The following is a 243,292-nucleotide window of genomic DNA, read 5'->3' as shown; positions in this document are numbered from 1 at the left end:
AGTCAGCGCCCCAGCTCGTCGGTGCTGCAGGACCACCTTGTTCCTCCGCTCCCGGAAGGGTTAAGGAAAGGGGAAGGGGAAAGAAGCCCGCAGCGCACTCTGGCGCGCTCTCAGCTCCCACCCAGCGCGGCGTTTCCCCCCCACCAATGAGCCGGGCAAGTTTGCCTTTTGCTGCGGGCGCCGCTGGAGCCCACTGGGGAAGACCGAGTCTTCTTAAAGGGACCGGCGACTCTGGGCGACGCATCTATGTCTCACTTGGGCGGGTAAAGAGTGTTGTCACAGGCACATCTGTGTATAGTCTGTCTCAGTTTGGTTCCCCAGAAAACAAACCAATATGTCTACCCTCCGTTCTCTGGAGCTCTGGTTTACACCGGAGACAACGTGCTCAGATCAGACCCGGAACTGTTCATATACATATGATCATGTATTCCTAAAAGACATCAGGAACTGAATGTATATAGACTCTGTTGTACATATATCACAGATTTGGGGCGACGGGGTGTGAGATATTGGTCTCTGAATACACCTCATATATTTTAACATTCTTACATTTGTGTGTGGGGGGGTGGGGGTTGATGGATTCAAGGTGGGAGAGTCCATGAAAATGTCAGATTCTTTCCAAAGGTCCTTGGAACGTTCATTTGTTAACATCTTTTTCTAAGTTAGACCATGAAGCAGGTGAAGTTAGGTCTGCTTTCCTTGTTAGTCCAAAGTGCAAATGCCATTGCACACCTGAAAGTTAATGAAACTCTCCCTTTGGAAAATAGTCGATGTTGCAGAAGATCAGCACTTGACCATCTTTCTATTACTATGTATTCTGGCATATACATGAGCACACACTGAGTTGACTAAGGACAGTCCACAGAATGCCTTTATTATTCTTTTCCTATGGCATGATGGGAGGGATACCCAGAAGCCAGGTTTTGGGAATTGAGGCTGCTTGAGTTGTTTCTGAGATGTGTCCACTGTCAACTGTCATGTTTGAGTGTTATTTAACTGGACAAAAATATAATGGAAGGTAATTCCAGACACATATAGTCCCCTGGTGCCATCTCTGGCTATCTGTCTGGGAGCTTCTATGCAGATGACTGAGTAGTAGCAATATATTGAAGAGTTCTCAAATGTATCAACTTCTCAGTGACTTTGCTACTTTGTGTGTGTGTCTGTGTGTGTGTGTGTGTTAAGGTCACTTGAAGACTTGATTCTTGGTGTTAGATAAACATATCTGTGCATACATAGTTTTGAATATCCGGTCGTGGTGTTAAATGTTAACCTGTGCTGTGTTCAATTTAGTTATGAGTTCGAATGCCTGCAAATTTGTTGCACAAGAAAAGGATGTATGCAAATATATATGTACCTGTATGCAGTGTTGTGGGCCATGTGAATAGGTTTGCTGCAAATGCATAGCCGTGTGCATGGGTGGTACACAAGTTTGTGTATAGATATAGTGCATGTTTGTGCACCTGTATTCATTTAATCTATATGCATATATCATGGTTCACGAGCACTCTTTTATGGGCAGGAAGTAAAAATATGAAAAATCTGCCACATAACCAAAGTGGAACAGATAAACTCAGGTGCAGAACAGCAGCTCACCTTACCCCCAAAGAGCAATAGGAGACAATGGGGGAAGGTATCCAAGGCCTTCTATAAGTTACTTAATTTTTTTTTCTTAAAAAAGAAAATTTGCTGGGCGCCTGGGTGGCTCAATTGGTTAAGCAACTGCCTTCGGCTCAGGTCATGATCCTGGAGTCAAGGGATAGAGTCCCGTATCAGGCTCCCTACTCAGCGGGGGTCTGCTTCTCCCTCTGACCCTCCCCCATCTCGTGCTCTCTCTCTCATTCTCTCACTCAAATAAATAAATAAAATCTTTAAAAAAAAAAAGAAAATTTGCTTCTTATTAAAATGTTCTGCTTTGACCTTTCTTTTTTAAGGAAAAAACTATCTGTAACTTGGAGGTGAAGTTGGTCCTTCCTGGGAAGGGTTATTAAATTTGTGAAATTTTCCTTCCCTCCTCTTAGAAACTTAAATAATATAAAATAATTTTAAAATGACCAAAACAGCCATTCTAGGATCTGTTTCTTTCTTCCCTTACTCCAGTAAGGAAGAGAAAGTTCTTTTCTCAAAGCAGGACCATGTAGATGGAAAGTCAATGGGCTTTGGGCTTAGGGAGAGTATGCTCCATTCACTCCACTCACCAGATCCGCAGTAAAATGAGAGCAGCTTCAGCTCCACTCCACAACTCTGTGATATAAAGCCAGACAGACAAGGTGTTGTACCCAGGAGGTCCAGCACAAGGAATTGGGTAACCAAGTAGGATAATGTGGAGTAGGGAGAGGAGGGTCAGGAGCCCAGGCAGGTGGAGGTGATAATTGTAGGTCAGGATGTAGACAGTTTTTCTGAAGGAGAGAAAGGGACATCTGTTATAAGACGGAACTTTATACTGAGCCTTTGGCTTGGTGAGGCAGGATCACCCTTTGCAACTTCTGCTCAGGGCCAAAGCTGATCACAGAATGTGGGAAGTCCTGAGCCTGCATTTGGAGCAAGTCAGAACACCTGTCTGGAGTGGGAGTGCGGAGGTAGGGAGGCCTTCAGTTAGTTCCCCAGGATGACTCCCCACTTACTAGGGGGGTGACCTCATCCTTTCATTCAATTGAATGTGTAGGCGTATATACAGGGGTGTGTGGAATGGGCTTCTAAGCCTAGATTTAATTGCTCATTTCTACCACTAGAGGGCTCTTTCACCAGATCAATCAGGGACCCAAGAGATTCAAAGCACTCTCTCTTCTTACGGTGATGGAGCCAGGCCCTTTCTGTTTGCTGGTGATCCTTTCTGATCCTACTTCTGTGACGGGAGATTGGGAGGCATTGAAGTGGCTTAAAACTAATGTTTAATTCTCTTATTAAGGCTTCTTCTTATTTTTTTTTTTTTGTATTGGACTCTTTAGTGGAGTAGCTAGTATGGAATACCTGCTTTTTTTTCTGTGTATCCTTTTATATATTGGAGTCACCCTCAACACAGGAGGGGTCCCTGAAAGTGGTTGTGTCATTCAGGAAGGAGTGTGGACACTTGTTTCAATTCAATACATGCTTCTCAAGTGCCCACTATGTGCAAGGCTTAGCACTTTGGAGAACATGAAGATATGGTTCCTATCCCCCAAGGAGCCCATTCTATAGTAGGGGGTCTCTCGTTACTACATTTGGCTGTAAACAGTGGAAACTCACTGGAGCTGGTTTAAGAAATTGGGGGGGGTTCGTATAAGGATATGGTGGTGTTTTAAGGAATCTTAGGGCAAAGACACAATCAGGCCTCAGCAAGGAGTTGAAATAAAAGCCATCAGGAGTCTTAGCAGTCACTTCATTTTTCATCTCTGCCTCTTTTTTCTTATTTTTTTTTTGTTGTTGTTGAGAAAAATTGTTTTGCCTGAGCACCTGGGTGGCTCAGTTTGTTGAGTGTCTGACTCTTGATTTTGGCTCAGGTCAGGCATGATCTCAGGGTTGTGAGATCGAGCCTCGGGTCAGACTGGCTGAGACCCTCTTCCTCTGCCCCTCCCCCTGCTCTCTCTCTATGGAATTGATAAATAAATCTTTAAAAAGAGAAAAATTGTTTTGCCTTCTCTATTCTTCAATCTTCAAGATAAAAACCTGCATTTTGAGTTTTTACATCATCTCTACTGAAGTGGGAAGATTTAGTTCCAATTCCAAATTTCCAGGAGAACAAAGGATTGGTCTAGCTTGTGTCATGTGCCATTTCTTGGCCCACCCAGCTGTGGTCATGGAGACAAGGTCATGTGGTACAAACGTGGCTATCAGGACCAGCCACTGTGAACTCAGGAAGGGAGGAAAAGAAAGTTCTCTGAGTAGGAGGAATTTCTTTGCCATCTTTTTTTTTTTTAAGATTTTATTTATTTATTTGACAGAGAGACAGCGAGAGAGGGAACACAAGCAGGGGGAGTGGGAGAGGGAGAAGCAGGCTTCCTGCCGAGCAGGGAGCCCGATGCGGGGCTCGATCCCAGCACCCTGGGATCATGCCCTGAGCCGAAGGCAGACGCTTAACGACTGAGCCACCCAGGCGCCCCTTCGTGCCATCTTAAAAGCCTACTACAAAAAGTCCGCGCAATTTCCATTTGGAGCCACTGCATGATGCCTAGGGGTCCAGCAGTAAAACAGGATCAAGAATGAGAAGGCAACATGGCAGGGTTTGGGGGACTCTGAAGATACTAGAGCCCTCTGATAGGAGTGGAATAGGGGCTAAGCGTCAATGATACCAAATCAGCTTCACCTTTTGTCTATGCCCTTATTCCAAGGGACGAAGGTGAAAAGAGAAGAACTTATCTAAACTTGCCTGAAGGACAGGCACTGCATGGGTGTCAGTGAAGGAGAGGGTGAAAACCAAGCAGACACAGACAGAGGAGTGTAGCCCCCACCGTGTTGTAATTTCTCCTTGATGTGTTCACACGGTCGAGTTATTAGTTTTCTACTTTCAGATTCAGCTTATGGAAAAAGCACTGAAAGTGAAATGTGGCTATAAAACACATCTTCCCGTTTGTATTTAAACTCCAGCCTTGCCAACCTTTCAGGAACGGAAGCCCCCCGTTCTCTCTTGCTTACACCCAAGCGCTTGCGCGTTCTGTTCCCACTGCATACAAAGGTGATGGGACAGTGGATGGTGGAACGGGGAGGGGGATGATGGCAGGGATGCAACACCCTGATATTACAAAGAGAACGGCTAAGATATACTGCCTGGAGTTGATGAAAGGAGAACTAGAGACTAGAGCATGTTATTGGCAGTGACAAAGCCAACCACCAGAGGAACTAAAAATATCTTACGACTGTGTTTGGGGTGAAGCAAGTTGAACTAAGATAGAAACGCGTAACTGTGGTTACCTTTGGGGGAGAGGGATGGGCGTGAGACCGGTCCCTCAGGACCAGTCAGATAGGGCCTTCCATTCTATTTGGTGTTTTAAAGTCTTGTGCGTATATACTTTGATAAATGTTTAAAGTCAATTAAAAAATAAACGAAAACAGTATGCAGCTTGCCACCTGTCCATCTCTCTCTCAGCCACCTCCTGCTTTATCACTATAGAAATGCCAGGTGTTTCCTGTGACTCATCTGTCTATTCCCTGTGCCTGGAATGCTCTTCCCTGAGATATCCTTTTTGTTAAAACAAAACAAAACAAAACAAAACAAAAACCAACCACATTTATTTCGAAATAACTTTGCATCTACATAAAAGTTGCTGCCACCAGATATTCGCTCGGTTCCATCCCTCCCTTCATTCATATCTCAGCTCAAATGTTACCTTCTCACAGGATCCTTTTTTAACTGCTCTATCAAAAATAACACCCTGTGCTTCTCTCTGTCCTCTCATTCTGTTTTGTTTTTCTCCATAGCATGTATCTGACATTATCCTGTGGATATCTGTACACATATGGACATTGGTATGTATACATGTTTCTGTGTTTATTGTCACCTCCCCGCCTAGAGCAAGAAGAATTCCAGGAGGACAGGTGCTTTGTCTTGTTCACATTTAAATTAGAAGACCCAGGAACAGTGCCCGGAATATAGTAGGCACTCAATTAGCATTTGATGAACCAATTAATTGCATAAAGAGAATCATTACATTTCACCCACTGCAACAGGCACTGGAAAGTCAGTAATAAGCAAGACAGACATGTTTTGATCATCTGGAAGTCTCAGTCCACTAGAGAGGGCAGACGTAATTGCACAGCTGTAGTAGATGCTGTTGGTACCCTTTACTGGGTCGGTGCGTTTCTACCCCATCCTTGACCTCTTTAGACCCTTTGCCTGCTCTCAGCTTCCCATTCTTGGGAGAATTGCTTTCAGCTGATAGGAGCAGCTGAACCCAAGGAACTTCTAGGCCCTCCCTCAGGGACAGCCTGCAGTCAGTGAGTGGCTGAAACAAGGGTGCAAAAGGCTGCCCTCTTGACAGAGGGATAATGCTCTGGTGCACATGATGCTCCAGAGCCTTCCATGGGCCAGACCAAGGCTAGACTTTACCTGGGATGACATCCTTGTTTGACTTTGTCCCCTTTCCCTGTGGTTCTCGAACTTTTAGTGTGCATCAGAATCGCTTAAAAGACTGGCTGAACCACAGATCACTGAGTTCTACCTCCCAGAGCTTCTAGCATGGTTCTCAAAAATTTTCATTTCTAGTCAGTTCCTGAGTAATGCTAAGGGTGCTGAGAAATCACAAGTGGAGAATCACCATCTTCCTTATGCTGCTTCCCATACTCCCTGACAGGTTTTCCCTAAAGATCACTCCTTCTAAAAGTCACATGTAGTGGAATCCTGCCTCAGGCTCTGCTCCTAAGAAACTCTACCTAAGAAAACAAGGAGGGCTGGCAAGTGCTCTGGGAGGGAAAGAGCAGGTCAGGGACAATTAATGTCATGGAGCGTCATTGAAGAAGGCTTACAGAGGAAGTTCCATTTACACTAAACCCTTAAGGATGAGTAGCCAAGTGAAGAGCTGGGGAAATTGTGTTCCAGGCAGTTGGACTAGCGTGTTCGAAAGATGGTGCCTGATGAATGTGAAGGAATGAAAGAAGTTTAGTATGGCAGGTTTATAATGTGGGGTTAGTGTGGCTGACTCCTCACTCTTCAACATTATGTACAGATGTTTGGACATGAATATTCTTCCAGAAAATATTTGAAGCTTATTCGCTTTTTGGAGGAATTATATTGTTCCCAATAGTTCCGAATAGTTCCCAAACTTGATACGTAGCAACCTGTGAATATTAAACCTCGAAACAAGAGAATCCTGAAAAGATCCTTGAGCCCAGTGGAGAGCTTGTCCTCCCTGATTTCACCTCAAATGAGTCCAGGGGGAGAGATGGACTGAGGAGAGTCTCCCAGAGGGCAGATAGAAGGGTGATTGAAAAGCAAGAGATAAGGGAGTTCCTCCTTGCTCACTAGGAAACTTCTTCTATTCTCAGGAAAGAAATTTTTTATCAGTCCTACTCAGTTGGATTTGATCATTCCCATGAACCTTGACTGCTGCATGTACCTCAGTCTCTGCTTTTAAAAGGAGCTCTTATTCCCGGCCAGGATTGCTTATCTCCAAAATTCTTATTACATGACAAAAATAGATTCAATTTATTTTATCCCTTTTCAAGTTTAGCAGATGAACATAAATCCCAATTTATACAGATGACAAGAAGTGAAATTAGAGAAGTAGGCTATTGGCCATGAAGCTTCTAGTCCCAGTTGACAGAAACTCAACTCCAAGTGTATGAGACAAACAAAAGCAATCAATCAGGGCATGTGACTGCAAAGTAGATAAGCTCATGGATGACTGGATCTGGGATCCGCATCTTCATCTCAGCCCCGTCTCCCTGTAGACTGGGGCCATTCTTAGACTGGCTCGCTTCTCAAGTACCAAGAACTCTTGGCTTGCATCCTCCCAGCTGAGCAACCCCAGAAGAAAGAGGACATCTCTCCATCAACAGTTACAGTAAAGGTCTTGGGGCAGGTTTCTCATTGACCCATTTTTGTTCATAACCACCTGAATCAATTGTGGTCGCCAGGAAATGGGAGTCATGGATTTTCAGGCCTGGGCTCTCTTTCTGTCCCTGGATGCACAAAAAGGAAGATCAGCCTCACCTTAATTCATGTAGCCTGAAAGTGGGACAAAGGGCTGATGCTTTAGAGGAAATCAAGGTGCTGTTACCAGAAGAAGGATGAATAGTTGATGGGATGTTCATGGTGCGCTACAGATGAGAAGATATCAGATCACACAGGGTCTTTTAGCCATGTTAGATCATTCAACAGATTATCTCCTAAGATCCACCGGTTTACCAGGTCCTGCTGTAGCTACTGAGGATACAGCAGTGAATAGCACAGACTCTCTGTCCCTAAGGAACTTCCATTCTAGGGGAGAGAGACAGCCACTGAACATGGAACTAAACAAACCAAAAATGCAGGTAGTGGTAAATTCTGTGAAGGACATAAAATTGGGTAATCTGATAGGATCTGACCAGTGGTGGTGGTGGAGGAAGGACTAGGCATCATGGTCAGGAGGGCATTCTGAGGTGACAAAGTTGAGTAAAGTCAGGGGTAGAGGAGTCAGCCCTAAAAGAATCTAGGGAAAATGTCCCCGGCAAAGGGATTATCAGGTGTAGAAGCCCTGAAGTGAGCACGAATGTGGTTCATTGAAGGACAGAAAGGACAACATGGGGGGAATCTTATGAACAAGAGGAAAAATCATAGGAAGTGAGGTCAGGGATGTGGGCTGGGGTCAGATTATGCAGACCAGGGGCCAGGGTGAACAGGTATTCTTCAACAGCATAAAACCACTGTGTGATTTCTGGCAGGGGAGTAAGATGTTCTGATCTATACTTTGGAAATTTCACTTTGACCACTGAGGGGGTAGACTCTACAGAGGCAAGAGTGAAGGTCTGGAGACAAATTAGGAGTCTATTGCTTTAATTCAGGCTAAAAGTATTGGCGTCTCAGACAAGGGTTGCTAAGGACTATGACTTTCCTGAGGGCAGTGGGGAATTGAGATGTTTTAGCAGGAAATGATGCGATCAGGGTGTGTGTGTGTGTATGTGCGTGTGTGTGTGTGTGTGTGTGTTACATCAGAGTCTTGGCTCTGCTCCATGGAATAGAAAGTACAACAGAGACCAGGAAGATAACAAAATAGCAGAGTTCTTTGGCCTCGAGCTTCTCCTGGACATTTGCTCTCTTTCTCACCTTCTAGGATGAGGGATGTGGAAGGAGAACACTGTCTTAACATACTTTGCCAGGAAAACTAGGAGAAAGAGCCTTTGTTCTTCTATCAACCTAAACAGGTTTTGGAGACAGAAGCACCAAACATTGAATTTGGTTGGTGCCTGGCAGAAAGAACTGGTGGAGAGTATGGGTTTGGAGTCAGCTGAAACCCGGATTCAAGTCTTTTTTTTTTTTTTTTAAGATTTTATTTATTTATTTGACAGAGAGAAACACAGTGAGAGAGGGATCACAAGCAGGGGAAGTGGGAGAGGGAGAAGCAGGCTTCCCACGGAGCAGGGAGCCCGATGCGGGGCTTGATCCCAGGACCCTGGGATCATGACCTGAGCCGAAGGCAGACGCCCAATGACTGAGCCACCCAGGCGCCCCGGATTCAAGTCTTAATTGCATCATTTGATGTGTGACCTTGAGAGAACTATGGAATCCTTCTGTGCCACTCTTTCCTTGTAAATAAAATAATAGGACCTATGTCTTTGGTCCATATGACATCCTTATCATATAATGAGGATTGCATATGACAATACACATACAGGCTTAACACAGTGCCTGGCATATATGAAGTGCTCAATAAATGTCAGCTGTAGCTATAAATAAAAGAATGATGCCAAAGAAGCCAGCCCTCTTAACGAGATTAGTTTTAATCTACCGCCTCCAGAATAACACACGGGTGACTATTACATGGTTAATCACTTTCCATGAGAACTCTGTGCTAGGAAAGCAAAATGACCCAAGAGGCAGTTAGAGATTCAAATGGTGTCTTTATTGAGAGGTGAGATAAACACCTCAATTGATAACTAAGAGGCTTAACATCACTTTGGACACCTTCCTAAAATCAGTGGAACGGGATGTGGTTTAGGACTTTTCCTATGGCTTGGAATGTTGGCCAGAGTCCTAAGGCTGAAAACAAGAAGCATGAAATATTCCCACATCTGGAGCCGAAGAGCCACCAAGTAACTCCTCCAGGGTCATGAAGAGATGACCAGACTGTTCCTGCCGCCCTGCCTCTGATGACTCCCATCTAGACTCTGTGGACTGAAGAGTAAGATTCAGTGAGGTGGGGGAAATAATGAGACCTGGGGGAGAAAGGTGTCTTGGCTCTTTTTGTCCCATCACCATGGTGGAGGAGGGGATGGCTCTCACCCACCAAGCCAGGCGAGAGAGTTCCAATCAACTCATTGGAGAGATTATGGATATGCAAGAGGGGACACTGACACCTCACTTCCCAGCCAGTACCTGCTGAGTTGTGGATGCTCTAGGCTGGCACCTGGAACTAAGCGTAGGCTGGAGCAGAGCACCGGGAGAGAGCACTTGAGAGAAATTGACAGGTGTTGAATGGTGCTGGAGCACGCATGAGCACACGGACATGGAGATGTGCCTGGTTCCTGCCTGGAGAACCGTGAAGGCAAGATGCCACTGGAGCCGCTCTCCATTACAGGACGAGAGGAGAGGACAGCCAGGGTGTGGTGTTGCAAAGGCACATTGAGCGCTGTATGGATACTGAGAAAAATGCCTGAGCTCAAACTCTCTTCATGGGACCATTCACATAAGAGATCAGCATTTGGGTACCAGCAGCTACCACTCATGGCACTGTCTAAGGAAGATGACTCTTGCCTCTTGCCCTCTGCCCATTGCCCCTTCCCGGTCCTCAGCTCCAGAGAAGCCAGCAACGAGAGAAGGAAGAGGAGCAGAGAAGGACACCCCAGCCTCCTCCTCTCCCACTGTGGAGGCCCAGCTCTCATGGCCAGGCTGGGTCTGGAGAGAGCAGAAGGCTTTGGATTGAATGGGAGGTTGAAGCTTTGATTTCGATGGAATTGAACTTAAAAACACGTTCATTATGAAAAATTTTCAAACATGAATGAAAGTGGGAAAGAAAACATAATGAATGAATGCCCCTGTACTACCCCCCACTGGTTGCAGCAGTTACTGACATATGGCCCATCTTGTTTCATCTCTATGTTCCATTACTGTCCCTCCTCACTAGATTATTTTGAAGAAAGTCCCAGATATCATATTGTTTCTGTGGCTGGGCTTTTGAACACCTATGAGTGAGTCCTAATTACAAAATTCAGGTTAACACTGAAATTGACCAGAAGATGCTGGGTTCTGCCTGTTGTTTATTTTTACCATCTTTACGACATAAAGTTTCAAGGATGAAGATTTTTTCTATTTCATTCACTGCTCTATTCCCATACTTATAATAGCACACAACACATAGTAGGTACTGGATAAATATTTGTCGAATAAATGAATGAATGATTATTTGTTCAAAATAATCCAGCCTTCCTTTTCCAGAACCCGAGAGGTGCTCAGATTGAAGTAAAGCATGAAATCTTATTTTATCTTATGCAATTGGCTTGCCTCATTACTGGCAAAAAGTTATTCAGTGAAATGTCCCACCATGAAGGACAAACTAGAGTAATCATTTCTTCCGGTAAAACAGTTTTCAAAATGGTTCCAGTGGAATGGAGGTTGCCTCTCCCTACAGCCTTCTGTATTTTTAGTGTCTCCAGAATAACCTGTAAGTTGGTAGCTTGCAGGTTCTGCTAATGTCTGGCTGTGCCCACTTGGTTTTACAATTTGCATTTCAGTAAATCGAATGTGGGCCCCCATTCCTGCCAGCAATTAGCATCTGTCCACTTCAGTGAGGCATACCTATCTCAGCCTACCCCAGTCTCCAGCCTTCCCTCTGGTCTTCCGCCTGCGCCACTACTTTTTTTTTTTAACATATAATACATTGTTTCAGAGGTACAGGTCTGTGATTCATCAGTCTTACACAATTCACAGCACTCACCATAGCACATACCCTCCCCAATGTCCATCACCCAACCACCCCATCCCTCCCATCCCCCTTCCACTCCAGCAACCCTCAGTTTGTTTCCTGAGATTAAGAGTCTCTTATGAATTGTCTCCCTCTCTGGTTTCGTCCTGTTTCATTTTTTTCCTCTTCTCCTCCATGATCCTCTGCCTTCTCAAATTCCACATATCAGCGAGATCATATGGTAATTGTCTTTCTCTGATTGACTTATTTCGCTTAACATAATACCCTCTAGTTCCATCCACGTCATTGAAAATGGCAAGATTTCATTTTTTGATGGCTGCATAATATTCCATTGTATATATATACCACATCTTCTTTATTCATCTGTCGATGGATATCTAGGCTCTTTCCATAGTTTGGTTATTATGGACATTGCTGCTATAAACATTGGGGTGCAATTGCCCCTTCAGATCACTACATTTTTATCTTTGGGATAAATACCTAGTAGTGCAATTGCTGGGTTGTAGGATAGTTCTATTTTCAACTTTTTGAGGAACCTCCATAATGTTTTCCAGAGTGGCTGCACCACTTGCATTCCCACCAACAGTGTAGGAGGGTTCCCCTTTCTCCACATCTTCGCCGACATCTGTTGTTTCCTGACTTGTTAATTTTAGCCATTCTGACTGGTGTGAGGTGGTATCTCACTGTGGTTTTGATTTGTATTTCCCTGATGCCAAGTGATGTTGAGTACTTTTTCATGTGTCTCTTGGCCATTTGGATGTCTTCTTTGCAGAAATGTCTGTTCATGTCTTCTGTGCATTTCTTGATTGGATTATTTGTTCTTTGGGTGTTGAGTTGGTAAGTTCTTTATAGATTTTGGATACTAGCCCTTTATCTGATATGTTACTTGCAAATATCTTCTCCCATTCTGTCGGTTGTCTTTTGGTTTTGTTGACTGTTTCCTTTGCTGTGCAAAAGCTTTTTATCTTGATGAAGTCCCAGTAGTTCATTTTGCCCTTGCTTCCCTTACCTTTGGAGATGTTTCTAGGAAGAAGTTGCTGTGGCTGAGGTCGATGAGGTTGCTGTCTGTGTTCTCCTCAAGGATTTTGATGGATTCCTGTCTCACATTTAGGTCTTTAATCCATTTTGAGTCTACTTTAGTGTATGGTGTAAGGAAATGGTCCAGTTTTGTTCTTCTGCATGTGGCTGTCCAATTTTCCCAGCACCATTTGTTGAAGAGACTGTCTTTTTTCCATTGGACATTCTTTCCTGCTTTGTCAAAGATTAGTTGACCATAGAGTTGAGGGTCCATTTCTGGGTTCTCTCTTCTGTTCCATTGATCTATGTGTCTGTTTTTGTGCCAGTACCATACTGCCTTGATGATTACAGCTTTGTAATAAAGCTTGAAGTCCAGAATTGTGATGCCACCGGCTTTGCTTTTCTTTTTCAACATTCTTCTGGCTATTCAGGGTCTTTTCTGGTTCCATACAAATTTTAGGATTATTTGTTCCATTTCTGTGAGAAAAGTGGATGGTATTTTGATAGGGATTGCATTAAATGTGTACATTGCTCTAGGTAGCATAGACATTTTTAACAATATTTGTTCTTCCAATCCATGAGCATGGAACGTTTTTCCATTTCTTTGTCTTCTTCAATTTCTTTCTTGAGTATTCTATAGTTTTCTGAATACAGATTCTTTGCCTCTTTGGTTAGATTGTTTCCTAGGTATTTTATGGTTTGGGGTGCAATTGTAAATGGGATCGACTCCTTAATTTCTCTTTCTTTGTTCATGTTGTTGGTGTATAGAAATGCAACTGATTTCTGTGCATTGATTTTATATCCTGCCACTTTACTGAATTCCTGTATGAGTTCTCCAGTTTTGGGATGGAGTCTTTTGGGTTTTCCACACAAAGTATCATATCATCTGCAAAGAGTGAGAGTTTGACTTCTTCTTTGCTGATTTGGATACCTTTTAATTCTTTTTGTTGTCTGATTGCTGAGGTGAGGGCTTCTGGTACTATGTTGAACAACAGTGGTGAGAGTGGACATCTCCATCATGTTCCTGACCTTAGGGGAAATGCTCTCAATTTTTCCCCATTGAGAATGATATTCACTGTGGGTTTTTCATGGATGGCTTTTATGATATTGAGATATGTACCCTCTGTCCCTACACTGTGAAGAGTTTTAATCAAGAAAGGATGCTGTACTTTGTCAAATGCTTTTTCTGCATCTACTGAGAGTATCATATGGTTCTTGTCCTTTCTTTTATTAATGTAGTGTATCACATTGATTGATTTGCAGATGTTGAACCAACCTTGCAGCCCAGGAATAAATCCCACTTGGTCGTGGTGATTAATCCTTTTAATGTACTATTGGATCCTATTGGCTAGTATTTTGGTGAGAATTTTTGCATCCATGTTCATCAGGGATATTGGTCTATAATTCTTTTTGATGGGATCTTTGTCTGGTTTTGGGATCAAGGTAATGCTGGCCTCATAAAATGAGTTTGGAAGTTTCCTTCCATTTCTATTTTTTGGAACAGTTTCAGAAGAATAGGTATTAATTCTTCTTTAAATGTTTGGTAGAATTCCCCTGGGAAGCCATCTGGCTCTGGGCTTTGTTTGTTGGGAGGTTTTTGATTACTGCTTCAGTTTCCTTGCTGTTTATGGGTCTGTTCAGGTTTTCTATTTCTTCCTGGTTTAGTTTTGGTAGTTTATACATCCCTGGGAATGCATCTTTTTCTTCCAGATTGTCTAATTTGTTGGCATATAGTTGCTTATAATATGTTCTTATAATTGTTTGTATTTCTTTGATGTTGGTTGTGATCTCTGCTCTTTCCTTCATGATTTTATTTACTTGGGTTCTTTCTCTTTTCTTTTTGATAAGTCTGGCCAGGGGTTTATCAATCTTATTAATTCTTTCAAAGAACCAGCTCCTAGTTTTGTTGATCTGTTCTACTGTTTTTTTTTTTTTGGTTCTATTTCATTAACTTCTGCTCTGATATTTATTATTTCTCCTCTCCTGCTGGGTTTAGGCTTTATTTGCTGTTTTTTCTCCAGCTCCTTTAGGTGTAGGGTTAGGTTGTGTATTTGAGACCTTTCTCGTTTCTTGAGAAAGGCTTGTATTTCTATATACTTTCCTCTTAGGACTGCCTTTGCTGCATCCCAAAGATTTTGAATAGTTGTGTTTTCATTTTCATTTGTTTCCATGAATTTTTTAAATTCTTCTTTAATTTCCTGGTTGACCCATTCATTCTTTAGTTGGATGCTTTTTAGCCTCCATGTATTTGAGTTCTTTCCAACATTCCTCTTGTGATTGAGTTCAAGTTTCAAAGCATTGTGGTCTGAAAATATGCAGGGAATGATCCCAATTTTTTGGTACCTGTTGAGACCTGATTTGTGACCCAGGATGTGATCTGTTCTGGAGAATGTTCCATGTGCACTAGAGAAGAATGTGTATTCTGTTGCTTTGGGATGGAATACTCTGAATATATCTGTGAAGTCCATCTGGTCCAGTGTGTCCTTTAAAGCCTTTATTTACTTGTAGATCTTTTGCTTAGATGATCTGTCCATTTCAGTGAGGGGGTTGTTAAAGTCCCCTATTATTATTGTACTATTGTCGACATGTTTCTTTGATTTGGTTATTAATTGGTTTATATAATTGGCTGCTCCCATGTTAGGGGCATAAATATTTACAATTGTTAGATCTTCTTGTTGGATAGACCCTTTAAGTATGATGTAGTGTCCTTCCTCATCTCTTATTATAGTCTTTGGTTTAAAATCTAATTTGTATGCTATAAGGATTGCCAACACAGGTTTCTTTTGATGTCCATTAGCATGGTAAATGGTTTTCCACCCCCTCACTTTCAATCTGGAGGTGTCTTTGGGTCTAGAATGAGTCTCTTGCAGACAGCATATCGATGGGTCTTGTTTTTTTATCCAATCTGATACCCTGTGCCTTTTGATTGGGGCATTTAGCCTATTTACATTCAGGGTAACTACTGAAAGATATGAATTGGTGCCATTGTATTGCCTGTAAGGTGACTGTTACTGTATATTGTCTGTGTTCCTTTCTGGTTTATGTTACTTTTAGGCTATCTCTTTGCTTAGAGGACCCCTTTCAATACTTCCTGTAGGGGTGGTTTGGTGATTGCAAATTCTTTTAGTTTCTGTTTGTCCTGGAAGCTTTTTATCTCTCCTTCTATTTTCAATGACAGCCTAGCTGGATATAGTATTCTTGGCTGCCTATTTTTCTTGTTTAGTACCCTGAATATATCACGCCAGTCCTTTCTGGCCTGCCAGGTCTCTGTGGATAGGTCTGCTGCCAATCTGATGTTTCTACCGTTGTAGGTTACAGACCTCTTGTCCTGAGCTGCTTTCAGGATTTTCTCTTTGTCTCTGAGATTTGTAAGTTTTACTATTATATATGGGGGTGTTGACCTATTTTTATTGATTTTGAGGGGGGTTCTCTGTGCCTCCTGGATTTTGATGCCTGTTTCCGTCCCCAAATTAGGGAAGTTCTCTGCTATAATTTGCTCCAATATACCTTCTGCCCCCCTCTCTCTTTCTTCTTCTGGGATCCCAATTATTCTAATATTGTTTTACGGGGCACCTGGGTGGCTCAGTCGGTTAAGTGGCTGCCTTCAGCTCAGGTTGTGATCCCAGGGTCCTGGGATCGAGCCCTGCGTTGGGCTCCTTGCTCAGCGGGGAGACTGCTTCTCCCTCTCCCTCTGCCTGCCTCTCTGCCTACTTGTTCTCTCTATCTCTCTGTCAAATAAATAAATAAAATATTAAAAAAAAACTTAAAAAAATATTGTTTTGCTTTATGGTATCACTTATCTCTTGAATTCTCCCCTGTGATCTAGTAGTTGTTTATCTCTCTTTTTCTCAGCTTCTTTAATCTCCATCATTTGGTCTTCTATATCACTAATTCTGTCTTCTGCCTCATTTATCCTAGCAGTTAGAGCCTCCATTTTTTATTGCATCTCATTAATAGCCTTTTTGATTTCAACTTGGTTAGATTTTAGTTCTTTTATTTCTCCAGAAAGGGTTTCTCTGGGATCTTCCATGCTTTTTTCAAGCCCAGCTAGTATCTTTATAATCATCATTCTGAACTCTATTTCCAACATCTTACTAATGTTCATATTGATTAGGTCCCTGGCAGTCGGTACTGCCTCTTGTTCTTTTTTTTTTAGGTGAGTTTTTCTGTTTTGTCATTTTGTCCAGAGAAGAATAGATGAACTAGAAGACAAAATGCTAAAAGGGAAACAATGACCCCAGAAAAATATACACTAAACAAATCAGAAGAGACCTGAAACTGGGGGGAAAAGAAAAAAAAAGAATATGATCAAGCTGGTGAATAGAACAGAGCCACACACTACATTTTGGGTGTATTTTCATCTGTTAGAAGAAACTTCTTCCCAAAATTTTAAAGAAAGAAAAGCTTATATATATACAAAAATAAGGGTAAATACAATGAAGGGATGGAATATGACTGTAAAAATGAAAATTAAAAAAGATTTTAAAAAAGGAATTGATAAGAAGTTGGTTGAAAAAAGAAAGAAGAAAAATTGAAGGAAAAAAAAGGAGAGAATGTGATCAGGCGGGTGAATAGAACAAAGCCATACACTAGATTTAGGGTATATTTTGGCCTTTAAAAGAAACTGCATCCCAAAATTTTAAAGAAAGAAAAACTTATATACCAAAAATAAGGTTAAATACAATGAAGGGATAGAATATGACTGTAAGGGGTGCCTGGGTGGCTCAATTGTTAAGTGTCTGCCTTCAGCTCAGGTCATGATCCCAGGGTCCTGGGATCGAGCCCTGCATCGGGGTCCCTGCTCTGTGGGAAGCCTGCTTCTCCTTCTCCCATTCCCCCTGCTTGTGTTCCCTTTCTCACTGTGTTTCTCTCTGTCAAATAAATAAATAAAATCTTTAAAAAAAAAGAATATGACTATAAAAATGAAAAAAGATTTTAAAAAGGGAATTGATAAGAAGTTAGTTGAAAGAAGGGAAGAAGATGGGGCGCCTGGGTGGCTCAGTTGGTTAAGCGACTGCCTTCGGCTCAGGTCATGATCCTGGAGTCCCGGGATCGAGTCCCGCATCGGGCTCCCTGCTCAGCAGGGAGTCTGCTTCTCCCTCTGACCCTCCCCCCTCTCATGTGCTCTCTCTCATTCTCTCTCTCAAATAAATAAATAAAATCTTTAAAAAAAAAAAAAGAAAGAAGGGAAGAAGAAAAATTCAAAAAGACAAAAAAACTAGAAAAAGAAAAAATAAAGAAAATTAAAAAAATTAACTTTGAAAGACTAAAGAATCCTAGGGGAAAAGCCATGAATTCTATGTGCTCTATTCCCCTAGCGCTGGGGTTTTTCCATTCTCATTGATCAGTAAACTTTGTCTTGGCTGGATGTTCTTACTGATATTCTGGGGGAGGAGCCTGTTGTAGTGATTTTCGGGTGTCTTTGCCCCAGGTAGAATTGCCCCGCCCTTGCTGGGGGCCAGGGTAGGTAATTGCTTGGGTTTGCTTCTAGGAAGCTCCCTGCAAGCTTTCCGTACAGCTTTGGAGGCCGAGAGTGAACATGGCAGCCTCCCAATCTCTGCCCCAGAGGAGCTGAGAACTCTGGGCCCACTCCTCAGTGAGCTCCCAGAGAAAAGCAGTCACTCACTCCTGTCTCCCCGGTCTCCAGCCGCACTCTGTGCTCACCCGGCCTGTGACCGAGTAGTTCTATCTCTGGCACCCGATGCCGTGTGGAGTCTCCAAACCCAGCAGATCCCTGCAGTGCGCTCCCGCGCCACTTCTCCTGGGGGAAGAAGGGGAGTCTCCCCGGATCTGCCGCTTGTTGGGTCCCTGCTGGAGGAGCAGTGGCCCGACTATGCCGCGGATCACGGTTTATGGCAACCCCGAGCTGAGAGCCCGCGCCTCAGCTCCATCTCTGCACCCGGCTTCCCAGCTCCGATACCTGGGAGCTCTGCCGCACTCGGGCACTCCCGGTCTTTCTGTGACCCCGAGGGTCCTGAGACCACACTGTCGCACGAGGGTTCCACCCCCCGCTTAGCCACCAGAGTGACGTCCCTCAGTGGAACGACTTCTAAAAGTTCCGATTTTGTGCTCTGCAGCTCTATCACGTGCCAGAAGTGGCCGACGGAGGCCCCTCCCCCGCCGTCTATCCTCCCGAATATTGCCTCGGATTCACTTCTCTGCACGTCCTACCTTCCAGAAAGTGGTTGCTTTTCTGTTCAGAGTTGTTGCTCCTCTTTTCTTCGATCTCCTGTTGAGTCCATAGGTGTTCAGAATGGTTTGATCCCTATCCAGCTGAATTCCTGGGACCAGACGAAATTTAGGTCTCCTCCTCCACCACCATCTTGGACCGATTCCCACCTGTGCCACTCCTAAGCCACTTGCCTGGCTCCGGTGGGACCCCCAGTTTAGAACAGAAAAGAGACATGGGATGATGGATGACACCAGCTCCCATCAGTTCATCCAAATGTGTGATCTCGTCCATGAAACCACACGGGCCCACTGCCATTCTTTGTTTGGGTACAGTTTCAGTTTTCCCCACCATTTTTGTATTCACTCAGTTCTTTTGATTCTTCTTTTGGAGTAATTTTTTTGGCCATCTATATTTTCTTATAATATAACCTAGCTCGGGGCGCCTGGGTGGCTCAGATGGTTAAGCGTCTGCCTTCGGCTCAGGTCATGATCCTAGGGTCCTGGGATCGAGCCCCACATCGGGCTCCTGGCTCAGCGAAGAGCCTGCTTCTCCCTCTGCCTCTGCCTCTCTCCCTGCTCATGCTTTCTCTCTCTCTCTCTGTATCTCTGTGTATCAAATGAATAAATAAAATCTTTAAAAATATATATATATATAACCTAGCTCATCAAAATTTTCTAATTTCCTAGGACATATGAAGTTATGCATAATATTTTCTTGCATTTTTCATTTATTTTCTTTCATGGTAATTCTCATTTCTCTTAATCTTAATGGTGCCTTGTCTCTCTCTTCCTCTTGATCAGATTAATTAAAGATTTAATTAATTAATTAAAGATGTCTGACCCCCAACACTCACCAAAGATCCATTTTTGAATTTTGTCTCATCCATATCATATTGGGTGTAAGGATTTTGAAGTTTCAAATATATGGATGGCAGACTTCCATAATTGCTAGCACAGATATAGCTTTACCTCTCTTTAAAAAGTAAGTAAATCCATGGGGTGCCTGGGTGGCTCAGGTGGTTAAGCATTGGACTCTTGGTTTTCGCTCAGGCTCTGGTCTCAGAGTCATGAGATCAAGCCCCATGTGGGCTCTGCACTCAGTGTGGAGTCTGCTTAGGGCTTTCTATCCCTCTCCCTCTGACCCTTTCTCCCCCATCTAAAATAAATAAATAAATCTTTAAAAAATTAGTAAATCCATATGTAACTATATATAGCGGGTGTACCTATATGTGTATACACAGACAAACATATATATTTACATATATATATACTATATACACATACATATACATTCTATTTAAAACAGGAATCTGGAAGATAGGAGGACCAGATAGATATTAGATACCTGTGATCAAGTGATCAAGTTGCCTTCATTCCCCAGAAGTTTGTCTAGATTGTTTATTAGTTTCAATTAACTTTTAAATTACTTCATACTCTTTAATCAATCTGGAATTTACATTGATGTATAGTGAGAGATGAAAATTTAATTTTACTTTATTTATTCCTCCCCCCAAGTATTAAGCAATTGTCCCACTGTCATTTATTGAATATTTTTTCTCTCTTGCCTTTGTGTGGTTGCTTTTATTATCTAATAAAGTCGGGTACATGAAAGATTGTCTCAGCACTATCTGCTCTATTCCATTGATCTATGTTTCAGGACTTACTTGTACTATGCTTTTTTCATCTTTGAAACTTTATAGTCCATTTTAGTATCTGTATTCAGTGTGTCCCCTAATTATTCTTCACTTTCAAGTTGTTCTTGGCTCTTTTGGCCATTTATTTATCTGGTTGAAGATAGAGTTACTTTGGCAAAGTAACTCTAAAATTCTTTCCCACCAAAGGAAAACAAATACAGCAAGTACAAAATTAATTGTATGGGGTATTTATTAGGATTGCAACAAGCCTATGTATTTATTTAGGAAGAACCAATGTTATGAAATAATCCTTCTTTAATTCCATTTGTCTGATCTTGTTTTAAGTTCCCTGGATGACCTGTCTTCAGATACATTCTCAAGAAGCTTCTCATTCTGTTTATCCTCATCTTAAAAGGGAAGAAATTGAGTGTTGTCCAAGGTCATGCGGCTAGTAAGCAGTGGAGGCTGGATTTGAACGCACATCCATCTGATGGGGGAGCCTGCACTCTTCATCATTATGCTACTTTATTTAAGACTATATTACACTTGGAAAGAATGCTAGTAATTGTTTTCCAGAGAAGTATCAATTTCATCAAGATTTTCCAGTTTGCTAACATAGAATTGCACATTGTACTCCTCACTTCCTTTTCTGATTTCTTGGGTGGGATGCCTACCACATTTTTCTTCTTCTTCTTCTTTCTTCTTCTCCTTCTCCTTCTTCATTAATGGAAACTATCATGGCTACCCTCTCCCTCCCAGCCCCTGGACTACTCTCTCATCCTGAATTCAGAACCTTGTCATTTGGGCTCTCCTGTGTACTGTCTTGTCAACCTCCTGTTGAGTCAGTAGAGAGAACTAGCACTCAGGATACAGTGCTCTAGTCAGGTCGAGCAGTTCAAGTCCTGGACCCCTGAGGTCTGATGTTCAGTTCAGTTCAGGGTTATATAGTCCAACTGTATGCTCTTCAGTCAACACCGAGTAGAGTTTCTCAGCCTACCTGTTGCCCCATTGGCTTGGTCCATGCAATAGCCAGAAATGCCACTTTTTTTTTTTGACACAGAGAGAGAGAGACAGTGAGAGAGGGAACACAAGCAGGGGGAGTGGGAGAGAGAGAAGCAGGCTTCCCGCAGAGCAGGGAGCCCGATGTGGGGCTTGGTCCCAGGACCCCGGAATCATGACCTGAGCTGAAGGCAGACACCTAATGACTGAGCCACCCAGGCACCCCCAGAAATGCCACTTTTTTTTTTTAAGATTTTTATTTATTTATTTGACAGAAAGAGACACAGCGCGAGAGGGAACACAAGCAGGGGGAGTGGGAGAGGGAGAAGCAGGCTTCCCGTGGAGCAGAGAGCCCAACATGGGGCTCGATCCCAGGACCCTGGGACCATGACCTGAGCGGAAGGCAGACACTTAATGACTGAGCCACCCAGGCGCCCCAGAAATGCCACTTTTTAAAAGATAACCAGGGGTGCCTGGGTGGCTCAGTTGGTTGGGCGACTGCCTTCAGCTCAGGTCATGATCCTGGAGTCCCGGGATCGAGTCCCGCATCGGGCTCCCTGCTCAGCGAGGAGCCTGCTTCTCCCTCTGCCCCTCCCCCCGCTCATGCTCTCTCTCTCTCTCTCTCTCAAATAAATAAGGAAATAAATAAGTGCCCCAAATAGGAGCACCTGGGTGGCTCAGTCGGTTAAGCGGCCGTCTTTTCCTTTTTTTAAGATTTTATTTATTTATTTATTTGACAGAAAGACACAGCGAGAGAAGGAATACAAGCAGTGGGAGTGGGAGAGGGAGAGGCAGGCTTCCCGCTGAGCAGGGAGCCTGATGCGGGGCTTGATCCCAGGACCCGGAATCACGACCTGAGCCGAAGGCAGACGCTTAATGACTGAGCCACCCAGGCGCCCCTAAGCGGCCATCTCTTAATTTCTGCTCAGGCCACGATCTTAGGGTTGTGGGATCGACCCACATCAGGCTCCATGCTCAGCATGGGGTCTGCTTGAGATTCTCTCTCTCCCTTTCCCTCTGCCCCCCCAACTTGTGCACGCCTCTCTCCACCCCTCAAATAAATAAATCTTTAAAAAAATCTATAGGGGTGGGCGCCTGGGTGGCTCAGTCGGTTGGGCGACTGCCTTCGGCTCAGGTCGTGATCCTGGAGTCCCGGGATCGAGTCCCGCATCGGGCTCCCTGCTCAGCGAGGAGCCTGCTTCTCCCTCTGACCCTCCCCCCTCTCATGTACTCTCTCTCATTCTCACTCTCTCAAATAAATAAATAAATCTTTAAAAAAAATAAATGAAAGATAACCAAATCATGTCATTACCCAATTAAAAAACAAAAACTTTCAAATTTCCCATGTTCCATAGAACGGACCTACATTCTTTTGTTTTTTTTAAGATTTTTTTTTTTAATTTATTGGAGAGAGAGCACAAGCGGGGGGAGTGGGAGAGAGAGAAGCAGGCTTCCCGCGGAGCAGGGAGCCCGATGCGGGGCTCGATCCCAGGACCCTGGGATCATGACCTGAGCCCAAGGCAGACGCTTAACTGCCTGAGCCATCCAGCTGCACCTGACCTCCATTCTTTACCTTGGCCAACAAGGCCGTGTGAGAACTGGCCTCACTTCCCTCTTTGTCCTCATCTGCTTTTTCTTGTTCTCTTCAAGCCTGGCTTCTGTATTTTGTTTCTTGAATGTGCCAGGTCCTTTGCCTAACCCTGGCTCCCCTCTGGGTGTTTCTGCTGCCCGGGATGCTGTTTCTCCAGGGTCACATGACACAGAGGCGACATTACGTCACTCAAAGGCCTCTTCCTTGGAAGTGATCGGAAGCAGGTCTTTGGCTCCTACCAGTCTCATTACTCTTCCCAGCAAGGGTCACCGTTGGCAGTGCTGTTATTCATCAACTTGCTTGCTTGTCTGTTTCCTTATCACACGCCTGCTGCCGTGGAGTCCACGGGCATGCACCTCATCTGGGCTCTCTGCACAGTGTGTGGCACATAGTAGGAGCTCAGTGCATATATGCCAGGCCTGAGAATCCATGACAACCTGGTCTTGCTGCATCCCAGCTGTGTGCCTCTGGAAACTGAACTCCTTGAGCACAATTCCAAATCTGAAAAGCTGTCGATACCATGCAGGTGTTTTGAGAAAAAAAAAAAGAAAGAAAGAAAGAATGTAGGTAAAGCCCTTAGCTCTCTGTTAGTATGTATAGAGCTTTCAAAAAGCACAAATCATCATCATCATCATCATCATCATCTTCATCCCAATTATTTAAATTTAAAAGCCCCGTCAGAGAAGCTGGTGGAGGGTTGCCCAGACGAGATTTAGTAGGATTGGAATCTATTCAGTTTGGAGTCAAATCATAATAGTCAAACAGCTCATTTCTGTTTTATTTTATTTTATTTTTTTTTGCCAGGACCCAAATATTGATCATTTCTTTACAGGAACTAATCCACACTAACGGTTCCTAATATGTCATTTATTACTCTCTCTCATGGTTCTGGGAACTGACCTGGGACCTGCTGTGTGGTTCAAAGTCCCTCCCTGGTAAGTTGGTGACTGGGGCTCCCTGTATCCCAGAGGCTTCCCCACCCATGTGGCGATGCTGGCTGTGGGCTGGGACCTTAGCAGGAGTCTCAGAAGAAGCACCACGTGTGGCCTCAGCGTGGCCTGGGCATCCTCACAGCATGGTAGCTGGGGCCCATGAGCAACACATCCCAGGACATGGAGCCAGGTGGAAGCTCAGTAGCTTTTTCTTACCTAGCCTTGGAATCACAAGGCATTATTTCTGCCACATTCTATTTGTTAGAAGCAGCCCATATTCAAAGGGAGGGGGGATCAGGCCTCTACCTTTTGATGGATGCCATGCCAAAGAATTTGTGGATGTGTTTAAGACCAGCAAAATAGTCATAATGAGAGGAAACTGATGTATGGATCAGATGATTCTTTACTAATTAGAGATAAATACCGTTGTCAGGTGGGCTCCAAACATTTGTGTCAGTTCTGTCTCCTGGTAGGCATTATGGTTATCACATTGGAGTGCTGGATTTGCAACCCCCAAGGTTCAAATTCTGGCTCTGCCACCATTCGCCTTGAGACTCTAGGCAAGTTTGTTAGCCTCTGGAAAGTGGATGTGATCAAAGGATAAGCAGGACGAGGGTCCGCACACGGGAGGGCCACTCTCTTTACCATTGCAGATGCTCCAACCAGGAGGAGGCATGCCACTTCCAAAAGAGGGGGCAAGCGTGAGGGGCACCTTGCCCTCAGCCAGGTCCCCTGGGGACTTGAGTTCCTTACAGTTCATGTGGCTCTCAAGTGAACCCCTCTAAAGGCTGGGTTCCAGGTGCTGGGGTGGGTGGGCATGGCAACAGCCCTGTCGCAGCCGGCGTGTGGCCAGGCACGCAGATTTGCCGGTGTGGGCGCAAACACTCTCTCCCCAGAAAAGCTGCTTGAAGGCATAGACTAGGGGAAAGGAAGGTTAAAAATAAAGAGTGGCCATGTTTGGTTCTGGAATTAAGGAGAGCCTGGACTCAAAGGCCCCTTGATTCCCTTGCTTTGGGAGAGTCAGGCTGTTGAGGTGGAGGCACCGTGGACCTTCCTTTCCCTAGAGCCGTAATTCATGGAAATATCTAGAACCAGGTGACCGCACCTCCTAGCTCACAGCTGGGGTCTCCTCAGAAGCATTCACGTGTCAGTTGCTTTTCAAGGTTTGGGAACTAGCAGCCCTCGTCCTCATTTTGTTTGTCCCCCAGAGAAATTTTAAATGTTAAAGTTTGAATGTTTTTGAATTGGGCACTTGCTCTCCAATTATCCCCTACCCTCCCTGTTATCTGTGTCCAGCCAGCCTATTTGCATCAAATATTTTCTTGGCTCTGGTTGTCGTCCAAGTGTGGTTTTCGTCCCTCTTCCTCTGGTTTTTCCTTTTCCTGCTCTCCCAACGCCAATAAAACATACATGTATGATGTGCATGTGGCGTTCCCGAAACCGTGCTCCCTACTCATTGGCTATGACCTCAGTTACTATCCTGGAAACCCTGCAAGGGAGATTGTCTTCACTCTACAGAGAAAGCAACGGAGGATCAGAAGGGTTAACCAATTTACCCAAGATGACCTGGTTTATGAAAGGGGCAAAACCGGTATTGGAATCGAGAGAGCAGCAGTTAGGTGTTAAATTTTTAATTGCAAATGACAAGGAAATCCACTTCAAATTAGCTTAATTTAAGAAAAAAATGATGTGATTGATTGGAAATAGGGTACGTCTGGGTCTGAGGGCTCAAACTCCATCTCTCAGTTCTGGTTTTTTCTGTTTGGCATCATTTTCAGACCAGCCCTATCCTTGAGGTGGCGAGATGGCTTCTAACATCTCCTAACCAACAGCCCTCTCACCAACCCTGGTCAGAGAAGAGCTTTGTTTTTTTTCCCTCTGATAGGTTTTTGTTTTTTGTTTTTTGTTTTAATGCCCAGGACGTGATAACTCAGGTAAGAATCAAATCCCATAATCATCTCAGAACTAATCATGAGGGGGCACCCAACTGGGTGGCTCAGTCGGTTAAGCGTCTGCCTTCGGCTCAGGGTCCTGGGATTGAGTCCTGCATTGGGCCCCTTGCTTGGCGGGGAGTCTGCTTCTCCCTCTGCCTGCCACTCCTCCAGCTTGTGTGCTCTCTTGCTCTCTCTCTCTGACAAATAAATAAATAAATAAATAAATAAAATCTTAAAAAAAAAAGAACCAATCATGAGGCCAGGGGGATATGATGGGTATAGGTCACAGCCTCATGCTTGAAGCTTTGGGTGGATTGGCCTCTCCTGAACTGCAGTGACTGAGAATGACAGCTGGAGAGTAGCACAGGGAATATTGGTATGCTCTTTCCAGAAGGGAAAAATGTCCAATACATATGCTAGCAAAGATGTTTGTTGCCTTTCTCATAGGCTTCAGAGGTATTGAGAATCTTCCATTAAGAGGAAATACATAGGGGCGCCTGGGTGGCTCAGTTGGTTGGGTATCCAACTCTTGATTTCAGCTCAGGTCTTGATCTCAGGGTTGTGGGATCAAGCCCCACACTGAGGAGTCTGCTTGAGGATTCTCTCTCTCCCTCTCCCTGAGTCCCTCCCCCTGTTTGCACTCTCTCTCTCTCTGTCTCTCTCTAAAATAAATAAATAAATAATAAATAAATAAATAAATAAAACCTTTAAAAAAAGAATGAATACCTAAACACATTAAGGATTAGATGGATCTGTGCCTATAATCTTAACATCCAGCATGTGACTCCACAATATAAGCTTTTAGAAGACACCTGTTGTTGGTATCTCCTAGAACCCATTCCACCCCCCACATTTTTTTTTTTTAATTACACCATCCTTTTCTTCTGGAAAACCACCTATCTCCCATGTCATCCAAGGGAACTGTCTCTTATCTCCTTACTATTCCAATGGTAAACATATGACTCAGGCTTGAAGAATCTGATATTTATCTTCCTGGTGAAGATAATTAAATTAGAGATGGATATTCAAGCCAAGCTAGTAAAACTCAGTCTTAAAACTTTCATGGGGACTACTGGAAAAAAATAAATTCTAGGGGTGCCTGGGTGGTTCAGTTAAGTGTCTGACTCTTGATTTCAGCTCAGATCATGATCTCAGGGTCGTGAGATTGAGCCCCAAGATTTTCTGTCTCCCTCTCTCCCAGCCCATTCCCCTCTCTTGCTCTAATTAAAAAAAAGGAAAAAAATTAGTTATCCTTTCACTCGTATTTTGTATTGCTAAGCAGCTCTGGGGATATTGACTGGAGCTTCTGGGGCTACCAAGAAAATGAAGCTATGGAGAAAATTAGGTGGGAAGGTAGAGAAGGACAGCTTTCTAATACTGTATGAGTCCCTGGATCCATTTGTACCTGAAGCCTTAGTTACCTAAACAAAGAGGTTATATCTCTTTTTTTTCTTTTAATTACTCCAGTTTGAGGTGGGTTTTACCACTTGTAAACCTAAGAGCATCCAACATACAAGTGCAATACCCAGGCAAGAATTGCCCTCCAAGAGGGAACAAGGCAGAAAGACACTCTTCACATTTAGTCAGAGGGTAAGGGAAGGCATGAGGTCCCCTTGTTTTAGGGCGTGGGGTGTCTAAGGGCTAGACCTGTTGGGTGTCAGAGAGACAGCCCTAGTGAGGCTCTATCCTAAGCTTTGACCCCCTCAGACACTGCCTGATCATGTGGGCTTCTCTTTGGAAATTCCCTGAAGTTACTGCATGGCTGATTAGAAATACCAATAGTAATACTGTTTCTATCTATCCCACCTCTCTTAGCAGAATCTATTCTGGAACAAAGAAGCTCCTGAACATTTTCATGTGGGGCTTAAACACGCAGGTTGTAGGGTCTGATAAACCTTCATTCAAGCCCTCACTTGATCACTTACCAGCTGTGTGACCTTACTCAAATTACTTGGCATCTCTGAGACTCAGCTCTCTCATCCATAAAATGCATTTAATAATAACACCCAGGGGCACCTGGGTGGCTCAGTCGGTTAAGTGTCTGCCTTCTGCTCAGGTCATGATCCCCGGACCCTGGGATTGAGCCCCGCATTGGGCTCCTTGCTCAGCGGGGAGTCTGCTTCTCCCTCTTCCTCTGCCTTTCCCCTCCACGTGTGCTCTTTTTCAAATAAATAAATAAAATCTTTTAAAAAATATATAATAACATCCAGCTCCTACAGTTTATATGAGGCTAATATGGGCTTACCCTTGGTGGGAACCTAGTAATAACTCAATAAAAGCTAGCTATTGTCATCATTATAAAGCAAACTGCATTTCCCCCGAGATGTTCAGTTTTGTGTGCAATGTAATTAGAAATCTCTCCCTTTGCTGTGTTTTTTTTTTCTTGCTCACGGGCATTTCGGCAGTGGATGTAACCACAGGTAATGGACATTATTGAAGATTTATGAACAGAGTGCAGTTAAGAGCATAGACTCAGGAACTGGACCACCTGGATTCAAACCCTACCCTCGTTCTTGGCTGTGTGGACTTGGACAAAAGGCTCCATCTCTTTGTGACTCAGTTTCCCCATAAAATGGGGATGGCAGAAATAGGATCTGTCTTGTTGGGATTAAGTAAATTAATATTTGTAGAGGGTTTAGAAGAGCGACTGGAACACGGTCTGTGCTCTGTAAGGGCTGGTCATTGTCTGTGCATTTAACGTAGTGCCACACCAACCACAAATACGGCTCAGTGGCCAAGTCCTGACTTCTGCTGGACACAAGCAACTCTGTGAACACGCTAAGGCTTTGCTGAGTTCCGATTGCCTGGGTTCTCTCGTGGTCCTGCTCATCTCAGCATCACTCAGCAATGCACATTTTGGTGACAGCTCTGGCCATGCCAACACTGTGTGTGGGCTTTCACAAAACTGTATGTGATTCATCACAAATTTTTTAAAGACAGCCTGGATTCAAAATCTGGCTCTTCCACCTGCTGTTCTGCATAGGGCCAGTTCCGTAACCTCTGAGCCTCAGCCTCCTCCACTGTAAAATGGCAAAAGTAATAGTCCCCACCTTATAGGGTTGTTGTGAGGAATACATGAGTTATTACGGTAAAGCCCTAGGATAGGTCTTGACACATTATAAATGTTAAATTACTGTATTATGAATAAGAATATCCAGTTAATAGGTTCTGAAATAGAAGGCCCCCAAAATACCCTTAGAATTCTCCTAAGAGGGCTGACAATGTGTGCCCACTGATCTTGTACCTTAGAGGTTTCAAGCTTGTAGCCTGCTTGAAATACGTTTCAAATGGACATATTTTATTTGCAGAGCCTAGAGTCTCAAAGAATTAGAATTAGTAGCCCATATTTTAAAATCAGGATATTTTAGGTAACAATCCAGATTTCCAGCTTTTCTTTTTTTCTTTTTTTTTTTAAGTAAGTCTTATTCTTTTTTTTTTTGCGAGAGAGAGAGAGAGAGAGAGAGAGCATGAGCAGGGGAGAGCAGCAGAGGGAGAGGGAGAAGCAGGTTCTCCACTGAGCAGGGAGCCTGATGCGGGACTCGATCCCAGGACCCTGAGATCATGACCTGAGCTGAAGGCAGATGCTTAACCGACTGAGCCACCCAGGCGCCCAGATTTCCAGCTTTTCTTGAGGAACGGGAAAATATGGCACCGTTGGACTGCCTTCTTGCAGGTTGTCTCTGGGAGAGGACAGCACAGTGGCTACTCACGTTAGACAGGACAAGGTACTCTTCGGGTCAAGAGCTCTTGGCTCACAGCACTCAGGGTTTTTCACTCCTGGAATGCTTCATGCACTAGCCTGGCTCCTGTAATAATGCAAACAATAGCTAACACATATCCAAAACATACCATATTCCAGGCACTGTCTCATTTGATCTCCATAACAATCCTAAGGGAGAAGTATTAGTATGTCCCTCGCATCTTAAGGATGGGAGGGCATGGCTAAGTAAGTTCCCAAGGTTATGAGCTGGTACGTGGCAGACCTGGGAGTTGAACACTCTGGTTTCAGAGTCTCTGGGGTTACTCTAGAGAATGGTGCAATTTTAAAGGCAGCCTGCTTGTGTCCAGCAGAAGTCAGGACTTGGCCACTGAGCCGTATTTGTGGTTGGTGCAGCACCACACAGACAATGACCAGCCCTTACAGAGCACAGATTTTGAATCCAGGCTGCCTTTAAAATTGCACCGTTCTCTAGAGTAACCCCTTTCTTCTAACCTAGATAGTTTTCTGCAGTTCTATCAATGAGATGGAAACACGGTCCAGAGGGTTGATATTCAGTTTTCATGGTCACGTTGGCCAAGAGGGCTTGGTTATGGATGTCTAGGGTCATAACGTAGGGAATTAACTACCTCATTTCCCCATTGCCCTCAGCATCTCCAGACTCATCTCTGATACACAAGGACAGTCCTACTCAGAATAGAAGCTCCCACCAGAAGCCATTGCACTTGGAAGTGAGAGTGATCTCCCACCCTAGTGCCTCCGAACTCAGCCTTGAGTTGCAGGGCACGGAGGACCAAAGCCATCCCCAGGAGTTGGTCCATTCTGCTCATCCTTGACAACCACGACACACCCCTTCCTAGATGGCTATATCACTTTCCAAATGGGCTGAGGGTCAAATCAAGGTGAGACACACTCCTACACTGAAGGTGTCACCCCCCCTTTTTTTTAAGCCCGTGTCCCTTTTTGAAAAACATAAAAATCTCACCATGGCCAGGAAATATCCATAAGCTCCCATCCCAGAGCCTGTGATTCTCTATTGAGAAATTCCTCAGTTTTCTACACAGTCTTTTCAGCAAGATTTGGTCAAGCTTTTCTTCCTGAAATCTGTACTATAGAAACAAGACATCTTATTTCCTCTTTCTGGTTATAAAATTATGTAATAATATTTGAAGATGTTGTTTCAAAATACGACTCACCCTTTCTTCCAAACCCTGGAGAATCACTGATCGGTGAGTGATTCTCGTGGATTTTTAAGAGGATGTCTTTACCCAAATGGTAGCTTTTGAGATAATGCCTGACAACTGCTATCAGATGCTTAACATTTGAAAATAAATTCACAAAACACAGAAGATGAACAGATGGTCTGTGAGTTTTGTCCATTCTCTGTAGCTTTCCACCACTCTCTGCTGCATCAGACATAAAGGAGTTTGAGCCAGCCCCAGGTGGGTGTATTGCGAGAGGGAGGCGAGCTGTCCCTGGGCCTGAACCATAGACAGCAACAGCTGTCTTTAGGGGCCCTGCAGGAGGGCTGCACCCACAGACGGGGTCCTTGCTCCTGGTTCCTGCTGGTGGGGACAGTGCCAGTGGGGAAGGGCATTAAAGTCACTTGGGTCCTCTGGCTGGTAGAGCAGCCTTCTCACTGTCTTCTCATCTTGTTCCCTGGAACAATTAGGGGTGAGATTTCTTCCCTGCCTGCGCTCACCTGGTGACACCCCACATCGGAAGATGTGGTTCCAGAATCCAGTTTGGCCAATTTACCAGCATTTGGGTCAGACCATAGGCTATGATCTTGTCCATTCCTGGTGGAGCAGATGACCACAAACTGGACAGCTTAAAACAATAGACATTTACCCTAATAGGATCATCCTCTTAAAACAATAGAAATGGACTGTTCTGGAAGTCAGAATCTAAAATCAAGGTGTGGACAGGGCTGCAATCTGAAGCCCTAGTGGAGAATCTGCTCTTTACCCCTTCCAGCTGCTGGCCCCATCTTCACCCCACCTTCCTCTCTGCGTGTCTGTATGGTCTCCTTTTGCCTTTCTCTTATAAAGATACCTGTGACAGCATTAGGGCCCACCCTGGTAATACGGGGTAATCTCTTCCTCTCAAGATCCTCCAGTGTCATTACATCTGCAAAGACCCTTTTCCTAAAGAGTAAAAGCTAAAAAAAAGTGACTTTTACAAATTCCAGGGTTAGGACTCGAAATCTCGGGATGGTCATTCTTCTACTTACTCCATCAAGCCAAAGCCCTGGGCTTTCTGCTTCTCCTCCCTTCCAATACTGGCCTCTTCCCTTCAGAAAAGTCACACAGAGCCTGCACGTTCCTAAAAAGATTGATCCTAGGATGGCTGAGAGACCACCTCGCTGAGAATCAGTAGAACCACTTTGGCTGGACGGTCCGAATCAATCACATTCCCTCTCTCCGTTCTTCCTCTCCTCTCTTCAACAGTGGTGGTCAAAGTGGTCAAGCACATCTCTGCTTTCTTGCCGCCCTATTGCAATGGTCTCTGTTGGTCTTCCTGCTCTTCCTCCAACCCCTGCACACGTGTTCTCTAAGGTAGATCAGATGTCAACCCTTTTCTTGATGGTCTCTGTGGAGAGACAGAAGAAAGGCCCTCCAGAGATGTCCATGTTCTAATGCCTGAGACCTGCGAATGTGTTCCCTCACACGGCTGAAGGGACTTTGCGGATGTATCAGGAATCATGGGCTGCTGGGGTGATTATCCTGGGTTATCTGGGTGGGTCCAAAGTGGTCACACTGGGGACAGTCACAGACAAAAAAGGAGATGTGCCAAGGTACACAGAGATGGGAGTGATGTGCTTTGAAGGTGACAAGCCAGGCCCAGGATGTAGGTGGCCTCTAGAAGGTGAAGAAGACAAGGAAACAGACTCTCCCCTAGAGCCTCCAGAAGGAACCTGCTCTGCGGGCACCTTGATTTTAGTCCAGCAAGACTGGTTTTTGGACTTCAGGCTGTAGGACAACAAATTGGTGTTGTGTTGAGACACACAGCTTGTGATAATTTGTTACAGCCATGGCAGGAAATGAATACTGTGTCCAAGGGATTCTCACTGGACTTAGAACAAAGTCAGATTTCTCACCAAGGTCTAGAAATGCTTACTGGATCTGGCCGCTGCCTTCCTCTCTGGCCTCATCTCCCTCACCTCGCCCGGTGCTTAGCGTTCATCGGCAACACGGGCTACTTGCTGGTCTTTGGCGGGCTGGGCCTCACGCTCTGGCCTTTGCTGTCCCCTCTGTCTGCAGTGTTCTGCTCTGTCTCATTGTCTCTGAGCTCAAACTACCATCTTCTCAAGAAGACCTTCCTTGAGCATTTAGGCTAAACAGCTGACACTCCAACTATCCCACCCCTCCCAGTCGTTCTTGTTTTCCGTAGTACATGCTGCTATCTGTGATTGTGTTATTCACTATTTAACACGCATTCCTCCTAGAGCATCAGCTGCACAAGAATAGGGCCCATGTTTTGTTCCCCTTCTGGATCAGTCATTGGCCTTAAAGAGAGATTTAGTGAATGAATGATGAAAGATAGTCATTCATATTCAGCTCTAATAATTTCTCTCTGCGGTCACAGACTATCTGACAGTTTCAGCCTTTGTAGCAGAAGAGAAAATCACCCTCAAGCCCAGGGTTGAGCCAGGAGATGACAGAGGATGGGATCTGGAGTCATTTTCTGCTTGCTCCTCTCTTCAGTCAGAGTTTCCTCTCCCTTAACATAATTTTTAAGTATTTCCCCTTTCTCGTTGTCTTCCCCCGTAAGACCTCCTCTGGGTTCTACGCAGTGGAACTTCCTGAGGATAATCTTAGCGTCCACTACCTTCAGGGGCTCCTCAACTCAAGTTACCATGGTTGCTTTTGGCTTTCCGCTGCTTAATGAGGGCAGTGATGTGAATCTGATGCTGCCCATGTTTTAGGGGCTCAAGGAAACTCCTCTAGTTTGAGACTAAGGGCTTTTAAATCTTGCGGGCTTACATAAATGATGATTTCTGTTGTGTTCATGAGGGATCTGAGTCTTTTGATCCAAGGAGAAGGTCATTTCCATTTGGATAAATGGTGTTGGTCTGACTACCTGCACCAACTCAGAAGCTCTCGGTCAGGGAAAGGATGACTGTAGTGCCCTCTCCCCGCCATCCCCACTTCACCTCAAGGGGTAGGGTTGATCTGGTTGATCAAGGTTGTGCACATTTGGGGTACCTGGGCGGCTCAGTTGGTTAAGCGTCTGCCTTCGGTTCAGGTCATGAGCCTGGGGTCCTGGGATTGAGTCCCATATCAGGTTCCTTGCTGAGTGGAGTCTGCCTCTCCCCTTGCTCGTGTTCTCTCACTCTCTCTCAAATAAATAAAATCTTAAAAACAAAAAAAGGTTGTGCACATTCATTAGATACAGTCCAAAGACCCCTTTTCTGTCCCATACTCCACCCTGTATTAGGTCTCTTGGAGGAAGCCCTTACCATCCATGTGGTAGGTAGCTTCTCACATAGCTCTTAATAATCTCTGCCTCACCTATTTATGCCCCTGTGTAATCCCTTCTCCTTAAGTGTGGGCTGGACCCAGTGACTTGAATGGAACTCCCATCTCACTAGTATTCTTGCTCAACTGTCTTCTTAGCTTGTACACTTTGATAAAGCAAGCTGCCATTTTGGAAAGGTGCACATGGCAAGGAACTGTGACCAGCCTCCAGCCAAGAGCTACCAAGGAATTGAAGCTCTCAGTTAAATAGCTCCCAGGGAACTGAAATCTGCCAACAACCATGTGAGAGAGCTTAGAAGTGGATTCTTCCCTAGTTGAACCGTCAGATGAGACCACAGTCAGTGACAGCCCCAGACAACACCTTGACTGCAGCTTATGAGGGACCCTGGAACAGAGGATCCAGCTAAACTGTGCCTGGATTCCCAACGCACAGAAACTGTGAGCCAAAAAATGTGTGTTGTTTGAAGATGCTAAGTTTTGGGGTAATCTGTTAACAGTGATAGATGAGTAATACAACCCACATGATATGTAGGAATTCTTTATGCAATCCAGCTCACCTTAGAGTTAGGATCCCACAGTGGGATATGCAGTCCAATCTTCAAATAGTAATCAACGCTTCATTTGCTAGTCATTGCCCTTTTTGTATTTACTTCCCTCTTGGACTTTGTTGGGGAGAGTAACTGGTTGAAAACAGAATTGAATGTTCTTCTGTCTCTTGTCCAAACACCATTATAATCTTACCCTGACATCTGGCCTAATTTGGGCAGGCTATCTGCCAGGGAGACTTGCATTTATGGGACAAAATCCGTGGTGGAGAGAGTGTGGTTTAATCATTGAGCAAGGCCTCTAGAATTCAAACTTTTATTGCTTTGGGAAGTCAGGATTCACTTTGGGAGCCAGCGCTGCATGTCTAGGAAATGATAAACCACAGAATTCCACGTGGGTCAAAGCAATTTCAGATCAAAACCGGCAAAGATCTAGGACCTGCGATATTTGGCTTTAGGGCTTGTGGAGCCAGATATTGATAGATGGTACTGGATTGAGTGTCCCAGATTTGGTTCCCATTTATCTTGCTTTGCATTCCTCTCTGATTTCTCCAGCATCTCAGCTTGTGTACGAGGTTAGAAAAAGAACCATGGCAGAAATAACATCTGAGGATTTCAGAATTTTGTCCTCATTGGCTTAAAAAGCCTATACCATCAGCTCTCAAGTTGACTCTGGTTATTCAATGGGCAAGCCTGAACTCTGGCATCATGTCTTTGTATGTTGAGATTGAAGAGATAGGTAAGACTGACTTCTGGTGGGCTGTGTGGCCTGACCATGGGGGAAACCCAGGTAGTTTCCTGGCGATTTCTTTCCCATCTACCTTATTTTTCTGATGCTCCCTAAGTTCATGAATGGTTCCATTAAGGGACTGGGTAGTAGATGCAGAATTAGTTATGGATTATTCTATCCCTATGTACATTCATCTTTGTAATGTGTTTTTATAGTGCCTCCCATCCCGAAGTGGAAGCTATTTCTCCACCCCTTGACCTTGGCTTATGGGAAAGCAGTGAACCTGACAGAAGCGAGGCTTGAAAAATGTTTTTTACTGGAGTTTCTTCCCATTACTGTTCTTTGGAGTCCTCAAAACTACCAGATGAAGAAGTCTATGTTCTAGCTGGAACATACGAGAACTGCGGAACAAAAACAAGCAAACAACTGAACTTCCTCTAGAGCAGTGATGCTGTCAAACACTATACGGGTGAATGAGACCATCCTAGACCATCTAGTCACCAGCTGACCCTCCAGCTGATTGAAGACATACAAGCAAGACCATCAGAGAGGCACTGGGATGGTCAGATCAGAAAAACCACTGTTGTGAACTGAATAAATGGCTATTTTTAAAAGACACTAAGTTTTGGGGTGGTTTGTTACTCAGTATTAGATAATTGGCATAGACTCATATCATATGTATGTTCCCACCAACTCATCTTCTTGGTGAATTTTGAGTCCCTGAAGGCAAAGGATCACAACTCATCAGAAGGTCAAATTCAGGTCCTTGCCTTTGGTAGTGAGCTTGGCAATGACACAATGGAGACCTCTGAGAACCAAGTGCAATGCCAGCTGAGTCTCTCCTTGAATTACTTCTCACTAGTGGCTTGTCTCTCACACATTACTAAACTTGAGGGATCTTTGGGGTAGACCAAAATTCCCATCTGCAGAGAGTCCACCATTATGGTTTGCTTCCTGAGCATATATCCCCCTTGTTCCAAGAACAGTTTCCAATTTTTATTCAGAGCAATCCCTTGCTCATTCTCAGTTCATGTGGTTTGGGTGGCAGTCTACCCATGGCTCCAGAAGTCCAGCTCATGATGTGTGTGGTCGGTAGTCTTTGAGATGATGCCCAGGGGCCCCCAACTCTGAGGATGCTCACCTTGGGTAAGGTCTTCCCCTTGAATGTGGGCTGGATTTATTGACTTAATTTTTTTTTTTTAAGATTTTATTTATTTGTTTGTCAGAGAGAGAGCATGAGCAGAGGGAGGGGCAGAGGCAGAGGGAGAAACAGGCCCCCTGCTGAGTAGGGAGCCCGATGCGGGACTCGATCCCAGGACCCTGGGATCATGACCTGAGCCGAAGGCCGATGCTTAATCGACGGAGCCACCCAGGCATCCCTACTGACTTGCTTCTAAAGAACAGAAAACAGCAATGTGATGGGATGTCACTTCTGAAATTAATGGCTTCCAGATTGGGCACCTGAATCGTTTGCTGTGGGGGAAGCCAGTTGCCATGTCCAGACAGTCCTCTGGAGATGCCTATCTGGTGAGGAACTGGAGCTGCCACCACCATGTGAGTAAGCTTGGAAGTGAATCCTCTCTCCCCCCGTTGATCCTTCATGTTACTGCAACCTTGGCCAACAGCTTGACTGCAACCTCATGAGACGGGGTTCCACCAGGTAACTACACCTAGCTTTCATTTCCTGCCTGCAGACATTGAGAGCTAATACATATTGGTTGCTTTAAAGTTGGGGAGTAACTTGTTATACAGCAACAGAGAGCTAATACAACTTAGGTCTGACGGATCAAAGTACCTCCGCCCTCCCCTCTCCACCCCAGACATAGTGCTCAGTTAAGGAGTGTGCATGTGACCAGGCTGAGCCAATCAGAGTAAACTGAAGGACTTTTATAGGAGCTCCCACTCATTTCTCGCTGGACATGATTCTAGGAAGATGAGAGGCTGGGACTTCTGCATCCTCTTGTCCCTGTGAGTAGAAAGTCCTGGGCTTGGGGCGCCTGAGTGGCTCCGTCAGTTAAGCGTCTGCCTTCGGCTCAGGTCATGATCCCAGGGTCCTGGGATTGAGCCCCACATCGGGCTCCTTGCTCAGCAGGGGACCTGTTTCTCCCTCTCCATACGCCCCTCCCCCTGCTCATGCTCTCTCTCGCTGAAATAAATAAAATCTTAAAAAAAAGAAAAAGAGAAAGAAAGTCCTGGGCTATCTTTTGGGTCTCTATATTCCCAGCAGCCAGAATTGTGCCTGGCTCAAAGTGGGTGCTCAACATCTAGGAAAGGAAAGATGGATTTATATCCAGCAGAGGGAGAAAATAGGAGGGGCCGGCATGACATGGGGAAGAACCAGAAGTAGCAATAGCAAGCTCTTCTGTATTATCATCTTAAATGGAACATGTCATCAAAGGTCTATAGAAAGCCTGCTTATTGTTGTTTTCTAAATGTGATGCATGGAACACACAGTTTCTTCCTTATGTTTAAGTTGGCTTTCCCCAATTTTAACTGGCAGAGTTTTTAAAATTCTGCAAAGAATGCATGAGGATCAATGGATTCACTGCATCTGTCCGATGGTCCATTTACTGGGCGTTTTCCAAGGAGGCAGGAGATGAATAGTCTGTGGAGTCACAACACACTTGGTGTGACGGGTTTGCTCTTTTCTGCTACCCACTGGCATGAGTAGCTACGAAGGCATGTGCGATAGATTGGATTAGCACATCTTTCAAAAAGAAAATAGAAGCATGATTTCATTCAGAGAAGATATCAGGCTGACACCCTGTGATTCATTAATGTGCCACTCTGATCTCTGAGAGTGGGTTGTGGAGAAAAGGGTATACGCTTTTTTTTTTCCCCCGATGTCAAATTAGGAGAAAACAGTAAAAAGTAAGTGGTTTTACAGATAGTGACATCCTCGTAGACCACAGAAAAGTGTTCTCTCGGGGTGCCAGTTGGTTAAGCATCCGACTCTTGGTTTCAGCTCAGGTTGTGATCTCAAGGTCATGGGATGGAACCCTGCTTTGGGCTCTGCACTCAGCACGGAGTCTGCTTGGGATTCTCTCTCTCCCTCTTCCTCTGCCCCTCCCGCTCGTGCTCTGTCTCTAGAATAAATAAATCTCTTTTAAAAAAAGAAAGAAAAGTGTTCTCCTTGTACTGACAGCAACTTCCTTGCTGACTTTTGTCACAGATGGAACGAAATCTTTGTTAAGTGCTTTGTGCTTGAGGATTTAATACACGCAAACCACACTGAATGGATCACTGAGCAGATCCCCTGATTCTGGGCACAGGAAAATATTGAGGTCATTAAGCTTGTGATTCAAATGGCAGAAGTTTCAGCCTCCCGTCTACAGTGGCCAGGTACATGGATAGGGAGTGTAACACAACAGGGCATGGTGGAGACTGCGGCGGAGTGTGAGCCCACACTTTTAAAGGAGACAGCCATTTCTCAGTTCGGTTGAATTATTTCCACAGGGGAACCAGGCCCAGGGCTGCTTGTCTTCCAATTTTTTTTTCAAGTGAATCTGAAAACCCCAGGATTTATATAAAATATCCCATTTTTTAAAATGTTGACAACAAAATAAAATTGTGTGCATGCAAAACAAAGCTCGTCTACCGGCTGCCTCGGCCTGGGGCTCTCCAGTTTATAATCCCTGTGCCAGGGCCTATTTAGAAGCAGACACGTTAACAAGAGAGTTTGCATATATTAACTCAGTTTAATCATATCAATTCTTAAACAAAAAATTTCCTCCAAGAGACAACAGTTCACAGTAACTGCAAAGCTTACTCACAATTTTTTAAAAATACCAGTCATGCTTAGCATTCAAAGAAGATATGGTAGGATAACTGTAAAAACATTTACCAGGAACATCAGCTTCTGACTTTAAAAATTACAAATACTGAAGCATTTTGGTATCAGACACAGTAGGTTTGACATCGTCTGTTCATTTTGATGAGTTTCTGGAAGTTTGGAAAATTGTACCTCTCTAATTGGAGAAAGCGTTTACTCTAAACTAAACATTTTCAAATGTAGAAAACAAACTAGCAAGCTACACATACAAAGAAAAGCCCTCGAGGACAAGCCCTCCACACATTGACTGCCAGCATATGCACCATGGATCCTGGAAGACTAGAATTGATACATACACTTGACCTGAAGTCTTACACTCCAGGCTCGACAATGGAGTCTGCATTCACCTACACATTAATGACAAACTCTGGGTTAGTATAGGAGAAGCCAGCAAATTCATTTTGGTCCAAGTTCATGATGAAGAGTTTATCAGTAGGCGTGAGTTCCACAGGCTGTCTGGTGAACTCTTTGTCGAAGTTGGAGGTGTCTCGCTTGTCTCTCTGCCAAATGGAAAGCAAACACATTAACACAGCATAAGAAGGAAACACTACCCACACCTGCCAGTTAGTGGGAAGCCGATGACATCTCATGGGCAGAGTCAGAAAGAGCCCTGTGCTGAGTTGTTTAGCAGGTGCTTTGCACATACTATCCCCTGCCTTTCACTTCACATTGTATGTTGGCTTCAGGAGAGAAAACTTGGTGGCGATTGCCTAAGGAAGGAAAGGAAACATTGAATTTCTTTAAGGATTGTCATAAAGTGGACTGTGGGTATGTGTGGGTTCTGTTTTCTTTGGCTTTGAGATGAACTGAACTGGAAACTACTTCTTACCATGTAAAATGTCATAGAATTAGTCACGGGATAGAGCGTCCCAGAGGAAACCATCCAGCAGCGACCCCTGTGGCGAGGAGGCTCCTTTCTTTAAAAAGGGAGCGGTTGCACAACCACTCAGTTGCCAAGAAGGTGGAGTGTCATGTGGGGACATCAGATCGCTGCCTGACGAAAGGAGCTGACCACTGTCCACCCCACATCCCCTGGTGCTAACTAGGCTTTGAAGGGATGCTCAGAGACCCACCCACAGACTAGAATTTGGGTCTTCATCAGCCACAGGCTGTCTCCAAGGATGGTTACAGCATAGCATGTATCTAGTCAACAAGCTATACGAAACAAAACCCAAAGCTTAAAGTAAGGTCTGTAAGGGCAGCCTTAAAACAAACAAAAATTCTATTCTCCTGGTTAGCCTGATATTTCTTTTTTTTGGCGGGGGGGCATTAATCCCAGGTTACTAACTACAATTTGGGGCAACCTTTTCCAGGGAACAGCAGAGTGTGGGCTAATAAAAACACCTCATGTCTGTATGATGTTCTCACCTGTTCAGGGTCCTGCAGGCTCTCGTTCCCTCCCATCCTCACCACCCACCTGAAGGCAGGAGGGGCTGGAGTCCTCACCCTCCCTGGTTTGCCATAGGAGAAAACGGGTGCAGGAAGATACAGTGACTTGCCCAAGGTTTTACAGTGGGGTAGTGATCTTTACCTGACCACATTGCGCTTAATTAGGGCTCACCTCAGTCCCTCCGACTGGGTGCAGGGGTGGGTCAGGGGAGAGAGTCTGATGGCTGGTTTATTACAGGTTAGCCGAGGAGAATGCCTGGGTCTGCCTCGCTGAAGCCAGAGCTGGGTCAGATTGTAAAGAGGGGAGGCTCAGTGAGTATTGACTGATTTGCTGGAGTCCAGTCAATCGCCATTCATGACTTAGGTTTTGCTCCTAATGGGCGCTTACTGGTAGGGTTTCTCATCGCTGGGCTCATTCCCTGTTGCCAAATACCTCCCACAAGAATTCCTTCCTTCAGGCTGCTCCCTTGAGACAGGTAAAATGTCCCTATGGAGTTGCCACTTAATTGCGTTGTATTTGTGTTGAGGTGTGGGAGTGAAGGCGGGGGATGGGGGCAGGGAACATACTTCAGTAAGTGTCGCTAGACTGCAGTGGGCTCAAGATGCAGATGGAGCTGCTTTCTAGATGGTGGGCCATCTCCTGCCATACCCCACCCATCTGTTTTATCCTGTCCTGCTGGCTGTCAGCCTGTCCTATGCTGTCCCAGGCACGGGCTGTGTTATCTCTTGTGTTCAGAGAAAAGCTCAAACGTCACCCCTTCCTTTAATATTGCCCGTGCATCCCTCCCTGGGCCCTACAAGTCATACCTTAGCATCCTTTTAATTGTCTTCATGGCACCCATGTACTATCAGACATTGTCTTATTTATTGCCTCTCTCCAGGCAGGGAGGGTCCATACCTGTTTCTTCACTACCATTATTTCCAGGGCCAAGAATAAGGCTTGGCACACAGCAGGCTGTCCACAACTATTTGTTGAATGAATGAATCAATGAATGGAGATCGACTAAGGATGAGCCTCTTTGCCTCTTGTTTTTTTTCCCCAACATACACTTGTCCTCGAGCCAGAGACCCCACTCTATAGCAGCAATGAAATTGTTCCTGTTGATTCTCTGGGTCCCTCACATCGGCCTCTGTCCACTTTGAGCCCCAGTAGGGACTGAACTGTTAGGCCCCTTCAAGGTCTGAGAGCTGCGGGGCTATGTGTAGGCCCCAGGTAGATTTGGGGCTAGAAGGCAGGCAGTTGCTTCTTTTCAGATCTCCCCTGGGAACATCGACCCCATCTGGCCTTCCCTGCCTTTGGGCATCCCCGGAGGTTCCCTTACCACCAGCCCCAGCTTTCACAGCTCTTCCCCATCTGTTGTGCTGGTAGGTCTCGGGTTTCAAACAGTCACATGGTCCAAATAGAACCTGCCATTAGGGATTTCGTCCTGTGGGCAGATCCCCTTAGGAAATACCCCTGAATTTTACCTCTAGAAGGTGGGAGAGGATAGGCCTCTCTGTTGGGACCATTCTTTTTTTGGGTGGATAGCATCTGAAGCCACATGAGCAGAGTATCACTCAACCAAGGAGGGTTATTAATTCCCTATGGAGTTGCCACTTAATTGCATTGTATTTGTGTTGATTCCCCAAGGTCATTAGGACCTAATGATTCCCCAAGGTCATTAGGACCATGGCCCCACCCTTTCCTAGAAGAGGAGCAAGTTAGTGAGAAGTCTAAGAAATGCCAAAGATGATTCTTGGATCCTGGCAGACAATTAGCCATGGCTAATACGGACTGTGTAAGGTTTCTTTGGATTCTCTTATTTAATTTCTTTTTTTAAATTCCTTCCCTAATTTAAGTTGTTTTGGAAAATCTCAGCTTGTCTCATCTAGAAGAACCAGGCGGTGTCAAGCTGGGGGCAGTGTGCTGGCAGAAGAGCATCTCCCCGAGGGCTGGAAAGGGTAATGCCTGCAGGAATCTGGGTGAGAAAACTCTAAGAAGTGAGATTCAGGACTCAGAACTGAGCTGTAAAACCAATCCCCTCTCTCTATATGAGTATCTGTCTCTGCTCAAATCTTGGTGATTCTATGGTCTGTTCAAGCATGGAGACTGTGCCTTTGGCCTTCTAGAAGGAAACCCACCCCAGCTCCCATCTAGCCCCTGTCCTTCCCCACCCACTGCACTCTAGGATTGTCCCAGAAATCTGGGTCAAGGGGCCACTGCTGCATTTCCTCCTTCAGCCTCAAACTGTGGTCTACAGAGAGAAAGAGGCGCCCTGAAGACTTCTGATGACTTTTTCTTTCTTGTAAGCAGCCTCCCCTGACTAACTCAGAGACTGCTTATCTCTAGATCACATCATGCTTTTAATTAACAACTGCCGCCCCAGATTGCATCGTTGGGGTTCCCCACTGTGCTCCTGGCACCCAACAGAGAGCCTGGCACACAGTCGGGGGCTCAATGAATGCTCCCTGGATGACTGAATGGGGGATGGAATAGGGGGATGACTGCACAGAGAAGTGGGAAATCCTTCTTCCAGGATAAACTTGCAAAGCATGGCCCAGAGATGCCATATTCTCAAAGCTCTGTTTCTTGGTCTCCTTCGGACTTAAAGTGGTGATGGAAAAAGAAATTGCGGGGAACTCTGACCGAGGATCCCTCACTTGCACAGAAGACTTTCCTGCCCAACTCTCAGCAAGGTGTGTTAGGGGAACAGAGACTGGCTTGAGTACCTCTTTCTGCAAACGATTCAACTTTTGAAAAAATAATGACAGAAATTTGGCAAATGTGCAGCGTGTATACACAATATATTCTTCCTATCTATCCATCCATCCATCTATGTCTAGCTATCTACCTACCTACTTATCTTACAGTGTTCTCTAATGTTGTCTCAAATAATCTATCAATGGCCCAATGTTTCTCCCTGGTTTTTATCTTCCTGAGAACAGGTCCAAGGAAAGACCTGGTGACCCAACAGCCAGAAGAAGGACCTCAGATAACTTGCTTGTTGGTGGGCATGGCTCAGAGACACGGGCTACAGAGCAGAAACAGTCCCGCACTGAGTCAGCTGCCTGACCTTGGGCAAGTCACTTCCTCTGTCCGGATGCCAGTGTCCCCAACAAGAAAATGGGGGGAGGAGGCTTCTGCCCCGATTTCCTTCCTTCTCTAACTTCCTGAGCTTGTCAGCTGGGACTTGGGGTTTGCCCCACATGGGGTCAACATTGCTACCACGATGGAGAAGCCAAGGGCAGACAGGAGTGAGCCAGGGGCCTCTGCCTATATGGAAATCCCAATCACGGGTTTCTTAAAGATGAGAAGTGTTCCTTCAAGGACACTTTTCAAGTTGGTAAAGTTCTCCTGATGGTCTCTTAGAAGCTCTGGTGCTTCTGGAAATCACTCGACTTGTGATAAGAATTCTCTGTAGGGCTGCCTGGGAATAGAAGGAGGCAGTAGGCAAGGGGATTTCTCCCCCCCAAGGGGTTTCCTTGGCTTCTTGGGGCTCACAAAGCTGCTCGTAAGAAAGAATATTTAATCCAAGCTAGGAGGAATGGTGATTTTGATAAGAAAATCAAGAGCCCCAGCCATGCTCCTAGCTGGCCCCTAAACTTGACTCTGGCCTTGGCATCCGGTATCGTTGGAAGCTCCGGCCAGCTCATCCCATCCCATTACAGGCTGCCAGGAGTCCCTGGACCGTCCCCGGGGCTGAGGTTAAGCTCTGGGTTTAGTTCCTTTCTGTCCCGAAGGCTCAGGAGCCCTGCTTGGCAGTTTGGGTCCACATTTTTCAAAGAGAGCCGTTTTTTCTTGAAATAGCATTTCTTCTTTCTTTTCTTTTTTTTTTTTATTGTATCTCGATGCTAGAAAAAAAATGGCACATAACAGATATCCAGATACAAATGGACATTTCCACAAACATCTTGCAAAACAACATCAAAGTGAAGAATACAACCGTCTACGTTTCAAGAAATGGTGTCTTTCTCAGAGTGCTTAATTAGCTTTCCAAAGCCAGCAACAAACCTAGACAAATCCCATCCGCGTGGGCATGGGTCTGCTAGGCTCCAGAGCCGCCTTCTTGACAAATCAAAGCAGGTCATTGTGGTTAATAACATTTGGACACAGATTTCAAAGCATGTGTAACAAAGTGAGTTTTTTTTTTTTCTTTTTGCATTTGAACAACAACACAAATAAAACCCCAAAGCAAATAAAATTTGAAATGTAATGTAAAACCATGGTCCTCTGGGACCTGGCTAGAGTGACCATGTCTTTTCAGGGGGGGTGATGCCAAATGCCCTTTGCAAGGAGTTTGAGGATGAAGGTGATCAGGGGGGACAGAGAGTATCAGGAATTACAGCATGGAGGTGGCGCCCAAGCCAGTTGCCTTTTGACTGATCCCTTGAGGTCCTTTTAGATGGAGACTGTCTCAAAGCACCCTCTTGGCATTTTAAAAGGGCTGAGATCATCTCCTTCACTTTGAGTCTAAAAAGTAGCAAATAGATTTTATTTTTAGCCTGTGCTCGGCACAGCTCCTGGTGCCTCCAAACCAGGCAGAATGGAGGAATTCCCTCTACGTCAAAGCAACCATACACTTGGATGCAAGCCAAGCTCCGGGTCCAGGAGGGAGAGAATGCTGCTAGCATCCGGTGATCCGCTCATTTGGTAGGAACGATCTAGACTGAATGCCTGGAGTTGGGAAACGTGTGATGTGGGAGCGCTGGGAGAAAGGTAGAGAAAGCAGGCATTTTTCTGTTCCCCCAGGCTCTGCGGAGCGGCCATGCTGGGGAAAGTCAACGGGAGGAGGACGCTTGCTAATGTGCTAATTAATGCAGCAACATTTGTGACGTGCCGCCCGCATCATCCCATCTCACAGAGATGCTCCAAACTACCTGAGGACATTTGGCTTCTGAAACATGGTCACTCTAGTCTCATCAGCAAATAAAACATGGATGCGACGTGGCAATGAGAAGGAAAGATGTCACCACAACAGCTGTTGAGCTCGAATGACAGAAATGAAGGACGGAGGGCTACACATCTACTTAGCTCTTGACTTCGGGTTTTAAAAATTCAGAGTTAACAAAGGAAAATCCTTCGAATTCTGACTGGTCAATATTCCTGATGACTTCCTGGTCGGGAGGTGTTAGGACTGGTGGATGGCGGGTGAAAAACCGGTCGAAGTTTTCAGCATTTCGCCCACACTATGAGAGGGGAAGAAAAGAACTTGTGGTAGGTGGAAAACAACAACAAAAAAGAAACCAAAGAAACGAAACCAAAACCAAAGACCCAAACAAAACAGAACCAAACACAATGGGGCGTGGCTTGCTCCCCTGCCTCAGAGAGGTTGTTTCAATGATCAGAAATGAGAGCAACATAAAATGCAAAATCCTCATGACCTTTGGCACATGACCTGGGGCTCCCGACTTGCAGTTTCTAGGGCTCGTGAGCTGCCCCTGGTGTCCTCTGGGCAGTCAGGAGCTGCATGGCAAAGGCATGAGATGGTGGGGCAGGTGGGGGGGTGGCATGTCCCCTCCCCTCACCCCCGACCCCGAGGAGTCAGCCAAGCCCACCTGCTGAAAGAGATGGGATTAAGGTACCGGCGATGCCTCGCGCGCCACCAGATGCAAAGTAATGAGCCCGTTATACGTCACCTGGGAGATCCCAATATTTAGCAGTGGATCCCTCCAAGTGCAGTCCTCTGGCTACCGGTCAGGAACGACGGACGCGGCCCGGCTCCAGAGACACAGGAGTTTACAAACTCTAGTCAGTGGACACGGATCCTGAGACCTGGGTTTGGTGCCTGCAATGGCCGGCCACCCACGAGGCCCCGGTTAGCTGGGTAAGTCCTTGACCCTTAGTCACAAGGTGCCAGCAGGCCCACTCAGCCACTCTCTCTCCAAATGGGAGCGGAGGGTGTGGGATGAAACACAAGCCAGCGCTTGGTGGGGCGGCTGGGTTCTAGAGAGGAAACCGTCACCATTTCTCACCCACCCGGGCGTCCTTCTGTACGCAAAGGTCTTGGTCCCAGGCAGGGGGTAATGTATGTGCGCATGCACGGACAAGCGTGCACACACTCGTTACCACCGAGTGAGAAGACACTCAGTCACGGAATCTGGTATTCTTAGTTTTTCACCGGCAAACACGTGCACAGAGTTCTCAGTATCTGAAACACAGCGTCTACGGCAGGTAGCCACAAGCTAATAATAGAGCAGTAAGTACTAGTAGGTAGGATGGCTCGTATTCATGACGCTTTTGCTATACACCAGCCACCCTAGAACGCTCTACTTGCATTGTCTTATTTCATCCTCCCAATGGCCCTATGACGGGGGCATTAGCCCTACTGGACAGATGAAGAAACCGAGGCCAGGGAGATGATGTCATTAGTTCAAGGTCACACAGCCACTGAGTCGCAGAGCTATTCACAGAGCTCTGACGTCAGAGCCCGAGCTCCTGGCTCCATTCTACACGAATGGGTTACAGACTGAGGAGGGCGGGACGAAGTGGGCGGGGCTGGGAAGGGGGGAGGCGGAGCCAAGGATGGGGATGAAGAGGTCTGGTTTGAAGGACAGCGAGAATGTGGTTGCGTCAACCCCGGAGACAGAGAAAGTGGGAAAATTCAGAAAGACGGCTATTTCCATTTGGACACGATGACTCTGAGGGACCGGGGAGGCTCAGGAGATGACCTGAGGGGGTGAGAAGGAGATTCGGGAGCTCAGGAGAGAGGTCTTGGGGAAAAAAACCCAAAACATTGAAAGGACAGAACATGAGAAGCGGAAGAAAGATAATAATAACAGTAAGAAAAACTACCGCGCAGTTTCCAGGCAACTGGCATTTGCTCAGGGTTGCGCATACATTACCTTTTGCTTCACATAACCACCCTGGGAGGTGAGGATCTGATTTCCATTTGCCAGTGAAAAACTTGCCCCTAAAACCGAGAGCGGGAAGAGGAGACCCAGGAGGGAGCACCGTTAGACAGACTGGGGACTGCGAGAATCCAGGGAGACGGGCTGCTGGAGCTGAAATATCTCCGAGGGGTCAAGCGGAAAGTCGTGGAAAATGGGCCACAGATAAGAAGATGAGAAGATGAAGAACTGCCTCCGAGCCTGAGTCACGGGCAGAGGGAAGGTGAGTTGAGAAAGTCAAGGAGTGCACACTCCCCCTTTGCTCCTTCAAGCCCCATGGTCAAGGGAAGCAGAAGTATGGGTGTGTGTGTGTGTGTGTTTGTGTGTATGCGTTTGTGCGCGTGCTTGGGACTCAGCTCCCAGAGGGCCTCAGAACTCCTGCTCTGTTCCTGTTTGGGAAAATTCTCTTCAGCCATGTTGATATCTTTGCTTCAGGTCTCAGAAAACGAGAAGTGACCCCTCGCCCCCGCCTGCCTGCCCTACAATCAAGACTTGGGGTCTGTTCTGCTGGCCGGTGGGGGAAAACTTTTGCCCACAGAAGGATGGACCCTCAACACAGTGTGGTCGGGATTATAGTCCAAGTTCTTTCATTGCTTATGCATCTTTTTTTTCATTCAAGAAATATTTTTTGAGTACCTACTATGTGCCAGGCCCCGTGCTAAAGGTAAGTTATACAAAATCTATGCCTCGTGGAACTTGCATTCTACTGGGGAAGAAAGGCTACAAACACATAAATAGAAGTGGAACTGTGAACATGCAGAGTTGTCTTAATGCCAGATGGGGGAGGCAAGTGGTATTAAGAAAAATAAAGTCAGGCCAGGGATACAGAGCGAAGAGACTGCCATTTTTGATAAAGTGGTCAGCTCTGAGGAGATGAGCTTGGAGCATCTTAATGTCTGGAGGAAAAGCATTCTAGGCGGAGGGAAGTGCATTTGCAAAGGCCCAGAGACGGGCACGCTCGCTTGACCGAATCCGCCAAGAGTGGTGAGGCCAGTGTAGCCAGAGCGGTGATCAAGAGGCAGAGGGGTGACAGAGGGGGCCTTGCTGGCCAAGGGAGAACAGAGGGTTTCCATCTCTGCCTGGTGAGAAGTCCCTGGAGGGTTCTGCGCACCCGGCATGCTCTGACTTGGGTTTCTTGTACAAAGCTGATGGAAGGGCGAGGTGCAGGGGTGTCAACCGGGAGATGAGAGAGGATGGTGGCTCAGAGGAAGGTGCCCTTGGGGGAGATGGAAAGGTGCATCTGGACTGAGGGGAGAGGTGGCAAGATGTGCTGATGGGTCAGAAGTGGAGTATTCCAGGAAGAGAGGGCCTGTCAGTGACCCCTCAACTTGGCGCCTGTGCTCCAGGGTGAGTGGGGGACGCTCGGGGTAGAGCACCTTCAGGGGGCCATCGGGCACTTGCTTTCCTGTTTGATAGGTCTGAATGCCCAGTGGGGATGTCAAGGGTGTGGGGACTGAAGACGGCTGGCAGCTAGACTGATGGCGGAGGCGCCGGGGAAGGGAGAAGCTAGCTGTCATCATCTGGAGGAGAGTGATGGGGGACAGGGCCAAGGGGCAGAGGGGTGGCGGTGGACACAACCCAGAGGGGCCGGAGCCAGGGACTGGTGGTTGGGAGTGAACCAGCATGGTGGAAGGCACACCTGTGCGTGTTCCTCTTTGGCCTGGGTGCTGGGATCCCGACCAGCCAGCGTGGGAAGCAGGGGAGTGGAGACCTGGAGTCTTCAGGGGCCATTTTTCTTTAAAAACTATCAATTTCCCATGCACACCAGAAGGCTGCAGCTTGGCCCGGGCCTCCCCAGAGGCTGTGATAGGAGACAGAGAAACAGCTCCTGGCTGAGCCTTTCCCCCTCCCCTTCCCCCCCCCCCCCCCCCAAGCACCTCAGAGAACAATGAAATCTTTAAGTGAGATAGCAGGGAAGAGATGCAAAAGCAGGGGTTAACCAAGGGGGCACAATGCAGCGGGAGCGTGATTTTCCTGCTAATAAGCAGCTTACAGGGCTGGCAGATCACAGCCTCCCTAAGTGTTTCTGTGTTTTTCAAATGGAGCTGTCACTGCCCATTAGTTTCAGGAGCACTCCCTCAATGGAGACGTCAGCCCTTGGGAGGCACAGCCCGGATGCTCTGCGCCTGCTGTGTCCTTGGAGAACGGGACAGCTCTGCGGCTGGGACTAAGTGACACACACAGCATGGACCACACCTGTTTCTCTGGTGGCCCTGGGTGGGGACCGAGCGTCAGTGAGCTCCTGAAAGAAACCCCACCCCCCTTGTCATCAGAGCCCACCACCAGAGCCCCCGCAACAGCGACAGGGACCCACACCCACTCGGTTATTGAAACCACACGGCACCTCTTCCCAGGGTGGGGAGAGGGGAGTGAGGATTTTTGACTTGTTCAATTGCGCCTCCGAATCTGAGAACCTAGACAGTTTGAAAAGTTTATCTGTGAGCTGTTACATGTGAGCTCTCTTTTTTTTCTCCCCCTTCTTCTCTTCTTTCTAATTTCTGTTTCATTGTGTTAATAACAGCTCCGAGTCTAGCTGTCGAATGGAGCTGGCTTAGTCATAGCCGCCACAGGGATCTTTCAGACGCCAACCTGGATATGTCATTTCTCTGCAACGCTCCCCGTTGCCCGGGGCCCACGCTCCTTAGCATGGCTTACAGGGCCCTTTCGGACTTGGCTCTGGTCACCTGGTCACTAGCCCCTCACTGCCCACTCCCCCACCCCCCAACACCCTCCAGCTGTACTTGGTCCCTGGGTGTTCCAGGATGCTTATGAACTCTGTCACCTCCCAGCCTTTGCAATGAGCTGCCTCCTCCACCAGGAACACCTGCCTCCCACCCTGTCCCGCCCCCCCCCAACCAGGGCATTTCCTACAAATCCTTTTTTGTCTCCAGACAGATGTCACTTCCTCCAGGGGCCTTTCCCTGGACCCCTCCTCTATACTCCTGGGTTTATCCCACCAAGATACAGATGTTTATCAAAAAACTGTTCGAGAGGGGGAAAAAAGTTGACATCACTATCCACCAATAGGGAAAAAAGTTAAATAATGATACATCTATCTGATGTATTACCATGCAACACACTTTTAAAAATGAAAAGGAGCTTTAGAAGAATATTAAGTGACATAGTTACATATAATTACTAACTGTGTACAATGTGTTCCCGTGCTATAAATTATATACACAAATGTGTATGCTCGCAGGTACTGCAGATCCCACATATGCTTATAAAGACTGGATGAATTACAGATTCAATTTCATTTTCTCCTTTATCTTCTCTGCTTGATTGTGTTTTTGAAAGTCTAAATAACAATCAGATTTTTTTTAATAAGAAGAAACCCTCCAAAAGCTACTTTAAATGAGGGAGCTACTGCTATTTGGGTGCTGAGGTGCTGCTTCTGCCCGGCGGTGTGTTGGGCACTGGAAATACGATGACACACAAGAGGGTCCCTGTCCTGGTCATCATGGAGCTTGCGGTTTAGCAGAGGAGACAGATGCACACACAGGCCACTGCATGGTACCACGGGACCACTGGGGCCACGGAGCACAGAAGTGAGGAACCTAAGAAGGGCCAGGAAGACTTCCTGGAGGAGGTGACATCTAAGCTGAGTGCAACCAGAAAGACATTGTTTCTTCGGAGGAGGGAAGGATATTGTCCAGGGAAGACAAGGAGGTGAAAAGAGGGTAGGGACAGAGCAAGATGCCGGAGAAGAGGACAAGAGCCCACCCCATACTGCTTAACCAGGCTAGATGGGTGGGAGGCTCACGGCACAGGGGAGCTTCCTGCAAGGCATCCTCGGGAACCCAAACTAGAAGGTCACAGTGAAAATATACCCGAGCCACACAGCCTGGGTAAAAAGACAAAAGAGTCTTTTTCTTGGGGCACCCGGGTGGCTCAGTCGGTTAAGCATCTGCCTTTGGCTCAGATACCGGGATCGAGACACGCATGGGGCTCCCTGCTCAGCGGGGAGGCTGCTTCTACCTTTGTCTCTGCCCGCCCCCACTAGTGCTCTCTCTCCTCTCTCTCAAATAAATAAATACAATCTTAAAAAAAAAAAGAATCTTTTTCTTCTTTTTTAAATGTGCAAACTCAATGACATTCCGGGTCCTTTTCATGCCTGACAGACTGCCCTCCACAGCAGGACAACACAGGAGGGACCCACCCAGGGAGAAGCAGTTAGCTGAGCACAGAGCTGTCCACACGTTGGATTATTTTAAGAAGTCGTTTGTGGGCCAAGGTTTCTCTGGAGCAGAGTCAGACAAGGTGCACTGGAGAAAGAAAAGAAAGATGAAAGCTCCCTTTTCTGTGACTAGGTGAAGACTCTACAATCGGGGCACTTGATCTCCTGTGTCTGTGTAGTGAGAAGGAAGTCAGCAAGAGAGGGGGCTCGGCTGGGTAGCAAGTTTCATGTTTTGTGTTTTTTTTTTTTAAAGATTTTATTTATTTATTTGAGAGAGAACACATGAGAGGGGATGGGGTCAGAGGACGAAGCAGACTCCCTGCCGAGCAGGGAGCCCGATGCGGGACTCGATCCAGGGACTCCAGGATCATGACCTGAGCCGAAGGCAGTCGCCTAACCAACTGAGCCACCCAGGCGCCCCTGTGTTGTTTTATCTAAAAATAAGATGCCAAATCTTGTTTTCCTCCAGATTTCGGTCTACCTTCTCGAAGAAGCTGTCCGGGATCACCTCAAGACAAAGTAATCCTCCCCTCCTGTTACTCTCCCTCAGAGCATCCTGCTCCCTGCGTGCACAGGAAGTAACCTACCCAAAGAGCCCGATCGAGATGACATGTTTATTTCTTTGCTTCTCTGTCGGTGAACTAGAGTCCCATCTAGATTGTAAGCCTTGCAAGCGCTGAAGTCACACCACGGCCTTCCTGGGACTCAGGACAGGCTCTGCCACACAGTGGGCACTCAATATCGTCAGATGGATGAATGACAGTGTATATTAAGTGCATATTATTAGCCAGATACTGAGTTAAGTGCTTCGAGAGGATCATCTCCTTTAATCCATGACATCTCTGCTCTACAGCAAGGAATGGGTTTAGCGAACTTAAGTACCTGACTATGATTTGATCCCAGATCTGACAATGATCTCGATTCTTCCATCAGCCTTGTATGTTTCTTGCTGAAACAAACAAGTCGTTCAAAAGCACCCAGGAAAATCAACACCCAAACCCTCTGTTATCTCACTACCTCGATACCTTCATTATGTAACATTTTGGTGTGTGTCTTGGATGGCTGGATGAATAGATGGAGGGATGTTTGTCACTCTTTACACAAAGTATAGAATCATTCCTTTGTTCTTTAGCCTGCTTTTAAGAAATGAGATGAAATACACCCGTGTGAACAAAGTGTCATATTTTTCTTATCTGTTCTTCACCATTCATCCTAAACCCACGTTGCTGGCTTCAAATAAACTAGTCCTCAAATAGCAATCACCCCCATTATTGTTTATGTTTTTATAACTTTGATTCTCACAGGTTTGTGAGACAGGCAGGAAAAGGATTATCTCCACCTAGCAGATAATTTGGAAAGTTAACAACTTGGTCAGGGTCATGGAGGGTAAAGGAGGGGAGCGGAGATTCAGAGTAGGGTCTGCTCGATTCCAAAGACCACAGGCTTTCTAACTACATCTCAGTGCCTTACGAATTACATCCCATCATGTGGCATGAACTTAAACACTGACCTGGGTACCTATCCCAGCACCATCAATACCCAGCTATACAACTTTTAAGCAGGTGAGCTAAATTCCCTAAGCCAACTTTTTGTTAGGTCAGATGAACCTACCTTGTAGTGTGCGGTGAGGATGATTGGATAAAATGCACAGAATACATGTGACGTGGTGGCCACCTCGGGGATGCGGACAGAGCCAGGTCTGGCCAGTGAGCTAGTCTGATGGCTGTGGCCTCTGGCTACAGACCGGTCCTGCGGGCCCTGCCACACCCCAAGCCCTCCTGGGATATTGCCCTGACAGGTACAGTCATTTAAAACACAAACTGAAATCTTCCCCGTCAAGGCTGCTGGGATATGGGAGGGAGCCTCAAGGTGACATCAGGCCCTACCTGGGGCTACCGGTTAGAAGGGAGGGACAGATGTGCGCCTAGGGGCAAAAGGGATACATTTCCACCCCCACGCCCCCCAGCCTCACTGCCTCAGAAAGACATTTTTTTTGTTGTTGTTTTAAAGATTATTTATTTGGGGAGAGAGACAGAGAGAGAGAGAATGAGCAGGGGAGGGGCAGAGGGAGAGAGAGAGAATCTCCAGCAGACTCCCTGCTGAGCCTGGAGCCCCGGGCCTGGTTCGATCCCACAACCCCAGCCAAAATTAAGAGTCCCAAGCTCAACCCACTGAGCCACCCAGGAGCCCCTTGTAAAGACATTTTAATTCAGATTCACATAACCACCTCTGAGTTGTTCTTCATACCCTACAGTGGCGGGGTGTCAGGGGGAGAACTTTTGTGGTTGTTTTTAAGAAACTGCACTTGTAAAGAAGTAAGAAACAAATGTTATTCTTTCCCTTTCTGGGTCATGCACATGTCTCGACATCGTGATATTGGGGTTTTCACAGAGTTAGCATTTCTGGACAATCAGCGAGCTCAGTGTCATATAAATGAGAAAGAAGAGGGGTGTAAAAAGAGTGGAGGGGAGGCTATGAATTTATCCTACGGATATAGACCTAGGAAACCAGGAAGCTATTAAAGAATGAAGTAGATCTCGAGGTACTGATAGAAAACAGTCCTCCAGATGGAAGGGAGTAAAGCAAGGCACAGAAATCGAATGCAGCGGGTCAGCATCCTTGTGTGTGATGTGGGGTATTTCCGTGCTTGCACACAGCCCGTCTAGACGGTCACGCCAGAACCGGGCAGCCCTGAGTGGCTCTGGGAAGGAGAACCAAGGAGCCTAGCTGAGGGGCAAGGGTCTGCGGAGGGGACTTAGTTTCACTGTGTAGTTTTTGACACTGCTTGCATATTTCACTGTTTCAGGGGGGTGTTTTTTTTTTTTTTAAAGGAGGGACGATAAGGGGTGCCTGGGTGGCTCAGTCGTTAACTGTCTGCCTTTGGCTCAGGTCATGATCCCAGGGTCCAGGGATTGAGCCCCGCATTGGGCTCCCTGCTCTGCGGGAAGCCTGCTTCTCCCTCTCCCTCTCCCCCTGCTTGTGTTCCCTCTCTCGCTGTGTCTCTCTCTGTCAAATAAATAAAATCTTTTAAAAAAATAAATAAAAATAAATAAAAGGAAGGACGATCAGAATACCAAATAATACGATGAGGTCAAAAAAGAGAAGACAAGTCCACAGGAGGAGGTCACCCTGAGGTTATTGACGACTCCATGAGAGAAATGTCAACACAGAGTTGACAGAGGCCAGGCGGGGGTGAGGCAAACTGAAGAAAGAGCAGATTGTGGAAAGTGGACACAGGTTTGAGGGAAGGGATTTTTAAGAGGAGAAAGACTTCACACGTTTATGTGCCAAGGAGGATGAACCAGGAGCGCTGGGGTGGACATCTGCCGCTCTTGTGTTCTCAGCAAGCATTCCCTCTTTTTCTGGGCATAGCAGCTTGATTTTTCTTAGAGGACCCACCCCTTCTCCTCTGGATGTCAGGTGGGGATGGGGCCTGGCCAATCAGCACGTTCTATCCCCCTCCACCCCCTGGCATAGCAATTGCGTTAGCGATGGGCATGTGACCCCATATCTTCCAATGAGCCAGAGTTCCGGGCTGCTGGGAATTTTAGGAAAAGGAAGCTCTTTTTTGGGCGGGGAGGGGGCAGAAGTTGCTAAGATTATGGGATGAACTCTGGAGCAGCAATGTGCCCAGGAAAGCTTTCTGAGAATGAAGAATGAAGTCAACAGAGAGGAAAGCTATTGCAGGGGACACAAGGAGATGGATTCCTTCTGACGTTGTGTGAGACCCTGGATGTAGTCACAACTGACTACCTGAGAAGTTTTTTTGTTGTTCTTTAAAAGTCAGTTTGAGTCTTTGAGTCTGATCTGTAATCATAGCTTTTTTTTTTTTTTTTTTTTTTTTTTTGAGATACAGAGAGAGAGAAAGCAAGAGCAGGGGCAGGGGACAGAAAGGGAGAAGCAGACTCCCCACTGACTAGGGAGCCTGATGCGGGACTCGATCCCAGGACCCCGGGATCATGACCTAAGCCAAAGGCAGACCGTTAACTGACTGAGCCACCCAGGCACCCCTAATCATAGGAGCTTTGATTAATATTGAGAGAAGCTGTAGGCACAGAGTGGACAGAGATGTGCAAAGGGGTGGGGAAAGGGGGTTCAGGGCAGAAGGAGAGGGGAAGTCCTCAATGGATGGGGACACCTGTTTGCTGACACACAGAGGGAAGGAGGTCTAGGTCAAGATGACTATGCAGGTGCATGGAGGGTGCAGGAAGTTGAGGGCCATCCATCGTGGGCACCCATGGTCCTCGGTTTCTCCCATGACTTAGCAGATAGGATTATCAGCTGAGACCAAGGGGATGGGCACTTTAGTAGGGGGACCTTCAGAGAAGAGGTTTGGGGACTTGTTTAGGGGACCTGGCTGAGACTGGAGCCTGTGTTTGGGGAGGCTGAGAGGCGTCAAGTTCTTTGCTGCTGGACAGCAAACCTGGTGTTTGCATCTTGGCTGCGTTTGACTCTAAGCCCACATTCTCCTTGCTTGACCCAGTCTCCCTGAATCCATTTGCTCATCTTCTCAAGTTCAACCCTTTGGTCAGTAGCTTTCTGGGGCATTGTGATAAGAATTACAATCTGAGCAGAATCCAAGAAGCTGGACTTCATCTACATTTACCCAACAGAGCCCATCCCCCAGGAAAGTGTTCAGACTCAGGATTGGACCAAAAACAGTTCAAATCCCACATCTGTGCAGCTGAGTCTGGGAGGTGAGAGAGGAAACACTAAAACCCAAGGATGTGGGCTCTGGAGGTGAAGAAACAGGACTTTAAATTAAATTGGAACTCAGACTTACTAGCTGTGTGACCATGGGCAAGTTACTTAACCTCTCTGAGCCTATTTCCTTACCTATACAGGAGGTAATAGTAGAATCTATTTCACGGGATTGTTGTGAGGGTGAAATGAGATATATAAAGTAGACAGAGGGTTCTGCTCACTAGTAAAATCGAATAATTTTATAGAACATGCCTGACCCATTTTATTGCTACTGTTGTAAATCATATTTAAAAAGTCCTGCATCCATTAAATGGAGGGCCCATCTTCTTGTCCTGGTTCTGTTATATTCCCTGTGTAAGTCACTGAAGCGAATCTTCGGGCCTCTGGTTGCTCCTCTCCAGAATGATGGTATCTATACCCACTTCTAGACTTCTGTTCTCTTCAGTGGTTACTGCCAGACATGTCCTAATAGTTTTGTGCTCTCCCTTAGCACGTGACCTTCTCATCTACCCTTTCAATTCACACTGTTGGCTACTGTGCCGAGGGACAGCTCAAAGTCATGCACTTGGCAAGTGATCTAGGAACTTCACTTGGCTCAGGAGTCTGCCAATTCCAACCATCTGAAGGGGGCCTGGTTTGATGCACAGTTTAAACTGGTTCTCTGTGGGGCGGGGGAGGGTGGAGGGATGGAAAGAGAGAGAAACAGACAGACTTCAGGCTCTGTGTCCTAAACAGCTCTTGGCTATTTGTTAGGGTCTGAATGTAGCCTAATATTTTGATGAGGATCTGTGCAAACTTCACTCCCTCGATAATCGAAAGAACAAACAGAACCGAGTGGGCAGTAGGAGATGATTACTCTTTAATGAGCCCGCCTGGAGGGGCTCTGTTTGGATGCTGCCCCATAGCCCGCTTCCAGGGGTTATTCAATATCTGCTGTCTTTGTCAGCCTCGAAGTCAAAGCCTTAAGGAACAAGCTGAGATTTTCATCTTTTAAAATCCTGCCAGTGAAGTGTAAAAGGTGTGAATATGCTACTTGTTTGTTGCAATATTTTAAAATAAATTTTAAATCATTTGAATTGTTAAGAATCTCGAATCTCTATTACGTAACAGACACCATTAGATGGTGGTATAACGGCTCTTGCCCAGGAGTGCAATTTCAAACCTGAAATGGGGCTCCCAAGTGCCTCTAATAATCTTTCCGAGGATCTCAGGCAGGTGCAGAGTCCATGGTTCAAGGCCCTGCTCTGCCATCTGCTAGTTGCTGACCTTGGGCAAATGTCCCCACCTTTCCAGGCTCCTAATGTGGTGACATGGACACCTACCTCATCCAGTGGTTTTTGAGAATTAAATGAGGTACTGCCTGGCACAGACAAGAACTCAATATCGTATCTAATATACCTGAAGAGTACGGGTTTCAGAAGAATGATGTCAAATCCCAATTTTCAAAAAGGGTATTGTTCTCCTGAGCACTTGGTACTTCCTAGGGGAGCCAAGTTCTGTTCCTAAATAAATCATTTTAAGTAAAAAGTTCGCCCCCTTTCTTAAGCCTTGCATTTGGAGTTTTAATCGCAAACATACAAAGGTTACACTTTGTGGCTTCGATTCAGAAATGTCAGCACATCAAACACACACTCAGACACATACTCGAAGACGCTTACTCATACGGTGGAAAGGGCAATTAGGTTTGGAGAAGAATGTCACATGAACAGAAGTGCAGCTCATTAAAGCAGTACTTGAAGCTTCTGACCTCAGCTACATAAACAACATTTTCAGATGACAGAATTACCAAGAAACCCAGTCCTGTGAGCATGATTTAGTTTCTGAAGCAGTTGGGCATCTAGACTCCCAGAGGATGCAGGCCATGATGTGTGACCAGATCACCTATGCGGTGTTTTGGAAAATGCTACTACACGAGAGACTGTCGTGGTGCAGGATGGGGACTGGGGGCTCTGCTTTTCTCAGCCTGCAAGCTCCCCAAGCTCGGCAGATGTGTGGATGCCTCAAAACCAGATGGGGCTTTATGTCAAGTGACGGGGAGCACAAGCAACCAGAGAACGTTATGGTCATCAGCCTAGATTGTACAGGAGGGGAGGGGTTGGAGTCCGTGAGGCCCGGCGCCCGGGCTGGAACGGAAGGAGGGAGTGAGCCTTGTTGATCACGTCCGGATGGTCCCGGATGGCTGCCTGGGATGAATGGCTGGAGGGAAAGGGGCTCTTCTTAGGGTCCCCTTCCCAACGAGCTGTACTCCTCCAGCCCTGGCCAGAGGCAAAGGGTCCATCGACTGCTCCTACTATAGAACAGAAAGAGAGCCATGTTCCCTGGCAGGCAGGTCGCTGTACCTACACCCTTAGTAGTTAAGACTCTGTGGATGGTAACGAAGCAGGCCATCCTTGTGACCTAGTTACTTTTCTCTCACTCCTCGATTTGCTGCCTCTCTGCTGACAGCTGGGGAAGCTGATCCAAGGACTGCCCCCTGGGGGCAGCCGGAGCCTGGAGCCCCAGGCTTGTGCCCCTATCCAGTTTTCACGGCAAGCTTCGCACTGGGCATTAGGGACGCTGCCAGGTTTCACTAAGGCAATCCTAATAGGATAGGAATGCCACCCAAATCTCAATCAGACATTTTGATTTAAACATACTATACCCTCATACCTTCTGCTGTGCACCACATACTACAAATTCTGCGAGCAAACACACTCACCCACGCTGTGGCCTCCGTGCCCCCTGTTAGAGCACAGCCAAATTCTGAGCTGCTCACCCAGACCAAGGGGACGTCCCGGCTATCACCCTCAGCACAAGGAACCTCCCACACCCCCCTATAATTCACACTGAGAGGAGGAAGAACAACTGCACAGCCACACCCTGCTCTGTGCCCCGTAAGCCAGCCCTCTGAACTCTAGAAGCTTCCGGGACAGCCTATTTCATTCATCCATCGTGCTTTTCACCACGACCAACAACTGGCTCCCACATTATACTCGAGGAGAAATTATGCAGGCAGTCTGAAGGGATTCTCTTTCATCCATTCCTTCACGCCCCCTGGGGTAATTACTGAGCATCCTGCCAGGAACTGGGGAGGGCTAGGTAGGCCAAGATGAACACAACGTGGAGGCCCTCAGCAGCTCCATCCCGTCCAAGTGCCCGCTGCCTCCCACCTGGATTACTGCAGGAGCCTCGAACCAGTCTCCTGATTTCACCCTCACACCTACAACAGTCAGAGTGATGCTTTTAAAACCCAAAGTTGGATCATGCCACTTCTCTGCTTAGGGCCCTCCAAAGCCTGCCCAGTTCAACCAGAGTAAAAGTCAAAGAGCCTACTGTGGCCTAACCGATATCATCTCCTCTTCCCCTTTCCCTCACCCACTCAGCTCAGTACTTGGATTCTGTGCTCTTCCTTGACCATGCCAGGCAAGCTCCTGATTCAGGGCCTTTGCACCTGCTACTACTGCCGAACCACTCTCCCTCCCCCCGCCCAAGATATACACACAGCTCACTCCCTCCCTCACCTTCCTCCCATCTTTGCTGAAATGTCAGCGAGGCTTTCCAACCACCCTGTTTAAAATCAACCTCTCCCCAACCCCGCTCTCCCCATCCCCAACTCTGCTTTGGTTTCCTCCACAATGCTTGTCTATTTTTAACATGTTTGCCGATTTCTATGTTTATTACTTGCCCACTCCCTCTAAAATATAAGTTCCAAGAGAGCAGGAAATTATATTATTTTTACTTCTGTGTCTCCAGCACCTAGAAGGGTCCCTAACTTCAATAAGCACTTGCTGTTGAGATGACCTGGAGCACTTGGCAACACCCCGAGGGGACAGAACCAGAACACACTGCCTCTCAACCCACTGCTCCACCACACGCTCAGCCCCAGACACCGCCTTCCGGCACGCCAACTAGCACCGCATACTGACCCACAACAGCCTGCTGTGTGGACTGAACCACATTCACCAGCATGCTCTGTACTGAAGCTCACACACCCCTTCAGTACAGCCTTCACCATCCCACACAGCAACCACAACAGGATCTGCCATTCAGCCCATGGGCTGGCAGCACCCCCCCGGACCGTGTTCTAGTCCCAGCCATGCCGAGCATCGTCCCTGGTCCAGCAGCATTCCAGCGCATATGAAAATTAATGCAGGAGACAAACACCCCATGCTCTGGTGCGTATCCCTAAAGAATCCCATACGTTCCTCTGCACAGAGCATCGCAGCCTCGTATTTTATAGCTGTTCATGGGTTCATTCATTTATTCAGGAAAAATCATTAAGTGCCTGCTAGGTGCTAAGCCTTCTGCTAAGCACTGGGGATCAACACTGACAAAGATAGTCACAACCTTTCAATCTAGGTAGGAAGACAGACATTGCACCAAACAAGCAATTACAGTGAAGTGTGATGAGTTTGTTGATAGGACACTAGCGGATGATCCATCCCCAGGAATCAGGAAGAGTCTGGGCGAGCGGGAAGGAGCAAGTCACCGCAAGGGATGGGGGCTGGAGGCGGGTGTGGCACGGGGAACAGTATGGACATCGCAGGTGGATGGCTGTGCACGGACAGAGCCGGGAAGGGACGAGGACGCCCTGCGTGTTCGAGGAACTGCAAGCAGCTCAGAAATGCTTGCTCTTGGAGGGCAGGAGCCGAAGCTGGGGAGGGGGCAGACGTTGGACCCTGGAAGACCCCAAAAGCCATACATGCTCAGGAACAGTAGGCATTATGCTGGGGGTAGCAGAGAGCCACCAGGGAAGCTTTAAGCAAGAGGGACGCCATCAGATGCACAGGTAGAAGATATTACTCAGGTACATTACAATGCACCAAAGCTCGTGGATCTCCGTCGTTGGGAAAAATGCTCTGCAAGCAGCTCTTGCCATAACAAAAGCCGGCACTGCGAACAACTGAAGAGCTCATGTTAATGAATCTCCAATAATTGCACCCTTCACTGGTGTGTGAATTGAATCCTCTGTTCCTGCCCTGTGTTTTTTCTCCCGCTGCACTCTATTTAATAGCACGCATGAATCAGGCACGCCAACAGATACACGCATGCCTTGTAATAACCCGCAGGTCCGCGGCACTCTGTACACCCTTGCTACGGGCCCTTACGGAGGTGTGCAGAAAGGGAAATGTGAAATCACTGAGTGGGGGTGAGGACTATAAGGCTGGCGTCCACAATGAAAAAGGCATACGTGCAGGTTGAATCAAAAGAGGGGGTGGTATACCCATGATTATGATTTCTTTTTTTTTTTTTAAAGAATTTATTTATTTATTTGAGAGAGAGAGAGATAGCAACAGAGACAGCGAGAGAGAGCATGAGGGGGGAGGAGAGGGAGAAGCAGACTCCCCGCCGAGCAGGGAGCCCGACGTGGGACTCGATCCTGGGACCCTGGGACCATGACTTGAGCCGAAGGCAGACACTCAACTGACTGAGCCACCCAGGTGCCCCCATGATTATTATTTCTAATTCAGTCTCAGGGAGCAAGGGCAGTGCCTGCTTCCCCTCATTACTGGTGGCAGAACATCTTGAAGAATATAGCCCAGTCCAATCACTGTACTTTGAAAGTCACGGTTAAACCCAGGAGAGGGAATTCAAGATGTTGGCTGGTTGGAAATCCTATCAAATGCAGAACAGTCGAAGGATCCTCTTGATCGTTACTAATTACTACGATATTTTTATATTATCTAGGATAAGAATAGCTACTTTTTCCTGAGTATATTCTAGGAGCCAGGCACTGGCTAGATCTTTTACATTCATTATCGCTTAGCCCAGAAGTTCCAAAATATTTACCCAGTTGGAATGGACTCAGTGGTAAATAACCAGTACTAACAGGAACCGGTTAAATGTCAATCTGACTTCGAGTAATCACTACCCCAAAGACTATAAACTGAGTCCATGGGCCACATATGACTTGTGGATGTGTTTAATTTGGCCTGAATTGTGTTTAATTTTTAAAAATTTGTTGCTGATACATCAAAAGATAGTGAGATCTCATACAAAAATCCTGATGAGGATGGGCGAATGAAGAGCCTGCCTCCCTGCAGGACAAACCTGGCCAGCCCGGTGCTTGGCTTGTAGAAGATGCTCAGGAACGGTACCTGTTCTTATGGATGATGTAAAAAATATTACAATAATTAGTAGTGGTCAACAGGGTCCTACAACTGTGCAGGTGGAGATAAGAACCCAGGTCCCCAGTCTGCCTCTGTCCCCAGCCACCTCCTCTCCTATTTACATTACCTGCCTGGCTTCTAAGCACCTGAGCCTGTGACCTGTTCCCAGAAGCCACCACCCATTGCCCAGACTAGGAGAGAACCAATGTCTTCCTGGAGGGCCCCACCGCCAGGGTTTCTGAGGAGGGGCCTGAGCATTTGGGTCCTCAAATTCCCAGGGGATACTGCCAGTCTGGGGACCACACTTTGAAAACCACTGGTCTACAACTAAAGAATGAACCCTCCCTAGAATGGCACCGGGTTCAACGCTGCTGGAGATGGGGGGTATTTGCATCCCTCCTCTGGCCAAGTGAGGAGTAGGGGGGAGGTACACATTTTGAGACCTCATGAATAGCCCCACAAACCTAAGTCAGTTTTGTGCCCCATCTCTGAGTTCCCAGTTTCCCGAACAGAGAGCCCGTTCTTGTCTCCCAGGCTGCCATTTTGATCTTTTTCCAAAATAGTTCATTAAAAGTGATGATAGGGGCGCCTGGGTGGCTCAGTTGGTTAAGCAACTGCCTTCAGCTCAGGTCATGATCCTGGAGTCCCGGGATCGAGTCCCGCATCGGGCTCCCTGCTCGGCAGGGAGTCTGCTCCTCCCTCTCATGCTCTCTGTCTCTCATTCTCTCTGTCTCAAATAAATAAATAAAATCTTTAAAAAAAAAAAAAAAAAAGTGATGATAGAGCTTAGCACATGCAGTGTCCCTCTCTGACCCCAAGTGCACACATGGACATCATCTTAAGGAACAGCATCAGCAGGGCTCAACACACTGTTCAACCCCTCAAAGACCCCGCACCCAAGACATTGATCAACATGTGACATGGCTAACAAAAATAATGATCAACTCTCCTAGAGCGCCAACTACGTGCTGGGCCTGCACTGAACGCTTCATGCATCATGACGATCCTCTGACACAGGAACAATTAATGTTGCTATAGCACAGAGGATGAAACAGAGGAGCAAAGAGGCGAACAGACTCGTCCAAGTTCACCAGCTCTAGAATGATCAAGTGATTGTTGGTGGGACCCACTGTATTCACTTGAGGGTCAGACACTATTAGAAATATCGTGCTCGGGCGCCTGGGTGGCTCAGTTGGTTAAGCGACTGCCTTCGGCTCAGGTCATGATCCTGGAGTCCCTGGATCGAGTCCCGCATCGGGCTCCCTGCTCAGCGGGGAGTCTGCTTCTCCCTCTGACCCTCCCCCCTCTCATGTGCTCTCTCTCTCTCTGTCTCTCTCTCTCAAATAAATAAATGAAATCTTAAAAAAAAAAAAAAAAAAAGAAATATCGTGCTCAATTCTGTGTCTGTATTTTAAGATGGAAGCTGATGGCCTGGAAGACACTAGGCATTTGGAGGTGATGTCACTTGGGACGTGCTTGCAGGTGGAAGGTGTGTGTGGGTGTGTGTGTGGGGGGTGGTATTTGGCCTGGAAATCACGGGATTCAGAGTGTAATTGGCAAATGTCCACAGGATGCACTGTAGAGAAAGAGGCTCTGAATGACAAGATGGGCCAGAGGGATGGCAGTTCTAGGGAAGCTGATTAGACACCAATGTGTACGTTTGCAAGAACTAGAAGGGCTGCAGCTGCCTGCCTCTAAATAACCTGTCTTCCTAACCCCAGGGAGTGTCCAGAGAGACGCAGGACGCATCGGGGATGCTGTGAAGGCGGGATGCTAACGGTGTGGGATGGCGGGGAAGGTGCAGCACCAGGGAGATGTAAGAATCACCTGGGGGACTTTCTTCAGCCTATGCGCCCTTTGCCCCCTGGGCATTCTAATCCGCCTTGGATGGAGTCAGACTGTGTGAGGTCTGAATCCCTGCTTCATCACACCCTGGCTGAGTGACCCTGGACAGAGCACTTAACCTCTCTGAGCCTACCCACCCTATTGCAGTACATGGAAGAACAGCACCTCTGCAATAGCTCATTGTGAGGATCTCATCAGATGCCACAGGCAGCATGCTTTATGTGGTGCCTGGCACATAATAAGGGGCCAAGAAATTCCTAATATTAAAATAACTACCATTATCATCATGGAGCTCACAATGTCAGGTTTCGATGACAAGGTTTATGCACACATTTTAGCCTCAGTAGCCAGCTTCACAGCTCATCATAAAGTAATGGGGTCTCCCTTTTTCTTAATCTAACCAAGAAATAGCCTGTCTGGGGAATTGAAGTTCAGATTAATTTAGCACAAACTACCCCCCCCCCACCCTGGTGCTGACACGGACTCCCAGCCAAGACTTTGGGGAAGGAGAACCCTCCCGTGGGTGCATGACTGTGGGAAACGGGAGGCTTTTATTCTTGTCCTAGAGATGTTACCTCAAAGCCGTGTTAGCATTCAGAGCCTCCAAGAGGTCTAGGAGCATGTCAGCTTTTGCTTCATTCTGTTTCGCCGCGGGTGGGAGCTGGCTGGTGGTGCTGTCTGATTTACTGACCGAGACGTACTGTAAGTTTCAGGATTACATTTAAATCCCGCGGAGGTAAACAACATGACCTTTTCAATGTCAGTATGAAGAGAAAGTGACACGGTCGAACCAAGGAAAGAACAAGGGCAAAATCAGACTCCGCATCCCTGTCCAAACCTGGATCTGAACTCTGCTCACCGAAGAACCATCTCCAAAAAAGTTACCAGCGAAGACAGTTAACTGTAATTGAATCGGTAACACAGGATCTCGGTAGCTACGGTCTTGCCCGCCTTCGTAGAGGCCGGAGTATGTGAATGGAGATCTCCATTTTTGTACCCAGTGACTGGGTGCCTCAACTTACAGACATATTCGAGTAGAGGCATCGAGGTCTCCCCCTCAGAACACTGTGGGCACACACAACGGGAGAGGAAAGAGTATGTTACGCATGTGAATCCAAGAGTCAGGACAGTTTACTTACGGCTTTTGGCTTATACGGGGGCTGAATCTCTTTGCGTTCAAGTTTCTCCCAATCAATATACCGGAAAAACGCATGCTCCTTGATGTCGCGTTCACCTTCGGGTCCGCAACCCAGACGTTTGCCCGGGTGTTTGGTCATCAGCTTCAAGAAAAGAGAAAGGCTGAATTTAATGAACTTCGGGGGAGGACACATGAACCGCGCAGAAATAATGACTCCCGTGAATTAGGGAAGAAAGCGCAATGAGGGTCTCCATTTTTATTTCTTGCTTTCCATCCCAGACAATAATTTCCCAGTGAGGTCTTTATGATCGGAGGACCCAACAACAGTGCCCAAGATTGCTTATGGTTAATCGAACCTGAGCCTCAATGTGGACCTGAACTTCAAGTGAGAAATGTCACCTGATGCATTCTGATTTAAGAATAAGTTTTATGCAATTACTGGTGCATTTAATGAGAACAGTTTCAGTATCTTCAAATTCCCCACCTCCTACCCCAAGAAAGCTGGAGTGTGACCAAGGCAAAGGCCACATTCATTCTGATAATATTTGCATTTCTCAGTAAAGCACTTGTGAAAATGACAAAACAGAAGAAAAAATATTAGTCGAATGGACCCAAGTTTCAAGTAATTACTTTCTGAAAGCTCATTAAATAGTCAAAACCTAGCCCAGCTCATTTTGCTTGTATCACACATTACACTAAACTCCGCTGAGGTTTCTTTGGTGTTCCATTTAAATTACTTAATTATCAAAACCCTCCATCTTTGGGTCTCTGAGCCAGTGCTAAATAACAAGATGAATAGATGCTCCAAGATGAAACCAGACAGGCTTCCTTTTGTAAATGAATCCAAAGCAGCATGAAAATCTCTCTGATCTCAAGACTTGAGCAAATGCACCGAGAGCAAAGACGGAGGGGTTGGTGATTATAAAAATGAAAAACCAAAACCCAAAACCAACAAGAAGGCCTCAAAGAGGAAGAACAAGCAGTTGGAACATACGAGACCAAGAAGCTTCTCAGAGTTGACCAGACATCATGATGCCAGAGTCCTTAGATCGTGCCCAGGATCTGAGGATCATGGCAAGGAGATGAACCCATCAATGTACACCTACCCTGTTGGACATTCAGCTTAGCCTGATTCCTGCTTCCAGATAACTTGTCATCAGAAACTATCCCCCTACACACACACACACACACACACACACACACACATGCACACACACACATTCTCCATATATGCTTTACCTGCCAGGGAGAAAATCATGGGGCACTTCTATTCTGAGCTGCTACTTGATCTGCACACGGGATCTTACCCAATTCTCACAATAACCCGATGAGGAGAGAGGTGGAAGCAACTAGCAAGGATGCAGAGATAAGGAATGGCAGGGCTGGGACTCGATCTCACCTTTACCTACTCCCGAACTTGGGCTTTTAATGAGAGAGCTCTTTGTAGGTGGGCTCCCCAGGGACATTTGTGGCTTGGCTCGGTCAGGAAGGGTTTATGGAGGGCAAGCACATTGGGTCAAGCCCTGACATTTGTATAGGATTAGGATAGGAGCAAAAGAAGGCTACGAGGTTTTGGTTAGCACTACCACTAATGTTATCAATGACGCCTTCTGTGTATGGAGTACTTCCTATGCACCTGCGCTCTGTGCTCAAGGCTTCCCTGGCATTACTCTTTCATCTTTATTTTCATTTTACAACTATTATCCTCATTTTCCAGATAAGAAACTGGGTCCAGAGAAGGAGTCATTTGCCCAGAGGCACACAGCCAAGTAGCAGAGCCATGCTTTGAACCAATCTGCCCGACCCAGAGCTCTTGCTCCTCTGTGCTATGCAGTCTGCTTGTTTTCATGCTGACGTGTGGCCAACTGGGGCCTCTGTCTGCTTGAAGTTTGTTCAAAGTGGGAGTGGCAATCTGAGCAAACTTATACTCATTTTTTTTTTCTGGTAGAAAATACTTCTTTAATGGGATGGATATATAAAGGACTTCTCAGCTGGAATGGAATGGGTTTCAAAAGCCTAGCTCAATTTCCGTGTAAGGACGAGGATGCCAAGCGAAGAAAAGCCACTGCAGAATCATCCCACGCTACTAATGCAAGTCTCTGCCCAGTCACTGCACTCTGAGCTGATGTGCCTGAAGCCATGCAGACAGCTGGATTTAATCACTGTTCTGATCTCTGATCACCTCCCAGGCGCATCCCCTGGGGCCCACTGTTCGGGAGGAAGCATTTGCTGTTGGCTGGAGCATCCTCTATTCTTTGGAGCCTCAACCTTGAAGAAAGAGCCCACACTGGACTCAGCCCACTCAACTCGGAAAGGTCCTCGAACCCAGTGGTAAGAAAGTCACCCCAGTTAATCCTGAAGGTTATGGGTCTTAAATTAATAGAAATCTGCTCTACCAGGGAAACCGCTAATTGGAGCTGAAGCTGAATGCAACTGACCTGGAAAATCCTCTCTCCTCCATGACCCACTTAGAACCCCCAGCTGTCCAGGCAGGGCAGAGTGGTGAAGGGGAAGGTCTTGAGCATGTATTAATTAAGCACCTACTATGCACCTATACCACACAAGGAGCTTTCTGTTACCTGATGAATGCTCTCAAAAACATCTGTTCAATGAGTATTATTATTCCATTTTTAGAGATAAAGAGACAGAAGCCCAGAGGTGCAAAGGAGGACCACACACCAAGGAAGTGGAAGTGTTGAGATGTGCAAAGGGTTTCAATCTCCCAAATCCTCCACTTTAAAAAATTCCTATCACAGTGTATGCATACTTCAATGCCAAGAAAGGCCTGGCAGGTAACAGTGGTTCATAGCATTAGTAATAATAATCATAATAATGGTCCATGGGTTTTGGATCAGAACACCAGGCTCGGGCGCCTGGGTGGCTCAGTTGGTTAAGTGACTGCCTTCAGCTCAGGTCATGATCCCAGGGTCCTGGGATCGAGTCCCGCATCGGGCTCCCTGCTCTGCAGGGAGCCTGCTTCTCCCTCTCCCACTCCCCCTGCTTGTGTTCCCTCTCTCGCTGTGTCTCTCTCTGTCAAATAAATAAAAAAAATCTTTAAAAAAAAAAAAAAAAAAAAAGAACACCAGGCTCTGTTGTAAGGGATTCACTTGTATTGACTCATTCAATCATCAAAAAATCCTGTATGGAGTACCATCATTAGCCTCAATCCACAGACAAGGTTGAGGGACTTACCCACAATCATAGGGCTAATAATACCGGGACCAGGATTTGAACCCACATGGAACTGGGTCCAATGGAGATTTCTGCATATTGAAAGGGCACGCCCTATCTAAAGGGGACATGGGCTTTCCACCCAGCTGGCTGATGCTTTCTTTATAGGAATGACAGACCAGCATGGTGAGATCAGATTTTTCAAGAGAAACTGGACAGTTAATGTTTATGGGAAATGCCCTGCTCTTGAAATGATGGCAATTATTAAACAAACTAAACGCTCTGTATATGACTCTTCCTCCCCCATGAGACTACGTCTATGGGGGTCTGCACTGGCCTTACACTGTGCTAGGTGATTCACCACGAGTGAAGATCTAGGTTGTGTTGTCAAGGTGCTCTAGACGGAGAGGTTGGCCCAGCTATTTCAAACTGCTGGAGTTTTCCAGCATTTCTGCACGCAGGCCAGCTCACGGGGCATCTGACTGGGGCTAGGAAGAATAGGGCTGGATCGGGCAGTGGGAAACCTGCAAACACCCCGAGGATCTAGGACCAGCAGCCCTGGTTTCTTCACACACAGAGGTAGGGGAAACCACTGGGAAGGCATGTCCATGCCCTAACCTTGAAAATGCACTGTCCCCCCAGATTGGTGGGAGAGTGAATACTTTATAAAGGCAGCCTCCGTGGGCCATATTCTCCAGGGCTCTCCTAGCATTTCTTGCACACCTCCATCAGAGTTGAAATGCTACCACATTTGGATAATAGGCTTGAAGGCAGTGGTTTTCAAGCCACATGGGGACTTTTGCAAAATACCGGTGTCCAAACCATCTTTAGGGTAAGCCTGAGGTTCTGTGCAATCTGAAGAAGTACTTCAGGTCATCATGATAGCACCAAAGGTGAAGACAGCTGATCTCCAGGGACTCACCCAGGTCACTGTGAGCCCATTCTGTCCTAATGCTAGGTGCATAATAACAAAGCAATCCTCACCAGCAAACATGGGCCCTGCCTTCTCTTCATCCACCGCCATGTACAAAATGTGCATGCTTTTCAGCCAGTTGGGGGTGTGTGTGGGGAAACTAGGGGTTCTGAAGACACTACATTTGGGTCAGCTTATCCAGAGAATCCGTTAGACTCAGTCTTTCGTGATATTTTCTTAGGACAGAAGTTACACGCCGTTTGTATGAGCCACACACATAAGCAGCAGAGCAGGCGAAGGCTGTAGGAATGGTGCTGCAGGCCCCTTGCACCCCTTCCCATGGGTTCCAGCTCTTTGGCAAGGTCTCTGCGTTTCCTATCTCATTCATCCAATATGCATTCCCCTGTGTGGGCTAGCTCCTGGAGCCCAGCCAGCAGCAAGATACGGCTGCCGGCAGACCTCTCCGGTACTTCTGTGCAGATTGGAAAAAAGCTCCCTTTGCTCCGGGAAGTAGCAGGTCCATGCCAGGCTCACAGGCCGGCAAGTGGGGAGACGGGTAGAGTTCAGTCTCCATCCCCCGCCCTCCCCCCGCCCGGGTGAGGCGTCCTTGTGCAGGGCACACCATGCATTCTCCGCATGTGGTGGTCCTGGCTGCAAGATTTCAGGGGCTCACTCACCCCTTTGCAGATGGCCACGGCTTCCTTGGACATGGACTTGGGGTAAGCCACATTGTGTTCCATGATGGACTGGAAGAGCTCATCCTCATCCTCCCCTTCAAAGGGTGCCTGTGGGACAGAGGAGAGTGTGGGAAGACAGGGGCACTGCCTGACCCTCCCCAGCTGCCCCAAACCACCGGGCCCTTTTCCCTGGGGTCCACAGTGAGGCCACACTCAGGAACTTCCAGGAAGAAGACGAGAAAAAACATTCAAAAGGACTTGGGTAACCCCAAGGCCACGGAAGTCACAGGGGTTCCGATCTAGGAGCTGGTATCCAGCTGACACCCTTCTTCTAGAGAAACCATGCAGATGGGGGTAGGGGAGGACTTTGCTTACAGATCACTTAAAATCCAATTACCTGCCCAGCCAACATTTCATACAGCAGGACACCGAAGGCCCACCAATCTACAGACTTCCCATAGGGCTGATAAGCAATGATCTGGAAAACAGAAGGCATTCCATCAGGGAGGCAGGTAGGTTCTTGCCATGGCTGGAAACTGAATACTCACTCCTTTCAGGTGAGAGCAGAGCATCCTGGGGCTGGGAGGACGGAGAGTTCTTCCTTTGCCTGTCATCTGCCTGCCCAATTAAATCAGCTGTTATAGTCCCAGATGTGGGCCACTGTCTAAAAGAGTGACGAAGGGGCCTAGTGCCCACTTATCCAACCTTAGGAAGATGGGTATCCTTTACCAGGGGGTGGGGGGGCGCAGGCGGGGGGTGGGGGGAAGCCATCTGTGGGTGCCGCACTGCCTTTTCTGAAGCACTTAGCACAGTGTGTTCTTGTTAATTTTAATACAGTGAGTGTGGTGGCATCTTTAAGAAGGAAAAACCATCTTTGTTTCTCATGATGAAAGTAATAACATTTACACAACAATGGGAATGCACTTCACACTAGAACTGTACACTTAGAGATGGTTACGATGGTAAATCTCATTTTTATTCTTTTTACCACAATTAAAAAATTTTAAGTTAAAAAGTTGTAATAGCACTCTTACTATTTTCCTATGTATTTAAAAATATCAATAAGCAATAAATAAATAAATAAATAAATAAATAAATAAATAAATAAATAAATAAACAAGCTAAGAGAACACAACTAAAGTCACCCATAATTATTCATTAAGAGAAAAATTATGATAGTGCTTTGGGCTATTTCCTCTTAGAGTCTTTTTTACTGACATCTAGTAAAGTGTGCATCTGCACGTGTTTTACATGAACACAAACACGTTAATATGTGGAATTTTAGTGAAGTATTTTATTCACCTAACATTTCCATGTGATAGTTGCGCATTGACGTAATCCATTTTGACTTCTGCCCGGCATTCCATTGGATGGATATACTGAAATCTACTTTGCCAATTCCCAACTGATCAGGTTTCTTCTGACGCTACAATACAGATTCTTGCAAGTGGCTATCTGGACATTTGTCCAATTATTTCCTTCAGATAAATTCTTAGAAATAGCATTGGTGGATCAAATGGTATATGTAGTTTTTAAAAATTATTTTATTTATTTCTTTCTCATCATGAGAGGTGTTCTTCTCTTTGAGCTCCATCACCTGTTTCACCCATCCCCCCCACCAACCTCCCCCATCTGTTTGTTCTCTATAATTAAGATAAGTCTGTTTCTTGGTTTGTTGCTCTTTTTTCCCTTTGCTCCTTTGTTTTGTTTCTTAAATTCCACATACGAGTGAGATCATATGCTATTTGTCTTCCTCTGACTTGCTTCGCTTAGCACTATACTCGCTAGCTTCCTCCACGTTGTTGCAAAGGGCAAGATTTCATTCTTTTTAATGGCTGAATAATATTCCAGAGAGAGAGAATGCGAGAGTGCACATCTTGTTTATCCATTCGTCTATTGATGGACACTTGGGCTACTTCCTTAGTCTGCTATTTTAAATAATGTTGCAATAAACATAAAAGTGCACGCATCCCTTTGAATTAGTATTTTTGTATTTTGGGGGTAAATATCCATTAGTGCAATTACTGCATCATAGAGTAGTTCTATTTTTAATTTTTTGGTGAACCTCCATACCGTTTTCCACAGTGGCTGTACCAGCTCACATTCCCACCAACAGGGGAAGAGTGTTCCCCTTCTCCACATCCTCGCCAACACCTGTTGCTTCTTGTGCCATTGATTTTGGCCATTCTAACAGGTGTGAGGTGATATCTCATCGTGGTTTTGATTTGCATTTCCCTGATGTTGAGTGCTGCTGAGCACCTTTTCATGTGTCTGTTGGCCATCTGGATGTCTTCTTTGGAAAAATGTCTGTTCATATCTTCTGCAATAGTATATATAGTTATAAGGTTTTTGATACTTATTACCAAATTGCCAGAGCATGGCAGAGTCTACAATAGCCATGTGACCATCCTTCTTTCAAACTGAAGGCGTGTAAAACTAACTGTATCAAAGGGTTTAAAAGGTGATTTATAGCAAAGCTTCAGGGCAGAGGCGAGATGGTCAGACTGTCCAGACTTTGAATCCTGACTGCTATTTCTGAGTTGCGTGACCCTGGGGGAGGTTACTTAACTTCTTGATGTCTTGGTTTCTTCCCCTACAAAAGGAATTTTATAATATCCATGTCATAGGGTTTTGCAAGGATGGAAGAGAAATGTGTGCTTCTCACACATTATGGCCTCCAAATGTTAGCTGTAACTAGAAGGTTTTCTCATTCAGTGGTTGTTTTACTCAATGAATGTGGCCGAGCAAACTTGGCTATAAAAGGAATGTCCTTTTGTTGAACTTCATCTGCCACCCCTGCTTCCATCCTAACCTCAGAAACACCCTCTGAGGAGAATTAAACTCTAAGAGACTGAAGGCACGCTTCCTGTGAGAACGCTTATTGAAAGTGTTTTCACACTTTTAAAGTACTTCATGTCTTATTTGATCCTCGTGACAACCTAACAAGTTAATCGTTTTGCATAGGAAAATAGAGTGTGGGAGGCAAAAGAAATTGCCAGAAGGTGAGGTGGTTAGTTAATGGCAAAGCCAGGGCTAACACTGGACCCCCGGCTTATTCCTTCCATCAGGGGGTTGGAGGAGGGAGCGACTTCCCCAGGAACACGACTCCAGGTGTCTGATGCATCGCAACCACCGGGAATTCTGGAAAATCACAGATATGCGGTCCTCCCTGCAGAGATTCGGATTCAGTTGATTCAGGCTAATGCCTGGGCAGTCTACATTTTAAAAGCACCCCGGGTGACAGTGAAGTGCAGCGAGTTTGGAACCAGAGATTACTGAACAGATTACTGGCAGATCAAGGAACTGTCTGATGCCCTAACTACTTAACAAAATGATAATAAACCGAGATAGGACACGTAGGAAAAACACGACTGCATTCTAATACAGGTGTCCCCTGCTTTTCGAAAGTTCGCATTTCGCCACTTCACTTTTACGAAAGACCTACATTAGGACCTGTTTTCATTAACCGAAGGAAATCCGGAGAGGACTTTTGCTTTTATGGTAAAGGCAAAGAGCAAAAATAAAGTTCAGGCAGCCATAGCTTTGAATGGTGTGAGCACCTGTGCTTGATTTCGATTTATTTTATGCATCTGCTAGCCAGATGTGTCCTGAAGTATCAGAAAAGCGGAGAGGTCATTCTTTGGGTCTGAGAACGCTAAAAAATTTTTTTCCCATGTAAAACTGCTTCTTCGCTTCACACCATTTTGGCTTATGAAAGGTTTCACAGAAATGCTCTACTGTCAATAGTAGGGGAAATCTAGAAAGGATTTTTAAAAAAGATCACTTTTAATTATTCGAGTTTTACACAAATATATTTACCTTGTGAAAAATGTACATAGTATACAGATTGAGCTAAATTTCTTTTTACCATGCTCTTATCCTCAGAGGTAACCAATGTTATAAAATCAGTCTGGAACCTTCCAGATTTTCTATGCTTTTACATGTATTTCTACATACTCATAGGAAACATAGAGCAGTGTTCCGTGTATTGTTGTTGTTTTCCGTATATGGTATCATATTGTATTTAACATTCTGTACCTTGATTCCCCCCCATTTTATGGAGAAATAATTGACATACTTCACTGTGCAAGTTTAAGGCACATAGCATGATGGTATGATTTACATATATTGTGAAAATGATTAAAATAAGTTCAACTAACATCTACTTTCTCATATAGATACAATAAAAAGAAAAGAAAGAAAAAAAAGGAAAAAAGTTTTCTCCCTTGTGATGAGAACTCTTAGGATTTATTCTCTTTCTTATATATCATACAGCAGTGTTTGCTATAGGTATTATGTTGTACATTACATCCTTAATACTTACTTATCTTATAACTAGAAGTTTGTACCTCTTGACCACCCTCTCACAATCCCCCTCCCCATCTTCCACCTCTGGGAACCACAAGTCTGATCTCTTTTTCTGTGAGTTTGGTTTTCTTCTTTCTTTTTTCAAGATCCCACGTATAAGTGAGATCATACAGTATTTGCCTTTCTCTGTCTGACTTATTTCACTTAGCATAATGCCTTCAAGGTCCATCTGTATTTTCTATGGCTGGATAATAGTTCATTGTGTATATAAACCACAACTTCTTTATCCATTCATCCACCGATGGACATTTAGGTTGTTTCCATGTTTTGTAAATAATGCTGCAATAAACATGGGAGTGCAGATATCTTTTTGAATTAGTGTGTGTGTGTGTTTTCCCCCTTTGGATATATTCCCAGAAGTGGAATTGCTGGGTCATATGGTAGCTCTATTTTGAAATTTTTTGAAGATCCTCCACACTGTTTTCGAGAGTGGCTGCACCGATTTACAATCCCATCAACAGTTACAAGGGTTCCCTTTTCTCCATATCCTCGCCAACACTTGTTGTCTCTTGTCTTTTTGATAATGGCCATCCTAACAGGTGTGAGGGGATAATCCCATTGTGGTTTTAATTTGCATTTCCCTAATGATGAGTGATGCTGAGCATTTTTTTTCATGTACCTGTTGGGCTTTTGTATGGCTTTGGGGTTGTTGGTTTTTTTTTTTGGAGAAATGTCTATTTGGGTCCTTTGTCCATTTTTTAATTGACTGATTTGTTTTATTTTGTTTTGTTTGCTGTTGAGTTGTATGAGTTCTTTATATATTTTGGATATTAACCCCTCATCAGATATATCGTTTGCGAATACTTTTCCCATCCCATAGGTTCTCTTCTTACTTTGTTGGTGATTTCTTTTGCTGTGCAGAAGGTTTTTAGTTTGATGTGGTCACACTTGTTTTGATTTTTTTGCTTGTGCTTTAGGTGTCATATCCTAAAAATCATGACCAAGACCCATATTGAGGAGCTTTGCTCTATGTTTTCTTCTAGGAGTTTCATGGTTTCAGGTCTTACATTTAAGTCATTAATCCTTGAGTTAATTGTTGTGAGTGGTGTAAGATACGGTCCAGTCCGGTCTCATTCTTTTACATATGAATACCCAATTATCTCAGCACCGTTTACTAAAGAGACTGTCTTCTCCATTGAGTATTCTTGGCTTCCTTGTCAAACATTAGTTGACCACATATGCTTAGGTTTTGTTCTGGGCTCTCGATTCTGTTCCGTTCACCTACTTATCATCTGTTTTTAGGCCAGTACCATATTGTTTTGATGACTATAGCTTTATAGTAGAGCTCCAAATCAATAGTATAATGCCTCCTGCTTTGTTCTTTTTTATCATTTCTTTCTTTTCTTTTTTAGAGAGCGAGATAAAGATAGAGAGGAGGAAGGAGGGGTAGAGGGAGAGGGAGAGAGAGAATCTTAAGCAGGCTCTGCACCCAGTGTGGAGCCTGACACGGGGTACAATCTCATGACCCTGAGATCACGACCTGAGCCAAAATCAAGAGTCTCACATTTAACTGACTGAGCCACCCAGGCACCCCATTCTTTCTCAAATCTTTGGATATTCAGGGTCTTCTGTAGTTCAACATAAACTTGGGCAGTGTTTCTTGTACTTCTGTCAAAAATGCAGTTGAAATCTTGAATCTATTGATGGCTTTTGGTAGTATCAACATCTGACAATATTAATTCTTCTAATTCATGAACATGGGATGTCTTTCCATTTATTGGTGTCTTCTTCAATTTCTTTCAGCAATATCTCATAGTTTTCAGAGTAGAAATATTTCACCTCCTTAGTTAAATTTATTTCCTAAGTATTTTATTGTTTTCGATGCTATCATAAATGGGACCCATTTCTTTATTTCATTTTCAGAAAATTTGTTGTTAGTATATGGAAATGATACTGATATTTATATACTAATTATATACTAATTATTAATTGATAATTATATACTAATATCATATCTTGTAACTTTACTGAATTCATTGATTAGATCTAACAGTTTTGGTTGAGTCTTTAGGATCTTCTATATATAAAATCATGTCATATGCAAACAGAGACCATTTTTACTTTTTCCTTTCCAATTATGATATTTTTGTTTTCTTGCCTGATTGCTCTAGCTAGGACTTCTAGTACTATCTTGCATAGGCATCATGAGAATGGACACCTTTGTTTTATCCCTGCTTTTTCTGTATCTACTGAAATGATGTGATTCTTTTCTTTTATTCTATTAGTGATGTATTACAATGATTGATTTGCATATGTTGAGTCATCCTTGCATCCCAGGAATAAATCCCACTTGATCATGGTGAATGATCCTTTTAATGTGCTCCTGAATTCAGTCTACTAGTATTTTATTGAGAATTGTTGTATCTACATCCATCAGGGATATTGGCCTGTGGTTTCCTTTTCTAGTAGTGTCTTTTTCTGTTTTTGGTATTAGAATAATACTGGACTTGTAAAAATAGTTTGGGAGTCTTCCCTCCTCTGATTTTTCAGAAAAAATTGAGAAAGATTGGTATTAATTTTTTTTTAAATGCTTGGTAAAATTCTCCAGTGAAGCCATCTAGTCCTGGGCTTTTCTTCATTGGGAGATTTTTGATTACTTATTCAATTTCCTTACTAGGAATTGGTCAGATTTTCCATTTCTTCCTGATTCAGTCTTATTAAGTTGCATGTTTCTAAAAAATTTTCCATTTCTTCTAGGTTGTCCAGCTTGTTGGCATATAGCTGTTCACTGTACCTTGATTTTTTTTCTCTTAATATGTTTCAAAGATCTTTCCATATCTCTATATATAACTCAGTCTTTTGAATTGAATTGATGTGGTATTTCATACTATAAATAATTCAGTCTATTGTCCATTCCTTGATTGACAGACATTGTTCAAGTTAGTACATACGGATGTACTCTGATCTTTATAAGAGCTGCATGGTACTTCTTAATGTGAATGTAGCATATTTTAGCTAACCATTCTTTTACTGATAGTCATTGAGGTTGCTTCGTATTTTTCATTATTTAAAAATAGCACTGTAACGAAGAAAGGACTTCAAACACATATCATTTCAGCTATGTGCATGTGTGTTGCAAACTAAGTTCCTAGAAGAACTATTTTGGTAAAAGAGTATGCAGGTTTTAAATTTTGTGGCAAATTATTTAGTTACATGGGGGCCTCTCATCACCATTATCCCAAATAAGTGACTGACAGTCAAGAAAAGAATTCTAGAATACCCATTTCCAAGACTCTGTGCCACATCCTCAGTTCCTTTCCTAAAAATCTAGTAGCAGATTGCAAAACGCCACTTCTCTAAGCACCAATTCAGAGAAAAAGGAAGGCTATCATCTGGCACAAATTCTGTACCATGACATGTTGGGGAAATCCATTCTGCAACTGACCGTTTCCTTTGGGAAGGGAAGCAGAGGCACTAGATTTAAATCTTTTCCTTTTCATTTATATCTTACTCACAAAAAGAAAAATTCTAAGTCTTTCAGGATTTAGTATCAGCACATAGATCCTATGTCATATGTCAGCTTAGGGAAGCCCTCTCTGTCTCTCTTTCCCTCCTCTTAACAAACATTTCAATGTCATAATGAGGCAGTATCATATGGCCATGAGCCATAGCAGCTTGAAGAACTCTCCTGATGTGTGGATGGTTCTTTTTGAGTTTTATTTAAATTTTCCCCCAAACCTTGATGTATTTTGGGCCTGAGCTTCTGGATGTGTGCAAAGTTAATTTGCATGTGTGATCTCCAAGGAACGATTTAGAGTATAGGAGAAGGACTAGCCTGAGTTTTGCTTGCCAAGTACCCCCCTGGACCTTTCCTAGCTCTGACATGGTCATCTAGGGCACGGGGAGAGATCAATGCAACATGGACATGTGTTAGGGGTCCCATCAGCTCTCACCTCAGGGGCGATGTAGTCTGGAGTGCCACAGAATGTCTTGGTGGTCACCCCATCCCAGATGTTTTCCTTACACATGCCAAAATCAGCAATCTTGATGTGGCCCTCTGAATCCAGCATCACATTGTCAAGTTTGAGGTCACTGCAGCAGACATAAAAATTTAAGGATTTAACAAATGCTATTTATTTCAAGTCAACCAACAGCCACTCATGACGTGCAAAACGTTGTGCTAGGTGTTGGGGAAGCACAGAGGTGAGTATGAGCCAGCCCTTGCTCTCTAATAGTTTATAATCTGACCGATAAAGAGGGGTCCACAAACTTGTCTGTTTTTCTTTTTCTACAGATCCAACTATGCCAAGCATCTCACGAGGACACAATGAGACAACAGCTCCGAGAAGAGAGAGCCACAGGAAGCTAAATAAAGAGCAGAGAATCCATAGAGGCTTCTTGTATCCAGGAGCATTTCAAGAGTCAGTCCTTATACTTTAAGGACCCCTTATATTTCATAGTAAGATACATTTTTCACAAAATTATTATTTTTGAAAATATCTCTGAAGATCATGGAGGAAAAAAAAACCGATGGAAAGAATCTTATTTAGCTTCAAGTACTCCAAGCTCTCCTAGGCTGATTCCTGGGACATGACCGCAAGAGCTCCCATTGATTCTTTCACTCAAAAAAAAAAAAAAAAAAAACGGGCTGCACACCTACTACGTGACAGGCACTATGCTTGGAGCTAGGTATATACTGTGAACAGGGTAAACAAACATTTTGCTCTTGTTCAGATTAAATTCCAGTATAGGGGAAAAGACAATTAACAAGTGTCCAAATCTATAATTATTATATGATTATTAATTATAATTATTATATATTACTGAATTATCACATTATTATTAATTCTATGATTACCATAGATTTTGATGGGCAGTGTGAAGAAAATGAAGAGGATGATGAATTAGTAATTGGGGAAGGTTTCTACAAACAGGATGCCAGAAAGGTGTCATCTCCATGGAGGTGACATTTGAACTTTAACCTAAAGGACATGTGCTATACTTGCATTCTTTTATTTCATCCATGTTGATGAGGAGAGCTTGATTATTTTTGGAAATGGTTGCACATTCCCAGAGTATTGGTTACTCCAGTATCATCACACTTTCTTCTTCCCTAAACATCTACTCCAATGTCAACACTTGGTATTTTAGTATCAATGAGTAGTGATGATCTATTGGCCAGTCTTCAATCTCAATAGAGTCCAATTTCCTGAGAGGTAATGGGGTCTACTATTCAATTCAGATCTCTATCTTAAATCATCTTTATTGGGTGGAGGACATCTGCGGTACCTGCCTATTTTAGCATCTTGTGATGACAGCATCCCAATATTCCTTTGAAGGACTATCCTTTCCTGATTCTCAAACCATGTAAGATTGGTGGCACTGATCCCAGCTCCTGGCTCCACAATCAGTCATGTGGGCCTATCCTGGCCACTGGAAACACCTCATTCTGTTGTTCACAGTGACTGTTCCAGGAATGGCCATGTGATCCAATATGAGTTAATCAAAGCCATTGAGCATCAGCTCTGGCACTATTGTCAGGAAAGAGATGAGCTCTTTTTACATTGGGATTGCTCAGGTGGTAGAATGTAAGTCGAGAAGTGCCAGGGGTCACCAGATGGAGAAGAAAGCTAGTAGTGATAAAGCAGAAACTGGAGGGAAGGTGATAAAGTGAACACTCATAACATCATTTGAGCCCCTGGACCCATCCTGGTGTAAGGTCAGATCTGCCCCCTGGACTTTTCAGTTATGTCAGCTATAAAATATCTTTTTTAACAAGTTAGTTTGAATTGAGTTGCTGTTGTCATCCTCGACTATAATACAACTTCGACTAGAATACAACCTGAAAAAAACATACTGGCATATCCTATCTATGCCTGTGAGGTCCGTTCATCCAAGGGGAGGCCCACTTGCACCCCATTTGCCAACAGCAACATACAATGATCTTTGGTGCTCTCCATGTACCACCCATATCCAGCCTTCATCCTTCTACAAGCCACAGTGGTCTCTGAATGCCAGCTTAGAACTTACACTGGACTTTGTAGCAACTTGCTTCACCTAAACCTGCCAGGTCTACATGTGATTTGAATAACAGAGACCCCTGACATTCCCCTCAGCTTGACCACATGCCCCCAAACAGGCAGCTGGGACAACTAGGAAAGTGATAACAACTTCATGTGTTATATAAAGGGGGTTCAGGGGGTGCCTTGGTGGCTCAGTTGGTTAAGCATCTGACTCATGATTCCGGCTTAGGTCATGGTCTCAGGGTCATGAGATCAAGCCCTGCATCGGGCTCTGTGCTCAGCATGGAGTCTGCTCGAGATTCTCTCTCCCTCTTCCTCTGCCCCTCCCCCCACTCTCTAAATAAATAAATAAATAAATAAATAAATAAATAAATACAATCTTAAAAAAAAAAGGAGCTTCAGGTGCCAAGAGCCAGCAGGTTATGCAGCTGGGGGACAACCCAGTCATATTCACTGCCACATATGATTTTTGATAGTCTACTACATCCTTTAGTTCAATGTAATAATCCATCATTTCTTCTTCAAAAGGGGGCTGGAGCAATTGTTTTCATTTTCAGAAATCCATCAAGGGCAAAACCATCACACATTCTAGGGATGGTGATCCATAAATAAGACACGAAGTTTGGAAGGATCTTTGTCTCCCCTGCACCCAACATCTCCAGTTATGGTCCTCAGAGAGGGCAAGTCTAACCTAATTCCTCATCCTCTTTACTTAAGAATTCTCCAATTAACTAGAGATGTAAATGAAAGAGGGAGAGATTTGTAATATTTTAAAAGACCTTACCACATGAAGGTCACCTCAATGAAGTTATAAAACCACACATCTTCTGCCAGGTAATTTATCTTTACTGGTTTTCATTTGATTATCAATTTCAAAAACTCTGTCTCAATCAAGGTTTTTGATTGTGAGCAACAAAAATCAACTCTGACCATGTCAACCTGGAAAGGGATTGTTAAAAAGGTTTTGGGAGTTCACAGAATCTCCTAGGAGGCTGGAGAACCAGATGTAGAGGCGAGGCAGCTAGGAACAATGCTTAATTGCATGCAGAGCTGGGCCAGTGAAGATGTCACAGATGCCACCACTGGGTACAGACATCTTGTTCCATGAAGCGTAATGCTGGACTCTGGATATTGTTGCTAAGAAGTGCTTTCCCTCATGCCTCCGGAAAATAGATGTAGCTGATTACTATGGCCACCCTCAATTCTACAGTCTCTGCCTTTCTTGGTCACTACCTTCTGATGCATGGTGTTGTGTGAGTGTGACAAGTGTCAGAGCCTGGGTTGTGTGTCTGCCCTTGCTGCAGGGAGGCTGTGAGAGTATCTGGAATTTTCCATCTGTAGAACAGGAGATGGACTTTGTTCCTACACACGAATGAAAGGGATTCAGATGCTGAATGCCTTAAAAGAGTGATAAGTGTCCCCTAAGAAGTATGAATAGTTGAGGAAGAATGGGAGAATGTGTTGGTAGAGAGAGCTCTGAGTTAGGCAGTCTTAGCACCGAAATCTAATCTTTGTATTTTATAACCGGAATGGCAAAGGTCCTGGATCCCAGACCCCAATCCACGACCCTACTAGATTGGAAACCCAACCCTGAATCCCAACCCAGTTGACAAGAAACTCTATTTCCTCTCCCGGCTCCTCCCCTGGGGCTGGATTTTCTTCCAATAAACTTGTAGTCCCACATTTAATCTTCTCAGCAAACCTCAGTGGCCAGTTCTATTCTAGCCAAGACCCATCCTGTCCAAGAGTTAGGTTCTAATGTCAGCACATAAGGTGAAAATCATGTGGAGTGAATCATTACCCATGATCCCCATTCTTCAGTTAAGCCCCTGCTGAAGTTACTGGCTTGGATTAGGGGTCATGTCATATGGAAGATAATGTGTACCCTTCAACACCAGAGTTCCATTTGGCACAAGGTGCTCCCACTTATGGCAGTCAAAGAGGAAATGGAATCAGAGGCTTCCTAGGTGCATCTCTTGCACACACAGTGATACAGGTTCATTGAGGGCAAGCATGGCCAGAATGAGCGTGCGATTTACAGTTTGAATTCTTCTTTTTCTCTCTCTTTTTATTTCTTCACTGAACTCGCCCAAGTGCCAGGTGAAACCATTCCTCTTCCTGACCTTCATTCATCCCTCCACTATCAGGAATAACGAAGCAGAGTAGGGACTCTACGTACTCAGGACGATTGTCCCCTCCTCCGCTAGATTCATATCAGCACTTCAAGGAGTTCAAAAAAAGCCCCTGGACTCTGCAGGCTTCTGGCAAGGTGCCCACCTTCCATCTCTCCATTCCATCAGTGCCCACAGCCTCCCCTCCACTATCTGCCTTGAGACCACCATGGCTCATCTTTTTACGATTTTTGGCCCCACGTCCTTCGGTTGCAGCAAGACGCTGATCCCGTGCTCTCCACAGAGTGACAGGCACCCCCGTCACCACCAGGCCCACGCCAGTCCCCTCCCCTGCTCGGCTTTTCTCCCTAGCACTTATCTCTCCTTGACAGGCTCTATCTCTGTGATTTACATATCCGTCTCCCAGCACTACAACTGAAGTTCTCCAAAGGCAGGAGGTTTTGCCTTTTTTCTTCCCTGTTGCATCTGCACCGTCGAGAAGAGTGCTTAGCACACAGTAGGCTTTCAATAAATGTCCATCAGCTAAATGAATGGCATGGAATTTTATGGCTCTTCACAGTCTTTTAGATAGACCTTCACCCGTGCCAAGTGCCCTTTGGAAGCCCCGGGCCCCTGTCAGCCTCTCTTGCGTAACCAGCCAGCCCGAGCCCGCACTGCCTCTGCCGTTGCATCCGTGTGGTGTAAGGAGAATCGTACATCCCGGACTCACTGTCAAATAGCAGCCTCGGGCTCAGTAGTCTGCCTTGCATGAAATATAAAATGGTATGACTCATATAGCTATGATCATACACTTGCTCCTCCAAAAACGGGCAAATGCCAAGTCCTGAACTTAATCCTGTCTTTCAGGGCAAGCATTTCAGAGATTAATTTCTAAATTGTAGTTACGTAGCAAAGAAAATAAATAAATAAATAAATAAATAATCTCATAATAATAGGACCCATCATATCCCTGCCAGCCGAGATTCTCTGCTTGCTCCCCAGATTTGGGGTCCCGAGGCAAGAGAAGGAAGTGCTGGGCCCCCACTGGCGAGCTTGCCCTCCTTCAAGCAAATGGTCTCCCGTTTGAGGCTCTGAACCATCACTGGTGGCAGGGTCCATAGCGATCTTCCGTCAGCATCTAGAGCCGCCCAAACTTTGCCAGGGCAGTGGGCGATGCGAACACATGCCCAAGTCAGGACTGGAGGATTCCTCCCCCACCAGGGATTCTAATTTTAAAAGCAGTTAAAGAAAGAGGCAGAGAGGGGAGGAGCTGAGGGAGCAGAGGGGATGGAAGGGGTTGCAGTGCTCACTTACCGGTAAATGATGCCCTTGCTCTGTAAGAAGAACAGACCGATGGCAATTTCTGCAGCGTAAAATCTGAAATTAGGGAAAAAAAAAAAAAAAGCAATGGAGAGATTCAAGGACACCGTATGCCTGGCAAACCCTCAGAATTCAATACAATATTGAATGAGGCATGGGGCATTCACATCCCACCGTAGATGGTCAACCACACATCTCGTAACGCGAAGTGTGGGGGTGTGGACAAATTAACAGGGTTTAGAGAGCCACGAGGCTGCCTTCAGGACAAATCAAGGTGGGCAGAGGTTCAGCAGCTGATCGGTGGGGAGGAGGCCATGGGGGAGGATGGACTGGCTGGAGAATGAGTTTCAGTGTAAGGCAAGTTTAAGATCTGAATACTAACAGCTCATCTGTTGAAGTTTTTCCGTCTACATACCATCATTGTAGGTCATTATCTGATTAAATTCTAATAACCATCTTCTGAGGTAGGTCCTACCAGTACCTCCCTCTTCCTTAAATGAGGAATCGAGGGTCAGTGACAGAAAAGGACTTGGCCAAGTTATATCACTAAGGAATGGCACGGCATCTGCCCAACGTGTAAGCTCTTAATGGAGGCCCAGAAGGAAAGAGATTTTGAGAGAATCAGAAAGTCCCAGTTATACCACAGGGTTAGGCAGGGCTTTAGAGAACTCTGTGAAGTGTCCTGACAATTTGTTTTGTGTGATAATGGGATGAGGGTCTGTGGTCAATTAGGTGTTAGAAGTAAAAGAAGAGCCAAGCCCATCGTCCCCTTAGAATCGTGGCAAGACCTAGGCATGGTGCATGGAGCTATCTAGAATGCAAACCCTACCAGAATACAGTGCTCACCACCTCGGCAGGTGGGAGGGGAGAGGGCAAAGCTGAGCTGAACAGGAGTCAGCAAGCCTCTGGAGTGACTGGAGGGGCCCTAGGTGAGTCCTGGGGAGCTTTCTAGAGGGACAATGAGATCTCAGCCAACTGCTCAGGAGAGGTCATCTCTGCTAATCCTATGACTTGCTGTTCCTGTTCACCAGCAGGGGAAGAATATGATGAGATCCATGTTCTCAAAAGAAAAGACTGGCTGCCTTGGGGACGGACAGGGACAGAATGGACTCAGCAGGGGAAACACATTTCCAAAAACCCAATCGTCTCCCCACCCAGGAGCCTCGGGGCACAGCCACAAAGCAACTTGATTGGTCATCCCCCCAGGAAGGAGGGCATCCAAGAGAGTGAGTGATGGAGAGCAGAGCATAAGAGCAAAAATCTGGGTCAGGATGTGGATCTGTCTCACACTAGCTCTGTGATTTTGAGCAAGTTTCTACAAACTCTCTGGGCCTGGCACACAGTAAGCTCTCAAGAAAGACTGGCAAATGAAAAAACAAAAGCTACCACGACATCCCCCAAGGAATCTACGGGGCCTTTCCTTCGGAGTCAAGGGCAAAAATCAGAGCTAGAGAAAGAGCTGTGGTTTTCAAGCTTCAAGTTCTTGGTGTCAAGGAAAGAAAGAAGTATCCCATGTCAAGCAGAATACCTTTTCCCTGGCCATACATTTCTCAAGAAGCAGCAGCTCAAGATGTTAAGAATCCCTATTCAGCTGAAAACCCAAGGTAACTAATAGCCCACCAAGTATCCCAAGGGAAGAGCATGGCACAAGTTTGTACTTACACAGCATGAGGCTCCTTAAACCGGCCAACTTGTTGGATGTGGTACATGAGGTCGCCCCCGTTCACGTACTCCATCACAAAGTACAGGCGGTCCTAGAAGAGAGCAAACCGCAACATCAATATCCTGTATTTCTCAGGTTCCACATGGAGGGCAGGGAATAGCTGGGATTTAGGATCAAAACCCCCAGGACTCTATGACAGGCCCCCGTTTGCCAGGCCCATCATTCCCCCAAGTGTAATATTTGTGCCACTGGAAGTATGCAACTGGGCATAGGCAGTACATGAATTTTTCAAAATTAATAGCTGTCAAGTTATATTTGCTTGTACTGGAAAATGTAATTAGCACATTACTATTGTGACTTCATGGATATTATTGTTTAGGATAAAGCTAATTGTAATAAAGGATAGAAAATAAATACATAGATCATATTACAGATAATAGGTAGCTGTGGTAATCAGCCTCCATGATGGCCCCCCATGATTTTTGCCTCCTGGTATTTATGTCCTTGCATAGTAGCCTCTTCCCACAAGAAATAGGACTGACTTGTATAACAAGTAGAATGTTGTACCAGTAAAGCAGTGTGTGATTTCCATGACTAGGTCACAAAAGATATCGTGGCTTCCATTTTGCTCTCTCTTGGATCACTGGTTTGGGGGAAGCCAGCCGCCAGGCCAGGGGAACGCTCAAGCAGCATCTCAGGAAGGTACATCTGGCAAAGAGCCAAGGCCTCCTGCCAACAGCCAACACCAACTGCCCAGCCACAAGAGGGAACCACCTGGGAAACAGACCCTCCAGCCCCAGTCAAGCCTTCTGATGATGGCAGCCCAGACGACAGCTTGATGACAACTTCCAGGTGGGACCCCCAAGCTAGAACCACCCAGGTTAGCCACTCTTTTGAGTTCCTGACCCACAGAAACTGTGAGATAATAAATGTTTATCATGGTTTTAAGCCCTTGAGGTTTGAAGTATTGTAGTAGATATCTAACATCGTGACTATGGGGGAAAAATGAATTATTAGAATTTGAGAAATAGTGGCCTCAGAGAACATATCCAGAAGGAAACGAGTTTGGGCCAGAAAAAGGAATCTATACCCCACTCAGGGAATTCTTTAAACATGTCTTTCAAGGGAGATGGGAACTCTCTTAGAGTCAGGGGCTGTGTTCCGCTCAGCCGTGTAAGCCCTGTTCCTGTCCCACGACTAGGTCATAGTAAGTGTCAAGAGAATGGTACCAAACAGATTTTATTTGGAACCCAGCTTTGCTTCCTGATTTGGAAAGGTTATTAAACATCTGGGTCTCTTCATCTGTGACATGGAGATTAATAATAATAATAATAATAATAATAATAATAACTGAGCCACAGTGTTATTGCTGGGACTTAGTGAGACAGATGAGTGTTATGGTCCTTGGGGGGACACCTCCATGAGATTTGCCTCTTCTCCTTCCATCAAGGGGTGCCTGCTAAATGAACAAATGACTTCACCTCTTCTTAGAGAGGTCCCCTTGGGCCAAGTCACATGATCAACTTAATAAAAAAATCAAAGAGAACGGAATGGAAATGATCAGAGCGCCCTACACAGAGTACCCCTAGGTGTTATGTTTTGGTTATATTTATGTGTGTTTTGGTTAAATCTGTAGGTTGGTGTGGCTGGGTTGCAATGTAAAAGGAGGTTTGCTGCCCAGAGTCACAAAGCTGTCCTGAGGGACTGTGAGACCAGGAACCCAGAGAGAACGAAGATGACATGCGTGAAGTGCTCTAACATGCAGCTGGCCCTCCAAAATCTTAACAAAATCTTTCTTACAGTGCACAGAACTTTATCTTCTATGTAACAGTCATAGATGCATGTGTCCAACATGTATTGCCTAATAATTGGAATGATACCTCTTATGAAATAAAGCTACCATCTTGTGAGCATTTATCATGGGACTGAGCCAACCGCTTGAAATAGTTTACCTCACTTCTCTCTCTAAACAACCCAACAGGACAGTATTACCCTGCTCCCTCTTTTAAAGATGTGAAAGTTAAAGCCCAGAAAAGGGTAAGTAACTTGCTGAGGGTCACTCAGCTGTTCAGCAGCAGAGCTGGGATTTGAACCCAGGAAGGTCCGTTCCGGGCTCCTCCTGTGTAAGGTGCAGTGCAGAGCTAGACATTTTACGATGTGTGGGCGTACCCTCCTCTCTAAGAGCTTCCAGTCCAGGAGCGGAGAGAAGAGATATAGAGCTGAGCTCCAGCCACACATCAAGACAGAAACTGGCAGGTCATAGGCGCAAAGCACAGGTTAACCGATTATTTCTGACAAGTCAAGGGACTTTCTCAGACTGATACTACTTGACCCCTACAACATCTTTAGTGAGAGGCAGAGACAGAGGTAGAATTATCACTTCTGTTTCTCAGCGTCCAAGGCCTATGAGATTTGCAAAAAAAAAAAAAAAAGGTCACATCCAAGTTAGTGGAGACAGCCAGAACTGCCAACACCCAGCCCCTGGTTCTTTGGGGTTTTTTGATAGAAAACAAGCCTTAAAAATAGCATCTGTCTTTGCTGCACATTGAAGGGAACCAAAACACTTGCTTTTAAAAATTATTTTTAAAACTAGCAGATGGCATTGGCCACAGAGAGAAAAGCAAGTCAGGGAGAGATTTCACTTGCTTGCTTTCTGCTTGGAAGAACTCAGCTTGCCCCCCAAACTCATTAGTTAGAATCCCAACATCAGGGAGAGCCCCACTGCAGACCACGTTTTGTGGTCTGTTTCTACCACGAACCGTATGCAGGGAAATCCTGCGATCTCTCATCTTTGAACTGTACTGAATCTGGCTTTGGCACACTGGTACTTTACATATTAAACACTGTGGCTGGCATCCTGTTCGCCTTCCATTTTCCGAACACACACTTAATGATGCTCCCTCTTAGGCGAGGCATTATTCTTCTTCCAAAAATGCCACTGTGAATCAATCCATGGTGCCCAATGTTAAGAACTCGCCCGATGAGTGGGGAGACCAGATAAGTTTCCAAACAGCAACGTTTCCCAAAGTGCGGTGGGAGAGAACTCCAGGTGGGCTACGGATGCATGTGGCTTTAGTTCTTTCATTTTGTGTTTATTTTAATGTGTATTTTGGATACCATAACTCCCCCTTGACGCCCCTGATTTTATGGCTCTGACTGCTGAGAGGGAGAGAGGAATGTATGGAGTTACAAAGGAGAAGAGAGCAAGGCAGGGGAGGACCAGATAATGATACATGGCGGAAGGCCATCACCCTTCAAACTTCGGTTTTCTCACGCACTAGCTTCTAGATTTTACCGTTTGTCTGCCTCATCTACTAAAATTTAGTTATTTTAAATTATTTCCATGAAACCACTTTTTCACTGGAACACACTGTTGAAAAATTTTAAAACGTCATACTAAAGTCATAAATGGAAATTTTCTCTGCAAAAAAAATAAATGCATATCTGGAGTCTATCAACTCTATGCTATATCCAGCCTGGCTTTGTTACATCGATCCCTCAACCGACTTATTCTTAAAACCAATGCATTTTGTCCACGGACCACCAAGTTCATCTCCCACTCCAAAGTGAAGAACATCAAAATTTGAAAAACACAGCCAGGGGCAATGTAGAGCCAATCTTGAGCAATGTGAACTTTATTTTATTTTAAGATTTTATTTATTTATTTGGCAGAGAGAGTGAGAGCGAGCACAAGCAAAGGGAGAGGCAGAGTGAGAGGGAGAAGCAGGCTCCTTGCTGAGGAAGGAGCCCGATGCGGGGCTCCATCCCAGGACCCTGGGATCATGACCTGAGCTGAAGGCAGACGCTTAACTGATTGAGCCACCCAGGCACCCCTGCAAAGTGAATTTTAGAATTTTCCTTGGGCATTTATTTTTGCAAGTCATGTATTAGGTGTTAAAGGGATAAAAATGATGAATAAGATACAGACCTTGCCCTCAGAGAATTCAGAGTTTTTGTGAAAACAAATATGCAACTAACTTGAGCCATAATCTAAAATAAAATGTGGTAAGAGAAATTGCGTGACAGGCACAAAGAGGGAGCTCCGGGGGCGTCAGCTAACTAAATGGCCCTCACCCACTGCCTCGGATTCTTACATAATTACCCCCTTCCCCCATTAGGGCCCTGAAATTTGACTCCCCACTCTTATTTTTTAAAATTTATTTTATTTATATTTACTATTATTATTATTATCATTATTATTTTAGTAATCTCTACACCCAACATGGGGCTCGAACTTACAACCCCGAGATCAAGAGTGGTGTGTTTTTCTGACTGAGCCAGCCAGGCACCCCCATGTTCCCCACTCTTCCGATAAAATTATTTCAAGACCTCAAAAGATCTTTCTTCTGGTCACATGCAGTAGTTTTCGATTAGGACCTATTCACTGTACCCTACTACGTGAAAATCAGAAAGTATGTATTGAGTATCGAGAATCTCCTGCGTGTTCAATTTTCCGAAGAGGACATGTCACAGCTCAAAGCTTCAACCCTCATCTCTCTGGGCTGATGAAAATCTTGACTTATATTTCCATCCTTTTTCTTTCTCCTGAGCTCCAGTCAGCTCCAGCTGGCTACAGGACGTCTCTACGTGGGTGTCCCACTGTCAACTCCAATTAAAAGCTCAGAAAGGCAAGCTCACCATCTTTCTCTTCAACCTAGCCAGTCTGCGCAACTTCCAAAGTGTTTTTCCCAAATTGTCATTGTTATTGGTGTTATTCTTCGTTACCTGCTGCCCTTGTCCCCTCGGCACAAAATGACTTCCGTCAATTTTAAATCTCCTTTCCCCTTTATCTCCCGTATTCAATCAGTAAGTAAATCAAACTAAATGTCTGTCTGTCACACCACATCATGAAAAATGGTTGGACAGGATGTGTCACATCTGGAGCGTGAGTGTAAGGGTCATTTGATTTAAAACACTGACTGCAAGGCACGTGCCAAATTTATCTGGGGGGCCCGGGGTAGGGCAGAGAATTCAAAGAAATCATCATTCTTTCTCCAAGACAGCTGAAAGTGGGATATCCATGTGACCGCCTGGGGGGATGCCTGCCACTTTTAATAAGACACAATAGACAGAGAAGATCAACAACGTGGGCAACTCTAACTGCACGCCCCCATGCTTTCAAGGGAGTGTCAGTAAGCATTTACCTATTGCGTGATCTTTAATGATTTTCTAAGCTGGCCAATGAGTTAATCCTGTCTTGTAAGCTGTTCCTCTTACTGCTTAGATGCATCTGTTCCTCTTGAGAAGCTTACAGCACCGTGGTTAAGAGCCCTAGCTTTAGCAAGCGCTAGTCCTGGGTTTAATCCCAATTATATCGCTTACCCACTCTGAGACCTTGCAACAGATACTAAACCTTCCCTGCTTTCTGAAAGGGGTAAGAATAGCTTCTCCTTCAGAGGTTTTTCCAAAGATATATCAGATGATGCATATCCCTTCTATGCAAACTCACAGAGCCTCCCTCCAGTCAGCGTGTGGTCAAGGACATGTATCACACACAACTTTTCTTTCCTCTCTACTCTATAGCCTTAGAATTACCATCAGAATCAAGCAATGGATGCTCCTCTCTTTTTTCCCAGCTTTCCGAGCCTTGCCATTCCACATGTAGAGCAAAGTTCTCAAGGGCTAGGACCATCTCTCCTCTTCCTTGGATTTCAACAGACCTTTAATTGTTGAATGAACGTGCAAAGGCCACCGTTAAGAAGGCAGAGAGACCCAGGCTGTGTCTCTTCCAACCCATGCCCACTTTATAGGCCTGGGTTGCATTCCTGAGTCCTTTCCTGAACTCAGGATCCTCTGATGCTTCCGTTGCCCTGATACCTGTGAAGCTCTCAGCAGCTTCCTCTCCTTGGAGGCCCTCAGCGCCATGTTTGTACCACTAGCAGCAGGCTCTGTCCTGCTCCAACACGGTTAGTTTCCTTGCACTCAAGATGGCGTCTCCCGCCTGAGGCGAGTACCATTATCCCTTCCCTGTAGATACAACCCCTTCCTAAAGGTTCCAGCTGAGTTAGTGGTAGCCAACTACCAGCTGACTGGGCCAGGAATCAAACGTCTGACCTATGCTGAACCAATCAGATTCTCTTCCCTATGAGTATGAATTAGGACTCAGGGAGTTCGGCAGATAGGCAACCGGCAGGGGGCCAGGGAAGCTACATTACCATGATCAGGGAGAGACAAAGAAAACAAGGAGAAAGAAACAAGAGATCTATTCTAGAAACCTTTGAAGTTCTAGTTCTTCATGAGGCTCAGGTACATCTTTGCCTTTGGGTTGTTTCCTCCCAATAAAATTCTCTCTCTCTCTCTCTCTCTCTCTTTTTTAAACATGCGATAGTTTGGAGGAGGAGGAGGTTTTCTGTTTCTTGCAACCCAACCATTGTCAACTGAGACTACACCAGAGCTTCCTATAGCAACGCCCTTACATCAAACCATATCCTTGGATACTGCCAATCCCAAGTTACCAGGACCCCTCGGACACTCATGGTGCTCGATGGACACGCCATCAGGGGCCAGCCCTGCAAGTGGAATCATCCCCATCCCCTTCCCTGTCCCAGCATGCATTCTGGGTTGACGCCCTTCCCGGCATGCCTTGCAACTGAGTTCTTGCTGGACCATGACAGCAAATTTGGGGAGGAAGTAACTTCTGTCCTTCAATGACTCATAAAATCTAATTCTATTTAAAAAAAAAAAGAAGTGCATATGTTCAATTGAAAAGAAAACATTTAAAATAGATGTTTTGCTAAGGAGACGTAACTGCCTGTGCCCACTGGCAGTTGGGATATTGCATGAATGTGCCAGGCTGACAATTGTCCCTGGGAAAAACTGCAGAAAGACTGGAGGGAACATAATCCTTTTGTGCCCATGAGCCAGGCGCCCCTCAAACCCAGCTCTATCATGCAGGTAGCTTCCACTTATTGTTTATTCTGCACATCATACATCATCTTTTTAAACCCTCCCTTATTATGCTCACTTTAAAGATGATGAAATCAATAGAGCTGCTAAGTGCCTTTCTAGAGGTCACACAGCCACTAACCGCGGACCCAGATTTATCTGACTGAGGCGCTCATGCTTATCCCTTAGTGCTTCTAGAACAATTGCCTAAACCCCAGCTCATCTAATGAGCAATTTTTAAAATTCAGCTTCTTTCTGATGGAGTTTACATCTCCTTGGGTATTAACTTTGGCCATCTTGTGGCACATTCGACACTTTTAAATTGTTTTATGAGAGACATTTCTGAAATCATACACATTCAAAATGAAGACAATTATCTACGGACCCCTCCCTAAATCAAAGCAATGTTTTGATTTGTCTGCGCCTCTTTCGGATCCTTTTCCATGTGCATATTCAGTTATAACATGTTTAGAATCATCTCTTAAATAAAATCTAATGCCTTTCATTTCAGTTAACGTTGTGCCATGCGTATCTGTCAGAGATTCTTTTCATCCAATTTTTTTGAGAATGCTTCCGATGGAACTTTGCTTTTCGAAATAAGTTTTTTTGAAATGAAATTTGCATCATTCTAAGAATGACAAAAGTTGTTTTGCATGGCGGTGGGTGTCTTTTTCCTGTTTATCTATTTTGTCCATCTTCAGAATTTTTTTTATTCTATTAGGATCTTTCATCTTCAAAATTCAAAGTTGCTTGCAAGAAAAACATATCAAATTTGCAGCACATTAGACTAGATTTGTCATTTTTTTTTAAAAAGTAGCTGATTCATAAAGGAATTCTGGGTCACAAAATGCAAAATGACAATCCACTTGGGCTACACTGGCCTCCTCTCTGCTCCTCAAACACACTGAGCATGTTCCCTCCTGCTTTGGGCACTTACACTCACTTTTCCTCCTCCTGTCTAGAACACTTTGCCTCCAGATAGCCACATGCCTTGCTCCCTCACTTGCTCTGGTCTCTGCTCAAATGTCATCCTTATCAGAAAGACTTCTCTTTGATCATCCGATCAAAAATAGCACCTCTCCCACCCAACCCCTCCATTTCTATAGCCCCATTCTTTCTTTCTTTTTTTTTTTAAGATTTTATTTATTTATTTGACAGAGAGAGAGACAGCGAGAGAGGGAACACAAGCAGGGGGAATGGAAGAGGGAGAAGCAGGCCTCCTGCTGAGCAGGGAGCCTGACGCGGGGCTCGATCCCAGGACCCTGGGACCACGACCCGAGCCGAAGGCAGACGCTTAACGACTGAGCCACCCGGGCGCCCTAGCCCCATTATTTCTTGTGGTTTATTATCTGCCTCCCCCATTGGAATGTAAATTCTAAAGGAACAGGGACTTTATCTCTTTTGTTCACTGATGTCCCCCTCACAAGGATGCAGCTGGGTCCTGACACGTTTATTTCAACAAATAAATATTTGCTGACAGAATCAATAAGCCTTAGTAGCCTCCGTCCACTGGCAGGAATGATCTGACTTTTAGGGGATGCTGGCTTCAGAGAGGCTGCCTATTCCAGCCCAGCCTTCCTCCTCCTCAGCAGCACCAATCAGGGGGTCCGGGCCTACGCAATTCCGGAAGGTGAGTGTGAGCCAGATGACCACCTCCACGGGCCATCCCCAAAAAGGAGCCTTCCTGCTCACCTGAGCCTTGCTAATGCATATGCAGGGCTCCCTACATTTTAAAATCCCTTCCATCACAAAACCTTTCCAATCATTGCCAGATCCTTGCGGGGTAAGTAGGTGACCCTTTCACAGTAGAAAGAACACCTTCAAGGGGCATTAGAAAACCCACCACTTACCAACTGTGTACCAGCCGATTCACCTTTCTGAGGGTTGGCTTCCTTTGTGCCGAAACGTGAACAGCCCTCGCTTATAGTGTTCTTGTGAAAGTTGGATGTAATCAAGACTTAATGTAAAAATGACTTATAAACTGGGAAAAGGAACCTGGAGTTGAGGCAGGGGCAGGAGAGCAAGGTTGGGGTTCTGGAGTCTGGCCGAACAGATCCCTGCACCGCCCCTTATCTACTGCGTGACATTGCATGAGTTACCTAACATCTCCGGATACCCATGTCCTCACCTACAAAGCAGGGGGAGTAACGGCGTCTACCAGGCGAGGTGCTGGGGGGATATAGTGGGAGAGTACCTGCCGAGTGACCCAGGCTGAAGTGCTCACAACACTGGCTGTTGTTTCTGGTTGCTGTTTTTATCATCCCCGTTAAGCCCCGTTGGGTGGCAACTCAACATCCCGTACTAGCAGAAGCAGGGGCTCTGAGTTCAGTGGGCCTGGGACCCCGTGCTGTGTTAGGGAAAACTACCCAACATCCTACATCCCCCAGCCTTTCTCCTACAGCGTGAGGTGACAGCTAATCCCCTCCATTGCAAGATTTTTCCGGCGAGGCTAGAAGTGAAATGAAGTTTTCCAAGTCCATACATGGTGGATGCTCGGACGGAGAGTCAGTTCCGCGCTGGAGAGGGAAAAGCCGAGGAGCGCCACGAGCCTTCCCTGAACAGGTGAGAGGTGAGCCAGGGGTCAGGGCTCGGGCCCCCGCCGGAGCCTACACACAGGCTGGCTGTTGGTGGCTCTGCCCTGGGGGTGTCAGATGGACTAGAAATCCAGCGAGTCACACTCAGCGCATTCAAAAGACCTCATACTTGCAGCGGTTAAGTGTAAAGCTCGGTGGAGCCAGGCTGCCTGGGTTCAAATCCTGACCCTGAAATGTACTCGCTGTGTGGCCTCAGTCCGCTCGTCCTATAGGATGATGACAGGACCTGTCCAAAGGCTGTCATGTGGCTTCGAGTATAGCCCTGGGCCTCATGTGTAGTAGGTGTTATTGTGTCTTTGAAGTACATTTATGTAAAATCAAAATATATGTGCTGGAAGAAGCTATCTGCTGCTGGGTGAACAGGAGGTGGGAGGGCACAGTGGCCTCTGACTCTGGCCGCAGGTCAGCAGGTGCCTCGCCTCAAGCCAAGCACACTGGTGACATTTAAAGTTACATTTTCCCCACACAACATAGCCTTTAAGAGACAGGGTAGCGACTTCCTCTGATCTGCACCAGCAAGGTGGAGATCTGTTCCATCCTTGGCCTGGCTGGATCAGGAGACTGTGGGTTGGCTGCCTACACGGGGCTTCTGTCCGCACATGAGACTCAAAGCCACTGAACTGTGTTCTCGGCTCTCAGACCCTCTTCCCTGACATGTGGCACCCCTTGAGGGGGCCCAGGGCACCGCACAAGTCCTAGGTAAACTCCATCCCCACTGTCTAATGCCAGAAAGCATACTGAAATACAAGTGAGAGAGGGGGGGCAAGATGAAAAGAATCACCTCAAATCCACTCGACTATCATTTTTCAAACAGTAAATTACTAACAAAGGTATTGTATATTAATGAGTTAGTATTAGTCACACACATTAGACTAATACCCCCAATCTCAATACATTCAGTTGAAATTGAAAATGGTGCTCCAAGTTGGTCCAGCCTCTTGCTTGAGGACAAGATCTCTTCTTGATCTACTGACGTCTGTCAGTGAACTTGGGGAACCCCAATGGGAAGAAGAGAAGATGATGGATGAAGGAGGCTGAAGGTTTGAGAATCTAGTTTGGTCCTGTCTCTGCCACCCCTGGAGTGCCTTTAGCACCTAATTCCCTAAAAACTCCAGCTTTGGAATTCCCTTCACCATCTGTGCCAAGACCCTTGTAGGATGTGACCTATGGCTCACTTCGTATTTTTCTTTACCTTGACTCTCCTCTTTTAGGCAAAAATATTATTTTAGAAGCAAATGTTAGTCACCTTTGGAGCATAATCACGAACCAATTAATTGACAAACTGTCCAATAACAAGAAAGGATCAAACATTGATCCTGCCTTTCCTATATGAACGGTGCCACCAGCAACTGAGGAGGGGCAGCCCGTCTTCCCAGAGGCATTCCAATGAATACACGAAAAAGAAACGACAGAAGAGGATATCAACCATTAAGGGACCGAGGCACTGCGTGAGCATCAGTGGTTTGCCAACTTCATAGAAAGAGGGACACGGAACGTTACACGCCTTTGAATGAAAGAGCGCACCTTCTCCTCCATTCTTGCCAAAGGGATTGGACCTGAGTCTGGCCAAGTCTCTAGGTCCAGCTACCAATTTGCAGGAAAACACTGAGGATGAGGTGGGGAGGAAAGCACATGCAGGAGCCCCAGGACTGTGCAGTCAGCTAAATCCAGACCAAAAATGCTCCGGGTCAAACAGCCGGGGATCTTCAGCAGATAAAGGGACTGGTCCAAGCTTAGAAAGACACAGCCAGTTTCTACAAATGGGAAAGATTAAACTATCGTATTAAGAGACTGATAAGACTCAAGTGATAAAACTGTAAAGACATGCAAGGAAGTCAAGCTACTGTTGGCTGGGAAGTTGAGATTAGAACGTGAAGAAGATTCCAGAGTGGCTGGCCAAAATTCTGTTTCTCAACCTGGCTGGTGGTTTGAGGAACTTCGTAACTCATTACTAAAACATCTATTTTGTGTGGTTTTCTGTATTTGCCTTATGATACCTCAAAATTTAAAAATTGAAAGACTTTACCGTGCTATCATAAATAGAAGAGACCTGTAAAAAGAAAAAAAATATATTTATATATAAAATAAAAGCAAACCAATGACCTAGAAACTGGTGTTTGCCAAAGCTCAGAACCTGAAGCCTGGTACTCTGTGTTAAAAAGGGAAGTGTTAAAAAAGAGAGTACAGGGGTGCTGGCACCAAATGGAAACATTTCCCTTGAGGCACTCAGAATTAAAGCGGATTAAAAGGTGAATGTAATCTGGGGCGCCTGGGTGGCTCAGTTGTTAAGCGTCTGCCTTCGGCTCAGGTCATGATCCCAGGCTCCTGGGATTGAGCCCCGCGTCGGGCTCCCTGCTCAGCGGGAAGCCTGCTTCTCCCTCTCCCACTCCCCCTGCTTGTGTTCCCTCTCTCGCTGAGTTTCTCTCTGTCAAATAAATAAATAAAATCTTAAAAAAAATAAAAGGTGAGGGCGCCTGGGTGGCTCAGTTGGCTGGGCGACTGCCTTCAGCTCAGGTCATGATCCTGGAGTCCCGGGATCGAGTCCCACCATCTGGCTCCCTGCTCAGCGGGGAGTCTGCTTCTCCCTCTGACCCTCTTCCCTCTCGTGCTCTCTGTCTCTCATTCTCTCTCTCGCAAATAAATAGATGAAATCTTAAAAAAATAAAATAAAATAAAAGGTGAATGTAATTTAAAATTTATGCACCAGCCAAAGTCACCCAAAGTCACCCTTTGTACCATTTTGTAGAGGGATGCATGCGCCGTACTTTGGCAAACACGACCCTAGCTCTTAGTTGTGCCTGCAGTCGAGTGAAGGATGTTCTAGGAGACCTATCACCCAGCAGACCCCCACATGAGGCTGGTGGACCAAGTCCCTGCAGGGAACACTATACACACTTGCCTAAAATGTGCCCTCCCCTGATGGCCTGCGGTAGGGAGACTATCTGGGAATTAGAACTGGACCCCACCAGATAATCATATCACCCAGAGCACAGATACCGTAGGGGCAATGAGGGGACAATCTGGGACCCACTTGCTTCTCTAGGTTCTACCATATCCCCTACTGCACTGTTTTGTGACGATTCCATGTCTGTTTCCTCTGCTCCAAGACCATAAACTTCTCAAAAACAGGACCTGGTTTGCTTGGCTCTATACCTGAGTACTTGGTCAAAGCCAAGACGAATGCCGAATGCCTGTGAAATGAGTGAGTAATATCTGCTGAGCATTGACCTGGCACTAAGCACTGTGTCAAATGCTTCTTGTGGATAGTCTCATTTCCTCTTCACAACCACCTTGGATGTAGCTATTTTAGCTCATTTTACAGATGAGCAAACTGAGGCCAGGGGGGTTTTACAATTTGCTGAAGGCCACCCAGTGGTAGATGACAGAGCCAGGATCTGAACCCAGGTCCCTCTGACCCCAAAATGTATCAAAAGACTTCTCAGAACAGGGAAGGAGCCAAATCCCAGCTCTGCCCCTTTCACACAAGGCAGTTCTAAGCCTGATGTGTGGTCTGTATTGATAAAACCCACCCCAAGGCCAGTTTTAGATCTTTCCAGGCTGGGGGTGTGGAATCTAACTTAGCAGAGGACAGGACTTGCTGATGTTGGCGGAGAGAGGAAGTCCCAAGCTTTAAATTACATGCAATATACAAAAGCGTCCCATTTCACATAGGGGGTGGGCTCTAAAATTAGCATGCATAGTGAGAGCTGCACAGAATCGAAATAATCTTCAAGAATCCCTTAAGGCATCTTTAAGTCACTGGGCCACTGGCCCTTAGAAGCCCCAAAGGCAAGAATAACTTTGTCCTTTTTTGTATTTGGGGGCTGGCCACCCCCTCCTTAGGTATGGAGGCCAGGGTCTCATTTGAACAGGGAAAAAGTAAGAGGTTACTTAAAGGGATGGCCCTTGCTCCTGCAGATAGAGTTGAAATCACAGTTAATAGCAGATAGTGCACAAATGTCCCCTTCTCTTCCTGGGAGCCACAGCTGTGTGCTCACGAGCCCCTGCCTTGGACACTGTACTCCCCCCTTGGGGGGTCCTCCGAAGGCTGTGTTCTCAGGCAACCCCTCCTTAAGGAAGTCCACGCAACTGGCAGAATGCACCCGAGCATTCATCCGCAGGGTCTGGAGGGCTGACTAACCATCTAAACACACACGTCCTGTGGCCCTTCCCACTCGTTCTCATCTGTAACCTCTGATGTAACATCGCATATTGTGAGACCGAAAGTTCTCAGTCGCTGTCCCCGAGTCACCTCTGGCTGTCTGAGAAAAACCCTGCTCGGTTGGTTATTAAGCCAATGGCCCAAGTTCCTTTATCTTCATCAAAACAGCATCTGCCTAGGGGAGAGCTTCTCAGTGGCCGCCTCGGAAACTCTCAGCAGCCTCCCCCGGGCACACCATCTTCCTGTCTCTAGAGTGGAAAGGGTCCAGGTGTCGCTTTGGGGGTGGGTGCTGCTGGGATGGCTCAGGCCAAAGCCCGGTGAAGCCCTGGGGACGGGATGGCCAGGTCCCCCCAGGCGAGTTACCATGGTCTGGAAGCAGGAATGCAGCTGGGTCAGGAACGGCGGCTTCCCAGGCAGGGCCAGCACCCGCTTCTCCACCATCGTGCACTCCACATCATCATCCTGGATCACGACGTCCTTCTTCAGGATCTTCACAGCATAGAGCTCATCTGTGCCTTTTCGCTCAGAGAGCATGACCTGGGAGAGAGAGGAAGCCTGTCAGGGTGGTTGGAAGGGCCTGGGGGGAAAGAAAGACATGTTCACTCAAATCCACTCCAAGCTCTGCCCAGATGCCCTCTGTGGACACCAAGTCAAGGGATGACGTCCTCCAAGGACCTCACACTTTGACTGGCTGAACCCAATCAGCAGGCAGGGTTCCAACAGCAACAAGCAAATATTGACCCCTTTGGGATATGCACCAATGCCCAGTCCACAGGGCTAGAATACAAACCACCTGTGGGGAAGTATCTTTGCTTGTTTTGTTCACTGGTGTAATGTAATAGTGCATAGTAGATGTTCGATAAATATTTGTTGAATGAGGGCATGAGTGCCTTCCTGATAACACTGAATGTGGAGCACTTGTTCCCTTATTCACTCAATTATTTAATATTCATTAAGAGCCTGCGAAGCACTGGGAATATGGCCATAAATGAGCAGGCATGTTCTCTGACCCTGCCGTCCAGAGGAAAAAAGACTTCAGATATTAATTACAGGGATGATTAGTGTAATATTTTAACATCCTCTCTCGCAGTCCTGCGGCTTCCTTCCATGCAGCTGTGGTCCCCACCCCAGCATGTTAATCGGTGTGGCTCAGGACACATCATTATTTTTACTGGTCATGACTATGTCAGATGCAACGGTGGCCAGCAGGTACTGTTCTCAAGAAGCCTCTTAGAAGAAGCACAGGGCAGTACCACATTGCAAGAGACCTGATCAGGCCTGGGGGCTTCTGGGAAGGCTTCCTGGAGGAAGAAGCAATCAGACTGAAATAAGCATTTACTGCAGGCACTGTGTCAGGTATTTGGCAGGTGATTACCTCAATCACCACTACATTTCTGAGCACTTATCAGTGTGCCAGATAAGTAGTGGTTTTCATTTGTTATTTCTCATTCCTTTGTGTAGAATCTAGAAGGTAGGTACCTTTAAGAACCCTATTTTATAGGGAAGCAAGGCTCACGGAGGGTAAGAAGCCTGTCACACAGCAAATTCAATTAGAGACAGGGACAGGATTTGAACTCAGGTCTACCTGACTCTAAAGTCTCTGCCTTTAAAAGCTGTACTTGCCCAGAGCTCCAGAAGAATCCTCAAGGAGTTTAGGTGGTCACACAAATAAAATGCTCATACCTGACTCAGCTGGAGGACCAGAGAATGCAACCGAGCCCTAAGGCCAGAGGGAGGGATACCTAGAAGGCTCTCCAAGGCAGGAGGGCAGCTGGGCAACCTCCATTCAGCTCTTATCCTAGGGGTAAGAGTCTGACTGCATGGAAGCTTCCAGGCTGAGCCCACTGGCTCACACAGAGGCCCCATCTCCTGCTTTCACCATCTCCTTTCTCACCATAGCCAGGGCAGCCACGGGCAATGCAGATCCAGGAATTTAGAGCATTTAGCAAGAAAGCTCCTGGCGCACACTTCCTCTTCCTCTACCATAGGACAGTTCTCAACTTCTTCCCTCTGGCCCCACCGTAGAAATAAGGGTTGCCAAACTGAGCGAGTCCTACCTGCTGGGCGTTTACTCAGTCCCCATGCAGATCTGCCAGCCCACGGGGCAGGGTGGGGCTCAACGTCCCAGGCTGTGTGTTCTCAGTGTGTTTCCCATCTCCTCCCAGTTCTCTCGCTAGCCCCCAAAGGCCATTTTCCCTCTCCCAGCCCTCAACAAGGTAGAAACGGACAACTCCACGAGGCTAGTATTCTAAGATGTAAAGAGTCAGGTGGAGATGGGGGTGTTCTGCTCCCAGATTCCAGAGAAGGCTGGGGATGGTGCAAGTGCAGGAGGAGGCAGGGACGTGACTTGGCCAGAAGACACATGGGTAGAGGGGCTGAAGGCGGGAAGAAGAACCTTCAGCTGAGGAGACCCTCCGAGTGCAGTAGGAGGGGCTCAGTGCTGAGCCGGCTTCGAGTGTGGACAGCTCCACTGACCCATCACCACCGGTCAAGGCATCATCTAACTAACAATCCTAAATTCTTGTAAACATCCCCTTCCGGACTGCCCAAGACAGAACAGAGGGGCCTCTGACACCCCAAATGTCGATGCAGTCATGATGGGACATCTTAGCCTCTTGCCTAGAGAAGAAGCAAGACAGATGGCTGGGAATTCCCCAGGCACCAGGGACAGGGTGGACATCCTACAGCTGTTTCAATTATCCCCACTTCACAGATAAACAAACTGAGGTTCAGAGACATTAACCTGCTCAAGCTAACAAGTGCTCTAAAAATGTGGCTTTGTCCATGCTACTCAAGTGCAGACAATCCTTCAGGGACTCCCACAAGCCTCACAATCCCATGACTCCATCCTCTTCTTGCTTTTCCTTTGAATCTTCTATCCCCACCGTTTGCAGTGTCCTTCTACACTCTCACTGCCCAGAAAATCAGAGATTTTCTGATTTTTCAGAGATTCAGCTCCGTTGCTACCTCCTCTCTGTAACCTCAGTGTTACACTCAGAACAAATGGGTCACTCCCTGCCCTGGGCACCAGGACTGTTTTGCACCTGTCAGTCACTTTAACACAAGCTTCCCAAACTTCAATCAGTCATTCATGTGCCTTTTTTAAACATCTTTTCCTATCACCTAAACTGCTATTCGCTTAGTATTTTAAACATCTAGTCACATTTTTTACTGAACTAAATTTATCTGAAAAAGGAAACTTTGGATCACCACTATTAATGGCAAGCCAGTATCACTAGCCATAAATGGAAGATCAGCATAAAAATAAATAAAAGCAAAGCAGTGCTAAGAAATTCTAGCTAGCTATTGCTAGCTGCTGAAGGTTCCAAGCCAGCCCCTGCGTGTTCTCCTTGTTAAAGGAAAAAATGGTGTTAGCAAATGTTAGAGAACCATTAACAGCATACATATTGTCATCAAACAAGATTTTCTTGTTCAAGTAATTAGAAAGATTGAAAGAAAACATAAAGAGAGCATAACCTTATCATGATGTGATTTACTTTCATTTAATATCACATCTATGTACCATCTACAAACAGTCTCAAGCGCGAAACTAAAATCGTCTTGCAAATCATCAATGCTATGTGCTTCACACCTTAGGAAATACTGTGGCATTTGTAGAAATCATTTTTTAAGTCAATCAGCGGGGATGTGTAAAGACTCTGGTGCCTTGCCCTGTCCTAAGCAACATGGGTAGAAGGAAGAATAAACCAATACCAGATAGCACCTCTGACATTGTGGGAGTAGTACGAAAATGAGCCAAGGTTGGGAAATTCCTCTGTATTGGCTGGAGGAGAGTAGAAATGACACACATGGAACACTGGCTAACAATTTAGACATAGAACTGAATCGGATTCTAGAGCAGGGGTCAGCAAGCTTTTCCCATGAAGGGCCACATAGTAAATATTGTAGGCTTTGCAGGGCAATCTCTGTATCAGCTACTCAACCCTGCCATTGTAGCGGGAAAGCAGCCCTTGACAATATACACATGAATGGGTATGGCTGTGTTCCAATACAATTTTTTTTGTAGGGGCGCCTGGGTGGTTCAGTCGGTTCAGTGTCCGCCTCTGGATTTCGGCTCAGGTCATGATCTCCAGGTCGTGAGATCGAGCCCTGCGTCGGGCTCTGCACTGGGCGTGAAGCCTGTTTAAGATTCTTTCTCCCTTTCCGGGGCGCCTGGGTGGCTCAGTCGTTAAGCGGCTGCCTTCGGCTCAGGTCATGATCCCAGAGTCCTGGGATCGAGTCCCACATCAGGCTCCCTGCTCAGCGGGAAGCCTGCTTCTCCCTCTCCCACTCCCCCTGCTTGTGTTCCTACTCTCGCTGTCTCTGTCAAATAAATAAATAAAATCTTTAAAAAAAAAAAAAAAAGATTCTTTCTCCCTTTCCTCTCCCCACTCACTTGCTCTCTCTCTCTCAAAAAAAAAAAAAATTTTTTTTTTTAATAAAACTAGGTGATGGCTAAATGTCCACTGACAGATGAATGGATGAATGGATAAAGAAAATGGTGTGTGTGTGTGTGTGTGTGTATGTGTGTGTGTACACAGTGGAATATCACTCAGCCATTGAAAAAGAAGGAGATCTTGCCATGGGTGACAACATGGATGGACCTAAAGGGTATTGTGCTAAGTGAAATACGTCAGACAAAGAAAGACAAATACCATATGATTGCATTTATACAAGGAATCTAAAAACCAAAACAAACAAAGCAGAAATAGACCCATAAAAAAGAGAACAAACTGGTGGTTGCCAGAGGGGTGGGGGTATGGGGACAGACAAAATAGATGAAGAGAATTAAGACATACAAGCTTCCAACCACAAAATAAATAAGTCACAGGGATGAAAAGTGCAACATAGAGAATAACATTGTATGGTGATGGATGATAACACTGTGGTGAGCAGAGCATAATGTATACAATTGTCAAATCACTACGTTATACACCTGAAATTAATAGAATATTGCATGCCATCTCTACCTCAATAGGAATGAGTGAATGAATGAGCGGCAATGGGCCGGGCACCAGTTGTTTGCTAGAACACGTGTTTCAAGAAAGATCAGGAAAAATAAAAGTTTCTACATAATCACAGTGGCAGCAGTTTGATTTGGAAGTGAATCCTAGCATGCCTTTCAATTCTTCCAACTCTTTATTAGAAGAACCTTCTGATTGGGCAGTGGGCCCACCTGGCCACAGCTGATTGGATCAGAGATAGCTACTGACCTAAGCTGAGCCAATCAGATTCTCTCTCCAAAGAATTTGCAATATATTAGAAGAACCTTCTGATTGGGCAGTGAACCCACCTGGCCACAGCTGGTTGGATCAGAGGTAGCTCCTGACCTAAGCTGAGCCAATCAGATTCTCTCTCCAAAGAATTTGCAACAGGATACCGGGCCAAGTCAGCACTGCGCCCCTGACGAGAGAAACACACAGATCTGCCTAGAGTGGTGATTTTCTACCACATGCAGGCAAAGAAGAAACTGATGTTGGGGGTAATGAGCAGAGGCCTTGCTTTCCAGGGCTTGGTTCCAGTTTCTCATGAGGCTTGGCTGTTTCCCACTGAAAAAAACCTCCATCTCCCTCCAATAAAGTGACCATTTTTACTGATATTAGTTGGAGCAGATTTCTGTTACTTAGGGATCCTGTAAGACAAAGTTACTGTTTGGGTGGCTCAAATTCTTAATAAAAACTAAACTGTCAGGTAGCCAAGTAGCAGCAGGTCAGTATGCAACTGAAAACAAGGCAAGTTCCATTCTCTAAAAAGGACGGTGCTCCCCTCAGACCCCTGAGGGGTACTTGTTTATAATAACTGATCCCAAGCATTAGAAGCTTCCCGCTGTGGCCTAGTAGTCTGCATTTTAACAAGCGTCTCTCCTCCCTGTGACTCTAATCACCAAATTTGTTGATCTGTGGAACACTGAAGTACTATCAAAATCGATTCATTGAATATGGTGTTTAGGAGGTATCCATAGGTCAAACAGGCTCCTGTCTTGATTTTGCCAACACCTTCTCAGCAGTCATTAATGGGAGTAAGAAGGAAACTTCTCTTTGTTCCATGATATTCTCATCAAGCTCTCCTTTTCAGTTGGAACCTCTCTGGCCCCTCTTGGAGGCCTTTCTGAGAGCTTCTTTCCTCATGTCATGAAGGAAGTGATATTCTGCGGTGCTTACAAAGATTTGATACTCCTCAGTCAAGAGGCAGTCTACGCCCTCTCCCCTTGAAACTGGGTAGGTCTCTGTGACTGCCTCCATGAACAGAATACAGTGGAAGTGGTCCCCTGTGACTTCTGAGGTCGTAGCTTCTCAGTTTCTCTTGGGACACCTGCCTTTGGAGCCCTGGCTCCACCATGCTGGTGAGGCCAAGGAATGAGACCACATGGAGAAGTCCTGGGACTACATGCCAACCAGCCCCTGGTGCTCCAGCCTCAGCTGTCCCAGCTCCAGCCTCTGCAGGAGAGACCCTAAACCACAATCCACCAGCAAGCATTCCCAATTCCCAATCCCCTGCCCACAGAAACCACAAGAGATAATATGTGGTTGGTGGTGTTGTCAACTTCTGAGTTTTGGGATGATTTCTCACGCAGCAATAGATGACTGAACAGATTCATCTAAGTTCATATGTGCATGAACATAACCCAGCATTGCCACTGAGGCCCCTGTTACCTTGCCTTGTTTAATCCTTGAGTTTGGTTGTGCACACTCTTTTCAATCAAAAAAAATTTTTTTAAAGGCTTCAATTAAGAGAAGCCACAGAGATGGAATTCATTCTGCCTTCCAAATGTCATCTTTCCCAGTCTTATCCAGGACTTGGAAGGCGGGCCAATTCATCCATTCATTCAGGAAACATTAAGTGTCTAGGATGTGCCAGGACCTGAGATGGGCACTGGGCATACGGAGTGACAAGCAAATGAAGCTCGCCCTCCTGCACAAGTAATTACTGAATTCAGTTACGATTCCACTCCAGCAAGAGAAGTGCAGGGTGCTCCGTGAGTGTTTGAGTGGAGGACCTAATCTGAACTTGTGGGTCAGCAAAAGATGTTCTGGGGGAGTGAGAGCTAAGCACAGACCTGAAAGATCAACACAACTAGCTAGGCATATTCCAGGCGGAGGGAAGAGAACTGTGCTTCCTTAGGATGAAACTATCTGCATCCACAAACCTTGGCCTGGAATTACTGTAGGAAGTGAGCACTCAAGCTCAGATTCTGGATTCCAATTCCCACCTGAGACGCAGCAAACAATCATCTCTAGCAGAACTGGAGGGCTCCAGCAAAGAGGGCGGCACTGGCACCAAGCCGGGAGACTGGACAGGTAAGAGGTGGTGTTCAGAGGCCATGGCGCAGGGTTCAGAGGCAGGGACCAACGAAGGTGATGCTGGAGGGAGGGTCAGCCTGGGAAGGGGGTGGGTCGTTTGCGGCTGGTCATAACCACTCCCACTTCTTGCTTACGCTGCACGGGATCTCACTTAATCCCCACCCGAATGTGTAGTGGGAACTTCTATCCCCGGTTGGCAGACAAAGAAGCGCGGTGACTTGTCCAAAGTCACTCTACCAGGAAGTGAAGCTTCCAATGTCACCCATCTCCAAAACCCATGCTCTTAGCCATATTCTGTCTGATTCTCTGGACCTCAAGTATCCAGTGCTCTGCTATGGTAATTTTATTTATTTATTTTGAGAGAGAGAGAGAACGAGAGAGAGAATCTTAAGCAGGCTTCACGCTCAGCACAGAGTCCGATGCAGGGCTCGATCTCACAACCCTGCAATCATGACCTGAGCCAAAATCAGGAATCAGACCCTTAACTGACTGAGCCCCCCCAGGGGCCCCGGCTATGGGAGATTATTTGAATTATTTGTTTATTTAAATTATTTATTAGATTATTATTGCCACAGTGTTTCAAATTTGGCTCCAGATCCCAGCCGTGTTCCTCGCTTTCCTACCCACACCACCTGCTGAGAGGCTTGGGACCTTACAGGCTAATATGTGGCCACAGACAGAAGGGTCATTTCCTTTTTCCATTTCTTATACAGCCACTAACAAACCATTCATTGACTTGGTGAGAGGGTCTTGGTCTGAGTTGGCGCTGTAGCCGTGACTCCAGCTCATCTATCCACAAGCTCTTTCGGAGACTTCGTGCCAGGCACAGTGCTAGGCATGTGCCCACACACAGGACAGGCTTCCAAGCATGAAGCGGCTTGGGGGAGATCTTCCTCTCCCTAGGCCCTGACACACTGGCACGGGAGAGGAAAATGGCAGAGAGTGAGACAGCCATTGCCATGGCCATGGGGCTGGCCACGTTCTAAAATGTCTCTTTAAGTGCCAGCGAGCTTTTGCTTTTCATCAATTGTCTCATGAAGTTTCTGGAGTTTCCACTTCAGTTAATACCAACATAGAGGGCGTGGGCTGTTTGTTCAGCTGTCCCTCCATTTCCAGGGTGAGGATTCTGAACAGATTGAAAGGATGTGTTGAAGTGACGCTCTTATCAAACTCCAAGCCACATCTGTTACCCAAGAATCTTCTGGGAGAGATGTGATAAATAACAACGCTCCGGTGGCAGCAGAGAAAATGTGGGAAAGTAGCCCAGGGACTCCTGGCTGCAAAGTTTGCTGCGCTGAACTTAACTGGTGAATCCAAGTGGCAGAACGTGCCCGGACTCTTGGCCTCTGGCCTGGGACGGTGTTGCAGAATGGTTAGGACATGGGGTTTAGAGTCAGAGGACCTGGGAGCGGTCCCAGCGCCACCACACACTAGCTGCACGACCTTGGGAAATTCACGTAACTCTTCCTCCTCTGTTGACAATAGGCACAACAACGATTCTTCACTTTCGGTGGTAGTGGAGGATCTTGGTAGGATAAAGTGAGCAACATGCACACCTTCACTCAGCACCGTGTTGGGCAAAGGATGAGTGCTTAATACCTGGAGGTTGTCCTAGCTTCTTGGGGCTGCCATAACAAAGAACCAGAAACTGAGAGGCTTAGCACCATGGGATTTTATTCTCTCACAGTTCTGGAGGCCAGAAGTCCAACATCAAGGTGTTGGCAGGGATGCTTCCTTCTAGAGGCTTCCGTCTAGGTTGTCATGGAGAATCTGCTCCATGCCTCTCTCCTAGCTTCTAGCAGTTGCTAATAATCTTTGGCTTACCAATGTGTCACCCCAATCTCTGCCTGTTTTCACTTGGCATTCCTTCCCATGCCCCTGTGTCTGTGTCCAGATTGGCTCTTCTTTTGAGGACACTGGTCATTGGATTAGGGTCTACCGTAACTGAACTTGATTACATCTGCAAAGACCCTCTGTCCAAATACGGTCACATTCATACGGATTCTAATTAGGATTTGAACATATATTTTGGGGGAAGACAATTCTGTCCACTACAGTGGTCATCATCAATTTCACCTTTTCAGAGAATGACTGGGGGGGGTGGCTGCTTGTGATCCTTGTCCACCAGCACCAATGTCCAGTTCTCAAATGGCTAAGGAGATTTGCCCTGTGAGGACTGTGGGTCCCTGTGCTTACCAATGTGAGAAGGTAGGCATAGTTAGGGACCAAAGACCCAGCTCCCCATTTCCCCAGCTTCAATAGACATCTGCCAAAAGTCCAAAGCCAAATTGAGTCTCCCTTAACTCCTCTCGGTTACGTCCCTCATTCAATACATGAACAAGTTCTGTCAGCTCTTTATTCAAAATGTATGCCCTATCCAACCTCCTTCCTGATCTAAGCCACCACGATCCTGAGCCTGGTCTCCTGAAATTGTCTCTTAATTATTCCTTGCCTTGCCCCTACTCTTCCCCACGAACACGTGCACTCTGCTCCACATACCCCAACAAAGCTTTAAAACTCAAGTGGGTCCCTGTTCACTCCACCTTCCTAGGATCTTCCTCTCTTCCCACTGCACTATCTTCCCCCAGATATGCCCAAGTTTGCTCCCTCATCTCCTTGCAGAAGTCCTCCCTGATCACCTTCTCGAAAGTTACAGCCCTCTTTGTCACTCCCCATCCCTTTCTTCTACTTGGTTTTCCTTCATAGCACTCACCACACCTGACACGATAGCAATCTCTCTTTATCTTCCTCCCTCCCTAGATGTAAGTTCTAGGAGAGCAGGTCTTTTGTTTGACTTGTTCACTGGTGTATCCCCAACATCTAGCACACAGTAGGCACTTAAGGAGTATTTGTTGGATAAATGAATGAAAAAAATCTGCATGGGGGGTAAGTAGCTTAAAAAAAAAAAAAAAACCCTAGATCTGGGTCACTAGAGATCTCCAGTGACTTAGGTCTCAGAACTGTTTAATTTGTATATGGCTATTTCCAACCCATACTGCACAAAGAACTTGAGGTAGCATTCAAGATTACATAACATAAACATCTGAATTTTATGGTATGTAAATTATACTTCAATAAAGGTGGTTAAAAATGATTATACATCGTATAGTGCGCGTGTGTGTATTTTCTCTCTTCTTCTCTCTCTTCCTCCTTCCCTCCCTCAGCTTCCTGGAGGCCAAAGCAACCAGAGACACATGAAACATAACAAAAGCTCATTATTTCCTTTAAGGAAAAATCATTTTTTGAAGAGAAAAATAAGCTTTCCCTAGAACTTGGGTCTAAAAGAAATATCTCGCATGGATCTTGAACATGTAGTCCTATAGTAGATGATGTTCCTAACAACATCCCTACCACAGAGGCAAGAAAGGAGGAGGAGGAGGAGGAGAGACCAAGCATCTAGCACTATCAGAAACTGTATGCTCAGCTAACACGCTGGGATTAGGAAAAGATTCTAACTTGAGCTCAAATGGTACATTGAAAAGAGAAAGAGAGAGAGAAACTTGGGGCCCACAGGGTCCCCAAACTCCGATCTGGGAGAAGAGGATGCGGAAGGTGCTTGAGCTAAGGCCGGCATGGGACAGGGAGACAGAAGCAAGTTAAAGCCCGGTGTGGGCACTGTGCGCCCACTGCAGACCCCTGGATTCCTCCCCCACTATGCCCACCCCACGAGGGAGCGGGCTTGTGCACCAGGCTGGGGGCAGGCGTTGGGGGCTGGTCTGCTGTAAGATGTGCCTCCTCCTTTATTTTAGGGTTCCATCTTTTGGAGGGTTCTCCCTGATGTACGGACTGTCTCCTATGAGTTGCACCCAGCTCCACAGAGGCCAGCAGAGGGTACTTTCAGTCAGCTCAGCTCTAAGTTTTAAGGCAGATACGGTACCCCTCCTCCCCATCCTTGGCTGGGGTTTACGTCGTGTGCTTGCACCAAGCTTTGGTTTCTCCAGGACACACATTAGAATTCCCTGTGGAGCTTTTAGAAGCTGATGCCTGGGCCATACTCCAGACCCATTAAATCAGAATCTTCTAAATATTGGGGGCCTTCTTGTGCCAGGTTTGGTCTGCCCTAGGGAGGTCGCGATGGTGACTTGGCAGGCCATCAGGATGGTGGTGGAATCAGGGGCTGGAGCCCTGGGCAAACGTGGTCCGCTTGCTCTTCCAGGGGTGTTCACCCACTCAGCAGTAGGATTTTGAGAGAAATTTGGGTGCAGCCGAGATACAAAATGAAGGGGAGCTTCAGCATCCTCATCTTGACAACATGACAGGTATCCTGACAAGCTCTTCGAGGGAAGCATGAGATTGTGATACCAACAGAGTCTGACGAGCTGGAAGTCTGCATCTCATTAGAATGGTAAAATCAGAGTGGTACAGGCTCGGCTCTGTAATCATGAATTCAAAGCCTGACTCTGTCATGTGCTTGCTGTGTGGTCGTGGGCAAATTACTCAATCTCTCTGAGTCTCAGTTCCTTCACCCATTAAAGGGGCAAAATGACAGCCCCTCCCTCACAGGGCTGTTGGGAGAGCCAGGGACGGAACACAGGGAAAACTTGGTGCCCAGCCCAGAGCAAGCCATGCTGCAAAAGCATCAGCAGACTCGGGGGGCATAAAGGGGATGTTCCAAGGCCCTCTGTGGCTACGGTGACCCTCGCTCACCTTCTCCAGAAGAGACAAACAGAAAGGCAGAAAGTGAGCCAAAGCAATAGACCAAAATTTCTGCAAAATCGATTTCCCAGGAGATGCAATGCCAAGTCGGGGATGAAAGCAAGGTCCTACTGTCTGTGCTTAGAGGTGGGGCTAGCACAAGCCCTCTGCCAGAGGCTAAGAGGACCCTCCCTCAGTGAGCTGCGTGCTCAGTGTGGACGGGGCCTCCCTGTGGAATCAGTAGACCATCTTCCATCTTCTACAATTCCAAATGGGGGAGGGGCGGTATGCCTGGTTCATAGGCCCTCACAGACTCGTCCATTCTGGCGTGCAGATTTGCTAAAGCCCTCCCTCGGACGGGGCCAGGGATAAAGAGTTGGCTCAAGCCACTCAACCCTGGGTAACCAGAGGCCTGGAATAGGGGGCAGATCCATTCTAACCCGAACTCTTGTAGCATGTTGGATGTAGGGGTAAAATGTAGACAAAGCATCCATCAGTCCATGGGGCCATAACGATGACTCGATGGCATAAGGCATGTGAAGAGCTTCTCAGATAGAAAGAACTGAAGGCACTGTGTTCGCCATGGCTGATGAGCCGGGAGCCTTTTGGGGTTTTCCCAACATTTCAACTTCCACCAGATGCGAAGATGTCCTAACATGCTCTAGGTTATCTTGAAGGCCCCGATTTTGACCATCCAAAGCGTATTCTTATTGTTCAAACTTCGGATCAAATTTCCTAAGCGTGTTATGTCCGCACATATGTGTGTTAGGTTTTATTTTTAACGGTGGTCACAATAATCGAATATGAAGTCATGTGATTTGGGGGAAATCAAATGCCTTTGCCTCCAGCAGCAAACTGGAAGTTAACAGTCTAGAAATGATTTCTGGCAACTGGGGAGACCTGCTAATTGAAGAAGTACTTCAGGAAAAATTGAAAAGTGATACAGTGGGGAAAAGATGTTAATTGGGAATTAATAGTGTGGATCAGGGTAGGACTTGGTGGGTACCATCTCCAAGCTGGCTGGACAAAAAATAAGAGCCGGGATACTCAGCGTGCAGATCAACTCAGATGCTACAACTTGGTTATTTCATGATTTATTATGTAAGGCTTTCCGTATTTAAAATAAAATCTCTTTATATGGTTACATATGTATGATTCCAACTATATGACATTCTGGAAAAGGCAAAACCATGGAGACAGTAAAAAGATCAGTGGTTGCTAGGGGGTAGGGGGGCGGGAGGGATGAATAGGCGGAACGCAGAGGATTTTTAGGGCAGGGAAACTATTCTGTATGATACTATAATAGTGGATACATGTCATTATACATTTGTCCAAACCCACAGAATGTACAACACCAAGGGTGAATCCTAATGTAAACTGTGGGCTTCGGGTGATAATGATGTGTCAGCCCAAGCTCATCAATTGTAACGAATGCACCGCTCTAGTGGGGAGGACGTTGATAATGGGGGAGATTAGCTGAAATTTCAGATCAGAGGTCAGGTTAACAGGTGCTAAGATTTAAGCCTTTTAAAATGAAGCCGAATGACGCCTCAGATTTAATCAAGTTGAACCATGGCCCACTAGCAGGGAGAGCCCCAGGAAGTGTGAAAGGAAGTTTCGAATGGAGATCCTTTTAGCCTAGTCAGCTCAGGGCATGCTATTGTTAAGCAAATGTCACTACACTGAGGAAGAAATGACTCACAGCCACTACTGGGGATGGGGAGGGTGGAGTGGGGAATAAGACTGAAACCTGAAATGCCTAGCTCCTTCATTGTTTTCAATGAAGATGTTTAGTTGTATTTAATTAAAATTTTTTTTGTTTGTTTAATTGGGTTGTAATAAGAAATGCAAAAATTTCCAAACCCTGGGCTGTCTCACTTCTAATTACTGATATCATAGACTCGTTAATGAAAATTGATAGGCATCAACTCTAGTTATTGTAGTGTTCTTTTGAGACAAAATCAATACTCGTGACATGGATGCTCCATCAATTGTCTTTGAATCATATGTTGTATTTGACAAGGCTAGATGGTTAAAACACAAGCAGATTTAATTTGACTGTTTTTGTTGTTGTTGTTGTTTTTTAGATGGTTCCTGGGGAAAACAAACCAATAATTGATGCCTTTTACTAAAAGAAAATGCAGTGAAACCCTTAAGGGTCCGTCATTGATTTGAACAATCAGGTTGCACAAGGGAAGCCTGTTTCTCTATAATCTGATCTGCCCTGGCTGCACAAGCCTCCCTTTGCTGGTGGTGTTACAGGTTAACAGGGAACCGGGTTTCTCCGAGGCAGAAATGGAGCACTTTGAGCGCAGGTAGGCCGTGTGTGGCTTAGTGGTTACGCACTCAGGAGGCAGACTCCCTGGGTGTGAGTCTGCATCCACTGCTGCATGAATCTGCAAGTCTCTTGCCTCTCTTGGCCTCTACTTCCTCATCTGTAAAATGGAGCTAACAACAGTACCCACTTGGAAGATGGTTGTGAAGTTTCCATGAGCAAAGCATACCAAACATTTAGACAAGTTCTCAATGCTCAAACTGTATCATCAATCTCTGCAGTGGTTTTCGATGAGGTCAGGACATAATGTGGAATTGGGCAGGAGCGGGAGGAGGCGGGGCGGGGAATGAGACAAACTATGTTTAATCCTATTAACTACCCATCTTTGTGCATCCACAATTTTTACCATGGGTGTTGGGTAATGACAACCTACAGGTTTCTGCTATGATGTTTGTGGTAGAAAAAATTATGGGTTATGCTTTTAGAAACCAGGGATTCATCTTAACAGGACTGTACATTTCTGAACGAGCGGAGCGCATAAAGATGCGGTCTAGATGGATATGCGGAGGGTGGCAGGAACCGTGACAGCCCAGTAATTGGACCAGTGGCCATGAATTATTGCCCGAGACAGAGTTTCCATGTTAATAGGCTCTAGCTGACCCTTTGGTAGGAGGACTCGATTTAACTTTGCCTTATTTTTCCCAAAGCGTCAGGCAACGTGTTCAAGAAAGCTCAGACTTAAAAGAAACTCCCACTGTGGTCTGTGCACCAGACAGGTTAGCAATTTCCTTTCTTCTCTTAGAGAAACTGCCCATTGCACCTCTTCTTTCAGAGGGTCTGTTCCTATTGTGCTTCCTGATGGATGGCTGGAAAAGCGACCTCACTCCTTGTGGCCATAGCTTTCACTGGATCATAGGGATCCCTGAGCCACACTGGCCCATCAGCTTCTCTTAAAATTCCAGCAGAGTCTACATTTGGGAACTAGATATTGAGAATTGAGAGAGATGGGAGCAAGAAGCAGGGATGGCAGCCTGGGGACTCCCAAGATGGAGGCCATGGTTGTTGGTTTCCTGGAAGCTTCCTTGTTCCGGCTGCACTTCCTGCCTTTGGGTATTGATGAGATGCATGGAAACACACCACGTCTTCCTAATAAAGACCCCCTTTGCTCACTCTGGCTTGACAAACTGCTCGCAGCAGGGCAGAGGCTTAGAAAACTTGAATTCCAGATATTTCCTTTTCCTCAACATCAGTAATTTTGTCAGGGAAAATGACCCTTGTAACATCTTGTTCGGTAATGGACTTTCTTCTGAGGAGTGAAGGTAGGGGCTGTGGAAGAAGAGCAAGTAATTGCACTGATGAGAGACATAGAAACATCAGGAAGGTGGAAGGACCTCGCCAGGATCCGGCAAGATGAGTTGGCAAAAATAGGCTGCAATCAGAATTGCATATGAAAGACTGGGCGCTAGGAGGGAGGTGCCATCATTGGGAGAGAACCAAAGAGAAGGCAGGAATCCAAGATCAGACAGCAAATGTCAAAAGGTTCCCTGGAAGAGGATTAAGGGAACAGGTAGCAAAGACTTTGAGCTGTCTGTGAACCATATGATAAAGGAACTCACCATATGGTGCAAGAAGATAGCAAAGCAGGTTCAAGGAAAGGAAAGTGCTTTTGTCTGTAGGATTATATAACCACGTCTAATGTATGTACGCGTATGTGTGTGTGTGGCTCCATATCCCTAATGAGATTAAAATTAGGAAAGACTCCCACATCAGGAGCTCCAAATGACTTAGGAAAGGCCTTTGTTACGGGTTTGAACGAAACTGTTTTTTAATTTCCTCAGGCAATTTCTTCCTGTCTTAACTCAGGGCTGTGCTTGGTTCCAGCAGAAGACACTATAGTCTGGGGCTTGGAGCTCTGGATTGCTCTCTTGTGCACAAACCCGAAGCTCATGCTAGTTAAGCACGCTGGTGGCTTTCAGCGAGAGAAGGCTAGAGGTTGCTGAGGATGCAGGGCTGGGGTGCTTGTGTTGGCAACTGGCACCCACTTTAGCAGGCACATGAATCACAGTCCTGGGGGGGACACACTCTTTTTAGGGGCTCATGAAAGTGTTTTAATTTCTTTTAAAACCACAAGAAAAAAATAGGCTTTTAGGTTGAAGAAAATGCTTTAACGTATTATATTAATATATTTGCCCTTATCCCAATGCAGTCACATAAGATACCATTTTTAACTTTTTTTCCACAGCAGAAGGAGGGACCCACAAATGCCATTAAACAGCTCTGTAGCAGTTTTGAAACTGCTGTTTCAAAAAAGACCAGACTAGCAGTTGGGTGGAGATGAGTGGACCCTAAAGCAGAGACAAATGCTGTCCAAGATGGAAAGATACAACAGGAATCACAAAACCTACTTTCAAGTCCTGGTCCTGCCTCCTTCCCGCTGTGTGGTCTTGGGAAGGCTATTCAACCTTTGTGATCTACAACGTCCATGTACATATAATAGGGTTAATGTCAGTAACTACCGTGCATGGTTGAGGTGAGAATTCATATGATGTAATGCATGTAAATCCATAGCCTGGTCCCAGGCAATTCCTATGAGCTCCATCAAAGTTGGAGACAATGGGGATGGGGTGTGTGGAATTGGAGAGGGAGGAGGGGGTGAAGAGTGGGTGCAGGAGAAATGGAGGTCAAGGGCTGAAAAGGAACCAGCTGAGGAGTTACTGCACACACTAGAGATGCCTCCCCTGGCTTGGAGGATCCCACCAGCCGAGATCCACAGAGAGGGGAGAAGGGCAGGGCTAGAAGGGGGAGTCCATTGTCATGAGCCTTCTCAGGAATCCCTGTGATAGCTCACAGGTCCCATGAGCATCTGCACATGGATAGGTGATTGACAGGCAGAGTGATGGGGAAGAGCAGGCAATCTGGAGCCTTCCATCACTATGGGCATGCACTTTGTCTAATGGCAGAGGCTCAGAGTACAACCGAGGCACACAAACTCTGTTTATACTCAGAGGGGAAAAAGAAGAGAGGGGAGAAATGAAAAAATAAGAGGGAACACTGTTAACCTCCTAGAATATGCCCATGACGTGTCGAGGTGACCACTGTTGGGACCAGGAATGCAGGTGTTAAGTATCAAGCAATCAAGAGCACATGTATCTAAACAAAACCCGGTCTGTCAAATGCCACTGACCATCTGTGTGACTTTAGCAAGTTACTTTAATGTCCTGTCTCTCATTTCCTCTGTAAATGGGAATAACAGCAGCCACACTATAGCGGAAGTGTGAGCCAACACATAGAAGCTCTTACAACAGAGCCTGGCGTATAGTAGAGACTCAAGTGTTAGACGGTATCATCACCATCATCACCACCATAGAACAGATGTCCCATGAAGGCAGATACTTTTGTCTGTTTTGTTCACAGCCATTTCCTGTGCACCTAGAAGAATGCCTGGCACATCGTAGCTGCTCAATAAATACTTATCCAACTGAACGAATCCTTAATTATGCCTGTCGGCGAGCAGCTTATAAAAGTGAGGACTTCTCCTGGGGATGGGGCGTGGGTTCCAGTCTCAGTCCCAGTTCCTTTCCCTCATGTCTGCCCTCTGCTGTCATAAGTAGCGACCATGCCTTGCGCTCAGATCCAGAGAGGAAGAAGCCAGGAGATCACTGATAAAAACTGAGAAATCTGTGTTTCAGAATCTGCTGAGGGTAGAAGTCATAGTGCAAAAGCATATGGCATGGGTGGGGAGGAAGTGGAGACAGCAAATCTCAAAAGGGTAGTTTCAGTCTCTGGATATATTCAGTGAGGAAAGAATGGAGAAGGGAGGGTCAAGATCACAGGAAAGATTTCTAAGGATTTCTAAGGATAGAGCATGCTTCTCATCTAAAGGAAAGGACGTGGAGGACAGGGAAGATCAGACACTTTCTGTACCTTCCAGATATGCACAGAAAAAAGAAGCGAAAGACCTCATGTTCTTAAAAAATAACAATAGTAATTGAAGTGCCAAATTCTTGTGTGAACATAAGATCTTTAAGACAGTTTTTCACAAAACGGGGTACTTGTACCATCAGCAGTACAAGGACAAAAGCAATCTTCTTTTAATAAATTCTCCTAAAATGTATTAAAATAAATATACAAGTGGTAGATGAAGCCTGTGATTTTATATATATTCTTTTTTTAAGGCAATGCTAAGAGAAGAAAAGGAAGTTAAATCTATTTAAAGAAAAATATTTAAGATAGTAAGGAGGTATATACATGACAAAAAAAAAATAAACATGTGCATGAATGAACAAGTATTTGGGAAACTTGGCCAAGGCTATATTCAATGCTGTTGTACAGTCTGAATTTTGAGCCAAAGGGATTGACATCAGCACCTTGGACAGTGACACAAACGTTCCACGTCTCTAGGGGTACCTTACTGGAGGGGGCGGCTTCCTAACCCTCAAGTAGCCTCCATAGTGACACTCAGGCACCAATGTCACCAACCTCCTGGGCATTATTCCAGGAAAGTCAAGCACTCAGAGAGGAAGCTGAATGGTGTCTCACCTCTCAGGTTGTTACTTTAAACCTTCTTAGATGCATACAGAGCAACAGACCTCGATGGGACTTTTTGAAGACTTAACAGCTATACCTGGGCGCCCAGTTTCTAAGGACTTTCCACTTTTTCCTTTTAATTTCATAAGCTGCCGACTTCTTCCTACTTGATTTATTCCTGGCTTATGCTATGCTTCAGGAAAAGCAGCACTAACACCTGGCATGTTCCATGATTTGAACACAAGGAAATGTCACCAAGAAAGAGGAGTTTGAAGTTTTTTGTTTGTGGATCATGATCACCTGGGAGTCCTGAGGGCTCAATTCAGAAGGTCTTTTGTGTCCCCAAGAAAAATTCCATCCAGAGCTGAAAAGTAGGGAGTGTGGTTGATGCTACTAGCTTTTCCACCAAAATTGTTGTCCCAGCCTCCCTTGCACTGAGGCATGGCCATGTGACTAAATTCTAATAGAGTGTAGGCAGAAGTGATGGGTGCCACTTCCAAAGCAAGACTTTCAAGAAGCAGCTTGCACCTCCTCCATACTTCTCCCCCTCCGCCCTCTGAATGTAGACAAAAACAAGGCAGTAGAGATTAATGGAGTCATATAAGATGGAAGGAACCTGGGTCCCTTAACCACCATATGGAGAGAGTGGGGTGAGGTCAGGAACCATCTCAGACTATGACATGAATGAAAATTAAGATTCCATTATGTCAGAGCCAGTGTACTTTTGGGGGGTCTACTTGTTACGGCAGGTGAATCTACCTTAACTATTAAAGGAGCTCAGGTGCCCTGCCCACCACACAGATCAACCAAGCTGGCTTGAGGGTGGGGTCAGGAAGAGGAGACCTTCTGAGATTTTCATCGACTCCCCCGCCTCCACTTTGTGAAGCTAACTTAACTCATCCTTCAGATATAGCCCAAGAGCCACTTTCTCACAGAAGCCTTCACTGACTTCCAACTAGGGCCAAAGCCCACCCCCGCAGGCTCTCACAGTGCACATCAAACACCACAGTTGCACGTTACATCTATTAGTGTGATGTCCTGACTAATGTTTAGATCCCCACTGCATTTTAAAGTACGCATTTTTAAAAAACTCACAGAATGATACACTGCTTTGTACATTTTGTTGTGTGTAAATTTTACCTTAAAAATGACCAAAATCAAATATTGAATTCTGGTTAAATGATATTGCATACATACAGCATTTGGGGATAAAGTATAGCAGTGTCTGCCACTTGCTTTGAAATGTATTAAAAATGGGTTGACAGTGGGGTACCTGGGTGGCTCAGTCAGTTAAGGGTCTGACTTCAGCTCAGGCCATGATCTCAGGGTCCTTGGGTTGAGCCCCACGTCAGGCTCCCCACTGAGCGGAGAGTCTGCTTCCTCCCTCTCACTCTGCTTGCCCCCTGCTCGTGCTCACTCTCTCTTTCTCAAATAAATAAATAATGTCTTTAAAAAAAATGGGTTGACAGAGACAGACAGACGGATAGATGTGTGATAAAGCAGAACCAGTCAGATGCTAATTGTAGGATCTAGGTAGTGGGTATTATGGATGTTACTGTATAATTCTTTATAATAAAGAAATAAAGAAATAAAAAAATAATTCTTTATAATAAAATATTGGGAGAAAAGTTCAATGAGAGTAGGGACCATGAGTGTATTACATGAAAATAATTATTCTATGTACATTACATTTTATATTATTAATCATAATGCTCTATGATTTGCTTCTGTTTTAATTGATATTGTGTCATGAATATCTTTCCATGATGACAGACAGGCAGACAGACAGAGATAAGAGAGACCTCATTCTTTTGAATGTATCATGGATATACCATTAGATATTTAACTTTCATATTATTGATGAACATTTGAATGATTTTCATTTTTTCTCTATTACCAATCATCTTCCATGATACATCTTTCACATAGACTTCTGTGCTGTTGGATTTGAACTTCTTTATGTTAGATCTATGTCCACCACAGCATACACCCGCCCTTCTCTTGCTCCCCACTCCATTAGCACAGGACCTTCCATAGGCAAGAGTCAGGAATATAAAAGAATAAGAGTCTCCATTCAAACTTCTCAGCATAACTTTTCAAAATGATTTGGGTCATATAAATCACAAGCACATCTGAAGTCTCAGAAGGCAGGCAATACTAGCATTAATTAAATGTTTACTGTGGCAGGATCTTTGGATTCGAAGATTCAGGTTTATGATGTAGAGAGTTGTATTTGTGCTCTCCACAGACTTTATCAGGTACTTACTGTGTTTACCTTATAAAGTGCACTCATGCAATCAATTGGGGCAGTACGTAGTTGCCCAATTTATATATTTGGAGCATAATTCTATCTCCAGTAATCCCTTGAAAACCACAGAGTTTGAATTCTTTTTTTTTTTTTTTTTAAAGATTTTATTTATTCATTTGAGACACAGAGATAGAGAGCATGAGCAGGGGGAGAGGCAGAGGCAGAGGGAGAAGCAAGCAGGCTCCCCACTTAGCCAGGAGCCCGATGTGGGGCTCGATCCCAGGACCCTGGGATCATGACCTGAGCAGAAGGCAGACGCTTAACCATCTGAGCCACCCAGGCGCCCCAAGAGTTTGAATTCTTGAAAAGTGTAATGGTTGGTAAAGCTGAAGACAAAGATTCAAGGGATCATTAAAAATAGAGAGTAAAACTCATTGTAAGAAAAAAAATTTAACTCTGGATGGGGACCGGTGTTAATCAGAATCAACTGTGGTGATCATTTCACAATATATACAAATATTGAATTATTATGTTGTATATCTGGAATTAATGTTATATGGCAGTTAGACCTCAGTATGAATGAATGAATGAATACACAAAAAAAATAGAGCACAAGGGATAAAACTAGAAAAACAAACATTAAATAATAAATGAGCGATACATTTGAATGCTCCATTACAAAAGTTCTAGAAGGCATTGATCTGTAAGTAAGCCAGACATGCCAAGAGCCCCTGCTCTGGCAAGATAACACTTCCGGGTAAACACTCCTACCTGTTCAGGAAAGTAAACTCTCCAAATTGTCCTTCGTTTCAGAGTTTTTGAAATGGGGCTTACTTGTTTGGAACTCAACGGCCTTCACGCCTACTTCGCCGTGTTTTATTCCCACAGGTCTTAGCAAAAGGCACGTGTCACTCCCTAGTCGCCCCACAAATGATGACGGTGCTTAAGAGCACATTTTTGGAGGCCAGATCTGATCCAACGGGCCTGGGGGAGGAGAGGGGTGAAGGCATCACCCCAAAGACCAATCTCTCCCCTCTTTGCAAGGAGGACAGCCACTACCGTGCTGTGGTGTGCTGTTTAAGCGGATCGATCTCTACACCTAGCAAGACTGCAGGATGTTCAAAGCAGGCATTCAAATACAAAAACCACATTAATTTAAAACCACAGTGGGCAACGCTGGAGTTGCAAAGGATTACACTCTGTTTTAAAGGATTATCGAGGTTTTTTGTGATTCTGTATGGCTTTCATGACATACTGTTGTTCTCATCTGTAATTTGTTTGAGGCCACATCCCCAGCCTGGAATAGAAATCTCAATTATTGTAACGGCTTCCATGGAAACATATGATCTATTTGCTCTCATTTCCTCACTGTTCCCTGATGACCCATTCTCCCGCTTCTCCACCCCCCTCCCAGTCCTGATCCTTTCCATAGGATCCTTCTGGCACTTCCATTCCTCAATCAAAAACTCTCCAACCTATGTTGTTAAGTGACCGGAAAGGTGCAGAACTCTGTGTAGAGGATGCGAACCCTTGAGGTAACAAGGACAAGAGTAAAAATGCATATTTATATGTGTTAAATTAGCACATGGGAACCAGAAATATGCAAATTAAATGAACAGAATGGTTGCCTCTGGAGCGCAGCTGCGGTGACCAGGCACAGAAAGGTGTGGATTTGGGTGGGAGCAGATGTCTCAATGTTTATCCTTCCAATATAAGTTTAATTACAAACCACGTGAATACGTCACTTATTAAAAATATAATTTAATTTCTACAAACTCCCCAACAGGCCCATATAATTAGAACCCCTTCTTCCTTTAGGCCACGTCCATCCTTATCATCACTGCAACCCACCCATCTTTGGAATCTAAATGCCCCTGGTCTTCCTAGCACTTTAAATCTCTTGACCTCACCCGTTTGTTTTCTTAATCCCTCGGTTTCTAGACTCCGTCTTTCCCACCTGAGGTTATGACCCTCTTCCTTCTCTGACTTCCTTTCCAGCCTGGTCTAGATGCCATTTCTATTCATTTATCCAATACACTCTTACTGATCACTCACTAGAAGGTTCTGTTGGATCTGCAGTGGGCAACTCTCTTCCCAGAATCCTTGACTCCCTATTAACCTTCTGGCTCACTGATCTTGCTAATCTCCCCCTCAGCTCAAATCTGCCACCCACTTCCCCATGTCCACACCCAGCTGCTCAGAGGTGCTGGCAAAAATCACACAGAGGCATGGACCACTTCTATCACCGACTTTAGAGATCTTCTCAGTAATCTTGCTGTGTATTCCTGCTGTCATTCCCATTTCGTGCCCAAGCTCTGCAAACTCGGGGCCACCATTCAGATCCCTTATTCTTTCATAGACAGAGAAAATCGTGCATTCTGTCCAGGCCCTGAATGGATGCAATCCATAGGCACCGGAAGTACCTTGGTGAATAGGACAGAGAAGGTCCCCCTCTTGCAGTGCTCGGTTCTTAGAAGAGAGACAAACCAAAAAACAAAACATACTACCTGGTGATGGCTGCTAAGAGAGAGCAGAATATAATGGGGAATGAATGCATGGCTGAGGAAGTGGTTAGGGAAGACTTCTCAGAAGAGGTGTTGTCTAGGTTGTGATGGGAATTACAGGAAAGAGCCAGCCATGCAAAGAATAAAGGAAATAGCATCACATAAGCTGTAAGAGAGAAAGGAGATTTGTATGTTTCAAAAACCCAAGGACCACCCTGGCCAGAACACTGTGGGTGACAGGGGCAAGACAAAGAAGTCACCGGGCAGAGAACCCGGATCAGATTGTAAAGAGCAATGTAAGCCAAGAATGTAGTATGAAATTTATTTGATGTGATGGGAAGTCATCGGGGAGTTTTAATCAGGGGAGTGCCTTGACCTAATGGAACTTTGACAAAATGACTCGCGCTGCTAAATGGAAGTGTATTGATTACAGGTAACAAGAGTGAAAGCAGGGAAGCCAGGATTAGGAAATTCTGCAGGAGTCCAGGGGGTATGTGGGGTTTAGATTAGGGCTGCATTTGTGATGATAGAAGGAAGTCAGTAAATGCGTGGCCTGCTTTGGCGAAGGATCTGTTAGGATTTGTGAATGGGTTTCACATGACTAGGGGAGGAGCCAGGTAAGAAGAACTCCAGGAAAAGTCCCAGACTGGGGGCTTGGGCTACAGAGATGGAGAAGAAATTTATATTTTTTGCACACTTGAGTTCATGGTATGAGATTTATATGAGACATATTTATGGCACACCAAGGGATTAAAAGACTCAAAACAACACTAAACAACTCAGGAACACTTATAACACAATCTCGACTTCAGTAAAACAGTGTCTCCTAGTACCTATAAAAGCATCCAGAACCACTCTACGAGTCCCCAGGTCATCCTTCAAATCCGTTGCTCTCTGAAAGGAATGGTTTCCATTCTTGGCTGCAAAAGTGATCTTTTCCAAAAGGCACATCGGATCATGTCACTTCTCAGCCCAAAAACTTTCAATGGCTCCCCACTGCACAGTGGATAAAATCCAAACTTTTCATCACAGCTCACAAGGCTTTGCAGGATCAGGCCCCTGCCCATCTCTACAATCTCACATCCTACAATTTCGCCATGCTCATGACATTTTGGCCCCAACACCCTCTGATGGTCCCTAGAAGGTACCAAGCCCTTCTCTACCGTAGGACCTCTGCACTTGCTATTCTCTCTGCTGGCAACATTCATTCCTAGCTCTTGGCATGGATAGCTAGTTCAGGGTTCACCTCCTCTGATGGTCTAAGTGGATCTCTTCTTGATTTGTCCGTGGCCCACAGTACACTATTCATTTTCTTCACAGTTTTCATTACAAACTGTAGTGTAGTGTCTGTTTCCTTTTTATTCTCTCCCTCGCTGGAATGTAAGCCCCATATGAACAGCAAATGTGCCTGCCTTGTTACCTGTCGTTCTGGAGTGGGTGCAGCCCCCACGCCATACCGTACCTTGCCAAAGCTTCCTTTCCCGAGCACCATCAGGAAGTTAAAATCGGTCAGTTTCATTCGGTCTCTGTTCCCGTTGTTGTCAAGTTTGGATATGGTGTTGGTCGTCTTTTCTTCTGGAGCCTTGGTTCCCTGACTGATCTTGGCCCTCTGGCAGAGGAAACACACAGAAAACATCATTAGGGTTTGAGGATGCCCTTGGAAGAAGCCACAGGAACCTGCCATGAGCTGTGGTTCCTGCAGCTCACCCCCTCCCCTGACCCACATCTCAATGAAAAGCATGGCCAACATCTGCTCTGCAAGCCCGAAACCTGGGAGCCACCCTTGATACCCTCGTTTCTCTTTTACCCATCATGCCTCAGCCACCATGGGGAAGAGTCTTTTCTTCCTCCTCGCTGTCTCTAGAATTCACCTGCCTTCCATCTTTACCACCACCTGTCATGTTGCACCTAGACAGCCCACCTTGGTTCCCGCCTCACTCGGCTTTGCATGCAACCAGAGTGAGCTTCCACTTCTTCATACCCAACCAAGTCACCACCTGCTTAAAATGCTTCAGTTGTGACTCCTTAGGTTTGGGCTAAAGCCCTTGGTGCTTTCACTGGTCTACATGGCCCAGTATGACCAGGTTCTCCAACCTCCTCACTTCTTGGACCTTCCCTGTAATTCAGATTCATTCTCCTTTCACGTCCCACCTCAGGGCCTTTGCACCTGCTCTTGCTGCTTTGGGGATGGCTATTGTCTCCTCCTTGCCAAACGAGTTCCCCTTGCTTCACATTTTCACTTCCCCAGGGGAGGCTTCCTTGATTGTCTGTCTGGATTAAGTGTCCCTATTTGTTTCCTTCATCTGTCTCACTTCCCATTTATACTGGATGGTAACTGTTCCCTTGTTCTCCCAACACACTGGAAGCTCTGTGAAGGTGCAGACTCTATCTCCGCAACTTCCCCAACAACGAACACGGCTTCCTGCCCTGTGGATAAGTGGATGGTGAGGCCCATGTCGGTCCTCAGTGCAGTGGGGGAGGGTCTCGCTGCTGTGAGCAGCAGAACAGTGACTCAGAATGGTAGCAGATTCCCTGCAATGAGGAAAGAAGAGGAGGTCAGCAGTGAGACCTGCAGCCACCAGGAAAGACTTTGTTCCTGGAGTTGCCTCTAGGGCTAGAATCCTGACTCTGGTGTGGATAAGTGATGTTATCCTGAGGGAGTTATCAGCTCAGGACACTCCTCCACCCAGACATCCTGAACTTCAGCATCTCTCTCAGAGAAAAGGCCAAAGGCCAGAGATGTCCCAGCCCCTCTGTACCTTCTCTGATTTTGGATCTCTTCTCCTTGCATTGCCCTGGCCTCATTGCTGTTCTCTGAAAGCACCAAACACGCCCTTGCCCCTGGGCCTTTGCACTTGCTGTCCCCTGTGCCTGGAGTTCTTTCCCAGAGCTTCCTCACTTCGGGTAAGACGGCCTTTCCTGGGGCGCCTGGGTGGCTCATTCGGTTAAGCGTCAGATTGCTTTCAGCTCAGGTCACGATCTCAGGGTCGTGGGATCGTGCCCTGCATCGGGCTCTGCACTGAGCTTGTCCCTCTCCCTGCTCTTTCTCAAATCAATAAAATCCTGGGAAAAAAAAAAAGACAGCCTTTCCCAACACCAATATGCAGAAGCTCTCAGCAATCCTCATTCCCCTTACTTATTTTTCTCCATATCTCTTATCACAATCCTACAAACCCAATATTAACTTATTTCTTAATTCCTCGTCTTTGTCCTCACACTAGAACATAAGCTCCATGAGGTCAAGGATTTTGTCTTATTCTCCTTTCCCTGGTGTCTAGACCGGTACCCAGCAGAGTAGGCACTTACTTGTCTTTGGTGAATGAACCTTTCTAAACCTGTTCAAGCAAATGGAGATCAGGACATGAGAGAATGTATCTCGGAGTTCTTAGTACCATTCCTAGCACATAGTAGGTGCTCAATGAATGGCAGCTATTACAGTTGTCTTATTATTCAGTTGTCTTTTTTTTTTAAAGGATTTTATTTATTTATTCCAGAGAGAGAGAGAGGTAGGGGGAGGAGCAGAGGTTGAGGGAGAAGCAGACTCCATGCTGAGCACGGAGCCCAACACGGGGCTCGATTTCAGGACCCCGAGATCATGACCTGAGCCAAAATCAAGAGTCGGACACTCCACCGACTGAGCCACCCAGCTGCCCCTATTCAGTTGTCTTTTAAAGACAAGGAAGCAACAAACATTTTTTCAGGGTTTTGAATACTGGGAAAGAGTCATTCATTCAAAAAATACTCATGGAGTACCTGCTACAGGCCAGGTGATGCTCTAGATGCCGGGGATCAATCAGGGAGAAAAACAACCTTGGATGTTCAAAGAATCTACCCCACAGCGGGGACTGGGTCCCCCACCCTGTGTCAAGGATATTCTGGAGTTCTCCAGGTAAACAACTTGATGTCAGCAGCAGAAACAGCATTAATGGAGCAGAAAGCCGGACACACTTGAAGAAGCAAACACTGTTTAGACTGGCTGGAGCACAGAGTACAAGGTAGATGTGGCAGGGGATACAGCCCAAAGGCAACAAGGACCAGGTAAACAGTCTTAAGAGGTCAGAGCTGATTCTGAGCGTGAAAGGCTTTAGGGTGGGGTCTCTGGGTGGCAAAGTCGTCAAGCTCTGACTCTTGGTTTCCGCTCAGATCATGATCTAAGGCTCGTGAGATGGAGACCTGTGTTGGGCTCTGAGCTCAGAGAGGGGTCTGCTTGAGATTCTCTCTCCCTCTCTGTCTGCCCCCCCAAATAAATAAATCTTTAAAAAAAAAAAAAGGCTTTAAGGAGGCCATGGCATGATCATATTCCATTTAGAAGATCACCCTGGATCCAGCGAAGAGACCCATTTGAAGAAGGTGAGTATGAGAACCACCAGAAAGAAATGACCACAGTCATCAAGGTGCAAGATGGTGGGGCCCGACCTCGGGGGTATCTGTGATGCAGATGGAACAAAGTGGATGGATTTGGAGGTAGACTCATCAGAGCTGGGTGCAGCCTGGGAGAGGGGGATAAGGGATGAAAGACAAGTCCTTGGCTTCTGCGTTGAGCACCTGGGAGGACAGGATGGTGGCACTTCCCACTCAGAGGAGGAGCAGAGGAAGGGCAGATTTGGAGGTGTGGGCAAGAGTGGGAAGAGCCTGACTTTGGGTATGCTGAGGCTCCCCCCTCCCCACAGTGGCATACACTGCAAGGTTTATTTCTCCCTCAGAACGTGCGTGTTCATTGTTGTCATCCCATTTGTGCTGCTGACAAAGCATCCACCAGTTTTCTTCTTTTTGTAATTAGTGTTTCACAAATTACAGTGGAGGGGTGCCTGGGTGGCTCAGTCAGTTAAGAGTCCGACTCTTGATTTTGGCTCAGATCATGATCTCAGGGTCATGAGAGTGAGCCCCATGTCGGGCTCCGTGCTCAGTGCGGAGTCTGCTTAGGATTCTCTCTCTCCCTCTCCCTCTGCCCCTCCCCCTGCTCAAGCGTGCACTCTCTCTCTCTTTCAAATAAATAAGTAAATCTTTAAAAATAAATAAAAATAAAAATTACACTGGATACACTGAAATGTATAAATCTTAAGCATATAGTTCTATGAATTTGGACAAATGTATACACCCATGAACCCAAATCCCAATCAAGAGAGGAAACATTTCCATCACCCTCAGATAGTTCTCTGTGCCCCTTCCCAGCCAATCCTGCCTCCTACGAACACCATCTCTGTTCTGATTTCTATTTCCATAGGTCAGTTTTGTTTGTTCTTGAACTTCATTAAATGGAATCACAGAGTGTGACATAATAAGGAATATATATTTGTTCTCTGCTCTTGGCTCCTGATGCAAAGCTCCTAAAACTCCTGTAATTTCCTGATAGGAGTATCTTTTATTCTAATGAGGAAACTCTTGGTGGGCTCCTAGATGAGGGATGGTCACCCGACAGACCAAACCACGATTAGAAGCTTATTACTTTCAGCCCCATCCCAGGGCTGGAGATCTGAGTTAATAATCAATCATGCCTCCATGATGAAACCTCCATAAAAATCCCTGAACTACAGAATTTGGAGAGCTTCCGGAATGGTGAATCCCAACCCTGTGGGGGAAGGAAGCTCCCACACTCCTTTCAGACCTTACCCTATGTATCTCCTCGTCTGGCTGTTCATCTGTATCCTTTATCATATCCCTTTTATACAATAAGCCAGTTCTTAGAAATAAGTGTGTCCCTGAGTTCTGTGGGCCGTTCTAGCAAATTATCAAATCTGAGGAGGAGGTATAGTGGGAACCCCTGATTGGTAGCAAGTCAGACAGAAGTGTGGGTGACCTGGGAACCCACCATTTGTGACTGGAGTCTAAAGTGAGGGCAGCCTTGTTGGGACTGAGGCCTTAACCTGTGGGGTCTGTTCTAACTCCAGGTGTCATCTGGGAATTCAATTGTAGGACACCCGGTTGGTGTCCACAGAGGACTGGAGAATTTCTGGGTGTGGGAAACCCACATATTTGGTGAAGATTTGTCAAAGTCTGACAGGCTTCCCTTTATGGAAGAAGTAGTCTTTTGAATCTGGTTGCTTCTGCTCATCATCCTGTTCTTGAAATGCAACTGTGCTGTTGCAAGAGTCAGTAGTTTGCCCCTTTGTCTTGCTGTTCATTGTTTACGTTTATCCATTCTCCTCTTTATGGGCATTTGTGTCCTTTCCACTTTGGGGCTATTAACAAAGCTGCTGTGAACACACATGGTCAAGTTGCTTCGTAGTAAGATATGTTGAGATCTGAGTGTCTCTGGGAAAGCCAAGTATCCATACCCAGAAAGCAATGGCCTCTGTGGGTTTGAGACTGAGAAATGGTATCTGAGCTGGAGACAGAGGTGTGGGGGGGTCAGAGACATAGAGCCGGTGGTTAAAACTTGAGCAACATGAGCACCTCAGGGAGATCGTAAAGAAGCAAAGCGCCGAAGACAGAAGTTGTACTGCCTTTTTTGGGCCGTGTCTTTCCATCATCCCAAATCCTTACGTTCCGGCCCCCAAGTTTTTGCCCAGGCTGTCAAACACATTCCGGCCTTTCTCCCCGCCCTACCATCTTCCCTGCCTTAGGAACACATCTCCCACCTTCTTTGAATCCTGACTCAGGACCCACCTGATCCACACACTGCACTGTCCAACCTGTGAGGATCCAAATCCTGACCATCCCCTGGTCCCCAGCCCTCATCCTGGCCCTCAGGGGGACACCCCAGGTCCCAGTACAGCCTGCTGGTGAAGCATGAGTAAGGCGCTTCAACTTCCAATTTCTCCATTTGGCCTTGCTTCGTGGAAATTTTTTTTTCTGTCCTTCAAGGAGCAGCAAGTAGCCACCAGCTTCATCCCTCTGTCCTGCGAGCAAACTTCTCCCCTCTGAATTTGCTTCTTTTTTTCCATAGGTATAGGCTATAGACCTATGATGTCTGGACCCCCTTCGAAGCCATAGTGTTTGTGTCTCCCCATGTAGGTGATAATGTTTGTGTCTTCCCCTCCAAAATTTACATGCTAAAATCCTACCCCACAAGGGTGATGGCATTAGGAGATGGGACCTGTAGGAGGGGATTAGGTCATGAAGGTGGAGCCCCCATGGGTGGGATCAGTGCCCTCATAAGAGAGGCCCCAGAGAGGTCCCTCAGCCCCTCCACCAAGTGAGGACACAGTGAGAAAAGAGCCATCTAGGAACCCGGAAGGGGGCTCCCACCAGAACATGACCAGGCTGGGGCTTTGATCTTGGACTTCCCAAGTTTACCGCAGTCCCCACCACACCCTACTGTCTGACACCAAGCTTTTTCCCCTCCTTGTTATCTGCCTGGCTCCTGAAAACATTTGGGTTTGTGACCCGACACAGTGAACCTTTGAAGGACAAGAAGCCCATCCTGTGTCCCTCTGAAAGCCTCCTGATCCCCAGGACCCTCAGGCCTAGCAGGTACTCCATCAAAGACCAAACATTTTAAAATTGAGTCCCCAATTAAAATGATCCTCTATCGGGCTGGGTTGGATATGTCTTCAGAAACAGGAATACACTAATGGTTGCCTCTTTATGTCTGCAATTTGGAGCCCTAGAAGTCGGTGCTCAAAGAGAAAGCAAATAGACTACAAGGAGCCCTGCCTCTTTCCAGACTGCATTGCAGGGGGGCAGAGGTGCCTCGGGACCCAGTCTCCGGGGCTACATTTCAGATGATTAGTGACGGCCCTGGCTTCAACTACAGACTCCTCTGCAATTAAGAGGGGCTCCTACAGGTACCCCAGTACCCAGCAGCAGAGGTGAGACCTCAGGAGGCTTGGAGCCCCCACAGATCCCTCCCGATCCCCAACCGGCTCTTCCAAAGCCCAGAAGGAATATGGTCGGAGCTCTATTTATTCCAAGGGGGAAGCTGGTAATGACAACAATGGCCTGACATTTGAATGCTATGACGCGCCAGACGCTGTCCTAAATGCATTATCTCATTCGATCCTCACATAACCTTAGAAGCTAAGAAGCTATGTGCTTCCCCCATTTTACAGATGGGGAATCAAAGCCTCAGAGAGAGAAAGTAACTTGCCTACAGTCACCCAGCAGGAAAGTGGCAGAGCCGGATTCAAATCTGGGCAGCCTGGAGCTTGAACCACCTGAGTGGAATAGGGCTTCACTTGCACAGATGAGACCAGGTGTCCGGCCAAGACCCCCTGGTGCTCTCCTCTCTACACCTGGGGCTCCTTACCGCTCACACCTGCAGCTCCATCTGCAGGCTCACATTCTGGCTGCAGGAGCAAGCCGAGCCCACAAGTGCTGGCCAGGGAACTCCCCCAAAAGCAGCCACCAGCCAGCAACAGAAGTTGAGCTGGTGGATGATACTGCAGTTTCGTGCCCCCCAATTGGCGCCCCCCAGGCACACATCCAACTCCCAGAGTTCTCCGGCATGCTTAAACCCCAGCTGCCCACGGTGCTAACCTGCTTCATGATACACACCTCCTCTTCCCCTCTCGGCAATGACGCTTCCTGGGATCACCTCCCAAAGAAACTACTTGCACTTGAATCCTTATGGTCTGTTGCTGGGGAAACTCAACCCAGGATAATGAGCAGCTAGCTCTGGGATGGTAAAAAGTTGCTTAACCTTGCTGGGACTCCGTTTCCTCATCCATAAAAGAAAAACAGGGATGCTAATAGTATCTACCTGCAAGGGGGTACTGCAAGGGTTAAATATGCTAATATTTCTGGAGCACTTAAAATAATAAATGGCCCAGAGGAAGCACTGTATGATGTAAGAAAATTCTGAGACTGTCTGAAAACCCACTCTGAACCATCCCAAATGGAGTTTTCCCTTCACTGACCCAGAGACAAGCCCGTGGTCAGGCAAAAGCCCGCACCCCCCACCAGACCGAGCCAACTGGAACATTCTGAAATACACCACGGACAGCGACCGTACCAAGCTCACCCTGCCGTGAAATTCTATTACCCCAAGGCCAGCAGCTCGATTTTACCGTCACTCAGAATTTCTCCACATTAAGAGGCTTGAAAGTAATTTCTGAGTCATTCTGGGTGCTAATTGGTTATTGCACAGGGATTACATTTCTCACATTCAAGGTCACCTGAAATTTCTCTGTGTGTCTGAGAACAATTTTCGGTCTGTTGGAAACATTTTTTTTTAATCAACAACTACGGTACAGAGCAATTATAATTCAGGCACAAACAAGCGTTTGCGGGCTCTCGCTAGAAATAAACGGCTGCATTTTGTCACGTGCAGATAAAACAGTCCTTTACTCCACGCCAATAACTGGCCCCGACAAACGCTATGTTCACGTAGGAACTGTTCTCCTTGGTGTCCTGAAATGTCACCCCGGCTGCCCTAGGATGGAAGAAATCATTTTGCAAACTGAGACGCCATTTTATATGAGAAAAGAGTGGCCTTGGTTTTTTTTTTTTTTACCCACAGCAGTGCATTTTTAACACAGCAGCAAATGGGCACAGCTTCATCAAAAAGTTGAGGGAAAGAGATGGAAGGTGTTCTCTGGAAGGACTAATCAAGAGTGTCCAGTTCTTGGCTCCACTGCGTGGGATGTCCTTTTTCCAGCTCATTGGGGCTTGAGCCAGCTCTATGGGAATAACCTTCCCTTATCAAGTTCACTGGAGAAATGGCTGATAAGCTCAAGGCCAATGTGTTCATCCCACTTGTTTCCAGGAAGGGATAGCCCCCTGGGTCAGACCCATCACCACTGGCTTTTGTGGAGGACACACAAGGGTCAAAACTCAAGTGCTATTTCTGTCAAGTTGAGGGGGAAACTAACATGGATCTTGGGATAAAGGCCAAAATCCTTGCCAAGGCCAGCACAGCCCTTCTACTACTGTGATGACAGCCTTACCTTGAACTTACCCTTTGCTCTCTCTCCTCTACCCACACTGGCCTTCTTTAAGTTTCACATAGTTGCTAAAGAAGTCCCTGCCACAGGGCCTTTGCACATGCTGTCCTCTCTGAATGGAATTTTCTTTTCCCCTCTCTACTCCGTTAACTTGCACCATTGCCGCCTCAATGACACCTTCCCTGTCCTCCTGTCCCCTGCTCTTATATATGTTCTCAGAGTCAACATGGACCTCTCTTTTATAGAACTTTACCTGGTCACGAGTTTTTTTTTATTTGCCTGCGTGATTATTTGCTGAATAACAATGATAATAATCTATTTCATTTTAGCTATTTTATACAATTTTTTCGGAGTTAGCAGGCCAACACTGTTTATCTAGAACTGATGATTTCCCATCAGACTCAGTATATTGAGTTTGTACAAAGAAAATAATGTGTTTTCCCTTATGAAACTACTTTAAAATCACTCAATACACATGTAATGAAAGAACTCAAACTCATTTTCCCCAAAACATTTTCTTTGTAAAACTGGGATGCGTCTGCAACTCTCACACAGCTGAAAACGGGGTCTATTGGCTCCCCAGAAGGGAAAGGGCTTAGCTGGAGTAGAAGCAGAGCCAGACTGTAGCCCAAGGTCAGGGCCAAGGACTCTTCTTCAGAAGATATACCCATGGGTATTTCATGAAGTCACCAGCACAAACTATTCCATTTGTTAACAGTATAGCACCATCCCACCAATAGATCCAAATCCAGATTCTATCTCTCAGCAAGTCTGGTTGACTCAGCCTCCAAAATAGAGCACTCCTCTCTCCACTTCTTTCATTCACCATTACTACCATCCCAGCCCAAGCTACCATCAAAATGACCTGAGAAGGGGCACTCCTGGGTGGCTCAGTCGGTTAAGCGTCCGGGTCTTGATTTCAGTTTGGGTCATGATCTCAGGGTCGTGAGATCGGGCCTTCCATCAGGCTCCATGCTTGGCATGGAGTTTGCTCGTCCCTCTCCCTCTGCTCCCCCCTCCCCCTTTTCTATCTCTAAAATAAATAAATAAAATCTTAAAAAAAAAAAATGACCTGAGAAGTGAAGGAGCACTTTCGAGTAAAAGTCTAAATCTAAATGAGGACAAGGAGGAAGGAATGACTTCACAAAGCAGGGTATGCTTGGTTGGGGTTTTGCAGGATGCATAGGAGTTTTCTGGGACTCAGAATAACATTGCAAAGGCACAGAGTCATGAAAGGCCTTGGTAGAAGGCCTTTCATAACCAGAGCCACAGCATATGAGGCAAACTCAACCTTTCCCACTGACGGAGAAAGAAAGACAGCTCACCTCAAATTTCTGCCGTAGCTCTTCATTGCCTTCACTTCCTTCCGGCGGCACAGGCACATTGAAGTACTCGCCTTCCTCCTGGCTCAGCAACTTAAACCTAAAGGGAGACAGGGAGACAGGACAAATTCCATGACCTGACTTGATATTATTTTGTCAGTTAGGATAAGGAAAGGAAGACTATAGACAGCTTTACCTTAAAAAAATGTGTTGAGGGTTTTTTCTTTTGGGGGAGGTGTGTGCGTACGTGTTTGCAGCCAGGTATGCTACGTATTTTTGTAATTATTCCACAGTTTTCAGAAAAAAATTAATAATCTGTGTTTATGCAGTGTTCTGGCTCTGGCTCTGTCTCTCATCTCCACACATACACACTTTTCTTAGTTCTCTCATTCAGTCATTCTGTATGTTTTTACTACTTTTTGTCTGCTAAGTGCTTTCTTATTCTGAAAGAATGCTAGGAAGATCTCCCATGGTCGATGGATCACAGCATCCTGGCTCTCAGCAGCATTTGGATGACTATGACCTTGTCTCCATGATGCTGTTTTCTCTGCAGACGCCTTCCCAAAGTGCCCTGTATTAACCCCTTGAGAAATGGTATCCCTTCGTTGGTTAATTTCCCAGCTCCGGAGTCAAACTCTGCCTGGATCCAAATCTCACCTCTGCCCATGCCTCCTTGGGTCACTGGATAAACTAGCTAGGCTCTCAGCCTCAATTTTTCTCATCTATAAATTGGAACAAGAGTTTTTTTCAGGGTCACCTGTCTGGCGCAGTCAGAGCATGTAACTCTTAATCCCAGGGTTGTTAGTTCAAGCCCCATGTTGGGCATAGAGATTACTTTAAAAAAAAAAAGTCTTTTTCATAGGATTACTGTGGAGCTGAGACATGGTGACTCATGCAAAATGATAAGCACAGTGCCTGGCATTTAGCAAGTGATAAAAGAAATCATCATCATCATTATGGATATTGACATTATCCTAATAAACAAGATGGCTTTCAGTATGTTTTTGACCACAAAGATGCTTCCATCTACTCAAAGGGTAACATGAGAGAGAGGAAGGAAAAGGACATCCCAAAGATATCCGAGTCGCTAGAGGGAAAAACATCCCGGAGCGCCTCACTTCCAAAGAAAGACTTCCTAACCCAAATTCACAATTTTCATAATGATTTTTTCCTCCATTCACAAAACTTCCTCAAGCAGCTCCTAAAAATAGGAGGAGAGGTGATTCAAAGCAGAGGTGATTTTTCACACCCCTACATCTGTCTCCACATTTAATATTCAATTGTCCTCAGGGCGCATTGGGTGGCTCAGTCAGTTAAGCATCTGCCTTGGGCTCAGGTCATGATCCCAGGGTCTTGGGATCGAGCCCCATGTCAGGTTCCCTGCTCAACAGGGAGTCTGCTTCTCCCTCTGCCCCTCCCCCACTCTCTCACACACTCTCTCTGTATCTCAAATAAATAAATCTTTTAAAAAATAGTCAATTGTCCTCTTCCCAATTTCCAAAAGAAATACAAAAATAAGAGAACATCTGTATTTTTGTTGGCAATCAAGTAGGGTGCTATCCGCACAGCAGCAAAGTCTAGGAGCTCCCACAAATTAAATAATAGTAAGAGAACACGGAACAGTGGTTGGCAAACCTTATTTGCCTTTGTGGATTTTGCGAAATCTGGATATTACGATCCACTTCATGGTTTTCATTATATCGTCTCCTTTTTAGATAGCATACTCACTTTTAAAAGGAAGCCGACAGGTTACAAGTAGAAAGTAACTGTAAAAAAATAAACGTACGCAAATCAAAGTGACCCAAGTCCAAGTTGACGGCGTTACTTACCAAAGGCTCTGAGACTAATGTCTGCCCCTCCTTGTTAAAATGGGAGCTTAGCCAGCAGCGCGAGTTGAAGAACGTTACGGGTACAGCAACACTGGCTGAGACTTTCTCTCTGTGGTAATCTGAAGGTTTGAAGGAGCACTGGCCAAAGAACAGCTTGGCCAGGGTACCGTTCAGTATTACCAATGCCCCAACCATGTGCCATCGAAACTATGTATGGTCTAAGCCACTTTGGAAACTACAGATCAAGGGGGACTGACCAGCGGTGACCAGTCAATGGGACTCCTGACAGAATCCCACTAACAACCCTGGGCCAGACCACCAGGGACTAGATGACAGCCACCCATTTTGATCCATATTCAGGAAGGATGGGACATGTCACGGTGCCCTCGCTATGTGTGCTGGAGCCAGTGTGCTGTCCCTATTGCCCTGAATAGACTTGTGTCTGTTAGAAAAGAGAAGCAGGGACCCCTTTCAACTTTGACATGGGGAAAATGTGCCCCTATAGGGCAGTAGGGCTGACTGTTTGTTGTGTAGCTGTTTCCAGCTGTGGATCTTTCCAAAATGGCTCTAGGGAACAGGATCCCTGTTCTGACAAAGAAAAATTCCAAAAAATACAAAAGACTCTCCCTTCGTCTGATTTTGAAAAATTACAACTGGGACACTCATCATTCCTGTGCTCATCTGCCTATAAGGATGGGCAGATACAGAAGAATAACAGGATGTATGAAAAACTCAGTCAAGTAAAGAGAAACAATTAGAAATCAGATAAGTACCTCCCATGAAATAGTACTATTGCCAAAAGAGAGAAAATTCTAAAAAATATCTAGCTCATACTTTTAATGAGATTCAAGAAGCTAATGCATCTTTGAAAAGGGAACAATCTGAGATTAGGAAAGGTTACTTTCAGAAGGAAAATGTAATTACTAAATTTAAAAATCCACTGGAGACAATGAACACTAAGATGGATAATTCAGATAACAATTAGGGAATTGGAAGACAACCCTGAGAAATTTTTCTGGCAGTTGAACCTGATATTTATTATATTGATTAGAGTTGAACTGAATGTTTTGTATACCATTAAGAAAAATGCGTATTACCAAAATTAATATACAACATGAAAGGAGGGAATATAGCAACATGTATATCAGGAAAGACATATTATGATCCATCTTATGTAAAAAGTTCTTACAATTCAGTAAGAAAATGACAGGCAAAATCAGGACATAGTCATTTATAAATACAAACAAATGGCAATATACAAATGAAAATATTCAACATAATTAGTAGCAAAATATGTATGATAATGAAATTATGTAAATATGTATACTTAGTAACAAAATATGTATAATCTTTGCATTGTATCTGAAATTTACAATACCAGATGTTGACGAGTGTGGGTGAAATGAAAAGTATCACGCAGCACTGGTGAGAATGTAAATTAAAAAAAACTGCAGAACAGTTTGGCAACATTTTAATAGTACATATGTTCTCAAAGCCATGGATTCCAGGATTAGGAATTTCTTAGGAAATCATTAAAGCTATGCACAGAAGTTTTGCTGCAAGTATGTTTACTGTAGCATTATTTATCTAGTAAGCATTACACATCTTATAATAAGAATATGATTCTGTAAGTTGAGGCAGATCTATAGAACGGGCCACAGGAAAATGATTTTGCCTAAGATTACTGAATTATAAGGAAATGTGTTCATAATGCATTGTTAGATGAAAAATGAGGGCTGCTACCCAGTATGTATGGTAAAATTTCATTTTTTGTTTCATATACACACATGTGAGCACAGACACACACACATGCACACATACATAATACACACAGAAAAAACCTCTTAATAATGTCAACAGTGATTATCCCTGGACAATGGGATTCTGGATAGTATTCTGCTTTCTTATTTACATTTTTCTAATAATTATTCAATTAATAATAATCACTACCACTTACTGAGTGCTTACTATTCACCAGACACTGGGCGCTTCACTTATATTAACTATTTTAGTATCATAACAATCCTAGGACATAATTACTGCCATTATCTCCAAATGAGAAAAGGAGTCAGAGAGGCAAAGTAACTTCCCCAGGGGTACACAGCTAGGAAATGGAGGAGCAGAGACTCTAACCCAGGAAGTCTGATTCCAAAGCCTTAGTTTTTTGGGGGGAGGGGTGGGATTTGTAATAAGACCAAAATGACATTATTAGTAATAACAAAAGAAAGCTTAAAGAAACATAAATTTAAGTTAACAATTATACAATAGTTGTCTGTTCGCAAGAATACAAAGAAAAGAATGAAATAGGAAAGGAAAAAAACCCCTCAGAATCTGAAACATCATGATGGAAATGTGGCAATTATGACCGTAAACATTAAAACATTTCCTTAGGGAAAAGAAGAAAGACTTTTGGATTCAGGTCTGGTTTTTTGTTTTTTTTTTTTTGTTTTTCAATCCAATAACACGCCACGTGTTATACCAAATCAAAGGACTGAGATTAAACATAAGAAAATGGGCAGGATCCACTAGGCAAGAAGTATTCACCACTCTGCAACCAAAGGAGACATGGTGAAAGGTCAATCAGATGTCCTCATCTATTGGCTCCTCAACTTACTCTGGGCAGAAGTTGAAGTTCCTAAAAGGCCCCTGTGGGATCTCCCGAGGCCCCCTCATCCTGCCAGTCCTTGCTCCCCACTGATACCCCTTTGGAGATCCAGCTCCAGCTACACAGGTCACTTCGCTGACCCTCAAACCTACTAGGCATACTCCTGCCTCAGGGCCTTTGCATTTGCTGTTCTCGCCATCTGGGACAATCTCTCCCTAGATTTCCACAAGTTCACTCCCTCACCTCCCTTCAGGTCTCTGCCATGTGTCACCTTTTCAGTGAGTCCTTTCCTGAGAATTATATTAAATAAATTGGAGTATCACCCTCCTCCCACCCCCAGCATTCCCTATCCCTGTTTCTTGTTTACTTTTCTCTATAACAATTATTTTCAAATTTTTTTTTAAGTAGGCTCCATGCCCAGTGTGGAGCCCAGTTAGGGGCTTGAACTCATGACCCTGAGATCAAGACCTGAACTGAGATCAAGAGTTGGACGCTTAACTGACTGAGCCACCCAGGCTCCCCTTTCTATAGCATTTATCAGCTTCAAACATGCTATTTTTTACTACTCATGTTTTTTTTTTTTTAATTTTATGTATTATTCTCCAAATAAAAAGAAACCTCCATGAACCCAAAGATTCAGTATATAGGTACTTGCTATGTATATTCACTGCAGAAATGCCAGCAAAAAGGCAAAATCATGGGCAAAGAGTATTAACTGCAACAGACATAATTTTGTGTTGATATCAGTCATTTTTGAAAATAGGTCTTGAAGAGCTATATAGTCAATAATGATGCCACACACATATAAAGCAAAAAAACACGAGAAATGAAAGAAAATGTTCCAAAAAATGTTACTGGGAGAATCTTAATGAGCACTGTGCATTTTGGTCAGATGAAACAAATAAAAAAAAAATAGGATGGCATAAGAGATCTGGATATTATATTAAGATGGAATTAATCAACACTGAAATGCATGACCTACAAGTAGTAAAGGTAATCTTTTTACTAAGTGTCCACAGAATATTTAGTAACACTGAACTAAGCTAAATTGGAAAAAAAAAAAAAAAGGAAGAAAGAAAGAAAAGTGTACAAGGCATATTCTCTGACCATAAAGTACCAACACTGTCATTTGACATTAATAATGAAAAATGAAACAAAAAGCTAACACCAGTGATTTCCAAAATGCCCAAATAAAAGCACGCTTGAAAGGAAATTAAAAACACAATTGCATGGGACGCCTGGGTGGCTCACTCGGTTAAGCATCTGCCTTAGGCTCAGGTCATGATCCCAGGGTCCTGGGATCGAGTCCCGCATCAGGCTCCCTGCTCTGCGGGGAGTCTGCTTTTCCCTCTGCCTGCCGCTCCCCCAGCTTGTGCTCTCTCTGACAAATAAATAAATAAACTCTAAAACAAAAAACAAAAAAACAAAAACAAAAACCACAATTGCAGACCTTGGGCAAGCAACAAAAGCTGGAGTGTGACATATCACAGCTCGGAGGAAATCTTTATTCCCCCCAATGCCTGTTCTTTATTCTTGAAGAGCAGAGTCCGTTAAGAGAGGAAAAATAAATTAGCAAAGTGTTCGACTGAAAATCACAGGCAACCACCCAACAAATCCACAGAAAAGAAGAAGACTGAAACACAGAATTGATACGTAAATCCCAGAGCTCATTCTTTGCAGAAAAATAAACCACAGCAGAACAGATGAACCCCTGGAAAACAAGGGGAAGGAAAGGAGACAGCAAAAACAAATAAAATTAGAAACAAAGGAGTGGATCTGACAACAGATGCGGGGCTGGTGGCAAAGTGGCAGATGAGGGGCCTGAGGCTGGCACGCCACATCTGGGAACTCAGACAGCAGCCTTTTGCCTTTCTGCTGCATGGTCTTCAATTACAGTACAACAGAATAGCTGGGAGAGCTCATCCCCTACCAGATGGGGAAACTGAGTCTCGGAGATGGCATGGAACTCACCCAAGACCCCACAGGGACAAGAATCCAAATTTCTAGAATTTGATCCATTTACAGTCAAGACAGCATCACAGATGTCTTGGCCCTGAATCGTTTAGGGGCGACTTTTAGCTGCAAAAACAAAGAGGGCTTTTATCTGCAAAAGAGGACTTTAATCTGCAAAATCTGAAGAGGGCTTTTATTCAGCAAAAGTTCCCTCCTATAATTCCATCAATTTCACAACTCTCCTAGGAGGAGTGATGAGGGATGCTGCAATTAGCCCTGACTAATGGAATTGTAATGGCTGAGAAGGCTGGAGTACAGAGAGGTGAAGTGATTCACCTGAAGTCACAAAGCATCCATCCACTTAGGAGAGCCAAGGTCAAAACGACCCATCTACCTTCTAGGCCTCTGCCAAACCCCTGTACCAGGAGGCAAAATGGGATGTGCATGTGCTTAGACCCTGGCATCCCAAAGACCTGGACCCAAACTCAAGCACCGTCACATACGAGCTGTGTGTCCTTTCACACATTGCTTGACTACTCTGATCCCAGGAACGACGCTCCGCCCAGAACTGGTGGGAGAATTGAAGGATGATGACGTGTACGTGTGGGGATAATTTGGACTCCGTCCTTTTGTCCTCCCTGCACTCTGCTCTTTCCAGGGAGCAGATGGGACCGGCATCAGACCAGGAAGAGGTGGTACCAGTGGGAGAGAGTCCTGACCATTTGGGCTTGAAGAACCATGAGAAGTGAGCAAGGATGAGGCAAAAGCAGAGGGGCATTGCCCAGCCTTCTCTGCCCTTGGCAGACACCTACGTGGAGGGCCACACATCACAGCTGCTGCAGGCCAGGGATATAGGGATCACTCAGACAGCACTCCTGGCCCGCATGCAGGAGGCTGAGAAATAAGAGCTCACACAGGTAGCCTGCAGAGTGGGAAAAAGAGGACACTATGTGGAGGGACCTCACAACGAGAGGCAACAGGCCAGGACCTGGGACTCCAACAGGAAGCCAGAAATGAGGCTCCAAAGCTGGCGGGGGTGGGTAGGGGAACCCGTCCAGCCTCAGTGGGCACGGGTTCAGGAACCAGGCAGGATCAGCTACTGTGCAGCAGTTAAGCCCAGAAGGCATACCACATGCAGGAGGGTCCCCTTATCACCACCAGGAGGTCACGAAACTGCCTAAGAAAGTCTGGGTGCATCACAGAAAAGAAAGAGGCTATTCGTGGGTATCAATGTGTGACTCCAGGACACCTGGAAAGTGATCAGCCCAGAGCCCGGCATCCAGTTAAGAGTCAATAAGTGGTAGCTATTGCTCTGGTAATTATTATCATTATGTTCTCTCTCTCCTGTCTCACTTAGGATCATACATTCTTTCTCTTTAACGTCCTTATGCCTGAGTTAAAGAGGAAGGAACATGCAATCTGTCACTAGAGCTAACAGCAGCATGCAAAGTCAGATCATCCATACGTTAAGAAAAATTACCCAAGTTTTTATCATGAATGGATGTCGTACTTTGTCAAATTCCTTTTTTTTTTTTTTTTGCATCTATTGAGATGATTGTATTTTTTTTTTATCCTTTCTTTTGTTGATGAGATGTATCATGCTGATTGAACCACCCTTGCATCCCCAGGATAAATCTCACTTGATCGCAGTGAATGACTTTCTTTTTTAATGTATCGTTGGATTTGGTTTGCTAGTATTTGGTGGAGAATTGCCGCACCTATGTGAAACAGGAAAATGGCAAAAAGATGGCAGCGTGACCTCTTACTGTCATGCAAGAACATTTTCTAAATAGTTATCTCCTTCCCCGCTACTACTTATTAGTCTATTACTTAGAACTGTTACTTATAATCCACAAGACAGTAGGGCCCAGATGGCCTCCCAGCTCTGCAAAGACAAACGCTAACTTTTAGAAGTTCTTCCAGTCTGGGGCGCCTGGCTGGCTTTAGTCGGGTAAGCATGCAACTCTTGATCTCTGGGTTATGAGTTCGAGCCCCACGTTGGGTGTAGAGGTTGCTTAAAAATAAAATCTTTTAAAAAGAAGAAGAAAAAAAGAAGTTTTTCCAGTCCAGTAGACGGATCGCCTCCAAGGTTGTGATTTCGTTGCCCTGTTTGGCAGCCGGCTTTACCTCTAACTTAGCAAAGTGACTTCAGCATTCCTATGTTTCCTGGTATACCAGTCTCAGCTTCTCAAACCTTTGGAATCAGTCATTGATGTTCCTGGTCTCCCCATTCGTGAGCTAAGGAAAACTGTGACAAATGCTCCTTCCCTATTTTTTTGAGAATTCTGTTGTTAACCGTTTGTGATCTGTACTTTAACACACCTTAGTACTTTTGGTTTTTTTGTACCCACTTGGCTTTCATCCTCCTTCACATCTGTCATCATGTTCTCATTGATTAGTCATTGGTGTCATTTCTTCTCACTCCAGAAGCTAAGCACCATGAGGGCATGTCTGTCTTATACCTGACGGATCTCTAGTGACTAGAATGGACTAGAGAGAGACTCAAAATCTATTTGAATAAAAGTCTATGATAAATACAGGGGCACCTGGGTGGCTCAGTCGGTTGAATGTCTGACTCTTGGTCTCATCTCAGGGTGGTGAGATGGAGCCCTGCGTCAGGCTCTGCACTCAGCGGGGAGTCTGCTTGAGATTCTCTCTTTCCCTCTGCGCTCCCCCCGCCCTCCCAGATCGCATTCTTTCTCTCTCAGATAAATAAATCTTTAAAAAACAACAACAAAGTCTATGATGAAAAGGGAGGAGAGACAAGGAGGTTGTACGGTGAGCAATGGAAAGGATATGTGGTCCAAGTGACACATTCTCTTTCTTGCTAAACTGGTCTGATTTTTATTTTCTTTCACTTGTAACTGGAAAAGCCCCCAGTGAGACCATTCAGAAAGGAGACAATTTCTCTTAAAGAGATAAGGGCAGCCAGTAATCCCCGCTTTGCTCAAAGCTATGGTGCCAGGTTGGACTTTGTATTCTGACTCCTTTTACTCAGATGACGGTGAAACCAACAAATGCTAAGGCGGCTCACCCAGTCTCTTCGCTGGGAATACTGAGCAAGGATTTTTTGCCATGAGAAGGGAACGAAGCAAAAACTGCAGAACAAAGGAGACACTGCAGCTGCCCACTGCCGTAACCTCCCAGCACCTCCGTGGCCAGGCTTGGTAAGCAGTCCCAATGAAGGAGCATCTTCGTACGGAGCCAGAATCTGACAGTGGATTGTGTATATCTTTAGGGTATATTGTGAGAGCCACTTTAGTGCCCATGGGGCCAGTCAAGACATGTAACTGTGTAAAGTTAGATGGATATAAAGCAATAGGGGACGGTGGAGACTATGGCAAACAGAAAATTCGTGTCCTGTCTGAAGGAGGCATTAACTAACTTCTCACCTGTTCTCAATTCTTGCCTTCTAGGCCCAGTGCATCCAGATATTTCTGGCTTTGCAAACCAGAAGTCCAGATTTTTTTTTTTTTAAGTAGGCTCCATGCCCAGCATGGAGCCCAATGCAGGGCTTGAACTTACAACACTGAGATGAAGCTGAGATCAAAAGTAGGACATTTGGGATGCCTGGGTAGCTCAGTCAGTTAAGCATCTGTCTTAGGCTCAGGTCATGATCCCAGGGTCCTGGGATCAAGCCCCGCATCAGGCTCCCTGCTCAGCGGGGAGTCTGCTTCTCCCTCTCCCTCTGCCCCTCTCTCTCTCTCTCTCAAATAAATAAATAAAATCTTTAAAAAAAGGTTGGATGCTTAACCAACTGAGCCACCCAGGCACCCCCAGAAGTCCAGATTTTTATGGAAAATGTCCCGATTTTGAAAATACTAGCAACTGATTTTTTCTTTTTAAGTACAAGGGCCAAATAAAACATTTCCATGAGGCAGATCTGATCTACCAACCATCACTCTGACTCTGCTTTAGTATTTCACTTTTAGGACAAAAAGGAAAACATCCTTCTTCCCATAATCGATGCACCAAGCTATATGGTAGCTTTCAAAGCAAAATCCTGCTTACCAGCCATCAACACCAGCTTTCTGCAGTTCGGAAATCCCAAACGACAAAGATCCCATGAAGTCATTCCTGCTGGTCAGATCCCAATCCCAAATCTCTACAGACAGTCTTCTGTCTTTGTCCGATTCTTTCAGTTGGCTACCAAGCGCAAAAAGAGAGAAGTCAGCGGAGGTTACAGTGATTTCTCAAGCAGATGAAATGTTTAAGAGGATAAGGCCTGAAGGTAGGCATTTTTAAAGATTACAAGCTGTTGCAAGCAACATATTCCATTTCCCTCCCAGGCAAGCTCCCCAGGGAGGGAGAGCTTCTCAAGTTCCACAGCCTGTGGCTCAGCTGGGTGGAGGACCTGGGCCAGCTCCATCAGAAGCAGTTCTAGCTGCTTCTGCTGCCTTAAGTCTTAATAGAGTTCGTGATGTTCGGGAAACCCTATTGACACAGTCGCTATAAGAAATATGGATATCAATTATATAATTGCATGACTGGTTGCACACACGGGAGTTAGCATGAGGCTGAGGACATCTGTGGAGGAAGCAGTCTTGTCAGTGCTGGTGGGGGGAAACTGTTCTGAGGCATGTCCTTGATTGAGGCTGAGGTGCAACCCCACTTTTGCCCTGAGAGAGGAAACGGGGGATGGGGCTCCCACAAGGAATCGTGCCTTTGGCCCGTAGCCTCCAGAGTCAGAGTGTCAGAAGCTGAATCCTCCTCAACCCCATATTTGCTGGGGGACTCTGGCCACATTCTTTAACCTCTATAAGCCCCATTGGTTAAACGGGGATGAAATGGTCAATGAACTGAGACCATTCAATAGAGTGCTTTTTATAACTGGGATATGCTCCTTAAATATTGGCTGATGTCACTAACCCTTGTGGGCCCAGATGCATCAAAAAGTGAGCCCAGGTTCTTGGAGCACTGGCCCGGGAAGATCCTCCATGGAAGGTGGCAGAGAACTCTCAACAGGCTGCAGACCCAGCATATCCATATCCACAGACTCAGCCCTAGAGGGGTTATCACCACACCCTATGGGTTATGTCCCACTGTTCACTGAGACCAGAGCTTCTCCCACAACTTGCCTTCACCTAGCAACACATCACACTACTTTCTATCCCACCCACTCCCCACACCACAGACATTCTCAACTCTATTAAAAAAAATAAGTTCCAATTTTTACTTGGCTTGCAATGCAAAAATGCAGATGGAAGGGGAGGAAGGGGAGGGAGGAGGGAGAAAGGGAGGGAGGGAAGGAGAAGGAGGGAGGGAAGGAGAGGGAGGGAGGAAATGAAATGGAAGCCGGGAGGAGCACTCTCTGATCTCAGGTGGCCCAGAAGCCAACCCCCACCGCCCACGCTGGGCAGGGATAATTTTAACTTACAATCTGAATGTCTCGTTCCACTCAGGGTTGAGGGAGCACTTGATGGTTTTGGTCTTCTGCTTGCTCTCACTCTTGGGGTCGGGAATCAGTTTCAGTTTCACGTAAGGGTCTGACAAACCATTGGGGTCCATAGGTACAAGGTTTTTAGCATCTCTTACTAAAAAGAGAAAACGCAATTTCAGCATTAATAGCCCCGCAATGTTTAAGCATCGACCAGTGAGGGCTGGACAACATGTGGATGAGTCCTTGGCATCCCACTCATTTAAGAGGAATTGTAACTTAGGAACATCAATAGCTAAGAAGCATGCAAAGCGAGACAGACGGGTAAGATGCAGCCTCTGCTGTATATGAGTTCGAAACGGATTTCTGACTTTCATACTGCTCTACCCACTGTGCCCCCAAGATTAACTGTACGCTCTCTTAAGTTTGTGTTCCACAAAGCCAACAAGAAAGATCGGCTTCTTTCACCGCGCGTGATGTTTTCAGGGCTCATCCACGTTGTGGTGCCTGTAAGTAGTACAACTATGGCTGAATATTATCCCCTTGTATGGATATACCAAACTTTGTTTATCCATTCATCTGTCGGACACGGTTGCTCCCACTTTTTGGCTCTAGTGAATAGTGCTGCTATGAACATCTGTGCACTCTGACACAGAAGGTCACATGTGGTAGGATTCCATTTGTATGAAACACCCAGAAAAGGTAAATCCACAGAGACAGAAAAAGCAGACCAGTGGTGCCCAGGAGCTGGTGGGGAGGGGGGAATGGGGAGTGGCCACGTAATGGGGAAGGGGTTTCCTTTACTGGTGATAACACTTCTTGGAACTAGACACGGGGGATGGTCGCACAACCCCGTGAACATACTAAATGCCAGTGAAGGGTACACTTTAAGATGGCTAATGGTTAATTTTATCTTATGTGAGTTTTACCTCAATCCAAAAAGCAAAAGCTAAAAGAGAAAGAGTTGCTCTCCAAACCAGGGCGCACCTGTCATCCACGGGGCACCCGTAACCATGACCCAGACAGCCCAGACAGAAGGCTGGAAAGATATTGCAGCATTGTAGGTATTGATTCCACCCTCAATGAAGAACACTGAGTAAAGGAGCCTGTAAGACTGGCTTAAAGAAGGAAGGAAGCAGAGGGACAGTGTAGTGGAGACAAGGCTACGAGATGTCAGGTTTTGCATCTTGCCTTGCAGTTACTTCACATTTGGGGACCTCGATTTCTTGACCAATGAGATGGAGATGATACATACTTCATTGGGTTGTTGTAAGAGTATAATCGGATGCAGAATATACACGTTTAGCACAGAAGCTGGCTCCCAGGGAATAGTCAATAAACGCCAGCTATATTTTTGCTATTTTATTATTATTACTACACATATTCAGGGTCTCCTCTCATTACACTTGTCCACTTTTATTAAGAAGAGTTAACCATTTCCAAGTGGATGTCTGGGTCTTCTTCTTTGAGAGTAATGCATCTGACCTTCCCACTTGAACCTTTCCAGAGGGCTCCTCAAACCTTAGTGTGTATAAGAGTCACCCACATGGCTTGTGAGGCACATATCCCTGGGACCCACTCCTACAGATGGATTCTGATTCAGTGACTCTGGAGGGAGAGCTGCTCACTTGTTTTTCTCACACGTTCCCAGGTGATGATGCTACTGCTGGAGGTCCATACAGCACACATTAAGTAAAGCGTTTCTGGATGATATAATTTCTTCAGATCCACATGCATCTTCCCCATAGAATATAATCTCCAACTGTTACTTTCTCTCATTTCTTGAGCCTTCCAGGGAAAATAGCATGTGCCAGTTCCTAGGCTGGGATCTTGTAATGACACATCTATCACAGAGTAAGCTGCATAAAAACATGATCTGAGGTGCACTGACGTGCCAGAAACTTGTCTGTCTGGTTGAGTGGCAACACATATGCAAGTGGGAATGGCTCACATCTCTTCTCTCTGTCAAGGCCCACACCCCCTTCCCACCTCACTCCCCGTGTTATGAACTGACACCACGGGACCATCACCAGAACTTTCTTCTACTGTAAGTTTACGAGTTCACAGCTCCTTCCGAGGGCTCTTGACAAGACAAGTGTGTGCTGGAGTCTTGAGCCAAACTTTATAATTAATGCTTTAAGAATGACCTGTCCTTGGGCCTCTGCTTCTCCTGAACCCAATATTCGTGACTGAGACATGACTCCATCTCCCCCCTAGCCCTTATAGATCCTTCCTTCCCCTTTTGTCCTTTTGAATCTATCCTCCACTGAAGAGGTCAAAAATTGCCATGGACAGGAAAGGAGCGGAGTTGATTCTGGGCCTGCTGCCGTTCACATCTCAAGAGCTCTAGCTCCCGAAACCACCACATCATGAGCAGGTGACAGCAGCTGCAGGCTAAGATCCAGAGGCCTGTTCCTCCTGAAGCTTTTCAAAGTAGAGACATGTTTCCCAGCCACGATGTACTGAGGAAGCAAATCTCTCTAGACCACACTTGGCGAGACTGACTTTGATTTTTCTTGATAAATATTTCTTTACTATCTTTGTTGAAATCCAGCCAGCCCAGATGGTACAAAATGCCTCACACAAAGCAGAAATAGCAACCTTCCCCCCCCTGGTGGAAGTGTGCTAAATGTACAGAAGAGAAGTGTCCTGATCCAGAGAACACCGCTCGCCTTGGATGTGAAGCAGGTGGGGGGTGAGGTCTGGCTGTTTCCATCAAAGGGTCCTCAGAGCAAACAAGGCCTTCTGCATGCTGCTGAAAGTTACCTAAGTTACCAGTGCTGAATCCATAAAAAGGCAGCATTACTGTTAACTATTTTCCTAAGAATTGTTCTTCAAAAACTTTCCTACTCTTTCCCCCGACCCACCGCCCCGCAACCACCCAAAATACAACTATCTATTAGAAAAATCTGAATAATTGTGCTGCTCTAAAGCCTTTATCTCACACGTTGTGGGAGATAACCAGAAGCTTCTCTTTATCAACTCCTTTAAAAGGCACTTCCTTCAACATCATGAGTCCTCACTTGTCCTCCCTAGGTGTCCCCAGAACAGCTATTCAAAGTAATGCCCACTAATATTCAGTTATGTTTGAGGATGTCTGCAATGACAAAGCATAGGAAATACTGAGTGCCCCTCCACAGGGGAAGGGGTAACTAATCCATGCATATTCATACTGCGAAATACTACGCACATGTTAATCACACGGACTATCTACACGAACATGGTGAACAAAATGGCTAGGTGAAGAGAGATGATGACAATACAAAGTTTCTTCCTTTTTTTTTTTTTTTTAAGAAAAATGTGCACACCAGTGGTTCGATTGTGGCAACGTAGATCCCCGCTATGAATAAATCACAGCATTGGGTCAATGTACATTTCCTGATTCGGATCATTGTACCATGCCCGTGTAAGAGGATGTTTTCATTCCTGGGAAATACACACTCAGGTATTTACATTTTTTTTTCATTTTATTATGTTATGTTAATCACCATACATTACATCATTAGTTTTTGATGTAGTGTTCCATCACACTCAAGTATTTAGGGCAAATGGGAACCATACACTCCAACTTACTGTCAGATGGCTCAGAAAAAAAACATATACATTTATAAAAATATTTAATAGAGAGGGCGCCTGGGTGGCTCAGTTGGTTAAGCGACTGCCTTAGGCTCAGGTCACGATCCCGGAGTCCCGGGATCGAGTCCCACATCGGGCTCCCTGCTCGGCGGGGAGTCTGCTTCTCCCTCTAACCCTACCCCCTCTTGCGCTCTCTCTCTCACTCTCTCTCTCTCTCAAATAAATAAATAAAATCTTTAGAAAAAAAATATTTAACAGAGAGAATGATAAACCAAATGGGGCAAAATATGAACAATTGGTAAATCAGGTAAAGAGGATGCGGATGTTCCCTGTACTAGCCATGCAACTTTTCTGTAATTTTGAGATTATGTCAAAATAAATGGATTTGAAAAACAGGGCCCTCCAAATCTTCAAGAGAAAAGTACCATAAATTTTCTGCTGAGCATCAGGTGCTGCATGGAAGTGTTGGATCACTTCCATACATTGTACACCAGAATCTAATGTTACACTTTATGTTAACTAACTAGAATTAAAATTAAAAACTTAAAAAAATAAAACAACAACAACAAATGTTCTACAATGTCATATATGAATTTAAATATATAGAAAAGAACCTGGTTGGGGCGCCTGGGTGGCTCAGTCGTTAAGCATCTGCCTTTGGCTCAGGTCATGATCCCAGGGTCCTGGGATCGAGCCCCGCATCGGGCTCCCTGCTCCGCGGGAAGCCTGCTTCTCCCTCTCCCACTCCCCCTGCTTGTGTTCCCTCTCTCGCTGTGTCTCTCTCTGTCAAATAAATAAATAAAAAATCTTTAAAAAAAAAAAAGAAAAGAACCTGGAAGGATATACCCCAAATTTACTTAATGTAATGACTGTATCTGGGGAAGAGGTAGAGAAACCTGGTTTCGGGGTTGTGGGCAAAATAGACTTCAGCCTTACCTGTCACATTCTGAATTTATTACAAAGAGAAAGCATTTTTGTATTAATTGTGTTATTTAAACTAAATTTTTAAAAAACAACTCCGTTGTGCATCTCCGGCCTCTAAGAACCCACGGCCCTTGGCCTTCAGGGCCCCCCATCCTGTTCTCCAAAAACCATAGAGCAATTGGGTCTGCAGAATGAAGCTCAAAAACTCATGATCTGGATCACAGAACCTTTGGTGAACAACACACAGACCTGGGATGACCTCACTGAGATCAGATGGACACCCTCAGCACCTACCCTGAGATCACAGCAGGGATGGAGGCAGAGAGACTCAACAGGCTAAAAAAAAAAAAAATGACAGAGCCACCAACCTATTTTTGCTATCCTGCCCTGCTCACTTCCTATTCCTGTGGGCCCCCGGTGGCTGACAGCTTACCTGGGCCTTTGGTTAACCCCCAATCCCTCCCCACTGCCGGCCACACCCTCTCTAGTTACAAGCTTCTTTGGCCCTTTGCTCCAAAGTCTACCCCTGGATCTGTGTCCCTTCGAGTCCTATTCACTTGTTACTTCCTCTAACCCCAAGATTCTCTGATGCTATGGCTTTGGTGAGCCTCGGATGCATCAGAATCCCCTTCCCATAGGCATCTTAACTGGCCATCCCCTGTGGCCTCATCAGATAGGCTCTAACCGCAAAGCGAGCCAACCCGGGGTCTCTGGGCACCCACACGCAACATTGAGGTCACCCCTAGTGTGTTGTGGCCAAGGGCTCCTGGGACAGCTGGCCTCCTGCCACTGCTGGCGGGGGTACAGTTATTGCACCTCGAATTATCTGTGCTGAGACAGACTTCCAGCTGGGACCGTCACAGTGTGTCTAGAAGAGAGCCCGTCAAGTCACGGCAAGTGAAACGAGGGTGGAGCGTTAGTACAGAGGAGACCGGGAACTAAATTAGCAACATGCAGACTTTGGAGTCAGACAGACCCCAGTTTGAATCCTACCTCTGCCCTGACTCTCACTTAATTGGGTGATCTTGGTTAAATGACTTCTCTGAGCCTTGGTTCCCCACCCCCTTCACCAAAATGCGGGTAAAATCACAGACGACTCAGCGGGATGGTGGATAATAGCTCGGGAGACCATTCATCCCCATTTGCCCAGGACAGCCTCAGTTTATACCATTTACCCCTTCACTCTCAAAAGAGTTCCACTTTGGACGGTGGATTTTAGGGTGACCCTAATTATGGAGGACAGTAGCGTTACAGGGGAATTTAAAGCACATGGCAGAGGCTCAGCAAATGCTGATTCCCTTTCTCCTTTGGGAGAATTCAAATCAAATTATATAACGATCCAGATACATCTCCAGGCTAAAAGAGTATCCCTCCAATGTGATTTTCATACAAATGAATCTGGAGGAGGAACCAAGACACGATAATCTGAAACCAAACGTGACACATCTACCTTCTTCCTGTTAGGACCACCTCTCCATCCCGACCCAGGCACCTGAAGCTTTACTTGGAATGACACTTCCTCCAACCCCGCCGATCACCTTTATCCTCTTACTTCCCTGCTCCCTTTGCCCCAGTTTTGTTGATCTCATCGAACCCTCTGACCCCCTCAACTCTTTCTTTCGCTCTGGTGCATTTGTGCATCGCTATAGTATGACATCTCTCCCGAACCTGCCCTTATGGAGTCATTCTGCCAGGGACTGCCACATCTTCACCCTCTTGTCTTTTCAACAGCATCCTCTCTAGGTACCTCTGACCATCAGTGACACATGGCATAGAGAGTGTTCCTGGAGAAAAGCATCACACGTGGGGGCTTGGGGCCAGTATACACACTCCTGGTCTCCAACCACAGCTTGGTCCTCCACACCTCCTCTCCACCCTATGGGGCGACCCTAATCAACTGCCTGTCCCATTCTCGGCAGAAGTGACATCGGGAGCTCCCATTCTTAAGGCTCTCATAGATTCCTATTCCTTCTTATCCGCTTGATGATCTTCTGTTTCATGTTTGTGTCGTGGATTTCTACTTCTATTATGAAAATGTGAGCTGAGCAATTTGTGGGCATTGGGGGGTGGATTTAGTGAGGATTTCCTTGCAAGCTAACATATCACCAATTATGTGCAAAGAAAAAAGGTGATTGTCTCATTAAAGGGTACAGGCTTTAAGATAGAGGAAATTAGGAATTACTCTAATTAAATTAAGTCATCTATATCCATGTTGTTGTTTTTTTTTTTTTACCTGTTTTATCTGTCAGAGACTGACAAAGTATGTTTTAAGACCCTCCTGCTATGGTATTTCTGTACACTTCTTTCATTTTGACTAGTCTTTGCTTTATGTATTTTGACACTATGTTATTTGAGATTCATGACCACTTTTCAGTCTTAGAATTTACCTTTCACAATTAAAATATTTTTTCTGTACAGTTCATTCTTTATCTTGAGCTCTACTTTGGATACAGGTCCTTTTCCATTTGCCCTGGTCTTTTCTCCAGGAACATCTGATACCCATTTACCCCTGGATAAATATTGTTTGTCCTCTACATCTACCATTTTTTTCACGATTGTATTAATTTCTCGGTCTCCTTCCTCCACCATCTGGGAGCACTCCTTAAATTTGTTTCCATACTACTGATTATATTTTATGCAGTAGGCATTCCCACATTCACTGTTTCTATGCATTTTAATTTACTGTTCTAGGGGCGCCTGGGTGGCTCAGTTGGTTAAGCGGCTGCCTTCGGCTCAGGTCATGATCCTGGAGTCCCGGGATCGAGTCCCGCATCGGGCTCCCTGCTCGGCAGGGAGTCTGCTTCTCCCTCTGACCCTCCCCCCTCTCATGTGCTCTCTCTCATTCTCTCTCTCTCAAAAAAAAAATCTTTAATTTACTGTTTTAAATTACCTGGTATCATAGAGGGGCACCTGGGTGGTACGGTTGGTTAAGCATCTGACTCTTGGTTTCAGTTCAGGTCATGATCTCAGGGTCATGAGATCGAGCCCCCACGTCGGCCTTTGTTCTCAGTGGGGAGTCTGCTTGGGTTTCTCTCTCTCCGTCTCCTTCTGCCCCCCCATATGTGCTCTCTCTCTCTCTCTCTCTCAAATAAATAAATCTTTTAAAAAAGATAAATTACCTGGTATATAGCAACTATCCTTCTTGCTTATGCCTTCTTCTTGGCCAGCTCCTTTTTCATTTCAGTCTATTGACTTATTTCCTCCCTCCTACTCTCCCTCCTTTTATTTCTTTTTCTTTCTCTCCTCTCCCTCCCTCTCACCCTCACTCTCTTCCCTCTCCCTCCCTCCTTCCATCCATCTTTTATCCATTTACTTTTGACCTACGGCATTTATTTAATTTCTTAAATTGGCATACAGTGAAATTGACTTTTTCTTTTGGTATATACGCCTGAGAATTTTAACACATGTATAGATTCATGTAACCATCACACAACCAGGATACAGAACAATTCTATCACCCCAGAAAAATCCCCTGTGCAGCCCCTCTGTAGTCACAACCTCCACCCACTCTCAGCCTCTGGCAACCACTGATCTGTTTCCCATCACTATGGTTTTATCTTCTCAAGAATGGTATATAAGTAGAATCATACAGTATGCGACATTTTGAGATTGACTTCTCTTAGCATAATGTCTTTGAGAGGCGTCCAAGTTGCATGTATGAGTAGTTAATTCCTTTTTATTGATGAGTAGTATTGCACTATATGGCTGTACAACTGTTTGTTTATCCATTCACCCACTGAAGGACATTTTAGTGGTGATTATGAAGAAAGCTAATATAAATATTCATAGATTTTTGTGTGAACATAAAGTTTTCATTTCTCAAGGGTAAACTCCTAAAAGTGGGATCATTAAGTCATATGGTGTGTGGATATATATATATACATATAATAAAAGTTTTCCAGAGGGGCTGTACCATTTAGCATTCCCACAGGCAATCAACGAGTGTTCCTCTTCCTCTGCATCCCTGCCAGCACATTGTATTCACAGTATTTATTATCATTATTATTTTAGCCATTCTAATAGGGGTGCAGTGGTATCTCACTGTGGCTTTAACTTGCCTTTCCTTAATGTCTAATGATATCGAATATCTTCTCATGAATGAATTTGCCATCCTTATATCATCTTTGGTGGTAAGTTCGTTCAAGTCTTTGGTGTGTTTGTAGTGAGGCTGTTGTTTTTATACTTAGGAGTCTGAGAATTCTTTACTCTGGATACAGGTCCTTTGTCAGATATGTGACTTGCAAATATTTTCTTCCAGCTTGTAGCCTGCCTTTTCATTCTATAGCAGTGTCTTTTGCAGAACAAAAGGTTTGTTTGGTTTTTTTCTCAATTTGAATGAAGTCCACTTTATCACTTCTTTTCTCAGTCATGTTTTTAGTGTCATGTAGAACTCTTTGTCTAACTCCAGGCCATAAAAATTTTCTCCTACACTTTCTAAAGTTTTATATCTTTACATTCTACATTTAGATCTCTGATCTATACTTATTTATTTCAGACAGAGAGAGAGAGCGTGTGTGCACATGAGCAGGGGTAGGGGGCAGAGGGAGAAGCAGGCTCCCCACTGAGCAGGGAGCCTGATACTGAGGCTCTATCCAGGATCATGACCTGAGCTGAAGGCAGACGCTTAACCAACTGAGCCACCCAGGCACCCCATATTTTCAGTTAATTCTTATATAAGGTATGAAGTGAAGGTTAAGGTTCATTTTGTTTGCATACGGATGGCCAATCATTCCAACATCATTTGTTGAAAGACTACTCTTTTTCCTCCATTTCTCTGGTTTTTTGTTTTTGTTTTTTTTAGAGGTAAAAAATGGTTTTTTAGAGGTAAAAAATGGGCCATATTTGTGTGGGTATATGTGAACTCTCTATTCTGTTCCAGTCATTTATATATCTATCCTTTGGCCAAAACCACACTGCTCAATTGTTGAAGCTTTATATAATAAGTCTTAAGATTGAGGATTGTGATTCTTCCAATTTCATTCTTCATTTTAAAACAGACAATAAGTCTATAACTGAATCTGTAAGAACTGACATACTGAGTCTTCCAATCCATGAACACAGTATATCTTTCCATTTATTTAGATATTCTTTATTTCAATGTTTTGTCATTTTCAGCATACAGATCCCAGACATGTTTGCTAGATTTATATCTAAATATTTCATTTGTTTTGGAGTTACTATAAATGGTGTTCTTTTTTTCAGCTTTGGTTTCTAATTGTTTACTCTTGGTATATGGAAATACAATTGACATTTGCGTATTGATCTTGTATCCTCCAGCCTATTTAAACTTATTTGTTCTAGAAGGTTTTTCGGTAGACTCTTACAGATTCTCTACATAGACAATCATGTTTTCTGTGTATACAGCCAGTTTTCTGTTTTTGTTTCCAATCTGTATTTACATTTTTTTTAAAGATTTTATTTATTTATTTGAGAGAGAGAATGAGAGAGAGAGAGCACATGAGAGGGGGGAGGGTCAGAGGGAGAAGCAGACTCCCTGCTGAGCAGGGAGCCAAATGCGAGACTCGATCCAGGGACTCCAGGATCATGACCTGAGCCAAAGGCAGTCGCTTAACCAACTGAGCCACCCAGGCGCCCTGTATTTACATTTTTTTAATTTCTTATTGCACTGGCTATATCTTCCAGTATGATGTTGAATAGAGTGGTGAAGTCTTGTTCCATAGCTTATGGGGAAAGCATGCAATCTTTCACTATTAAGTATATTGTAGATATTCTGTAGATGTCCTTTATCAGGTAAAGGAAGTTCCCTTCTATTTCCACTATGCTGAGAACTTTCATCATAAGTGGATATTAAATTTTGTCAAATATTTTTCTGCATCAATAGATATGTTTGTGTGCTTTTTCTTTCTTTAGATTATTAATATGATGGATTACATTAATTGATTGCTTATTATTGAAACAGCCTTGCATTCCCAGAATAAAAGTCACTTGGTTAGGGTGTATTATTCTTTTTACATATTTCTGGATTTGATTTATTATTATTTTGTTGAAGATTTTTGTATTTGTGTTTATAAGGAATATTTCTCTGTATTTTTCCTGTACTGTTTTTGTCTGGTTTTTGGCATCAGGGTAATGCTAGCTTCATAAAATAAATTAGGAAGTGTTCCCTTTCTTCTCTTTCCTAGAAGAAAAAGTGTTATTTCTTCTTTAAATGTTCAGTAGAATTCCACAATATAAATTTCATTTCAAGCACTTCTTTATCTGGATGCCATAAATTTTGATGTGTTATATTTTCATTTTCTTTTCATTGGTTTAAAATACTTTCTAACTTTCCTTGAGATTCCATCTTTGAACCACAGATTATATAGAAGCTTGTTTTTTTAATTTCCATATTTTCCCATGGGGCTCTACTCCCATGATTTTAATTTCTACCTAAGAGCACTTTACTGAGCTATAGAACATTATACACAACTGTTTAATGTATATCTAGTGCTGGATGTCCCATAAGTACATCAACTCAAAATGTCCAATAATACTCATTATCTCCATGTTCTCTCCCGTGACCATGTCTGCTCCCCTTCTTTCAATGCCATTTTTGATGAGTGCTCAACCATTCACCCAACTGTCCAAGTGAGCAATCTGGAAATCACCCTGGTCTCCTCCCCCTGGTGCAACCTCACCTAGGACTATATACTGTTCATTCTACTTCTTTATCACTTCATGTACCTGAGCCCCTTTCTCGTTTTTTTTTTTTAAGGTTTTATTTATTTATTTATTATTTGAGAGAGAGAACAAGAAAGAGCAAGGGAGAGCATGAGTGGGGAGAGGCAGATGGAGAAGGAGAGGCAGGCTCCCCACTGAGCAGGGAGCCCGATTCGGGGCTCGATCTCAGGACCCTGGGATCATGACCTGAGCCAAAGGCAGACGCTTAACCGACTGAGCCACCGAGGCGCCCCCTGAGCCTTTCTTATTATCCATACAGCTACCACCTTAACAGTAATAATTGTGTCACAGGATTACTGTCATTATTCAGTTATATTTGAAGCCTGTAAAATGCCTGGTATTGTCCTTGGCAGGTGATGCGTGATTAGTAAATAGCAGTCACTCACTTGGTTTAGTTTGGGCACTCATTTTTTTTTTTTCTGGTGAAATTAAGATCCTTCTAGTTGGTTCCTTGACTAGTCTTGCTTCATCCACCCCTTCCTCCATGCCCCACACCAAAGTGATCTTTCAAAATCTCAAGTCTGATCACACACTCTCTAAACAAAACCCTTGATAGTTTTAGAAAATCTATTAATATTATTCACTATAAAACTAGGTCAAAGGAGAAAAAACATAATTATCTCCAAAAAATTACAAAAATTACAAAAGGAAAGTGACAAAATTCAATAATCATTCTTTCTTTTAAACCTTAGAAAAATGGAAATAGATGGATGCTTTTCTTGGTATAATATATACATCAAAGGCCTTCATCATGCTTACTGGTATAATTCTAGAGGCATCTCCATTTCCATTAAGACCACAATCAAATTAAGAACGCCCACCACCACCACTATAATTTAACATCATTCTGGGAGTACCAACCAATGCGATTACATAATAGGAAAGTATTAAGAGGCTCAGACATTGGATAAGAAAAGACAAAATTAGCCAGTATTGTCTAAACTGTATCCTAGAGAAATTCCTCAATGGTCCTGGCATGTGATTGACACTCTCTTTCTAGTTTGCTGCCCTCATAAATTTTTCCCATTTTTAATCTCTTAGTCATTCAGCGGGGATTTGGACGAAGGAGAAGTTAAATATATGGTCTCAGTTGAACATGAATTACTTTTTTAATTAGGAAAAAAAATGTTACTCTAAATCTGAAAGAACTCATTGCTTAATGGAACGCCAGTCTTGTGCACATTATTCTTAATAAACTGGTATTGGATACAATTTGGAGGCTCTAAGATTCAGTCAGCTGCTTTCCTCCAAGTTCTGAGTCTGTATGTCAAAACCATGCAACTTTTGTGCTCTGTAACTGGGTTCTCCTTGGAACAAAAAACCTGGAAATCTCTAAGCCCCTAAGCCCAATTCAGTATCATCTGTTATATACAAAGATTTCTCTGGTTACTCAGGGTCCTGCAACTCCCGGGGCTGCTCTACACCCCCTGACTCTACATAATCTCACCCCAGAAGTCCAGAGACCACTCCCCTCCTCAGGCAGGCTCTGATTTGATCCCCTTTGAGGTCTCACAAGCCCAGTCTCTGAATACCTGGTACTCTTCAAAGGTGTGGGCAATATCACCACCAGGTCCCCCGCTCCCCCCAGGGGTGGCAGGGCTTGATGCAGATAGAAGAGGTGCTCTTCAGACCAGCTTGGAAAAACAAGAATAAGCCCTGCCCTCATGAACATCTGTTCCCCTTAGGCTGGCCCTGGGGGGTCTTTCCTTATGCCTAAGGACAGATGGTTTGTTAGGCATCCAATAAGCTAATTTTGTTTCTTGTTTGGAGACCACCTCATGTCCGTGTCCCAAGTTGAAAGACAATAGGGATAGCTGAGGCTTACAGCTTCTTCACCACATCCTCAGGACAGGAACCGCGATGGTGGGCCTGACCCCCACCCCCCCCCTTCCCTGCCATTGCGCTGAGTAAATGCAGCAGAAGCACCAGGCGGGTGCCATTCAGACCCTCTGCCGTAGTGGCTGCTGACATGGCTTTGGGCGCTGCTTCACAATGTGATTATTTCTAAAGATGTGACATAAATACTAACATGGGGTCCCTGGAGCTGCAGAGTCACTACTTGGCAGCTTAATTTGGACATTCAATCAAAACTGTCCGTCGGCAGGTTTGCACATCCCAAGCAGCAAGGGCCAGGAGCCCCGCAATCTGCTCTCTAAGTGCTGGGTTTAATTTCCAGAGGCTTGGGACAAAAGCCTACCCAGCTCCAAGGAAGGTGGGCTCACCTCCCTTCTCCGGAGAAACAGTACATATTTTCTTGTTTCTTTAATGGGCTCCCGGCTTTGATAGAAGAGCCCTATCTACATTAACCACATCACTGAATCATGGAATCCAATGGATTTTTTAAAACGTGAAAGCCATATTCCCATGCCATGTTCCCCGGGGCAGTCAGAGGAAAGGGCTGTCATTTGAAGATAAGTTTTCTGTTTCTTCAACCATCATACGGGGGCGATGGGGGAAGAAAACATCTGTTAGCAGGAGTCCCAACAGGGGAATATTCCCCCTTATGTGCTGTCAAACATCCTCAATGGCACAGAAGCACTGAAAGAGGGAGATTTTTTCCTGCTGGATTCACTTATCCTAAATGGATGGATGGAAGGGTTGGATGGATGGATAGATGGATGAATGGATGGACAGAGGATTGGGTGAATGGATGGATGGATGGGTTGGGTGGATGGATGATTAAAGCAATGGGTCTTAACCAAGCTAAGGGAGACTGTCATCCTTCTCACTTTCTTTTTATTATAATTTTGCCAAACTATTCATATCTCATGACCATTGTAGCACCTACTGAATCTTTATGACCTTCTCCCACTCTTCACCACTAAACACACACAAACACACACACACATTATATTCAAAACACTTCCAAAATGGCATAGTCCAGGTGCCAGTGAACTAGTACTGACCCCATCCTCAGCAGTGCAACAGGGTCTTGGAGGCCCCTGATTTGTCCAGGTGTTAACTTTAGCTGCTGGGCTGTGGGGAGGTTCAGGGAGGATCCGAAGAGCACAGATGAGACCGTGAGAAGAGCCATCTTGGGAGGATCACAGCTATCTGCCCGCTGATGGAGAATATTGCTGGTGTGTTCTGGAAGACTGTCCTAACTGCACTCAGACACGCAGGTACATCTGATGACCATTTATAAAAGGGCGCACAGCTGGGGTGGGAGGGGCTTATTGCTTCCGGTCTATCACAGTCCCACCCTATGCCTCTGCCTGATAGTCCAAGCTCAGCTCAGACTCAGGTAAACACTCTGGGGACGCTGGCTCACTGAGAACAAGCCCCGTGATGTTTAATTCTGCAGTTCAAACAACTAGTGTGAGGCACACATGTGGCTGGGTAATATGTTGAGGTTTTAAGTGATGTGTTTCTTCCCCTTTGCATTTCACTGAAGTCTGTCACTCATACCTGGAGGCCCTTCCCTCCCACCCCCTACCATGCAGCTAGACATGAGTCATTCTTGCCTCAGGGAGAGGGTTGTTAAGGTATGAGTGAGGGACAAAAGCAGCAAATTCTTGGCTTTTCAGTTCTGGAAGCTTCCTCGCCATGAGACCTCCTTTAAAAGCAGAGCTCCAGAACATTAGGGAGAATACCGAAAGCAGCAGATGGCACTGCTTCGCTTCCCTTTTTGTCCCTCTTTTCTCCAGACTCTGAAGTAGCCCTACCTTTCTCCTTCAGCCAGAAAAGCCAAAGCTCCTATGCCTATCCCTTCATGAAACAGACTCCCAGGAGTCTGCTAATCCTGGGAAGAGATGGGATTCCAAACCCCAAATGGGCCTAGCTGGGACATATAAATAAGACACACGGGATTTCCAACAAGCTCAAAACAGCTCCTCTTTCCCTCACACGGTGACCTGAGAAGTGCTGTTCCAGGGAGGTGGTTCTCCAAGTCGGGGGGGGGGGGCGCAGGGCGGTGGGCAGTCCCAGACCAGAAGCATCAGCATCTCCTGGGAACTTGGTAGACGTGCAAATTCCCAGGCCTCAGCCCAAACCTCCTGAATCAGAAAGTCTGGGGATGGAGCACAGTAATCTCTATTTTCACACGCCTTCTAGATTATTCGGATGCACACTCAGGTATGGTAACCATTGCTCTCAAGCAACGCCATCCGACAGAACTTCCTGGGAGGACGGAAATGTCCACTGTCAATAGCCACATGTGGCTACTGAGTACTCGAAAGGTGACCACCGTGTCCCAAGAACTGTCCTTCAGCTTACCTAATGTTCATTAATTTAAATTGAAAGAGTCACCTGTAGCCAGCAGCTGCCATATTGTACAGCGCAGCTTGGACCAGCACGTCAGCCTCCTGATGGATGCTGCTGCTTTCACCCTGTCTTTCTTCCAGGTCAGCTCATGAGCTGCAGCAAATTAAACTTCCTAAAGCACAGATCTTATCATGTCATTCCTACTCTCAAAAAAAAAAAATCCTCAGTGACTCACCATTGTCTACTGATTTCCAGTCCATGTTCTTTTTGTTCTTTTTCAGGAAGCTGAAAAGTGATCTATTCCCAAATAGGATAGAAATAAAGATTCAATAATAACAAACTGGTGGCAAATGAGCTCTTGCTATGAGCCAGGCCCCATCCTCAGTACACATGTTATCTCATGTAATACTCCCCAAGGTTTTATGACACAAACATTACTGTTTTCGCCATTCTACCTACGTGGAAACTGAGCAGTGGAGGTTAAATGACTCGTCCAAGGTCACGGAGATGATATCAGTACAGCTAGGATCTGAGCTCAGGCTGTCTGGCTTCCAGACTGAATCTTTCACCAAGACATCACACTGCCTGTGAAAACCCACACGGGTCAGACCTACCCCCCGCCCCAAAGTGTGCCTCTTATTTAATCCGTAACTACGGTCATATGCAGTTTGCCTTAAACACATCACTCGCTCTCCTGTAATGAACAAGCAAAAGCCATCTTCAGATGTCTCAGACATATTTCTCCCAAAATAGCATCCTTCCATCTCAGAAGGTGCCTTTGGCACATTTTAGGTAAAGTCAGCACATCATTCATCAAGGTGTAAAAAAACAAAAAATGGTGGGAAAAATACCGAACTTTAGACTATGACATTTAAAAAATGGTCAAACTGCTGAAGGCAGGTAGGATGCAAACAGGCAAGCAATGGGAGGTAGTCTTTGGGTTGGGAGAGGCTTTTACAGCTAGAAGAAGTCTAGCCACCACAAGGCTGACGGCCAAAATATTTAGCAAGCAGTGTTACCCATCGGAATGGACATAGTCAAAGCCCTGGAGTGGATGGGAAGGCTCCCCCTGGACTAGGCATTAACCTTTTCATGGCTGGATCACATCTGGGGGGTCCTGGAGACGGGACCAAGAGGTCACTGAGGCAGAGAGTACTTGGGGTCTGGATGATTTGCAAGCTGGTATGGAAGTATTTGATGTTTTGACAGCCAGCCCTGGTCTAGATGACAGAGCATTGCATGACTATCCTTTTCTTTACAGTAAAAGATATTTATGGTACTGAAGAGTTTTAAACTGTTTTTAAAAAGAGTTAGAAGGAGGCGCCTGGGAGGCTCAGTCACTGAAGTGTCTGCCTTCAGCTCAGGTCATGATCCCAGGGTCCTGGGATCGAGGCCCGCATCGGGCTTCCTGCTCAGTGCAGAGTCTGCTTCTCCCTCTCCCTCTGCCCCTCCCCCCTGCATGTGCTCTCACTCGCTCTCTCTGTCTTTCTCAAATGAATAAATAAAAAAATCTTAAAAAAAAAGAGTTTGAGGAAGCAGATGGTTGGTTGTCAGGGGCTGAGGGCAGGGCAGAATGGGCGGTAACTGCTTAATGGGCAGTAACTGCTTAAGGGATGGGGTTTTATTTTGGAGTGATGGGAATGTTTTGAAACTAGATTGAGTTGATGGTGGTACAACCCTGTCAATGTATTAAATGCCACTGAATCATTCACTCTGAAATGATCAGGTTTCTGTTACATGGATTTCACCTCAATAAATAGAGACAGAGAGAGAGAATTAAGCTTCATGCAAATTGCAATCAGCCCAGAAGAGAGGAGCAAGCTGAACTGGGCACCTTCATAATGATAGTAACACCATAGCCGAGACCCTGGCGCAGGGCCCGAAGATGTCTAGATCCCTCCAGAATGTGACCATTGTGATAACTGGCTCCTGTCCCCACCATCACTTTCCAGCCTTCTCTGCCACTTCTCCCTTGCATGTATCCCAAATTCCAGTCATACTTGACTATGTGTTGCTCCCTCCTCCCATAGGAGGAGACAGACAGGATCAAGTGCCCAGGATCATGTTCTCCAGCAACTTCCCATGAGACAGGTGCAGAGCGGCCACACCGGGCAGATAGCCCCTCTCTTTCCTGGACCTCCGCCCTAATCGCAAGTAGAAGCCCTGGTGAGTTGGGCTGGACCAGAGTTTTCAACTCTGGGAACATTAGAATCAGCAGAAATTGGATGGGCTCCTTTTGCTTCCTTTCTTCTAATCCTGTTTGTTTTCAGGGCAGCTTGGAGTGAGAAGTGCGTCCCACACCAGAGAGCTCTGGCCCCTCTTACCACGCAAGTCATATGGAGCCTTGAGCAGTCTGAAGACAGAGCAAGCCTCAAATAGAAACCCGGAGAGAGAGTATGTAAGGGTGTGTCAGGCTGACGACGACCTTAAACTCCTCCTCTTCTGTCTGGAAGCCCTGCCCACCCTCCAGCTAAGGCTCAAAAACCAACAGCATCATCCTAGTCCTTAGCCCTGACCATATCCTCACACCAGCCCTGGAGTGGAGATCATTTCAGCTCCCCCTAGAAGTCAGAAGGTGCACTACGCTTTACCAGGTGGGTTCCCTCCTTTGCTCAAAGCCAACCCCTCCTTGCAGTTCCATCCCTAGCACCGCCCCTTTCCTGAAGACTTTCCTGATTTCATCTAGCCCTCCAACAGGATTCATTCCTTTCTTATGTTCTGTAGCACAGTATACTTTAGAGATGTGTTTACTTGCCTACGTGTTCTATTACATTGAACAAACTCTTTAAGGGAAGGGACCGTGACTTTCTACTATTTGGGGAAGGAGTGCTGCCCAGTAGCTAAGAGCCTGGCCTCCAACAGACCTGGGTTTCAGTCAAAGTGAAGCCGTTTTCTAGTTGTGTGCCCATGGAAAGTTCCCTGAGAAGAGGAGCTCCTACCTCGCCAGACTGAGATGGTTTTTGAAGCTATCATGCATGCCAACTTATTACATACTCAACAACTCCTAATCTTATTGTCATTCTCTCCTAATTAGTGTCTAGGACTGGGCCATGTATTTCCTAGGTGCTCAATATATGATTATTAAGTGTCATTAATTCACTGATTTCCTGCACGGTTAAAGTCTCAGGACGGTAGGGCCTGTTTCTATGTTGTCATTTTTGTGTTCCTAGTCCTAACACAGCGTCTAGCACATAGTAGGTGGTCAATAAACATTTGAGGAATGAATTGATAAATGGATAAATGAGATGTCCCCTTCGCTGCATGCCCTAAAACCACTGCAGAGCTCCAAGACCTGCCTGGGTGGATGCCCCTCCTCGGGTTTCTCACAACACCTTGCACTGATGTCCAACACAGCACATCAAACACTTTACTTGCTTCTCCATTCACTTGTCTTATGGACAGTGGTGAGTTCACAGCCCAACATGGTGTGAGGCACAGGACGAAGGAGAATGAATGGCCAAGCATCAAAAGGAATGAGATCTTGCCATTTGCAACAATGTGGATGGAACTGGAGGGTATTATGTTGAGTGAAATAAGTCAAACAGAGAAAGACATGTATCATATGATCTCACTGATATGAGGAATTCTTAATCTCAGGAAACAAACTGAGGGTTGCTGGAGTGGAGGGTGGGGTGGGAAGGATGGGTTGACTGGGTGATAGACACTGGGGAGGGTATGTGCTCTGGTAAGCGCTGTGAATTGTGCAAGACTGTTGAATCTCAGATCTGTACCTCTGAAACAATTAATGCAATATATGTTAAGGAAAAAAAAAAAGAAGAAGAAGAAGGTAGCGGGAGGGGAAGAATGAAGCGGGGGAAATCGGAGGGGTAGACGAACCATGAGAGACGATGGACTCTGCAAAACGAACTGAGGGTTCTAGAGGGGAGGGGGGTGGGAGGATGGGTTAGCCTGGTGGTGGGTACTGAGGAGGGCACATTCTGCATGGAGCACTGGGTGTTATGCACAAACAATGAATCATGGAACACTTCATCTAAAACTAATGACGTAATGTATGGGGATTAACATAAGAATAAAAAAAAAAAACCTCAAAAAAAAAAAAAAAAGAATGAATGGCCAAGAATCCTATCACCTTGGGAGTATCCTGAGGTCTCAAGCCCAGACACAGTCTACAGGTCTGGTGATGTGGGTTGTTCTGGCCAGTGATGATGGCAGGAATGACAATATTTACTATGTATCAGGTGCTGAGCTGCTGGCCCTCCAGTGCCCAAGCTTGTCCCTGTCACACTTTACTGCCACTCTGTGGGAGGCAGGAATCCAGCCTGTTCAGAAAAGGCAGGGTCTTGACTGATTTAAGAACAGACTGTTCTGAGACCATCTGCTTCATGTGCCCCAGGATCTGGGGACTGAGTTTTTCCTCCAGCACAGCACCTCCCGCATGTCAAGTACTCTTATCTGATCTAAAAGCCTCTTTCTTTGGCAAATTAGTAGAGTGGGGTGGTAAGGAGCTTGGGCACAGAGCCAGAGTTCCTGGGTTTTAATATAAGCTCTTCCACTCAGCACTGTGTGTCCGAAATACTACCTAACTTCTCAGTGACTTAGTCTCCTTGTCTAAGAAATGGGGCTGGGGCGCCTGGGTGGCTCAGTTGGTTAAGCGACTGCCTTCAGCTCAGGTCATGATCCTGGAGTCCCGGGATCGAGTCCCGCATCGGGCTCCCTGCTCGGCAGGGAGTCTGCTTCTCCCTCTGACCCTCCTCCCTGTCATGCTCTCTGTCTCTCATTCACTCTCTCTCAAATAAATAAATAAAATCTTTAAAAAAACAAACAAACAAAAAAAAGAAATGGGGCTAATGATAAGGATGCAGTCTTAGAAGGATGTTGTAATAATTAAATGATTTAGTAGAATGGCTGATACATAGTTAATGTTAAGTTCATATTATGTTGTTATTGTTGGCTATAATTCTGTATCAACACTTCTATAATATACTTAGTGACCTTAACTGTGGTGTATTCATTCCCCAGAGCTCTCAGGGTCCCCCACCACCATGAGGACCTGGAGGAAACGAGCACTCTTTATTCTATCACTGAAGCTCTCATTACCTCCCTTTTTAAAAAAATTTTTTTAACTGAATCACATATATAACAGAATCCAAAACAAATGTTGCCTTTGATCCTACTTGAACTTAAATAAAAGCTTTAATTTGTACATTCACGTTTGGGTCTTTAGCCATATTAACATTCAATTTTTCATAATTATAGAGCCATAAATCTATTTTATATTTTCACCTAATATCATACCACTTGGGGCCCATGATGAGTAGCTTCTAGAAGCTCAACATTCCCACTGAGAACAGCTATAAAAGCCAGAGAGACAAACAAATGAAATTTTTTTTTCAAAGAACTGTAATGTTGAAGGAATTAGAAATGAAATGAGTCCAATGTTCTATGTGGCATTTTGGCACTGGGGCTCCGCACAGGGCAAGAGATTCGGAAACGGAGCAGAGGGAGGGTGCAAAGAAGCAGAGAAGCCTGGGGTGATAAGACTAGGGATGAGAGCTGCTGGCAAAGGCAGGACTTGAGGGGCCAAGCTCCCAGACAGAAGGGAAGAGCAAAGAAGCAAATCTGACACCCAGGGACTGGTTTTCCCTTGAGGTTTTGCCAATTTAAATGCAAAAGTTGAGACCCACAAGAGACATCCACTGAGAGTTTCTGGCAGTCTCGTGCATGGTGCTGGAGAAACAAAAATTAGAGGTCAGGACCCCGGAAGGAGGAGGACCCTAGGAAGTGGTCAGCCTCAGGGCTGGAAACCTTGAGCAGGCTCCATATAAGGTGGGGGGGACCCCGAGGAGGAAGAGAACCTCATGTGTCATTCTCTAATTTGGAGGAGGAAGAAGCCTCCAATTAAGATGTTTAAAAAAGGGAGGGATAACAATATGGGAAATTTTTACCAGAGAACTATAACACTTAAAAAAGGTAAACTTTAGAATTAAAAATACAGTAACTCCCAAATTGAGGGATATTGTATACCAGTACCCCTCGAAAGCAACAAGATCACAAAAGGCAACAACAACAACAAAAAAAGACAGAAATTTTCATGAACCAGAAAAGCCCAAGGACACATGATAATAAGTGTGATTTGATATCTTGGGTGAGATCTGGGAACATATAAAGGACATTAAGGAAAAAACCAGTGATACCCGAACAAAGTCTGGCATGTACTTAGTAGTAATGTACTAATTAATGTTAATTTCTTAGTTTTGACAAATGTACCATGATAATGCAAGATGTTAACAATAGTGGAAACTGGGTAAAGGATATAAGGAAACTGTACTATCTCTGCAACTTTTCTGTCAATCTAAAAGCATTCTAAAATTAAAGTTTATTTTAAAATATAATAACTAAAATTATGAACTCAATATAAGGGGTTAGCAGCAGATGAGAAGTAGTTGGAGGGCATATTAGTGACCTGGGAAACAGCTCAATGAGAACAATCAGACTAAAGCAGAGAGCATAAAGGATGTCAAGTATTGAAAACACTGTAGAGACAGGGACACAGAGAAAAGGTCTAACATATGTGTAATCAAAACCCAGGATGAAAAGAAGAGAAAGAATGGGGCTAAGAATGGCCATGAATTTTTCAGTACTGATAAAGACCATCAAGTGAAAAATTCAAGAAGCATACAAACACCAAACATGTTAAATCCATGCATGCTTGCATTCATCCCTAGGAAAAGCACGATCAAACTGCTGAAAATCAAAGATAAAGAGAAAATCAAAAAAGCAGCTAGATGTAGGGAAAAAAAAAAGACATTACCTTCAAAGGAGCAACAAGAAGAATAAGAAAAATGGAGGAAGAAGAAGAATGGGATAATATCTTGAAAACGCTGAACAAAAATAACTCCCAATTTTGAATTCTATACCCAGCGAAAACATCCTTCAGATGTGAATGTGAAATAAAGTTATTTCTAAATTTATTTCCAGCCAGCCTAAACTAAATGCTAAAGGCGTTCTTTAGATAGGAAGATAATAATTGCAGATGAAAATGTGCCTATGTAAGGAGGAGTGAAAAAGAACAGAATGGATAAATGTATTAGTAAATCTAAATGAACGCTGGGACACCTGGGTGGCTCAGTCAGTTAAGCATCTGCCTTCAGCTTGGGTCATGATCCCAGGGTCCTGGGATCAAGCCCGGCATCGGGCTCCTTGCTCAGTGGGGAGCCTGCTTCTCCCTTTGCCTGCCGCTCCCCCTGCTTGTGCTCTCTCTCTTCTCCCGCCCTCTCATGGATAAATAAATAAAATCTTTTTAAAAAACCACTAAATGAACATTGATTGTACGAAACAATAATAATGTATCATTGAAATGACATGTACATATATAATAAACATTATTATACATTAGCCAAAAGAAAAATGGTATCTTTGTATGAGGCAAAGAGGTTTTAAGGCAAGAAGCATAACTTGAGATAAAGAGATACATTTTTTTTTTTTTAAAGATTTTATTTATTTATTTGAGAGAGAGCGAATGAGAGAAAGCACATGAGAGGGGGGAGGGTCAGAGGGAGAAGCAGACTCCCTGCAGAGCAGGGAGCCCGATGCGGGACTCGATCCCGGGACTCCAGGATCATGACCTGAGCCGAAGGCAGTCGCTTAACCAACTGAGCCACCCAGGCGCCCAAGAGATACATTTTTAAGTGGCAAAAAACATCAACCCACCAAGGAGATGTAACAGTTATAATTTATAATAATAACAACACTGCTTCAAAATATATAAAGCAAAAATTGAGAAAACTACAAGGGAGAAAACCCACAGTCGTAATAGGAGACTCGAACACAATTCTTTCGGTAACAGAACAAGCCAGCAAAATAAAACTCAGCAAAGATGTAAAGACGTGAACAACACAGTGAACAAATGTAACCTAATTTACACACATGAATGTGGTGCGCAACAGCCAGGAAATATATATATTCTTTATAAGTGCAGGAGGAATATTTACCAAAATGTAAAGGAATGAAGTGATACATGTTCTCTGACCACAAACTAGAAATTAGCAGCAAAAAGACAACAAGACTATCTACAAATGTTTGGAAATTAAACATACACTTTTAAATAACCCATAGGAAAAGGAAGAAATCATGAAAATTCAAAATTTTCAAAACTTGGGAGCATCCACTAAAGCTGTGCTTAAAGAAAAAGGTGTTCATCTGGAAAACAATAATCTAAGTGTTTATCTCAAAAACAGAAAAAGAACAGCAAATTAAATCCATGTGTCCTTCCTCACTTTGCTAGTTTTTCCCCCAAGTTCCCTTCCCCCATCCTCTGCCACCCTACTTTCTCCTGCTCCCCTACCCCCAGCTAATCAACCAGGTGGCAACCAGGTGTCTACCCTTCCACCCCCTTCCCCTGCAGAGACTACCACCTGGAAACAAATGGATCGAGAGAATTAGTCTCAGAAAACGGAATCACACTGTACACGTTGCTCAGCAAAATGCTTTTCTCCTACTTAACAAGACATCTTGCCAATTTCTCCATATCAGTCAGTTAGGAACGAACTCATTCTTTTGTTTGTTTGTTTGTTCTTTATGTTTTTTATTATGTTACGTTAATCACCATACATTAGATCATTAGTTTTTGATGTAGTGTTCCATGATTCATTGTTCACGTATAACACCCAGTGCCCCATTCAGTATGTGCCCTCTTAATACCCATCACCAGGCTAACCCACCCCCTCCAACCCCCCACCCCTGTAGAACCCTCAGTTTGTTTCTCAGAGTCCATAGTCTCTCATGGTTCATCTCCTTCTTTTTAAACTGCCTAGTATACCAGCACATGGACAGACCACAAACTACTCAGCCATTCATTCTTCCATCAACAGGTATTCAAAAGGTGATTAGCCTTTTGCCACCACAAACAGTGATGCCAAAATGTCCTTACGTGTCCGTCCCAGAGTCCTGAGAATTCCCTGAACAGAGCCTAGACGATGGGAATTCTCACACTCTAGCCTTCGGGTTCTAGTTCCTCCTGCCACAACAGCATTTTTGGAGGCTACACACTCCTTTCCATGGGCATGCCCAGCATGATGCTCGGTTTCCCAAACTGCATCCTGCAAACTCCATTTCTTTCTCACCTTATAAGAAAATATAACCTAATGAAAGTATACCCTTGTATGCCCAAGCAGGAAGCAGAATCCAATTTGGATGGTTCAAGAGACTTTAATCAAGGGACTGTCACAAATGTAAGGGTTAAAGGGGTCAACGATGGATGGTGAGGCACCAGGGACTAGCAACGGTGAACACCCTGGCCACCCATAAACCTGGGGGTGAAGGGAGGAAATAGAATTAGCAGAGCTGGGGAGAAATACTGCCAAGACACATGGCCCGGAGCAAGACTGGGAAAGAGACACCTCATCTCTCTCCCACGATCCTACAATTGCCTGCCGGTGCTTCTTCTGTGTGAACTCAACCAGGAGCTAGAGAGCAAGAGGACCTGGGTGATGCAGGGGTCGGCCTCCCAAGGTGCAGAGAAGAGCAGAGAGTGACGGGACCATGGGAGCAGAGAGGAGAGCAGAGAAACACCAGCAGAGCAAGCAAGGGTGAGTACTAATTGATAAAAGAACAGTGGCATTCCAAGGCTGAGTGAAGGGCCAACCATGTTGATAGTCCCCCCAGGGAGCTGTCCTCCTAGAAGCCAGAGTGGTCGAGGGAATGAAGAAAGGGGAGATAAAATGTGGCAGCACAGGGCGAGCTCACCTACAATGGGTTACACAGAAGGTTCTTGGCTTGCTGTGTGACCTCAGGCCAGTTGCTCACCCTCTCTGATTCTCAGCTTATTAGCTATAAAATAAGACTACTTGCTATTTTCCCTGCCTACATACTCCTCTGTATGGTTGAGAAAGTGAAATGCCAATGAAAGTCTATTTCTCCATTTTCTGAATCTGCGCTTGGTCATGCAACTTGCTTTAGCTACTGGGATGTTAGCCAATGTGGTACAGAGTTCTAAAAGTGCTGTTCAGGGGCACCTGGGTGGCTCAGTTAGTTAAGCCTCTGACTCTTGATTTCAGCTCAGGTCATGATCTTAGGGTCATGGGATCTAGCCCTGCATCAGGCTCTGCACGGAGTCTGCTTGTCCCTCTCCTCCCCTCCGCCATGAATAAATAAGTAAAATCTTAAAAAAAAATTGCTGTACATTGAGGCTTGAATTGAGTTGCTCTCACTCAGTGCTCTCAAGACTCCTCTGACAACAACCATGAGAACAAGTTAGGACTAGCCTGCTGGATGGTGGGAAACACACGGCCAAGTCACCCCGCCACTCCAGTTTATGCTGCGCCAAACACTGGACAGGAGAGTGAGGCTATTCTAGATCATTCACCCCCAGACAAGCCAACTCAGATCAGAAAAACTTCCCAGCAGACCCACAAAACTGACAAAGTTTGTTGTTTTAAGCCCACTACATTTGGAGTGATTTGTTACACGGTAAAGCTTACTGTTACAATTGCTAATGAGATGCTGGCCATCCGTCTCCTCACTAATAGCAACACAGTGGTGGGTTAGGGTACCAGAGATGCAAATCGCGGGGCATTCACCAGAGGATGCGCCAGTCACCTGTCCCACGTAGATGTTAAAGTGAGCTCCGTCAGTAGCATGGGTGTTCTCAAAGTCCAGTAAGCCTCAAGTTTAAAAAAAAAAGAGGAAAAAAAAAGATACAATCTAAATGTTTACATTGCTTTGCCCCTCCAGGCTTCCTCTTCTTTTCTTTCCTTTTTTAACAAATTGCCCAGTGTAAAGAGTTCTTTTCTTTTTTCCCTCCCAGGAAGTTATTTATTTTTATGGGCTTCTTTTGGGAACCAAAAATCAATTTTGGAATGCAAGTGATACATTTTACTCTTCCAATAATGAAAGCTAGAAAATTATAGGCCCCAAGGAACAACCCCTCTCTACTAAAATGATGTAGAACGCAGCCCAAATGTTCTTGTGTGAATGTTTTATAAATCGTGACTGCTATTTGCTGATGGAAACCTGGAAATCACTCTTAGAAGACACAGAGCTATTGCTAGGGATGGCTTCACACCGGGTGGGCCCGGGGAAGGCTCACACACCCACAGAAAGGCACTTCTCAATAACTTGTTCTGTAATTCACAACTCTAGAAAATCGTATGTATCAGGGCACACATCCTGTGTGTGTCTGGGAAACCTGTCCGTTCATTAATTCGGTATATAATTAATGAGTATCTATTATGTGTCCAGACCTGTGGCTGAACAATGAATAAGGACAGACAGAGTTGGTGGCTTCAAAAAGCTTATAGTTTAGGGAAAAGATACAGACGTTAAACAAGGTGTCTTAAGTTGGGGTCCCTGTAAACAAGACCCTGCCATGGAGATTGGGGGGGCGGGGGCTTATTGAGGGAGTTTTGTTGGGAAGAGCCCCAGCCAGGAATGCAGGAAGCAGGGTAAAACAGAGGGAAGAGTTTTATGGCAATGCAGATGCAACAGACACCTCACCCCATCTCTTCCCAGCTCTGTGGTTGGGACTGCCCTTCAGACACGTCCTCGATGGGGGTAGGGGAGGGGCCTTTGTTCTTACTCCCCACTGTATCCAGTCATTGGGCTGCCCCCACAAGTGCGCATAACCTTGAACAATGCGACTCTCTTTAGGACAATTCCTGGAGAAGGACTGAGCTGTGAGTGGTCAGCAGCCAACACTCCCCACAGCTCGGAGCAGAAGTGCCTCAGCCCTGAACGGGGGACCTGGTAACGCACCACAGTATATACCCACTACACAAGGAATCACTGCAAATGTGATGTGTGTTGTAAGTTCAGAGCTCAAAGCAGGAGGGACCTAACAGGGACTAAGGGTTGGTGTGTGTCATTTTGCTCTTTTCTAAATGGTGTATATATAAATAAGTCTGCTAAGTGTTCACTGACTCAAAACTCACTAGGCACTTGGCCCTGTGAAGGCCCTGATACACTTTCTCCTTTCATCCTGGGCCACGACCCTGGGAGGTATACGCTCTCTCCACTGGGCAGATAAGGAAGCTGAGACTCAGAGGGTTGACGCACTTGCCTGGAGTCCCACAACTAGCAGGTGGCAGAGCTGGGATTCAAATGTTTAGCTAGCTATAGGAGGACAGTGCCTATGATCCCTTCTGCACACTTTCTGTCTCCTTTCCCCAGCACCTTGAGCCCTTCCTTCCCCATGCCTTCTTCCACTCACACAACTAACGTGCTCAAACCCTCCTGTAAAAGACCTCCTCTCCAGCAGCCTCTTCCTCTCATAACTCACATTCTCTTAAGAGTTGCCTACACTTCTCTTTCCACTTGCTCTCCTTAACACCAGCTTTTGCTCCCATCATGCCAGTGAACAAGCGCTGTCCAAATCCTGCAGTTAAATGACCACATACAGTGATTCTGTTTCCATTCTTAGCCTCTTCTCTCTACCATTACCAGGCGGCAGCATCTAACGGGCTGGCCACATCCACTTTCTTGAACGCTCTCCTGTCTTGGTTCCTGTGACCCCCCACCCTGCTCTTCTGGTCTACCTTCTTCCTCTAGAAGCACCACTTTTAAGTTCCCCTTCACTGGCTCCTCTTCTTCCACTAACCCCTGAAGTGGCTCTATTTCCTGGGGTCCTGACCATGCTCCTCTTCCAACTCCCCACTCCCTAATACCTCCCTGACATGCCCAACAGTTTCAGCTCCCATTGCTTCACTACTGATACCTGAGTCTCTAGATATATAGATGCATCCACCTACTAGACATAGACACCCATGCAAACCCAGAACCAGCCTATACAAAACCAAGGTCACCACCTTTCCCTCCAAGTAAGCCTCTCTGACTTCTCACCCTGATTGCTTATCATGCTCACTATCTACACATCTTTCCGAGCCACCCATCTCCCTTAATCCCTGATTTTCCATCTTCTCCTCGATTCCCCACATCAACTATTCTCATCTGTACATTTCTTTTCACTTCCTTAATTCAAGCATGCATCACCTCCATCCATCCTACTGCGACCCTTCTTTTTAATCACTGCCAGTCATATCTAGATCAGAACATTACCACCTCCGATGGCTCACAGTACTGAATAATGTCCCAAATCCCTAGAATGTGTGAGCAAGGTCTTCTGTGACCTGGCACTCATTGATCTGTCTTCGCAACCACATTCTAGAGTCTCAGTACCCCAGAAACCCAAAGTCCCTTCACTCATGGGGTCACTTCAGCCCGAGCGCCCACCATTAACCCACGTTTCCACCTACTTAATAACTTATTCAGGATGTGTCAGATGCGTGGTAGGCACTAGCACATAGTGGCATGAAAAATAAAGTAGGTTCCTGACCTCCATCCAGTGAAGGAGAAAAAGGTAGAAGCAAATAAGCAAAGAAACAACGTAATGACAGATACATGTGCTATTAATATAAAGAAAGTATTTCGACAAGGGAACGGGATAGAGAGGGCCTGGCCTGCGAGGGGCTTCTTCAGATAAGGCTCAGGGGTGGCCCTTCTGAGAAGGGGACATTTAAGTGGACGCCAGAAGCCAGCCACATGTAGAGCTCAAGGAAGAGCAATCCAGGCTGAGGCAAGAGCAGGAGCAAGAAGGAAGGAAAATCATCTGGTGGGGCAGGGATAAGGACGTCATGCAAAGGGTCAGAGAGAAGATGAGGTTGGAGAGGGAGGCTGAGAGACTGAGAGAAAAACCCAGATCCCGCAGGCTCCCAGAGCAGTGGGGAGGGGCCTGATTTCAGTCGAAAGCTCTAAGAAGCAGCTTTGGAGTAGCTTAAGAAGGGGAGCGGCAGGGCCCCATTCACATTTTAGAATGGATCTTCCTGGCTGGGTATGAAGAGTGCATTTCAGAGGGTAAAAGCCCATGAAAGCTTCTATTCATCTTTCAAAGGCCAAAACAGACAAAGCCCCTAGCTGGGCCCTAGCAGGGGGCTGGTTCTCCCCCCACACCCCTCCCGAACTAACTCCTGGCCTTGGACTCTGTGAAGCCTTTTGGGATTCCTGGCTCATCAGCAGGCACCCGGCCCCCAGCACTTTCTTTCAAGCTGGGTTATCATTTCACACACACACACCCCCTTTTAGAGTGAGCTCTCTCTTCCTCTCCCTCTCTTAGTAGGTTGTGAAATACTCTGTGTGTAAAGGGTCACACTCCTTCATAAAGCCCTCACGGCGTCTGGCACATGGCCTCCCACACGGGAGAGACTCAAAGAACCATGGAAGAATGAAGGAAGGAAGGAAGGAAGGAAGTCTAAAAGGGAATATCTTTGTGTTCCCCAGGAACACTGTGCATTAAGAGCCTTGGTTTAGAATCCATCGCATCCAAGTCCCGCTACCCACTAGCTGTGGGACTTTGGGCAAGTAAATCCACCTCTCTGAGGTGCATTTTCCTCTGCTGTAAAATCAGAATAACGGTGGGGCGCCTGGGTGGCTCAGTTGGTTAAGCGACTGCCTTCCTCAGGTCATGATCCTGGAGTCCTGGGATCGAGTCCCGCATCGGGCTCCCTGCTTGGCGGGGAGTCTGCTTCTCCCTCTGACCCTCCTCCCTCTCGTGCTCTCCGTCTCCCATTCTCTCTCTCAGATAAATAAATAAAACCTTAAAAAAAAATCAGAATAACGGTGTATATGGGATAGGTGTTTTTTTTCACAGAACTGTCTCAGGGAACTAAGGAGACCAAAGAAACACCAGTGTCCCTTTCCCTTTCCAAGAGTATACCTGCTGGGGAAGGACAGGGTCCACACAATGCAAAACATGGACCTGCAACTATATGACACCTGTCAGCGAGGTTCTGTCTTGTTTAAGTTTTTGTTTTTGATGAACATGTGTTGAGTGCTGACCATAAGCACCATTACAACCATCATCCCATTTTATCTGCTACGAACGTTTGGGGAAAGCCCCATCAAACGTGCTCCTGGGTGAGGGCTGAGTCTGGTCCTTGCCAATGTGCCCTGGGCCCAAGATCCACCAATAGCCAGGCCATGGAAATAGGCCTTTTGAGTTCACTCCCAGACCCCAAGCCCCAGTCAACAACCCCTTCCCTGGAGACGCTTCCTCTGTGGCACCCCTACTAACAGAAGCCTGGGGACAAAGACATCTCAAGCTCAGGATCTGCCTTTACCCATCATTCCTACCTAGAAGAACCTGTAGGCCACAAGCCCCATGAGCTGTGTCTTGAATTAATGACAGACAGAGATAGTGATGAGCCTGGGGGCTTCTTTGGATAAGTTTGGGGGAGGACAGAGTCAGCACAATCTGAAACATGGACTTGCAACTCCATCTGATGCCAGGAAGCATCAATGAGGAGTCTGAGGCCAGGGAGGACCACATGGGGAGATGGAAGGAAGGAAACCATGCATCTGTTGCAAAGCTGAAGAAAAGCATACTCATCCCTCAGTTGAAATCAATGTTTCAATTCCTAAACCCTCAATTTGGCACAGTGGCTAAGGGCCTGGGCTTTAGGTTCCCAACAGACCTGGGATCAAACTTCAGCTCTACCACTTATTAGCCAGACCTTGGACAAGTCAGGGAAGCTCCCTGAGCCTCAGTTTCCCCATCTGTAAATGGAGATAACATGTATTCAACACAGGTAAAGAGTCAGCGCTGTGCCTGGCATTCAGGAGACCCTTGTTTTTGTGCATTTTATATTCACAGAGAGGGAGAGACTTGAATGATTTTTGCCAAGGGAACCGCATGCACACGCCCCTGCAAAACCAGCAGAAATATGCAGAATGATGCCACCGAGCATCCTTTGCATCCGCTAGATCTGTGAATATGTCCCCGTGTCTTTCTCCAAAAACCATTTCATAATCTCCTGCAGTGCGGTTCACTTTTCTTTTCTCATTTCAAAAGGCCTTCTTGGATTGGGATTTCTCAAGCTACAGGTGAAGACAGTGGGTCAGATTGGAAGAAGAAATAAAATCAAAGGATCATTGATCTTCAACTCGGGGGGCAGGCTCTTAGCTCTTTTTCCACATCCCCGTGGAGGTTCATTCTGTAAGCCAAGCCAGGCACCCAACAAAGACCACAGACACTGGCGTGAGAGCCCCAATCCAGCCATCCGTGGCTGCCTCCATAGGGGGAGGAAGAACAGACAATAACAGTCAGTTACCCACCATTTCCCTCCTTCCCCGGCACGTCTCAGAACCCAGCAGGCAGCTGATGATAAGTCAGTGGCATCTGACAGCCCATGGAAAGCTCCCTGTCTCTCGAGCTTCCAATCACCAGGTGTCTGAAGAGGCTGCAGAAGCAGTCAGCTTCTGCTCTCATTAAGAGCCCTTTGGTGGGCAGAAGAGATGATTGTTCCAGGAACTGTCAAGTTCATCAGCCGACGGATGAGGAGGGGGGCAGAAACCCCCAGAGCTCTGACCTCCTGACCCATGCCCATAGGGCTCCTCATTTGCATCTCATTTGCATGGCATACTTAACAGGACTCCAGCTTCCACGCAGAGAAATCATTCCCTCATGCGCAGCGAGGCTCTGCCACCACGTTTGTGCAAATGATCCTGCGGGAGGGGAGCCCGCAAAGCCAGTCTGCACAACGGTATCTGCCCTCCAGGAAAACAAGACCTCAATCAGACCACGGTGATGAGGACAGATGTAGACGGCACTATTCCGGGATGCATGACCAACTAAATAAAGCCGTGGTTACCTCATGCGCAAGGCCAGACAGAGGGAAAATTCCAAATGTTTTCAAGAGACTGTGTTAGAACGATTCAGGCTAATTGCATGCAAGTCTTGTACTATGAATGTCAAACTGCTCCAGCATCACATAAATGAGCTGTCAGCAGCTTGGTCAGAGTTCCCACGGAAAAGAACCTGTTCCTTCTCTCAGAACAGGTGCTGTTTTGTTTGACTGATACACCACCCCCCTCCTTGGCAACAGTTCTCCATTTTATTTATGGGATCCAAAAGCCACAGGGCCCCCCATCCCCGGAGGATTATAGCATTGTCTCTCAGTGTAATGTGGGTGCTAAGATCTCTATGTTAAGGCAGACTTGGGTTCCAATCCCAGCTCTGGCACTGACTAGGCTGCGTGACCTTAGCCAAGTCACTTAACCTTTCGGACCTTCAATCTCCTCCTCTACGGAAATGGGGACAATATTAGTCTATCTTAGAGGGATGAAATGATGTCATGTCTGTAAAAGTACCTGATGACAACACCTGGTATCTCTCACAAAATACAAAGTCAAGAGATGCTGCCTAGACTTGAGAAAACAAGAAATGGAGTTGTATATATATACATACATATATATGTATATATGTTGTATATATATACATACATATATATGTATATATGTTGTATATACATACATATATATACATATATATGTATGTATATACAACATATATACATATATATATACGTAACTTAAGGAGTTACGAGAATTACAGGAGTCAAAATAATGGATTCCCATGGCACTAAGTGTAAAAGACAAATTCCTTACAGTGGGTTACAAAGCCGTTGACAGCAGCCTCCCTGTTCCCTCTGACCCCCTCTTTTGCTCCCCTCCCTTTGCCTCACTCCACCCAGACACTTGAAGCTCTTTGCTATTTCCTCAAGCATGGTGAGCACACTCATGCCACAGGATCTTTGCACTGGTTGTTGCTCTTCCTGGAATGCTTTTCTGCCAGGCGACTGCACGGCTCTTTCTTTCATCTCCTTCAAAAGTCTCTTCTCAAATGTCCCCATCTCAGTGACTCTTTCCTTGCCACCATATCTAAATTTGCAAACCCGATCCCCTCCCTCATACTCCCCACCCTCCTTTTCTGCTTTATTTTTCTCTTTAGCACTTACCATCTGGCATATTGTATGTTTTACTTATTTGCCTATTGTCTGTCTCACACACTACCACAGAGATCTAAGCACAGCCTGCAGACCAAATCTGGCCCACCGCCTGCTTTTGCAAATAAAGTTTTATCAGAACACACCCTCACCCATTAATTTATATACTGTGGCTGCTTTCATGCCACCATGATGGAGTCGAATAGTTTTGATGGTGACCATATGGCTCCAGAGTCTATCTGGTCCTTGAAAGGACAAACTTGTGGACCTCTGCACTAGAATATGAGCCCCACAAAGGCAGGACTTTGTCTTGCTCTCCGACAAGTCCCCATGAGTAGGTCCAGTGCCTGACATCTACAAAAACCCATGACAATGTCTTTTTGCTGAATGAGGTCAATTAAACATGGCAGGACACCTGTGCTGCAGGTAAGGCGTGGAGGGGGACCAGAGGGACAGTGTCAGAGAGCTAAATCCTGCTCAGAAAGTCAGAGCCATGAAGCACTGAAACGAAACCATGACAAGGCATGTCATTAGAATATAAAGTACCAGGAAAAAGAATTTAAAATGGTGGTTCTCAAGTGTGGTCCCCTAGAACGAGGACACACATTGGCAGCCCCTGGGAACGTGTTAGAAATTCAAATTCTCAGGTGCACCCCAGACCTACTGGCTCAGACACTCTGTGGTGGGACACTGTCCAGGTGATTCTGACATAAGTTCAAGTTTGAGACACACAGCTCTCAAGAGCAGAACCAGGGTTGGGGCAGGGGACGTTGCTTTACAGCATAAGCTCTTCAGTGCACACTGGGTTTTTAAACTCTAGTTTAAAATGTATTAATCAGGGGCGCCTGGGTGGCTCAGTCAGTTAAGTGCCTGCCTTCAGCTCAGGTCATGATCCTGGAGTCTTGGGATTGAGCCCCACTTTGGGCTCCCTGCTCAGCAGGGAGTCTGCTTCTCCCTCTTCCTCTGCCCCTCCCCCTGCTCATGCTCTCTCTCTTTCTCTCTCAAATAAATAAATAAATAAAAATCTTTTTAAAAAAATAATAAATAAATTATATGAATCATAGCTTTTTATTTTCTGCATCTTTGATGCTTTGACATCTGGGGCTTGCTGACCCTTTCCAGGGCTAGCCAATTCCTAGAAAGAGCAACTGCACCTTTCATAAGCAAACCAACCAATCCTCAGCTCACAGCCCACTGTGACTATCTCCTTTATGAAGCCCTCATACTCCAGGCCACTACTTCCCTGCAAGGACCACCCCCAGAGACAGTGCTTACACCCCAGAGCCTGCTATTTCTCACAGTAGCCAGTCCTCAGCCTGCTTACCCTGCCTCACCTGTTCCTTCCCATGGAAAAGAGAGAAAGGCTCCTGCCCACATCTCCCCCTCCCACTCCCCCTTGGTACTCCTCTGCGTGGCCCTGCGTGGGGTGCCATGCTGTGCGTCCTCCTCTTGGGAACCATGGATAATAAACTACCCTTTCAATGACAACCTGAATACTAATAAAATCTACATTTTAAAACAAAACAGAAACAGAAAGATGGGGGGGCGGGGAAATGACCCAGTCCTAATACAAAGAACAGTGTCAACAAAGCGACATCCAGAAGACAATTGGCACAAGAGTGACGGGATAGAAAAAGCTCTCCACACAGCCCTAGAGCAAAGGGCCACATGCAAGAAGATGAAATGCATCCGGCCCAATCTTGCGTCTGGAAAAAACCAAAAACCTGCCCAAGGACACGGGGGACGTAGGCTAAGCAGCACCTGGTGCAGTAGGCGTGAGAGGTTTGATGGGCTGCAAACCCATGATAAATCAGCAGTGTGAGGTGGCTGGCCTTAGCCCAAACCCCCCAAAAAGAAGAATGTCATCTCAGGATGCGGGAAGAGAATTATGTTGTCTAGAACAGTGTTTTTCAAATGGTGGGTCATGCCACATTTGTCCATGGTCAGTGAAATCAATGGAGAGAGTCGAGGACATTTTTCTTAAAGGATTTCTTAGAAGATGGAAAACAGAAGACAACAGACTGGAAGGCTGCAGAAGGAAAGAGGCTGCATCAGTGTGCCGAGCCTGGCATAAGCAGAGGGGAGTATTATTTCGTGACAGCTTGGTTTCGGGGGTGATTGTGCGCCTGTGTTCGGGATAAGTAAAGCCACAGAGCGGGTCGCAGTCCGAAAAGTGTGAAAGCCCTGGGTTTGGAACAGGCAAGGTGACCACCACTCTTCCTCCGCAGCACCTGGACGATTCTCTTCCCGCAGGGCGGGGGGCTTGATGAGGAAGCACTTCTGATTGGAGGAGAGCGGTGTGGGAGGAGCTCCGGCTCTGGGGGGGGGGGTACAGCTACGTCACGTGACCTTCCTCCCGGGTTGTGGGTTCCAGGTTAGGAATTAGCAAATGGCTGAGGGAGCTGGGGAAGCTGCACCTGGGAACTGAGAGAGTCTGGGGGCACCTAAGAACCGTCTGCAAATGAGTTCCAGGCTGTTGGCATACCTGTCCCGGAGGAGCCAGGGAGGAAACAAGGAGAAGCTTCACCAAGTTCATTAATATCCACTTTGGCAGCTGGCTGGGGGGGGCTTCTTGAAGCCCCCCCCCCCAACTCCACCCCATGCACCTGTGCGGTGGGCCTTCCTCCGGGGCTTCTGACTCCCCCTTCCAGATCTCCCTGTCCCCAGTATCTCCAAGCTTACATAAGATCTAATTCCTCCCGTAAATCCCTTGTTCCATGGTCCTCAGAGTGGCTCTTGATTCCCGAAATACCGGGGCTTCGCAAGGCTGGGCATCCACGCTGCTAGGTGGGAAGCGGCCATGAAGATCTGCACCCCCCTCCGCCCCGTACGCAAACCCCTTTGTAGCCTGATGTTTCCCAGTGTAACCTGAACACCCCGTGAACACCTTTTTATTTTTAACTGGAAACGGTTTCTCAAGATACTGCTGTGAACTTGATTCTGTCCCTCTCCCTCTCACCTTCTGGATGCCCTCAATTCCAGCTGGCTTGAGCTGACCCAGAGCACTCAGAAAGGGGAACAGGGGGTAGTTAGTGGTTAGGAGCACAGTCCCTGGAATCACACAGCCCGGGGTTTCAATCCTAGATCTGCCACATCCTGGCTGTGCAATTTTAACTTCTCCAACATGCAGCTTCTTCCCTCTGAAAAATGGGGGTAAAACTTCAAAGATTCAAGGTGAACATTACTTGAGATGATCCCCTTAAAACACCCAGCATAGGAGCGACCGGGTGGCTCAGTCGGTTAAGCAGCCAACTCTTGGTTTCGGCTGAGGTCATGATCTCAGGGTCTTGGGATTGATTTGAGCCCTACCTCTGGCTCAATGCTCAGGGGGAGTCTGCTTGAGATTCTCTCTCTCCCTCTCCCTCTGCCCCTCGTCTGACTTGCATATGCATGCATGCATGCACGCACTCTCTCTCTCTCTCTCAAATACATAAATAAATCTTAAAATAAAAACAAAAACACCTGGCATATAGTTAAATGCTCAGTAAATGCTGGCTGCATATGTGAGTGGAACAATGTGTCTTTAGGTGACAGATTTACAAATCAGGTGCCCCAAACACCTCAGCTGGGCAGATACCAACTCTCAGGCCATTTTAGGTAGAACAAATATCTTGTAAAAGATTCGACTTCGGTGTTGTAAGTTTTCCAGGATACACTGTGCCAGGGAGGGAGGTAACAAGAGAAATCACAACAGCTGACATGTATCAGGATTGCCTCTGACCAAAGCTCTCTCCGCCTGCCCATTATAGGCAGGGTCTCTGAAAAGCTGGGCTTCTCCCCCAGGAAACCACGTCCCGACACGGCCACTTTGGAAGAAAATAAAAAGTCACCAAACAGGAAACTCCAAATTCGGCACATCCAGCAAAGATCAGCGAGGAAACTCAGAAAGGGCTGGGTAAACCATGCCAATCAGAATAACAGCAAATACATAATGGCACCCACAGTATATACCAGGGGGTGTGCTAAACGCTTTGCACACACTGCCCGTGGAATTCTCTCAACGACCCTAGGAGGTGAGCACTCCCACCACCCTCCACTTGTCCTCCTGAGCTATCCACGTACTCCTTACCTGCCAGCAGGAAGAGTGGCCGGCATCAAATCACCCAGCCCTGGGCCCTCCCACCGCGGAGGCTCAGAATGAAGGCCTTCTGCCTCTGGCCACCTCTCACGACGGAGGCATGTCGCCCGTCTCTTGGGCGGGTCGTGGCCACTGAAGTCTGCCTCTCTGCGAAAAGACAGGCCACCTTGAAGCAGGGGCATCCTCCCCAGGCTCACAGTCCAGGAAACACTGGCTCTCATGACTCCCCAAGGAGAAAAGCTGGCGAACGGGAGCACTGGGGAAACGGAACCATCTGACGCAAAATCCCCACCAGCATAAGGCCGCAGCTAAGTCCTGCACCTCTGCTTCCTCATCTGTAGAATGGGAAGACGTCATGTGCTCACCCATTAAGTGTCAACCATCCGCCCTCCTCTCTTTCCTCACCCTCTATCCTGTACCAGTGCCGCCTCCTCCAGGAGGCCCTCTGGGATGCCTCCAGCAACATCCTGCTCCCTCCCTCATCGAAACTACAATTGCAAGAAAGATCTGGACCCCGTACAGGCAACAGGCGGAGGACGAGCAGGTCTTTCCCACGGCCTTGGTGCTAACCTGTGCCCTCAGGGAATCACCAGCATGTCTCTCCCTCGCATGCTATCTGTGTCTCTGTTCTAACACCTTTGTAGCCTTAAACCACATCTTTCCAACGGATGCCCTGATGTGCTGGAATCCGAATGATGGATCCCGGGTGCAAATCCTGCCTCTCCCCACCTGCTGACTGGGTGGCCAGAGGCTCAGACTCTTTAAGGTTCAGTTTCCTCTTTTGTAAAAATGAGGAAAATAAAACTACTCCACTCATAGGGTGGTTGTGGGGACGGAGAACAGTGACCTTGTGTGATGCCCCACAAATACTCCTGGGATCTAAGTCCCACTGCATTTAGAAAAAAGCCCCAAACCCCTGGAGGCTCACAAGACCTCCCTGGCCGCCCCCTGCAGCTTCATCCCCCCGCACTCTGCCCCATCACCAGGCTCCAGCCAGACCACTTCCTGTCAGTCCCCAGAATGCATAAGCTGCCTCTCTCCTCCCCCAGGGCCTTTGCCTGTGCCATCCCTCTGCCTGGCATGCTCTTCCCCTGGATTTTGGGAGCTGGCTCCCTCCTGCTCCATCATTCAGGTCTCAACCAAAAGCCATCATCTCTGCTGATGACCCACGGGCCACCCTCAATCACAACACTCTGCTGTTGTTACTCTCTTTATGGCCTTTATTGCTGTCTGAAAGTATTTTTGCAGCTTTACTGTTCCTCTCCAATCATTAGAAAGAATGCAGGGGCCATGAGATAGGGGGCTTGTCTGTCTTCTTCACAACAGTAAACAGTGCCCACCCATAGGAGGCACCCAACGAATATTTGCTGGAGAAGTAGGGGAGCCAGGATTCGAACCCAGGCCTGACTCCAAAGCCCTTGCTCCAAAGCCAGACTATCCTGGCCCGAAATTACTATAGACTTGCAGCAAGTCAGTGAGAAAAGCAGGCAAGAGGCTGGTGACTGGAGAGCCAGGGAGGCCTCCTCCCTCTTGGTGGTGAGAGACAAAGGCAAAGCAGGAAGGGAAGGTTCTGGGTCATTTTCCACAAGTAGCTCACACCAGGCGTTCACGCCTCATGAGGTCTATCCCAGGGCATGCAGGTAAGTTCAGGCCACCGGCGGATGGGGATTGCAGCCTCTGAGGTACCGACACCAAAGATGCATGACCTCTGAAATGCCACGGCCAAGGTGAGGCTGGATGTCGCAAACCATCCCAGGCAGATGCACCTGTGGCCGCCGAGCAGGAGCCGAGCACGGATAATGCCTGCCATCTAGTGGACGAGACACATTCCCCTGTTTCCCGGTGATTGAGCAAGGCTTATTGAATTTTATTTTTGAGAGAGAGAAAGAGAGAGAGAGCAAGTGGGGGAGGGGAAGAGCAGAGGGAGAGAGAGACTCTTAAGCAGACTCCATGCCCAACATGGAGCCCCATGCAGGGCTCAATCTCACAACCCTGGGATCACAACCTGAATCAAAATCAAGAGTCAGACGCTTGGGCGCCTGGGTGGCTCAGTTGGTTAAGCGACTGCCTTCGGCTCAGGTCATGATCCTGGAGTCCCGGGATCGAGTCCCACATCGGGCTCCCTGCTCAGCAGGGAGTCTGCTTCTCCCTCTGACCCTCCTCCCTCTCCTGCTCTCTGTCTCTCATTCTCTCTCTCTCAAACAAATAAATAAAATCTTAAAAAAAAAAAAAAGAGTCAGACGCTTAACCAACTGAGCCACCCAGGTGCCCCAAGGGTTATGGAATTTTAAAGTGCATACAGATCACCTGGGATTTTGCTGAAATGCACATTCTAATTTTACAAGCCTGGCTGGAACATGAGACCCTGCATTTCTAACCAGCTCCCCAGGTGATGCTGCTGCTGATCCACAGACCACACCTGGGCGCAGCCGGTGCCTTGCAGTTCCTGAAGTGTGAACACCCCCAGATGCAACTCCAGGCCTGGGGCCCCGGAACCTGAGTAGGGAGACGCTCTTAACAAGGGCTGCAAGGAGGCGTCCAAGGGCCGACGCCACGAAGGCCAGAGATCAGGCCCAGCCCGCAGGGCTGAATGCTACACAAGATGCATGCCAGTGACCGTGAAAACCCAGAAACGCCTGGGCTGGGCTCTGCCAAAGCTGAGCCCCACCCAGCAGTCATCCCCAAAGCCTCTGGTATCAGCCACTTAATTCTCACTGCTATTGTCGCTGGAGAATGTCATTTGAATTCATCCTATTCAGAGATTCTTCTGCTTTTATTTTATGTTTGAAGAATTACTAAAACGGTTATGTTTATTGCGACCAGAGAAACAGTTCCTAAGACATATAAAGAGCCCCCTGCCCCGCCCCAGTCTCTCTCCGTTCCCACTTCCCGATCCTTCTGCGATCCCAATGTTTACAGCCTGGTTTGTACCCTTCCACACCTTCCTTCCCACCCTTACAAAAATACACAAACATCACTTCACACATAGGAAGTGTCTGTTGCAGCTGCTTATTTCTTCGAAATGAGATCATACTAAATATATTTTTATGCAACTTAATCCTCTCACTTAATAATACATCAAAGATGTTCCTCCGGGTCAAGCATTGGCAAATGTTTCTGGTAAGGGCCAGAAAGTAAATATTTTAGGTTTTGCAGACCACATGGGCTCTGCCACAGCCACTCAGTGAACTTACTATTGTATCCCAAGTGGCCATAGTCGATAGGTAAATGAATGGTGTAGCTGTGTTCCAATAAAACTTTATTTACAAAAACAGGCAGAGGGCCAGATTTGGCCCCCCAGGCCATAGCTTGCCAACCCTGCTCCAGGTCAACAGCTGTAGCGCTAACCTATTTTTAATTATTAATTAACTTATTTTTAATTATTTAGAATGTTGAAAAAAGTATAATATGAAGTATAATATACTATAGAAAAGCATATAAATCACTAATTGTACAGTTTGTGGAAAACATGTGTGTTATTAGATCCCAGATTAAAAAAACGTAATACAACCAGCTCCACAGAAGCCCCACGCACCCATTTTAATTCACCCATTTAATTCAACAACCGCATGTGATGGAGGAATTTGTGGGCACGGAGTGTCTTGAAAAAGGTTTTGACAGGGAGTGGACTTTAGCCTGACAAGCATGAGATTCCTTGTGGCTAGCAGAAGGAAGAAAGGTGTGGAAAGATCCCAAGGATCCCCAGACACTGGCAAGGTTGTCATGTTCAGACAGGCAAAGAGACAAAATGGAGGGGTCCTAATTAGGCTGATTCTAATTCTTTGCCACCACAAACACAGTATCGATACACATGCTTGTTCTGGACTTCGTCTCCTTGCATGCTGCTGTTTTATTTCAGTAAGACAGAAATGGGAAATCTGAAAATCCAAGTGTGCAGGTATATACACGTTTTAACAGATGTCACTGGACCACTTCCTGAAAGGCGGTGACAAGTCACAGTCCTGCAGGTCTTGGCGGTGCCCCTCTGGGATACAATTCAGCAGACATTAAGGGACAGTAACTGAGCACCCAGCTTATCCTGAGGTCTGGGGGGCCTCGGACAGTGGTCTGGGCTCCATCATTCTGATGAGAGTAAACATTCAGGGAAGAGGACGAGGAACACTGAGTAGAAAGAGCCTGGCCCCCCTCCGTCTCAAAACAACTCTGTCTTCTTGAGGGTCCAGGACACCCAGTTACCACCTCACGAGCCACAGGTTTCAAAGGAAGGGTGGCCAAGGATCCGCCGACCTTACCGGTGTGCAAACAACTATCTAAGTTGCACTGAGAAAAACAGAGCTACACAGATGGGGATATGATTTAACTCAACTTCTTTGCTACCAAACAATGCAGAGCAACAGAACAGAGGTGTCTTGCGAGTTTGTTTTAAGGAAATTGGCTTTCCAGGACACAATGACGTGTTTTCAACAAACCTATTTTGCTGTGTTACAGTTTCTCCAGACAAAAAAATCCAACAATGCTTAAGTACGATGTGGTCTAAGGGATCATAGGTGCCATGGTGCCCCATTCCCGCAGCTCCCGGGTGGGTGTGGGGCAAGCATGTCTGTCCACACCAGGCATTCTTCTGAGCATAGATGGTGTTCACGGCTGTTACCAGACCCTCAGTGGCGGCTGTGACATCAAAAGAGAGGATTAACTTGATGCATTTGTCAAAATTCAGCCATTGTACACTGCAGATGTTTGCAAATTTTACCTCAAACGTAAAAAAAAAAAAAAACAAAACAAAACCCCTGTAAATTAGTGTTATATTCTAGTTGATGATGTATGTGCTTAAGTGTTTAGGGGGGAACTGAACTGATGGCTTCAATTTGCTTTGAAATGTATCAAAAATAAGACAGATTGATGGATGGTTACTGATCAAGCAAGTGTAGACTGTTAATGGCAGGTTCTAGGTGGTGAACAAACGGTGTTCACTATAAAATTCTTTCAGCTGTGCTGTATGTTGGACATTTCTCATAATAGGACATTTGGGGGGAAAATACTAACTGGTAATGTGTAAGGGAGGGGGAAATCCACAAAAACTGGATCCTATCCCTGTTCCATGATGTATGGCTTTGAGAAGTGACGTCCTTTCTTGGGCCTCAGTGACTCGGCTGTTTCGTAGGGGTAAGGGAGAGGGGGCTGAGCTGTACTTTGTGATGCCTTCCAATATGGACAACGATGATGCCGTGGTTTCATTTCATTCTGTAAAACTTGGGCATCTTTGGAAAGAGATCCTTTGGGAAGGACTGGCTTTAAAGGCAGAGACTGCCCCCTAGTGGCCTAATTTATGACCACCTTCTAGTCCTTGCCATTGATGCATGGCTGGGTCATATTTTGAGCTATTATTCCATCTGTATTTTCTTTCCTTACATTTTCCTTTTCCTCCCCTCTTCTCTTTCCCTTTCAAGCAGACAGCCATCTTAGTGAAAGCATGTGCAAGTGCAAAAAGTAGAAATAGCCTCAGGTCATTCTTGCTCTGTGTTCCAAACTCCCAAACCTCAAGAGGTTTTAAAGAAGAGATCACATTCATGAAGGGGATTTGTGGGCACAGAGTGTCTTGAGAAAGGTTTTGACGGGGAGTGGACTTTAGCCTGACAAGCATGAGATTCCTTGTGGCTAGCAGAAGGAAGAAAGGTGTGGAAAGATCCCAAGGGTCCCAAGACACTGGCAAGGTTGTGATGTTCATCCAGGCAGAGACCTGTCTCATCCCCTGCTGTAACTCAAGGGTCTAGAATATGCTCGGCAAAAAGTAGGAACTCAATATTGTTGAACGAACAATTGAATGACTGGGAGAGGGAGTGAGTGGATTCTAGAGGAGTCTGTACCCTGAATGTAGGGAAAGGAAGCCACACTCAACAGCTCAGTCTCCTACACTCCCCCACCCCCCGCCACTTCTTGTCACCTGGCAACACAATGATCTATGCCTATCTCCCCCAGTAGGCTGTGAGCTCCCTGAGGATGGAGACTAGATCTCATTGGTCATTGGATCCAAGCTGGTACTCAGGCCCTCCCTGAATGAATGAATGAATGAATGAATGAACACCTATGCTTACTGAGCTCATCTCACCTTTCTGCTCTATAACATGCTACCTTTCTCACACTGTAAACACCTAATCCCTCCAAACCAGCCCCACACGTCCCACCTCACTCCTCAGGGTACAGCACACACCCAGGCCCGCCCTCCAGTCTTCAAGTCCTGCCATATTGGTTTTAGAAGAAAGATACCCAAGTGGAGTAGCAAGGTGAAGGGCCCCCATAGGTTTTCTTATACTCTTTTCCCCTTGTTTGAGTCCCCATGATGGCAAAACCTTCTCTACCCTGACACAGTTCTTTAAATGAGAGTCTTCTGTGAGCCTTCAGCATCCATTTCCTTTCTCCAAAGAGTACTTTCAGAACCTCTTTTGGAATCTGGTGTATAGGTAGATGTGACCTCAACTTTCCCCAACAGCCTGTTGAGAACTTATATCTCTTTGGTGCTCTTCTTTTCATGTGCGAATGTCAGCTCTTGGAAAGGATTAAAATACCACAATATTGGGAGGACCTAAGTCTTCTGGGAGATGCTTCCATAAGAAGGGTTTTGTAGAGCACAATACAATGGTGAGAACACTCGACAGGAGTCCCGAAGAGAAAGATCAAAAAAACTGCTCTTTCTGCTTTTCTTTCCAAACAGTCCCAATTTTTGTGAGATCCAGTTATGGATACAGATATGGATATGGTTAAGGATTTGCAGATGGCTGTAATATAGGTGGGGATGTAAACAATGGGATGCCAGTTGTTATGTTAATAGAGAGATACTAAATTGAAAGGGGGCTCATATGTGTAAGGACACCGGCTTTATCAACTCTAGGAGTACTGTCCAACTTTCCTGTGGGCCTCTGACATTACACGGCCTGCTCCCGTGATAACACTCGGCATCATGAGCTCCACATGGTTTCCTCTTACTCTACAAGTCCAGGGAATTATCCAGGGAATTGCGGTGGTCATGATTCCAAAGAGTGGGTCCCAGTCTCAGTAATACTTGCTGTTTACCTGGGACCTGGTCCTCAAGAGTTTTTGTAAGGTCTCCTCCCTCTAAGAATAAGCGTGTAAAAGGACTTATCTGCAGAACTCCAACTCCTCACTTCAGGAAGCGCTGATTAAGGGGGTCATCTGTGAAGTCCTGGTATCCATCAGGACCCTCACACATCCACTGATGCCACAAATATTTAGTGATGTCCATCATACGAGGTGCTGGGGAGAGTATGAGCCAAAGCAGACACTGTCCTGCTCTCATGGAGCTTCAAGCCCAGTGGGAGATAGAGACATAATCAACCCACCATAAAACCATAACTGACACAAGCTCAAGTTCAGAAACCATGAGCATCTAGTAGGGCGGGAAGCTAGGGGAAGCTTCCCTGATAGTGAAGGTGAGCTGAGGCCTACAAGAAGGGGAAGAATGACCTGTGGGAAGAAGACAAGAGGGCAAAGATGAGCATTCCAGACTAAGGGAACAGAAGGTACAGAGGTCCAAAGGTGGGGGGGCAGCCTGGGCAGGATGAAGGGTTAAAAGAAAAGCAGAAGAGAGAGAGAATTGAGAATGAGGCCGCGACATTAAATTCATCTGTCTGAAGGGCAATGAGAAACCACTGATGGGTTTTTAAAAGAAGGGGAACTGATTGGATTTCCATTCTGATCTTGACTTGCAAGATCCCTGACAGTAGATATAAAGCCTGGGTTTCAGGAGCCAAGGGCGATGAGGAAACCTTCAGATCTTCCAGAAGCAGCTGTAACCTGCTCTGGAGATATTGGGATCTCCAAAGAGCATGAGACAGTCAGAGCAAGTGGCAAAGTGTCGTGGACTGGTGAGTGGAGAGTCCTAACACTGAACGTGCCTCTATGGTCTTGATGAAGTGAGGTGATCTGGCCTAGTGTTGCTCTCCTCTCTGATCCATCTGTCTGAGATCAAGCAGGAGGGCCTGGAGTCCCAACCACGAAACCAGAAGGATGCTTGGGAGACTGGAGGGACACCCAGGTGTCCAAGACCCTCCACACTGGCCCCATGCCCCCACCCCCAAGCTGCTGTGAGTGTTGGCTGTCAAGGGCTCACAGTTGCCCCGTGTCCAGACAATTGCCGTGGGCCACACGAAAGCCACCTAGCCTGGGAGGTAACACCACCCTCCCACCTCCCACCCCAGCAGCCTGCAGCAAAGACCGACTGTCCGGTAAGCTCAGGCTGCTATGACAAAACACCAGAGACTAGGTGACTTAAACAACATTTATTTCTCAGAGTTCTGGAAGCTGGGAAGTCCCATATCAGATTCCTGGTGAAAGCCCTCTTCCTGGCTTATAGACAGCCACCTTCTTGCTGTACCCCCATATGGTGCAGAGAGGGAAATCTGTTTCTCTTCCTCTTCTTATAAAGCCACTCGTCTTATCAGAGAACCTCACCAGTATGACTTCAGCGACCCCTAATTATCTCTGGAGGGCCCCATCTCCAAATACTGTCCCACTGGGCTAGAGCTTCAACATAGGAATGGTTGGGGTGGGGGAGGGGGAGACAGTGCAGTCCACAGCACTGACCGACCCTGACAGGCCAGCTCCCTGCAGGAGGGAGGATCAGGCCGAAGCTAGTCTTCCAGGGAGACTGTTCTCTTGCTTAGCTTTTCTTGCTCTGCCCTTGCTCCTCTTCTCCCACGAGCAGCCCCAATAAATCACTTTGAACCAAAATCTCCATCTCGGCTCTATTTTTAGAGAACTGCGGTCAGAGCATCAGGTTCTTCTACCATCAAGCAAGCAACAAGCCCACGCCCAGGACTGACTGCCCCGGGCACGGAGAAGGGGGCCACCATTACCTGCCATCGGGAGACCCAGCTGCTCACCCCCACTCTGATACTGGACAAGTTGTCCAGCCTCGCTGAGTCTTGGGCTCCTCTTCCATAGGATGGCAACAACACTGCCTCTCCACTGAATGGCCCAGTATCAAAGCGCTTGGAAAACCACAACTATGAAAACTTTGGTTTTCTCAGAACCAAACCATGCTCTCAGAATCCTGAGCATGCAGATATTCTGCCCCTAACTCTAAGGGAGTCCCAAATTGCCTCCCTTTCCCTTGTTATGGGTTGAATTTTGTCCCCCAAAGAAGATATATTCATGTCCCAACCCCAGTACCCAGGAATGTGACCTTATTTGGAAATGAGAGCTTTGTGAATGTGATTGAGTTGAGGTCATACTAGATTAGAGAAGCTATAATCCAATGACTGGTGTCCTTATAAGAAGATGAAACTTGGACACAGAGACACACAGGGAAGAATGCCATGTGATGATGAAGGCAGAGACCGGGATCCACAAGCCAAGGAACACCAAAGATTGATGGAAACTACCAGAAGCTAAGAGCGAGGCATGGAACATACTCTCCCTCAGAGCATTCCAGAGCAAACCAACTCTGCTGACACTTTCTTCTGGAGGCTAGGAGTCTGAAATGAGTTACAAAATAAATTCCTGCTATTTCAAGCTGCCCAGTTTGTGGCATTTTGGTACAGCAGGGAGATTATATACCCCCGGTTCATAGGCACATAGTGGGATTGCCAGAGAATCATCAGGTTGTGATCAAGATATGGCCGAGCAAACCTTCGAGTAAGGAGGAAGACTCTGACCTTGAATTTGAAGAGATGCTGTATTGTACCACATCAGAAAAAGACTCCCCAAGAAATGCCCATAAGAGGTAACCTAGCTAAACCACAAAGGAAATAAATAAGGTGGGGGAAGGGGGACCAAGCTAAAAAGTAACCTAGTATATCATACTAGAGAGTCTAACAGACCTAGGTGATGAAATGTGTGGCTTTCTAAGCCTACTTCCTGATGAGTAGAATGATAATACTACTAGTTAGTGCATTAGAGTTGCTCGAAATATTTAAACAAGATATTGCCTATAAGTGCTTTGCATGGTGATTGACACATTTTTTAAAAACTCCGACGTTAGCTATTGCTTTATTATTGTTTTGTTGCTAACGGTGTAAGTTCTTAGAAGCCTAACTTCTCTGTGCCTTAGCATCTTCATTCATAAATCAAGCATAACAGATATTTCACAAGGTTGTTGTGAGGATGAAAGAGATAACGTGGGAGGCTTTTTTACTGAAATATAATTGGCATATAACCCGGTGTACCTTTATGTGCAATGTGTTGATTTGACACATTTATATATTGCAATATGATTACTGCCATAGCGTCAGCTAACACCTCTATCAAATCACATAATTATTATTTTTTTTTGGTGGGAACAATGGATGGATGGACTTTGAGGGTGTTATACTAAGTAAGGCCCTGTATACAATGGGTGGGTTCCATCAATGTCGGATGCCCCCTGTAACAGACCTGAGCCAGCACAGTTCCTAGAGACGGACACTAGAGGGCAGCAGGGTCTCATTTTTGCCCCACTCCAGCTCCAGGAAGCTAAGACACTACCGCCAGGAAAACCCTCCTCTAGAACCAGTGGCTGCTTGCTTCTCTCTGGGGAACCCCCAAACATCCCGATGGGAAGAAGTCAGCCACTTGCCTTCCTTTTAGAGAAAAGAGCAATTCAATGGGATGCATATTTCCAAAGAGCCCACTGGGTATCCCGAACCTCAGTTTAAAACAAGGATTGTATTTTACAGGGATATTTTTCGACTTTTATATGGTGTAAGTGAAGCCCCTCCCTGCATAGGGCTCAACACATCAGAGATGCCGAACCAAACTGGAGCCTCAGAAGTAGACCAAGTTTTGCAAAATCAATCCCTTCTGTGATCAGTTTCCTAAGTTACCAAGTCATAAAACCTAGTTTATACTGATTCATTATAAAGTCTATGGTTTGTGTCACAAGCATTTGAGAAGAGAATTCCTCCAAAGTTTTAGTCCCGTTCTTGTCTGGTTCAGTGTCGGTTTTACGGTAGCTTTATGGCTGAGTATCTACCAGTCCAGCAAAGCCAGGTTTCCATTTTGCTGGAGCTTTGCATGTATTTCTTGAATGCTCCATTCCGGAAGCCAAAGACGCCCTGCTCCTATCTCCCCCTAGCCCTCGTGCACCCCTCCTACCAGCTGTATTATCCCTCCTTCTTATCATTACAAGATACTTCAGAAGTGCAAAAAGTATAGGGAATCCTAGAACAAGGACCCCCGTAGCCACCGTCAGGTTTAAGAAAGAAATTATTTCAAATACGCCAAAAGCCCCCAGTGACGCACACGGCATCCCCACTCCTGCCCAAGTTGTCACAATCCAGAATTTGGTGTTTGTCACCAAGACTATTCCTCCCACTGGGAAAGTCTGCGGAAGCACCAAGCATTCCTTCTTGATTACCTTAACAAAGGAAATAGAACTGCTCACTCCACACCCCGAGCAAGAGTGGGAAAGGGAGAGGGAGAGAAGAGGGAGTGAGGCCTTTCTGAGCCCCAGCCAGCGCAGGTGCCTGCAGCGGGAAGGAACTGTGATGGGGCGGGGGCGGGGGGCTTGGGGGGCAGGGTCACGCAGTCCCCTTCCCGCCCCCCCTGCCCTGCCCATCCCTCCACCAGCTTTCTCTCCCCCAACACACAGGTCGACCCGGGGAGCCGGCGCCGGAGCCCCAGCGCCACCTACCGACGACGATGAGGACTTCCCTCTCGATGTGGGCCTGGATGTAGATACGGCCGCGGCGCTCCGTGTGGTCGGTGCCGCACAGGCTGGGGACGTTCATCACGCAGCGCTTGTGCACGTTCATCATGCAGGCTGCGAGGGCGGAGAGGAGCGCGGTTCAGGCTGGGGCCCTCCAGCCTGGTCTCATCTGAAGGGCTCCTCCAACCCATTCCACCGCCCCCCACCACCACCCCACCCCCAGGTCCGGATGGACAGAGGAGGTGGGACTTGTCCGTCCTCCCTGAAGTCTGAGTCCGCACCCTGCATACCCCGAATGGCCAGTTTCAATGCCGGAGATTTGAGGGGGGCGAGGCTCATTACTCAGCAACAGACAACCGCACACCAGCCCACCCGGGACTTGGGAGAACGTGCTGTGGACCTGGACCCCCAACCCACGAGGAAGCAGAGGCCGCCACTGAGCAAATTGTACTTACTGTCACATTTCATCCCCTGGTGGATGAGTCCATACAGCAGTGACCCACAGTGGTCACAAAACGTGGGGCTGGAGTACGTGTGGATCTTAAACTTGTGTTTGCTCCGGGGGTCCTAAGGCCAAGAGAAACAAACAAAAAAGGCCAGTGTCAGTGTGGTGAGCCAAGGACTCAAAGGGCATCGAGTATCACTGGAGGACTCGCCGAGAACAGTACCTGGCCCCGGCGTTCCTCACCCCTGTTAGGGCCATCACTGTGCTCTGCGCCCAGATGTGCATTTGATAAATAGTGGTTGAAGGAGTGAATGATTCTGACAGCAGCTGACTCCCAATGCAGCCACAGCCCATTCCCTGTGCCGCCAGTCCTCCACCCGAGAGCCCGACCTACTGACTCCTGCCTGCAGCAAGGACTCCAGAGACAGCAGCTGAACAGGTCCCCTTGTTCCTACTTTTTTACCCCTTTATCCTCTGAGCATGCCTCTGGAGGGCTCTGGAGTGATCTAAAACCCGAGTCTGAGCATAAAACCTCCCTGATTAAACGCCATTTGCTAGTGCCTCATCCCCTACAGAACAGCGTTCAAAGTCCAATGAATAGCCTGCAGGTTGTGGCAGAACCTGCTGGTTTTTCCAACAATACCCATGCTTTCCTTTAGTAATAGAACCTTTGAGTTTGAGCAGAGAGCGTGGCCACCCAATTAGAGACTACATTTCCCAGCCTCCCTTGCAGCTTGGTGTGGCCATGTGACGAAGCTCTGGCCAATGGGATAGGTGTGCTTCAGGGTCCTTCCCTTTAAAAGAATGCGTCCAACCCTTCCTGGCCCCAAACAACTTGGACCCAAACCTGGAGACCTGTGCTGAAATGATAGTACTACACTACTAGCCTTGAACCTTGTCCCTTTGGGCAGACACCTGGAGAAAACCTACCTTCTGTCTTGCCTAAGTCACTATATCTGGGGGCTATTTGTTACAGCAGCTTATATGGTTCCCTAACTAACAAACATGCCCTTCATAACCTGGCAGTATAGTATAGAGGTTCAAAGTACAGATTTGAGAGCATTAACTATCTGGGTTCTTCTCAGCTGTATGACTTTGGGCAAGTTACTTAATCTCTTCATGCTTCGGTCTCCTTGTCTATAAAATGGAGGTAATGGGGGCGCCTGGGTGGCTCAGTCGGTTCAGCATCTGCCTTCAGCTCAGGTCATGATCCCAGGGTGCTGGGATCGAGTCCCACATGGGGCTCCCTGCTCGGCAGGGAGTCTGCTTCTCCCTCTACCCCTCCCCCCGCTTGTGCTCTCGCTCTCTTTCATGATCTCTCTCAAATATATAAATAAAATCTTTTAAAAAATAATAAAATAAAATAAAATGGAGGTGATGGCAATGCTACAAGCTTATTAGCCCACTGGGAAGAATAAATGGATTCATCTACGTAGAATCTTAGAACCTCCTGGCACCCCGTAAGCAGTATAAGCTCTTGCATTATTATTAAATCTCCCTTATAATCTCAACTAGTTTCCCCAAACGCACACTATGTTCTCAGTACACAGGACTTGTTCACGTCTCCAAACATGCCCCTCTGGCTCTGCATGTTGTCTTTCTCCTTCAAGAGTTGCTCTTCCATCACTGTGCTAACTACAGAGCTCCTTCTTCTCTTTCCCAAAGCCAGCCTGAAAGTTGCTTTCTCCGTGAAACAATGGACTGCAGAGGTTGAGAGCATGGACCTGGGATTCCCACCCAGGGCTGATCTGACACAACAGTCTTTGCTATATGCTACCCCTCTCTTCCCTCATTCGTTCAGCTCATCACGTGTTTACTTAAGCCTGATATTCTAGTAACAGACAGAAAATAAACAAGTGAAAATAGACACCAATAAGTAGATATTATGTTACATGCTATTAAAGTGTTGAGTGTTTTTCTTGAAATGTTCTATACATAAACTGTACTGGATTTTACTGTATGTAAAAAAGGTGAACTTTCCCTGCATGAAAACAATATCTCAATAAGCCCGACTAAAAAAATCTTCAGTCACTAAAGACTTTGGGGGCGTTCACCTTAGAGCTGAGAAGTGAGTGCCTCCAACCCTCCTCCAAGGAAACACCTGTTCATGACCGGTGTTGGCCTATAGGGGGAGCTCAGAGCTTCCCTCACTCCCTGCTCCCCTCGAAACAGGAGAGCCGATCTGGCTGGTCAGATTCCAAGGCACTGATTGGCCCCGCCTCAGTGGGTGGAGCTTGCACACGTTCGGAAAGGCGCACCTGCCATCTTTCTCTTTCTCTCCCGAAACCCCCTTGCTCCCGGGAGGCTGCTGCCTTTAGACCCCATGGTCTAGACTTGAGAGGGTTAGGGTGAGTGGCCTGGGCCAGCTCTGCTCCAAACCCTGTGGCAAGTTCTCTTTCTCTTCTTGGCTTTTGTGCTCTCTTCTGGTTCCCTGATATGTGGACCTTCTCGTATAGCCAAGAATTTGTTTTGATTATGGTTTAAATTTCCTTGGGCGTACCTAATATAGAAAAAGGGAGTCTCCAAGGGCCTCATGAGCTCAACCTTGAGATTCGGGACAAAATCCCAACTAATAATAAATGGCCTCTTTGCTGGGTTTCACTTTCCTCCACGTATACATCTCCTTGGAATATCTCAGGGAGAAGGATTTGAGCATTTCTGACTACATATGATCAAGAACCTTCTCTGCCCCATCATGTCTCTTCAACAAGAGGAGATGCCAAGTGGCACAAAGAATGGGAAGGTAAATGAAACATTTCCTGAGAGCTGCCCAGTGTCTCACGGGCACTTTCTCCAGTACTCATGATGTTCCATTTGGAAGGTGTTATTCGTTCCCATCTTAGTGACAGTGAAAAGGGCTCAGACTCGAGAGAGAGAGAGAGAGATTTTCCCCCAGGTCACCCAGCTGGCCCACTGCTGAGCTGGGATTCAGAGCTGGCTCTACCTGGCTCTGAATCTGGGATGCTCCAAGGTTCTCTCCTTTCTCTCCTGCCTCCCCAACTTCATTAATGCCTTTCTGTTCCAGTGCAGCTACAATAGCACTTCTTCCTTCCTTCCTTCCTTCCTTCATTCATTCACCCAACAAATGTTTACTGAGAGCTAGGGTCTTCCTAGGCATTGGGGATACAACTGTGAGCAAGGAGACAGAATGCCTGCTCTCATTGAATTTACATTCTTTTTTTTTTTTTTTTAAAGATTTTGTTTATTTATTTGAGAGGGAGAATGAGAGAGAGAGAGCATGAGAGGGGGGAGGGTCAGAGGGAGAAGCAGACTCCCCGCCGAGCAGGGAGCCCGATGCGGGACTCGATCCCGGGACTCCAGGATCATGACCTGAGCCGAAGGCAGTTGCTTAACCAACTGAGCCACCCAGGCGCCCTGAATTTACATTCTAATGGCAGAAAGAAACAAACAAAAAACCCCACCAATATCTTCCCCTCCCAAATCTTCTCCATCATAGCATTTAAATCACTGTATTGTAATTACATGTTTAATTTCATCTCTCCGATGCTCAGCTGCAAGCAACATAAGGGAATTTTGCTCCGGGCATATACTGTACTTGGCATATAGAAGGTGCTCAATAAATGAGCGAGAGTATTTATTGAGCATTTACTCATCCAGGAACTAATTTTCAGGGATTTACCAGGCAGGCATTAACTCATTTAATCCTCATAACATCCGTAGAAGTACATACATTACTACACCCATTTCACAGATGAGGACCGAGGGGTGCAGGGACTTGCCCCAGGCTCCCCAGCTTCGGCAAGCCCAGCATTTCGCACAGTGGCTGGTACATATGGAGAGTCTTGAGGTGTGGTAGCAGCTGGAGGGCTGTAAACATCACTGCTAATCACTCAAAGCCCGAGCCATGCATGTGCTGTTCTAGAAAATGACTTGGAGAGCACTGTGCAAGGCGAATTAGAGCCTGACAGGAGAAAGGAAGGCCGAGTGGGCACATGGCAGAGGAAAATTTGTTTCTGGTTTATTTAGAGGCTGTTGGAGGCTCCCCCTGCCAAGGCTTTCAGGAGGGCTCAAGTTGCCAGCAACCCCCCCCCCCCCCCGACCACCACCACCACCAATCCCTCAGATCACCCAGACCAATCAGGTCATCCCCTGATCACTTCTGCCCTCCTCCCTCCTGCTACCTGGGAGAGCTTGGAATAAAGCCACAGTCCCTCTGCAGGGAGCCTCATGACTCTAGGATCCTCAAGGAGAATCTTACAGGGTGCATGTTCATGCCCAGTGCCGCCTCTGAGATGGGTGGGTTTGCACTTTGAGACAGCCCACTCCCCCGGACACAGGTGACTGGTGCAGAGGTAGGCACTTGGCTCAAATGACTCACATGTTTAGTGAATGGGACACAGGCAGCCAGGAACACAGGCAGCTCCAGGGCTGATGTGGCCCTTTTTTTACAGCGGGCTCCAAGGAACAGAGAGAAACAAAGACCACAGGCCACGTGACCCGAGGGATGGAGCTCCTGGTTCCAGTCCCTCCAGGGCCTGCCGTCCTGTCCTCCAATTCCATCAGACTCTTCCCATGTCCTCTGTGTCCCATGTCCTTCAAGCTTATGCCAATCCAAGTAGGCATCTGTTACCTGCAACCAGTGATGGGCATCAAGATATTTCTAATCACTTTGGCTCAGGTACTGCTCGCTGACCAATCAGAAGGAACAGCAGGTTTAGCTATGCTGGGAGTTAACTCTGTGGTTGCCGGATCGTGGAGAGGTAGGGGGCAGGGAGCTGGCAAGGGAAGAAGTGGATGAGTGGTAGAAAGAGGAGGCTCAGAGGGCCCAGTGGCTATTTACCAATCAGTTTTAAAGTATTTCAATATTATCAGAACTGGTACAGTAATGCTGGTGCATCCAGGTTAAATATCAGCCTGGCCTTTAACCAAAACACATCCCCTTCCCAGCTTTGAAGGCTGTGGCCATTGACCAGCTCTGAGATGAGCCTGGGAATCCATGCAGCCTCTAAGTTAGAACTTTCCCCCCATCCCAGGCCACACAGACTGCATCCCCTCCAGTCCGTCTATCACCCATCCCCATCCCTGGACTGGGTCCTCCTTGATGCTCAGAGGTCACAATCTGGAGCCCAGGGGCCATTATCAACTTTGCAAACATGCTGTATTTGCTCCATATGGTACTTCTTAAAAATTCAAGCTAATTGACTACATTTAAAAATCACGAAATGTCAGATAAAAATGTAAACTTCTGGCTCCTTTGAAAAATCACAAGTTATGGCAACACTAGACACACGTCCCTGTGGGCTGAGCAGTGGTTGCCCCCTGCAGATAGGGACAAGGCTCCCGGTCCTCCTGTCCTCCGCAGTCCCTGCCACTCCCTAGAGTCTCACACCATGCTTGCTTTACCTCTCCCCGCCTGGTCCCTGTACGAATGTGGGTTTATGACCTCTCTCAGACCCCCCACCCTCTCTCCCTCCAGTCCACTGGCTGGGAACCTACCCCCATGTGAACACATCCCCTAACCTCCTGAATGAGTTCATTTGGCTCAGGGTCAAATGCGTTCAGAAATAGGTTTGAAACTACAGTATCCCCACCCCAGGATCAGCCCTTGATTTTCAGGTCCCTGGTCATCTCTTCCACCCTGGGAATCACGTTTCCACAAGATCCTGGCATGATTCCTCTCCCCGCTAGTTCACGGGGTCAAAGTTTCATCATGCTTTCCGCTAGGTGAGCCTGGATTTCTAAGTTTCCTTCCACTTTGGATCCTGCTCCCAGAGACTGCTGAATCACAAGAACAAAATAATAATGAACTATCGGACTTTTACTGCCACCACGAATCGAACACGGCCTATCTGCCAAGCATTGCGCTAAGTGTCCTGTATCACATCATTAAGTCTTCACCATGGCTGAGGGGGGAAGAGTTATTATTACCCTGGTATTCCAGATGAGCCAACTGAGGCTTAGAGAAGTAATCTATTCAAGGTCTCAAAGCAAGAACACGGGAGAGCCAGGATTGAAATCCCAAATTTGCCAGGCAGCTGAGTGGGGACACCTGCGTGTCACCTGGCTGCCTCCCTGCTCCTCAGCCTCCCCAGAGGGTCTCCCACCTGACGGCGGTTACGGATGATGGCAACCTTCATCTCAAACAAATGCAGCACCATCCTGGGACGGGCTGCTGGGGGATCCCTACCACTACCCCCAAGCCAGAGTCTTCACCATGAACACCCAACCCCCAGGCCCAAAGGACAGGCAGATCCCGGCTCAGCATCACTGGCTCATCACCTGACTCCAGGCGCAAGCAGCTAAGGAGGAAGGAAGCACAGATCAGAAACCAAAAGGAAAAAAAAAAAATCTTTAAACATCTAAGTCACAGCCTAAAATAGCCTTTCTCGGTCTGAATGGGCTGTGTGGCTTTGTTCACAGGTGGGCTGAAATTTGGCTGAGCTGAGGCAAAGCTGCAGGAAATCGGGAAACTGGATTGAAGCACGGAGGCCAAGAAAACACGCACCAACAACATCAGTCAGAGGAGGAATAAAAGCGACCTGGAAATTTGGACTGTGTCATCCCTGGAATTTACAGGCCACAAAAGCCCCTGAAGGTACATTTCCCAGGAGGCAGATGGGCCAGGTGAAATTGAAGATCCCAGTTGGAAATACCGTCAGAACACAGGGAAGGTTGCAAACAGGGGCTCCGGAGTTAACTGTGTGACCTCAGGCAAATGACTTAACCTGAGTCTCTGGTGCCTTGTGCATTTCATGGCCTGGCTTCATGGATTGGCTCCCAGCACAGTGCCCCCCACACAGGAAGTACAAACACTTGATTTCATTATCCCGAAGAGAAAAATTCATCACAGTGACATTTCCCAAATGTTGGTCTTGAGCCGTCATAATTCTGCATGTCCACATACTACCAATAATACGTCCTTGCCATTTTTCTTCAACTCAGCATGCCCTTTACGTAAATAAACCTATTTTAAAATAAAATTCTGTAAGTGTGTGAACTCGTGGGATTGATGTGCAAATTATGTTTTTTCCTAATACACCTTAAAGTGAAAGAGCCAACTCCTAAAATAAAATTTTAAAACGTGCATCCCAACCGTCTCCATTCAGAAGTTGGGGAGACACAGATACTTATCTCCCTGGTGGGCAGGCCAATTGCTAGTTGGCACTATCCATGAAAAGTACAAATGCTTCTTCCCTGGCGACCCACTTGTCCCACTCTGGGAATTTATCCTGGAGATCAACCTGCATACATAGGAAATAAAATGCGCATACGGGTTGCTCACTGAGGCATTATTTATAACAGCAAAATATTTTATTTTATTTTTTAATTTTTTTAACAGAATTTTATTTATTTGTTTATTTTTTTTAAAGATTTTATTTATTTATTCATGAGAGACAGAGAGAGAGAGAGAGGCAGAGGGAGAAGCAGGCTCCCAAGGAGCAGGGAGCCCGATGTGGGACTCGATCCCAGGACCCTAAGATCATGACCTGAGCCGAAGGCAGACGCTTAACCATCTGAGCCACCCAGGCGCCCCAACAGCAAAATATTTTAAATAAGCCAAGTGTCGTAGGTAGGGAGCTGCTTAAGTAAATCATAATGTAGCTACGCGGTGGCATTCTGCTCAGGTAGGTATACAGAACGAGTCTTCTGCACTGATACGGGAAAATCTTGAGGGCATATTTTTAAGTGAAACCGAAAAAAAAAAAAAAACCCAAGGTGCAGAAGAGTCTATGTTGCATGTTACCTTTTGTGCGAGAAAGGGAGGCGGGCTAAGAAAGTATCTGTATTCTAAAGTACTCATACCCACGTAAAGGAACTCTGGAAGGATACACTAGAAGAGAAGCTAACATTAGTATTCATCAGGGAGGCGGGAGGAAACAAAATGAACAGGGGGCAGGACTTCACACATATCTTTATATAGTTTTGATGGAAAGTAGAATATTTAAGGGTTTTTCCGGGAGCCACGAGACTGAAAAAAATCTCACAGCAGGTACCACCGCAAGCCGGGGTGACCCAACCATACCGGCTATACCCCAAACAGCAAGCAAAATACCAAAGCTTCCCAAGAGGCAAAGAAGCAGGGAAGCCTTCCTGGGGACTGTGTGGACCAAGGTTTGCGGACTGTGAAACGCAGCTCAGGTGAGAAGCTGTAAACACACGCGCGCCCCGCAGTTGAAAGGGGGAGACTGTAATTTGGTGAAGATCTCTCGTTTTGTTCCTGGAGAAGCAAGTCAATAAAGCTGATAACGCTGTGTAAGTGTTCGTGCCCGGTGACAGTTTGCTCAAGTGTTGGATACTCCCCACCTTCTTCCAACCACCGCCCCTTTGCAAATACGTAATTGTTTGATTGGAAGGCCGTGCTTCTGTTGTGTAAACTTGGGGAGAATTTTAAATAGGATTTCCTGCATTAAGAGCTGCACTGGAATCCAAGTCCATATTAGGGGTTAATTAACAGCCACATTCAAACCTAACAGCCGGGCTCTGGAAGTGATTAGCTTTTTGATTCTGGGGCAAGTTCTTTAACCCTTTTAAGTGTTCGCTCCTGTGTCTGAAAGTGGGATGATAATAATAATAATATCTAATTTCTAAATTAATGAGGGTTCAGTGAATGAATGCCTGGAAACTGCCTAGTAGTCCTTGGTAGAAATAAACATTTAATACATGCTCACTGTTACCATTAATTTTCTATCCATACCCTTTGTCTGTATTTAAATTCAAGTTTGTTTCTTTCCAAATGATTTGTAACACATTTCCTATATAATGATTAAGGATATGAATCATTTACCCCAGATATAGGCAGTAAATATTTTCCCAGTTTCTCATTTGCCTTTTAATTTTGTTGTTCTTTTTTCAACATATAATAAGGCAAGTGTGTGTGTGTGTGTGTGTATTTAAATAAAGTGCCAATTTTTTCATTTTCCTTTACAGTCTATGTCTCTGCTGTTATATTTAGAAAGTCCTTCCCAGTATTTTCTTCAACATCTTACAGTTTCACTTTCTGCACTGAAATCCTTACTTCCCTTGGAATTCATCTTAGCAGGAGCTCTGAGGAAAGACCTTCATTTTTTTTTTCTTAATGTGTAGCCAGTTGTAACAACAAACGTATGGCATGTATCTTCTTCCTGTTGACCTGAAATGCCTCTTTTATCATATCACCTCATATATCTTTTGTTCACTTTTAAATTTTCTCTTATGCTCCACTGATTTCTCTCTATCCCAGCCTCGGTTCCACACTAAACTTTAATACGTCATAGGTTTATAATAACTGAGCATCTGAAAACATGCACTTTATACCCATCCACCCTTACCCTCAGCATTACTGTCCACTTTGAAAACGTTCATGGTGATTCTCATCCACACAGATTTCCAGATTGTACTGGAAAGGCCAATCTTGGCCAACCCTACTTACTGTCCCTCTAGAAAAATGCCCACCTACAGCATCAGCCCAGTGGACAGTAGAGCATCTGACCTCAGACTTCCAGCCAATGCTGAGTGGACCAAGGTCTGGTCAGTGACGTGCAGTTTATGAAGGAAGAACTGGGCCAATCAGAATTTAGAACAAGGGACAGCGCAGCATTGGGAGCTGGAGCTGAGCGAAGGCGGTGGGTGGGTAAGGTGGGTGATGTCAAGTCAGGGCTAGCAGGGGACAAAAGGGGGGTGGGGGGTTGAATTCACAAGTAATTTGAGTCCTTCATGTCCTTCCAGAAAACTTGTTTTTTCTAAACTTTTCTTCATCGCCATTAACCTAGTCTGCCTTTCCAGGGTTTACATGTTATTTCAACAAACGATCTCAATTCATTAGCTACGTCAGTGGTTCTTAACCTGATGAGGCCGGCCACCGTCCACAGCAAGCATGCCAATCTCTCGCAGGGATGTATTTCCAGGCTTCGGGGTGAGACTCACAGCTGCGGGGAGCCACGATTTTCCGGCGGCGTTGCATCGCTCAGATTGCCACAGAACGTTGGCAAGAAGCTCAGAACTAGCGAAACTTGGCCCAGCTCTCCTGGTGGTAGCCACGGGCTGGACGTGAGTCCTGGCCAGGCCCTTCGAGTGGGGCATATAAGTCTGCGAGTCCCCACGGTCCCCACTCACTACTCGCTGGCCCCTGCCGGCACCTGAATCACTCCTGCCAATCCCAAGACAGCCGCGGGAGACCATATGAAACGGCAGCTACACACACGCGTGGGGCTTCAGAGAGAAACGGAGATCCACCCTCGGGTAGAAGAGGGCGTCCTCATTCTCACAGTGAACAGGAGTCGCCTTCCTTCCTCTGGAAGGCTTTGTGCACTTGCACGCCAACTCCAACCCTAAGGGGCTTCAAGACATCAAGTGTGCAACGGGCAGATTCAGCTCCAACTTGGTACCTGAGTCAGCAGAGCATGAGAAGCCCCACCCCTCCAAGCAGGTGAGGGATTCCGTCTGCCAGGAAGAGGTGATTTCGTAAGGTGTTTAAAGGGTGAGGCTCCAGGTCCGGTTGCCTGGATTCAAAAGCCAGCTCTACCACCACCTGTCTGTGCCCTTGGCCGTGTTGCTCAAAGGCTCCATACTTCGTGTTAACTCGGGATAATGATGATATTTATTTTCCGGGGATGGTCATGGGGTTTGAATTACCTAAAACCTTTAAAAGAGTTGCCTGACACACAGCAGGCACTCAATAAATATCAGCTGTTATTGTTAATTATTCATTATTGCCAGCCAGGGCATCCCTATGTCGACTGAGTTGTGACTTGTCCCAGGAAACCCCACAGACATTCCCACCTCTTGAACTTCGATCTGGGTTTCCTGCACCGATTCCTTCCTCTCAGGCAAGAAGCCATTCATTTATTTATCCATTTATTCACCAAATATTGGTTGAGTGTATCAGGGGCTGGACGAGCAGAATCGGACTCAGGGTCTGCCGTCACGGGCTCCCGGCCTCGTTCCGAGGAGATTGGTAAAAGAAGCACAAACAAATGTACATTTCGGACTGCCTCAGAGAAGCTCGCGGTGCTTCCAGAGTTTTAGTGAGGGGCTCAGAGCTGGGCAGACAGGTCTGGGAGGCTTCCCTGAGAAGTGAAGTGTGAGCTAGGATCTGAAACCTGGACAGAAGGCACCCGGCTGGGACTCTGCCCCTGCCCCAGGGGGCGCTAGTCCACTGCATGGGGTCCCGCTTCAACCCAGGTAGACACCTGGCCGACACCACCCCACTGCCACCTGCCTGGCTGCCAGCTCTGCCTTAGCCTCCATTCCCTGTCCCCAGCTCGGACCCCTCAGCCATGAGACCCCAGCCCCTGTGGGAGGGAATTTAGTAGAGAGCTCATGAGTCAGAGTCTAAAGCTAGAGTCTGAATTCAATCCCAACTCTTACTTCCCAGCCTTGAGCAAGTTACTTATGCTATAAGATCCTTGACCTTCCCACCTGTAGAATGGAGCCAAGTCTCTGTCATGTGGAGAGACACTACATCAGAGCAGTATGCACTGCACGGCAAGGCTGCCTGACATCGAATCTCGACTCGACAACATCCTCGCTGTGTGACTTCGGGCAGGTTACCTAACCTCTCTGTGCTGCAGTAGCCTCATCTTGAAAGTGGAAATGATGACAAGAGCTCTGCATTCTCACGAAAAGTTAAGGAGTTAATATTTGTAAGAGAGTGCTCAGTAAATACCATGTAAGTGTCTGTCTAATATAATAAAGGAAAGTTCCTGCTTTCTAGGTTTGTGAGGATTAATGAAGTCCTGATTATATGTTGTGCTGTAGCACAGTGTCTGGACCCCATAAATGTGAACTTAAAATGAAAACTCCATCTGTGACCTTGGGCAAGTCACTGCATGCTCTGGTCTCAGTTCCCCCTTCAGAAAACGATGGGGGGGCGCCTGAGTGGCTCAGTTGGTTAAGCAACTGCCTTCGGCTCAGGTCATGATCCTGGAGTCCCGGGATCGAGTCCCGCATCGGGCTCCCTGCTCAGCAGGGAGTCTGCTTCTCCTTCTCCCGCTCCCCCCTCTTGTGCTCTCTCTCTCTCTCAAATAAATAGATAAAATCTTAAAAAAAAAAAAAAAGAAAACGATGGGGTTAACAGGGCATTCCCCAGGGGGCCTTCAGTTCTGACACTTCAGGGTCCAGGCTCTTTGGAGAGTTTGCCCCGCCTCTTCCTGCAGAGGTCGTCATGTGAATTCATTGCTCAGAGCGTACAGACGTCTTTCAGGGACCAGTCACACTGCCACAGATCACAGCCTGGCAGTATGAATAAATCCTCGTCACCCACAACACACGCACATGCCTCCTTGCCCCTCGCCACCCCTCCTCCCCCAACGGTGCCATGAGTCCACAGAGGAAGAAGCACCCCTCTCTCTCCCTGCTGAGTGAGGGTCGCCCCAAAGCAAGACTGGGACACAGCGTCACTCAACTTGCCAAGACACCGTCAGTTTGATTTCTGGGTGTAGCACGCGGTGCCCAGCTTCCTGACAGCTCCCTCTGCCCCAGAAGCCTCGGGGTGCCCAAGCCTGCATTTCGGAGGAGGAGAAAGGACCTTCATGCAGAAGGACATGAGGGAGGCTGCTGAGGCCAATGCCTGCTGGGCCACCATCAGCACCTGGGACTCCGGGCACCACAAGACCATAGAGAGTCTTACCCTAATGATCTGCTCCACAGTTATGGAAGCTGTGATGTGCCCAGCATGTGCCCACCCATGTTATTTAAAAAAAAAAAATCACAAGGAAGAGAAAGTACATTTACGGTACTGAACCACAAAAAATCCATGCGTAAGTGTTCATGCAGTTCAAACCCATGTTGTTCAATGGTCAACGGTATTAGTATGAGAGTAACAGCTAACATATGCTAGGCACCGTCCTAAGGACTTTACATATAATTAACACACCTGACCCTCACTGATCATGTGAAAAAGGTTTATTATTATCCCCATTCTACTGGGGAGAACACTGAGACACAGAGATGTTAAGTCACTGGCCCAAGGTCACACAGCTAGTGATTTGGATGCAGAATCTGGGCTCTTTGTCACCAGGTAAGTAAATGTAAAGTCACCCTGTGATATGTGACAGCAAGGAGAGGTATGTGGTGCTCTAGGAGTAAAAAATCGGGGGAACTGACCTGGTCGGGGAGGTCAGGGAGGGCTTCCCTAAGGAGGTGACGCTTGAGCTGTGGTCTGGAGGATAAGTTTCAAGTCAACCAGGGTTCTTAACCTTGGATGCACAGTAAAGTCAATTGGGAGGCTTTGAATCCATCAGAGATTCTGAGTGGTTTGTCTGGGATGGGCCCAGGCACCAGTATGGGGTTCTACAACTCCGCAGATGAATGAGAGGCGCAACCAGGATGGAGCCTCACTGAACTCGGGAGAAGAAGAGAGATACGAGTCCAGCACAGAAGCAGCATCTGAGTAGGGTGACCCTACAGTTTCTCTTCCAAAGGGGACTCTGTGAGAATGACAAGAATAACAGGCACACAAACCCTTTGGGATTTCAATGCAACAGAACAAGCGGGTCTGTGTATGGGCCAGCATGGCAAAGGAAGAGAGATGTTTGACAACCCTGCTTAGCAGCCACGTCCCACTATCAGCTTTGCCCCAAGAACAGTTGGAAGCCACCGACATGTTTCCAACAAGGACGATGACATGATCGCATCTGGTTTTTGGAAAGACGACTCAGTGTGGAGGTGACAGAGAGGAAATCAGAACAAGAGGCTACTGGTCCAGGGAGGGGGGATGGAGCCTGGGCTGAGGTCCTGTCTCTGGGGATGGAGAAGAGCAGCTGGCAGCATATCGCGCTGGGTGAGAGCAGGCTCAAGAGCCAGACCAAGTTCAAGTTCAGACTCAGCTTTGTATTAGTCCCGTGACCTGGCAAGTCAGCTAACTTCTCTGTAGGATGGGCACAGAAAGAGGATCTTTCTCATGGGTGACGTTTCAATGAGTTCATGCATATAAATCACTTAGAACAGTGGTTGGCATAGGAAAGACATTATATAAATGTTAGCTATAAATACTAGCCAGGGGCTGACAATGGAGAGAACAGGCGGGTAAGGGAAGTCCAGGAACACAGAAGAAGAAGCCCCAGGAAGGGACCATTGCTCAGCAGGATTCTGGAAAATCACAGCTGAAGGGTGGAGAAGAACAAAGACAGACAGTTGCATGAGGAAGGGCTGAGGTGCAGAATTACGGAGCAGAGCCTGGACAGCAAAGCCAGGATTGAAAGCAAAATCGGGTCCAAGATTCTGAGTCAAGCACTTACATAATATGCCAGGCGCTGTGTTAAGCTTTTTGCATACATTACCTTATTTAATACTCACAACTTGTTTGATACAACAGGAAGTAGGCACATTACCATCCTCATCTTGAAAATGTAGAAACAGGGGCACAGCCAGAGTAAGTTACTTATCCACAGTCACAGGGCTAGTACGTAGCAAAGCTGAGCTTTGAACCGAGGCAGGCCGGCTCCAGAGTTCACACTCTTTTTTTTTTTTTTTAAGATTTATTTATTTATTTGAGAGAGAGAGAGAGCATGAGCAGGAGGAGCAGAGGGAGAGGGAGAGAGAATCTCAAGCCAACTCCCCGCTGAGCACGGAGCCTGAGGAGAGGTTCGACCCTGAGATCATGACCTGAGCCAAAACCAAGAGTCGGACGCTTAACCGACGGAGCCCCAGAGTCCACACTCTTAACATGCAAGACACAACTTGAGCCTGAATGTTTCACTCTGCCCTCACTCCCAAACTACCACTAAAAATGCAAGCCCCCCAAAAATGTTTAAAAATAGAAGAACCCATTTCAGCCCAGAAATCAGGGGAAGGTGCTGAGTAAATGCCAAAAACTCTCCAAATGTTTATCACTATGTGGAAACGGTGAGACTTGAACTGGCCTGGTTCTCCCAATTCAGAAGAATTAGAATAGCAAGGCCTGATGATGAGGGTCGCTGATCAAACACAGGAAGCCAAGGTGAGTCCTGGAAGGCATCTATGCAAGCCCCTGGCAGCAGAGGCACCTGATAATTATGCAGAGCGATAAATGATCCCCTCCCAAAGCCTTCAGGAGAGGTATGGGAGGGACTGCCAGAGCCCCGGCCCATCCCACTGGACTTGGAGATTGCTAGAACATAAGAGGGCAGTACGGGCAGCTGCTTCCCTAGGGGGCAGGGTCCAGAGACAGAGCGAAAGGGATGCCCTAGCCAATTTAAAGCTCCACCCAGCCACCAGGGTCAAGGGACCTCTGCATACTTTTAAGGCTCTCTGCCTTCGACTGCTGCTCCCTCCCCATACTCCTCAAAGAAGGCTCAATTGACCAAATCCACATTTTCTCTTCTCCCTTTAGAAGGAGGGTGGGAGAGACCTTCCACGGACAGTTCCCACCTACAAATGTAGAGGTTTTAACTGGTGATGCACAGCATGAACCCAGTCCCAAAAATGTGCTTAAAATACACTGCAGTTGTCATTCTCAGGTTATCTGTCAACATCTAAATTTAGGAGATTCAGACTTCTCTTGAAAAAATGAAAAAATCTGGACTTTTAAAAAGCAGGAATTAAAAAAAAAAAAACTGGAGCGGGGTAGAGGCTTCTCCTTCCAGACGGGGTGCACACACACCAGATGAACACTCGCTGTTATCACACATTCGATTAATTTACTTATCTGCCAGCCCCCCACCCCCCGCTGGCTTTGAAGTTGGAAATCCTGATAAATGGAATGGAATGCATCCTTCCAAAGTCATGTGGGCCACAAACAAAACACTGAGGAAAGTAGAGGAGAAAGGAAAGAGAGGGTCTACTGGATAATTCTTTTTTTTTTTTTTAAAGATTTTATTTATTTATTTGACAGAGAAAAAGAGCAGAAGTAGGCAGAGTGGCAGGCAGAGGGAGAGGGAGAGGCAGGCTCTCTGCTGAGCAGGGAGCCAGATGTGGGGCTCGATCCAGGACCCCAGGATCATGACCTGAGCCGAAGGCAACCGCTTAACCAACTGAGCCACCCAGGCGCCCCAGTCTACTGGATAATTCTATTTGTACAGACTTCAAAAGAAGGCACACCGTTTTCCACAGCACCTGCACCATTTTGCATCCCACCAACAGTGTGCGAGACCTCCTATTTCTCCACATCTTCGCCGACATGTGTTGTCTTTTGGGTTTGTTTTGATAACAGCGATCCCAACAGGTGTGAGGTGGCATCTCATTGTGGGTTTGATTCACATTTCCTGACCATGACTGACGTTGACCATTTTTTTTCATGTACCTGTTGGCCATTTGTAGGTCTTCTCTGGAGAAATGTCTATTCAGGTCCTTAGCCCACTTGGAGGGTCCTCAAAAAATTAAAAACAGATCCACCATACGATCCAGCAGTCCTACTTCTGGGTCTTAATCCAAAAGAAATGAAATCAGGATCTCAAAGGGGTATCTGCACACTATGTTCACTACAGCACTATTCACAATAGCCAAGATGTGGAAGCAGCCTAAATGTCCAACAACAGATGGCTGAATAAAGACAATGTGGTATATACATGCAATGGAATATTATTCAGGCTTTCAAAAAGAAGGAAATACTGCCATGTGGGGCATGGATGAACTGCGAGGACGTGATGTCAATGAACTAAGCCAGACACGGAAAGACAAATACTGCCTAATTCCACTCAGATGAGATGTCTAAAACAGTCAAACTCACAGAATCAAAGACTGGAATGGTGTCTGACAGATGCTGGGGAGAGGGGGGAAAGGGGGAGTTACCAATCGATGGGCATCAAGTTTCAGTTAAACAATATGAGTAAACTCTAGCTACACAATATTTTGCCTGTGGTCAACAGTACTGTATTGTGCTCTTAAAAGTGTCTTGCTGGGGCGGGGGGCGGAGGGGGGGAGGGAGGCCTGCGTGGCGCAGTCGGCTGAGCATCTAACTCCTGGTTTCAGCTCAGGTCATGATCTCAGCGTCATGAGATCAAGCCCCATGTTGGGCTCTGTGCTCAGTGCAGGGTCTGCTTGGGATTCTCTCCCTCTCCCTTCCCCCACGCCCCCCCCCCCGCCGCTTATGTGCTCTTCCTCTCTGTAAATAAATAAATAAATAATAAAATCTTTTATTTAAGTGTGTTAAGAGGGTAGATCTTATGTTAAATGTTCTTTCTGAAATATAATGAAATGAAATAAAATAAAGTAAAATGACAATAAATAGTTCAATGGGGAAAAAAAAAAAAGCCAGCAAACTACTGCTGGCCTGGGTTGCTGGTCTTATGGAAGGGGTTGGAGGTGGGGGAAGTGGACAGGGACCCAGAAGGGCTTCTGGTTCCAGGGACATGTTTGCTGTGTGGGAATTCATCAAGATGGACACTTTTCATGCCCCATAAACAGTTTTCAAAAACCATGTGACCCTTGCAGACTAAAACCAGCACCCTTAATTCCAAATTCTAAATCCCTAAAGAGAGAATCTGATCGGTCCAGCTTGGGACAGATGTCCACATGCATATGGGCCCCCAAACGGGGCCAAGGCTATAGCATCCCCAAGCTTCGGGGGGTGCATTCTCTGGAAAGGCAGTTCTCAGAGAAGAGGGTTGTCTGCTTCAGTGAGATTTGTCCAGGTGGACAGGGCTGCAGTTATGAGGTAGCTGGAGGTACTGAGTAAGAACACGGCCCTGGGAGCCAGGCTGCCTGGGTTCAAATCCTGGCTCTACCACTCACTAGTCTTGTGACCTGGGGCAAGTCACTTAGTCTCTAAGGGCCCCAGTTTCCTCATCTGTAAAATGGGGATGACAGCAATGGGATTTCTAGAGTGTGAGGAAGAATAAAGAGTTATTCTATGTAAAGTGCTTAAAACAGAATTATACCTATGAATGCTGGCCCTTGGATGTTACTACATTTTAAAAATACTGTATTGAGGGGCGCCTTGCTGGCTCAGTCAGAAGAGCATGCGACTCTTGATCCCAGGATCGTGAGTTCGAGCCTCATGTTGGGTGTAGAGGTTACAAAAAAAAAAAAAATTTTTTAAAGAAACTTAAAAAAAATAAAATTAAAATACTGCATTTAGAAATCCTAGAATTCGGGGCGCCTGGGTGGCTCAGTCGTTAAGCGTCTGCCTTCGGCTCAGGTCATGATCCCAGGGTCCTGGGATCGAGCCCCGCATCGGGCTCCCTGCTCGGCGGGAAGCCTGTTTCTCCCTCTCCCACTCCCCCTGCCTGTGTTCCCTCTCTCGCTATGTCTCTCTCTGTCAAATAAATAAAATCTTAAAAAAAAAAAAAAAAAAAAAGAAATCCTAGAATTCCAGGCCACTGGAGGTAGGGGGAGCCATTGTGAATACAAAAAGTTAAGAGACAGTAGGAAGACTAGAAATGAGGTCTTTTGACGCCGGGACCTGTGCCTTTCACATCCCTGCCGGCTGCCTCTCTCCAGAGTCATCTACCTTTTGATTTCTCTGCTTCCCCCAAGCCCGCAGCCTCCACGAGCTAAATCTCTGGGAAACTGCCTTTATCAGGCTCTGAGGCCAATCTGCCCCCAACTAAGAGAAGCTAAAATAATTCATAAGACGGGACATCTGCACCTCATTCAAATCACGGCAGCCCTGCCCTTTTCTGCACAGGAGAAAGAGCTCGTTTCTGTTCTCGGGACGCCATGCATCACGGGTTTGCTTCTTCCTCCACAGCATGAAGTGCTGTGTCTTTATGAGAGTGAGACACAAAGGGTTATTGAGAAGCAATTCTTTCTGCCCTCTCCACGCTACTTCTGCAGGCACTCGCCCAACGGGAGCCCAGGGATCGCGGGGCACTCGCTCCACGGTGGTTGGAAGAAGCGCATTTTATCACACCGCCATCGTTGTGTTAGACTCTCCCTCCAACCAGCCCACGGGAGGTGTCTATGTATTTCCATTTCGTGGCAGGCAAGATGGATGCATGCCGTGCCAAAAACAAGCCTGGACTTTTGAAATTCACTCCCTAAACTTGAAAGGACCATCCGTGGTTAGAGTATTAGCAAGAATTCGGTGTCAGGTGTGGCACGAAGCCCTTAATGTGGATTAACTCATATGATCTTCATTTTATCCTCTTTTTACAGATGAGGAAACTGAGGCAGAAGTCCGGTCACCAGCCCAAGATGATCCAGACAGTGAGTGAGTGGCAGATGCGGTATGCAAGCCCAGCCACTCGGTGCTCAGAGCCACGACATGGTACTGCCTTACACTGGTTTCCAAACTCAGCGACCCATCAGAATTACCTGAAGGACTTTAAAATACCTACTTCCAGGCTCTTGTCTGTATTTTTTCAGGTGAAGTCTGGTTTTAGCAGGCTCCCCAAAGAATCCTTAAGCACTCAACCTATCTATATTCTGCAAAGCACCATTTAGAAATTGTAGTGGCGGTGTGTTGTTTTGATCTGCCAAACCTCTCTGCTTCCTCTTTTTTTTGTAGCAATGCCTCATTTTCCCTTTGAAACCCATCCCACCCACAGTGTTTATTGTGTTTACTCTTGGAGGGAACAATGTAAAGACCCAACCAAGGGCTACTGAGGTAACGTGAACTTGACCAAATAATCTCCCTTCTTCCGGAATGTGAATTTAAAACCAAAGCAACACAAGGACCAAAATCAGATACAGCTGGTCTGATCGTTCCGGTTTTCTTCCAATTCTCTAAAGTGCATCACAGTTTTCCCAATAAATCCTTTCTAACTCGAGTTAACCAAAGGGGGCTTCCCTTGCACACAACCAAACACCACCAGTGAAAGAGCCACCAATGTGGTAGAAACCCACATCTAGCACATCAACCATGACAACTGATCTCTGCTCCACTGAGATGGGGAGTTAATATCCTTACATGGCAACCCGGTGGTTTGGGCTGCTCTTCTTTAGCCCGAACAGATGGTCCCCAGTTCTGATTCTGTCCTTTGAAGCTATAGATTAAAAAAAAAAATCTATACAACAGCTCTTCGGATATTTAATGACAGCCTAGCCTCGGAGCTAGACAGGCCAACCCTCAGAGCACCTCCAAGCCCCCCTGTAAGGCGTTCTTTTGGCATTTGGTAACACACACTCTGATTACTGAGCACTTCTGTTGTGAAGGCAGAAGTTAGAGACTGCAATGTTACATAACATAAATAGAATGAATCTTCAGCAGAAGGATGCGCTTTCAGATTGAGAGAGGTAATAGATCAGACAGACTGCCTGCCTGTCCTATTTAGACCAAATTACACCTGACGTTATCTATCCTTGAGAGATACAACAGGTCTTCTTTGGTCCAGGTGATGGTGAGATCTTACCATGATGCCAAGAGGGATGCTGAACGCTAACTGTTGCTTCGCCTCCTGGAAGGAGCTAGATAGGCTCAGAGCATCATCAGAGCTGAACTGCGGTGTGTCCCCTGTTGGTGTTACATGAGACTGAACAACTCAGGCTCTGAGAAGAGTGCAGTACACAGTTGTGTGGCTTTATCTGAGCCAAGAAGCCCAGCCAATGCCATAGGAAGAGGTGGGCCTTCTCTCTGAAAACAGGGATGTTTTACTGCCCCAAATACGGAGGCGGGAAATGGGTAGGGCTGGGACTACCCTCCTTCTCTGGGACCAGAGAATTGGCCAAGGCTTCTCAGGGGCCAGCATCTTACCAGGGGCATCTGAAGATTCTCATTCGAGGATAAGCTGGCTCCCAGCTGGTGGAAGACCTTAGGTTTAACCACACCCAGAAGCAACTGCACTTGCTTACAGTTCTACTCAAGCTATCGCTCACATTTGATTTTAACTGAATTAAGTGGGAAGCCAGAGTCCACGCTGGAGGTGAAGTGGCACCAAAAACAAGCAAGACTGGAGAAACCAGTTAAAGAATACCCCAAAGTGATCTCCCAAGCTCTGCAGGCAACAGTCTGGAATAAGACAGTGAGCAGAACGGACAAGTGGCCACCAAAATATGTTGAGAAGATGTGGCCTTTTGTTTTTACATGTGTGTGTATTTTTATGTTTTCTGATGTATCACACCATACGCAATGCTTTGTTGTCTGCTTTTTCCACCAACATCTCATGACTATATTCCCGTGTCAATAACATTTTAATTACTCTGGCTTTTTATTGAAGTGTCATTTGCCTATAATAAGGAACAGTTTCGTGAATTTTGAAAAATGCATACACACATATGGGCACCATCCCAATCATGATATAGAACACTTCCAGGTTTTAGCAGGCTGCCCAGATATTGTGACATTTTAATCACTGTGCAGCACTCAAATATGGGTATGCTTTACTTACATAAACCCTAACTGGCAGTCATTTAGGTAGTTTTGAAATTTTTGTTAGTATGAATACTAATGCATTGAATATCACTTTAGCCGAGTAAATCTGCATATCCTTAAATAATTCCTCAGCAAAAAAATTTCTAGAATTGTAATTCTTAGGTCAAAAAGGATTAGGTTTGGTAATTATTAGGCCCAGGAAGTCATTAAGGCTTTTGATAAATATTGGTAATTTGCCCTGGAGAAGGATTATACTGATTTACACACTCACCAGTAATATATTAGAGTACCTTTTTCCTCCTCTTCGAGCTCCTGCGTGTGCTTTTTGCTTGAATCCTATTTCTTTTGATAGTATTACTAAGACCGTGTTTTACATTTATGTGTGTTTTTGCAGCATATCTTTGCCCATTTTATTTTTAAGCTATGTTTTAAGTTTCTCCTACACACTGACTAGAATTATACATTGTTTATCCAATCTGATAGTCTTCAACTTTTCGTGGAGAATTTCAATCCATTTACATTTGTTAGATAACTGATATTATCTGCTGTCCCTTCTACCATCTTAATGTATACTTTCCAGAATTCATGATTCCTTGCTGGCTTACTTTTATCTTGGTTCCTATATTTTGTTATATTGACCAAAACTTTGTTATTTTAATTTCCAGATTGTTTCTTTCACATTAAAAAAAAGTCTATTTGAGCCAATGTCTATACCAAGAATTAAATAGCATTAAATATCTTATTTAGCATATGTTAATCTAGACTACTACTAGTCTACTTTTTTTAATTGAAATATGGTTGACACACAGTGTACAGTTTACTTTTTGTGCCAACTTTATTTGGTTATGCTGGTAATTGTGATCAAGCTAGCTTATAATAACAAGGTGTGGTAGCTACTGATTTTGTCAGCCCATCAAAGCTTCCCACCCCCTCTTCTTATAACACACACTGCTCTCTGAGCCACAGGGATGTCATATGAACCAGGCCTGCTAAACTATAAGAGTTCATTCTCCCAACAACAAGGGGCCAACCAATCAGAACCCTTCCCTGATTATGAATGCAGAAAGAAAGCCCACTTCCTCCACTGGGATTTCCATTCTCCCATGGGGTCCACCATCACCAAGTTGACAGACATATTTATAGATGTGTCTTGTATACAGTAGGAGCAAAGGAGGCAAGGACAAACCAGCTGGGGTCCCAGCCCAAAACAGATGACATACTCAATTTAAGAGAGTTTAAGGGAGGCTTCGTAAAAGGACCACTTGTAAAGATACAGGCATGGTGCTGGAAAGCCAGAGGGGATAGTGCAGTAACTGGGGATGAGTAAGAGCCAAGGGACAAGGGCAAAGAGTAGCTCCTGGAACCCAAGGAGAGAACCGTGTAGAGAAAACTGTCTTTAGAGGAGCAGCAACCGTCGGTCAAAGGGTAGAGCCAAGACAACCCCATGATAAATACCCAGCCCACTCTCCCCTCACCTTCCAATCTCCTATTGGTCCCTCTGGGTGGGCCCAACCAGAAGTCAGGGGGTAAAGGGAACCCCAACTGACACAGTCCTTATAGGTCTGTCTCTCAGGGAGAAAACAGAGTGGATTCAGAAGGGCAAATACAACAGCTAACACAGATGATGAGGGCCATCGTGGCAGAATGCAAAATGGCCACAAACTCCTCCATCCTTGAATGCGTCTCTGTAGTAGGACTTTGTAGCTCCTCCTATCAAGAGGTGAGGCCCATTTCTCCACCCCTGAATCTTAGCCACCGTGTGACACAATAAGGCTTGAAAAACACCTACGCTTTGGGGATTCCCCTCTCTGGCTGTGCTTGGAACCCTAGGCCAGTGTGTGGATGTGCCAAGGCCAGCCTGCTAGAGGAAAAGAGACCCCATGGAAGAGAAACAAAGTGCCCAAGCCAACAAGCTGCCAACTGGTGGTCACGTTAGTGAAGCTATCCTAGGTGATCGAGCACCAGCCAACTACCGGGCTGACCAGGAACTTGACAGAGCCCAGCAGAGATCAGCCAAATACACCCACATCCGAAGAATCACCCAAGTAGCCCAGAGAATCATGAGAAAAAATAAATGATTGTTGCCTCAAGCTACTAAATTTTGGGATGCTTTGTTACCCAGCAAAGCTAATTGATACAGCTGGTAATGAGAACGCACCTTGCAAGTATCACAGCCTCAGTTCCGGTATCTGAGGCCCTCGTCCCTGAAGCTTATTCCATTCCCAATGTCCTTCCCATGAGCCAATCTGTCTTCCTATTGCTAATTTGAGTTGGATTTCTCTCACTTTCAATTTAAAAAAAAATTGTGAAGTTTTACTTTTTCTCTGTAATCTGATACAGTTTAAAATGCACAGAAATCCTCCATTCCTCTTAAGTTTAAGACCATTTACCCACTAAGCCTATAATTTTGGGAGAAGAAAAGTTTCTTGGGCAATGTTCTCATTTCTTTTTTGGTTACTCGCCTATTCTGGTTTCCAATTTCTTCTTGAGACAAAATTGGCAAGTTAGAATTTCCTAGAAAATCATCCATTTCAACCAGATTTTCAAACACATTTTTATACATATTCATACATTATATATATAATATATACGTATTCTTTTTAATATATACATTCTTTTTAAATCTTCTATTTTCCTTTTATTAAATCTTTAACATTTAGCTCATGATTTATCATTTTTAATGTATTTCTTCATAAAGTAAGACTGGATTTAAAAACACAAAAAGAGGGGTGCCTGGCTGGCTCAGTCGGAAAAGTATGTGACTCCTGATCTCAGGGTCATGAGTTCAAGCCCCACAAGGGTATAGGGATTAAAAAAAAAAAAAAAAAAACTTTTATTAAAAATTAAAAAATAAAATAAAAACACAAAAGGATATGCTCAACATCAGTGTGCATCATCTTTAACTGCCCTGACCCAGTGATGTAATCGGGAGGACACAGGGCATAAAATGGGTTTTATTCTGCATCTTGACTATAAACAGTAAGAAATCATTGCTAAAACCATAGAATGTTGAAGAAAGTGTCTTTAGACAAAGCAGCTAAGGAATCCTTTTGTAACTTCTGTCCTGCCTGGCACAGAGCCTTTGCTCAACAAAATTAGCTATTATCATTGGCTATTACTCCTTGGCAGGTCACAAGGTAACCTGCATCCCTTCTCAAGTAGGAGAGACTCATCCAGGGATTAATAATAATTCAGAAACCATTTGCTGAGTGCCTTTTTTTTGTGCCAGACACTATTCTGGATGTGGCTCAAGCAGTCTCTCATTGAATATTCACCAAAAAAAAAAAAAAAAGAACTATGATTTTAGGTATTATTTTCCTCATTTTAAAGAGATGAACTAAGGATCACAGAACTTAAGTTATTTTCCCAAGATCGCTGGAGGAGTAAGTAAATGAGAGCAATGGAATTTGACACCAAGGTTGTCTGGACCCAAAGTCCAGGCTCTTTTCTCAGACTTGGAGGTTTTGTGTCAAGTCATGGAAATGGAGACAGCAATTACTTCACAAGGGCAGGCTCGGGTTGGAGGACTGTAGAGAATTATGAGTACATTCAAGATTCGGGGATAGAGAGAGCAATCGCCAGGCCCTTAGCTACTTGTATCAAGGGTTTCCTGTGTTGCGGGCACTGTGCTAAGCACTTCACACAATGGTTTCCTAATCCATTTGCTGTTGATGCTGTTATGTTTGTTGTTAACCCTTTTTCATTTTAAGGATTTTAAAAAAATTATTACAACAAACCTATGTGGTTGGTACTAATATCCTAGTTTACAGAGAAGGAAACTGAGACACAGAGAAGGAAAATGATACACCCAAGGTCCCCCTAATGAGTAACTTGCTGAGACGGGACCTGACCTCAGATATGTCTGACTGTGGAGTTCACAGTCTTAACCACCATTGTCTTTGGACATGATCAAGAAATTGCCTAGCTTCCCATTTGTAGCTGGAGATGGCTAAATCATACAGGAACATGGGGCAGGGAAATAATGAGATGCGTCCTCTTATGAGGTTGGCTATGACTGCCTGAACCACACTAACATCTGCGGATCTTTTATGAAGTCCCGTGTGATGATCCCCAGGAATTCTGTTCTACCACTCAGGTTAAGAGGATCTCAGTAGGTTGACCAGAGATTCTCCCCCCACAACCCCCATGAAGAGTGGAGTCTATTTCTTTCCCACCTGAATCTGGGCTTGGTCATTAGACTACTTTGTCCAGTGGGACGTTATCAAACATGGTACGTGTTAGGACATGCTCTCTTGCTCCTCTCGGGGCCCTGAAACCACCACGTGAACAAGCCAGAGCGAGCCAGCTGGAGGATGACAGGTGATGTGGAGAAGAACCAGGGGGCCCAGGCTGATAAGGGGCTCACTGCCAGTCATGTGAGTGGGGCCATCCTAGATCATTCTGCAGACACAGGTGAGAACCCCTTAAATTTGGTGCCCAGGGCAAGTACCCCGCTTGACTCACCCTAGTTCTGGCCCCAAGAGACAAGTCCCCTTTTCTTATTCTGAGACGATCTCTCAGGAGGCTGGGTATGTGGTTAGTATTCTGAGTGCATTCATAGAATGTCATATGTAATGCTTATGGTGGTACCAGAGACTTGGTCTCTCTACAAGGTCCAAGAGAGAGCAGAATTGAGAGTTTCCAACCAGGGGAGACCAAGACCATGCCTGCAGATGACCAGAAGTCAACAGCCAGAAACTCTGCCATATTTTGAGGTCCTCCATTGGCTGATGCCTATATATATATCGTCTATTCCCATTTGCATGGAATGGTTGGGTCAGTGATTGAAGTCACTGGGACAGAGCCTGGTTCATCAAGTTTCCTCAGGTAGCCTGATATGACGTAATGTGGACCTATCTGTAGAAGAACACCAACTACACAAAGTTCTCCTAATGTCCAGACTATTCCCTGGCTCGGACTGGGCTTAGAATAGCAGACGGGTAGAGGATGGAGCCTAGCGCATTCCCTTTGCATAGGTGGAGACTGTGCTTGCCTGCTCCATGAGCTCGCTGCACACCAGTTCCTCCAAGGTCACGCAGGAGGAGGGCATCCCTCCAGGACTGCAGGAGTCTCACCGGCAGCCAAAAGAGAGCCTGGCCAGGTTGGTGAGCAGGTGTGGCCAGATCTTTAATCACGTCTCCAGCCATGGACAGGAAAAGGTCAATGAACTGAGTCAAGCCAGTTGAGGAGTCTGGACCAGTTCATCCTCCTTGGTGCCAGCTGACCTTCTTGGAACTGTGTCCAGAGATAGAATCATTCCAAGTCGGCTGCCAAATCCTATGCATGCTGGCTGCAGGGAGTACCGCATGCCCTTCCCCACCCCCGAAGCAATGAATGGCTGGGCTTCTCCATTCATAGAGACAGGGGTCTCCTACCACTTATGGAGCCTACACATTCCTCGGAAGGCCTGCCAAATGGCAGGCAGAGGGCTCGTTAATTCTTCAGACGTACGTGGTAGCCATCTGTCCTAGCCACCTGCCCGGCATATATTCACTGTTATTCATTATCACTGCCATCATCATCCTCACATATATAGCTCTTGTCATGAACCAGACGCTTTTACAGATATGTATACACTGGACACTCTTAACAAGGTTATAAGATGGGGACTATGATTTTATCCATTTTTCAGCAGAGGGATCTAGGGACAAAGAGATTTAAGTACTTTGTTTTGCCCAAGGTCACACATATCTGAGCCTAGGAATGCTGGCTCCATCCATAGTCTATGGTTTTAACCAGTACACTTCTGCTTCTCCAGTTCTCCGAGGGACCATGGCTCCCTAACTCCTAAATCACGGGGTAGCCGCACGGGGGGAGGCACCTAACCAGACCTGGCCAATCAGCATAACCATCCTCTGTGTCTGAAGCCAGTCTACCCTCGGGCTTTTCAGCTTCAGGGACCAAAAGTTTCCCTTTTCACATAAACCAGTTTGAGGGGAGTTTCTGTCTCAGGCAACAGAAAAAGCCAACGAATATAGACCAGATGTAGGAAACGCCAGCCTCTTGGCTGCAGTGTGAGACTCAAGCCTCAGGCTGCAGGAAGCTTCAGAGCTCCATAATGGAGCCAGGCTGCCACCCCAAACTTCCCCGCCTGTTTTCCTGGGGACGAGAGAAGGAACCGCACTAAAAGTGCCAGGAACTGTGAGCTCAGAGAACATGGTGAACAGTCCCATCTTCATCTCTGCAGGCAAGTCTGGAAGGGCTTTCGTGGTTCTGGGCTACTTGGGGTTCTTAAACCCAAGTACCAGGTTCCAAGCAAAGGAACTGCCCTACAAGCTCCAGAGTGTTCGTGTTGCTGCAGTGACAGTTCTGCCCCTGATGTGTAGCGAAGTGGAAGATGACCACATACAGACGGCTGACAACAGTCGTCAAATGCAATGATAGAAGGCAGTTACCACTCACTTCTGGCAAGCTGTCCGCTGTAGGTCTAAGTGGGTAAGGACAGGGCCAGTAATGAAGACCATGCCAATGGGGAAAATTCTAGGAAGGTGAACCAAAGCAGGAACAAAATAAGAGAACTAGAGGTGACAGATGCACATGGGGTCCGCTGAACACAGCTCATCACTGGGCCAAGGGAGGAGTGTGCACGGTGGGAAGTCCTACCAGGGCACTTTCAGCAACGTGTTAAAGAATACCCCAAATGATGAGACTTTACTAAGAGGAGCTTCTTATCTCACAGATGCAGTCTGGGCATAAGAGAACTCACAGCTGGCTCAGCAGCTCAACAGTGTCATCAATGACCCAGGTTCCTTCAACTCTTCCAATCTGTGATGCTCAGGATGCAAGTACATCTCCCTCATTAACCCAAAAGTGCTGCCACAACCCCATCCATTGCATCCTCACACAAAAACACCCAACAGGAAAAAGAAAGGGGTGTCTGCTTTTATCAGAAAGGAAAGTCTTTCCTGGAAGCTCTCCCCAGACTTCCCCCAAGGTCCCACTGATCGTTCACTAACTACAAGTTAGTGATGCAAGTATCAGGCATTTCCAGCATGTAGCATGAGAGGCAGCCTCTGCCAGAAAGAAGAGAGGGAGGGCTAGGAATGGCTGTTGAGTAGATGATCAACAATGTACTCCAAGCTTTGGACAAACTTAAACCAAAGCTTTTGCCATATCCTTACAGAGCCCATGGGGTCATTCACTTAATAGTTTCCTTAAGTCAACTTATCTTTTGTTTGACCTAAATATCTTTATTTAGGTAGGAAATTCTCTATCCCTACCATAAATTCAAAACCATTACTAGGTACATTTTTCCAATCCATATTAAAATAAGTTCATACTGATTAAAATAAAACTTATTTGCCTGTTTTGCCCAGAAGGATCCCCCTTGCCCCACCAATAGTAGCCAGGCTTTGGGATGCATGGTAGCAGGATAAACCCATTTCCCTCCTGATTCTTGGGCCCTGGTATCAAGAATTCCCTAACAAAGAGCTGTAAAGTACATCCTAAGGTACCATTCTAACTATCTCTTTAGAGTTGCAGGAACAATTTAGCAGCTCACCAGCACTCTCCATGCCCCAGCCGTAAAGATGAAGGCGTTTAGCAAAACCATAGTAGGGGAACGAGTTGGCTTCGTATACCATCATGCCCCACTCCCAAAATGTTTTGTTTTGTCCTTCCTGTTAAAATGAAAAATGTCTCAGAGGCTGTAAGGACCACCCCATGTCTTGGAATAAGAACAGGCCACCTTTTTTTTTTTTTTTGGTCTAAGCGCAGCCATATTTACCCAAAAGGACACACTGACTACGGGTGCATAGAGGGGACCAGTGCCCGTTACTTACATCGGAGGCTGGGCCTTTGTCGGCGCCTGGGCAGGAGAAGGTGACAAATTCATGGCACCGTTTGTGCACCACAAAACAGCAGACTGCAAAAGAGAAAACAAGGGTAGGAGGGAGGGAGGGAGGAAAGAAGGGAAGTGGAGAGGAGGCAGAGAGGGAAAAGGGGGGAAAGAGATCGTTAAGCCTGGGCTTCGCAGCAAGAAAGGTTCTATAGCAAAATGAACAATGGCTTCAGCTCCCCCACCTTGCCCTTTACTGAAACCAAACTGCTACTGCATCTGGCAAATCAGTTAAACTTCTAAAGGTAACTGGGGTTCAAAAGATCACAAATACTCAAAATCACACCACCCCCCAGAAGTTCCCTTCAGTTGTCAGGTCTTACGCTGGTTTTGAAACACAACGTGGTTTCTTAGATCAGGCACCACATGACGTAGTCGGCTTGGGTTTAGGTCCAGAATGCACAAGGAGCACATACATTTAAACACTAGAATCACACTCGGAGAGACGTGCATAACACGAAGGGCCACGTAGAAAAACAGAGTGAGGAGGCGTGGCAGACCCGTGCCCCCATCTCACCCAAAAGCAATGCCAACTGAGTGCAAGAGTGGAGGAAAAACCTGCAATGTTTCCTTTGTTACTCTAGTAGTTTCCAACCAAATACACACATACATATATTTGAACTCCAGTGAGTTAAAGGCACCTATGATATGGCTCCCCCATCTGGGGATGCTATCACTTAGGGGAAGGGGTGGTCAGAGACTGTCTTAAATCTAACTTTTATAAACTCTAAACGGTGGGCTCCTGGAGGACATGCACCACGCTGTAGGAACCAGCTCAGAATCTTTCCAAAGAGCATTCTCAGCGAATGAAAACAGGCCAGGAAAGTTCACGACTATCCCTAGTGAGACAAGGGACCTGGGCAACAATCAGTGGCTGCCAACATCACAAGAAGACTCGCTCTGCCTACCGATGAAAGTACCAGGAAGTACTCCACCACCTACGAGGTACTCTTGCTAAAATAATCAAACCTGAATCAGTTCAAGCCTTTTGATCTAACTACCAATTTACAGAAAATACAAGTGACAGAGGCATATGTTAAATGGCATCACAGGGAAGCAATGAGAAAAAAAGAATTTTTTTTTTTTAATACACAGCAATGCTCCCTTCTCTGCTGACCCTCTCCCTCACACACATCTACTGCAAGACAAGTAGATCTGCACAATCCCCTCCCCCTTCCACAGGACCTGCTTTTATAGCCCCAGAGGCTGGGGAGTACGTATGTTCACACTCTCTCTCTCAAATAAATAAATAAAATCTTTAAAAAAAAATAACTCAGGGGGCACTTAGGTGGCTTGGTTGGTTGGTTGGTTGGTTGAGCATCTGACTCTTGATCTCAGCTCAGGTCTTGATCTCTGGGTCATGAGGTTAAGCCCTGCATTGGGCTCCACACTGGGCATGGAGCCTACTTAAAAAAAAAAAAAAATCAGTATGACAGGAAGGAGAAAGGGAGGGTTATAGATGGAATATAAATTAATCATGATTGATTATTACTTGAACCTGAGTGATGGACACATGAGGATTCATTATACCAAGCTATCTACCTTAATAGATGTTTGATATTTTTCGCAATACAAAATTTTTAAATTCCCATGGTTGGGAACCAAGAAGATGTCCAAAGAGGCTGATTTCTTTCTCCTTTGCTTACTCCCTTTTCTGTTTTAATAGCTACTGCATCTTATAAGTCATATATGCTTTGTATGAAGACATTTGTGTCAAATCTTGTACAGGTGTGTGTGTGTGTGTGTGTGTCCACTCTGTGCCTATATGTTTATGAACCTTGAGAGAAATTTACGAACAGTGGTCAACAAAAGCCAGTGATGGTTATCTCTGGGCAGTAGGATTGCCCATGGTGTGAACCAGACCAATGACAGCTGGACAAATCCACCATGAGGATGACTCTGTGACCTGAAGTCTTCTTGAGCACCATCCCCAGCCTCATTCTTTTTTGTCTAACCACACCCTCAAATACATCATTGGAACATAATGTCCTTGATGTGCTCTGGAGATATGACTATGACACACAACTATCCTTGAGCATCTCTCCCAGGTGTATACCAACACGTATTCCCCAGCCTCTGGGGTTATAAAAGCAGGTCCTATGGAAGGCGGGGGTGGCGGGGGTGGGAGGGGGTGGAGATCTACTTGTGTTGCAGCCACCCAAGACCTGCTTCTGTCCCTAAGTCCCCTTACTAAATCATTTCTTATCAAGCTGGACTTGGCCTTTTTCCTTGGTCCTTCAACCCCTTCAGCCTTTGGAGGTCATTTTGCACATAGTTCCCTTTCACAGAACACCTGTTATTTTCACTTTCAACCTTACGTTTTTCTACATTGTTCAGAATGTTTTCAATGAGTATATACTAGTTACATAATCAGGTGAAATAAGCCTACTTCCATTTTGAAACAAAATCAAGAGTCAAAGAAAAACACAGGTCAGGGGATGAAAAATATTACTGCCCAAACTGGAAACTCAGTGGTTGGGCTGATAACTGAATGGGCATGCCTAAAGAGGAACTTGGCAAACTGGAAGTCTAAATTGAGTGACTGTCCCAGAATTCCACAAAAAGGGTGAGAAGGAATCAAAGAAATGATGCAAAATCTGTATGATAAATCCAAAAATTTTAATACCCATCTAAAAGGACGTTCAAGAGAGAATGGTAAAGGTCTAATCAAAGAAAACAGAAAAAGAAAATTCCCTGAAGATTAAGAAAAGAAAGAAATTATCAAGCATCCATAGGTATGAAGGAAGAAAAGACTGAAGGGTGAGGGTATCTGAGATCATTCCAACATGTCCAGCAGGCGCAGGAAGAGCACAGAGATAAGATTACCAACAGCAGAACAAAAATAATTTTGACATCAGATTTCTCATCTGCAGTTCTGAATTCTACAATATGATAGAGCAGTAGCTTCAAAGGCTTAGGAAAAGTTATTTCGACCTAAAACCTCATATAAAGCCAAACTGGTATTCCAGAGGGGGTCCAAAATAAAGGCATTTCCAGAATACAAGGACTTAGAAAATTTACTTCCCACAAAAGAAGTACTAGAGTTTATACACCCCACAAAACAATAACCAAAACAACTGAATGAAAAGAGGCAGAAGCAATAGCGGTGAAAGAAAGAACAAAAAACAGAGGGAGGGGCGCCCAGCTGGCTCAGTCAGTGGAGTGTGCGACTCTGGATCTCTGGGTTGTGAGTTTGAGCCTCACCCTGGGTGTAGATATTACTTTAAAAATTAAAAATCTTGTGCTCGCTTCGGCAGCACATATACTAAAAATTAAAAATCTTGGGTGCCTGGGTGGCTCAGTCATTAAGCGTCTGCCTTCAGCTCAGGTCATGGTCCCACGGTCCTGGGATCGAGCCCCGCATCAGGCTCCCTGCTCGGCGGGAAGCCTGCTTCTCCCTCTCCCACTCCCCCTGCTTGTGTTTCCTCTCTCGCTGTGTGTCTCTCTCTCTGTGTCAAATAAATAAATCTTTAAAAAAATAAAATTAAAATTAAAAATCTTGGGGCACCTGAGTGACTCAGTCGTTAAGCGTCTGCCTTCAGCTCAGGTCATGATCCCAGGATCCTGGGATCAAGCCCCACATCGGGCTCCCTGCTCTATGGGAGGCCTGCTTCTCCCCTCCCACTCCCCCTGCTTGTGTTCCCTCTCTCACTGTGTCTCTGTCAAATAAATAAATAAAATCTTTTAAAAAAAATTAAAAATCTTAGTGGGCACGCGCACGCGCGTGTGCACACACACACACACACACAAAGAGGGAGAGGAAAGGGGGAAGAATCTAAGTCATAAGAAATGGGGGGTGGGTGGGGCGCCTGGGTGGCTCAGTTGTTAAGCATCTGCCTTCGGCTCAGGTCATGATCCCAGGGTCCTGGGATCAAGCCCCACATCGGGCTCCCTGCTCAGTGGGGAGCCTGCTTCTCCCTCTCCCTCTGTCTACTACTCTGCCTACTTGTGCTCTCTCTCTGTCAAATAAATAAATAAAATCTTTAAAAAAAAAAAAAAGAAAGAAAGAAATGGGGGTGGGAGAATGGCCATAACATGGAGATGTGCTAAGAGTCTTGTCTCATTCCTCAAAAGGTTATAGATATTGAGAAACCCCATGTAAGGCATTGTAAGTTTGAATATGTGTGTTAACAATTAAGAACAAAAGGGCGCCTAAGTGGCTCAGTCAGTTAAGTGTCCAACGCTTGATTTCAGCTCAGGTCATGATTCAGGGTCATGGGATCAAGCCCCACGTGAGGCTCCCCACTCAGTGGGGACTCTGCTCGAGATTCTCTCTCCTTCTCTCACTGCCCCTCCTCTCCCATTTACGCTCTCTCTCTAAAAAAAAAAAAAATACAAGAATAGAAATATTATGCACACTACTAAAAGAAAAAACTGGACAAAGAAAACTCAATCCAACTATACTTCAAAAGGCCCTCCCACATGCCCCAATTTCATATAAATATTATTCTTTTTTTTTTACTTGTCTACGTCATGACTTGCTCTTTAAATTCTTTAATCCATCTGTAATTTCTTGCCACCTGATGTGCATGGGAATCTACTTTGCCATTTTTTTCCTAATAGGTGATCAATTGTCCCAATATGTTTTATGGACTAACCCGCCCCTTCCCCACTGATTTCAAATGCCAACTTTATTATATGTTAAATAATTATATACACTAGGGTCTGTCTCTGGGCCTTCTGTTCTGTTTCACTGCTCTGTCTTGGAGTACAGCAATATGGGTTTTAATTATAGTCGCTTTAGAATATGTTATATCTTGGCAGGGCAAGTCCTCTCTCATTATCTTTACTTTCAACATTTTCTTGGCAATCACCGCATGTTTATTCTTCCAAGTGAACTTTAGAATCAGTTTACCAGGCTTTTAAAAATACCAAAGGAATTCTTATTGGAATTGCATTTAGTCAACCCCCCCACCCCCGCCGTCAAAGAAACACTCACCGGAACTTTGACTGAAATTGTCTCAAACTTAGAAATTAAATTCCATACAGCTGCCACTTTTACGAGTCTTTCTATAAGGAATAGGGTGTCCCCTTATTAAAATCTGACTTCATGTCTCCCAGTGAAGTCTTCGATTTCTCTACACATTTCTCATTTAGTATTAGGGGAGGAGTTTTTATGTGATTGTGATTTGGACACTTTTTCCATTTTGTTTTCCAACTGGTGATGGCTTACAAATAGGGAAGCAATATATTTACTTTGTAGGCACTTTTTTTTAACTCCTAATAGTTTTTTGTGGGTTTTCAGTCACTTTCTTTGTGTTTTCCAGGTAGAGAATCACATTTGCTCCATTGACAATATTTTTCCTTTACCCTCCTGATAGATATGCCTCTTTTCTTTCCTTATCTTTTTCCCCCTTCTCATATTTCCATGTCTATAACTTTCAGAACACTGTGGAACAAAAGGGATGAAAACAGACAGTCCGTTCTAAGCTTCTAGCAGCTTCACTCCTCCCTCACTCTCTTCTCAAACTAACTCTTGGAATTGATATTTGCCTTGGGAATTGTCCGTAGGATTCTCCTCAATGTGTGTTCATGGCGTGTGCTCATCTGAGATGATGAAATGCCCCTTCTCATTCCTTCTTCACATTGTATTGTTAGGTAGTCTCTCTATTTTTTCCAGAGGTTTGTCTCCTTCATTGTCAATTTTATTTATTTATTTATTTAAGTAGCCTTCACACCCAGTGTGGAGCCCAACGCAGGGCTTGTACTCATGACCCTGAGATCAAAACCTGAGCTGAGATCAAGAATCAGAAGCTTAACTGACCAAGCCACCCAAGCATCCCCTTTTCTATCATTAAAGACGTGGATATATTTCTCAATTTGACTGCATTTTTTCCCCTACATTATTCATTGTTACTTGTACTTTTATTTGCCCTGGTTAGTTTAATTGTACTACTTATTCATATTTGTACTTGTATTACTTGCTGGTTAGCAGTATGAATTCAGGAGTCAATGGCCAGGTTTGGATCCCGCATCATTTGCAAACTCTAATACTTGGGTACATTATCTTTTCTCCCTGTGCCTCAGTTTCTTCTCTGGAAAATGATGGTGATAACAACAACACCCATATCAGAGGGGAGTTGTCGGAATTAAATGAGTTAATCCACGCTCAGAACTGTGCCTAGCATATCCTGAGTATTCAGCAAATGTCTGCTGCTTGTACTTAACTGTTCTTTCTCAAGCTTCTTGAATGAACTGCTCAGTTAATCTATTCCCATTCTTCATTAAAAATTAAAGATTTTAGGGGTGCTTGGGTGGCTCAGTTGGTTAAGCGTCTGCCTTCAGCTCAGGTCATGATCAGGGGTCCTGGGATAAAGTCCTGCATCGGGCTCTTTGCTCAGTGGGGAGCCTGCTTCTCCCTCTGCCTCTCCCCCCTCCCCAGCTTGTGTTCTCTCTCACTCACTCTCTCTCTCAAATGAATAAATAAAATCTTAAAAAATTTTTTAATTAAATATTTTAAAGCTAAAAACCTCCCTTTCAAGTACAGCTTTGGTGGCATCCTGTGTCTAATACTGAGTTGCCATTTTTAAGTTTTAAATAGCCAGCCCTACTACTTTTCTTTATAGTGTTTTAATTAGTTAGTCTACTACGGTTCTAATTTCTTCTCCAACCCAGAACTCTTCAGAGAAGTTGTTCCCCACCACCACCATTTATAAGTCATCTCACTAGTCTTTTCTTCAAAACATCTAAAATATCCGTCAAAAAATAAAATATCCGTCAAAATCTTCATCATCCTTAGTCTCTCTGAGGCGGAGGGGGGCTCCTCTCTACTTTCCTAGCATCTGCTCCAATTCCAGTACATAACTGATATTTAGTAAACCAGTACTTTGTGAATGAATGAACAAAAGAATGAATAATCATCAGCCACAGAAAAAGAAGAAAGCCCAATCAACCTCATGGTGCATGTAGCTCCTGGCTGGCCTTCCAAAGACCACCACCACAGACAGGGGTAGTGGTACCAGCCACTGTCAAGGTCTCTTCAACGCAGCACATCCAGTTAACCACAAAAAAGATAATCTAGGGGCGCCTGGGTGGCTCAGCCGTTAAGCGTCTGCCTTCGGCTCAGGTCATGATCCCAGGGTCCTGGGATCGAGCCCCGCATCGGGCTCCCTGCTCCGCGGGAAGCCTGCTTCTCCCTCTCCCACTCCCCCTGCTTGTGTTTCCTCTCTCGCTGTGTCTCTGTCTGTCAAATAAATAAATAAAATCTTTAAAAAAAAAAAAAAAGATAATCTATCCTGAGCAAGGTAGAATCAATATGCCAGGTGACTTGACTATACTCTATGGAGCACACTCTATGGAGAAGCTGGGAACATACTAGAAAGTTGATGAGCTTCTGGTGCAGGAACTTCTTATACCCAGTGTGTTTCTGAAAGTTGTGCAAATCAAATTTCCCATTAACTAAAACACTATAAAGAAAAGTAGTAGGGCTGGCTATTTAAAGAAACAAACTAAATCCTTTTGTGATACAAATAAACACCCCCTCATTTCTGTTTGGCCAATTCAGGGTAAAACCAGTTTTGCTGAAATAAGAGACAACACTTACTGAGCTGCTGAAACTCGCACCAGGTCCTACTTTCAAACAGGTACCTGGTAAGAGCCAAGAATTCCTCGATGCTTCATGGTTTATTCAACATCTCTTTGCTCTGCAGAACTTAAAAGCCTGCAGCCTACAGCCCTCGGAAGCTGATCTGTAGCCATGCTTTATTAGGACCACACAACAGAGCCTCCAACTCAAATGCCTAGGGGCCAGGTGAGCAATGAAAATGTCTGAGAATTCATGCATGACTTGTCTAAAAGGGGAAACTGCCACTCAGCTCCAGCAGAGAATGAGATAAAGCTCCAGCTCTGTCTGCCTCCACCCCTCCCTTATTCCATGTAAGGTCGTGAAGGTTCCCGGTCAGCTTTGTAGGTGGAAGAATGCCTTCCACCAACCCTCATCAAAGATGTCCACATCCTAATTAATCCCTGGAACCTGGGAATGTTACCTTGCATGGGAAAATGGACTTTACAGATGGGATTAAATTAATGATCTTGAGATGGAAAGTTATTCTGGATTATACTGGTGGGGCCAATGTAATCACAAGGGTCCTTACCAGATGGGGGCAGGAGGGTCAGAGGAGGAGATATGACAACAGAAGCAGAGTTTGGAGTAATGATGCCTTCGCTGGAAAGGAACACAAGCCAAGGAGTGTGGGTGGCCTCCAGCAGCTAGAGAAGGCAAGGAATAGATTGTCCCCTGGGGCATCCAGAAGGAATGCAGCCCTGCCCCCACCTTCATTTTAGCCCCATAAGACCCATTTTCAGACTTCTGACCTCCAGAACGATAAGATTATAAATTCGTGTCGTAATAAGCTACCATGTTTGCAGTAACTTGTTATAGCAGCCATAAGAAAATAATATCCCAGCTAATGGTTGATCCCAGAAGCAGAAGACCATAGTCAAAGGCCCAGGAGACTTCTCCGGAGCATCTGCCCCAAGAACGCCTTGGGATCCCAACTTTATCTCACAGGGCACCCCACCCCCAAATTCCCAATTCTAACCACTATAATTTATTCATTGCCTCCAAGGAGGGCTGAATCAAGTCATCAACATTTTTTTTTTTTCTCTTTGGATCTGATTCTCCCCTTCTACCTTATTCTCACTAGGGTCTACAGTGGAAAACTGACATCCCTAGAAGCAATCTTTGTCCCCGAATCTGTATCAACCTGTGACAGAAATTCCGGCACTGGTTGTAGGTATCTGTGTTGGGAGAAGAAAGAAAAGGGCCCTTGGGTCTTTCCTCAACTCTCATCTGTCTCAGGAGGCCCCCAAAGAGCCAGGTTTCGAGGGACAAAATCCTGTCTCCTGCGAAGAGTTCCAGGCCAGGCTTGTGGGATCCGCTGGACCTGAGTGTGAACCCTCATTTACCATCTAGAAGCTGAAGCTATTCACCACGCCTCTCAGAGCCTCTGTTTGTCTTCTCCAAAATGGGAATAATAACGGCACCTACTCTCAGAAAGCTGTTGCAAGGTCCAAATGAGGCAACACATGGTGGACAGGGGCATTCAAGCTGGAGCCACCAGCGGGCAAATCTTGCTTTGCTAAGGCTGGGGAGGATCCCTTTTTGCTACCGGGGCAAAGCCAATTCACAGGCATGGAACTCTGCCTAACGTCAAAGATGAGGCAGGGCTGCCCCAGAGGCTGTCCCGAACCGTCTCCATGATAAAAGGCACCGTTTCCAACCAACACCTAGCTTCCTGGCTTTCAGAAGGCTGGCCCAATGTGGCCATGCCACTTGAGTCCACAGACGGCTGTCACACCCATGCTGTCACCTGAGCCGTGCCACGGCCCTGTGAGGAAGACGCGCTGACCTGCATTGTGTTGACAGGACTGCTGATGCTCAGGGAGAAAGGACGTGCCCGAGGGCCGCCCAGCTAGTACGTGGCGGCGTCCGTGCTTGAAACCAGGTCTGTCTTCCTCTGGAGCCCACACACCACTTACACGGTGTCGTTGCATTTGTGTGTGTCATCCCTCTCACTGTTCCAGAAGAAATCCGCCCCCACTTTCCTCACCCCCGCCATCCAGTCAGTTGCTAAATCCTACTGCATCTTCCTTCGCAACATCTTTTGTGCCATATCCTCCTGTATGTTCCCCACTGATGCCACCCTAACTGCCCCCAGCGACTCAGACGGTCAATCCTGCCACCAAGCCTTAACCGGGCTCCCCAGGAACGGATGAGTCCGCCTTGATAGCTCATCCCTATGCGCCAAAGGTTTCCACAGCCATAAAGGAGACGAGGCTACCCGTGACACATGATCACTATGAAATCTAAATGAGACATCATGTATAAACGCACAGAAGCGGGACGCCTGGGTGGCTCAGTTGGTTAAGCGTCTGCCTTTGGCTCAGGGCATGATCCCGGGGTCCTGGGATGGAGCCCCCACGTCGGGCTTGCTGCTCGGCAGGGAGTCTGCTTCTCCTTCTGACCCTCCCCACTCTTGTGCTCTCTCTCTCTCTCAAGTAAATAAAATCTTTAAAAAAAATGCACAGAAGCAGGGCACAAAGTAAGCTCTCAACCTGCTTCTCCCTCTCCCACTCCCCCTGCTTGTGTTCCCTCTCTCTCTCTCTCAAATAAATAAAATCTTTAAAAAAAAATGCACAGAAGCAGGGCACAAAGTAAGCTCTCAATGAAGGTTAAATTTACTTCCTTCCAGGTTAAAGGGGTTCGCCAGACAAGCTTTGCAGTCAAGCTGCCTGGATTCTACACCAGAGCCATATTTATTAGCTCTGTGACCTTGAATAAGTCCATTGACCTTGCTGTGTCCCCGTTCCCTAGCCCATAAAATAGAAATTTTAACTACTTTCCTCAGAGTTGTTAGGAGGATTGAATGAAGGAATCTTAGCATAGTGTATGGACACAGCAAGTGCCAAATAGATACTAAGTACTGTCAATAAGATTCCTACCTGCAAACCCTCCACCCCATGCAGCCTACACTGTCTTAGAATAATTCATGCTCTGAAAACTCACTTTTTATATTATGTCCCTGCTCCGACACATTCCCTGGCTGCCCATTGCCTAAAGCTGCGTTGTCCAACACGGCAGCCACTAGCTGCATGGGGTTACGCCAATTTAAATTAATTAGGGAAAATTTCAAATTGAGTTCCTCATTCACACTAACCACATTTCAAGTGCTCGAGAGTCCCGTGTGGTGAGCAACTACCATACCGGACATGCATCGTTGAAAGTCATATTGGATGGCACTGACCAAAGAATTAAGTTCAAATACTGCAGCCTGGCATCTGTGCACAGTATGACCACAATATAACTTTACTCTTCTGAGTCCACTGCCCCACACCCCTGCCCAGGCTGGATGACTCTCCCTTTCTATAATGTATTTTACTCATTCCCTACGGTGCAAATCTGTTCCACAAACATATCCGTGCCAGAAGCCCCTCGCATGCAGTCCGCTGAGAACCAGTGGTGTAGAGTTGCATCATATGGGGAAAACAAAAGAGAGCTAGATTTAAAAAAACCAAAATGGAAATACAGAATGTCTCACTCCACATATAGGTGTAGACCACAGTATACCCCAGCGGGCCGAAGGGCAGACTGGAATAGAAATGGCACATTCCACACGATAATTCAGCTCAGGAGCCCCATGGGACAGACAATGGTGGGCTCATCCCCCCTACTTTGAAGCAGGGGGCCACAAACTCAAATGCCTACTGAGGCCAGGCCTTGTGACTAAGTGAGGCAAGCGGTGTAATACAGCAGGGAAGGGGAAGAGTGGCTGAGCGGAACAGAAGGGCACATGCCCATCCCAGGGACACTCAGCTCCATCCCACAGGAGCCCTGGGATCACTGGTCCACATTGCCAGATAGGACTTTTTTTAAAGCTCCGTGCAACCCATCCAAAGACATCTGAGTCCCTCCAGTTTACAGGCTGTTTTAGTCGGTCATCCTGACTCGCTCTGGTTACATGTTATCTCTTGGTGAACATATCCCCAACCACAGAATAGGAATAAGACCACCTACTTCATATAGGATGAGGATGAGACCAGATTAATATGCCTGGAGTATGCCTGCCTGCCATCTAATTCTTAATAAAAATATGAATGAATGCACGAGCAACAAATGGGTAAATGGATGACTTGGCTCTTTGGTCATTCCCACATTCAGAAATTGCTCACCACGGCTGAGTCAAGAGGAAGGCAGCTAGGGCCAGGGGCAGTGAGGCAGTATGTGTGGATCCATAGGCGGCTGGCCCCAAGAGTCAAGCCACATGAGCTCAGACGGCCACCTCATGGTCCTGTGTAGCTGCCTAGAGTGTGCAGTGAGAATTTCTCTTTAAAACGGTATGCCATGCTTCTGGTTTCAAATTCAAACACTGAAGATGAGCATACAGTTGAGAATCACTATATTACTCCATCATTGGAGGGAACTATTACCCTCTCCAGTTTCTTGTGTGTCTTTCTAGAAATATTCTCCGCGTGTGTGTGAGCTCAAAGTTATACTGTGGTCTACACCTATATGTGGAGTGAGACATTCTGTATTTCCATTTTGGTTTTTTTAAATCTAGCTCTCTTTTGTTTTCCCCATATGATGCAACTCTACACCACTGGTTCTCAGCCCTGGAGACACTGAGTCACTTGGAGTTTTTAAAACAAATCAGTGCCCAGGTCCCACCTCCAGAGATTCTGATTAAGTGGGGAGGGATGGGGGGTACGGGGGGAGAGGCCAAGGGTAGGTACATTTAAAAAGCTCCCCAGATGATTCAAATGTTGAAAAGTAAGCTGATCTGCACACCCCGCTCATGATTTTCCCAAACTAACACATCTGGAGGCCCATTCTATCTCAATATGCAGAGAATAACCCCATTCTGGTTCTGCAGCTGCATCTTATTCCATCACATGGGTAGGCTACCATTTATTTACCCAGTCTCGTAAGGAATTCCTAAAGCTCTGAGGATAATGATTTCTTCCTGTAAGAGAGGAAGAAGCAAGAGCAAACTTCATGTCTTTACCAACAGCCAAGCACTACGGAGGTTGGGGGTTCGGAACACAAAAGCAAAAGCAATAAACTTGCAGTGGTTAGCAGTTGCAGGAAAGGAATGTTTTCTTTTATAACGTTACCAAACTTATTTAACCAAGCAAGATAAAGCAGTGGAGCCAACAAGAGGTAAATAATAGGCCTCAGAAGTAAATAAACCCGTGAGAAGAAAACCACCCCCCATTACCACCTTCTGCTCTACCAACCCTGGGGAGACAGGCCCCTGAGCAGGACAGCTGCTGGGAACATCCGGCTTGTTTGGATAACACATGGAGACTGTTCTTGACCCCTTGGCCTTCCCCCTTTTGATCAGGCCCCGAAGGTGGGGGCAGCAGGACATAATGGCATGGCCTCAGTGAAAATATCAACATCCCTTCCTTCACCAGGCATACCTAGCCCTAGGAGCGCTCAGATCAGAAGACCTACTCCCGAAACCAAGTGTGGTGGGCATCTCTTGTCTCTGCCTAACCAGCATCCATCCTTTGTGTTTCTTCCCCTTTGGAAAATTGTCCCTCTCTGACCCCCAGTTCCTGCAAGCCGGCCAAGGTGGCCCTCACCTCCAGCTCCTGGAGGGTGGACATAGGACCCAGGCCACAGTGTGGATTCAGGAATGAGCATGTGACTCAAGCTCCCCAGGGAGAACCAGTTTCAGGACTTTTGCTGGAATTATTTGGAAAGAGGACGTCCTTTCCAGCAGTATTGCTAAGCTGGTAGGGAATGTGTCTGCCACTTTATTATCTGTTCTGAAAGGGAGGCCAAGAAAGAGAAAAGAGGAGCTAGGAGATCTCTGATGACCGCATATGAGCGCCTTGATCCAACCAGGCCTGAATCTCCACCCCTCGACATTTCTAGGTAAGTTTTAAAATCCTTTGTTGCCTAAAACAACTTGAATTGAGTTTTTGTTCCTTCAAACCAAAGGACTTCTGATTAATAAACCAAAAGGTGAGAAGCTGGAGACTGGCCAGTGAGGTCCCCTATTTTCTCCTGTGTTCCATGTATTCCTATAAATAAATAAACCTCTTTTCTTTTTTTAATTAGGGGTCTGATATTAAGAGCACTCAATTCAATCAGTCTATTTGGGGGAATCGAGGAAAGGTGAGATATATGCCTCACTCTTCCCTTAATTCCTATAAATAGTGCAGCTCTTGATGAAGAAAAGTACACCTAGCAGTTGGCTCAGTAAGAGAGAGTGCCAGGAGATATAACAATTGACAAGTCTCCTTTATCCACAGACACCTGTTACTTGGGCTTCTTTTCAGTAAGTGCTGGTGGGGTGGGCACATCCTCCTCACTGATGCAACTGTGATTTACACCGTGTGCCTACTTCCAGCTCCTTGCTTATGAAGGAGGGACCACATAGCCACAAGGCCAAGGACTTTCTTGACATGACAATGAATTGCATCCACCAAATTGTGCCTTTGGAGCTGGGTAGCTTGAAGCCCAGAGATAAATCAATTCATGTCAATCTCGGTCCCCCAACTCACTCTAAAAAGCAAACAGAAAGCTTAATTCTCTGACTTACAACTCTGCAAAGAGTTGGGCATGGGGGGAGGGGGTGGCGACCTGCTATATGAATATTTGCAAAAAATCAAAGACAGGGCCATGGATGTTACAGAGGGTATCTGTTGGTTTTGCCTGCCCAGCACCCACCTCCCCTTCTTCTGGTAACTGGCATGTTGATCTTCCTTTGGGAAACCAGCCCTTCTCCATTGTATGCAGTCCTGATGGGTCTTGTCAGTCAAGGCTGCAGCTCTCCCCTGGCCAAGGGCTTAGCCACGTGACCCAAGATCAGCCAATCACATTCTTTCTTGAAATTTTCTAGGAATTTGATTCTTGAATCAATACTGTGGCCCTGCGAAGGTTGCTCAGTTCCTGCCACCTAGACCCAAGAGCAACTCTGAACCCTGTACTTTCTAAGGCCTGATATTGCATGAATATGGTACCCCAGGCACTTCCAATTGATTTTTTTTTTAAGACAACTAGAGTCCATTTCTGTCACTTACAAAGAACCAAACAACCCTAGCCACTTGAAAGACATCTGATCTCACCCCATCCTGATGCAAGCATCCTTCCTACGACATACCCAAGAGATGGTCACCAAACTTTCATTGCACACCTCCAGGACAAAAGGCTCTCCACCTCCTACAGACAACTCTACTATTAGAGAGTTCTTAAGACTGCACAGAAGGGGGCACCTGGGTGGCTCAGTCGGTTAAGCATCTGCCTTTGGCTCAGGTCATGATCCCGAGGTCCTGGGATCAAGTCCTGAATCGGGCTCCTTGATCAACGGGGAGTCTGCTTCTCCTTCTCCCTCGCTCCACCTCCTGCTCCTGCTCTCTCTCGCTCTCTCTCAAATAAGTAAAATCTTTAAAAAAAAAAAAAAAAAGACTGCACAGAAGTAGGCCTCCTCTAACTCTCTGACCCTGCCCTAGGTGGCCCCCTCCTCCCTTCCCTGGGACAGCTTCTCCTCCTGGCTCTTGCCCCCAGCCTTTGTGTATTGAAATTTCCTCAAGGCTCTGTCCCGGGTTCTGGTCTCTCCTGCTGCAAACGCTCTCTTTCCAGGCCATCTTGTCAATCCGGGAGACTTCCTAACTCTATTCATGCTGGTGACCACACATTTGTACCTCTCAGTCCAGAACCGTTTGGAGAGCAACCCACAACCATCTATCCACCTACTTCTTAAGCCCCACCATCTGGAGAGCAAACTGAACATGCCCCAGATCAAGTTCTTGTTCTTCTGCCTCACTTCTGATGCCTCCTCCCTCGGGATGTACCTGCACCACTCACCCTGGGAGCTACCCTTGACTCCTCCCTCACCACCCGTACTCACTTCCATTTACCAATTCTGTCCCATCTAACCCGGAACTGTCCCTCGAAACCAGCCCGCGGCTCTCGGCCACTGTCTGTGGTCTCTGAAGCTTGCTTCTTGTTTACCTAACCCCTATCATTCTTCAGATCTCTGACTAAATGTCATCTGGGAGAGTCCTCCCTGACCTGCCAGTCTGGGCTTCATCTACTTACTGTGAGATCCCATGTGACTCAACCTCTTATGATTTTCAATAATAAAAGGGGGATAAAAAAGAGTACCTACTCACTAAGTCGCTGGGGGATGAAATACAACAACATACTAAAAACTTGCACAGAAAAAAAATAAGCCTTAACACAATAACTGGCACATAGATTTGTCATAAATATTAGCTATTTCTAATTATTGTTACTGTTAGCACTACTAATGATAATACTTTTCCTTCCTAGAGTGTTAACTCCATTCAAGCAGAAGAACCACAGGCTTGGGGGCACCTGGGTGGCTCAGTCGGTTAAGTGTCTGCCTTCGGCTCAGGTCATGATCCTGGACTCTCGGGATAGAGCCCCTCGTCGGGCTCCCCCCTCAGTGGGGAGTCTGCTTCTCCCTCTTACCCTCCCCCCTCTCATGCTCTCTCTCTCTCACTCTCTCCCAAATAAATTAATAAAATCTTAAAAAAAAAAAAAAGAAAGAACCACATCCTTTGCTCACTACCATATATCCCTAGTGTAGGTACATAATGGAGCTCAATGATATTTACTTGACTGATTGACTGGTAGAGATTTGAAGCCAATGACCATGACCCCCCCCACACACACCTGTTTCCCCAGTATGCCCCCTTCACTAAACATTTTTGTTTCCTCTCCATATATTCGGGTATACAGGACAAGACCTTCTCACCATTATCCCAGGTGCCCTGAGCCCAGTAAAGTCATAGCAAAAGATGTCCTCATGATAGAAACTTCCCACTTGCTTTCTTTTTTATTTGAATAAGACAAGCTCAGGGTAGAAGATATACACACAGAAAAACAGAAAGAAAAAAAAAACCTGGAAGGAACCATGAAATGTTGATAGTGGCGGTGATCTCTGGTTATAAGGACTTGTGCGTTTTGTTCTACTTTTTATAATACTGTATTTCCCTAGTATTTTAAGATAATAAAGCAAATATAAATTTTAATCAACTTCATGAAGTATCATCTAATACAAGAGAAAGTATACCATTCTAGATGTACAGTTTGATGAGTTTTGACAGATGAATTACACCCACGTAATTACCACCATGAGCAGGATATAGAATGTTTGTACCACCCCGGAAGCTCACCTGTGCCCTTTTCCAATTAATGCCCTCGCCCCATTCCCCACCCCCACAACTACTGAGCAGCTTTCTCTTACTACCAATTAACGGAATCATACAGTGTGGACTATTTTGTGTCTGCCTTCAATCACTCAGAATAACATTTTGATTATTAATGATTAATAACAGTTGTCAGTGTCAGTAATTAGTTCATTTTTACTGCTAAGTAGTATCTCATGATACAGTTCCTCCAACGTTTCTTTATCTGTTCATCTGTTAATCGATGTTTGGGGAATTTTTTTTTTTGCCCCCAGTTTCTGGCTACTATGAATAAAACTGCTGCAAACATTCATTTATATGTCTTTGAGTGGATGCATAATCTATCTTGGTAAATACCTTGGAATGGAGCCGCTGTGTCATACAGGAACTCTGTTTAACTTTGTAAGACTGCCACTTTTTTTCCAAAACTATTGTACCGCTTTATTTTTTTAGAATGGAAACAATCCAATACGTTGCTTTTTTTATAGATTTATCTGTCTGTCGGGGGTCCCAGCAGGCAATGGAATTCACCCTAGATGTTCAATTAAAGACACCAGCAACTGTGGAAAACTGCCACCACACCTACGGCTATAATCTAATGAAACGGTGTAACAAGAGCCCAGTGAGAGCTGGAACCAAAGAAGAGGGGCCACCTGCCAGGAGCTGTCATGGCGGAGGGAGGCCAGAGACCGAAGGAGGGCGTGGAGGGGGACAATACCTCAAGCTCTCTCTCCTCTCCCCTCCCCCAGGCTCTGCTTGCCCCCTCCCACTGGGCTCACTGACACAAAAGTCAGCCAGCAAAGGAGCCCAAGAGATGCAGTGCACAGAAGTCTACCTCCTAGGACCCAGGATTGGGAAGAGAAGGGCGGAGGATGGTGGTCTTAGAAAAAGCATCAGAGAATAACTAGACACTGTCTGTCCTCACAGGAACAGAGAAAAAGAACAAAGATTAGATTCGCAATTCTCTGAGATGTCAACACTCACAAACCGACATGAGTCCTGGGGGGCGCAACCAAATTATCACCATCACCATCACGGCTATAATAACTACCTCTTCTATCGCTACTCCTGCTAACAACCATAATAGCGGATACTTTATTGAGTGCTTACTGTATCCCAAGCACATGCTGTGTATATTGAGCCATCTCAAGTAACCCTCAAAAGAACCAGAGAAAGCAAATCTGTTATTATCCCCTACTTGACATTTGAGAAAAACTGAGACCTGCTCTCGGGACTCCAGAGGCTGGTTGAGCCCTAACCACTAGTCCATCCTGCCTCCCAAAGGCCCCACTCCTCAGGTTGCGCTGAGGACAAACCACTCTGTGCCTCAGTCTCCTCCTTTGTGCAAAGAAGTTCTGTTTATCCTCCCCATCAGGACCACTGGGGGAATTTAACACAACAAAGCAGTTCGGCAAACATGTTTTTTGAGTCCCAGGGGTCCCGTACCACCGTGGTCTCTAACCCTGGGAGGGCTACAACAATCCTTTCAAATAAGGAAATGGGGCCTCAGAAAGATTCCCCAAATCTTAAAGCCACACACCGAAGACTAAAGAGCCAGTAAGAGGCAGAAGAGGGACTAGACCTCAGGTCTACCTGTCTCCAAAGTCATATTCTGCCCTTGAGGGAAGGAGAGGAGGGGGCAATTAATGTGCAAAAGGTGTGGGTTTGGCACCTTCACTTTTTAGACCCACGTTTTCGCACGCATGCAGTTTGGCTCCAGGGTGTGGTTTCCCACCAACAGCAAAGCTGCAAAGCTCCCAGGCACCCAGCACTGATGTGTTTCCCTCCATCGCCAGGCGCTTGTCTCTGCAGAACTCTGTGCCCCCGGGCCCAGGACTTGGCGCAGCTGCCCTCTCCGCTCCCAGCATCGTTTGCTGATCTCCCAGAATGTATAAGCGTGAGGGGCCAAAAGGTGTTTCTACCAATTGGTGCCTTCTTAGAGATGACATTAACCTTGGGCACCTCTACTGATTTCCCAAGAAATCCGACAAGGTCTAAATACAAATACACAAGCTGCCTGCAGTCTTGAAACTCAGCATTCTTGTCACGTCTTAATACCCTGTCATTTGAGCTACACTCATCCTCCATGCACTTTGAAATCTCTTTTGCTTTATACTCTGCCAAAAGGTTCCAATTTTTCTCCACTGGCATTGACATGATGCAGAAAGGAACATGTGAGCCGTGAGGGCTTCAAAAATAGCCTGGAACTTTTCAAGGAAGGGGACCGTAGTGGGATGACAGGCAAGCTATTCTGCATAACAAAGCACTGTGTCCCCAGAGTCAGGCACAAGCCCACCCTTCCCCACGTACACACTCACACGCCTATCAATCACTCCCTGAAATATCATATCTGTGGGAGGACGAGAAGATAATGGTATGATCAATGAAGCTCCAGAGAGGATGGGTGGAATGGACTCCATCCAGTGGCGAATTTTCTACTGACAACAGGTCAGTTTGGCTTGGAGTTAACCCAGTGTGGTAATAAATGGTGATGATGAAGAAGAAGAAGTAGAAGTAGAAGAAGAAGAAGAGGAGGAGGAGGAGGAAGAGGAGCAGGAAGAGGAGGAAGATGGCAACAACAACAAGAATAACTAACAATATTGATATACTGTCTACTATGTGCCAGGCACTGTCCTAAGCTCTTTACATAGACGAACTCATTTAATCTCCACAATTCAATGACACAAGAACTACTAATAGTCCCATTTTACAGATGAGGAAAATGAGGCATGAGAGGTTAAGTAACTTCTCAGTAAGTGACAGTGGGGCTAGAACCCAGGCTATCAGACTGCAGAGCCTTTGTTTTTACCCACTACTCCTCCACCTCATACCCCCCCACCCAAAAGAAGCACTCATCATCCCAGGTCACCACCGTAGGGAAAGGAGGGG

General features: G+C 45.8%; 1 protein-coding gene across 1 annotated transcript; it reads right to left on the bottom strand.

Moving 5' to 3' along the window:
• Positions 1-44,304: 44,304 nt before the first annotated feature.
• PRKCB (protein kinase C beta) lies at positions 44,305-234,333 on the bottom strand. The gene is made up of 16 exons (XM_021686834.1): positions 234,246-234,333; positions 223,683-223,765; positions 194,803-194,914; positions 194,333-194,461; positions 145,552-145,708; positions 144,186-144,320; positions 133,791-133,887; positions 124,104-124,250; positions 99,515-99,688; positions 85,510-85,601; positions 83,842-83,904; positions 78,347-78,485; positions 70,483-70,563; positions 70,086-70,193; positions 65,326-65,466; positions 44,305-45,670 (listed from the first exon to the last, which is right to left on the bottom strand). The coding sequence occupies exons 1-16, from the start codon at positions 234,331-234,333 to the stop codon at positions 45,512-45,514; spliced, it is 1,905 nt and encodes a 634-aa protein (XP_021542509.1). The 3' UTR covers positions 44,305-45,511.
• Positions 234,334-243,292: the final 8,959 nt, after the last annotated feature.

The sequence above is a fragment of the Neomonachus schauinslandi genome, chromosome 5, assembly GCF_002201575.2.
Source record: "Neomonachus schauinslandi chromosome 5, ASM220157v2, whole genome shotgun sequence".
Classification (NCBI taxonomy): domain Eukaryota; kingdom Metazoa; phylum Chordata; class Mammalia; order Carnivora; family Phocidae; genus Neomonachus; species Neomonachus schauinslandi.
The sequence above is the reverse complement of the archived record's forward strand: the minus strand, read 5'-3'. Positions and strand labels throughout refer to the sequence as shown.

What these genes read in the sequence shown, in the direction of transcription:
- PRKCB (XM_021686834.1), bottom strand. Translation starts at nt 234,333, where the DNA reads ATGCAGCTAGTGGCTGCCGTGTTGGACAACGCAGCTTTAGGCAATGGG. An exon ending in ACAAAGGCCCAGCCTCCGAT is followed by an intron (nt 194,915 to 223,682) that starts GTAAGTAACGGG and finishes TCTTGGCCTTAG; the next exon opens with GACCCCCGGAGCAAACACAA. An exon ending in TGGAACGAGACATTCAGATT is followed by an intron (nt 144,321 to 145,551) that starts GTAAGTTAAAAT and finishes TGCGCTTGGTAG; the next exon opens with CCAACTGAAAGAATCGGACA.